This window comes from Heterodontus francisci, chromosome 28 (genome assembly GCF_036365525.1).
Source record: "Heterodontus francisci isolate sHetFra1 chromosome 28, sHetFra1.hap1, whole genome shotgun sequence".
In the NCBI taxonomy this organism is placed as follows: domain Eukaryota; kingdom Metazoa; phylum Chordata; class Chondrichthyes; order Heterodontiformes; family Heterodontidae; genus Heterodontus; species Heterodontus francisci.
The window spans coordinates 51,493,678-51,762,774 of record NC_090398.1 but is presented as its reverse complement, the minus strand read 5'-3'; positions in this window follow the sequence as shown (position 1 = coordinate 51,762,774).

Genomic DNA, 269,097 nt, shown 5'->3' with positions numbered 1-269,097 from the left:
GTGTGTCAGGGAGTGTCACAGAGTGTCAGAGACTGTCAGAGAGTGTCAGAGAGTGACAGAGAGTTTCAGTGAGTGTCAGAGATTTTCAGAGAGTTTCGGAGATTGTCAGAGATTGTCTGAGAATGTCAGAGAGTGTCAAAGATTTTCAGAGAATGTCAGAGAGTGTCACAGAGTTTCAGAGAGTTTCAGAGAATGTCAGAGAGTGTCAGAGAGTGTCTGAGAGTGTCAGAGAGTGTCGGAGAGATACTCAGAATATCTGTGAGTGTAAGAGAGTGTCAGAGGGTTATGCGAGTTTCTGAGTGTGTCAGAGAGTGTCACAGAGTGTCAGAGACTGTCAGAGAGTGTCAGAGAGTTTCAATTAGTTTCAGAGAGTGTCAGAGAGTGTCTGAGATTGTCATGGAGTGTCAGAGAGTGTCAGAGAATGTCGGAGAGTTTCTGAGAGTGCCCGTGAGTGTCAGAGAGTTTCACAGTGTGTCACAGAGTTTCAGAGAGTGTCAGAGAGTTTCAGAGATTGTCAGATAGTGTCGGAGAGTGTTTGAGTGTTTCAGAGAGTGTCAGAGAGTTTCAGAGAGTGTCAGAGATTGTCAGAGATTGTCAGAAAGTTTCAGAGAGTGTCAGATAGTGTCAGAGAGTTTCTGAGAGTTTCTGAGAGTTTCTGAGAGTGTCAGAGAGTTTCAGACAGTTTCAGAGAGTGTCAGAAAGATTCAGAGAGTGTCAGATAGTGTCAGAGAGTTTCAGAGAGTGTCACAGAGTGTCAGAGAGTTACAGAGAGCTTCTGAGAGTGTCAGAGAGTGTCAGAGAGTGCCAGAGAGTTTCAGAGAGTGTCAGAGAGTGTCAAAGAGTTTCAGAGAGTTTCAGAGTGTGTCAAAGAGTTCCAGAGAGTGTCAGAGATTGTCAGAGAGTGGCGGAGAGTTTCAGAGAGTTTCAGAGATTGTCAGAGAGTTTCAGAGAGTGTCAGAGAGTTTCAGAGAGTGTCTGAGCGTGTCAAAGATTGCCAGAGAGTTTCTGAGAGTTTCTGACTCTGTCAGAGAGTGTCAGAGACTGTCAGAGAGTTTCAGAGAGTGTCACAGACTGTCAGAGTGTGTCAGAGAGCTTCAGAGAGTTTCAGAGTGTTTCAGAGAGCTTCAGAGAGTGTCAGAGAGTGCCAGAGAGTTTCTGAGAGTTTCTGAGTGCTTCAGATAGTGTCAGAGATTGTCAGAGAGTGTCAGAGATTGTCCGAGTGTTCTGAGAGATTCTGAGTATGTCAGAGAGTGTCAGCGATTTTCCGAGAGTTTCAGAGAGTGTCACAGCGTGTCAGAGAGTGTCAGAGAGTTTCACAGAGTGTCACAGAGTGTCAGAAAGTGTCAGAGATTTTCAGAGATTGTCAGATAGTGTCTGAGAGTGTCAGAGAGTTTCAGAGTGTCAGAGAGTGTCAGAGAGTGTCAGAGACTGTCAGAGAGTTTCAGAGAGTTTCAGAGTTTTTCTGAGATTGTCAGAGAGTGCCAGAGAGTGTCAGAAAGTTTCAGAGAGTGTCAGATAGTGTCAGAGAGTTTCAGAGAGTGCCACAGAGCGTCAGAGAGTTTCAGAGAGCTTCAGAGAGTGTCAGAGACTGTCAGAGAGTTTCAGAGAGCGTCACAGACTGTCAGAGAGTGTCAGAGAGCTTCAGAGAGCGTCAGAGAGTTTCAGAGAGCTTCAGAGAGTGTCAGAGAGTGTCAGAGAGTGACAGAGAGTTTCAGTGAGTGTTGGAGAGTTTCAGAGAGTTTCAGAGAGTGTCAGAGATTGTCTGAGAGTGTCAGAGAGTGTCAAAGAGATTCAGAGAGTGTCAGAGATTGTCAGAGAGTGTCAGAGAGTTTCAGAGAGTGTCACAGACTGTCAGAGAGCGTCAGAGAGATTGCAGAGTGTTTCAGTGAGTGTCAGAGAGTTTCAGACAGTTTCAGAGAGTGTCAGAGAGTTTCAGAGAGTTTCAGAGATTGTCAGATAGTGTCGGAGAGCGTTTGAGTGTTTCAGAGAGTGTCAGAGAGTTTAAGAGAGTGTCCGAGATTGTCAGAAAGTTTCAGAGAGTGTCAGAGAGTTTCAGAGAGTGTCACAAAGTTTCAGAGAGTGTCAGGGAGTGTCAGAGAGTTTCAGAGAGTTTCAGAGAGGGTCAGAGAGTGTCAGAAATATTCAGAGAGTTTCAAATAGTGTCAGAGTGTTTCAGAGAGTGTCAGAGAGTATCAGAGAGTGTCAGAGAGCTTCAGAGAGTGTCGGAGAGTTTCAGAGTGTGTCAGAGATTGTCAGAGAGTTTCAGAGAGTTTCAGAGAGTGTCTGAGCGTGTCAAAGATTGCCAGAGAGTTTCTGAGAGTTTCTGACTGTGTCAGAGAGTGTCAGAGACTGTCAGAGAGTTTCAGAGAGTGTCACAGACTGTCAGAGAGTGTCAGAGAGTGTTTCAGAGAGCTTCAGAGAGTGTCAGAGAGTTTCACAGAGCTTCTGAGATTGTCTGAGAGTGTCAGAGATTGTCAAAGAGTATCAGATAGTGTCAGAGAGTGTCAGAGAGTTTCAGAGAGTTTCAGAGAATATCAGAGAGTGTCAGAGAGTGCCAGAGAGTGTCAGAAAGTTTCAGAGAGTGTCAGATAGTGTCAGAGAGTTTCAGAGAGTGCCACAGAGCGTCAGAGAGTTTCAGAGAGCTTCAGAGAGTGTCAGAGACTGTCAGAGAGTTTCAGAGAGCGTCACAGACTGTCAGAGAGTGTCAGAGAGCTTCAGAGAGCGTCAGAGAGTTTCAGAGAGCTTCAGAGAGTGTCAGAGAGTGTCAGAGAGTGACAGAGAGTTTCAGTGAGTGTCGGAGAGTTTCAGAGAGTTTCAGAGAGTGTCAGAGATTGTCTGAGAGTGTCAGAGAGTGTCAAAGAGATTCAGAGATTGTCAGAGAGTGTCAGAGAGTGTCACAGACTGTCAGAGAGCGTCAGAGAGATTGCAGAGTGTTTCAGTGAGTGTCAAAGAGTTTCAGACAGTTTCAGAGAGTTTCAGAGAGTTTCAGAGAGAGTCAGAGAGTTTCAGAGAGTGTCTGAGCGTGTCAAAGATTGCCAGGGAGTTTCTGAGAGTTTCTGACTGTGTCAGAGAGTGTCAGAGACTGTCAGAGAGTTTCAGAGAGTGTCACAGACTGTCAGAGAGTGTCAGAGAGTGTTTCAGAGAGCTTCAGAGAGTGTCAGAGAGTTTCACAGAGCTTCTGAGATTGTCTGAGAGTGTCAGAGATTGTCAAAGAGTATCAGATAGTGTCAGAGAGTGTCAGAGAGTTTCAGAGAATATCAGAGAGTGTCAGAGAGTGCCAGAGAGTGTCAGAAAGTTTCAGAGAGTGTCAGATAGTGTCAGAGAGTTTCAGAGAGTGCCACAGAGCGTCAGAGAGTTTCAGAGAGCTTCAGAGAGTGTCAGAGACTGTCAGAGAGTTTCAGAGAGCGTCACAGACTGTCAGAGAGTGTCAGAGAGCTTCAGAGAGCGTCAGTGAGTTTCAGAGAGCTTCAGAGAGTGTCAGAGAGTGTCAGAGAGTGACAGAGAGTTTCAGTGAGTGTCGGAGAGTTTCAGAGAGTTTCAGAGAGTGTCAGAGATTGTCTGAGAGTGTCAGAGAGTGTCAAAGAGATTCAGAGATTGTCAGAGAGTGTCAGAGAGTGTCAGAGAGTTTCAGAGAGTGTCACAGACTGTCAGAGAGCGTCAGAGAGATTGCAGAGTGTTTCAGTGAGTGTCAGAGAGTTTCAGACAGTTTCAGAGAGTGTCAGAGAGTTTAAGAGAGTGTCAGAGATTGTCAGAAAGTTTCAGAGAGTGTCAGATAGTGTCAGAGAGTTTCAGAGTGTGTCACAAAGTTTCAGAGAGTGTCAGGGAGTGTCAGAGAGTTTCAGAGAGTTTCAAAGAGGGTCAGAGAGTTGCAGAAAGTTTCAGAGAGTTTCAAATAGTGGCAGAGAGTTTCAGAGAGTGTCAGAGAGTTTCAGAGAGTGTCAGAGAGTGTCAGAGAGTGTCGGAGAGTTTCAGAGAGTGTCAGAGATTGTCAGAGAGTTTCAGAGAGAGTCGGAGAGTTTCAGAGAGTGTCTGAGCGTGTCAAAGATTGCCAGAGAGTTTCTGAGAGTTTCTGACTATGTCAGAGAGTGTCAGAGACTGTCAGAGAGTTTCAGAGAGTGTCACAGACTGTCAGAGATTTTCAGAGAGCTTCAGAGAGTGTCAGAGAGTTTCAGAGTGTTTCAGAGAGCTTCAGAGAGTGTCAGAGAGTTTCACAGAGCTTCTGAGATTGTCTGAGAGTGTCAGAGATTGTCAAAGAGTATCAGATAGTGTCAGAGAGTGTCAGAGAGTTTCAGAGAGTTTCAGAGAGTGTCACAGAGTGTCAGAGAGTGCAGGGAGTTTCAGAGAGTTTCAGAGAGTTTCTGAGAGTTTCTGAGAGTGTCATAGAGTTTCAGAGAGTTTCAGAGAGTGTCAGAAAGATTCAGAGAGTGTCAGATAGTGTCAGAAAGTTTCAGAGAGTGTCACAGAGTGTCAGAGAGTTACAGAGAGCTTCAGAGAGTGTCAGAGAGTGTCAGAGAGTGTCAGAGAGTTTCAGAGAGTGTCAGAGAGTGTCAAAGAGTTTCAGAGAGTTTCAGAGTGTGTCAAAGAGTTCCAGAGAGTGTCAGAGAGTGTCAGAGAGTGGCGGAGAGTTTCAGAGAGTTTCAGAGATTGTCAGAGAGTTTCAGAGAGTGTCAGAGAGTTTCAGAGAGTGTCTGAGCGTGTCAAAGATTGCCAGAGAGTTTCTGAGAGTTTCTGACTCTGTCAGAGAGTGTCAGAGACTGTCAGAGAGTTTCAGAGAGTGTCACAGACTGTCAGAGTGTGTCAGAGAGCTTCAGAGAGTTTCAGAGAGTTTCAGAGAGCTTCAGAGAGTGTCAGAGAGTGCCAGAGAGTTTCTGAGAGTTTCTGAGTGCTTCAGATGGTGTCAGTGATTGTCAGAGAGTGTCAGAGATTGTCCGAGTGTTCTGAGAGATTCTGAGTATGTCAGAGAGTGTCAGCGATTTTCCGAGAGTTTCAGAGAGTGTCACAGCGTGTCAGAGAGTGTCAGAGAGTTTCACAGAGTGTCACAGAGTGTCAGAGAGTGTCAGAGAGTTTCAGAGAGTTTCAGAGAGTGTCACAGAGAGTCAGAGTGTCAGAGAGTGTCAGAGAATTTCAGAGAGTTTCAGAGTTTTTCTGAGATTGTCAGAGAGTGCCAGAGAGTGTCAGAAAGTTTCAGAGAGTGTCAGATAGTGTCAGAGAGTTTCAGAGAGTGCCACAGAGCGTCAGAGAGTTTCAGAGAGCTTCAGAGAGTGTCAGAGACTGTCAGAGAGTTTCAGAGAGCGTCACAGACTGTCAGAGAGTGTCAGAGAGCTTCAGAGAGCGTCAGAGAGTTTCAGAGAGCTTCAGAGAGTGTCAGAGAGTGTCAGAGAGTGACAGAGAGTTTCAGTGAGTGACGGAGAGTTTCAGAGAGTTTCAGAGAGTGTCAGAGATTGTCTGAGAGTGTCAGAGAGTGTCAAAGAGATTCAGAGAGTGTCAGAGAGTGTCAGAGAGTGTCAGAGAGTTTCAGAGAGTGTCACAGACTGTCAGAGAGCGTCAGAGAGATTGCAGAGTGTTTCAGTGAGTGTCAGAGAGTTTCAGACAGTTTCAGAGAGTGTCAGAGAGTTTCAGAGAGTTTCAGAGATTGTCAGATTGTGTCGGAGAGCGTTTGAGTGTTTCAGAGAGTGTCAGAGAGTTTAAGAGAGTGTCAGAGATGGTCAGAAAGTTTCAGAGAGTGTCAGATAGTGTCAGAGAGTTTCAGAGAGTGTCACAAATTTTCAGAGAGTGTCAGGGAGTGTCAGAGAGATTCAGAGAGCGTCACAGACTGTCAGAGAGTGTCAGAGAGCTTCAGAGAGCGTCAGTGAGTTTCAGAGAGCTTCAGAGAGTGTCAGAGAGTGTCAGAGAGTGACAGAGAGTTTCAGTGAGTGTCGGAGAGTTTCAGAGAGTTTCAGAGAGTGTCAGAGATTGTCTGAGAGTGTCAGAGAGTGTCAAAGAGATTCAGAGATTGTCAGAGAGTGTCAGAGAGTTTCAGAGAGTGTCCCAGACTGTCAGAGAGCGTCAGAGAGATTGCAGAGTGTTTCAGTGAGTGTCAGAGAGTTTCAGACAGTTTCAGAGAGTGTCAGAGAGTTTAAGAGAGTGTCAGAGATTGTCAGAAAGTTTCAGAGAGTGTCAGATAGTGTCAGAGAGTTTCAGAGTGTGTCACAAAGTTTCAGAGAGTGTCAGGGAGTGTCAGAGAGTTTCAGAGAGTTTCAAAGAGGGTCAGAGAGTTGCAGAAAGTTTCAGAGAGTTTCAAATAGTGGCAGAGAGTTTCAGAGAGTGTCAGAGAGTTTCAGAGAGTGTCAGAGAGTGTCAGAGAGTGTCGGAGAGTTTCAGAGAGTGTCAGAGATTGTCAGAGAGTTTCAGAGAGAGTCGGAGAGTTTCAGAGAGTGTCTGAGCGTGTCAAAGATTGCCAGAGAGTTTCTGAGAGTTTCTGACTATGTCAGAGAGTGTCAGAGACTGTCAGAGAGTTTCAGAGAGTGTCACAGACTGTCAGAGATTGTCAGAGAGCTTCAGAGAGTGTCAGAGAGTTTCAGAGTGTTTCAGAGAGCTTCAGAGAGTGTCAGAGAGTTTCACAGAGCTTCTGAGATTGTCTGAGAGTGTCAGAGATTGTCAAAGAGTATCAGATAGTGTCAGAGAGTGTCAGAGAGTTTCAGAGAGTTTCAGAGAGTGTCACAGAGTGTCAGAGAGTGCAGGGAGTGTCAGAGAGTTTCAGAGAGTTTCTGAGAGTTTCTGAGAGTGTCATAGAGTTTCAGAGAGTTTCAGAGAGTGTCAGAAAGATTCAGAGAGTGTCAGATAGTGTCAGAAAGTTTCAGAGACTGTCACAGAGTGTCAGAGAGTTACAGAGAGCTTCAGAGAGTGTCAGAGAGTGTCAGAGAGTGTCAGAGAGTTTCAGAGAGTGTCAGAGAGTGTCAAAGAGTTTCAGAGAGTTTCAGAGTGTGTCAAAGAGTTCCAGAGAGTGTCAGAGAGTGGCGGAGAGTTTCAGAGAGTTTCAGAGATTGTCAGAGAGTTTCAGAGAGTGTCAGAGAGTTTCAGAGAGTGTCTGAGCGTGTCAAAGATTGCCAGAGAGTTTCTGAGAGTTTCTGACTCTGTCAGAGAGTGTCAGAGACTGTCAGAGAGTTTCAGAGAGTGTCACAGACTGTCAGAGTGTGTCAGAGAGCTTCAGAGAGTTTCAGAGAGTTTCAGAGAGCTTCAGAGAGTGTCAGAGAGTGCCAGAGAGTTTCTGAGAGTTTCTGAGTGCTTCAGATAGTGTCAGTGATTGTCAGAGAGTGTCAGAGATTGTCCGAGTGTTCTGAGAGATTCTGAGTATGTCAGAGAGTGTCAGCGATTTTCCGAGAGTTTCAGAGAGTGTCACAGCGTGTCAGAGAGTGTCAGAGAGTTTCACAGAGTGTCACAGAGTGTCAGAGAGTGTCAGAGAGTTTCAGAGAGTGTCAGATAGTGTCTGAGATTGTCAGAGAGTTTCAGAGAGTGTCACAGAGAGTCAGAGTGTCAGAGAGTGTCAGAGAGTTTCAGAGAGTTTCAGAGTTTTTCTGAGATTGTCAGAGAGTGCCAGAGAGTGTCAGAAAGTTTCAGAGACTGTCAGATAGTGTCAGAGAGTTTCAGAGAGTGCCACAGAGCGTCAGAGAGTTTCAGAGAGCTTCAGAGAGTGTCAGAGACTGTCAGAGAGTTTCAGAGAGCGTCACAGACTGTCAGAGAGTGTCAGAGAGCTTCAGAGAGCGTCAGAGAGTTTCAGAGAGCTTCAGAGAGTGTCAGAGAGTGTCAGAGAGTGACAGAGAGTTTCAGTGAGTGTCGGAGAGTTTCAGAGAGTTTCAGAGAGTGTCAGAGATTGTCTGAGAGTGTCAGAGAGTGTCAAAGAGATTCAGAGAGTGTCAGAGAGTGTCAGAGAGTGTCAGAGAGTTTCAGAGAGTGTCACAGACTGTCAGAGAGCGTCAGAGAGATTGCAGAGTGTTTCAGTGAGTGTCAGAGAGTTTCAGACAGTTTCAGAGAGTGTCAGAGAGTTTCAGAGAGTTTCAGAGATTGTCAGATTGTGTCGGAGAGCGTTTGAGTGTTTCAGAGAGTGTCAGAGAGTTTAAGAGAGTGTCAGAGATGGTCAGAAAGTTTCAGAGAGTGTCAGATAGTGTCAGAGAGTTTCAGAGAGTGTCACAAATTTTCAGAGAGTGTCAGGGAGTGTCAGAGAGATTCAGAGAGATTCAGAGAGGGTCAGAGAGTGTCAGAAAGATTCAGAGAGTTTCAAATAGTGTCAGAGAGTTTCAGAGAGTGTCAGAGAGTTTCAGAGAGTGTCAGAGAGTGTCAGAGAGTGTCGGAGAGTTTCAGAGTGTGTCAGAGATTGTCAGAGAGTTTCAGAGAGGGTCAGAGAGTTTCAGAGAGTGTCTGAGCGTGTCAAAGATTGCCAGAGAGTTTCTGAGATTTTCTGACTGTGTCAGAGAGTGTCAGAGACTGTCAGAGAGTTTCAGAGAGTGTCACAGACTGTCAGAGATTGTCAGAGAGCTTCAACGAGTGTCAGAGAGTTTCAGAGTGTTTCAGAGAGCTTCAGAGAGTGTCAGAGAGTTTCACAGAGCTTCTGAGATTGTCTGAGAGTGTCAGAGATTGTCAAAGAGTATCAGATAGTGTCAGAGAGTGTCAGAGAGTTTCAGAGAGTTTCAGAGAATATCAGAGAGTGTCAGAGAGTGCCAGAGAGTGTCAGAAAGTTTCAGAGAGTGTCAGATAGTGTCAGAGAGTTTCAGAGAGTGCCACAGAGCGTCAGAGAGTTTCAGAGAGCTTCAGAGAGTGTCAGAGACTGTCAGAGAGTTTCAGAGAGCGTCACAGACTGTCAGAGAGTGTCAGAGAGCTTCAGAGAGCGTCAGAGAGTTTCAGAGAGTTTCAGAGAGCTTCAGAGAGTGTCAGAGAGTGACAGAGAGTTTCAGTGAGTGTCGGAGAGTTTCAGAGAGTGTCAGAGATTGTCTGAGAGTGTCAGAGAGTGTCAAAGAGATTCAGAGATTGTCAGAGAGTGTCAGAGAGTGTCAGAGAGTTTCAGAGAGTGTCACAGACTGTCAGAGAGCGTCAGAGAGATTGCAGAGTGTTTCAGTGAGTGTCAGAGAGTTTCAGACAGTTTCAGAGAGTGTCAGAGAGTTTCAGAGAGTTTCAGAGATTGTCAGATAGTGTCGGAGAGCGTTTGAGTGTTTCAGAGAGTGTCAGAGAGTTTAAGAGAGTGTCCGAGATTGTCAGAAAGTTTAAGAGAGTGTCAGATAGTGTCAGAGAGTTTCAGAGAGTGTCACAAAGTTTCAGAGAGTGTCAGGGAGTGTCAGAGAGTGTCAGAGAGTTTCAGAGAGGGTCAGAGAGTGTCGGAGAGTTTCAGAGAGTGTCAGAGATTGTCAGAGAGTTTCAGAGAGAGTCAGAGAGTTTCAGAGAGTGTCTGAGCGTGTCAAAGATTGCCAGAGAGTTTCTGAGAGTTTCTGACTGTGTCAGAGAGTGTCAGAGACTGTCAGAGAGTTTCAGAGAGTGTCACAGACTGTCAGAGAGTGTCAGAGAGCTTCAGAGAGTGTCAGAGAGTTTCAGAGTGTTTCACAGAGCTTCAGAGAGTGTCAGAGAGTTTCACAGAGCTTCTGAGATTGTCTGAGAGTGTCAGAGATTGTCAAAGAGTATCAGATAGTGTCAGAGAGTGTCAGAGAGTTTCAGAGAGTTTCAGAGAATATCAGAGAGTGTCAGAGAGTGTCTGAGAGTGTCAGAGAATGTCGGAGAGTTTCTGAGAGTATCTGTGAGTGTAACAGAGTGCCAGAGGGTTCTGAGATTTTCGGAGAGTGTCAGGGAGTGTCACAGAGTGTCAGAGACTGTCAGAGAGTGTCAGAGAGTTTCAGAGAGTTTCACAGAGTGTCGGAAAGTGTCAGAGAGTGTCAGAGAATGTCGGAGAGTTTCTGAGAGGATCTGTGCGTGTCAGAGAGAGTCAGAGAATTTCACAGTGTGTCACAGAGTGTCAGAGAGTTTCACAGAGTGTCTGAGATTGTCAGAGACTGTCAGAGAATGTCGGAGTGTTTCTGAGAGTATCTGTGAGTTTCAGAGAGAGTCAGAGAGTTTCACAGTGTGTCACAGAGTTTCAGAGAGTGTCAGAGAGTTTCAGAGAGTGTCTGAGAGTGTCATTGAGTGTCAGAGAGTGTCAGAGAATGTCGGAGAGTTTCTGAGAGTATCTGTGAGGGTCAGAGAGTGTCAGAGATTGTCCGAGACTGTCAAAGGGTTCATGAGTTTCTGAGTGTGTCAGAGAGTGTCACAGAGTGTCAGAGAGTGTAAGAGAGTTTCAGAGAGAGTCAGATCGTGTCGGAGAGTGTCAGAGAGTTTCAGAGAGTTTCAGAGAATATCAGAGAGTGTCAGAGAGTGTCTGAGAGTGTCAGAGAGTGTCAGAGAGTTTCAGAGAGAGTCCGATCCTGTCAGAGAGTGTCAGAGAGTTTCAGAGAATATCAGAGAGTGTCAGAGAGTTTCTGAGAGTATCTGTGAGTGTAAGAGAGTGTCACAGAGTGTCAGAGACTGTCAGTGAGTGACAGAGAGTTTCAGAGAGTGTCACAGCGTGCCAGAGAGTTTCAGAGAGCTTCAGAAAGTGTCAGAGAGTGTCTGAGAGTTTCAGAGAGTTTCAGAGTGTGTCAAAGAGTTTCAGAGAGTGTCAGAGAGTGTCAGAGAGTGTCGGAGAGTTTCAGAGAGTGTCAGAGAGTTTCAGAGAGTGTCAGAGAGTTTCAGAGAGTGGCTGAGCGTGTCAAAGATTGCCAGAGAGTTTCTGAGAGTTTCTGACTGTGTCAGAGCGTGTCAGAGACTGTCTGAGAGTTTCAGAGAGTGTCACAGACTGTCAGAGAGTGTCAGAGAGCTTCAGAGAGTGTCAGAGAGTTTCAGAGTGTTTCAGAGAACTTCAGAGAGTGTCAGAGAGTTTCAGAGAGTGACAGAGAGTTTCAGTGAGTTTCAGAGAGTTTCAGAGAGTGTCAGAGATTGTCTGAGAGTGTCAGAGAGTGTCAAAGAGTTTCAGAGAGTGTCAGAGAGTGTCAGAGAGTTTCAGAGAGTTTCAGAGATTGTCAGAGAGTGTCAGAGTGTGTCTGAGAGTGTCAGAGAGTGTCGGAGAGATACTCAGAGTATCTGTGAGTGTAAGAGAGTGTCAGAGGTTTCTGCGAGTTTCTGAGTGTGTGAGAGAGTGTCACAGAGTGTCAGAGACTGTTAGAGAGTGTCAGAGTGTTTGAAAGAGTTTGACAGAGTGTCAGAGAGTGTCAGAGAGTGTCTGAGATTGTCATGGAGTGTCAGAGAGTGTCAGAGAATGTCGGAGAGTTTCTGAGAGTATCCGTGAGTGTCAGAGAGTTTCACAGTGTGTCACAGAGTGTCAGAGAGTGTCAGAGAGTTTCAGAGACTGTCAGATTGTGTCGGAGAGTTTTGAGTGTTTCAGAGAGTTTCAGAGAGTGTCACAGAGTGTCAGAGAGTGTCAGAGAGTTTCAGAGAGTGTCAGAGAGTGTCAGAAAGGTTCAGAGAGTGTCACAGATTGTCAGAGAGTTACAGAGAGCTTCAGAGAGTGTCAGAGAGTGTCAGAGACTGTCAGAGGGTTCAGAGAGTTTCTGAGTGTGTCAGAGAGTGTCACAGAGTGTCAGAGAATGTCGGAGAGTTTCTGAGAGTATCTGTGAGTGTAAGAGAGTGTCAGAGAGTGTCAGAGACTGTCAGTGAGTGACAGAGTGTTTCAGAGAGTGTAACAGCGTGTCAGAGAGTTTCAGAGAGCTTCAGAGACTGTGAGACAGTGTCTGAGAGTTTCAGAGAGTTTCAGAGAGTGTCAAAGAGTTTCAGAGAGTGTCAGAGAGTATCAGAGAGTGTCGGAGAGTTTCAGAGAGTTTCAGAGAGTGTCAGAGATTGTCTGAGAGTGTCAGAGAGTGTCAAAGAGATTCAGAGAGTGTCAGAGAGTGTCAGAGAGTGTCAGAGAGTTTCAGAGAGTGTCACAGACTGTCAGAGAGCGTCAGATGAGATTGCAGAGTGTTTCAGTGAGTGTCAGAGAGCGTCAGAGAGTTTCAGAGATTGTCAGAGAGTTTCAGAGAGATTCAGAGATTGTCAGATAGTGTCGGAGAGTGTTTGAGTGTTTCAGAGAGTGTCAGAGAGTTTCAGAGAGTGTCAGAGATTGTCAGAAAGTTTCAGAGAGTGTCAGAGAGTTTCAGAGAGTTTCAGAGCGTGTCACAGAGTGTCAGAGAGTGTCAGGGAGTGTCAGAGAGTTTCAGAGAGTTTCAGAGAGGGTCAGAGAGTGTCAGAAAGTTTCAGATAGTGTCAGAGAGTTTCAGAGAGTGTCACAGAGTGTCAGAGAGTTACAGGAGCTTCAGATAGTGTCAGAGAGTTTCAGAGAGTGTCAGAGAGTTACATAGAGTGTCAGAGAGTGTCAAAGAGTTTCAGAGAGTTTCAGAGTGTGTCAAAGAGTTTCAGAGAGTGTCAGAGATTGTCAGCGAGTTTCAGAGAGAGTCAGAGAGTTTCAGAGTGTCTGAGCGTGTCAAAGATTGCCAGAGCGTTTCTGAGAGTTTCTGACTGTATCAGAGAGTGTCAGAGACTGTCAGAAAGTTTCAGAGAGTGTCACAGACTGTCAGAGAGTGTCAGAGAGTTTCAGAGAGTGTCAGAGAGTTTCAAAGTGTTTCAGAGAGCTTCACAGAGTGTCAGAGAGTTTCACAGAGCTTCTGAGATTGTCTGAGAGTGTCAGAGATTGTCAAAGAGTATCAGATAGTGTCAGAGAGTGTCAGAGAGTTTCAGAGAGTTTCAGAGAATATCACAGAGTGTCAGAGAGTGTCTGAGAGTGTCAGAGAATGTCAGCGAGTTTCAGAGAGAGTCAGAGAGTTTCAGAGTGTCTGAGCGTGTCAAAGATTGCCAGAGAGTTTCTGAGAGTTTCTGACTGTATCAGAGAGTGTCAGAGACTGTCAGAAAGTTTCAGAGAGTGTCACAGACTGTCAGAGAGTGTCAGAGAGTTTCAGAGAGTGTCAGAGAGTTTCAAAGTGTTTCAGAGAGCTTCACAGAGTGTCAGAGAGTTTCACAGAGCTTCTGAGATTGTCTGAGAGTGTCAGAGATTGTCAAAGAGTATCAGATAGTGTCAGAGAGTGTCAGAGAGTTTCAGAGAGTTTCAGAGAATATCAGAGAGTGTCAGAGAGTGTCTGAGAGTGTCAGAGAATGTCGGAGAGTTTCTGAGAGTATCTGTGAGTGTAAGAGAGTGTCAGAGGGTTCTGAGATTTTCGGAGTGTGTCAGGGAGTGTCACAGAGAGTCAGAGACTGTCAGAGAGTGTCAGAGAGTTTCAGAGAGTGTCAGAAAGTGTCAGAGAGTGTCAGAGAATGTCGGAGAGTTTCTGAGAGTATCTGTGCGTGTCAGAGAGAGTCAGAGAGTTTCACAGTGTGTCACAGAGTGTCAGAGAGTTTCAGAGAGTTTCACAGAGTGTCTGAGATTGTCAGAGACTGTCAGAGAATGTCGGAGTGTTTCTGAGAGTATCTGTGAGTTTCAGAGAGTGTCAGAGAGTTTCACAGTGTGTCACAGAGTGTCAGAGAGTGTCAGAGAGTTTCAGAGAGTGTCTGAGAGTGTCATTGAGTGTCAGAGAGTGTCAGAGAATGTCGGAGAGTTTCTGAGAGTATCTGTGAGGGTCAGAGAGTGTCAGAGATTGTCAGAGTCTGTCAGAAGGTTCAGAGAGTTTCTGAGTGTGTCAGAGAGTGTCACAGAGTGTCAGAGAGTTTCAGAGAGAGTCAGATCGTGTCAGAGAGTGTCAGAGAGTTTCAGAGAGTTTCAGAGAATATCAGAGAGTGTCAGAGAGTGTCTGAGAGTGTCAGAGAGTGTCAGAGAGTGTCAGAGAGTTTCAGAGAGAGTCCGATCCTGTCAGAGAGTGTCAGAGAGTTTCAGAGAATATCAGAGAGTGTCAGAGAGTTTCTGAGAGTATCTGTGAGTGTAAGAGAGTGTCACAGAGTTTCAGAGACTGTCAGTGAGTGACAGAGAGTTTCAGAGAGTGTCACAGCGTGCCAGAGAGTTTCAGAGAGCTTCAGAGAGTGTCAGAGAGTGTCTGAGAGTTTCAGAGAGTGTCAGAGAGTTTCAGAGAGTGTCAGAGAGTTTCAGAGAGTGTCTGAGTGTTTCAAAGATTGCCAGAGAGTTTCTGAGAGTTTCTGACTGTGTCAGAGCGTTTCAGAGACTGTCAGAGAGTTTCAGAGAGTGTCACAGACTGTCAGAGAGTGTCAGAGAGCTTCAGAGAGTGTCAGAGAGTTTCAGAGTGTTTCAGAGAGTGACAGAGAGTTTCAGTGAGTTTCAGAGAGTTTCAGAGAGTGTCAGAGATTGTCTGAGAGTGTCAGAGAGTGTCAAAGAGTTTCAGAGAGTGTCAGAGAGTGTCAGAGAGTTTCAGGGAATGTCAGAGAGTGTCAGAGAGTGTCTGAGAGTGTCAGAGAGTGTCGGAGAGATACTCAGAGTATCTGTGAGTTTAAGAGAGTGTCAGAGGTTTCTGCGAGTTTCTGAGTGTGTGAGAGAGTGTCACAGAGTGTCAGAGACTGTTAGAGAGTGTCAGAGTGTTTGAAAGAGTTTGACAGAGTGTCAGAGAGTGTCAGAGAGTGTCTGAGATTGTCATGGAGTGTCAGAGAGTGTCAGAGAATGTCGGAGATTTTCTGAGAGTATCCGTGAGTGTCAGAGAGTTTCACAGTGTGTCACAGAGTGTCAGAGTGTGTCAGAGAGTTTCAGAGACTGTCAGATTGTGTCGGAGAGTTTTGAGTGTTTCAGAGAGTGTCAGAGAGTTTCAGAGAGTGTCACAGAGTGTCAGAGAGTGTCAGAGAGTTTCAGAGAGTGTCAGAGAGTTTCAGAAAGTTTCAGAGAGTGTCACAGATTGTCAGAGAGTTACAGAGAGCTTCAGAGAGTGTCAGAGAGTGTCAGAGACTGTCAGAGGGTTCAGAGAGTTTCTGAGTGTGTCAGAGAGTGTCACAGAGTGTCAGAGAATGTCGGAGAGTTTCTGAGAGTATCTGTGAGTGTAAGAGAGTGTCACAGAGTGTCAGAGACTGTCAGTGAGTGACAGAGTGTTTCAGAGAGTGTAACAGCGTGTCAGAGAGTTTCAGAGAGCTTCAGAGACTGTGAGAGAGTGTCTGAGAGTTTCAGAGAGTTTCAGAGAGTGTCAAAGAGTTTCAGAGAGTGTCAGAGAGTATCAGAGAGTGTCGGAGAGTTTCAGAGAGTGTCAGAGATTGTCAGAGAGTTTCAGAGAGTGTCAGAGAGTTTCAGAGAGTGTCAGAGAGTATCAGAGAGTGTCGGAGAGTTTCAGAGAGTGTCAGAGATTGTCAGAGAGTTTCAGAGAGTGTCTGAGCGTATCAAAGATTGCCAGAGAGTTTCTGAGAGTTTCTGACTGTGTCGGAGAGTGTCAGAGACTGTCAGAGAGTTTCAGAGAGTGTCACAGATTGTCAGAGAGTTACAGAGAGCTTCAGAGAGTGTCAGAGAGTGTCAGAGACTGTCAGAGGGTTCAGAGAGTTTCTGAGTGTGTCAGAGAGTGTCACAGAGTGTCAGAGAATGTCGGAGAGTTTCTGAGAGTATCTGTGAGTGTAAGAGAGTGTCACAGAGTGTCAGAGACTGTCAGTGAGTGACAGAGTGTTTCAGAGAGTGTAACAGCGTGTCAGAGAGTTTCAGAGAGCTTCAGAGACTGTGAGAGAGTGTCTGAGAGTTTCAGAGAGTTTCAGAGAGTGTCAAAGAGTTTCTGAGAGTGTCAGAGAGTATCAGAGAGTGTCGGAGAGTTTCAGAGAGTGTCAGAGATTGTCAGAGAGTTTCAGAGAGTGTCAGAGAGTTTCAGAGAGTGTCTGAGCGTATCAAAGATTGCCAGAGAGTTTCTGAGAGTTTCTGACTGTGTCGGAGAGTGTCAGAGACTGTCAGAGAGTTTCAGTGAGTGTCAGAGAGTTTCAGAGTGTTTCAGAGAGCTTCAGAGAGTGTCAGAGAGTTTCAGAGAGTGACAGAGAGTTTCAAAGAGTTTGACAGAGTGTCAGAGAGTGTCTGTGCGTGTCAGAGAGTTTCAGAGAGTTTCTGAGAGATTCTGAGAGTGTCAGAGAGTTTCAGAGATTGTCACAGAGTGTCAGAGAGTGTCAGGGAGTGTCAGAGAGTTTCAGAGAGTTTCTGAGAGATTCTGAGAGTGTCAGAGAGTTTCAGAGAGTTTCAGAGAGTGTCAGAGAGTGTCAGAAAGTTTCAGATAGTGTCACAGATTGTCAGAGAGTTACAGAAAGCTTCAGAGTGTGTCAGAGAGTGTCAGAGACTGTCAGAGGGTTAAGAGAGTTTATGAGTGTGTCAGAGAGTGTCACAGAGTGTCAGAGACTGTCACAGAGTTTCAGAGAGAGTCAGATCGTGTCAGAGAGTGTCAGAGAGTGTCAGAGAGAGTCAGAGAGTTTCAGAGAGTGTCAGAGAATGTCGGAGAGTTTCTGAGAGTTTCTGTGAGTGTGAGAGAGTGTCACAGAGTGTCAGAGACTGTCAGTGAGTGACAGAGTGTTTCAGAGAGTGTAACAGCGTGTCAGAGAGTTTCACAGAGCTTCAGAGACTGTGAGAGAGTGTCTGAGAGTTTCAGAGAGTTTCAGAGTGTGTCAAAGAGTTTCAGAGAGTGTCAGAGAGTATCAGAGAGTGTCGGAGAGTTTCAGGGAGTGTCAGAGATTGTCAGAGAGTTTCAGAGAGTGTCAGAGAGTTTCAGAGAGTGTCTGAGCGTGTCAAAGATTGCCAGAGAGTTTCTGAGAGTTTCTGACTATGTCAGAGAGTGTCAGAGACTGTCAGAGAGTTTCAGAGAGTGTCACAGACTGTCAGAGAGTGTCAGAGAGCTTCAGAGAGTGTCAGAGAGTTTCAGAGTGTTTCAGAGAGCTTCAGAGAGTGTCAGTGCGTGTCAGAGAGTGACAGAGAGTTTCAGTGAGTTTCAGAGAGTTTCAGAGAGTTTCAGAGAGTGCCAGAGAGTTTCTGAGAGTTTCTGAGTGCTTTAGATGGTGACAGAGAGTGTCAGAGAGTGTCAGAGATTGTCCGAGGGTTTCAGAGAGTGTCACAGCGTGTCAGAGAGTGTCAGAGAGTTTCACAGAGTGTCACAGAGTGTCAGAGAGTGTCTGAGCGTGTCAGAGAGTTTCAGAGAGTTTCTGAGAGATTCTGAGAGTGTCAGAGAGTTTCAGAGAGCTTCAGAGACTGTGAGAGAGTGTCTGAGAGTTTCAGAGAGTTTCAGAGAGTGTCAAAGAGTTTCAGAGAGTGTCAGAGAGTATCAGAGAGTGTCGGAGAGTTTCAGAGAGTGTCAGAGATTGTCAGAGAGTTTCAGAGAGTTTCAGAGAGTTTCAGAGAGTGTCTGAGCGTATCAAAGATTGCCAGAGAGTTTCTGAGAGTTTCTGACTGTGTCAGAGAGTGTCAGAGACTGTCAGAGAGTTTCAGTGAGTGTCAGAGAGTTTCAGAGTGTTTCAGAGAGCTTCAGAGAGTGTCAGAGAGTTTCAGAGAGTGACAGAGAGTTTCAAAGAGTTTGACAGAGTGTCAGAGAGTGTCTGAGCGTGTCAGAGAGTTTCAGAGAGTTTCTGAGAGATTCTGAGAGTGTCAGAGAGTTTCAGAGATTGTCACAGAGTGTCAGAGAGTGTCAGGGAGTGTCAGAGAGTTTCAGAGAGTTTCTGAGAGATTCTGAGAGTGTCAGAGAGTTTCAGAGAGTTTCAGAGAGTGTCAGAGAGTGTCAGAAAGTTTCAGATAGTGTCACAGATTGTCAGAGAGTTACAGAAAGCTTCAGAGTGTGTCAGAGAGTGTCAGAGACTGTCAGAGGGTTAAGAGAGTTTATGATTGTTTCAGAGAGTGTCACAGAGTGTCAGAGACTGTCACAGAGTTTCAGAGAGAGTCAGATCGTGTCAGAGAGTGTCAGAGAGTGTCACAGAGTGTCAGAGAGTTTCAGAGAGTGTCAGAGAATGTCGGAGAGTTTCTGAGTGTTTCTGTGAGTGTGAGAGAGTGTCACAGAGTGTCAGAGACTTTCAGTGAGTGACAGAGTGTTTCAGAGAGTGTAACAGCGTGTCAGAGAGTTTCACAGAGCTTCAGAGACTGTGAGAGAGTGTCTGAGAGTTTCAGAGAGTTTCAGAGTGTGTCAAAGAGTTTCAGAGAGTGTCAGAGTGTATCAGAGAGTGTCGGAGAGTTTCAGGGAGTGTCAGAGATTGTCAGAGAGTTTCAGAGAGTGTCAGAGAGTTTCAGAGAGTGTCTGAGCGTGTCAAAGATTGCCAGAGAGTTTCTGAGAGTTTCTGACTATGTCAGAGAGTGTCAGAGACTGTCAGAGAGTTTCAGAGAGTGTCACAGACTGTCAGAGAGTGTCAGAGAGCTTCAGTGCGTGTCAGAGAGTTTCAGAATGTTTCAGAGAGCTTCACAGAGTGTCAGTGCGTGTCAGAGAGTGACAGAGAGTTTCAGTGAGTTTCAGAGAGTTTCAGAGAGTTTCACAGAGTGCCAGAGAGTTTCTGAGAGTTTCTGAGTGCTTTAGATGGTGACAGAGAGTGTCAGAGAGTGTCAGAGATTGTCCGAGGGTTCTGAGAGATTCTGAGTATGTCAGAGAGTGTCAGCGAGTTTCCGAGAGTTTCAGAGAGTGTCACAGCGTGTCAGAGAGTGTCAGAGAGTTTCACAGAGTGTCACAGAGTGTCAGAGAGTGTCTGAGCGTGTCAGAGAATTTCAGAGAGTTTCTGAGAGATTCTGAGAGTGTCAGAGAGTTTCAGAGATTGTCACAGAGTGTCAGAGAGTGTCAGGGAGTGTCAGAGAGTTTCAGAGAGTTTCTGAGAGATTCTGAGAGTGTCAGAGAGTTTCAGAGAGTTTCAGAGAGTGTCAGAGAGTGTCAGAAAGTTTCAGATAGTGTCACAGATTGTCAGAGAGTTACAGAGAGCTTCAGAGTGTGTCAGAGAGTGTCAGAGACTGTCAGAGGGTTAAGAGAGTTTATGAGTGTGTCAGAGAGTGTCACAGAGTGTCAGAGACTGACAGAGAGTTTCAGAGAGAGTCAGATCGTGTCAGAGAGTGTCAGAGAGTGTCAGAGAGTGTCAGAGAGTTTCAGAGAGTGTCAGAGAATGTCGGAGAGTTTCTGAGAGTTTCTGTGAGTGTGAGAGAGTGTCACAGAGTGTCAGAGACTGTCAGTGAGTGACAGAGTGTTTCAGAGAGTGTAACAGCGTGTCAGAGAGTTTCACAGAGCTTCAGAGACTGTGAGAGAGTGTCTGAGAGTTTCAGAGAGTTTCAGAGTGTGTCAAAGAGTTTCAGAGAGTGTCAGAGAGTATCAGAGAGTGTCGGAGAGTTTCAGGGAGTGTCAGAGATTGTCAGAGAGTTTCAGAGAGTGTCAGAGAGTTTCAGGGAGTGTCTGAGCGTGTCAAAGATTGCCAGAGAGTTTCTGAGAGTTTCTGACTATGTCAGAGAGTGTCAGAGACTGTCAGAGAGTTTCAGAGAGTGTCACAGACTGTCAGAGAGTGTCAGAGAGCTTCAGAGAGTGTCAGAGAGTTTCAGAGTGTTTCAGAGAGCTTCAGAGAGTGTCAGTGCGTGTCAGAGAGTGACAGAGAGTTTCAGTGAGTTTCAGAGAGTTTCAGAGAGTTTCAGAGAGTGCCAGAGAGTTTCTGAGAGTTTCTGAGTGCTTTAGATGGTGACAGAGAGTGTCAGAGAGTGTCAGAGATTGTTCGAGGGTTCTGAGAGATTCTGAGTATGTCAGAGAGTGTCAGCGAGTTTCCGAGAGTTTCAGAGAGTGTCACAGCGTGTCAGAGAGTGTCAGAGAGTTTCACAGAGTGTCACAGAGTGTCAGAGAGTGTCAGAGAGTTTCAGAGAGTATCAGATAGTGTCTGAGAGTGTCAGAGAGTTTCAGAGAGTGTCTGAGAGAGTGAGAGAGTGTCAGAGAGTTTCTGAGTGTTTCAGAGAGTGTCAGAGAGTTTCAGAGAGTTTCAGAGAGTGTCAGAGAGTTTCAGAGAGTTTCAGAGTCTTTCTGAGATTGTCAGAGAGTGCCAGAGAGTGTCAGAAAGTTTCAGAGAGTGTCAGATAGTGTCAGAGAGTTTCAGAGAGTGCCACAGAGCGTCAGAGAGTTTCAGAGAGCTTCAGAGAGAGTCAGAGAATGTCAGAGACTGTCAGAGAGTTTCAGAGAGCGTCACAGACTGTCCGAGAGTGTTTGAGTGTTTCAGAGATTGTCAGAAAGTTTCAGAGAGTGTCAGATAGTGTCAGAGAGTTTCAGAGAGTGTCACAGAGTGTCAGAGAGTTTCAGAGAGTGTCAGAGATTGTCTGAGAGTGTCAGAGAGTGTCAAAGAGATTCAGAGAGTGTCAGAGAGTGTCAGAGAGTTTCAGAGAGTGTCACAGACTGTCAGAGAGCGTCAGAGAGATTGCAGAGTGTTTCAGTGAGTGTCAGAGAGTTTCAGAGAGTTTCAGAGAGTGTCAGAGAGTTTCAGAGAGCTTCTGAGATTGTCTGAGAGAGTCAGAGAGTGTAAAAGAGTATCAGGTAGTGTCAGAGAGTGTCTGAGAGTGTCAGAGTATGTCGGAGAGTTTCTGAGAGTATCTGTGAGTGTAAGAGAGTGTCAGAGGGTTCTGAGAATTTCGGAGTGTGTCAGGGAGTGTCACAGAGTGTCAGAGACTGTCAGAGATTGTCAGAGAGTTTCAAAGAGTTCGACAGAGTGTCACAGAGTGTCAGAGAGTGTCTGAGATTGTCATCGAGTGTCAGAGAGTGTCAGAGAATGTCAGAGAGTTTCTGAGAGTATCCGTGAGTGTCAGAGAGTTTCACAGTGTGTCACAGAGTGTCAGAGAGTGTCAGAGAGTTTCAGAGAGTGTCAGATTGTGTCGGAGAGTTTTGAGTGTTTCAGAGAGTGTCAGAGAGCTTCAGAGAGTGTCACAGAGTGTCAGAGAGTGTCAGAGAGTGTCAGAGAGTGTCAGAGAGTTTCAGAGAGTTTCTGAGAGATTCTGAGAGTGTCAGAGAGTTTCAGAGAGTTTCAGAGAGTGTCAGAGAGTGTCAGAAAGTTTCAGAGAGTGTCACAGATTGTCAGAGAGTTACAGAGAGCTTCAGAGAGTGTCACAGGGTGTCAGAGAGTGTCAGAGAGTTTCAGAGAGTGTCAGAAAGTGTCTGAGAGTGTCAGAGAGTTTCAGAGAGTGTCAGAGAGAGTCAGAGAGTGTCAGAGAGTGTCAGAGAGTTTCTGAGTGTTTCAGAGAGTGGCAGAGAGTTTCAGAGAGTTTCAGAGAGTTTCAGAGAGTTTCAGAGTCTTTCTGAGATGGTCAGAGAGTGCCAGAGAGTGTCAGAAAGTTTCAGAGAGTGTCAGATAGTGTCAGAGAGTTTCAGAGAGTGCCACAGAGCGTCGGAGAGTTTCAGAGAGCTTCAGAGAGTGTCAGAGAGTGTCAGAGACTGTCAGAGAGTTTCAGAGAGTGTCAGCGAGTGTCAGAGAGTGTCAGAGAGCTTCAGAGAGCGTCAGAGAGTTTCAGAGAGTTTCAGAGAGCTTCACAGAGTGTCAGAGAGTGTCAGAGAGTGACAGAGAGTTTCAGTGAGTGTCGGAGAGTTTCAGAGAGTGTCAGAGAGTGTCGGAGAGATACTCAGAATATCTGTGAGTGTAAGAGAGTGTCAGAGGGTTCTGTGAGTTTCTCTGTGTGTCAGAGAGTGTCACAGAGTGTCAGAGACTGTCAGAGAGTGTCAGAGAGTTTCAAATAGTTTCAGAGAGTGTCAGAGAATGTCTGAGATTGTCATAGAGTGTCAGAGAGTGTCAGAGAATGTCGGAGAGTTTCTGAGAGTTTCCTTGAGTGTCAGAGAGTTTCACAGTGTGACACAAAGTGTCAGAGAGTTTCAGAGATTGTCAGATAGTGTCGGAGAGTGTTTGAGAGTTTCAGAGAGTGTCAGAGCGTTTCAGAGAGTGTCAGAGAGTGTCAGAGACTGTCAGAGGGTTCAGAGAGTTTCTGAGTGAGTCAGAGAGTGTCAGAGAGTGTCAGAGAGTGTCAGAGAGTGTCAGAGAATGTCGGAGAGTTTCTGAGAGATTCTGTGAGTGTAAGAGAGTGTCACAGAGTGTCAGAGACTGTCAGTGAGTGACAGAGTGTTTCAGAGAGTGTAACAGCGTGTCAGAAAGTTTCAGAGAGCTTCAGAGACTGTGAGAGAGTGTCTGAGAGTTTCAGAGAGTTTCAGAGTGCGTCAAAGAGTTTCAGAGAGTGTCAGAGAGTATCAGAGAGTGTCGGAGAGTTTCAGAGAGTGTCAGAGATTGTCAGAGAGTTTCAGAGAGTGTCAGAGAGTTTCAGAGAGTGTCTGAGCGTGTCAAAGATTGCCAGAGAGTTTCTGAGAGTTTCTGACTGTGTCAGAGATTGTCAGAGACTGTCAGAGAGTTTCAGAGAGTGTCATAGACTGTCAGAGAGTGCCAGAGAGCTTCAGAGAGTGTCAGAGAGTGTCAGAGAGTTTCAGAGTGTTTCAGAGAGCTTCAGAGCGTGTCAGAGAGTGTCAGAGAGTGACAGAGAGTTTCAGTGAGTTTCAGAGAGTTTCAGAGAGTGCCAGAGAGTTTCTGAGAGTTTCTGAGTGCTTTAGATAGTGTCAGAGAGTGTCAGAGAGTGTCAGAGATTGTCCGAGGGTTCTTAGAGATTCTGAGTATGTCAGAGAGTGTCAGCGAGTTTCAGAGAGTGTCTGAGCGTGTCAAAGATTGCCAGAGAGTTTCAGAGAGTGTCACAGACTGTCAGAGAGTGTCAGAGAGCTTCCGAGAGTGTCAGAGAGTGTCAGAGAGTGACAGAGAGTTTCAGTGAGTTTCAGAGAGTTTCAGAGAGTTTCAAAGAGTGCCAAAGACTTTCTGAGAGTGTCAGAGATTGTCCGAGGGTTCTGAGAGATTCTGAGTATGTCAGAGAGTGTCAGCGAGTTTCCGAGAGTTTCAGAGAGTGTCAGAGAGTTTCACAGACTGTCACAGAGTGTCAGAGAGTGTCAGAGAGTTTCAGAGAGCGTCAGATAGTGTCTGAGAGTGTCAGAGAGTTTCAGAGTGTGTCAAATAGAGTCAGAGAGTGTCAGAGAATGTCAGAGAGTTTCTGAGTGTTTCAGAGAGTGTCAGAGAGTTGCAGTGAGTTTCAGAGAGTGTCAGAGAGTTTCAGAGAGTTTCAGAGTCTTTCTGAGATTGTCAGAGAGTGCCAGAGAGTGTCAGAAAGTTTCAGAGAGTGTCAGATAGTGTCAGAGAGTTTCAGAGAGTGCCACAGAGCGTCAGAGAGTTTCAGAGAGCTTCAGAGAGTGTCAGAGAGTGTCAGAGACTGTCAGAGAGTTTCAGAGAGCGTCACAGACTGTCAGAGAGTGTCAGAGAGCTTCAGAGAGCGTCAGAGAGTTTCAGAGAGTTTCAGAGAGCTTCAGAGAGTGTCAGAGAGTGACAGAGAGTTTCAGTGAGTGTCGGAGACTTTCAGAGAGTTTCGGAGAGTGTCAGAGATTGTCTGAGAGTGTCAGAGATTGTCAAAGAGATTCAGAGAGTGTCAGAGAGTGTAAGAGACTGTCAGAGAGCTTCAGAGAGTGTCACAGACTGTCAGAGAGCGTCAGAGAGATTGCAGAGTGTTTCAGTGAGTGTCAGAGAGTGTCAGAGAGTGTCAGAGAGTGTCGGAGAGATACTCAGAATATCTGTGAGTGTAAGAGAGTGTCAGAGGGTTCTGTGAGTTTCTCTGTGTGTCAGAGAGTGTCACAGAGTGTCAGAGACTGTCAGAGAGTGTCAGAGAGTTTCAAATAGTTTCAGAGAGTGTCAGAGAATGTCTGAGATTGTCATAGAGTGTCAGAGAGTGTCAGAGAATGTCGGAGAGTTTCTGAGAGTTTCCTTGAGTGTCAGAGAGTTTCACAGTGTGACACAAAGTGTCAGAGAGTTTCAGAGATTGTCAGATAGTGTCGGAGAGTGTTTGAGAGTTTCAGAGAGTGTCAGAGCGTTTCAGAGAGTGTCAGAGAGTGTCAGAGACTGTCAGAGGGTTCAGAGAGTTTCTGAGTGAGTCAGAGAGTGTCAGAGAGTGTCAGAGAGTGTCAGAGAGTGTCAGAGAATGTCGGAGAGTTTCTGAGAGATTCTGTGAGTGTAAGAGAGTGTCACAGAGTGTCAGAGACTGTCAGTGAGTGACAGAGTGTTTCAGAGAGTGTAACAGCGTGTCAGAAAGTTTCAGAGAGCTTCAGAGACTGTGAGAGAGTGTCTGAGAGTTTCAGAGAGTTTCAGAGTGCGTCAAAGAGTTTCAGAGAGTGTCAGAGAGTATCAGAGAGTGTCGGAGAGTTTCAGAGAGTGTCAGAGATTGTCAGAGAGTTTCAGAGAGTGTCAGAGAGTTTCAGAGAGTGTCTGAGCGTGTCAAAGATTGCCAGAGAGTTTCTGAGAGTTTCTGACTGTGTCAGAGATTGTCAGAGACTGTCAGAGAGTTTCAGAGAGTGTCATAGACTGTCAGAGAGTGTCAGAGAGCTTCAGAGAGTGTCAGAGAGTGTCAGAGAGTTTCAGAGTGTTTCAGAGAGCTTCAGAGCGTGTCAGAGAGTGTCAGAGAGTGACAGAGAGTTTCAGTGAGTTTCAGAGAGTTTCAGAGAGTGCCAGAGAGTTTCTGAGAGTTTCTGAGTGCTTTAGATAGTGTCAGAGAGTGTCAGAGAGTGTCAGAGATTGTCCGAGGGTTCTTAGAGATTCTGAGTATGTCAGAGAGTGTCAGCGAGTTTCAGAGAGTGTCTGAGCGTGTCAAAGATTGCCAGAGAGTTTCAGAGAGTGTCACAGACTGTCAGAGAGTGTCAGAGAGCTTCCGAGAGTGTCAGAGAGTGTCAGAGAGTGACAGAGAGTTTCAGTGAGTTTCAGAGAGTTTCAGAGAGTTTCAAAGAGTGCCAAAGACTTTCTGAGAGTGTCAGAGATTGTCCGAGGGTTCTGAGAGATTCTGAGTATGTCAGAGAGTGTCAGCGAGTTTCCGAGAGTTTCAGAGAGTGTCAGAGAGTTTCACAGACTGTCACAGAGTGTCAGAGAGTGTCAGAGAGTTTCAGAGAGCGTCAGATAGTGTCTGAGAGTGTCAGAGAGTTTCAGAGTGTGTCAAATAGAGTCAGAGAGTGTCAGAGAATGTCAGAGAGTTTCTGAGTGTTTCAGAGAGTGTCAGAGAGTTGCAGTGAGTTTCAGAGAGTGTCAGAGAGTTTCAGAGAGTTTCAGAGTCTTTCTGAGATTGTCAGAGAGTGCCAGAGAGTGTCAGAAAGTTTCAGAGAGTGTCAGATAGTGTCAGAGAGTTTCAGAGAGTGCCACAGAGCGTCAGAGAGTTTCAGAGAGCTTCAGAGAGTGTCAGAGAGTGTCAGAGACTGTCAGAGAGTTTCAGAGAGCGTCACAGACTGTCAGAGAGTGTCAGAGAGCTTCAGAGAGCGTCAGAGAGTTTCAGAGAGTTTCAGAGAGCTTCAGAGAGTGTCAGAGAGTGACAGAGAGTTTCAGTGAGTGTCGGAGACTTTCAGAGAGTTTCGGAGAGTGTCAGAGATTGTCTGAGAGTGTCAGAGATTGTCAAAGAGATTCAGAGAGTGTCAGAGAGTGTAAGAGACTGTCAGAGAGCTTCAGAGAGTGTCACAGACTGTCAGAGAGCGTCAGAGAGATTGCAGAGTGTTTCAGTGAGTGTCAGAGAGTGTCAGAGAGTGTCAGAGAGTGTCAGAGAGTTTCAGAGAGTGTCAGAGAGTGTCAAAGAGTTTCAGAGAGTTTCAGAGTGTGTCAAAGAGTTTCAGAGAGTGTCAGAGAGCATCGGAGAGTTTCAGCGAGTGTCAGAGATTGTCAGAGAGTTTCAGAGAGTGTCAGAGAGTTTCAGAGAGTGTCTGAGCGTGTCAAAGATTGCCAGAGAGTTTCAGAGAGTGTCACAGACTGTCAGAGAGTGTCAGAGAGCTTCCGAGAGTGTCAGAGAGTGTCAGAGAGTGACAGAGAGTTTCAGTGAGTTTCAGAGAGTTTCAGAGAGTTTCAAAGAGTGCCAAAGAGTTTCTGAGAGTGTCAGAGATTGTCCGAGGGTTCTGAGAGATTCTGAGTATGTCAGAGAGTGTCAGCGAGTTTCCGAGAGTTTCAGAGAGTGTCAGAGAGTTTCACAGACTGTCACAGAGTGTCAGAGAGTGTCAGAGAGTTTCAGAGAGCGTCAGATAGTGTCTGAGAGTGTCAGAGAGTTTCAGAGTGTGTCAGATAGAGTCAGAGAGTGTCAGAGAATGTCAGAGAGTTTCTGAGTGTTTCAGAGAGTGTCAGAGAGTTCCAGTGAGTTTCAGAGAGTGTCAGAGAGTTTCAGAGAGTTTCAGAGTCTTTCTGAGATTGTCAGAGAGTGCCAGAGAGTGTCAGAAAGTTTCAGAGAGTGTCAGATAGTGTCAGAGAGTTTCAGAGAGTGCCACAGAGCGTCAGAGAGTTTCAGAGAGCTTCAGAGAGTGTCAGAGAGTGTCAGAGACTGTCAGAGAGTTTCAGAGAGCGTCACAGACTGTCAGAGAGTGTCAGTGAGCTTCAGAGAGCGTCAGAGAGTTTCAGAGAGTTTCAGAGAGCTTCAGAGAGCTTCAGAGAGTGTCAGAGAGTGACAGAGAGTTTCAGTGAGTGTCGGAGACTTTCAGAGAGTTTCGGAGAGTGTCAGAGATTGTCTGAGAGTGTCAGAGATTGTCAAAGAGATTCAGAGAGTGTCAGAGAGTGTAAGAGACTGTCAGAGAGTTTCAGAGAGTGTCACAGACTGTCAGAGAGCGTCAGAGAGATTGCAGAGTGTTTCAGTGAGTGTCAGAGAGTTTCAGACAGTTTCAGAGAGTGTCAGAGTGTTTCAGAGAGTTTCAGAGATTGTCAGATAGTGTCGGAGACTGTTTGAGTGTTTCAGAGAGTGTCAGAGAGTTTCAGAGAGTGTCAGACATTGTCAGAAAGTTTCAGAGAGTGTCAGATAGTGTCAGAGAGTGTCAGAGACTGTCAGAGAGTTTCAGAGAGCGTCACAGACTGTCAGAGAGTGTCAGTGAGCTTCAGAGAGCGTCAGAGAGTTTCAGAGAGTTTCAGAGAGCTTCAGAGAGTGTCAGAGAGTGACAGAGAGTTTCAGTGAGTGTCGGAGACTTTCAGAGAGTTTCGGAGAGTGTCAGAGATTGTCTGAGAGTGTCAGAGATTGTCAAAGAGATTCAGAGAGTGTCAGAGAGTGTAAGAGACTGTCAGAGAGTTTCAGAGAGTGTCACAGACTGTCAGAGAGCGTCAGAGAGATTGCAGAGTGTTTCAGTGAGTGTCAGAGAGTTTCAGACAGTTTCAGAGAGTGTCAGAGTGTTTCAGAGAGTTTCAGAGATTGTCAGATAGTGTCGGAGACTGTTTGAGTGTTTCAGAGAGTGTCAGAGAGTTTCAGAGAGTGTCAGACATTGTCAGAAAGTTTCAGAGAGTGTCAGATAGTGTCAGAGAGTTTCAGAGAGTGTCACAGAGTGTCAGAGAGTGTCAGGGAGTGTCAGAGAGTTTCAGAGAGTTTCTGAGAGTTTCTGAAAGTGTCAGAGAGTTGCAGAGAGTTTCAGAGAGGGTCAGAGAGTGTCAGAAAGATTCAGAGAGTGTCAGATAGTGTCAGGGAGTTTCAGAGAGTGTCACAGAGTGTCAGAGAGTTACAGAGAGCTTCAGAGAGTATCAGAGAGTTCAGAGAGTGTCAGAGAGTTTCAGAGAGTGTCAGAGAGTGTCAAAGAGTTTCATAGAGTTTCAGAGTGTGTCAAAGAGTTTCAGAGAGTGTCAGAGAGTGTCAGAGAGTGTCGGAGAGTTTCAGAGAGTGTCAGAGATTGTCAGAGAGTTTCAGAGAGTGTCTGAGATTGTCAGATACTGTCGGAGACTGTTTGAGTGTTTCAGAGAGTGTCAGAGAGTTTCAGAGAGTGTCTGAGCGTGTCAACGATTGCCAGAGAGTTTCAGAGAGTTCCTGACTGTGTCAGAGAGTGTCAGAGACTGTCCGGGAGTTTCAGAGAGTGTCACAGACTGTCAGAGAGTGTCAGAGAGCTTCAGAGAGTGTCAGAGAGTTTCAGAGTGTTTCAGAGAGCTTCAGAGAGTGTCAGAGAGTGTCAGAGAGTGACAGAGAGTTTCAGTGAGTTTCAGAGAGTTTCAGAGAGTGCCAGAGAGTTTCTGAGAGTTTCTGAGTGCTTCAGATAGTGTCAGAGAGTGTCAGAGATTGTCCGAGGGTTCTGAGAGATTCTGAGTATGTCAGAGAGTGTCAGCGAGTTTCCGAGAATTTCAGAGAGTGTCACAGCGTGTCAGAGAGTGTCAGAGAGTTTCACAGAGTGTCACAGAGTGTCAGAGAGTGTCAGAGAGTTTCAGAGAGTGTCATATAGTGTCTGAGAGTGTCAGAGAGTTTCAGAGAGTGTCAGAGAGAGTCAGAGAGTGTCAGAGAGTTTCAGAGTCTTTCTGAGATTGTCAGAGAGTGACAGAGAGTGTCAGAAAGTTTCAGAGAGTGTCAGATAGTGTCAGAGAGTTTCAGAGAGTGCCACAGAGCGTCAGAGAGTTTCAGAGAGCTTCAGAGAGTGGTAGAGAGTGATAGAGAGTGACAGAGAATGTCAGAGAGTGGCAGAGAGTGTCTGAGAGTTTCTGAGAGAGTCAGAGAGTGTCAGAGAGTGATAGAGAGTGTCAGAGAGTGATAGAGAGTGTCAGAGAGTGTCAGACTGTGACAGAGAGTGTCTGAGAGCGTCTGAGAGTGTCAGAGAGTGTCAGAGAGATTTAGAGTGTGTCAGAGAGTGTCAGAGAGTGATAGAGAGTGTCTGAGAGTGTCAGATAAAGTCAGCGAGTGTCTGAGAGTGATAGAGATTGTCAGAGAATGTCAGAGAGAGGTAGAGAGTGATAGAGAGTGCCTGAGAGTGTCAGAGAGTGATTGAGAGTGATTGAGAATGTCTGAGAGTGTCAGAGATTGTCAGCGAGTATCAGAGAGTGATAGAGATTGTCAGATAATATCAGAGAGAAGTAGAGAGAGATAGAGTGTGTCAGAGAGTGACCGAGAGTGATAGAGAGTGTCAGAGAGCGTCAGAGCTTCTCAGAGACTGTTAGAGAAAGTCAAGAGTGTCGGATAGTGATAGGGAGTGTTTGAGAGTGTCAGAGAGTGATTGAGAGTGTCAGAGAACGTCAGAGAGTGATAGAGAGTGTCTGAGAGTGTCAGAGAGTGATTGAGAGTGTCAGAGAATGTCAGAGAATATCAGAGAGTGATAGCGAGTGTCTGAGAGTGTCAGAGAGTGATAGAGAATGTCTGACAGCGTCTGAGAGTCTCAGGGAGTGTCTGAGAGTGTCTGAAACTGTCTGAGAATGATAGAGAGTGTCTGAGAGTGTCAGATACTGTCGGAGACTGTTTGAGTGTTTCAGAGAGTGTCAGAGAGTTTCAGAGAGTGTCTGAGCGTGTCAACGATTGGCAGAGAGTTTCAGAGAGTTTCTGACTGTGTCAGAGAGTGTCAGAGACTGTCCGAGAGTTTCAGAGAGTGTCACAGACTGTCAGAGTGTGTCAGAGAGCTTCAGAGAGTGTCAGAGAGTTTCAGAGTTTTTCAGAGAGCTTCAGAGAGTGTCAGAGAGTGTCAGAGAGTGACAGAGAGTTTCAGTGAGTTTCAGAGAGTTTCAGAGAGTTTCAGAGAGTTTCAGAGAGTGCCAGAGAGTTTCTGAGAGTTTCTGAGTGCTTCAGATAGTGTCAGAGAGTGTCAGAGATTGTCCGAGGGTTCTGAGAGATTCTGAGTATGTCAGAGAGTGTCAGCGAGTTTCCGAGAATTTCAGAGAGTGTCACAGCGTGTCAGAGAGTGTCAGAGAGTTTCACAGAGTGTCACAGAGTGTCAGAGAGTGTCAGAGAGTTTCAGAGAGTGTCATATAGTGTCTGAGAGTGTCAGAGAGTTTCAGAGAGTGTCAGAGAGAGTCAGAGAGTGTCAGAGAGTTTCAGAGTCTTTCTGAGATTGTCAGAGAGTGACAGAGAGTGTCAGAAAGTTTCAGAGAGTGTCAGATAGTGTCAGAGAGTTTCAGAGAGTGCCACAGAGCGTCAGAGAGTTTCAGAGAGCTTCAGAGAGTGGTAGAGAGTGATAGAGAGTGACAGAGAATGTCAGAGAGTGGCAGAGAGTGTCTGAGAGTGTCTGAGAGAGTCAGAGAGTGTCAGAGAGTGATAGAGAGTGTCAGAGAGTGATAGAGAGTGTCAGAGAGTGTCAGACTGTGACAGAGAGTGTCTGAGAGCGTCTGAGAGTGTCAGAGAGTGTCAGAGAGTGTCAGAGAGATTGAGAGTGTGTCAGAGAGTGTCAGAGAGTGATAGAGAGTGTCTGAGAGTGTCAGATAAAGTCAGCGAGTGTCTGAGAGTGATAGAGATTGTCAGAGAATGTCAGAGAGAGGTAGAGAGTGATAGAGAGTGTCTGAGAGTGTCAGAGAGTGATTGAGAGTGATTGAGAATGTCTGAGAGTGTCAGAGATTGTCAGCGAGTATCAGAGAGTGATAGAGATTGTCAGATAATATCAGAGAGAAGTAGAGAGAGATAGAGTTTGTCAGAGAGTGACCGAGAGTGATAGAGAGTGTCAGAGAGCGTCAGAGCTTGTCAGAGACTGTTAGAGAAAGTCAAGAGTGTCGGATAGTGATAGGGAGTGTCTGAGAGAGTCAGAGAGTGATTGAGAGTGTCAGAGAACGTCAGAGAGTGATAGAGAGTGTCTGAGAGTGTCAGAGAGTGTCAGAGAGTGATTGAGAGTGATAGAGAGTGTCAGAGAGCGTCAGAGCTTGTCAGAGACTGTTAGAGAAAGTCAAGAGTGTCGGATAGTGATAGGGAGTGTCTGAGAGTGTCAGAGAGTGATTGAGAGTGTCAGAGAACGTCAGAGAGTGATAGAGAGTGTCTGAGAGTGTCAGAGAGTGTCAGAGAGTGATTGAGAGTGTCAGAGAATGTCAGAGAATGTCAGAGAGTGATAGCGAGTGTCTGAGAGTGTCAGAGAGTGATAGAGAATGTCTGACAGTGTCTGAGAGTCTCAGGGAGTGTCTGAGAGTGTCTGAGACTGTCTGAGAATGATAGAGAGTGTCTGAGAGTGTCAGAGAGTGTCAGCGGGTGTCTCAGAGTGATAGAAAGTGTCTGAGAGTATCAGAGAGGGTCTGAGAGAGTCAGAGAATGTCAGCGAGTGTCTGAGAGTGACCGAGAGTGATAGAGACGGTCAGAGAGTGTCAGCGAGAGCCTGAGAGTTATAGAGATTGTCAGAGAATGTCAGAGAGTGGTAGAGAGTGATAGAGAGTCTCTGAGAGCGTCAGAGTGTGTCAGAGAGAGTCAGAGAGTGATAGAGAGTGTCTGAGAGCATCTGAGATGTGTCAGAGAGTGTCAGATAGGGTCTGAGAGTGATAGAGAGTGTCAGAGAGAGTCAGGGAGTGTTAGAGAGTGTCTGAGAGCGTCTGAGAGTGTCAGAGAGTTTCAGAGAGTGTCAGAGAGTTTAGACAGTGTCAGAGAGTGATACAGAGTGTCAGAGGGTGATAAAGTGTGTCAGAGAGTGATAGAGTGTGTCAGAGAGTGACCGAGACTGATAGAGAGTGTCAGAGACTGTCAGAGAGCGTCCGAGCTTTTCAGAGAGTGATAGTGAGAGTCATGAGTGTCAGAGAGTGATAGGGAGTGTCAGAGAGTGTCAGAGAGTGATAGAGAGTGTCTGAGAGCGCCTGAGAGTGTCTGAGAGTGCCAGAGAGTGATAAAGAGTGTCAGAGAGTGTCAGAGAGTGATCGAGAGTGTCTGAGAGCCTCTGATAGTGTCAGAGAGTGTCAGAGAGTGTCAGAGAGTGTCAAAGAGTGATAGAGAGTGTCAGAGAGTGTCAGAGAATGATAGAGAGTGTCTGAGAATGTCAGAGAGTGATTGAGAATGCCTGAGAGTGTCTGGGAGTGTCAGAAGGTGATTGAGAGTATCTGAGAGCGTCAGAGAGTGATAGAAAGTGATATAGAGTGTCTGAGAGTGATTGAGAGTGTTTAAGAGTGTCAGAGAGTGTCAGAAAGTGATAGAGAGAGTCTGAGAGTGTCAGAGAGTGATAAAGTGTGTCAGAGAATGTCAGAGAGTGACAGAGAGTGTCAGAGAGTGATTGAGAGTGTCTGAGATTGTCAGAGAGTGATAGAAAGTGATATAGAGTGTCTGAGAGTGATTGTGAGTGTTTAGGAGTGTCAGAGAGTGTCAGAGAGGGATAGAGAGTGTCTGAGAATGTCACAGAGTGTCAGAGCTTTTCAGAGTGTGATTGAGACAGTCTGAGATAGTCAGAGAGTGATTGAGAGTGATTGAGAATGTCTGGTAGTGTCTGAGAGTGTCAGAGAGTGTCAGCGAGTGTCAGAGAGTGATAGAGATTGTCAGAGAATGTCAGAGAGTGTCAGAGAGTGATAGAGTGTGTCAGAGAGTGACCGAGACTGATAGAGAGTGTCAGAGACTTTCAGAGAGCGTCCGAGCATGTCAGAGAGTGATAGTGAGAGTCATGAGTATCAGAGAGTGATAGGGAGTGTCAGAGAGTGTCAGAGTGATAGAGAGTGTCTGAGAGCGCCTGAGAGTGTCTGAGAGTGCCAGAGAGTGATAAAGAGTGTCAGAGAGTGATCGAGAATGTCTGAGAGCCTCTGATAGTGTCAGAGAGTGTCAGAGAGTGATAGAGAGTGTCAGAGAGTGTCAAAGAGATTCAGAGAGTGTCAGAGAGTGTCAGAGAGTGTCAGAGAGTTTCAGAGAGTGTCACAGACTGTCAGAGAGCGTCAGAGAGATTGCAGAGTGTTTCAGTGAGTGTCAGAGAGTTTCAGAGAGTTTCAGAGAGTGTCAGAGAGTTTCAGAGAGCTTCTGAGATTGTCTGAGAGAGTCAGAGAGTGTCAAAGAGTATCAGGTAGTGTCAGAGAGTGTCTGAGAGTGTCAGAGTATGTCGGAGAGTTTCTGAGAGTATCTGTGAGTGTAAGAGAGTGTCAGAGGGTTCTGAGAATTTCGGAGTGTGTCAGGGAGTGTCACAGAGTGTCAGAGACTGTCAGAGATTGTCAGAGAGTTTCAAAGAGTTCGACAGAGTGTCACAGAGTGTCAGAGAGTGTCTGAGATTGTCATAGTGTGTCAGAGAGTGTCAGAGAATGTCGGAGAGTTTCTGAGAGTATCCGTGAGTGTCAGAGAGTTTCACAGTGTGTCACAGAGTGTCAGAGAGTGTCAGGGAGTGTCAGAGAGTTTCAGAGAGTTTCTGAGAGATTCTGAGAGTGTCAGAGAGTTTCAGAGAGTGTCAGATTGTGTCGGAGAGTTTTGAGTGTTTCAGAGAGTGTCAGAGAGCTTCAGAGAGTGTCACAGAGTGTCAGAGAGTGTCAGGGAGTGTCAGAGAGTTTCAGAGAGTTTCTGAGAGATTCTGAGAGTGTCAGAGAGTTTCAGAGAGTGTCAGAGAGTGTCAGAAAGTTTCAGAGAGTGTCACAGATTGTCAGAGAGTTACAGAGAGCTTCAGAGAGTGTCACAGGGTGTCAGAGAGTGTCAGCGAGTTTCAGAGAGTGTCAGAAAGTGTCTGAGAGTGTCAGAGAGTTTCAGAGAGTGTCAGAGAGAGTCAGAGAGTGTCAGAGAGTGTCAGAGAGTTTCTGAGTGTTTCAGAGAGTGGCAGAGAGTTTCAGAGAGTTTCAGAGAGTTTCAGAGAGTTTCAGAGTCTTTCTGAGATTGTCAGAGAGTGCCAGAGAGTGTCAGAAAGTTTCAGAGAGTGTCAGATAGTGTCAGAGAGTTTCAGAGAGTGCCACAGAGCGTCAGAGAGTTTCAGAGAGCTTCAGAGAGTGTCAGAGAGTGTCAGAGACTGTCAGAGAGTTTCAGAGAGTGTCAGCGAGTGTCAGAGAGTGTCAGAGAGCTTCAGAGAGCGTCAGAGAGTTTCAGAGAGTTTCAGAGAGCTTCACAGAGTGTCAGAGAGTGTCAGAGAGTGACAGAGAGTTTCAGTGAGTGTCGGAGAGTTTCAGAGAGTGTCAGAGAGTGTCGGAGAGATACTCAGAATATCTGTGAGTGTAAGAGAGTGTCAGAGGGTTCTGCGAGTTTCTCTGTGTGTCAGAGAGTGTCACAGAGTGTCAGAGACTGTCAGAGAGTGTCAGAGAGTTTCAAATAGTTTCAGAGAGTGTCAGAGAATGTCTGAGATTGTCATAGAGTGTCAGAGAGTGTCAGAGAATGTCGGAGAGTTTCTGAGAGTTTCCTTGAGTGTCAGAGAGTTTCACAGTGTGACACAAAGTGTCAGAGAGTTTCAGAGATTGTCAGATAGTGTCGGAGAGTGTTTGAGAGTTTCAGAGAGTGTCAGAGAGTTTCAGAGAGTGTCAGAGAGTGTCAGAGACTGTCAGAGGGTTCAGAGAGTTTCTGAGTGAGTCAGAGAGTGTCAGAGAGTGTCAGAGAGTGTCAGAGAGTGTCAGAGAATGTCGGAGAGTTTCTGAGAGTTTCTGTGAGTGTAAGAGAGTGTCACAGAGTGTCAGAGACTGTCAGTGAGTGACAGAGTGTTTCAGAGAGTGTAACAGCGTGTCAGAAAGTTTCAGAGAGCTTCAGAGACTGTGAGAGAGTGTCTGAGAGTTTCAGAGAGTTTCAGAGTGCGTCAAAGAGTTTCAGAGAGTGTCAGAGAGTATCAGAGAGTGTCGGAGAGTTTCAGAGAGTGTCAGAGATTGTCAGAGAGTTTCAGAGAGTGTCAGAGAGTTTCAGAGAGTGTCTGAGCGTGTCAAAGATTGCCAGAGAGTTTCTGAGAGTTTCTGACTGTGTCAGAGAGTGTCAGAGACTGTCAGAGAGTTTCAGAGAGTGTCATAGACTGTCAGAGAGTGTCAGAGAGCTTCAGAGAGTGTCAGAGAGTGTCAGAGAGTTTCAGAGTGTTTCAGAGAGCTTCAGAGCGTGTCAGAGAGTGTCAGATAGTGACAGAGAGTTTCAGTGAGTTTCAGAGAGTTTCAGAGAGTGCCAGAGAGTTTCTGAGAGTTTCTGAGTGCTTTAGATAGTGTCAGAGAGTGTCAGAGAGTGTCAGAGATTGTCCGAGGGTTCTTAGAGATTCTGAGTATGTCAGAGAGTGTCAGCGAGTTTCCGAGAGTTTCAGAGAGTGTCACAGCGTGTCAGAGAGTGTCAGAGAGTTTCACAGAGTGTCACAGAGTGTCAGAGAGTGTCAGAGAGTTTCAGAGTGTGTCAGAAAGTGTCTGAGAGTGTCAGAGAGTTTCAGAGAGTGTCAGAGAGAGTCAGAGAGTGTCAGAGAGTGTCAGAGAGTCTGAGTGTTTCAGAGAGTGTCAGAGAGTTTCAGAGAGTTTCAGAGAGTGTCAGAGAGTTTCAGAGAGTTTCAGAGTCTTTCTGAGATTGTCAGAGAGTGCCAGAGAGTGTCAGAAAGTTTCAGAGAGTGTCAGATAGTGTCAGAGAGTTTCAGAGAGTGCCACAGAGCGTCAGAGAGTTTCAGAGAGCTTCAGAGAGTGTCAGAGAGTGTCAGAGACTGTCAGAGAGTTTCAGAGTGCGTCACAGACTGTCAGAGAGTGTCAGAGAGCTTCAGAGAGCGTCAGAGAGTTTCAGAGAGTTTCAGAGAGCTTCAGAGAGTCTCAGAGGGTGTCAGAGAGTGACAGAGAGTTTCAGTGAGTGTCGGAGAGTTTCAGAGAGTTTCAGAGAGTGTCAGAGATTGTCTGAGAGTGTCAGAGAGTGTCAAAGAGATTCAGAGAGTGTCAGAGAGTTTCAGAGAGTGTCACAGACTGTCAGAGAGCGTCAGAGAGATTGCAGAGTGTTTCAGTGAGTGTCAGAGAGTTTCAGAGAGTTTCAGAGAGTGTCAGAGAGTTTCAGAGAGTTTCAGAGAGTTTCAGAGAGTGTCAGAGAGTTTCAGAAAGCTTCGGAGATTGTCTGAGAGAGTCAGAGAGTGTCAAAGAATATCAGATAGTGTCAGAGAGTGTCAGAGAGTTTCAGAGAATATCAGAGAGTGCCAGAGAGTGTCTGAGAGTGTCAGAGAATGTCGGAGAGTTTCTGAGAGTGTAAGAAAGTGTCAGAGGGTTCTGAGAATTTCGGAGTGTGTCAGAGAGTGTCACAGAGTGTCAGAGACTGTCAGAGAGTGTCAGAGAGTTTCAGAGAATGTCAGAGAGTGTTAGAGATTGTCTGAAAGTATCAGAGAGTGTCAGAGAGTTTCAAATAGTTTCAGAGAGTGTCAGAGAATGTCTGAGATTGTCATAGAGTGTCAGAGAGTGTCAGAGATTGTCGGAGAGTTTCTGAGAGTTTCCGTGAGTGTCAGAGAGTTTCACAGTGTGACACAGAGTGTCAGAGAGTGTCAGAGAGTTTCAGAGATTGTCAGGTAGTGTCGGAGAGTGTTTGAGTGTTTCAGAGAGTGTCAGAGATTGTCAGAAAGTTTCAGAGAGTGTCAGAGATTGTCAGAAAGTTTCAGAGAGTGTCAGATAGTGTCAGAGAGTTTCAGAGAGTGTCAGAGAGTGTCAGAGAGTGTCAGGGAGTGTCAGAGAGTTTCAGAGAGGTTCTGAGCGTTTCTGAGAGTGTCAGAGAGTTTCAGAGAGTTTCAGAGAGGGTCAGAGAGTGTCAGAAAGATTCAGAGAGTGTCAGATAGTGTAAGAGAGTTACAGAGAGCTTCAGAGAGTGTCAGAGAGTGTCAGAGAGTATCAGAGAGTGTCAGAGAGTTTCAGAGAGTGTCAGAGAGAGTCAAAGAGTTTCAGAGAGTTTCAGAGTGTGTCAAAGAGTTTCAGAGAGTGTCAGAGAGCATCGGAGAGTTTCAGCGAGTGTCAGAGATTGTCAGAGAGTTTCAGAGAGTGTCAGAGAGTTTCAGAGAGTGTCTGAGCGTGTCAAAGATTGCCAGAGAGTTTCAGAGAGTGTCACAGACTGTCAGAGAGTGTCAGAGAGCTTCCGAGAGTGTCAGAGAGTGTCAGAGAGTGACAGAGAGTTTCAGTGAGTTTCAGAGAGTTTCAGAGAGTTTCAAAGAGTGCCAAAGAGTTTCTGAGAGTGTCAGAGATTGTCCGAGGGTTCTGAGAGATTCTGAGTATGTCAGAGAGTGTCAGCGAGTTTCCGAGAGTTTCAGAGAGTGTCAGAGAGTTTCACAGACTGTCACAGAGTGTCAGAGAGTGTCAGAGAGTTTCAGAGAGCGTCAGATAGTGTCTGAGAGTGTCAGAGAGTTTCAGAGTGTGTCAGATAGAGTCAGAGAGTGTCAGAGAATGTCAGAGAGTTTCTGAGTGTTTCAGAGAGTGTCAGAGAGTTCCAGTGACTTTCAGAGAGTGTCAGAGAGTTTCAGAGAGTGTCAGATAGTGTCAGAGAGTTTCAGAGAGCTTCAGAGAGTGTCAGAGAGTGTCAGAGACTGTCAGAGAGTTTCAGAGAGCGTCACAGACTGTCAGAGAGTGTCAGAGAGCTTCAGAGAGCGTCAGAGAGTTTCAGAGAGTTTCAGAGAGCTTCAGAGAGTGTCAGAGAGTGACAGAGAGTTTCAGTGAGTGTCGGAGACTTTCAGAGAGTTTTGGAGAGTGTCAGAGATTGTCTGAGAGTGTCAGAGATTGTCAAAGAGATTCAGAGAGTGTCAGAGAGTGTAAGAGACTGTCAGAGAGTTTCAGAGAGTGTCACAGACTGTCAGAGAGCGTCAGAGAGATTGCAGAGTGTTTCAGTGAGTGTCAGAGAGTTTCAGACAGTTTCAGAGAGTGTCAGAGTGTTTCAGAGAGTTTCAGAGATTGTCAGATAGTGTCGGAGACTGTTTGAGTGTTTCAGAGAGTGTCAGAGAGTTTCAGAGAGTGTCAGACATTGTCAGAAAGTTTCAGAGAGTGTCAGATAGTGTCAGAGTTTCAGAGAGTGTCACAGAGTGTCAGAGAGTGTCAGGGATTGTCAGAGAGTTTCAGAGAGTTTCTGAGAGTTTCTGAAAGTGTCAGAGAGTTGCAGAGAGTTTCAGAGAGGGTCAGAGAGTGTCAGAAAGATTCAGAGAGTGTCAGATAGTGTCAGGGAGTTTCAGAGAGTGTCACAGAGTGTCAGAGAGTTACAGAGAGCTTCAGAGAGTATCAGAGAGTTCAGAGAGTGTCAGAGAGTTTCAGAGAGTGTCAGAGAGTGTCAAAGAGTTTCATAGAGTTTCAGAGTGTGTCAAAGAGTTTCAGAGAGTGTCAGAGAGTGTCAGAGAGTGTCGGAGAGTTTCAGAGAGTGTCAGAGATTGTCAGAGAGTTTCAGAGAGTGTCTGAGATTGTCAGATACTGTCGGAGACTGTTTGAGTGTTTCAGAGAGTGTCAGAGAGTTTCAGAGAGTGTCTGAGCGTGTCAACGATTGCCAGAGAGTTTCAGAGAGTTCCTGACTGTGTCAGAGAGTGTCAGAGACTGTCCGAGAGTTTCAGAGAGTGTCACAGACTGTCAGAGAGTGTCAGAGAGCTTCAGAGAGTGTCAGAGAGTTTCAGAGTGTTTCAGAGAGCTTCAGAGAGTGTCAGAGAGTGTCAGAGAGTGACAGAGAGTTTCAGTGAGTTTCAGAGAGTTTCAGAGAGTTTCAGAGAGTGCCAGAGAGTTTCTGAGAGTTTCTGAGTGCTTCAGATAGTGTCAGAGAGTGTCAGAGATTGTCCGAGGGTTCTGAGAGATTCTGAGTATGTCAGAGAGTGTCAGCGAGTTTCCGAGAATTTCAGAGAGTGTCACAGCGTGTCAGAGAGTGTCAGAGAGTTTCACAGAGTGTCACAGAGTGTCAGAGAGTGTCAGAGAGTTTCAGAGAGTGTCATATAGTGTCTGAGAGTGTCAGAGAGTTTCAGAGAGTGTCAGAGAGAGTCAGAGAGTGTCAGAGAGTTTCAGAGTCTTTCTGAGATTGTCAGAGAGTGACAGAGAGTGTCAGAAAGTTTCAGAGAGTGTCAGATAGTGTCAGAGAGTTTCAGAGAGTGCCACAGAGCGTCAGAGAGTTTCAGAGAGCTTCAGAGAGTGGTAGAGAGTGATAGAGAGTGACAGAGAATGTCAGAGAGTGGCAGAGAGTGTCTGAGAGTTTCTGAGAGAGTCAGAGAGTGTCAGAGAGTGATAGAGAGTGTCAGAGAGTGATAGAGAGTGTCAGAGAGTGTCAGACTGTGACAGAGAGTGTCTGAGAGCGTCTGAGAGTGTCAGAGAGTGTCAGAGAGATTTAGAGTGTGTCAGAGAGTGTCAGAGAGTGATAGAGAGTGTCTGAGAGTGTCAGATAAAGTCAGCGAGTGTCTGAGAGTGATAGAGATTGTCAGAGAATGTCAGAGAGAGGTAGAGAGTGATAGAGAGTGTCTGAGAGTGTCAGAGAGTGATTGAGAGTGATTGAGAATGTCTGAGAGTGTCAGAGATTGTCAGCGAGTATCAGAGAGTGATAGAGATTGTCAGATAATATCAGAGAGAAGTAGAGAGAGATAGAGTGTGTCAGAGAGTGACCGAGAGTGATAGAGAGTGTCAGAGAGCGTCAGAGCTTGTCAGAGACTGTTAGAGAAAGTCAAGAGTGTCGGATAGTGATAGGGAGTGTCTGAGAGTGTCAGAGAGTGATTGAGAGTGTCAGAGAACGTCAGAGAGTGAGAGAGAGTGTCTGAGAGTGTCAGAGAGTGATTGAGAGTGTCAGAGAATGTCAGAGAATATCAGAGAGTGATAGCGAGTGTCTGAGAGTGTCAGAGAGTGATAGAGAATGTCTGACAGTGTCTGAGAGTCTCAGGGAGTGTCTGAGAGTGTCTGAAACTGTCTGAGAATGATAGAGAGTGTCTGAGAGTGTCAGATACTGTCGGAGACTGTTTGAGTGTTTCAGAGAGTGTCAGAGAGTTTCAGAGAGTGTCTGAGCGTGTCAACGATTGCCAGAGAGTTTCAGAGAGTTTCTGACTGTGTCAGAGAGTGTCAGAGACTGTCCGAGAGTTTCAGAGAGTGTCACAGACTGTCAGAGAGTGTCAGAGAGCTTCAGAGAGTGTCAGAGAGTTTCAGAGTTTTTCAGAGAGCTTCAGAGAGTGTCAGAGAGTGTCAGAGAGTGACAGAGAGTTTCAGAGAGTTTCAGAGAGTGCCAGAGAGTTTCTGAGAGTTTCTGAGTGCTTCAGATAGTGTCAGAGAGTGTCAGATATTGTCCGAGGGTTCTGAGAGATTCTGAGTATGTCAGAGAGTGTCAGCGAGTTTCTGAGAATTTCAGAGAGTGTCACAGCGTGTCAGAGAGTGTCAGAGAGTTTCACAGAGTGTCACAGAGTGTCAGAGAGTGTCAGAGAGTTTCAGAGAGTGTCATATAGTGTCTGAGAGTGTCAGAGAGTTTCAGAGAGTGTCAGAGAGAGTCAGAGAGTGTCAGAGAGTTTCAGAGTCTTTCTGAGATTGTCAGAGAGTGACAGAGAGTGTCAGAAAGTTTCAGAGAGTGTCAGATAGTGTCAGAGAGTTTCAGAGAGTGCCACAGAGCGTCAGAGAGTTTCAGAGAGCTTCAGAGAGTGGTAGAGAGTGATAGAGAGTGACAGAGAATGTCAGAGAGTGGCAGAGAGTGTCTGAGAGTGTCTGAGAGAGTCAGAGAGTGTCAGAGAGTGATAGAGAGTGTCAGAGAGTGATAGAGAGTGTCAGAGAGTGTCAGACTGTGACAGAGAGTGTCTGAGAGCGTCTGAGAGTGTCAGAGAGTGTCAGAGAGTGTCAGAGAGATTGAGAGTGTGTCAGAGAGTGTCAGAGAGTGATAGAGAGTGTCTGAGAGTGTCAGATAAAGTCAGCGAGTGTCTGAGAGTGATAGAGATTGTCAGAGAATGTCAGAGAGAGGTAGAGAGTGATAGAGAGTGTCTGAGAGTGTCAGAGAGTGATTGAGAGTGATTGAGAATGTCTGAGAGTGTCAGAGATTGTCAGCGAGTATCAGAGAGTGATAGAGATTGTCAGATAATATCAGAGAGAAGTAGAGAGAGATAGAGTGTGTCAGAGAGTGACCGAGAGTGATAGAGAGTGTCAGAGAGCGTCAGAGCTTCTCAGAGACTGTTAGAGAAAGTCAAGAGTGTCGGATAGTGATAGGGAGTGTCTGAGAGTGTCAGAGAGTGATTGAGAGTGTCAGAGAACGTCAGAGAGTGATAGAGAGTGTCTGAGAGTGTCAGAGAGTGTCAGAGAGTGATTGAGAGTGTCAGAGAATGTCAGAGAATGTCAGAGAGTGATAGCGAGTGTCTGAGAGTGTCAGAGAGTGATAGAGAATGTCTGACAGTGTCTGAGAGTCTCAGGGAGTGTCTGAGAGTGTCTGAGACTGTCTGAGAATGATAGAGAGTGTCTGAGAGTGTCAGAGAGTGTCAGCGGGTGTCTGAGAGTGACCGAGAGTGATAGAGACGGTCAGAGAGTGTCAGCGAGAGCCTGAGAGTTATAGAGATTGTCAGAGAATGTCAGAGAGTGGTAGAGAGTGATAGAGAGTCTCTGAGAGCGTCAGAGTGTGTCAGAGAGAGTTAGAGAGTGATAGAGAGTGTCTGAGAGCATCTGAGATGTGTCAGAGAGTGTCAGATAGGGTCTGAGAGTGATAGAGAGTGTCAGAGAGAGTCAGGGAGTGTTAGAGAGTGTCTGAGAGCGTCTGAGAGTGTCAGAGAGTTTCAGAGAGTGTCAGAGAGTTTAGACAGTGTCAGAGAGTGATACAGAGTGTCAGAGGGTGATAAAGTGTGTCAGAGAGTGTCAGAGAGTGATAGAGTGTGTCAGAGAGTGACCGAGACTGATAGAGAGTGTCAGAGACTGTCAGAGAGCGTCCGAGCTTTTCAGAGAGTGATAGTGAGAGTCATGAGTGTCAGAGAGTGATAGGGAGTGTCAGAGAGTGTCAGAGAGTGATAGAGAGTGTCTGAGAGCGCCTGAGAGTGTCTGAGAGTGCCAGAGAGTGATAAAGAGTGTCAGAGAGTGTCAGAGAGTGATCGAGAGTGTCTGAGAGCCTCTGATAGTGTCAGAGAGTGTCAGAGAGTGTCAGAGAGTGTCAAAGAGTGATAGAGAGTGTCAGAGAGTGTCAGAGAATGATAGAGAGTGTCTGAGAATGTCAGAGAGTGATTGAGAATGCCTGAGAGTATCTGGGAGTGTCAGAAGGTGATTGAGAGTGTCTGAGAGCGTCAGAGAGTGATAGAAAGTGATATAGAGTGTCTGAGAGTGATTGAGAGTGTTTAAGAGTGTCAGAGAGTGTCAGAAAGTGATAGAGAGAGTCTGAGAGTGTCAGAGAGTGATAAAGTGTGTCAGAGAATGTCAGAGAATGTCAGAGAGTGACAGAGAGTGTCAGAGAGTGATTGAGAGTGTCTGAGATTGTCAGAGAGTGATAGAAAGTGATATAGAGTGTCTGAGAGTGATTGTGAGTGTTTAGGAGTGTCAGAGAGTGTCAGAGAGGGATAGAGAGTGTCTGAGAATGTCACAGATTGTCAGAGCTTTTCAGAGTGTGATTGAGACAGTCTGAGAGTGTCAGAGAGTGATTGAGAGTGATTGAGAATGTCTGGTAGTGTCTGAGAGTGTCAGAGAGTGTCAGCGAGTGTCAGAGAGTGATAGAGATTGTCAGAGAATGTCAGAGAGTGTCAGAGAGTGATAGAGTGTGTCAGAGAGTGACCGAGACTGATAGAGAGTGTCAGAGACTGTCAGAGAGCGTCCGAGCTTGTCAGAGAGTGATAGTGAGAGTCATGAGTGTCAGAGAGTGATAGGGAGTGTCAGAGAGTGTCAGAGTGATAGAGAGTGTCTGAGAGCGCCTGAGAGTGTCTGAGAGTGCCAGAGAGTGATAAAGAGTGTCAGAGAGTGTCAGAGAGTGATCGAGAATGTCTGAGAGCCTCTGATAGTGTCAGAGAGTGTCAGAGAGTGATAGAGAGTGTCAGAGAGTGTCAGAGAGAGATAGAGAGTGATAGAGATTGTCTGAGAGTTTCAGAGAGTGTCAGAGAGAGATCGAGAGTGTCTGAGAGTGTCAGAGAGTGTTCCAGCGTTTCAGAGAGTGATAAAGTGTGTCAGAGAATGTCAGAGAGTGTCAGAGAGTGTCAAAGAGTGATAGAGAGTGTCAGAGAGTGTCAGAGAGTGATCGAGAGTGTCTGAGAGCCTCTGATAGTGTCAGAGAGTGTCAGACAGTGTCAGAGAGTGTCAAAGAGTGATAGAGAGTGTCAGAGAGTGTCAGAGAATGAAAGAGAGTGTCTGAGAATGTCAGAGAGTGATTGAGAATGCCTGAGAGTGTCTGGGAGTGTCAGAAGGTGATTGAGAGTGTCTGAGAGCGTCAGAGAGTGATAGAAAGTGATATAGAGTGTCTGAGAGTGATTGAGAGTGTTTAAGAGTGTCAGAGAGTGTCAGAAAGTGATAGAGAGAGTCTGAGAGTGTCAGAGAGTGATAAAGTGTGTCAGAGAATGTCAGAGAATGTCAGAGAGTGACAGAGAGTGTCAGAGAGTGATTGAGAGTGTCTGAGATTGTCAGAGAGTGATAGAAAGTGATATAGAGTGTCTGAGAGTGATAGCGAGTGTTTAGGAGTGTCTGAGAGTGTCAGAGAGTGATAAAGTGTGTCAGAGAATGTCAGAGAATGTCAGAGAGTGACAGAGAGTGTCAGAGAGTGACAGAGAGTGTCAGAGAGTGATTGAGAGTGTCTGAGATTGTCAGAGTGTGATAGGCAGTGTCTTAGAGTGTCAGAGAGAGATTGAGAGTGTCTGAGAGTGTCAGAGAGTGATTGAGAGTGATTGAGAATGTCTGAGAGTGTCTGAGAGTGTCAGAGAGTGTCAGATAGGGTCTGAGAGTGATAGAGAGTGTCAGAGTGAGTCAGGGAGTGTTAGAGAGTGTCTGAGAGCGTCTGAGAGTGTCAGAGAGTGTCAGAGATTGTCAGAGAGTTTAGACAGTGTCAGAGAGTGATACAGAGTGTCAGAGGGTGATAAAGTGTGTCAGAGAGTGTCAGAGAGTGATAGAGAGTGTCTGAGAGCGCCTGAGAGTGTCTGAGAGTGCCAGAGAGTGATAAAGAGTGTCAGAGAGTGTCAGAGAGTGATCGAGAGTGTCTGAGAGCCTCTGATAGTGTCAGAGAGTGTCAGAGAGTGTCAGAGAGTGATAGAGAGTGTCAGAGAGTGTCAGAGAGAGATAGAGAGTGACTTAGAGTGTCAGAGAGAGATTGAGAGTGTCTGAGAGTGTCAGAGAGTGATTGAGAGTGATTGAGAATGTCTGAGAGTGTCTGAGAGTGTCAGAGAGTGTCAGATAGGGTCTGAGAGTGATAGAGAGTGTCAGAGAGAGTCAGGGAGTGTTAGAGAGTGTCTGAGAGCGTCTGAGAGTGTCAGAGAGTGTCAGAGAGTGTCAGAGAGTTTAGACAGTGTCAGAGAGTGATACAGAGTGTCAGAGGGTGATAAAGTGTGTCAGAGAGTGTCAGAGAGTGATAGAGAGTGTCTGAGAGTGTCAGAGAGTGATAAAGAGTGTCAGAGAGTGTCAGAGAGTGATCGAGAGTGTCTGAGAGCCTCTGATAGTGTCAGAGAGTGTCAGAGAGTGATAGAGAGTGTCAGAGAGTGTCAGAGAGAGATAGAGAGTGATAGAGATTGTCTGAGAGTTTCAGAGAGTGTCAGAGAGAGATAGAGAGTGTCTGAGAGTGTCAGAGAGTGTTACAGAGTTTCAGAGAGTGATAAAGTGTGTCAGAGAATGTCAGAGAGTGTCAGAGAGTGTCAAAGAGTGATAGAGAGTGTCAGAGAGTGTCAGAGAGTGTCAGAGAATGATAGAGAGTGTCTGAGAATGTCAGAGAGTGATTGAGATTGCCTGAGAGTGTCTGGGAGTGTCAGAAGGTGATTGAGAGTGTCTGAGAGCGTCAGAGAGTGATAGAAAGTGATATAGAGTGTCTGAGAGTGATTGAGAGTGTTTAAGAGTGTCAGAGAGTGTCAGAAAGTGATTGAGAGAGTCTGAGAGTGTCAGAGAGAGTCAGAGAGTGAAAGAGAGTGTCTGAGAGCGTCTGAGAGTGTCAGAGAGTGTCAGAGAGGCTCTAACAGTGATAAAGAGTGTCAGAGGGTTTCAGAGAGTGATCGAGATTGTCTGAGAGCGTCTGAGATTGTCAGAGAGAGTCAGAGAGTGATAGAGAGTGTCAGAGAGTGTCAGAGAGAGAAAGAGAGTGATAGAGATTCTCTGAGAGTGTCAGAGAGTGTCAGAGAGAGAAAGGGAGAGACTGAGAGTGTCAGAGAGTGATATCGAGTGCCAGAGAGTGTCAGAGAGTGATAGAGAGTCTCTGAGAGCGCCTGAGAGTGTCAGAGAGTGTCACAGAGTGATAAACAGAGTCAGAGAGTGATCGAGAGTGTCTGAGAGCGTCTGAGAGTGTCAGAGAGAGTCAGAGAGTGATAGAGAGTGTTAGAGAGTGTCAGAGAGAGATAGAGAGTGACAGAGGCTGTCTCAGAGTGTCAGAGAGTGTCAGAGAGAGGTAGAGAGTGTCTGAGAGCGTCAGAGAGTGATAGAAAGTGATATAGAGTGTCTGAGAGTGATTGCGAGTGTTTAGGAGTGTCAGAGAGTGTCAGAGAGTGATAGAGAGTGTCTGAGAATGTCACAGAATGTCAGAGCTAGTCAGAGTGTGATAGAGACAGTCAGAGATGTCAGAGTGTGATAGGGAGTATCTTAGAGTGTCAGAGAGAGATTGAGAGTGTCTGAGAGTGTCAGAGAGTGATTGAGAGTGATTGAGAATGTCTGAGAGTGTCTGAGAGTGTCAGAGAGTGTCAGCGAGTGTCAGAGAGTGATAGAGATTGTCAGAGAATGTCAGAGAGCGTCAGAGAGTGATAGAGTGTGTCAGAGAGTGACCGAGACTGATAGACAGTGTCAGAGACTGTCAGAGAGCGTCCGAGCTTGTCAGAGAGTGATAGTGAGAGTCATGAGTGTCAGAGAGTGATAGGGAGTGTCTGAGAGTGTCAGAGAGTGATTGAGTGTGTTAGAGAGCGTCAGAGAGTGGTAGAGAGTGATAGAGAGTGTCAGAGAATGTCAGAGAGTGACAGAGAGTGTCTGAGAGTGTCTGAGAGAGTCAGAGAGTGTCAGAGAGTGATAGATAGTGTCAGAGAGTGATAGAGAGTGTCAGAGAGTGTCAGACTGTGACAGAGAGTGTCAGACTGTGACAGAGAGTGTCTGAGAGCGTCTGAGAGTGTCAGAGAGTGTCAGAGAGTATTAGAGAGTGTCAGAGAGTTTCTGAGAGTGATAGAGATTGTCAGAGAATGTCAGAGAGAGGTAGAGAGTGATAGAGAGTGTCTGAGAGTGTCAGAGTGTTTCAGAGAGTTTCAGAGAGTGTCAGAGAGTTTCAGAGAGCTTCTGAGATTGTCTGAGAGAGTCAGAGAGTGTCAAAGAATATCAGATAGTGTCAGAGAGTGTCAGAGAGTTTCAGAGAATATCAGAGAGTGCCAGAGAGTATCTGAGAGTGTCAGAGAATGTCGGAGAGTTTCTGAGAGTATCTGTGAGTGTAAGCAAGTGTCAGAGGGTTCTGAGAATTTCGGAGTGTGTCAGGGAGTGTCACAGAGTGTCAGAGACTGTCAGAGACTGTCAGAGAGTGACAGAGAGTTTCAGTGAGTGTCAGAGAGTTTCAGAGAGTTTCAGAGAGTGTCAGAGATTGACTGAGGGTGTCAGAGAGTGTCAAAGATTTTCAGAGAGTTTCAGAGAGTGTCAGAGAGTTTCAGAGAATGTCAGAGAGTGTCAGAGATTGTCTGAGAGTGTCAGAGAGTGTCGGAGAGATACTCAGAATATCTGTGAGTGTAAGAGAGTGTCAGAGGGTTCTGCGAGTTTCTGTGTGTGTCAGAGAGTGTCACAGAGTGTCAGAGACTGTCAGAGAGTGTCAGAGAGTTTCAAATAGTTTCAGAGAGTGTCAGAGAATGTCTGAGATTGTCATAGAGTGTCAGAGAGTGTCAGAGAATGTCGGAGAGTTTCTGAGAGTTTCCGTGAGTGTCAGAGAGTTTCACAGTGTGACACAGAGTGTCACAGAGTGTCAGACTGTGACAGAGAGTGTCTGAGAGCGTCTGAGAGTGTCAGAGAGTGTCAGAGAGATTTAGAGAGTGTCAGAGAGTGTCTGAGAGTGATAGAGATTGTCAGAGAATGTCAGAGAGAGGTCGAGAGTGATAGAGAGTGTCTGAGAGTGTCAGAGAGTTTCAGAGAGTTTCAGAGAGTGTCAGAGAGTTTCAGAGAGCTTCTGAGATTGTCTGAGAGAGTCAGCGAGTGTCAAAGAATATCAGATAGTGTCAGAGAGTGTCAGAGAGTTTCAGAGAATATCAGAGAGTGCCAGAGAGTGTCTGAGAGTGTCAGAGAATGTCGGAGAGTTTCTGAGAGTATCTGTGAGTGTAAGAAAGTGTCAGAGGGTTCTGAGAATTTCGGAGTGTGTCAGGGAGTGTCACAGAGTGTCAGAGACTGTCAGAGACTGTCAGAGAGTGACAGAGAGTTTCAGTGAGTGTCAGAGAGTTTCAGAGAGTTTCAGAGAGTGTCAGAGATTGTCTGAGGGTGTCAGGGAGAGTCAAAGATTTTCAGAGAGTTTCAGATATTGTCAGAGAGTTTCAGAGAATGTCAGAGAGTGTCAGAGATTGTCTGAGAGTGTCAGAGAGTGTCGGAGAGATACTCAGAATATCTGTGAGTGTAAGAGAGTGTCAGAGGGTTCTGCGAGTTTCTGTGTGTGTCAGAGAGTGTCACAGAGTGTCAGAGACTGTCAGAGAGTGTCAGAGAGTTTCAAATAGTTTCAGAGAGTGTCAGAGAATGTCTGGGATTGTCATAGAGTGTCAGAGAGTGTCAGAGAATGTCGGAGAGTTTCTGAGAGTTTCCGTGAGTGTCAGAGAGTTTCACAGTGTGACACAGAGTGTCAGAGAGTGTCAGAGAGTTTCAGAGATTGTCAGATAGTATCGGAGAGTGTTTGGGAGTTTCAGAGAGTGTCTGAGAGTTTCAGAGAGTGTCAGAGAGTGTCAGAGACTGTCAGAGGGTTCAGCGAGTTTCTGAGTGTGTCAGAGAGTGTCAGAGAGTGTCAGAGAGTGTCAGAGAATGTCGGAGAGTTTCTGAGAGTTTCTGTGAGTGCAGGAGAGTGTCACAGAGTGTCAGAGACTGTCAGTGAGTGAAAGAGTGTTTCAGAGAGTGTAATAGCGTGTCAGATAGTTTCAGAGAGCTTCAGAGACTGTGAGAGAGTGTCTGAGAGTTTCAGAGAGTTTCAGAGTGTGTCAAAGAGTTTCAGAGAGTGTCAGAGAGTATCAGAGAGTGTCGGAGAGTTTCAGAGAGTGTCAGAGATTGTCAGAGAGTTTCAGAGAGTGTCAGAGAGTTTCAGAGAGTGTCTGAGCGTGTCAAAGATTGCCAGAGAGTTTCTGAGAGTTTCTGACTATGTCAGAGAGTGTCAGAGACTGTCAGAGAGTTTCAGAGAGTGTCACAGACTGTCAGAGAGCTTCAGAGAGTGTCAGAGAGTTTCAGAGTTTTTCAGAGAGCTTCAGAGAGTGTCAGAGAGTGTCAGAGAGTGACAGAGAGTTTCAGTGAGTTTCAGAGAGTTTCAGAGAGTGCCAGAGAGTTTCTGAGAGTTTCTGAGTGCTTTAGATAGTGTCAGAGAGTGTCAGAGAGTGTCAGAGATTGTCCGAGTGTTCTTAGAGATTCTGAGTATGTCAGAGAGTGTCAGCGAGTTTCCGAGAGTTTCAGAGAGTGTCACAGCGTGTCTGAGAGTGTCAGAGAGTTTCACAGAGTGTCACAGAGTGTCAGAGAGTGTCAGAGAGTGACCGAGACTGATAGAGAGTGTCAGAGACTGTCAGAGAGCGTCCGAGCTTTTCAGAGAGTGATAGTGAGAGTCATGAGTGTCAGAGAGTGATAGGGAGTGTCAGAGAGTGTCAGAGAGTGATAGAGAGTGTCTGAGAGCGCCTGAGAGTGTCTGACAGTGCCAGAGAGTGATAAAGAGTGTCAGAGAGTGTCAGAGAGTGATCGAGAGTGTCTGAGAGCCTCTGATAGTGTCAGAGAGTGTCAGAGAGTGTCAGAGAGTGTCAAAGAGTGATAGAGAGTGTCAGAGAGTGTCAGAGAATGATAGAGAGTGTCTGAGAATGTCAGAGAGTGATTGAGAATGCCTGAGAGTATCTGGGAGTGTCAGAAGGTGATTGAGAGTGTCTGAGAGCGTCAGAGAGTGATAGAAAGTGATATAGAGTGTCTGAGAGTGATTGAGAGTGTTTAAGAGTGTCAGAGAGTGTCAGAAAGTGATAGAGAGAGTCTGAGAGTGTCAGAGAGTGATAAAGTGTGTCAGAGAATGTCAGAGAATGTCAGAGAGTGACAGAGAGTGTCAGAGAGTGATTGAGAGTGTCTGAGATTGTCAGAGAGTGATAGAAAGTGATATAGAGTGTCTGAGAGTGATTGTGAGTGTTTAGGAGTGTCAGAGAGTGTCAGAGAGGGATAGAGAGTGTCTGAGAATGTCACAGATTGTCAGAGCTTTTCAGAGTGTGATTGAGACAGTCTGAGAGTGTCAGAGAGTGATTGAGAGTGATTGAGAATGTCTGGTAGTGTCTGAGAGTGTCAGAGAGTGTCAGCGAGTGTCAGAGAGTGATAGAGATTGTCAGAGAATGTCAGAGAGTGTCAGAGAGTGATAGAGTGTGTCAGAGAGTGACCGAGACTGATAGAGAGTGTCAGAGACTGTCAGAGAGCGTCCGAGCTTGTCAGAGAGTGATAGTGAGAGTCATGAGTGTCAGAGAGTGATAGGGAGTGTCAGAGAGTGTCAGAGTGATAGAGAGTGTCTGAGAGCGCCTGAGAGTGTCTGAGAGTGCCAGAGAGTGATAAAGAGTGTCAGAGAGTGTCAGAGAGTGATCGAGAATGTCTGAGAGCCTCTGATAGTGTCAGAGAGTGTCAGAGAGTGATAGAGAGTGTCAGAGAGTGTCAGAGAGAGATAGAGAGTGATAGAGATTGTCTGAGAGTTTCAGAGAGTGTCAGAGAGAGATCGAGAGTGTCTGAGAGTGTCAGAGAGTGTTCCAGCGTTTCAGAGAGTGATAAAGTGTGTCAGAGAATGTCAGAGAGTGTCAGAGAGTGTCAAAGAGTGATAGAGAGTGTCAGAGAGTGTCAGAGAGTGATCGAGAGTGTCTGAGAGCCTCTGATAGTGTCAGAGAGTGTCAGACAGTGTCAGAGAGTGTCAAAGAGTGATAGAGAGTGTCAGAGAGTGTCAGAGAATGAAAGAGAGTGTCTGAGAATGTCAGAGAGTGATTGAGAATGCCTGAGAGTGTCTGGGAGTGTCAGAAGGTGATTGAGAGTGTCTGAGAGCGTCAGAGAGTGATAGAAAGTGATATAGAGTGTCTGAGAGTGATTGAGAGTGTTTAAGAGTGTCAGAGAGTGTCAGAAAGTGATAGAGAGAGTCTGAGAGTGTCAGAGAGTGATAAAGTGTGTCAGAGAATGTCAGAGAATGTCAGAGAGTGACAGAGAGTGTCAGAGAGTGATTGAGAGTGTCTGAGATTGTCAGAGAGTGATAGAAAGTGATATAGAGTGTCTGAGAGTGATAGCGAGTGTTTAGGAGTGTCTGAGAGTGTCAGAGAGTGATAAAGTGTGTCAGAGAATGTCAGAGAATGTCAGAGAGTGACAGAGAGTGTCAGAGAGTGACAGAGAGTGTCAGAGAGTGATTGAGAGTGTCTGAGATTGTCAGAGTGTGATAGGCAGTGTCTTAGAGTGTCAGAGAGAGATTGAGAGTGTCTGAGAGTGTCAGAGAGTGATTGAGAGTGATTGAGAATGTCTGAGAGTGTCTGAGAGTGTCAGAGAGTGTCAGATAGGGTCTGAGAGTGATAGAGAGTGTCAGAGTGAGTCAGGGAGTGTTAGAGAGTGTCTGAGAGCGTCTGAGAGTGTCAGAGAGTGTCAGAGATTGTCAGAGAGTTTAGACAGTGTCAGAGAGTGATACAGAGTGTCAGAGGGTGATAAAGTGTGTCAGAGAGTGTCAGAGAGTGATAGAGAGTGTCTGAGAGCGCCTGAGAGTGTCTGAGAGTGCCAGAGAGTGATAAAGAGTGTCAGAGAGTGTCAGAGAGTGATCGAGAGTGTCTGAGAGCCTCTGATAGTGTCAGAGAGTGTCAGAGAGTGTCAGAGAGTGATAGCGAGTGTCAGAGAGTGTCAGAGAGAGATAGAGAGTGACTTAGAGTGTCAGAGAGAGATTGAGAGTGTCTGAGAGTGTCAGAGAGTGATTGAGAGTGATTGAGAATGTCTGAGAGTGTCTGAGAGTGTCAGAGAGTGTCAGATAGGGTCTGAGAGTGATAGAGAGTGTCAGAGAGAGTCAGGGAGTGTTAGAGAGTGTCTGAGAGCGTCTGAGAGTGTCAGAGAGTGTCAGAGAGTGTCAGAGAGTTTAGACAGTGTCAGAGAGTGATACAGAGTGTCAGAGGGTGATAAAGTGTGTCAGAGAGTGTCAGAGAGTGATAGAGAGTGTCTGAGAGTGTCAGAGAGTGATAAAGAGTGTCAGAGAGTGTCAGAGAGTGATCGAGAGTGTCTGAGAGCCTCTGATAGTGTCAGAGAGTGTCAGAGAGTGATAGAGAGTGTCAGAGAGTGTCAGAGAGAGATAGAGAGTGATAGAGATTGTCTGAGAGTTTCAGAGAGTGTCAGAGAGAGATAGAGAGTGTCTGAGAGTGTCAGAGAGTGTTACAGAGTTTCAGAGAGTGATAAAGTGTGTCAGAGAATGTCAGAGAGTGTCAGAGAGTGTCAAAGAGTGATAGAGAGTGTCAGAGAGTGTCAGAGAGTGTCAGAGAATGATAGAGAGTGTCTGAGAATGTCAGAGAGTGATTGAGATTGCCTGAGAGTGTCTGGGAGTGTCAGAAGGTGATTGAGAGTGTCTGAGAGCGTCAGAGAGTGATAGAAAGTGATATAGAGTGTCTGAGAGTGATTGAGAGTGTTTAAGAGTGTCAGAGAGTGTCAGAAAGTGATTGAGAGAGTCTGAGAGTGTCAGAGAGAGTCAGAGAGTGAAAGAGAGTGTCTGAGAGCGTCTGAGAGTGTCAGAGAGTGTCAGAGAGGCTCTAACAGTGATAAAGAGTGTCAGAGGGTTTCAGAGAGTGATCGAGATTGTCTGAGAGCGTCTGAGATTGTCAGAGAGAGTCAGAGAGTGATAGAGAGTGTCAGAGAGTGTCAGAGAGAGAAAGAGAGTGATAGAGATTCTCTGAGAGTGTCAGAGAGTGTCAGAGAGAGAAAGGGAGAGACTGAGAGTGTCAGAGAGTGATATCGAGTGCCAGAGAGTGTCAGAGAGTGATAGAGAGTCTCTGAGAGCGCCTGAGAGTGTCAGAGAGTGTCACAGAGTGATAAACAGAGTCAGAGAGTGATCGAGAGTGTCTGAGAGCGTCTGAGAGTGTCAGAGAGAGTCAGAGAGTGATAGAGAGTGTTAGAGAGTGTCAGAGAGAGATAGAGAGTGACAGAGGCTGTCTCAGAGTGTCAGAGAGTGTCAGAGAGAGGTAGAGAGTGTCTGAGAGCGTCAGAGAGTGATAGAAAGTGATATAGAGTGTCTGAGAGTGATTGCGAGTGTTTAGGAGTGTCAGAGAGTGTCAGAGAGTGATAGAGAGTGTCTGAGAATGTCACAGAATGTCAGAGCTAGTCAGAGTGTGATAGAGACAGTCAGAGATGTCAGAGTGTGATAGGGAGTATCTTAGAGTGTCAGAGAGAGAGATTGAGAGTGTCTGAGAGTGTCAGAGAGTGATTGAGAGTGATTGAGAATGTCTGAGAGTGTCTGAGAGTGTCAGAGAGTGTCAGCGAGTGTCAGAGAGTGATAGAGATTGTCAGAGAATGTCAGAGAGCGTCAGAGAGTGATAGAGTGTGTCAGAGAGTGACCGAGACTGATAGACAGTGTCAGAGACTGTCAGAGAGCGTCCGAGCTTGTCAGAGAGTGATAGTGAGAGTCATGAGTGTCAGAGAGTGATAGGGAGTGTCTGAGAGTGTCAGAGAGTGATTGAGTGTGTTAGAGAGCGTCAGAGAGTGGTAGAGAGTGATAGAGAGTGTCAGAGAATGTCAGAGAGTGACAGAGAGTGTCTGAGAGTGTCTGAGAGAGTCAGAGAGTGTCAGAGAGTGATAGATAGTGTCAGAGAGTGATAGAGAGTGTCAGAGAGTGTCAGACTGTGACAGAGAGTGTCAGACTGTGACAGAGAGTGTCTGAGAGCGTCTGAGAGTGTCAGAGAGTGTCAGAGAGTATTAGAGAGTGTCAGAGAGTTTCTGAGAGTGATAGAGATTGTCAGAGAATGTCAGAGAGAGGTAGAGAGTGATAGAGAGTGTCTGAGAGTGTCAGAGTGTTTCAGAGAGTTTCAGAGAGTGTCAGAGAGTTTCAGAGAGCTTCTGAGATTGTCTGAGAGAGTCAGAGAGTGTCAAAGAATATCAGATAGTGTCAGAGAGTGTCAGAGAGTTTCAGAGAATATCAGAGAGTGCCAGAGAGTATCTGAGAGTGTCAGAGAATGTCGGAGAGTTTCTGAGAGTATCTGTGAGTGTAAGCAAGTGTCAGAGGGTTCTGAGAATTTCGGAGTGTGTCAGGGAGTGTCACAGAGTGTCAGAGACTGTCAGAGACTGTCAGAGAGTGACAGAGAGTTTCAGTGAGTGTCAGAGAGTTTCAGAGAGTTTCAGAGAGTGTCAGAGATTGACTGAGGGTGTCAGAGAGTGTCAAAGATTTTCAGAGAGTTTCAGAGAGTGTCAGAGAGTTTCAGAGAATGTCAGAGAGTGTCAGAGATTGTCTGAGAGTGTCAGAGAGTGTCGGAGAGATACTCAGAATATCTGTGAGTGTAAGAGAGTGTCAGAGGGTTCTGCGAGTTTCTGTGTGTGTCAGAGAGTGTCACAGAGTGTCAGAGACTGTCAGAGAGTGTCAGAGAGTTTCAAATAGTTTCAGAGAGTGTCAGAGAATGTCTGAGATTGTCATAGAGTGTCAGAGAGTGTCAGAGAATGTCGGAGAGTTTCTGAGAGTTTCCGTGAGTGTCAGAGAGTTTCACAGTGTGACACAGAGTGTCACAGAGTGTCAGACTGTGACAGAGAGTGTCTGAGAGCGTCTGAGAGTGTCAGAGAGTGTCAGAGAGATTTAGAGAGTGTCAGAGAGTGTCTGAGAGTGATAGAGATTGTCAGAGAATGTCAGAGAGAGGTCGAGAGTGATAGAGAGTGTCTGAGAGTGTCAGAGAGTTTCAGAGAGTTTCAGAGAGTGTCAGAGAGTTTCAGAGAGCTTCTGAGATTGTCTGAGAGAGTCAGCGAGTGTCAAAGAATATCAGATAGTGTCAGAGAGTGTCAGAGAGTTTCAGAGAATATCAGAGAGTGCCAGAGAGTGTCTGAGAGTGTCAGAGAATGTCGGAGAGTTTCTGAGAGTATCTGTGAGTGTAAGAAAGTGTCAGAGGGTTCTGAGAATTTCGGAGTGTGTCAGGGAGTGTCACAGAGTGTCAGAGACTGTCAGAGACTGTCAGAGAGTGACAGAGAGTTTCAGTGAGTGTCAGAGAGTTTCAGAGAGTTTCAGAGAGTGTCAGAGATTGTCTGAGGGTGTCAGGGAGAGTCAAAGATTTTCAGAGAGTTTCAGATATTGTCAGAGAGTTTCAGAGAATGTCAGAGAGTGTCAGAGATTGTCTGAGAGTGTCAGAGAGTGTCGGAGAGATACTCAGAATATCTGTGAGTGTAAGAGAGTGTCAGAGGGTTCTGCGAGTTTCTGTGTGTGTCAGAGAGTGTCACAGAGTGTCAGAGACTGTCAGAGAGTGTCAGAGAGTTTCAAATAGTTTCAGAGAGTGTCAGAGAATGTCTGGGATTGTCATAGAGTGTCAGAGAGTGTCAGAGAATGTCGGAGAGTTTCTGAGAGTTTCCGTGAGTGTCAGAGAGTTTCACAGTGTGACACAGAGTGTCAGAGAGTGTCAGAGAGTTTCAGAGATTGTCAGATAGTATCGGAGAGTGTTTGGGAGTTTCAGAGAGTGTCTGAGAGTTTCAGAGAGTGTCAGAGAGTGTCAGAGACTGTCAGAGGGTTCAGCGAGTTTCTGAGTGTGTCAGAGAGTGTCAGAGAGTGTCAGAGAGTGTCAGAGAATGTCGGAGAGTTTCTGAGAGTTTCTGTGAGTGCAGGAGAGTGTCACAGAGTGTCAGAGACTGTCAGTGAGTGAAAGAGTGTTTCAGAGAGTGTAATAGCGTGTCAGATAGTTTCAGAGAGCTTCAGAGACTGTGAGAGAGTGTCTGAGAGTTTCAGAGAGTTTCAGAGTGTGTCAAAGAGTTTCAGAGAGTGTCAGAGAGTATCAGAGAGTGTCGGAGAGTTTCAGAGAGTGTCAGAGATTGTCAGAGAGTTTCAGAGAGTGTCAGAGAGTTTCAGAGAGTGTCTGAGCGTGTCAAAGATTGCCAGAGAGTTTCTGAGAGTTTCTGACTATGTCAGAGAGTGTCAGAGACTGTCAGAGAGTTTCAGAGAGTGTCACAGACTGTCAGAGAGCTTCAGAGAGTGTCAGAGAGTTTCAGAGTTTTTCAGAGAGCTTCAGAGAGTGTCAGAGAGTGTCAGAGAGTGACAGAGAGTTTCAGTGAGTTTCAGAGAGTTTCAGAGAGTGCCAGAGAGTTTCTGAGAGTTTCTGAGTGCTTTAGATAGTGTCAGAGAGTGTCAGAGAGTGTCAGAGATTGTCCGAGTGTTCTTAGAGATTCTGAGTATGTCAGAGAGTGTCAGCGAGTTTCCGAGAGTTTCAGAGAGTGTCACAGCGTGTCTGAGAGTGTCAGAGAGTTTCACAGAGTGTCACAGAGTGTCAGAGAGTGTCAGAGAGTTTCAGAGAGTGCAAGAGAGTGTCTGAGAGTGTCAGAGAGTTTCAGAGAGTGTCAGAGAGAGTCAGAGAGTGTCAGAGAGTGTCAGATAGTGTCAGAGAGTTTCAGAGATTGTCAGAGATTGTCAGAAAGTTTCAGAGAGTGTCAGATAGTGTCAGAGAGTTTCAGAGAGTGTCAGAGAGTGTCAGAGAGTTTCAGAGAGTGTCAGAGAGTTTCAGAGAGTTTCAGAGAGTTTCAGAGAGTTTCAGAGTCTTTCTGAGATTGTCAGAGAGTGCCAGAGAGTGTCAGAAAGTTTCAGAGAGTGTCAGATAGTGTCAGAGAGTTTCAGAGAGTGCCACAGAGCTTCAGACAGTTTCAGAGAGCTTCAGAGAGTGTCAGAGAGTGTCAGAGACTGTCAGAGATTTTCAGAGAGCGTCACAGACTGTCAGAGAGTGTCAGAGAGCTTCAGAGAGCGTCAGAGAGTTTCAGAGAGTTTCAGAGAGCTTCAGAGAGTGTCAGAGAGTGTCAGAGAGTGACAGAGAGTTTCAGTGAGTGTCGGAGAGTTTCAGAGAGTTTCAGAGAGTGTCAGAGATTGTCTGAGAGTATCAGAGAGTGTCAAAGAGATTCAGAGAGTGTCAGAGAGTTTCAGAGAGTGTCACAGACTGTCAGAGAGCGTCAGAGAGATTGCAGAGTGTTTCAGTGAGTGTCAGAGAGTTTCAGAGAGTGTCAGAGAGTTTCAGAGAGTTTCAGAGAGTGTCAGAGAGTGTCAGAGAGTTTCAGAGAGCTTCTGAGATTGTCTGAGAGAGTCAGAGAGTGTCAAAGAATATCAGATATTGTCAGAGAGTGTCAGAGAGTTTCAGAGAATATCAGAGAGTGCCAGAGAGTGTCTGAGAGTGTCAGAGAATGTCGGAGAGTGTCAAAGATTTTCAGAGAGTTTCAGAGAGTGTCACAGAGTTTCAGAGAGTTTCAGAGAATGTCAGAGAGTGTCAGAGATTGTCTGAGAGTGTCAGAGAGTGTCGGGGACATACTCAGAATATCTGTGAGTGTAAGAGAGTGTCAGAGGGTTCTGCGAGTTTCTGTGTGTGTCAGAGAGTGTCACAGAGTGTCAGAGACTGTCAGAGAGTGTCAGAGAGTTTCACATAGTTTCAGAGAGTGTCAGAGAATGTCTGAGAATGTCATAGAGTGTCAAAGATTTTCAGAGAGTTTCAGAGAGTGTCACAGAGTTTCAGAGAGTTTCAGAGAATGTCAGAGAGTGTCAGAGATTGTCTGAGAGTGTCAGAGAGTGTCGGAGAGATACTCAGAATATCTGTGAGTGTAAGAGAGTGTCAGAGGGTTCTGCGAGTTTCTGTGTGTGTCAGAGAGTGTCACAGAGTGTCAGAGACTGTCAGAGAGTGTCAGAGAGTTTCAAATAGTTTCAGAGAGTGTCAGAGAATGTCTGAGAATGTCATAGATTGTCAGAGAGTGTCAGAGATTGTCGGAGAGTTTCTGAGAGTTTCCGTGAGTGTCAGAGAGTTTCACAGTGTGACATAGAGTGTCAGAGAGTGTCAGAGAGTTTCAGAGATTGTCAGATAGTGTCGGAGAGTGTTTGAGTATTTCAGAGAGTGTCAGAGAGTTTCAGAGAGTGTCAGAGATTGTCAGAAAGTTTCAGAGAGTGTCAGATAGTGTCAGAGAGTTTCAGAGAGTGTCAGAGAGTGTCAGAGAGTGTCAGAGAGTGTCAGGGAGTGTCAGAGAGTTTCAGAGAGTTTCTGAGCGTTTCTGAGAGTGTCAGAGAGTTTCAGAGAGTTTCAGAGAGGGTCAGAGAGTGTCAGAAAGATTCAGAGAGTGTCAGATAGTGTCAGAGAGTTACAGAGAGCTTCAGAGAGTGTCAGAGAGTGTCAGAGAGTGTCAGAGAGTTTCAGAGAGTGTCAGAGAGTGTCAAAGAGTTTCAGAGAGTTTCAGAGTGTGTCAAAGAGTTTCAGAGAGTGTCAGAGAGTGTCGGAGAGTTTCAGAGAGTGTCAGAGATTGTCAGAGAGTTTCAGAGAGTGTCAGAGAGTTTCAGAGAGTGTCTGAGCGTGTCAAAGATTGCCAGAGAGTTTCTGAGAGTTTCTGACTGTGTCAGAGAGAGTCAGAGACTGTCAGAGAGTTTCAGAGAGTGTCACAGACTGTCAGAGAGTGTCAGGGAGCTTCCGAGAGTGTCAGAGAGTTTCAGAGTGTTTCAGAGAGCTTCGGAGAGTGTCAGAGAGTGTCAGAGAGTGACAGAGAGTTTCAGTGAGCTTCAGAGAGTTTCAGAGAGTTTCAAAGAGTGCCAGAGAGTTTCTGAGAGTGTCAGAGATTGTCCGAGGGTTCTGAGAGATTCTGAGTATGTCAGAGAGTGTCAGCGAGTTTCCGAGAGTTTCAGAGAGTGTCAGAGAGTTTCAGAGAGTGTCACAGAGTGTCAGAGAGTGTCAGAGAGTTTCAGAGAGCGTCAGATAGTGTCTGAGAGTGTCAGAGAGTTTCAGAGTGTGTCAGATAGAGTCAGAGAGTGTCAGAGAGTGTCAGAGAGTTTCTGAGTGTTTCAGAGAGTGTCAGAGAGTTTCAGTGAGTTTCAGAGAGTGTCAGAGAGTTTCAGAGAGTTTCAGAGTCTTTCTGAGATTGTCAGAGAGTGCCAGAGAGTGTCAGAAAGTTTCAGAGAGTGTCAGAAAGTGTCAGAGAGTTTGAGGGAGTGCCACAGAGCGTTAGAGAGTTTCAGAGAGCTTCAGAGGGTGTCAGAGAGTGTCAGAGACTGTCAGAGAGTTTCAGAGAGCGTCACAGACTTTCAGAGAGTGTCAGAGAGCTTCAGAGAGCGTCAGAGCGTTTCAGAGAGTTTCAGAGAGCTTCAGAGAGTGTCAGAGTGTGTCAGAGAGTGACAGAGAGTTTCAGTGAGTGTCGGAGAGTTTCAGAGAGTTTCAGAGAGTGTCAGAGATTGTCTGAGAGTGTCAGAGAGTGTCAAAGAGATTCAGAGAGTGTCAGAGTGTGTCAGAGAGTGACAGAGAGTTTCAGTGAGTGTCGGAGAGTTTCAGAGAGTTTCAGAGAGTGTCAGAGATTGTCAGAGAGTGTCAGAGAGTGTCAGAGAGTGTCAGAGAGTGTCAGAGAATGTCGGAGAGTTTCTGAGAGTTTCTGTGAGTGTAGGAGAGTGTCACAGAGTGTCAGAGACTGTCAGTGAGTGACAGATTGTTTCAGAGAGTGTAACAGCGTGTCAGATAGTTTCAGAGAGCTTCAGAGACTGTGAGAGTGTGTCTGAGAGTTTCAGAGAGTTTCAGATTGTGTCAAAGAGTTTCAGAGAGTGTCAGAGAGTATCAGAGAGTGTCGGAGAGTTTCAGAGAGTGTCAGAGATTGTCAGAGAGTTTCAGAGAGTGTCAGAGAGTTTCAGAGAGTGTCTGAGCGTGTCAAAGATTGCCAGAGAGTTTCTGAGAGTTTCTGACTGTGTCAGAGAGTGTCAGAGACTGTCAGAGAGTTTCAGAGAGTGTCAGAGAGTTTCAGAGTGTTTCAGAGAGCTTCAGAGAGTGTCAGAGAGTGTCAGAGAGTGACAGAGAGTTTCAGTGAGTTTCAGAGATTTTCAGAGAGTGCCAGAGAGTTTCTGAGAGTTTCTGAGTGCTTTAGATAGTGTCAGAGAGTGTCAGAGAGTGTCAGAGATTGTCCAAGTGTTCTTAGAGATTCTGAGTATGTCAGAGAGTGTCAGCGAGTTTCCGAGAGTTTCAGAGAGTGTCACAGCGTGTCAGAGAGTGTCAGAGAGTTTCACAGAGTGTCACAGAGTGTCAGAGAGTGTCAGAGAGTTTCAGAGAGTGTCAGATAGTGTCTGAGAGTGTCAGAGAGTTTCAGAGAGTGTCAGAGAGATTCAGAGAGTGTCAGAGAGAGTGTCAGAGAGTTTCTGAGTGTTTCAGAGAGTGTCAGAGAGTTTCAGAGAGTTTCAGAGAGTGTCAGAGAGTTTCAGAGAGTTTCAGAGTCTTTCTGAGATTGTCAGAGAGTGCCAGAGAGTGTCAGAAAGTTTCAGAGAGTGTCAGATAGTGTCGGAGAGTTTCAGAGAGTGCCACAGAGCGTCAGAGAGTTTCAGAGAGCTTCAGAGAGTGTCAGAGAGTGTCAGAGACTGTCAGAGAGTTTCAGAGAGCGTCACAGACTGTCAGAGAGTGTCAGAGAGCTTCAGAGAGCGTCAGAGAGTGTCAGAGAGTGACAGAGAGTTTCAGTGAGTGTCGGAGAGTTTCAGAGAGTTTCAGAGAGTGTCAGAGATTGTCTGAGAGTATCAGAGAGTGTCAAAGAGATTCAGAGAGTATCAGAGAGTTTCAGAGAGTGTCACAGACTGTCAGAGAGCGTCAGAGAGATTGCAGAGTGTTTCAGTGAGTGTCAGAGAGTTTCAGTGAGTGTCAGAGAGTTTCAGAGAGTTTCAGAGAGTGTCAGAGAGTGTCAGAGAGTTTCAGAGAGCTTCTGAGATTGTCTGAGAGAGTCAGAGAGTGTCAAAGAATATCAGATATTGTCAGAGAGTGTCAGAGAGTTTCAGAGAATATCAGAGAGTGCCAGAGAGTGTCTGAGAGTGTCAGAGAATGTCGGAGAGTTTCTGAGAGTATCTGTGAGTGTAAGAAAGTGTCAGAGGGTTCTGAGAATTTCGGAGTGTGTCAGGGAGCGTCACAGAGTGTCAGAGACTGTCAGAGAGTGTCAGAGAGTGACAGAGAGTTTCAGTGAGTGTCAGAGATTGTCTGAGAGTGTCAGAGAGTGTCAAAGATTTTCAGAGAGTTTCAGAGAGTGTCACAGAGTTTCAGAGAGTTTCAGAGAATGTCAGAGAGTGTCAGAGATTGTCTGAGAGTGTCAGAGAGTGTCGGAGAGATACTCAGAATATCTGTGAGTGTAAGAGAGTGTCAGAGGGTTCTGCGAGTTTCTGTGTGTGTCAGAGAGTGTCACAGAGTGTCAGAGACTGTCAGAGAGTGTCAGAGAGTTTCAAATAGTTTCAGAGAGTGTCAGAGAATGTCTGAGAATGTCATAGAGTGTCAGAGAGTGTCAGAGAATGTCGGAGAGTTTCTGAGAGTTTCCGTGAGTGTCAGAGAGTTTCACAGTGTGACATAGAGTGTCAGAGAGTGTCAGAGAGTTTCAGAGATTGTCAGATAGTGTCGGAGAGTGTTTGAGTATTTCAGAGAGTGTCAGAGAGTTTCAGAGAGTGTTAGAGATTGTCAGAGAGTGTCAGAGAGTGTCAGGGAGTGTCAGAGAGTTTCAGAGAGTTTCTGAGCGTTTCTGAGAGTGTCAGAGAGTTTCAGAGAGTTTCAGAGAGGGTCAGAGAGTGTCAGAAAGATTCAGAGAGTGTCAGATAGTGTCAGAGAGTTACAGAGAGCTTCAGAGAGTGTCAGAGAGTGTCAGAGAGTGTCAGAGAGTTTCAGAGAGTGTCAGAGAGTGTCAAAGAGTTTCAGAGAGTTTCAGAGTGTGTCAAAGAGTTTCAGAGAGTGTCAGAGAGTGTCGGAGAGTTTCAGAGAGTGTCAGAGAGTTTCAGAGAGTGTCAGAGAGTGTCAAAGAGTTTCAGAGAGTTTCAGAGTGTGTCAAACAGTTTCAGAGAGTGTCAGAGAGTGTCAGAGAGTGTCGGAGAGTTTCAGAGAGTGTCAGAGATTGTCAGAGAGTTTCAGAGAGTGTCTGGGCGTGTCAACGATTGCCAGAGTGTTTCAGAGAGTTTCTGACTGTGTCAGAGAGTGTCAGAGACTGTCCGAGAGTTTCAGAGAGTGTCACAGACTGTCAGAGAGTGTCAGAGAGCTTCAGAGAGTGTCAGAGAGTTTCAGAGTGTTTCAGAGAGCTTCAGAGAGTGTCAGAGAGTTTCAGAGAGTGACAGAGAGTTTCAGTGAGTTTCAGAGAGTTTCAGAGAGTTTCAGAGAGTGCCAGAGAGTTTCTGAGAGTTTCTGAGTGCTTCAGATAGTGTCAGAGAGTTTCAGAGATTGTCCGAGGGATCTGAGAGATTCTGAGTATGTCAGAGAGTGTCAGCGAGTTTCCGAGAGTTTCAGAGAGTGTCACAGCGTGTCAGAGAGTGTCAGAGAGTTTCACAGAGTGTCACAGAGTGTCAGAGAGTGTCAGAGAGTTTCAGTGAGTGTCAGATAGTGTCTGAGAGTGTCAGAGAGTTTCAGAGAGTGTCAGAGAGAGTCAGAGAGTGTCAGAGAGTGTCAGAGAGTTTCTGAGTGTTTCAGAGTGTCAGAGAGTTTCAGAGAGTTTCAGAGAGTGTCAGAGAGTTTCAGAGAGTTTCAGAGTCTTTCTGAGATTGTCAGAGAGTGACAGAGAGTGTCAGAAAGTTTCAGAGACTGTCAGATAGTATCAGAGAGTTTCAGAGAGTGCCACAGAGCGTCAGAGAGTTTCAGAGAGCTTCAGAGAGTGACAGAGAGTGTCAGAGACTGTCAGAGAGTTTCAGAGAGCGTCACAGACTGTCAGAGAGTGTCAGAGAGCTTCAGAGAGCGTCAGAGAGTTTCAGAGAGTTTCAGAGAGCTTCAGAGAGTGTCAGAGAGTGTCAGAGAATGACCGACAGTTTCAGTGAGTGTCGGAGAGTTTCAGAGAGTTTCAGAGAGTGTCAGAGATTGTCTGAGAGTGTCAGAGAGTGTCAAAGAGTATCAGATAGTGTCAGAGAGTGTCAGAGAGTTTCAGAGAGTTTCAGAGACTGTCAGAGGGTGTCTGAGAGTGTCAGAGAGTATCGGAGAGATACGCAGAGTATCTGTGAGTGTAAGAGAGTTTCAGAGGGTTATGCGAGTTTCTGAGTGTGTCAGAGAGTGTCAGAGAGTGTCAGAGAATGTCAGAGTGTGTCAGAGAGTTTCAAATAGTTTCAGAGAGTGTCAGAGAGTGTCTGAGATTGTCATAGAGTGTCAGAGAGTGTCAGAGAATGTCGGAGAGTTTCTGAGAGTGTCCGTGAGTGTCAGAGAGTTTCACAGTGTGTCACAGAGTGTCAGAGAGTGTCAGAGAGTTTCAGAGATTGCCAGATAGTGTCGGAGAGTGTTTGCGTGTTTCAGAGAGTGTCAGAGAGTTTCAGAGAGTGTCAGAGAGTGTCATAAAGTTTCAGAGAGTGTCAGATAGTGTCAGAGAAATTCAGAGAGTGTCACAGAGTGTCAGAGAGTTTCAGGGAGTGTCAGAGAGTTTCAGAGAGTTTCTGAGAGTTTCTGAGAGTGTCAGAGAGTTTCAGAGAGTTTCAGAGAGGGTCAGAGAGTGTCAGAAAGATTCAGAGAGTTTCAGATAGTGTCAGAGAGTTTCAGAGAGTGTCACAGATTGTCGGAGAGTTACAGAGAGCTTCAGAGAGTGTCAGAGAGTGTCAGAGAGTGTCAGAGAGTTTCAGAGAGTGTCAGAGAGTGTCAAAGAGTTTCAGAGAGTGTCAGAGAGTTTCAGACAGTTTCTGAGAGTGTCAGAGAGTGCCAGAGAGCTTCTGAGATTGTCTGAGAGTGTCAGAGAGTGTCAAAGAGTATGAGATAGTGTCAGAGAGTGTCAGAGAGGTTTAGAGAGTTTCAGAGAATATCAGAGATTGTCAGAGAGAGTCTGAGAGTGTCAGAGACTGTCGGAGAGTTTCTGAGAGTATCTGTGAGTGTAAGAGAGTGTCAGAGGGTTCTGAGAGTTTCGGAGTGTGTCAGGGAGTGTCACAGAGTGTCAGAGACTGTCAGAGAGTGTCAAAGAGTTTCAGAGAGTTTCACAGAGTGTCAGAGAGTGTCAGAGAGTGTCAGAGAATGTCAGAGAGTTTCAGAGAGAGTCAGATCGTGTCACAGAGTGTCAGAGAGGTTCAGAGAGTTTCAGAAAATATCAGAGAGTGTCAGAGAGTGTCTGAGAGAGTCAGAGAGTGTCGGAGAGATACTCAGAGTATCTGTGAGTGTAAGAGAGTGTCAGAGGGCTCTGCGAGTTTCTGAGTGTGTCAGAGAGTATCACAGTGTCAGAGACTGTCAGAGAGTGTCACAGAGTTTCAAAGAGTTTCACAGAGTATCAGAGAGTGTCAGAGAGTGTCTGAGATTGTCATAGAGTGTCAGAGACTGTCAGATAGTGTCAGAGAGTTTTTGAGTGTTTCAGAGAGTGTCCGAGAGTTTCAGAGAGTGTCAGAGAGTGTCAGAGAGTGTCAGAAAGTTTCAGAGAGTGTCAGATAGTGTCAGCGAGTTTCAGAGAGTGTCACAGAGTGTCAGAGAGTTTCAGGGAGTCTCAGAGAGTTTCAGAGAGTTTCTGAGAGTTTCAGAGAGTGTCAGAGAGTTTCAGAGAATTTCAGAGAGAATCAGAGAGTGTCAGAAAGTTTCAGAGAGTGTCAGATAGTGTCAGAGTGTTTCAGAGAGTGTCAGAGAGTGTCAGAGAGTGTCAGAGAGTGTCAGAGAGTTTCAGAGAGTGTCAGAGATTGTCAGAGAGTTTCAGAGAGTGTCTGGGCGTGTCAACGATTGCCAGAGTGTTTCAGAGAGTTTCTGACTGTGTCAGAGAGTGTCAGAGACTGTCCGAGAGTTTCAGAGAGTGTCACAGACTGTCAGAGAGTGTCAGAGAGCTTCAGAGAGTGTCAGAGAGTTTCAGAGTGTTTCAGAGAGCTTCAGAGAGTGTCAGAGAGTTTCAGAGAGTGACAGAGAGTTTCAGTGAGTTTCAGAGAGTTTCAGAGAGTTTCAGAGAGTGCCAGAGAGTTTCTGAGAGTTTCTGAGTGCTTCAGATAGTGTCAGAGAGTTTCAGAGATTGTCCGAGGGATCTGAGAGATTCTGAGTATGTCAGAGAGTGTCAGCGAGTTTCCGAGAGTTTCAGAGAGTGTCACAGCGTGTCAGAGAGTGTCAGAGAGTTTCACAGAGTGTCACAGAGTGTCAGAGAGTGTCAGAGAGTTTCAGTGAGTGTCAGATAGTGTCTGAGAGTGTCAGAGAGTTTCAGAGAGTGTCAGAGAGAGTCAGAGAGTGTCAGAGAGTGTCAGAGAGTTTCTGAGTGTTTCAGAGTGTCAGAGAGTTTCAGAGAGTTTCAGAGAGTGTCAGAGAGTTTCAGAGAGTTTCAGAGTCTTTCTGAGATTGTCAGAGAGTGACAGAGAGTGTCAGAAAGTTTCAGAGACTGTCAGATAGTATCAGAGAGTTTCAGAGAGTGCCACAGAGCGTCAGAGAGTTTCAGAGAGCTTCAGAGAGTGACAGAGAGTGTCAGAGACTGTCAGAGAGTTTCAGAGAGCGTCACAGACTGTCAGAGAGTGTCAGAGAGCTTCAGAGAGCGTCAGAGAGTTTCAGAGAGTTTCAGAGAGCTTCAGAGAGTGTCAGAGAGTGTCAGAGAATGACCGACAGTTTCAGTGAGTGTCGGAGAGTTTCAGAGAGTTTCAGAGAGTGTCAGAGATTGTCTGAGAGTGTCAGAGAGTGTCAAAGAGTATCAGATAGTGTCAGAGAGTGTCAGAGAGTTTCAGAGAGTTTCAGAGACTGTCAGAGGGTGTCTGAGAGTGTCAGAGAGTATCGGAGAGATACGCAGAGTATCTGTGAGTGTAAGAGAGTTTCAGAGGGTTATGCGAGTTTCTGAGTGTGTCAGAGAGTGTCAGAGAGTGTCAGAGAATGTCAGAGTGTGTCAGAGAGTTTCAAATAGTTTCAGAGAGTGTCAGAGAGTGTCTGAGATTGTCATAGAGTGTCAGAGAGTGTCAGAGAATGTCGGAGAGTTTCTGAGAGTGTCCGTGAGTGTCAGAGAGTTTCACAGTGTGTCACAGAGTGTCAGAGAGTGTCAGAGAGTTTCAGAGATTGCCAGATAGTGTCGGAGAGTGTTTGCGTGTTTCAGAGAGTGTCAGAGAGTTTCAGAGAGTGTCAGAGAGTGTCATAAAGTTTCAGAGAGTGTCAGATAGTGTCAGAGAAATTCAGAGAGTGTCACAGAGTGTCAGAGAGTTTCAGGGAGTGTCAGAGAGTTTCAGAGAGTTTCTGAGAGTTTCTGAGAGTGTCAGAGAGTTTCAGAGAGTTTCAGAGAGGGTCAGAGAGTGTCAGAAAGATTCAGAGAGTTTCAGATAGTGTCAGAGAGTTTCAGAGAGTGTCACAGATTGTCGGAGAGTTACAGAGAGCTTCAGAGAGTGTCAGAGAGTGTCAGAGAGTGTCAGAGAGTTTCAGAGAGTGTCAGAGAGTGTCAAAGAGTTTCAGAGAGTGTCAGAGAGTTTCAGACAGTTTCTGAGAGTGTCAGAGAGTGCCAGAGAGCTTCTGAGATTGTCTGAGAGTGTCAGAGAGTGTCAAAGAGTATGAGATAGTGTCAGAGAGTGTCAGAGAGGTTTAGAGAGTTTCAGAGAATATCAGAGATTGTCAGAGAGAGTCTGAGAGTGTCAGAGACTGTCGGAGAGTTTCTGAGAGTATCTGTGAGTGTAAGAGAGTGTCAGAGGGTTCTGAGAGTTTCGGAGTGTGTCAGGGAGTGTCACAGAGTGTCAGAGACTGTCAGAGAGTGTCAAAGAGTTTCAGAGAGTTTCACAGAGTGTCAGAGAGTGTCAGAGAGTGTCAGAGAATGTCAGAGAGTTTCAGAGAGAGTCAGATCGTGTCACAGAGTGTCAGAGAGGTTCAGAGAGTTTCAGAAAATATCAGAGAGTGTCAGAGAGTGTCTGAGAGAGTCAGAGAGTGTCGGAGAGATACTCAGAGTATCTGTGAGTGTAAGAGAGTGTCAGAGGGCTCTGCGAGTTTCTGAGTGTGTCAGAGAGTATCACAGTGTCAGAGACTGTCAGAGAGTGTCACAGAGTTTCAAAGAGTTTCACAGAGTATCAGAGAGTGTCAGAGAGTGTCTGAGATTGTCATAGAGTGTCAGAGACTGTCAGATAGTGTCAGAGAGTTTTTGAGTGTTTCAGAGAGTGTCCGAGAGTTTCAGAGAGTGTCAGAGAGTGTCAGAGAGTGTCAGAAAGTTTCAGAGAGTGTCAGATAGTGTCAGCGAGTTTCAGAGAGTGTCACAGAGTGTCAGAGAGTTTCAGGGAGTCTCAGAGAGTTTCAGAGAGTTTCTGAGAGTTTCAGAGAGTGTCAGAGAGTTTCAGAGAATTTCAGAGAGAATCAGAGAGTGTCAGAAAGTTTCAGAGAGTGTCAGATAGTGTCAGAGTGTTTCAGAGAGTGTCAGAGAGTGTCAGAGAGTGTCAGAGAGTGTCAGAGAGTTTCAGAGAGTGTCAGAGAATGTCAAAGGGTTTCAGTCAGTGTCAGAGAGTTTCAGAGAGTTTCTGAGAGTGTCAGAGAGTGCCAGAGAGTTTCTGAGAGTTTCAGAGAGTGTCAGAGAGTTTCAGAGAATTTCAGAGAGAATCAGAGAGTGTCAGAAAGTTTCAGAGAGTGTCAGATAGTGTCAGAGTGTTTCAGAGAGTGTCAGAGAGTGTCAGAGAGTGTCAGAGAGTGTCAGAGAGTTTCAGAGAGTGTCAGAGAATGTCAAAGGGTTTCAGAGAGTTTCACAGAGTGTCAGAGAGTGTCAGAGAGTGTCAGAGAATGTCAGAGAGTTTCAGAGAGAGTCAGATCGTGTCACAGAGTGTCAGAGAGGTTCAGAGAGTTTCAGAAAATATCAGAGAGTGTCAGAGAGTGTCTGAGAGAGTCAGAGAGTGTCGGAGAGATACTCAGAGTATCTGTGAGTGTAAGAGAGTGTCAGAGGGCTCTGCGAGTTTCTGAGTGTGTCAGAGAGTATCACAGTGTCAGAGACTGTCGGAGAGTTTCTGAGAGTATCTGTGAGTGTAAGAGAGTGTCAGAGGGTTCTGAGAGTTTCGGAGTGTGTCAGGGAGTGTCAGAGAGTGTCAGAGACTGTCAGAGAGTGTCAAAGAGTTTCAGAGAGTTTCACAGAGTGTCAGAGAGTGTCAGAGAGTGTCAGAGAATGTCAGAGAGTTTCAGAGAGAGTCAGATCGTGTCACAGAGTGTCAGAGAGGTTCAGAGAGTTTCAGAAAATATCAGAGAGTGTCAGAGAGTGTCTGAGAGAGTCAGAGAGTGTCGGAGAGATACTCAGAGTATCTGTGAGTGTAAGAGAGTGTCAGAGGGCTCTGCGAGTTTCTGAGTGTGTCAGAGAGTATCACAGTGTCAGAGACTGTCAGAGAGTGTCACAGAGTTTCAAAGAGTTTCACAGAGTATCAGAGAGTGTCAGAGAGTGTCTGAGATTGTCATAGAGTGTCAGAGACTGTCAGATAGTGTCAGAGAGTTTTTGAGTGTTTCAGAGAGTGTCCGAGAGTTTCAGAGAGTGTCAGAGAGTGTCAGAGAGTGTCAGAAAGTTTCAGAGAGTGTCAGATAGTGTCAGCGAGTTTCAGAGAGTGTCACAGAGTGTCAGAGAGTTTCAGGGAGTCTCAGAGAGTTTCAGAGAGTTTCTGAGAGTTTCAGAGAGTGTCAGAGAGTTTCAGAGAATTTCAGAGAGAATCAGAGAGTGTCAGAAAGTTTCAGAGAGTGTCAGATAGTGTCAGAGTGTTTCAGAGAGTGTCAGAGAGTGTCAGAGAGTGTCAGAGAGTGTCAGAGAGTTTCAGAGAGTGTCAGAGAATGTCAAAGGGTTTCAGTCAGTGTCAGAGAGTTTCAGAGAGTTTCTGAGAGTGTCAGAGAGTGCCAGAGAGTTTCTGAGAGTTTCTGAGCGCTTCAGATAGGTCAGAGAGTGTCAGAGATTGTCCGAGGGTTCTGAGAGATTCTGAGTGTGTCAGAGAGTGTCAGCGAGTTTCCGAGAGTTTCAGAGAGTGTCACAGCGTGTCAGAGAGTGTCAGAGAGTTTCACAGTGTGTCACAGAGTGTCAGAGAGTGTCAGAGAGTTTCAGAGATTGCCAGATAGTGTCGGAGAGTGTTTGCGTGTCTCAGAGAGTGTCAGAGAGTTTCAGAGAGTGTCAGAAAGTTTCAGAGAGTGTCAGATAGTGTCAGAGAGCTTCAGAGAGTGTCACAGAGTGTCAGAGTGTGTCAGGGAGTGTCAGAGAGTTTCAGAGAGTTTCTGAGAGTTTCTGAGAGTGTCAGAGAGTTTCAGAGAGGTTCAGAGAGTTTCTGAAAATATCAGAGAGTGTCAGAGAGTGTCTGAGAGTGTCAGAGAGTGTCAGAGAATGTCGGAGAGTTTCTGAGAGTATCTGTGAGTGTAAGAGAGTGTCACAGAGTGTCAGAGACTGTCAGTGAGTGACAGAGAGTTTCAGAGCGTGTCACAGCATGTCAGAGAGTTTCAGAGAGCTTCAGAGATTGTCAGAGGGTGTCTGAGAGTTTCAGAGAGTTTCAGAGAGTGTTAAAGAGTTTCAGAGAGTGTCAGAGAGTGTCAGAGAGTGTCGGAGATTTTCAGAGAGTATTAGAGAATGTCAGACAGTGTCAGAGATTTTCAGAGAATATCAGAGAGTGTCAGAGAGTGTCTGAGAGAGTCAGAGAGTGTCGGAGAGATACTCAGAGTATCTGTGAGTGTAAGAGAGTGTCAGAGGGCTCTGCGAGTTTCTGAGTGTGTCAGAGAGTATCACAGTGTCAGAGACTGTCAGAGAGTGTCACAGAGTTTCAAAGAGTTTCACAGAGTATCAGAGAGTGTCAGAGAGTGTCTGAGATTGTCATAGAGTGTCAGAGAGTGTCAGATAGTGTCTGTGAGTTTTTGAGTGTTTCAGAGAGTGTCCGAGAGTTTCAGTGAGTGTCAGAGAGTGTCAGAGAGTGTCAGAAAGTTTAAGAGAGTGTCAGATAGTGTCAGAGAGTTTCAGAGAGTGTCACAGAGTGTCAGAGAGTTTCAGGGAGTGTCAGAGAGTTTCAGAGAGTTTCTGAGAGTGTCAGAGAGTTTCAGAGAGCTTCTGAGATTGTCTGAGAGTGTCAGAGAGTGTCAAAGAGTATGAGATAGTGTCAGAGAGTGTCAGAGAGTTTCAGAGAGTTTCAGAGAATATCACAGAGTGTCAGAGAGAGTCTGAGAGTGTCAGAGACTGTCGGAGAGTTTCTGAGAGTATCTGTGAGTGTCAGAGAGAGTCAGAGAGTTTCACAGTGTGTCACAGAGTGTCAGAGAGTGTCACAGAGTGTCAGAGAGTGTCAGAGAGTTTCAGAGAGAGTCAGATCGTGTCAGAGAGTGTCAGAGAGGTTCAGAGAGTTTCAGAAAATATCAGAGAGTGTCAGAGAGTGTCTGAGAGAGTCAGAGAGTGTCGGAGAGATACTCAGAGTATCTGTGAGTGTAAGAGAGTGTCAGAGGGCTCTGCGATTTTCTGAGTGTGTCAGAGAGTATCACAGTGTCAGTGACTGTCAGAGAGTGTCACAGAGTTTCAAAGAGTTTCACAGGGTATCAGAGAGTGTCAGAGAGTGTCTGAGATTGTCATAGAGTGTCAGAGAGTGTCAGATAGTGTCGGAGAATTTTTGAGTGTTTCAGAGAGTGTCCGAGAGTTTCAGAGAGTGTCAGAGTGTGTCAGAGAGTGTCAGAAAGTTTCAGAGAGTGTCAGATAGTGTCAGCGAGTTTCAGAGAGTGTCACAGAGTGTCAGAGAGTTTCAGGGAGTCTCTGAGAGTTTCAGAGAGTTTCTGAGAGTTTCTGAGAGTGTCAGAGAGTTTCAGAGAATTTCAGAGAGAGTCAGTCAGTGTCAGAGAGTTTCAGAGAGTTTCTGAGAGTGTCAGAGAGTGCCAGAGAGTTTCTGAGAGTTTCTGAGAGCTTCAGATAGTGTCAGAGAGTGTCAGAGATTGTCCGAGGGTTCTGAGAGATTCTGAGTGTGTCAGAGAGTGTCAGCGAGTTTCCGAGAGTTTCAGAGAGTGTCACAGCGTGTCAGAGAGTGTCAGAGAGTTTCACAGTGTGTCACAGAGTGTCAGAGAGTGTCAGAGAGTTTCAGAGATTGCCAGATAGTGTCGGAGAGTGTTTGCGTGTTTCAGAGAGTGTCAGAGAGTTTCAGAGAGTGTCAGAGAGTGTCAGAAAGTTTCAGAGAGTGTCAGATAGTGTCAGAGAGCTTCAGAGAGTGTCACAGAGTGTCAGAGTGTGTCAGGGAGTGTCAGAGAGTTTCAGAGAGTTTCTGAGAGTTTCTGAGAGTTTCTGAGAGTGTCAGAGAGTTTCAGAGAGTTTCAGAGAGGGTCAGAGAGTGTCAGAAAGATTCAGAGAGTTTCAGATAGTGTCAGAGAGTTTCAGAGAGTGTCACAGAGTGTCAGAGAGTTACAGAGAGCTTCAGAGAGTGTCAGAGAGTGTCAGAGAGTGTCAGAGAGTTTCAGAGAGTGTCAGAGAGTGTCAAAGAGTTTCAGAGAGTGTCAGAGAGTTTCAGACAGTTTCTGAGAGTGTCAGAGAGTGCCAGAGAGTTTCAGAGATTGTCAAAGAGTTTCAGAGAGTGTCAGAGAGTTTCAGAGATCGTTTGAGCGTGTCAGAGATTGCCAGAGAGTTTTTGAAAGTGTCAGAGAGTGTCAGAGAGTTTCAGAGAGTGTCAGAGAGTGTCAAAGAGTTTCAGAGAGTGTCAGAGAGTTTCAGACAGTTTCTGAGAGTGTCAGAGAGTGCCAGAGTGTTTCAGCGATTGTCACAGAGTTTCAGAGAGTGTCAGAGAGTGTCAGAGAGTTTCGGAGAGTTTCAGAGAGTGTCAGAGAGTGTCAGAGAGTTTCAGAGAGTGTTAGAGAGTTTCAGAGGGCGTCTGAGCGTGTCAGAGATTGCCAGAGAGTTTTTGAAAGTGTCAGAGAGTGTCAGAGAGTGTCAGAGAGTTTCAGAGAGTTTCACAGAGTGTCAGAGAGATTGCAGAGAGTTTCAGAGAGTGTCACAGACTGTCAGAGAGTTTCAGAGAGCTTCTGAGAATGTCAGTGAGAGTCAGATAGTGACAGAGTGTTTCAGTGAGTGTCAGAGAGTTTCAGAGAGTTTCAGAGAGTGTCAGAGAGTTTCAGAGAGTTTCAGAGAGTGTCAGAGAGTTTCAGAGAGCTTCTGAGATTGTCTGAGAGTGTCAGAGAGTGTCAAAGAGTATGAGATAGTGTCAGAGAGTGTCAGAGAGTTTCAGAGAGTTTCAGAGAATATCACAGAGTGTCAGAGAGAGTCTGAGAGTGTCAGAGACTGTCGGAGAGTTTCTGAGAGTATCTGTGAGTGTAAGAGAGTGTCAGAGGGTTCTGAGAGTTTCGGAGTGTGTCAGGGAGTGTCACAGAGTGTCAGAGACTGTCAGAGAGTGTCAAAGAGTTTCAGAGAGTTTCACAGAGTGTCAGAGAGTGTCAGAGTGTCAGAGAATGTCGCAGAATTTCTGAGAGTATCTGTGCGTGTCAGAGAGAGTCAGAGAGTTTCACAGTGTGTCACAGAGTGTCAGAGAGTGTCACAGAGTGTCAGAGAGTGTCAGAGAGTTTCAGAGAGAGTCAGATCGTGTCAGAGAGTGTCAGAGAGGTTCAGAGAGTTTCAGAAAATATCAGAGAGTGTCAGAGAGTGTCTGAGAGAGTCAGAGAGTGTCGGAGAGATACTCAGAGTATCTGTGAGTGTAAGAGAGTGTCAGAGGGCTCTGCGAGTTTCTGAGTGTGTCAGAGAGTATCACAGTGTCAGAGACTGTCAGAGAGTGTCACAGAGTTTCAAAGAGTTTCACAGAGTATCAGAGAGTGTCAGAGAGTGTCTGAGATTGTCATAGAGTGTCAGAGAGTGTCAGATAGTGTCAGAGAGTTTTTGAGTGTTTCAGAGAGTGTCCGAGAGTTTCAGAGAGTGTCAGAGAGTGTCAGAGAGTGTCAGAGAGTGTCAGAAAGTTTCAGAGAGTGTCAGATAGTGTCAGCGAGTTTCAGAGAGTGTCACAGAGTGTCAGAGAGTTTCAGGGAGTCACAGAGAGTTTCAGAGAGTTTCTGAGAGTTTCTGAGAGTGTCAGAGAGTTTCAGAGAATTTCAGAGAGAGTCAGAGAGTGTCAGAAAGTTTCAGAGAGTGTCAGATAGTGTCAGAGTGTTTCAGAGAGTGTCAGAGAGTGTCAGAGAGTGTCAGAGAGTTTCAGAGAGTGTCAGAGAATGTCAAAGGGTTTCAGTCAGTGTCAGAGAGTTTCAGAGAGTTTCTGAGAGTGTCAGAGAGTGCCAGAGAGTTTCTGAGAGTTTCTGAGAGCTTCAGATAGGTCAGAGAGTGTCAGAGATTGTCCGAGGGTTCTGAGAGATTCTGAGTGTGTCAGAGAGTGTCAGCGAGTTTCCGAGAGTTTCAGAGAGTGTCCGAGCGTGTCAGAGAGTGTCAGAGAGTTTCACAGTGTGTCACAGAGTGTCAGAGAGTGTCAGAGAGTTTCAGAGATTGCCAGATAGTGTCGGAGAGTGTTTGCGTGTTTCAGAGAGTGTCAGAGAGTTTCAGAGAGTGTCAGAAAGTTTCAGAGAGTGTCAGATAGTGTCAGAGAGCTTCAGAGAGTGTCACAGAGTGTCAGAGTGTGTCAGGGAGTGTCAGAGAGTTTCAGAGAGTTTCTGAGAGTTTCTGAGAGTGTCAGAGAGTTTCAGAGAGTTTCAGAGAGGGTCAGAGAGTGTCAGAAAGATTCAGAGAGTTTCAGATAGTGTCAGAGAGTTTCAGAGAGTGTCACAGAGTGTCAGAGAGTTACAGAGAGCTTCAGAGAGTGTCAGAGAGTGTCAGAGAGTTTGAGAGAGTGTCAGAGAGTGTCAAAGAGTTTCAGAGAGTGTCAGAGAGTTTCAGACAGTTTCTGAGAGTGTCAGAGAGTGCCAGAGAGTTTCAGAGATTGTCAAAGAGTTTCAGAGAGTGTCAGAGAGTGTCAGAGAGTTTCGGAGAGTTTCAGAGGGTGTCAGAGAGTGTCAGAGAGTTTCAGAGAGTGTCAGAGAGTTTCAGAGATCGTTTGAGCGTGTCAGAGATTGCCAGAGAGTTTTTGAAAGTGTCAGAGAGTGTCAGAGAGTGTCAGAGGGTTTCAGAGAGTTCCACAGAGTGTCAGAGAGATTGCAAAGAGTTTCAGAGAGTTTCAGAGAGTTTCAGAGAGGGTCACAGACTGTCAGAGAGTTTCAGAGAGCTTCTGAGAGTGTCAGTGAGAGTCAGATAGTGACAGAGTGTTTCAGTGAGTGTCAGAGAGTTTCAGAGAGTGTCAGAGAGTTTCAGAGAGTTTCAGAGAGTGTCAGAGAGTTTCAGAGAGCTTCTGAGATTGTCTGAGAGTGTCAGAGAGTGTCAAAGAGTATGAGATAGTGTGTGAGAGTATCAGAGAGTTTCAGAGAGTTTCAGAGAATATCACAGAGTGTCAGAGAGAGTCTGAGAGTTTCAGAGACTGTCGGAGAGTTTCTGAGAGTATCTGTGAGTGTAAGAGAGTGTCAGAGGGTTCTGAGAGTTTCGGAGTGTGTCAGGGAGTGTCACAGAGTGTCAGAGACTGTCAGAGAGTGTCAAAGAGTTTCAGAGAGTTTCACAGAGTGTCAGAGAGTGTCAGAGAGTGTCAGAGAATGTCGCAGAATTTCTGAGAGTATCTGTGCGTGTCAGAGAGAGTCAGAGAGTTTCACAGTGTGTCACAGAGTGTCAGAGAGTGTCACAGAGTGTCAGAGAGTGTCAGAGAGATTCAGAGAGAGTCAGATCGTGTCAGAGAGTGTCACAGAGTGTCAGAGAGTGTCAGAGAGTAACCGAGAGTGATACAGAGTGTCAGAGAGCGTCAGAGCTTGTCAGAGCCTGATAGAGACAGTCAAGAGTGTCAGATAGTGATCGGGAGTGTCTGAGAGTGTCAGAGAGTGATTGAGAGTGTCAGAGAGTGTCTGAGAGTGTCAGAGAGTGTCAGAGAATGTCGGAGAGTTTCTGAGAGTATCTGTGAGTGTAAGAGAGTGTCACAGAGTGGCAGAGACTGTCAGTGAGTGACAGAGAGTTTCAGAGCGTGTCACAGCATGTCAGAGAGTTTCAGAGAGCTTCAGAGAGTGTCAGAGGGTGTCTGAGAGTTTCAGACAGTTTCAGAAGGTGTCAAAGAGTTTTAGAGAGTGTCAGACAGTGTCAGAGATTGTCGGAGAGTTTCAGAGAGTATTAGAGAGTGTCAGACAGTTTCAGAGATTTTCAGAGAATGTCAGAGACTGTCAGAGAGTGTCACAGAGTTTCAAAGAGTTTCACAGAGTGTCAGAGAGTGTCAGAGAGTGTCTGAGATTGTCATAGAGTGTCAGAGAGTGTCAGAGAATGTCGGAGAGTTTCAGAGAGTGTCAGATCGTGTCGGAGAGTTTTTGAGTGTTTCAGAGAGTGTCAGAGAGTGTCAGAGAGTTTCAGAGAGTGTCAGAAAGTTTCAGAGACTGTCAGATAGTGTCAGAGAGTTTCAGAGAGTGTCACAGAGTGTCAGAGAGTTTCAGGGAGTGTCAGAGAGTTTCAGAGAGTTTCTGAGATTGTCAGAGAGTTTCAGAGAATTTCAGAGAGAGTCAGAGAGTGTCAGAAAGCTTCAGAGAGTGTCAGATAGTGTCAGAGTGTTTCAGAGAGTGTCAGAGAGTGTCAGAGAGTGTCAGAGAGTGTCAGATAGTGTCAGAGAGTGTCAAAGGGTTTCAGTCAGTGTCAGAGAGTTTCAGAGAGTTTCTGAGAGTGTCAGAGAGTGCCAGAGAGTTTCTGAGAGTTTCTGAGGGCTTCAGATAGTGTCAGAGAGTGTCAGAGAGTGTCAGAGATTGTCCGAGGGTTCTGAGAGATTCTGAGTGTGTCAGAGAGTGTCAGCGAGTTTCCGAGAGTTTCAGAGAGTGTCACAGCGTGTCAGAGAGTGTCAGAGAGTTTCACAGTGTGTCACAGAGTGTCAGAGAGTGTCAGAGAGTTTCAGAGAGTGTCTGACAGTGTCTGAGAGTGTCAGATAAAGTCAGCGAGTGTCTGAGAGTGATAGAGAGTGTCAGAGAGTGATGGAGAGTATCTGAGAGTGTCTGAGAGTGTCAGAGAGAGTCAGCGTGTGCCTGAGAGTTATAGAGATTGTCAGAGAATGTCAGAGATTGGTAGAGAGTGATAGAGAGTGTCTGAGAGTGTCAGAGAGTGTCAGAGAGTGTAAGAGAGTGTCTGAGAGCGTCGGAGAGTGTCAGAGAGTGTCAGAGAGGGTCTGACAGAGATAGAGAGTGTCAGAGAGTCTCAGAGAGTGATCGAGAGTGTCTGAGAGCGTCTGACAGTGTCAGAGAGTGTCAGAGAGTGATAGCGAGTGTCTGAGAGTGATAGAGAGTGTCTGAGAGTGTCTGAGACTGCCTGAGTGTGATTGAGAGTGTCTGAGAATGTCAGAGAGTGTCAGCGAGTGTCTGAGAGTGATAGAGAGTGTCTGAAAGTATCAGAGAGTGTCTGAGAGTGTCAGATGAAGTCAGCGAGTTTCTGAGAGTGTTAGAGATTGTCAGAGAATGTCAGAGAGTGGTAGAGAGTGATAGACAGTGTCTGAGAGTGTCTGAGAGTGATAGAGAGTGTCAGAGAGTGTCAGAGAGTGATGGAGAGTATCTGAGAGTGTCAGAGAGTGTCTGAGAGTGTCAGAGAGAGTCAGCGAGTGACTGAGAGTGATAGAGATTGTCAGAGAATGTCAGAGAGTGGTAGAGAGTGATAGAGAGTGTCTGAGAGTGTCAGCGAGTGTCAGAGAGTGAAAGAGAGTGTCAGAGAGGCTCTAACAGTGATAGAGAGTGTCAGAGGGTTTCAGAGAGTGATCGAGATTGTCTGAGAGCGTCTGAGAGTGTCAGAGAGAGTCAGAGAGTGATAGAGAGTGTCAGAGAGTGTCAGAGAGAGAAAGAGAGTGATAGAGATTCTCTGAGAGCGCCTGAGAGTGTCAGAGTGTGTCTGAGAGAGAAAGGGAGAGTCTGAGAGTGTCAGAGAGTGATAGCGAGTGCCAGAGAGTGTCAGAGAGTGATAGAGAGTCTCTGAGAGCGCCTGAGAGTGTCAGAGTGTGTCACAGAGTGATAAACAGAGTCAGAGAGTGAACGAGAGTGTCTGAGAGCGTCTGAGAGTGTCAGAGAGTGTCAGAGAGTGATAGAGAGTGTTAGAGAGTGTCAGAGAGAGGTAGAGAGTGATAGAGGCTGTCTCAGAGTGTCAGAGAGTGTCAGAGTGAGATAGAGAGTGTCTGAGAGTGTCAGAGAGTGATAAAGTGTGTCAGAGAATGTCAGAGAATGTCAGAGAGTGACAGAGAGTGTCAGAGAGTGATTGAGAGTGTCTGAGAGTGTCAGAGAGTGTCAGCGAGTATCAGAGAGTGATAGAGATTGTCAGATAATCTCAGAGAGAAGTAGAGAGAGATAGAGTGTGTCAGAGAGTGACCGAGAGTGATAGAGAGTGTCAGAGAGCGTCAGAGCTTGTCAGAGACTGTTAGAGAAAGTCAAGAGTGTTGGATAGTGATAGGGAGTGTCTGAGAGTGTCAGAGAGTGATTGAGAGTGTCAGAGAACGTCAGAGAGTGATAGAGAGTGTCAGAGAATGACAGAGAGTGATAGCGAGTGTCTGAGAGTGTCAGAGAGTGATAGAGAATGTCTGACAGTGTCTGAGAGTCTCAGGGAGTGTCTGAGAGTGTCTGAGACTGTCTGAGAATGATAGAGAGTGTCTGAGAGTGTCAGAGAGTGTCAGCGGGTGTCTCAGAGTGATAGAAAGTGTCTGAGAGTATCAGAGAGGGTCTGAGAGAGTCAGAGAATGTCAGCGAGTGTCTGAGAGTGACCAAGAGTGATAGAGACGGTCAGAGAGTGTCAGCGAGAGCCTGAGAGTTATAGAGATTGTCAGAGAATGTCAGAGAGTGGTAGAGAGTGATAGAGAGTCTCTGAGAGCGTCAGAGAGTGTCAGAGAGTGATAGAGAGTGTCTGAGAGCATCTGAGATGTGTCAGAGAGTGTCAGATAGGGTCTGAGAGTGATAGAGAGTGTCAGAGAGAGTCAGGGAGTGATAGAGAGTGTCTGAGAGCGCCTGAGAGTGTCTGAGAGTGTCAGAGAGTGATAAAGAGCGTCAGAGAGTGTCAGAGAGTGATCGAGAGTATCTGAGAGCCTCTGATAGTGTCAGAGAGTGTCAGAGAGTGTCAGAGAGTGATAGAGAGTGTCAGAGAGTGTCAGAGAGAGATAGAGAGTGATAGAGATTGTCTGAGAGTTTCAGAGAGTGTCAGAGAGAGATAGAGAGTGTCTGAGAGTGTCAGAGAGTGTTACAGAGTTTCAGAGAGTGATAAAGTGTGTCAGAGAATGTCAGAGAGTGTCAGAGAGTGTCAAAGAGTGATAGAGAGTGTCAGAGAGTGTCAGAGAGTGTCAGAGAATGATAGAGAGTGTCTGAGAATGTCAGAGAGTGATTGAGAATGCCTGAGAGTGTTTGAGAGTGTCAGAAGGTGATTGAGAGTGTCTGAGAGCGTCAGAGAGTAATAGAAAGTGATATAGAGTGTCTGAGAGTGATAGAGGGTGTCTGAAAGTATCAGAGAGGGTCTGAGAGAGTCAGAGAATGTCAGCGAGTGTCTGAGAGTGACCGAGAGTGATAGAGACGGTCAGAGAGTGTCAGCGAGAGCCTGAGAGTTATCGAGATTGTCAGAGAATGTCAGAGAGTGGTAGAGAGTGATAGAGAGTGATAGAGAGTCTCTGAGAGCGTCAGAGAGTGTCAGAGAGAGTCAGAGAGTGATAGAGAGTGTCTGAGAGCATCTGAGATGTGTCAGAGAGTGTCAGATAGGGTCTGAGAGTGATAGTGAGTGTCAGAGAGAGTCAGGGAGTGTTAGAGAGTGTCTGAGAGCGTCAGAGAGTGTCAGAGAGTTTAGACAGTGTCAGAGAGTGATACAGAGTGTCAGAGGGTGATAAAGTGTGTCAGAGAGTGATAGAGTGTGTCAGAGAGTGACCGAGACTGATAGAGAGTGGCAGAGACTGTCAGAGAGCATCCGAGCTTGTCAGAGAGTGATAGTGAGAGTCATGAGTGTCAGAGAGTGATAGGGAGTGTCTGAGAGTGTCAGAGAGTGATTGAGTGTGTCAGAGAGCGTCAGAGAGTGGTAGAGAGTGATAGAGAGTGACAGAGAATGTCAGAGAGTGACAGAGAGTGTCTGAGAGTGTCTGAGAGAGTCAGAGAGTGTCAGAGAGTGATAGAGAGTGTCAGAGAGTGTCAGACTGTGACAGAGAGTGTCTGAGGACGTCTGAGAGTGTCAGAGAGTGTCAGAGAGATTTAGAGAGTGTCAGAGAGTGTCAGAGAGTGATAGAGAGTGTCTGAGAGTGTCAGATAAAGTCAGAGAGTGTCTGAGAGTGATAGAGATTGTCAGAGAATGTCAGAGAGAGATAGAGAGTGATAGAGAGTGTCTGAGAGTGTCAGAGAGTTTCAGAGAGTTTCAGAGAGTTTCAGAGAGCGTCAGAGAGTGTCAGAGAGTTTCAGAGAGCTTCTGAGATTGTCTGAGAGAGTCAGAGAGTGTCAAAGAATATCAGATAGTGTCAGAGAGTGTCAGAGAGTTTCAGAGAATATCAGAGAGTGCCAGAGAGTGTCTGAGAGTGTCAGAGAATGTCGGAGAGTTTCTGAGAGTATCTGTGAGTGTAAGAAAGTGTCAGAGGGTTCTGAGAATTTCGGAGTGTGTCAGGGAGTGTCACAGAGTGTCAGAGACTGTCAGAGACTGTCAGAGAGTGACAGAGAGTTTCAGTGAGTGTCAGAGAGTTTCAGAGAGTTTCAGAGAGTGTCAGAGATTGTCTGGGAGTGTCAGAGAGTATCAAAGATTTTCAGAGAGTTTCAGAGAGTGTCAGAGAGTGTCAGAGAGTGTCGGAGAGATACTCAGAATATCTGTGAGTGTAAGAGAGTGTCAGAGGGTTCTGCGAGTTTCTGTGTGTGTCAGAGAGTGTCACAGAGTGTCTGAGACTGTCAGAGAGTGTCAGAGAGTTTCAAATAGTTTCAGAGAGTGTCAGAGAATGTCTGAGATTGTCACAGAGTGTCAGAGAGTGTCAGAGAATGTCGGAGAGTTTCTGTGAGTGTCAGAGAGTTTCACAGTGTGACACAGAGTGTCAGAGAGTGTCAGAGAGTTTCAGAGATTGTCAGATAGTGTCGGAGAGTGTTTGAGAGTTTCAGAGAGTTTCAGAGAGTGTCAGAGATTGTCTGAGAGTATCAGATAGTGTCAGAGAGTTTCAGAGAGTGTCACAGACTGTCAGAGAGCGTCAGAGACTGTCAGAGAGCATCAGAGAGATTGCAGAGTGTTTCAGTGAGTGTCAGAGAGTTTCAGACAGTTACAGAGAGGGTCAGAGAGTTTCAGAGACTTTCAGAGATTGTCAGATAGTGTCGGAGACTGTTTGAGTGTTTCAGAGAGTGTCAGAGAGTTTCAGAGAGTGTCAGAGATTGTCAGAAAGTTTCAGAGAGTGTCAGATAGTGTCAGAGAGTTTCAGAGAGTGTCACAGAGTGTCAGAGAGTGTCAGGGAGTGTCAGAGAGTTTCAGAGAGTTTCTGAGAGTTTCTGAGAGTGTCAGAGAGTTGAAGAGAGTTTCAGAGAGGGTCAGAGAGTGTCAGAAAAATTCAGAGAGTGTCAGATAGTGTCAGAGAGTTTCAGAGAGTGTCACAGAGTGTCAGAGAGTTACAGAGAGCTTCAGAGAGTATCAGAGAGTTTCAGAGAGTGTCAGAGAGTTTCAGAGAGTGTCAGAGAGTGTCAAAGAGTTTCAGAGAGCTTCAGAGTGTGTCAGAGATTGTCTGAGAGTGTCAGAGAGTGTCAAAGAGTATCAGATAGTGTCAGAGAGTGTCAGAGAGTTTCAGAGAATATCAGAGAGTGTCAGAGAGTGTCTGAGAGTGTCAGAGAATGTCGGAGAGTTTCTGAGAGTATCTGTGAGTGTAAGAGAGTGTCAGAGGGTTCTGAGAATTTCGGAGTGTGTCAGGGAGTGTCACAGAGTGTCAGAGACTGTCAGAGAGTGTCAGAGATTGACAGAGAGTTTCAGTGAGTGTCAGAGAGTTTCAGAGAGTGTCAGAGAGTGTCAGAGAGTTTCAGAGAGTTTCAGAGGCTGTCAGAGAGTGTCAGAGAGTGTCTGAGAGTGTCAGAGAGTGTCAAAGAGTTTCAGAGAGTTTCAGAGAGTGTCAGAGAGTTTCAGAGAGTTTCAGAGGCTGTCAGAGAGTGTCAGAGAGTGTCTGAGAGTGTCAGAGAGTATCGGAGAGATACTCAGAGTATCTGTGAGTGTAAGAGAGTGTCAGAGGTTTCTGCGAGTTTCTGAGTGTGTCAGAGAGTGTCACAGAGTGTCAGAGACTGTCAGAGTGTGTCAGAGAGTTTCAAATAGTTTCAGAGAGTGTCAGAGAGTGTCTGAGATTGTCATAGAGTGTCAGAGAGTGTCAGAGAATGTCGGAGAGTTTCTGAGAGTGTCCGTGAGTGTCAGAGAGTTTCACAGTGTGTCACAAAGTGTCAGAGAGTGTCAGAGATTTTCAGAGATTGCCTGATAGTGTCGGAGAGTGTTTGCGTGTTTCAGAGCGTGTCAGAGAGTTTCAGAGAGTGTCAGAGAGTGTCAGAACGTTTCAGAGAGTGTCAGATAGTGTCAGAGAGCTTCAGAGAGCGTCACAGAGTGTCAGAGAGTGTCAGGGAGTGTCAGAGAGTTTCAGAGAGTTTCTGAGAGTTTCAGAGAGGGTCAGAGAGTGTCAGAAAGATTCAGAGAGTTTCAGATAGTGTCAGAGAGTTTCAGAGAGTGTCACAGAGTGTCAGAGAGTTACAGAGAGCTTCAGAGAGTGTCAGAGAGTGTCAGAGAGTGTCAGAGAGTTTCAGAGAGCGTCAGAGAGTGTCAAAGAGTTTCAGAGAGTGTCAGAGAGTTTCAGACAGTTTCTGAGAGTGCCAGAGAGTGCCAGAGAGTTTCAGAGATTGTCAAAGAGTTTCAGAGAGTGTCAGAGAGTGTCAGAGAGTTTCGGAGAGTTTCAGAGAGTGTCAGAGAGTGTCAGAGAGTGTCAGAGAGTTTCAGAGAGTGTCAGAGAGTTTCAGAGAGCGTCTGATCGTGTCAGAGATTGCCAGAGAGTTTTTGAAAGTGTCAGAGAGTGTCAGAGAGTGTCAGAGAGTTTCAGAGAGTTTCACAGAGTGTCAGAGAGATTGCAGAGAGTTTCAGAGAGTTTCAGAGAGTTTCAGAGAGTGTCACAGATTGTCAGAGAGTTTCAGAGAGCTTCTGAGAGTGTCAGTGAGAGTCAGATAGTGACAGAGTGTTTAAGTGAGTGTCAGAGAGTTTCAGAGAGTTTCAGAGAGTGTCAGAGAGTTTCAGAGAGTTTCAGAGAGTGTCAGAGAGTTTCAGAGAGCTTCTGAGATTGTCTGAGAGTGTCAGAGAGTGTCAAAGAGTATCAGATAGTGTCAGAGAGTGTCAGAGAGTTTCAGAGAGTTTCAGAGAATATCAGAGAGTGTCAGAGAGAGTCTGAGAGTGTAAGAGACTGTCGGAGAGTTTCTGAGAGTATCTGTGAGTGTAAGAGAGTGTCAGAGGGTTCTGAGAGTTTTGGAGTGTGTCAGGGAGTGTCAGAGAGTGTCAGAGAGTGTCAGAGAATGTCGCAGAACTTCTGAGAGTATCTGTGCGTGTCAGAGAGAGTCAGAGAGTTTCACAGTGTGTCACAGAGTGTCAGAGAGTGTCATAGAGTGTCAGACAGTGTCACAGAGTGACGGAGAGTTTCTGAGAGTATCTGTGAGTGTCAGAGAGTGTCAGAGTCTGTCAGAGGGTTCAGAGAGGTTCTGAATGTGTCAGAGAGTGTCAGAGAGGTTCAGAGAGTTTCAGAGAATATCAGAGAGTGTCAGAGAGTGTCTGAGAGTGTCAGAGAGTGTCAGAGAGTGTCAGAGAATGTCGGAGAGTTTCTGAGAGTATCTGTGAGTGTAAGAGAGTGTCACAGAGTGTCAGAGACTGTCAGTGAGTTACAGAGAGTTTCAGAGCGTGAGTAGCATGTCAGAGAGTTTCAGAGAGCTTCAGAGAGTGTCAGAGGGTGTCTGAGAGTTTCAGAGAGTTTCAGAGAGTGTCAAAGAGTTTTAGAGAGTGTCAGAGAGTGTCGGAGAGTTTCAGAGAGTGTCAGAGAGTGTCAGATAGTGTCGGAGAGTTTTTGAGTGTTTCAGAGAGTGTCAGAGAGTGTCAGAGAGTTTCAGAGAGTGTCACAGAGTGTCAGAGAGTTTCAGGGAGTGTCAGAGAGCTTCAGAGAGTTTCTGAGAGTTTCTGAGAGTGTCAGAGAGTTTCAGAGAATTTCAGAGAGAGTCAGAGGGTGTCAGAAAGCTTCAGAGAGTGTCAGATAGTGTCAGAGTGTTTCAGAGAGTGTCAGAGAGTGTCAGAGAGTGTCAGAGAGTTTCAGAGAGGTTCAGAGAGTGGCAAAGGGTTTCAGTCAGTGTCAGAGAGTTTCAGAGAGTTTCTGAGAGTGTCAGAGAGTGCCAGAGAGTTTCTGAGAGTTTCTGAGAGCTTCAGAGAGTGTCAGAGAGTGTCAGAGAGTGTCAGAGATTGTCCGAGGGTTCTGAGAGATTCTGAGTGTGTCAGAGAGTGTCAGCGAGTTTCCGAGAGTTTCAGAGAGTGTCACAGCGTGTCAGAGAGTGTCAGAGAGTTTCACAGTGTGTCACAGAGTGTCAGAGAGTGTCAGAGAGTTTCAGAGAGTGTCTGACAGTGTCAGAGAGTGTCTGAGAGTGTCAGATAAAGTCAGCGAGTGTCTGAGAGTGATAGAGAGTGTCAGAGAGTGTCACAGAGTGATGGAGAGTATCTGAGAGTGTCAGAGAGTGTCAGAGAGTGTCAGAGAGTGTAAGAGAGTGTCCGAGAGCGTCGGAGAGTGTCAGAGAGTGTCAGAGAGTGTCAGAGAGGGTCTGACAGAGATAGAGATTGTCAGAGAGTCTCAGAGAGTGATCGAGAGTGTCTGAGACCGTCTGACAGTGTCAGAGTGTGTCAGAGAGTGATAGCGAGTGTCTGAGAGTGTCAGAGAGTGATAGAGAGTGTCTGACAGTGTCTGAGAGTGCCAGGGAGTGTCTGAGAGTGTCTGAGACTGCCTGAGTGTGATTGAGAGTGTCTGAGAATGTCAGAGAGTGTCAGCGAGTGTCTGAGAGTGATAGAGAGTGTCTGAAAGTATCAGAGTGTGTCAGAGATTTTCAGAGGTTGCCAGAAAATGTCGAAGAGTGTTTGCGGGTTTCAGAGCGTGTCAGAGAGTTTCAGAGAGTGTCAGACAGTGTCAGAAAGTTTCAGAGAGTGTCAGATAGTGTCAGAGAGCTTCAGAGAGTGTCACAGAGTGTCAGAGAGTGTCAGGGAGTGTCAGAGAGTTTCAGAGAGTTTCTGAGAGTTTCTGAGAGTGTCAGAGAGTTTCAAAGAGTTTCAGAGAGGGTCAGAGAGTGTCAGAAAGATTCAGAGAGTTTCAGATAGTGTCAGAGAGTTTCAGAGAGTGTCACAGAGTGTCAGAGAGTTACAGAGAGCTTCAGAGAGTGTCAGAGAGTGTCAGAGAGATTCAGAGAGTGTCAAAGAGTTTCAGAGAGTGTCAGAGAGTTTCAGACAGTTTCTGAGAGTGCCAGAGAGTGCCAGAGAGTTTCAGAGATTGTCAAAGAGTTTCAGAGAGTGTCAGTGAGTGTCAGAGAGTTTCGGAGAGTTTCAGAGAGTTTCAGAGAGTGTCAGAGAGTTTCAGAGACTGTCAGAGAGTTTCAGAGAGCGTCTGAGCGTGTCAGAGATTGCCAGAGAGTTTTTGAAAGTGTCAGAGAGTGTCAGAGAGTGTCAGAGAGTTTCAGAGAGTTTCACAGAGTGTCAGAGAGATTGCAGAGAGTTTCAGAGAGTGTCACAGATTGTCAGAGAGTTTTAGAGAGCTTCTGAGAGTGTCAGTGAGAGTCAGATAGTGACAGAGTGTTTCAGTGAGTGTCAGAGAGTTTCAGAGAGTTTCAGAGAGTGTCAGAGAGTTTCAGAGAGTTTCAGAGAGTGTCAGAGAGTTTCAGAGAGATTCTGAGATTGTCTGAGAGTGTCAGAGAGTGTCAAAGAGTATCAGATAGTGTCAGAGAGTGTCAGAGAGTTTCAGAGAGTTTCAGAGAATATCAGAGAGTGTCAGAGAGAGTCTGAGAGTGTCAGAGACTGTCGGAGAGTTTCTGAGAGTATCTGTGAGTGTAAGAGAGTGTCAGAGGGTTCTGCGAGTTTTGGAGTGTGTCAGGGAGTGTCACAGAGTGCCAGAGACTGTCAGAGATTGTCAAAGAGTTTCAGACAGTTTCACAGAGTGTCAGAGAGTGTCGGAGAGTGTCAGAGAATGTCGCAGAACTTCTGAGAGTATCTGTGCGTGTCAGAGAGAGTCAGAGAGTTTCACAGTGTGTCACAGAGTGTCAGAGAGTGTCACAGAGTGTCAGAGAGTGTCAGAGAGTGTCGGAGAGTGTCACAGAGTGTCAGAGAGTGTCTGAGAGTTTCAGAGACTGTCAGAGAATGTCGGCGTGTTTCTGAGAGTATATGTGAGTTTCAGAGAGTGTCAGAGGGTGTCACAGTGTGTCACAGAGTGTCAGAGAGTGTCAGAGAGTTTCAGAGAGTGACTGAGAGTGTCATAGAGTGTCAGAGAGTGTCAGAGAATGTCGGAGAGTATCTGTGAGTGTCAGAGAGTGTCAGAGAGTGTCAGAGTCTGTCAGAGGGTTCAGAGAGATTCTGAGTGTGTCAGAGAGTGTCACAGAGTGTCAGAGAGTGTCAGAGTGTTTCAGAGAGTTTCAGAGAATATCAGAGAGTGTCAGAGAGTGTCTGAGAGTGTCAGAGAGTGTCAGAGAGTGTCACAGAGTGTCAGAGAGTGTCAGAGTGTTTCAGAGAGTTTCAGAGAATATCAGAGAGTGTCAGAGAGTTTCTGAGAGTATCTGTGAGTGTAAGAGAGTGTCACAGAGTGTCAGAGACTGTCAGTGAGTTACAGAGAGTTTCAGAGCGTGTACAGCATGTCAGAGAGTTTCAGAGAGCTTCAGAGAGTGTCAGAGGGTGTCTGAGAGTTTCAGAGAGTTTCAGAGAGTGTCAAAGAGTTTTAGAGAGTGTCAAAGAGTGTCGGAGATTTTCAGAGAGTATTAGAGAGTGTCAGACAGTTTCAGAGATTTTCAGAGAATGTCAGAGAGTGTCAGAGAGTGTCTGAGAGAGTCAGGGAGTGTCAGAGAGATACTCAGAGTATCTGTGAGTGTAAGAGAGTGTCAGAGGGCTCTGCGAGTTTCTGAGTGTGTCAGAGAGTATCACAGAGTGTCAGAGACTGTCAGAGAGTGTCACAGAGTTTCAAAGAGTTTCAGAGAGTGTCAGAGAGTGTCTGAGATTGTCATAGAGTGTCAGAGAGTGTCAGAGAATGTCGGAGAGTTTCAGAGTGTGTCAGATAGCGTCGGAGTGTTTTTGAGTGTTTCAGAGAGTGTCAGAAAGTTTCAGAGAGTGTCAGATAGTGTCAGAGAGTTTCTGAGAGTTTCTGAGAGTGTCAGAGAGTTTCAGAGAATTTCAGAGAGAGTCAGAGAGTGTCAGAAAGCTTCAGAGAGTGTCAGATAGTGTCAGAGTGTTGCAGAGAGTGTCAGAGAGTGTCAGAAAGTGTCAGAGAGTTTCAGAGAGTGTCAGAGAGTGGCAAAGGGTTTCAGTCAGTGTCAGAGAGTTTCAGAGAGTTTCTGAGAGTGTCAGAGAGTGCCAGAGAGTTTCTGAGAGTTTCTGAGAGCTGCAGATGGTGTCAGAGAGTGTCAGAGAGTGTCAGAGAGTGTCAGAGATTGTCCGAGGGATCTGAGAGATCCTGAGTGTGTCAGAGATTGTCAGCGAGTTTCCGAGAGTTTCAGAGAGTGTCACAGCGTGTCAGAGAGTGTCAGAGAGTTTCACAGTGTGTCACAGAGTGTCAGAGAGTGTCAGAGAGTTTCAGAGAGTGTCTGACAGTGTCAGAGAGTGTCTGAGAGTGTCAGATAAAGTCAGCGAGTGTCTGAGAGTGATAGAGAGTGTCAGAGAGTGTCACAGAGTGATGGAGAGTATCTGAGAGTGTCAGAGAGTGTCAGAGAGTGTCAGAGAGTGTAAGAGAGTGTCCGAGAGCGTCGGAGAGTGTCAGAGAGTGTCAGAGAGTGTCAGAGAGGGTCTGACTGAGATAGATATTGTCAGAGAGTCTCAGAGAGTGATCGAGAGTGCCTGAGGCCGTCTGACAGAGTCAGAGAGTGTCAGAGAGTGATAGCGAGTGTCTGAGAGTGTCAGAGAGTGATAGAGAGTGTCTGACAGTGTCTGAGAGCGCCAGGGAGTGTCTGAGAGTGTCTGAGACTGCCTGAGTGTGATTGAGAGTGTCTGAGAATGTCAGAGAGTGTCAGCGAGTGTCTGAGAGTGATAGAGAGTGTCTGAAAATTTCAGAGAGTGTCTGAGAGTGTCAGATAAAGTCAGATAGTTTCTGAGAGTGTTAGAGATTGTCAGAGAATGTCAGAGAGTGGTAGAGAGTGATAGACAGTGTCTGAGAGTGTCTGAGAGTGATAGAGAGTGTCAGAGAGTGTCAGAGAGTGATGGAGAGTATCTGAGAGTGTCAGGGAGTGTCTGAGAGTGTCAGAGAGAGTCAGCAAGTGACTGAGAGTGACAGAGATTGTCAGAGAATGTCAGAGAGTGGTAGAGAGTGATAGAGAGTGTCTGAGAGTGTCAGAGAGAGTCAGAGAGTGAAAGAGAGTGTCTGAGAGCGTCTGAGATTGTCAGAGAGTGTCAGAGAGGCTCTAACAGTGATAGAGAGTGTCAGAGGGTTTCAGAGAGTGATCGAGATTGTCTGAGAGCGTCTGAGAGTGTCAGAGAGAGTCAGAGAGTGATAGAGAGTGTCAGAGAGTGTCAGAGAGAGAAAGAGAGTGATAGAGATTCTCTGAGAGTGTCAGAGAGTGTCAGAGAGAGAAAGGGAGAGTCTGAGAGTGTCAGAGAGTGATAGCGAGTGCCAGAGAGTGTCAGAGAGTTTCAGAGAATATCAGAGAGTGCCAGAGAGTGTCTGAGAGTGTCAGAGAATGTCGGAGAGTTTCTGAGAGTATCTGTGAGTGTAAGAAAGTGTCAGAGGGTTCTGAGAATTTCGGAGTGTGTCAGGGAGTGTCACAGAGTGTCAGAGACTGTCAGAGACTGTCAGAGAGTGACAGAGAGTTTCAGTGAGTGTCAGAGAGTTTCAGAGAGTTTCAGAGAGTGTCAGAGATTGTCTGGGAGTGTCAGAGAGTATCAAAGATTTTCAGAGAGTTTCAGAGAGTGTCAGAGAGTGTCAGAGAGTGTCGGAGAGATACTCAGAATATCTGTGAGTGTAAGAGAGTGTCAGAGGGTTCTGCGAGTTTCTGTGTGTGTCAGAGAGTGTCACAGAGTGTCTGAGACTGTCAGAGAGTGTCAGAGAGTTTCAAACAGTTTCAGAGAGTGTCAGAGAATGTCTGAGATTGTCACAGAGTGTCAGAGAGTGTCAGAGAATGTCGGAGAGTTTCTGTGAGTGTCAGAGAGTTTCACAGTGTGACACAGAGTGTCAGAGAGTGTCAGAGAGTTTCAGAGATTGTCAGATAGTGTCGGAGAGTGTTTGAGAGTTTCAGAGAGTTTCAGAGAGTGTCAGAGATTGTCTGAGAGTATCAGATAGTGTCAGAGAGTTTCAGAGAGTGTCACAGACTGTCAGAGAGCGTCAGAGACTGTCAGAGAGCATCAGAGAGATTGCAGAGTGTTTCAGTGAGTGTCAGAGAGTTTCAGACAGTTACAGAGAGGGTCAGAGAGTTTCAGAGACTTTCAGAGATTGTCAGATAGTGTCGGAGACTGTTTGAGTGTTTCAGAGAGTGTCAGAGAGTTTCAGAGAGTGTCAGAGATTGTCAGAAAGTTTCAGAGAGTGTCAGATAGTGTCAGAGAGTTTCAGAGAGTGTCACAGTGTGTCAGAGAGTGTCAGGGAGTGTCAGAGAGTTTCAGAGAGTTTCTGAGAGTTTCTGAGAGTGTCAGAGAGTTGAAGAGAGTTTCAGAGAGGGTCAGAGAGTGTCAGAAAAATTCAGAGAGTGTCAGATAGTGTCAGAGAGTTTCAGAGAGTGTCACAGAGTGTCAGAGAGTTACAGAGAGCTTCAGAGAGTATCAGAGAGTTTCAGAGAGTGTCAGAGAGTTTCAGAGAGTGTCAGAGAGTGTCAAAGAGTTTCAGAGAGTTTCAGAGTGTGTCAGAGATTGTCTGAGAGTGTCAGAGAGTGTCAAAGAGTATCAGATAGTGTCAGAGAGTGTCAGAGAGTTTCAGAGAATATCAGAGAGTGTCCGAGAGTGTCTGAGAGTGTCAGAGAATGTCGGAGAGTTTCTGAGAGTATCTGTGAGTGTAAGAGAGTGTCAGAGGGTTCTGAGAATTTCGGAGTGTGTCAGGGAGTGTCACAGAGTGTCAGAGACTGTCAGAGAGTGTCAGAGATTGACAGAGAGTTTCAGTGAGTGTCAGAGAGTTTCAGAGAGTGTCAGAGAGTGTCAGAGAGTTTCAGAGAGTTTCAGAGGCTGTCAGAGAGTGTCAGAGAGTGTCTGAGAGTGTCAGAGAGTGTCAAAGAGTTTCAGAGAGTGTCAGAGAGTGTCAGAGAGTTTCAGAGAGTTTCAGAGGCTGTCAGAGAGTGTCAGAGAGTGTCTGGGAGTGTCAGAGAGTATCGGAGAGATACTCAGAGTATCTGTGAGTGTAAGAGAGTGTCAGAGGTTTCTGCGAGTTTCTGAGTGTGTCAGAGAGTGTCACAGAGTGTCAGAGACTGTCAGAGTGTGTCAGAGAGTTTCAAATAGTTTCAGAGAGTGTCAGAGAGTGTCTGAGATTGTCATAGAGTGTCAGAGAGTGTCAGAGAATGTCGGAGAGTTTCTGAGAGTGTCCGTGAGTGTCAGAGAGTTTCACAGTGTGTCACAAAGTGTCAGAGAGTGTCAGAGATTTTCAGAGATTGCCTGATAGTGTCGGAGAGTGTTTGCGTGTTTCAGAGCGTGTCAGAGAGTTTCAGAGAGTGTCAGAGAGTGTCAGAACGTTTCAGAGAGTGTCAGATAGTGTCAGAGAGCTTCAGAGAGTGTCACAGAGTGTCAGAGAGTGTCAGGGAGTGTCAGAGAGTTTCAGAGAGTTTCTGAGAGTTTCAGAGAGGGTCAGAGAGTGTCAGAAAGATTCAGAGAGTTTCAGATAGTGTCAGAGAGTTTCAGAGAGTGTCACAGAGTGTCAGAGAGTTACAGAGAGCTTCAGAGAGTGTCAGAGAGTGTCAGAGAGTGTCAGAGAGTTTCAGAGAGCGTCAGAGAGTGTCAAAGAGTTTCAGAGAGTGTCAGAGAGTTTCAGACAGTTTCTGAGAGTGCCAGAGAGTGCCAGAGAGTTTCAGAGATTGTCAAAGAGTTTCAGAGAGTGTCAGAGAGTGTCAGAGAGTTTCGGAGAGTTTCAGAGAGTGTCAGAGAGTGTCAGAGAGTGTCAGAGAGTTTCAGAGAGTGTCAGAGAGTTTCAGAGAGCGTCTGATCGTGTCAGAGATTGCCAGAGAGTTTTTGAAAGTGTCAGAGAGTGTCAGAGAGTGTCAGAGAGTTTCAGAGAGTTTCACAGAGTGTCAGAGAGATTGCAGAGAGTTTCAGAGAGTTTCAGAGAGTTTCAGAGAGTGTCACAGATTGTCAGAGAGTTTCAGAGAGCTTCTGAGAGTGTCAGTGAGAGTCAGATAGTGACAGAGTGTTTCAGTGAGTGTCAGAGAGTTTCAGAGAGTTTCAGAGAGTGTCAGAGAGTTTCAGAGAGTTTCAGAGAGTGTCAGAGAGTTTCAGAGAGCTTCTGAGATTGTCTGAGAGTGTCAGAGAGTGTCAAAGAGTATCAGATAGTGTCAGAGAGTGTCAGAGAGTTTCAGAGAATGTCGGAGAGTTTCTGTGAGTGTCAGAGAGTTTCACAGTGTGACACAGAGTGTCAGAGAGTGTCAGAGAGTTTCAGAGATTGTCAGATAGTGTCGGAGAGTGTTTGAGAGTTTCAGAGAGTTTCAGAGAGTGTCAGAGATTGTCTGAGAGTATCAGATAGTGTCAGAGAGTTTCAGAGAGTGTCACAGACTGTCAGAGAGCGTCAGAGACTGTCAGAGAGCATCAGAGAGATTGCAGAGTGTTTCAGTGAGTGTCAGAGAGTTTCAGACAGTTACAGAGAGGGTCAGAGAGTTTCAGAGACTTTCAGAGATTGTCAGATAGTGTCGGAGACTGTTTGAGTGTTTCAGAGAGTGTCAGAGAGTTTCAGAGAGTGTCAGAGATTGTCAGAAAGTTTCAGAGAGTGTCAGATAGTGTCAGAGAGTTTCAGAGAGTGTCACAGTGTGTCAGAGAGTGTCAGGGAGTGTCAGAGAGTTTCAGAGAGTTTCTGAGAGTTTCTGAGAGTGTCAGAGAGTTGAAGAGAGTTTCAGAGAGGGTCAGAGAGTGTCAGAAAAATTCAGAGAGTGTCAGATAGTGTCAGAGAGTTTCAGAGAGTGTCACAGAGTGTCAGAGAGTTACAGAGAGCTTCAGAGAGTATCAGAGAGTTTCAGAGAGTGTCAGAGAGTTTCAGAGAGTGTCAGAGAGTGTCAAAGAGTTTCAGAGAGTTTCAGAGTGTGTCAGAGATTGTCTGAGAGTGTCAGAGAGTGTCAAAGAGTATCAGATAGTGTCAGAGAGTGTCAGAGAGTTTCAGAGAATATCAGAGAGTGTCCGAGAGTGTCTGAGAGTGTCAGAGAATGTCGGAGAGTTTCTGAGAGTATCTGTGAGTGTAAGAGAGTGTCAGAGGGTTCTGAGAATTTCGGAGTGTGTCAGGGAGTGTCACAGAGTGTCAGAGACTGTCAGAGAGTGTCAGAGATTGACAGAGAGTTTCAGTGAGTGTCAGAGAGTTTCAGAGAGTGTCAGAGAGTGTCAGAGAGTTTCAGAGAGTTTCAGAGGCTGTCAGAGAGTGTCAGAGAGTGTCTGAGAGTGTCAGAGAGTGTCAAAGAGTTTCAGAGAGTGTCAGAGAGTGTCAGAGAGTTTCAGAGAGTTTCAGAGGCTGTCAGAGAGTGTCAGAGAGTGTCTGGGAGTGTCAGAGAGTATCGGAGAGATACTCAGAGTATCTGTGAGTGTAAGAGAGTGTCAGAGGTTTCTGCGAGTTTCTGAGTGTGTCAGAGAGTGTCACAGAGTGTCAGAGACTGTCAGAGTGTGTCAGAGAGTTTCAAATAGTTTCAGAGAGTGTCAGAGAGTGTCTGAGATTGTCATAGAGTGTCAGAGAGTGTCAGAGAATGTCGGAGAGTTTCTGAGAGTGTCCGTGAGTGTCAGAGAGTTTCACAGTGTGTCACAAAGTGTCAGAGAGTGTCAGAGATTTTCAGAGATTGCCTGATAGTGTCGGAGAGTGTTTGCGTGTTTCAGAGCGTGTCAGAGAGTTTCAGAGAGTGTCAGAGAGTGTCAGAACGTTTCAGAGAGTGTCAGATAGTGTCAGAGAGCTTCAGAGAGTGTCACAGAGTGTCAGAGAGTGTCAGGGAGTGTCAGAGAGTTTCAGAGAGTTTCTGAGAGTTTCAGAGAGGGTCAGAGAGTGTCAGAAAGATTCAGAGAGTTTCAGATAGTGTCAGAGAGTTTCAGAGAGTGTCACAGAGTGTCAGAGAGTTACAGAGAGCTTCAGAGAGTGTCAGAGAGTGTCAGAGAGTGTCAGAGAGTTTCAGAGAGCGTCAGAGAGTGTCAAAGAGTTTCAGAGAGTGTCAGAGAGTTTCAGACAGTTTCTGAGAGTGCCAGAGAGTGCCAGAGAGTTTCAGAGATTGTCAAAGAGTTTCAGAGAGTGTCAGAGAGTGTCAGAGAGTTTCGGAGAGTTTCAGAGAGTGTCAGAGAGTGTCAGAGAGTGTCAGAGAGTTTCAGAGAGTGTCAGAGAGTTTCAGAGAGCGTCTGATCGTGTCAGAGATTGCCAGAGAGTTTTTGAAAGTGTCAGTGAGTGTCGGAGAGTGTCCGAGAGTTTCAGAGAGTTTCACAGAGTGTCAGAGAGATTGCAGAGAGTTTCAGAGAGTTTCAGAGAGTTTCAGAGAGTGTCACAGATTGTCAGAGAGTTTCAGAGAGCTTCTGAGAGTGTCAGTGAGAGTCAGATAGTGACAGAGTGTTTCAGTGAGTGTCAGAGAGTTTCAGAGAGTTTCAGAGAGTGTCAGAGAGTTTCAGAGAGTTTCAGAGAGTGTCAGAGAGTTTCAGAGAGCTTCTGAGATTGTCTGAGAGTGTCAGAGAGTGTCAAAGAGTATCAGATAGTGTCAGAGAGTGTCAGAGAGTTTCAGAGAGTTTCAGAGAATATCAGAGAGTGTCAGAGAGAGTCTGAGAGTGTAAGAGACTGTCGGAGAGTTTCTGAGAGTATCTGTGAGTGTAAGAGAGTGTCAGAGGGTTCTGAGAGTTTTGGAGTGTGTCAGGGAGTGTCAGAGAGTGTCAGAGAGTGTCAGAGAATGTCGCAGAACTTCTGAGAGTATCTGTGCGTGTCAGAGAGAGTCAGAGAGTTTCACAGTGTGTCACAGAGTGTCAGAGAGTGTCATAGAGTGTCAGACAGTGTCACAGAGTGTCGGAGAGTTTCTGAGAGTATCTGTGAGTGTCAGAGAGTGTCAGAGTCTGTCAGAGGGTTCAGAGAGGTTCTGAATGTGTCAGAGAGTGTCAGAGAGGTTCAGAGAGTTTCAGAGAATATCAGAGAGTGTCAGAGAGTGTCTGAGAGTGTCAGAGAGTGTCAGAGAGTGTCAGAGAATGTCGGAGAGTTTCTGAGAGTATCTGTGAGTGTCAGAGAGTGTCAGAGTCTGTCAGAGGGTTCAGAGAGGTTCTGAATGTGTCAGAGAGTGTCAGAGAGGTTCAGAGAGTTTCAGAGAATATCAGAGAGTGTCAGAGAGTGTCAGAGAGTGTCAGAGAGTGTCAGAGAGTGTCGGAGAGTTTCAGAGAGTGTCAGAGAGTGTCAGATAGTGTCGGAGAGTTTTTGAGTGTTTCAGAGAGTGTCAGAGAGTGTCAGAGAGTTTCAGAGAGTGTCACAGAGTGTCAGAGAGTTTCAGGGAGTGTCAGAGAGCTTCAGAGAGTTTCTGAGAGTTTCTGAGAGTGTCAGAGAGTTTCAGAGAATTTCAGAGAGAGTCAGAGGGTGTCAGAAAGCGTCAGAGCGTGTCAGATAGTGTCAGAGTGTTTCAGAGAGTGTCAGAGAGTGTCAGAGTGTCAGAGAGTTTCAGAGAGGTTCAGAGAGTGGCAAAGGGTTTCAGTCAGTGTCAGAGAGTTTCAGAGAGTTTCTGAGAGTGTCAGAGAGTGCCAGAGAGTTTCTGAGAGTTTCTGAGAGCTTCAGAGAGTGTCAGAGAGTGTCAGAGAGTGTCAGAGATTGTCCGAGGGTTCTGAGAGATTCTGAGTGTGTCAGAGAGTGTCAGCGAGTTTCCGAGAGTTTCAGAGAGTGTCACAGCGTGTCAGAGAGTGTCAGAGAGTTTCACAGTGTGTCACAGAGTGTCAGAGAGTGTCAGAGAGTTTCAGAGAGTGTCTGACAGTGTCAGAGAGTGTCTGAGAGTGTCAGATAAAGTCAGCGAGTGTCTGAGAGTGATAGAGAGTGTCAGAGAGTGTCACAGAGTGATGGAGAGTATCTGAGAGTGTCAGAGAGTGTCAGAGAGTGTCAGAGAGTGTAAGAGAGTGTCCGAGCGCGTCGGAGAGTGTCAGAGAGTGTCAGAGAGTGTCAGAGAGGGTCTGACAGAGATAGAGATTGTCAGAGAGTCTCAGAGAGTGATCGAGAGTGTCTGAGACCGTCTGACAGTGTCAGAGTGTGTCAGAGAGTGATAGCGAGTGTCTGAGAGTGTCAGAGAGTGATAGAGAGTGTCTGACAGTGTCTGAGAGTGCCAGGGAGTGTCTGAGAGTGTCTGAGACTGCCTGAGTGTGATTGAGAGTGTCTGAGAATGTCAGAGAGTGTCAGCGAGTGTCTGAGAGTGATAGAGAGTGTCTGAAAGTATCAGAGTGTGTCAGAGATTTTCAGAGGTTGCCAGAAAATGTCGGAGAGTGTTTGCGGGTTTCAGAGCGTGTCAGAGAGTTTCAGAGAGTGTCAGAGAGTGTCAGAAAGTTTCAGAGAGTGTCAGATAGTGTCAGAGAGCTTCAGAGAGTGTCACAGAGTGTCAGAGAGTGTCAGGGAGTGTCAGGGAGTGTCAGAGAGTTTCAGAGAGTTTCTGAGAGTTTCTGAGAGTGTCAGAGAGTTTCAAAGAGTTTCAGAGAGGGTCAGAGAGTGTCAGAAAGATTCAGAGAGTTTCAGATAGTGTCAGAGAGTTTCAGAGAGTGTCACAGAGTGTCAGAGAGTTACAGAGAGCTTCAGAGAGTGTCAGAGAGTGTCAGAGAGATTCAGAGAGTGTCAAAGAGTTTCAGAGAGTGTCAGAGAGTTTCAGACAGTTTCTGAGAGTGCCAGAGAGTTTCAGAGATTGTCAAAGAGTTTCAGAGAGTGTCAGTGAGTGTCAGAGAGTTTCGGAGAGTTTCAGAGAGTTTCAGAGAGTGTCAGAGAGTTTCAGAGACTGTCAGAGAGTTTCAGAGAGCGTCTGAGCGTGTCAGAGATTGCCAGAGAGTTTTTGAAAGTGTCAGAGAGTGTCAGAGAGTGTCAGAGAGTTTCAGAGAGTTTCACAGAGTGTCAGAGAGATTGCAGAGAGTTTCAGAGAGTGTCACAGATTGTCAGAGAGTTTTAGAGAGCTTCTGAGAGTGTCAGTGAGAGTCAGATAGTGACAGAGTGTTTCAGTGAGTGTCAGAGAGTTTCAGAGAGTTTCAGAGAGTGTCAGAGAGTTTCAGAGAGTTTCAGAGAGTGTCAGAGAGTTTCAGAGAGATTCTGAGATTGTCTGAGAGTGTTAGAGAGTGTCAAAGAGTATCAGATAGTGTCAGAGAGTGTCAGAGAGTTTCAGAGAGTTTCAGAGAATATCAGAGAGTGTCAGAGAGAGTCTGAGAGTGTCAGAGACTGTCGGAGAGTTTCTGAGAGTATCTGTGAGTGTAAGAGAGTGTCAGAGGGTTCTGCAAGTTTTGGAGTGTGTCAGGGAGTGTCACAGAGTGCCAGAGACTGTCAGAGATTGTCAAAGAGTTTCAGACAGTTTCACAGAGTGTCAGAGAGTGTCGGAGAGTGTCAGAGAATGTCGCAGAACTTCTGAGAGTATCTGTGCGTGTCAGAGAGAGTCAGAGAGTTTCACAGTGTGTCACAGAGTGTCAGAGAGTGTCACAGAGTGTCAGAGAGTGTCAGAGAGTGTCGGAGAGTGTCACAGAGTGTCAGAGAGTGTCTGAGAGTTTCAGAGACTGTCAGAGAATGTCGGCGTGTTTCTGAGAGTATATGTGAGTTTCAGAGAGTGTCAGAGGGTGTCACAGTGTGTCACAGAGTGTCAGAGAGTGTCAGAGAGTTTCAGAGAGTGACTGAGAGTGTCATAGAGTGTCAGAGAGTGTCAGAGAACGTCAGAGAGTGATAGAGAGTGTCTGAGAGCGTCAGAGAGTGTCAGAGAGTGATTGAGAGTGTCAGAGAATGTCAGAGAGTGATAGCGAGTGTCTGAGAGTGTCAGAGAGTGTCAGCGGGTGTCTCAGAGTGATAGAGAGTGTCTGAGAGTATCAGAGAGGGTCTGAGAGAGTCAGAGAATGTCAGCGAGTGTCTGTGAGTGACCGAGAGCGATAGAGACGGTCAGAGAGTGTCAGCGAGAGCCTGAGAGTTATGGAGATTGTCAGAGAATGTCAGAGAGTGGTAGAGAGTGACAGAGAGTCTCTGAGAGCGTCAGAGAGTGTCAGAGAGTGTCAGAGAGTGATAGAGAGTGTCTGAGAGCATCTGAGATGTGTCAGATAGGGTCTGAGAGTGATAGAGAGTTTCAGAGAGAGTCAGGGAGTGTTCGAGAGTGTCTGAGAGCGTCTGAGAGTGTCAGAGAGTGTCAGAGAGTTTAGACAGTGTCAGAGAGTGATACCGAGTGTCAGAGGGTGATAACGTGTGTCAGAGAGTGTCAGAGAGTGCCAGAGAGTGTCTGAGAGCGCCTGAGAGTGTCTGGAAGTGTCAGAGAGTGATAAAGAGTGTCAGAGAGTGTCAGAGAGTGATCGAGAGTGTCTGAGAGCCTCTGATAGTGTCAGAGAGTGTCAGAGAGTGTCAGAGAGTGTCAGAGAGTGATAGAGAGTGTCAGAGAGTGTCAGAGAGAGATAGAGAGTGATATAGATTGTCTGAGAGTTTCAGAGAGTGTCAGAGAGAGATAGAGAGTGTCTGAGAGTGTCAGAGAGTGTTACAGAGTTTCAGAGAGTGATAAAGTGTGTCAGAGAATGTCAGAGAGTGTCAGAGAGTGTCAAAGAGTGATAGAGAGTGTCAGAGAGTGTCAGAGAGTGTCAGAGAGTGTCAGAGAATGATAGAGAGTGTCTGAAAATGTCAGAGAGTGATTGAGAGTGCCTGAGAGTGTCTGAGAGTGCCAGAAGGTGATTGAGAGTGTCTGAGAGCGTCAGAGAGTGATAGAAAGTGATATAGTGTGATTGAGAGTGTTTAAGAGTGTCAGAGAGTGTCAGAAAGTGATAGAGAGAGTCTGAGAATGTCAGTGAGTGTCAGAGCTTGTCAGAGTGTGATAGAGACAGTCAGAGAGTGTCAGAGAGTGATAGGGAGTGTCTGAGAGTGTCAGAGAGCGAATATGAGTGTCTGAGCGTGTCAGAGTGTGATTGAGAGCGTCTGAGAGTGTCAGAGAGTGTCAGAGAGTGATTGAGAGTGTCAGAGAGTGATTGAGAATGTCTGAGAGTGTCTGAGAGTTTCAGAGAGTGTCAGCGAGTATAAGAGAGTGATAGAGATTGTCTGAGAATCTCAGAGAGTAGTCGAGAGAGATAGAGAGTGTCAGAGAGTAACCGAGAGTGATACAGAGTGTCAGAGAGCGTCAGAGCTTGTCAGAGCCTGATAGAGACAGTCAAGAGTGTCAGATAGTGATCGGGAGTGTCTGAGAGTGTCAGAGAGTGATTGAGAGTGTCAGAGAGCGTCAGAGAGTGATAGAGAGTGTCTAAGAGTGTCAGAGATTTTCAGAGAGTGATTGAGAGTGTCAGAGAGTGTCAGAGAATGTCAGAGATTGATAGCGAGTGTCTGAGAGTGTCAGAGAGTGATAGAGAATGTCTGAGAGTGTCTGAGAGTGTCAGGGAGTGTCTGAGAGTGTCTGAGACTGTCTGAGAGTGTCAGACAGTGTCAGCGAGTGATTTAAAATGTCAGAGAGTGTCAGAGAATGTCAGAGAGTGATAGAGAGTGTCTGAGAATGTCAGAGAGTGGTAGATAGGGATAGATAGTGTCTGAGAGTGTCAGAGAGTGTCAGAGAGTGAGAGAGAGTGTCTGAGAGCGTCTGAGAGTGTCAGAGAGTGTCAGAGAGGGTCTGACAGTGATAGAGAGTGTCAGAGAGTGATTGAGAATGTCAGAGAGTGTCAGAGATTGATCGAGAGTGTCTGAGAGTGTCTGAGAGTGTCTGAGACAGTCTGAGTGTGATAGAGAGTGTCTGAGAATGTCAGAGAGTGGTAGATAGGGATAGATAGTGTCTGAGAGTGTCAGAGAGTGTCAGAGAGTGAGAGAGAGTGTCTGAGAGCGTCTGAGAGTGTCAGAGAGTGTCAGAGAGGGTCTGACAGTGATAGAGAGTGTCAGAGAGTGTCAGAGAGTGATAGAGAGTGTCTGACAGTATCAGAGAGTGTCTGAGAGTGTCAGATAAAGTCAGCGAGTGTCATAGAGTGATAGAGATTGTCAGAGAATGTCAGAGAGTGGTAGAGAGTGATAGAGATTGTCTGAGAGTGTCTGAGAGTGTCAGAGAGTGTTAGAGAGTGTCAGAGAGTGTCAGAGAGTGATGGAGAGTATCTGAGAGTGTCAGAGAGTGTCTGAGAGAGTCAGAGAGAGTCAGCGAGTGCCTGAGAGTGATTGAGAGTGTCAGAGAGTGATTGAGAATGTCTGAGAGTGTCTGAGAGTTTCAGAGAGTGTCAGCGAGTATAAGAGAGTGATAGAGATTGTCAGAGAATCTCAGAAAGTAGTAGAGAGAGATAGAGAGTGTCAGAGAGTAACCGAGAGTGATACAGAGTGTCAGAGAGCGTCAGAGCTTGTCAGAGCCTGATAGAGACAGTCAAGAGTGTCAGATAGTGATAGGGAGTGTCTGAGAGTGTCAGAGAGTGATTGAGAGTGTCAGAGAGCGTCAGAGAGTGATAGAGAGTGTCTAAGAGTGTCAGAGATTTTCAGAGAGTGATTGAGAGTGTCAGAGAGTGTCAGAGAATGTCAGAGAGTGATAGCGAGTGTCTGAGAGTGTCAGAGAGTGATAGAGAATGTCTGAGAGTGTCTGAGAGTGTCAGGGAGTGTCTGAGAGTGTCTGAGACTGTCTGAGAGTGTCAGACAGTGTCAGCGAGTGATTTAAAATGTCAGAGAGTGTCAGAGAATGTCAGAGAGTGATAGCGAGTGTCTGAGAGTGTCTGAGAGTGTCTGAGACAGTCTGAGTGTGATAGAGAGTGTCTGAGAATGTCAGAGAGTGGTAGATAGGGATAGATAGTGTCTGAGAGTGTCAGAGAGTGTCAGAGAGTGAGAGAGAGTGTCTGAGAGCGTCTGAGAGTGTCAGAGAGTGTCAGAGAGGGTCTGACAGTGATAGAGAGTGTCAGAGAGTGATTGAGAATGTCAGAGAGTGTCAGAGATTGATAGAGAGTGTCTGAGAGTGTCTGAGAGTGTCTGAGACAGTCTGAGTGTGATAGAGAGTGTCTGAGAATGTCAGAGAGTGGTAGATAGGGATAGATAGTGTCTGAGAGTGTCAGAGAGTGTCAGAGAGTGAGAGAAAGTGTCTGAGAGCGTCTGAGAGTGTCAGAGAGTGTCAGAGAGGGTCTGACAGTGATTGAGAGTGTCAGAGAGTGATTGAGAATGTCTGAGAGTGTCTGAGAGTTTCAGAGAGTGTCAGCGAGTATAAGAGAGTGATAGAGATTGTCTGAGAATCTCAGAGAGTAGTAGAGAGAGATAGAGAGTGTCAGAGAGTAACCGAGAGTGATACAGAGTGTCAGAGAGCGTCAGTGCTTGTCAGAGCCTGATAGAGACAGTCAAGAGTGTCAGATAGTGATAGGGAGTGTCTGAGAGTGTCAGAGAGTGATTGAGAGCGTCAGAGAGTGATAGAGAGTGTCTAAGAGTGTCAGAGATTTTCAGAGAGTGATTGAGAGTGTCAGAGAGTGTCAGAGAATGTCAGAGAGTGATAGCGAGTGTCTGAGAGTGTCAGAGAGTGATAGAGAATGTCTGAGAGTGTCTGAGAGTGTCAGACAGTGTCAGCGAGTGATTTAAAATGTCAGAGAGTGTCAGAGAATGTCAGAGAGTGATAGCGAGTGTCTGAGAGTGTCTGAGAGTGTCTGAGACAGTCTGAGTGTGATAGAGAGTGTCTGAGAATGTCAGAGAGTGGTAGATAGGGATAGATAGTGTCTGAGAGTGTCAGAGAGTGTCAGAGAGTGAGAGAGAGTGTCTGAGAGCGTCTGAGAGTGTCAGAGAGTGTCAGAGAGGGTCTGACAGTGATAGAAAGTGTCAGAGAGTGATTGAGAATGTCAGAGAGTGTCTGAGATTGATAGAGATTGTCTGAGAGTGTCTGAGAGTGTCTGAGACAGTCTGAGTGTGATAGAGAGTGTCTGAGAATGTCAGAGAGTGGTAGATAGGGATAGATAGTGTCTGAGAGTGTCAGAGAGTGTCAGAGAGTGTCAGAGAGTGAGAGAGAGTGTCTGAGAGCGTCTGAGAGTGTCAGAGAGGGTCTGACAGTGATAGAGAGTGTCAGAGAGTGTCAGAGAGTGATAGAGAGTGTCTGACAGTTTCAGAGAGTGTCTGAGAGTGTCAGATAAAGTCAGCGAGTGTCAGAGAGTGATAGATATTGTCAGAGAATGTCAGAGAGTGGTAGAGAGTGATAGAGATTGTCTGAGAGTATCTGAGAGTGTCAGAGAGTGATAGAGAGTGTCAGAGAGTGTCAGAGAGTGATGGAGAGTATCTGAGAGTGTCAGAGAGTGTCTGAGAGAGTCAGAGAGAGTCAGCGAGTGCCTGAGAGTGATTGAGAGTGTCAGAGAGTGATTGAGAATGTCTGAGAGTGTCTGAGAGTTTCAGAGAGTGTCAGCGAGTATAAGAGAGTGATAGAGATTGTCTGAGAATCTCAGAGAGTAGTAGAGAGAGATAGAGAGTGTCAGAGAGTAACCGAGAGTGATACAGAGTGTCAGAGAGCGTCAGAGCTTGTCAGAGCCTGATAGAGACAGTCAAGAGTGTCAGATAGTGATAGGGAGTGTCTGAGAGTGTCAGAGAGTGATTGAGAGCGTCAGAGAGTGATAGAGAGTGTCTAAGAGTGTCAGAGATTTTCAGAGAGTGATTGAGAGTGTCAGAGAGTGTCAGAGAATGTCAGAGAGTGATAGCGAGTGTCTGAGGGTGTCAGAGAGTGATAGAGAATGTCTGAGAGTGTCTGATAGTGTCAGGGAGTGTCTGAGAGTGTCTGAGACTGTCTGAGAATGTCAGACAGTGTCAGCGAGTGATTTAAAATGTCAGAGAGTGTCAGAGAATGTCAGAGAGTGATAGCGAGTGTCTGAGAGTGTCTGAGAGTGTCTGAGACAGTCTGAGTGTGATAGAGAGTGTCTGAGAATGTCAGAGAGTGGTAGATAGGGATAGATAGTGTCTGAGAGTGTCAGAGAGTGTCAGAGAGTGAGAGAGAGTGTCTGAGAGCGTCTGAGAGTGTCAGAGAGTGTCAGAGAGGGTCTGACAGTGATAGAGAGTGTCAGAGAGTGATTGAGAATGTCAGAGAGTGTCAGAGATTGATAAAGTGTCTGAGAGTGTCTGAGAGTGTCTGAGACAGTCTGAGTGTGACAGAGAGTGTCAGAGAATGTCAGAGAGTGGTAGATAGGGATAGATAGTGTCTGAGAGTGTCAGAGAGTGTCAGAGAGTGAGAGAGAGTGTCTGAGAGCGTCTGAGAGTGTCAGAGAGGGTCTGACAGTGATAGAGAGTGTCAGCGAGTGTCAGAGAGTGATAGAGATTGTCAGAGAATGTCAGAGAGTGGTAGAGAGTGATAGAGATTGTCTGAGAGTGTCAGAGAGTGTCAGAGAGTGATGGAGAGTATCTGAGAGTGTCAGAGAGTGTCTGAGAGAGTCAGAGAGAGTCAGCGAGTGCCTGAGAGTGATTGAGAGTGTCAGCGAGTGATTGAGAATGTCTGAGAGTGTCTGAGAGTTTCAGAGAGTGTCAGCGAGTATAAGAGAGTGATAGAGATTGTCAGAGAATCTCAGAGAGTAGTAGAGAGAGATAGAGAGTGTCAGAGAGTAACCGAGAGTGATGCAGAGTGTCAGAGAGCGTCAGAGCTTGTCAGAGCCTGATAGAGACAGTCAAGAGTGTCAGATAGTGATAGGGAGTGTCTGAGAGTGTCAGAGAGTGATTGAGAGTGTCAGAGAGCGTCAGAGAGTGATAGAGAGTGTCTAAGAGTGTCAGAGATTTTCAGAGAGTGATTGAGAGTGTCAGAGAGAGTCAGAGAATGTCAGAGAGTGATAGCGAGTGTCTGAGAGTGTCAGAGAGTGATAGAGAATGTCTGAGAGTGTCTGAGAGTGTCAGGGAGTGTCTGAGAGTGTCTGAGAGTGTCTGAGACTGTCTGAGAGTGTCAGACAGTGTCGGCGAGTGATTTAAAATGTCAGAGAGTGTCAGAGAATGTCAGAGAGTGATAGCGAGTGTCTGAGAGTGTCTGAGAGTGTCTGAGACAGTCTGAGTGTGATAGAGAGTGTCTGAGAATGTCAGAGAGTGGTAGATAGGGATAGATAGTGTCTGAGAGTGTCAGAGAGTGAGAGAGAGTGTCTGAGAGCGTCAGAGAGTGTCAGAGAGTGTCAGAGAGGGTCTGACAGTGATAGAGAGTGTCAGAGAGTGATTGAGAATGTCAGAGAGTGTCAGAGATTGATAGAGAGTGTCTGAGAGTGTCTGAGAGTGTCTGAGACAGTCTGAGTGTGATAGAGAGTGTCTGAGAATGTCAGAGAGTGGTAGATAGGGATAGATAGTGTCTGAGAGTGTCAGAGAGTGTCAGAGAGTGAGAGAGAGTGTCTGAGAGCGTCTGAGAGTGTCAGAGAGGGTCTGACAGTGATAGAGAGTGTCAGAGAGTGTCAGAGAGTGATAGAGAGTGTCTGACAGTATCAGAGAGTGTCTGAGAGTGTCAGATAAAGTCAGCGAGTGTCAGAGAGTGATAGAGATTGTCAGAGAATGTCAGAGAGTGGTAGAGAGTGATAGAGAGTTTCTGAGAGTGTCTGAGAGTGTCAGAGAGTGATAGAGAGTGTCAGAGAGTGTCAGAGAGTGATGGAGAGTATCTGAGAGTGTCAGAGAGTGTCTGAGAGAGTCAGAGAGAGTCAGCGAGTGCCTGAGTGTGATAGAGATTGTCAGAGAATGTCAGAGAGTGGTAGATAGGGATAGAGAGTGTCTGAGAGTGTCAGAGACTGTCAGAGAGTGAGAGAGAGTGTCTGAGAGCGTCTGAGTGTGACAGAGAATGTCAGAGAGTGACAGAGAGTGTCAGAGAGTGTCAGAGAGTGATAGAGAGTGTCAGAGACTGTCAGACAGTGACAGAGAGTGTCTGAGAGCGTCTCAGTGTCAGAGAGTGTCAGAGAGATTTAGAGAGTGTCAGAGAATGTCAGAGAGTGATAGAGAGTGTCTGGGAGTGTCAGAGAGTGATAAAGTGTGTCAGAGAATGTCAGAGAGTGTCAGAGAGTGTCAGAGAGTGTCAGAGAGTGTTAGAGAGTGTCAGAGAGTGTCAGAGAGTGATATAGAGTGTCTGAGAATGTCAAAGAGTGTCAGAGAGTGATTGAGAGTGTCAGAGAGTGTCAGAGAGTGATTGAGAATGTCTGAGAGTGTCTGAGAGTGTCAGAGAGTGATTGAGAGTGTCTGAGATTGTCAGAGTGTGATAGAAAGTGGTATAGAGTGTCTCAGAGTGATTGAGAGTGTTTAAGAGTGTCAGAGAGTGTCAGAGAGTGATAGAGAGTGTCTGAGAATGTCAGAGAGTGTCAGAGCTTGTCAGAGTGTGATGGAGAAAGTCAGAGAGTGTCAGAGTGTGATAGGGAGTGTCTTAGCGTGTCAGAGAGTGATTGAGAGTGTCTGAGAGTGCCAGAGAGTGATTGAAAGTGTCAGAGAGTGTCAGAGAATGTCAGAGAGTGATAGCGAGTGTCGGAGAGTGTCAGAGAGTGATAGAGAGTGTCTGAGAGTGTCAGAGAGTGTCAGAGAGCGTCCGAGCTGTCAGAGAGTGATAGAGAGACTCAAGAGTGTCAGAGAGTGATAGGGATTGTCTTAGCGTGTCAGAGAGTGATTGAGAGTGTCTGAGAGTGCCAGAGAGTGATTGAGAGTGTCAGAGAGAGATTGAGAGTGATTGAGAATGTCTGAGAGTGTCAGCGAGTGTCAGAGAGTGATAGAGATTGTCGGAGAATGTCAGAGAGTGGTAGAGAGTGATAGAGTGTGTCAGAGAGTGACTGAGAGTGATAAAGAGTGTCTGAGAGTGTCAGAGAGTGTCAGAGAGTGATTGAAAGTGTCAGAGAGTGTCAGAGAATGTCAGAGAGTGATAGCGAGTGTCTGAGAGTGTCAGAGAGTGATAGAGAGTGTCTGAGAGTGTCAGAGAGTGTCAGAGAGCGTCCGAGCTGTCAGAGAGTGATAGAGAGAGTCAAGAGTGTCAGAGAGTGATACGGATTGTCTGAGAGTGTCAGAGAGTGATTGAGAGTGTCAGAGAGCGTCAGAGAGTGATAGAGAGTGTCTGAGAGTGTAAGAGAGTGTCAGAGAGTGATTGAAAGTGTCAGAGAGTGTCAGAGAATGTCAGAGAGTGATAGCGAGTGTCTGAGAGTGTTAGAGAGTGATAGAGAGTGTCTGAGAGTGTCAGGGACTGTCTGAGAGTGTATGTGACTGTCTGAGTGTGATAGAGAGTATCTGAGAATGTCAGAGAGTGTCAGCGAATGTCTGAGAGTGATAGAGATTGTCAGAGAATGTCAGAGAGTATCAGAGAGTGATGGAGAGTATCTGAGAGTGATCGAGAGTGTCTGAGAGTGTCAGAGACTGATAGAGAGTGTCAGAGAGTATCAGAGAGTATCAGAGAGTGATGGAGAGTATCTGAGAGTATCAGAGAGTGTCTGAGAGTGTCGGAGAGAGTCAGCGAGAGCCTGAGAGTGATAGAGATTGTCAGAGAATGTCAGAGAGTGATAGAGAGTCTCTGAGAGTGTCAGAGAGTGTCAGAGAGTGATAGAGAATGCCTGAGAGTGTTTGAGAGTGTCAGAGAGTGATTGAGAGTGTCTGAGAGTGTCATAGAGTGTCAGAGAGTGATAGAGAGGGTCTGAGAATTTCAGAGAGTGTCAGAGCTTGTCAGAGTGTGATAGAGACAGTCAGAGAGTGTCAGAGAGTGATAGGGATTGTCTGAGAGTGTCAGAGAGTGATTATGAGTGTCTGAAAGTGTCAGAGTGTGATAGAGAGCGTCTGAGAGTGTCAGAGAGTGATTGAGAGTGTCAGAGAGTGATTGAGAGTGATTGAGAATGTCTGAGAGTGTCTGAGAGTGTCAGAGAGTGTCAGCGATTATCAGAGAGTGACAGAGATTGTCTGTGAATCTCACAGAGTCGTAGACAGAGATAGAGTGTGTGAGAGAGTGACAGAGAGTGATAGAGAGTGTCAGAGAGCGTCAGAGCTTGTCACAGACTGATAGAGAGAGTCAAGAGTGTCAGATCGTGATAGGGCGTGTCTGAGAGTGTCAGAGAGTGATTGAGAGTGTCTGAGAGTGTCAGAGAGTTCAGAGAGTTATTGAGAGTGTCAGAGAGTGTCAGAGAATGTCAGAGAGTGATAGCGAGTGTCTGAGAGAGTCAGAGAGTGATAGAGAATGTCTGAGAGTTTCTGAGAGTGTCAGGGAGTGTCTGAGAGTGTCTGAGACTGTCTGAGAGTGATCGAGAGTGTCTGAGAGTGTCAGAGAGTGTCAGCGAGTGTCTGAGAGTGATAGAGTGTCTGAGAGTATCAGAGAGTGTATGAGAGTGTCAGAGAATGTCAGCGAGTGTCTGAGAGTGACGGAGAATGATAGAGAGTGTCAGAGAGTGTCAGAGAGCGTCCGAGCTTGTCAGAGAGTGATAGAGAGAGTCATGAGTGTCAGAGAGTGATAGGGAGTGTCTGAGAGTGTCAGAGAGTGATTGAGTGTGTCAGAGAGCTTCAGAGAGTGTTAGAGAGTGATAGAGTGTGACAGAGAATGTCAGAGAGTGACAGAGAGTGTCAGTGAGTGTCAGGGAGTGATAGAGAGTGTCAGAGACTGTCAGACAGTGACAGAGAGTGTCTGAGAGCGTCTGAGAGTGTCAGAGAGTGTCAGAGAGTGTCAGAGAGTGTCAGAGAGATTTAGAGAGTGTCAGAGAATGTCAGAGAGTGATAGAGAGTGTCTGAGAGTGTCAGAGAGTGATAGAGAGTGTCTGAGAATGTCAAAGAGTGTCAGAGAGTGATAAAGTGTGTCAGAGAATGTCAGAGAGTGTCAGAGAGTGTTAGAGAGTGTCAGAGAGTGATAGAGAGTGTCTGAGAATGTCAAAGAATGTCAGAGAGTGATTGAGAGTGTCAGAGAGTGTCAGAGAGTGATTGAGAATGTCTGAGAGTGTCTGAGAGTGTCAGAGAGTGATTGAGAGTGTCTGAGATTGTCAGAGTGTGATAGAAAGTGATATAGCTTGTCTGAGAGTGATTGAGAGTGTTTAAGAGTGTCAGAGAGTGTCAGAGAATAATAGAGAGTGTCTGAGAATGTCAGAGAGAGTCAGAGCTTGTCAGAGTGTGATGGAGAAAGTCAGAGAGTGTCAGAGTGTGATAGGGAGTGTCTTAGCGTGTCAGAGAGTGATTGAGAGTGTCTGAGAGTGTCAGAGAGTGATTGAGAGTGTCAGAGAGAGATTGAGAGTGATTGAGAATGTCTGAGAGTGTCAGCGAGTGTCAGAGAGTGATAGAGATTGTCGGAGAATGTCAGAGAGTGGTAGAGAGTGATAGAGTGTGTCAGAGAGTGACTGAGAGTGATAAAGAGTGTCAGAGAGTGTCAGAGAGCGTCAGAGAGTGATAGAGAGTGTCTGAGAGTGTCAGAGAGTGTCAGAGAGTGATTGAAAGTGTCAGAGTGTCAGAGAATGTCAGAGAGTGATAGCGAGTGTCTGAGAGTGTCAGAGACTGATAGAGAGTGTCTGAGAGTGTCAGAGAGTGTCAGAGAGCGTCCGAGCTTGTCAGAGAGTGGTAGAGAGAGTCAAGAGTGTCAGAGAGTGATAGGGATTGTCTGAGAGTGTCAGAGAGTGATTGAGAGTGTCAGAGAGCGTCAGAGAGTGATAGAGAGTGTCTGAGAGTGTAAGAGAGTGTCAGAGAGTGATTGAAAGTGTCAGAGAGTGTCAGAGAATGTCAGAGAGTGATAGCGAGTGTCTGAGAGTGTCAGAGAGTGATAGAGAGTGTCTGAGAGTGTCTGAGAGTGTCAGTTAGTGTCTGAGAGTGTCTGTGACTGTCTGAGTGTGATAGAGAGTATCTGAGAATGTCAGAGAGTGTCAGCGAGTGTCTGAGAGTGATATAGAGTGTCTGACAGTATCAGAGACGGTCTGAGAGTGTCAGATAAAGTCAGCGAGTGTCTGAGAGTGATAGAGATTGTCAGAGAATGTCAGAGAGTGGTAGAGAGTGATCGAGAGTGTCTAAGAGTGTCAGAGACTGATAGAGAGTGTCAGAGAGTGTCAGAGAGTGTCAGAGAGTGATGGAGAGTATCTGAGAGTGTCAGAGAGTGTCTGAGAGTGTCGGAGAGAGTCAGCGAGAGCCTGAGAGTGATAGAGATTGTCAGAGAATGTCAGAGAGTGGTAGAGAGTGTCTGAGAGCATCTGAGATGTGTCAGAGAGTGTCAGATAGGGTCTGAGAGTGATAGAGAGAGTCAGAGAGTGTCAGGGAGTGTTAGAGAGTGTCTGAGAGCGTCTGTGAGTGTCAGAGAGTTTAGACCGTGTCAGAGAGTGATACCGAGTGTCAGAGGGTGATAAAGTGTGTCAGAGAGTGTCAGAGAGTGACAGAGAGTGTTTGAGAGCGCCTGAGAGTGTCAGAGAGTGTCAGCGAGTGATAAAGAGTGTCAGAGAGTGTCAGAGAGTGATCGAGAGTGTCTGAGAGCGTCTGATAGTGTCAGAGAGTGTCAGAGAGTGGCAGAGAGTGATAGAGAGTGTCAGAGAGTGTCAGAGAGAGATAGAGAGTGATAGAGATTGTCTGAGAGTGTCAGAGAGTGTCAGAGAGAGATAGAGAGTGTCTGAGAGTGTCAGAGAGTGATACAGAGTTTCAGAGAGTGATAAAGTGTGTCAGAGAATGTCAGAGAGTGTCAGAGAGTGATAGAGAGTCTCAGAGAATGTCAGAGAGTGTCAAAGTGTGCTAGAGAGTGACAGAGAGTGTCAGAGAGTGTCAGAGAGTGTCAGAGAGTGTCAGAGAGTGTCAGAGAGAGTCAGAGAGAGTCAGAGAGAGTCAACGAGTGCCTGAGAGTGATAGAGATTGTCAGAGAATGTCAGAGAGTGGTACATAGGGATAGAGAGTGTCTGAGAGTGTCAGAGACTGTCAGAGAGTGAGAGAGAGTGTCTGAGAGCGTCTGAGAGTGTCAGAGAGTGTCAGAGAGGGTCTGACAGTGATAGAGAGTGTCAGAGAGTGTCAGAGAGTGATAGAGTGTGTCTGAGAGCGTCTGAGAGTGTCAGAATGTGTCAGAGAGTGTCAGAGAGTTTTAGAGAGTGTCAGAGAGTGATACAGAGTGTCAGAGGGTGATAAAGTGTGTCAGAGACTGTCAGAGAGTGGTAGAGAAAGTCTGAGAGCGCCTGAGAGTGGCAGAGTGTGTCAGAGAGTGTCACAGAGTGATAAAGAGTGTCAGATAGTATCAGAGAGTGATAGAGAGTGTCAGAGAGCGTCTGAGAGTGTCAGAATGTGTCAGAGAGTGTCAGAGAGTTTTAGAGAGTGTCAGAGCGTGATACAGAGTGTCAGAGGGTGATAAAGTGTGTCAGAGACTGTCAGAGAGTGGTAGAGAAAGTCTGAGAGCGCCTGAGAGTGTCAGAGTGTGTCAGAGAGTGTCAGAGAATGTCAGAGAGTGTCAGAGAGTGTCACAGAGTGATAGAGAGTGTCAGAGAGTGTCAGAGAGTGATAGAGAGTGTCTGAGAATGTCAAAGAGTGTCAGAGAGTGATTGAGAGTGTCAGAGAGTGTCAGAGAGTGATTGAGAATGTCTGAGAGTGTCTGAGAGTGTCAGAGAGTGATTGAGAGTGTCTGAGATTGTCAGAGTGTGATAGAAAGTGATATAGAGTGTCTGAGAGTGATTGAGAGTGTTTAAGAGTGTCAGAGAGTGTCAGAGAGTGATAGAGAGTGTCTGAGAATGTCAGAGAGTGTCAGAGCTTGTCAGAGTGTGATGGAGAAAGTCAGAGAGTGTCAGAGTGTGATAGGGAGTGTCTTAGCGTGTCAGAGAGTGATTGAGAGTGTCTGAGAGTCAGAGAGTGATTGAGAGTGTCAGAGAGAGATTGAGAGTGATTGAGAATGTCTGAGAGTGTCAGCGAGTGTCAGAGAGTGATAGAGATTGTCGGAGAATGTCAGAGAGTGGTAGAAAGTGATAGAGTGTGTCAGAGAGTGACTGAGAGTGATAAAGAGTGTCAGACAGTGTCAGAGAGCGTCAGAGAGTGATAGAGCGTGTCTGAGAGTGTCAGAGAGTGTCAGAGAGTGATTGAAAGTGTCAGAGTGTCAGAGAATGTCAGAGAGTGATAGCGAGTGTCTGAGAGTGTCAGAGACTGATAGAGAGTGTCTGAGAGTGTCAGAGAGTGTCAGAGAGCGTCCGAGCTTGTCAGAGTGTGATAGAGAGAGTCAAGAGTGTCAGAGAGTGATAGGGATTGTCTGAGAGTGTCAGAGAGTGATTGAGAGTGTCAGAGAGCGTCAGAGAGTGATAGAGAGTGTCTGAGAGGGTAAGAGAGTGTCAGAGAGTGATTGAAAGCGTCAGAGAGTGTCAGAGAATGTCAGAGAGTGATAGCGAGTGTCTGAGAGTGTCAGAGAGTGATAGAGAGTGTCTGAGAGTGTCTGAGAGTGTCAGGGAGTGTCTGAGAGTGTCTGTGACTGTCTGAGTGTGATAGAGAGTATCTGAGAATGTCAGAGAGTGTCAGCGAGTGTCTGAGAGTGATAGAGAGTGTCTGACAGTATCAGAGAGGGTCTGAGAGTGTCAGATAAAGTCAGCGAGTGTCTGAGAGTGATAGAGATTGTCAGAGAATGTCAGAGAGTGGTAGAGAGTGATCGAGAGTGTCTAAGAGTGTCAGAGACTGATAGAGGGTGTCAGAGAGTGTCAGAGAGTGTCAGAGAGTGATGGAGAGTATCTGAGAGTGTCAGAGAGTGTCTGAGAGTGTCGGAGAGAGTCAGCGAGAGCCTGAGAGTGATAGAGATTGTCAGAGAATGTCAGAGAGTGGTAGAGAGTGTCTGAGAGCATCTGAGATGTGTCAGAGAGTGTCAGATAGGGTCTGAGAGTGATAGAGAGTGTCAGAGAGTGTCAGGGAGTGTTAGAGAGTGTCTGAGAGCGTCTGTGAGTGTCAGAGAGTTTAGACCGTGTCAGAGAGTGATACCGAGTGTCAGAGGGTGATAAAGTGTGTCAGAGAGTGTCAGAGAGTGACAGAGAGTGTCTGAGAGCGCCTGAGAGTGTCAGAGAGTGTCAGCGAGTGATAAAGAGTGTCAGAGAGTGTCAGAGAGTGATCGAGAGTGTCTGAGAGCGTCTGATAGTGTCAGAGAGTGGCAGAGAGTGATAGAGAGTGTCAGAGAGTGTCAGAGAGAGATAGAGAGTGATAGAGATTGTCTGAGAGTGTCAGAGAGTGTCAGAGAGAGATAGAGAGTGTCTGAGAGTGTCAGAGAGTGATACAGAGTTTCAGAGAGTGATAAAGTGTGTCAGAGAATGTCAGAGAGTGTCAGAGAGTGATAGAGAGTCTCAGAGAATGTCAGAGAGTGTCAAAGAGTGCTAGAGAGTGACAGAGTCTGTCAGAGAGTGTCAGAGAGTGTCAGAGAGAGTCAGAGAGAGTCAACGAGTGCCTGAGAGTGATAGAGATTGTCAGAGAATGTCAGAGAGTGGTAGATAGGGATAGAGAGTGTCTGAGAGTGTCAGAGACTGTCAGAGAGTGAGAGAGAGTGTCTGAGAGCGTCTGAGATTGTCAGAGAGTGTCAGAGAGGGTCTGACAGTGATAGAGAGTGTCAGAGAGTGTCAGAGAGTGATACAGAGTGTCAGAGAGTGATACAGAGTGTCAGAGGGTGATAAAGTGTGTCAGAGAATGTCAGAGAGTGTTAGAGAGTGTCAGAGAGTGTCAGAGAGTGATAGAGAGTGTCTGAGAATGTCAAAGAGTGTCAGAGAGTGTCAGAGAGTGATTGAGAGTCTCTGAGATTGTCAGAGTGTGATAGAAAGTGGTATAGAGTGTCTGAGAGTGATTGAGAGTGCTTAAGAGTGTCAGAGCGTGTCAGAGAGTGATAGAGAGTGTCTGAGAATGTCAGAGAGTGTCAGAGCTTGTCAGAGTGTGATGGAGAAAGTCAGAGAGCGTCAGAGTGTGATAGGGAGTGTCTTAGCGTGTCAGAGAGTGATTGAGAGTGTCTGAGAGTGTCAGAGAGTGATTGAGAGTGTCAGGGAGAGATTGAGAGTGATTGAGAATGTCTGAGAGTGTCAGCGAGTGTCAGAGAGTGATAGAGATTGTCAGAGAATGTCAGAGAGTGGTAGAGAGTGATAGAGTGTGTCAGAGAGTGACTGAGAGCGTCAGAGAGTGATAGAGAGTGTCTGAGAGTGTCAGAGAGTGTCAGAGAGTGATTGAAAGTGTCAGAGAGTGTCAGAGAATGTCAGACAGTGATAGCGAGTGTCTGAGAGTGTCAGAGAGTGATAGAGAATGTCAGAGAGTTTCTGAGAGTGTCAGGGAGTGTCTGAGAGTGTCTCAGACTCTCTGAGAGTGATAGAGAGGGTCTGAGAGTGTCAGAGAGTGTCAGCGAGTGTCTGAGAGTGATAGAGTGTCTGAGAGTATCAGAGAGTGTCTGAGAGTGTCAGAGAATGTCAGCGAGTGTCTGAGAGTGACAGAGAATGATAGAGAGTGTCAGAGAGTGTCAGAGAGCGTCCGAGCTTGTCAGAGAGTGATAGAGAGAGTCATGAGTGTCAGAGAGTGATAGGGAGTGTCTGAGAGCGTCAGAGAATGATTGAGTGTGTCAGAGAGCGTCAGAGAGTGTTAGAGAGTGATAGAGTGTGACAGAGAATGTCAGAGAGTGACAGAGAGTGTCAGAGAGTGTCAGAGAGTGATAGAGAGTGTCAGAGACTGTCAGACAGTGACAGAGAGTGTCTGAGAGCGTCTGAGAGTGTCAGAGAGTGTCAGAGAGATTTAGAGAGTGTCAGAGAATGTCAGAGAGTGACAGAGAGTGTATGAGAGTGTCAGAGAGTGATAGAGAGTGTCAGAGACTGTCAGACAGTGACAGAGAGTGTCTGAGAGTGTCTGAGAGTGTCAGAGAGTGATAAAGTGTGTCAGAGAATGTCAGAGAGTGTCAGAGAGTGTCAGAGAGTGTTAGAGAGTGTCAGAGAGTGTCAGAGAGTGATAGAGAGTGTCTGAGAATGTCAAAGAGTGTCAGAGAGTGATTGAGAGTGTCAGAGAGTGTCAGAGAGTGATTGAGAATGTCTGAGAGTGTCTGAGAGTGTCAGAGAGTGATTGAGAGTCTCTGAGATTGTCAGAGTGTGATAGAAAGTGGTATAGAGTGTCTGAGAGTGATTGAGAGTGCTTAAGAGTGTCAGAGAGTGTCAGAGAGTGATAGAGAGTGTCTGAGAATGTCAGAGAGTGTCAGAGCTTGTTAGAGTGTGATGGAGAAAGTCAGAGAGTGTCAGAGTGTGATAGGGAGTGTCTTAGCGTGTCAGAGAGTGATTGAGAGTGTCTGAGAGTGTCAGAGAGTGAATGAGAGTGTCAGGGAGAGATTGAGAGTGATTGAGAATGTCTGAGAGTGTCAGCGAGTGTCAGAGAGTGATAGAGATTGTCAGAGAATGTCAGAGAGTGGTAGAGAGTGATAGAGTGTGTCAGAGAGTGACTGAGAGTGATAAAGAGTGTCAGAGAGTGTCAGAGAGCGTCAGAGAGTGATAGAGAGTGTCTGAGAGTGTCAGAGAGTGTCAGAGAGTGATTGAAAGTGTCAGAGAGTGTCAGTGAATGTCAGAGAGTGATAGCGAGTGTCTGAGAGTGTCAGAGAGTGATAGAGAGTGTCTGAGAGAGTCAGAGAGTGTCAGAGAGCGTCCGAGCTTGTCAGAGAGTGATAGAGAGAGTCAAGAGTGTCAGAGAGTGATAGGGATTGTCTGAGAGTGTCAGAGAGTGATTGAGAGTGTCAGAGAGTGATAGAGAGTGTCTGAGAGTGTAAGAGAGTGTCAGAGAGTGATTGAAAGTGTCAGAGAGTGTCAGAGAATGTCAGAGAGTGATAGCGATTGTCTGAGAGTGTCAGAGAGTGATAGAGAGTGTCTGAGAGTGTCTGAGAGTGTCAGGGACTGTCTGAGAGTGTCTGTGACTGTCTGAGAGTGATAGAGAGTATCTGAGAATGTCAGAGAGTGTCAGCGAGTGTCTGAGTGTGATAGAGAGTGTCTGACAGTATCAGAGAGGTTCTGAGAGTGTCAGATAAAGTCAGCGAGTGTCTGAGAGTGATAGAGATTGTCAGAGAATGTCAGAGAGTGGTAGAGAGTGATCGAGAGTGTCTGAGAGTGTCAGAGACTGATAGAGAGTGTCAGAGAGTGTCAGAGAGAGATGGAGAGTATCTGAGAGTGTCAGAGAGTGTCTGAGAGTGTCGGAGAGAGTCAGCGAGAGCCAGAGAGTGATACAGATTGTCAGAGAGTATCAGAGAGTGATAGAGAGTGATAGAGCGTGTCAGAGAGCGTCAGAGAGCGTCAGAGAGTGTCAGAGCGTGTCAGAGAGTGTCAGAGAGTGACAGTGAGTGTCTGATGTGTCTGACAGTGACAGAGAGTGTCTGTGATTGTCAGTGAGTGTCAGAGAGTGATATAGAGTGTCTGAGAGTGTCTGAGAGTGTCAGAGATTGTCAGAGTGTGTCAGAGAGGTATAGAGTGTGTCTGAGACTGTCAGAGTGTGTCAGAGAGTGTCAGAGAGTGTCAGAGCGTGTTAGAGAGTGTCAGAGGGGTTTGAGAGTGACAGAGAGTGTCTGCGAGTGTCAGCGAGTGTCAGAGAGTGATATAAAGTGTCTGAGAGTGTCAGAGATTGTCAGAGTGTGTCAGAGAGTGATACAGAGTGTCTGAGACTGTCAGAGTGTGTCAGAGTGTGTCAGAGAGCGATAGAGATTGATAGAGAGTGTATGAGAGTGTCAGAGAGTGTCTGAGAGTGTCAGAGAGTATCAGAGAGTGATAGAGTGTCTGAGAGTGTCAGAGAGTGTCTGAGAGTCTCAGAGAGTGTCTGAGAGTCATGGAGAGTGTCTGAGAGTTTCAGAGAGTGTCTGAGAGTGTCACAGAGAGTCAGAGAGTGATTGAGAGTGTCTGAGAGTGTCAGAGAGTGTCTGAGACTGTCAGAGAGTGTCAGAGTGTGTCATAGAATAATAGAGAGTGATAGAGAGTGTCAGAGAGTGTCATAGAGTGATAGAGAGTGTCAAAGAGTGTCAGAGAGTGATAGAAAGTGATTGAATGTGTCTGAGAGTGACAGAGACTGTCAGAGTGTGCCAGAGAGTGATAAAGAGTGTTAGAGTGTGTCTGAGAATGTCAGAGAGTGTCAGAGAGTGTCAGAGAGTGATAGAGAGCGTCAGAGAGTGATAGAGAGTGATAGAGAGAGTCTGAGAGTGTCAGAGAGTGATAGAGAGTGATAGAGAGTGTCTGAGACTGTCAGAGTGCGTCAGAGAGCGATAGAGATTGATAGAGAGTGTATGAGAGTGTCAGAGAGTGTCTGAGAGTGTCAGAGAGTGATAGAGTGTCTCAGAGTGTCAGAGAGTGTCTGAGAGTGATGGAGAGTGTCTGAGAGTTTCAGAGAGTGTCTGAGAGTGTCACAGAGAGTCAGAGAGTGTCAGAGAGTGTCATTGAGTGTCAGAGAGTGTCAGAGAGTTTCAGAGACTGATTGAGAGTGTCAGAGAGAGTCAGAAAGTGATAGAGAGTGATAGAGAGTGTCAGAGAGTGTCAGAGAGTGATAGAGAGTGTCAGAGAGTGATAGAGAGTGTCAGAGAGTGTCTGAGAGTGTCAGAGAGTGTCAGAGAGTGTCAGAGAGTGATAGAGAGTGATAGGGAGTGTCAGAGATTGTCATTGAGTGTCAGAGAGCGTCAGAGAGATTCAGAAAGTGTCAGAGAGTGTCAGAGAGTGATAGAGAGTGATAGAGAGTGATAGAGAGTGTCAGAGAGTGATAGACAGTGATAGAGAGTGATAGAGCGTGTCAGAGAGTGATATAGAGAGATAGTGAGTGTCAGAGAGTGGTTAAGAGTGATAGGGAGTGTCAGAGAGTGATAGAGAGCGTCAGAGAGTGATATAGAGTGATAGTGTGTGTCAGACAGTGGTTAAGAGTGATAGGGAGTGTCAGAGAGTGTCAGTGAGTGTCAGAGTGTGTCAGAGAATAATAGAGAGTGATAGAGAGTGTCAGAGAGTGTCTAAGAGTGTCAGAGATTGTCAGAGAGTGATAGAGAGTGTCAGAGAGTGTCAAAGAGTGATAGAGAGTGTCACAGTGTGTCAGAGAGTGATAGAATGTGATTGAATGTGTCTGAGAGTGTCAGAGACTGTCAGAGAGTGCCAGAGAGTGATAAAGAGTGTAAGAGACTGTCAGAGAGTGTCAGAGAGTGTCAGAGAGTGATAGAGAGTGATAGAGAGTTTCAGAGAGTGACAGAGAGTGATAGAGAGAGTCTCAGAGTGTCAGAGAGTGTCAGAGAGTGATAGAGAGTGATAGGGAGTGTCAGAGAGTGTCAGAGAGTGTCAGAGAGTGTCAGAGAGTGATTGAGAGTGTCAGAGAGTGATTGAGAGTGTCAGAGAGTGATTGACAGTGTCAGAGAGTGTCAGAAAGAGATAGAGAGTGCCAGAGAGTGATAGAGAGTGCCAGAGAGTGATGGAGAGTGTCTGAGAGTGTCAGAGAGTGATAGAGAGTGATAGAGAGTGATAGAGAGTGATAGAGAGTGTCAGAGAGTGTCAGAGAGCGTCCGAGCTTGTCAGAGAGTGATAGAGAGAGTCAAGAGTGTCAGAGAGTGATAGGGATTGTCTGAGAGTGTCAGAGAGTGATTGAGAGTGTCAGAGTGTGATAGAGAGTGTCTGAGAGTGTAAGAGAGTGTCAGAGAGTGATTGAAAGTGTCAGAGAGTGTCAGAGAATGTCAGAGAGTGATAGCGAGTGTCTGAGAGTGTCAGAGAGTGATAGAGAGTGTCTGAGAGTGTCTGAGAGTGTCAGGGACTGTCTGAGAGTGTCTGTGACTGTCTGAGTGTGATAGAGAGTATCTGAGAATGTCAGAGAGTGTCAGCGAGTGTCTGAGTGTGATAGAGAGTGTCTGACAGTATCAGAGAGGTTCTGAGAGTGTCAGATAAAGTCAGCGAGTGTCTGAGAGTGATAGAGATTGTCAGAGAATGTCAGAGAGTGGTCGAGAGTGATCGAGAGTGTCTGAGAGTGTCAGAGACTGATAGAGAGTGTCAGAGAGTGACTGAGAGTGTCAGAGAGTGTCAGAGAGTGATAGAGTGTCTGAGAGTGTCAGAGAGTGTCTGAGAGTGTCTGAGAGTGATGGAGAGTGTCTGAGAGTTTCAGAGAGTGTCTGAGAGTGTCACAGAGAGTCAGAGAGTGTCAGAGAGTGTCATTGAGTGTCAGAGAGTGTCAGAGAGTTTCAGAGACTGATTGAGAGTGTCAGAGAGAGTCAGAAAGTGATAGAGAGTGATAGAGAGTGGTAGAGAGTGTCAGAGAGTGATAGATAGTGTCTGAGAGTGTCAGAGAGTGTCAGAGAGTGATAGAGAGTGTCAGAGAGTGATAGAGAGTGTCAGAGAGTGTCTGAGAGTGTCAGAGAGTGTCAGAGATTGTCAGAGAGTGAGAGAGAGTGATAGGGAGTGTCAGAGATTGACATTGACTGTCAGAGAGCGTCAGAGAGATTCAGAAAGTGTCAGAGAGTGTCAGAGAGTGATAGAGAGTGATAGAGAGTGATAGAGAGTGTCAGAGTGTGATAGACAGTGATAGAGAGTGATAGAGCGTGTCAGAGAGTGATATAGAGTGATAGTGAGTGTCAGAGAGTGGTTAAGAGTGATAGGGAGCGTCAGAGAGTGATAGAGAGCTTCAGAGAGTGATATAGAGTGATAGTGTGTGTCAGACAGTGGTTAAGAGTGATAGGGAGTGTCAGAGAGTGTCAGTGAGTGTCAGAGTGTGTCAGAGAATAATAGAGAGTGATAGAGAGTGTCAGAGAGTGTCTAAGAGTGTCAGAGATTGTCAAAGAGTGTCAGAGAGTGTCAGAGTGTGTCAGAGAATAATAGAGAGTGATAGAGAGTGTCAGAGAGTGTCAAAGAGTGATAGAGAGTGTCACAGAGTGTCAGAGAGTGATAGAATGTGATTGAATGTGTCTGAGAGTGTCAGAGACTGTCAGAGAGTGCCAGAGAGTGATAAAGAGTGTAAGAGAGTGTCTGAGGGTGTCAGAGAGTGTCAGAGAGTGATAGAGAGTGATAGAGAGTTTCAGAGAGTGACAGAGAGTGATAGAGAGAGTCTCAGAGTGTCAGAGAGTGTCAGAGAGCGATAGAGAGTTATAGGGAGTGTCAGAGAGTGTCATTGAGTGTCAGAGAGTGTCAGAGAGTGATTGAGAGTGTCAGAGAGTGATTGAGAGTGTCAGAGAGTGATTGAGAGTGTCAGAGAGTGTCAGAAAGTGATAGAGGGTGCCAGAGAGTGATAGAGAGTGCCAGAGAGTGATAGAGAGTGTCTGAGAGTGTCAGAGAGTGTCAGAGAGTGATAGAGAGTGTCAGAGAGTGATAGAGAGTGTCAGAGAGTGTCAGAGAGTGATAGAGAGTGATAGGGAGTGTCAGAGATTGTCATTGAGTGTCAGAGAGTGTCAGAGAGTGTCAGAGAGTTTCAGAGAGTGATAGAGAGTGATAGAGAGTGTCAGAGAGTGATAGAGAGTGATAGAGAGTGATAGAACGTGTCAGAGAGTGATATAGAGAGATAGTGAGTGTCAGAGAGTGATTAAGAGTGATAGGGAGTGTCAGAGAGTGTCATTGAGTGTCAGAGAGTTTCAGAGAGTTTCAGAGAGTGATAGAGCGTGTCAGAGAGTGATATAGAGGGATAGTGAGTGTCAGAGAGTGGTTAAGAGTGACAGGGCTTGTCAGAGAGTGTCAGTGAGTGTCAGAGAGAGTCAGAGAGTTTCAGAGAGTGATAGAGAGTGTCAGAGATCGATAGAGAGTGATAGAGAGCGTCAGAGAGTGATAGAGAGTGATAGTGAGTGTCTGAGCGTGTCAGAGAGTGATAGAGAGTGATAGGGAGTGTCAGAGTGTGTCATTGAGTGACAGAGAGTGTCAGAGAGTGTCAGAGAGTTTCATAGAGTTTCAGAGAGTGATTGAGAGTGTCAGAGAGTGTCAGAAAGTGATAGAGAGTGATAGAGAGTGATAGAGAGTGTCAGAGAGTGATAGAGAGTGATAGAGAGTGTCTGAGAGTGTCAGAGTGTATCAGAGAGTGTCAGAGAGTGATAGAGAGTGATAGACAGTGTTAGAGCGTGATAGAGATTGATAGAGAGTGTCTGAGAGTGTCAGAGAATGTCAGAGAGTGTCAGAGAGTGATAGAGAGTGATAGGAAGTGTCAGAGATTGTCATTGATTGTCAGAGAGTGTCAGAGAGTTTCAGAGAGTGATAGAGAGTGTCACAGAGTGATATAGAGTGATAGTGAGTGTCAGAGAGTGGTTATGAGTGATAGGGAGTGTCAGAGAGTGTCATTGAGTGTCAGAGAGTGTCAGATAGTTTCAGAGAGTGATAGAGAGTGTCAGAGAGTGATAGAGAGTGATAGAGAGTGTCAGAGAGTGTCAGATAGTGGTAGAGAGTGATAGAGATTGATAGAGAGTGATATAGAGTGATAGTGAGTGTCAGAGAGTGGTTAAGAGTGATAGGGAGTGTCAGAGAGTGGTTAAGAGTGATAGGGAGTGTCAGAGAGTGTCATTGAGTGTCAGAGAGTGTCAGAGAGTGATAGAGATTGATAGAGAGTGCATGAGAGTGTCAGAGAGTGTCTGAGAGTGTCAGAGAGTGTCAGAGAGTGATAGAGAGTGTCTGAGAGTGTAAGAGAGTGTCTGAGACTGTCAGAGTGTGTCAGAGTGTGTCAGAGAGTGATAGAGATTGATAGAGAGTGTATGAGAGTGTCAGCGAGTGTCTGAGAGTGTCTGAGACTGTCAGAGTGTGTCAGAGTGTGTCAGAGAGTGATAGAGATTGATAGAGAGTGTATGAGAGTGTCAGAGAGTGTCTGAGAGTGTCTGAGACTGTCAGAGTGTGTCAGAGAGTGATAGAGTTTGATAGAGAGTGTATGAGAGTGTCAGAGAGTGTCTGAGAGTGTCAGAGAGTGTCAGAGAGTGTCAGAGAGTGACAGAGAGTGTCTGAGAGTGTCAGAGAGTGTCTGAGAGTGTCAGAGAGTGTCTGAGAGTGATGGAGAGTGTCTGAGAGTGTCAGAGAGTGTCTGATAGTGTCAGAGATTGTCAGAGAGTGATAGAGAGCGTCTGAGAGTGTCAGAGAGTGTCAGAGTGTGTCAGAGAATAATAGAGAGTGATAGAGAGTGTCTGAGAGTGTCTGAGAGTGTCAGAGAGTGTCTGATAGTGTCAGAGATTGTCAGAGAGTGATAGAGAGCGTCTGAGAGTGTCAGAGAGTGTCAGAGAGTGTCAGAGAGATTCAGAGAGTGATAGAGAGTGATAGAGAGTGTCAGAGAGTGATAGAGAGTGATAGAGAGTGATAGAACGTGTCAGAGAGTGATATAGAGAGATAGTGAGTGTCAGAGAGTGGTTAAGAGTGATAGGGAGTGTCAGAGAGTGTCATTGAGTGTCAGAGAGTTTCAGAGAGTTTCAGAGAGTTTCAGAGAGTGATAGAGCGTGTCAGAGAGTGATATAGAGGGATAGTGAGTGTCAGAGAGTGGTTAAGAGTGACAGGGCTTGTCAGAGAGTGTCAGTGAGTGTCAGAGAGAGTCAGAGAGTTTCAGAGAGTGATAGAGAGTGTCAGAGATTGATAGAGAGTGATAGAGAGTGTCAGAGAGTGATAGAGAGTGATAGTGAGTGTCTGAGCGTGTCAGAGAGTGATAGAGAGTGATAGGGAGTGTCAGAGAGTGTCATTGAGTGACAGAGAGTGTCAGAGATTGTCCGAGAGTTTCAGAGAGTTTCAGAGAGTGATTGAGAATGTCAGAGAGTGTCAGAAAGTGATAGAGAGTGATAGAGAGTGATAGACAGTGTTAGAGCGTGATAGAGAGTGATAGAGAGTGTCTGAGAGTGTCAGAGAGTGTCAGAGAGTGATAGAGAGTGAGAGGAAGTGTCAGAGATTGTCATTGATTGACAGAGAGTGTCAGAGAGTTTCAGAGAGTGATAGAGAGTGATAGAGAGTGTCAGAGAGTGATAGAGAGTGATAGAGAGTGTCAGAGAGTGATAGAGAGTGATAGACAGTGTTAGAGCGTGATAGAGATTGATAGAGAGTGTCTGAGAGTGTCAGAGAGTGTCAGAGAGTGTCAGAGAGTGATAGAGAGTGATAGGAAGTGTCAGAGATTGTCATTGATTGTCAGAGAGTGTCAGAGAGTTTCAGAGAGTGATAGAGTGTGTCACAGAGTGATATAGAGTGATAGTGAGTGTCAGAGAGTGGTTAAGAGTGATAGGGAGTGTCAGAGAGTGGTTAAGAGTGATAGGGAGTGTCAGAGAGTGTCATTGAGTGTCAGAGAGTGTCAGAGAGTGATAGAGATTGATAGAGAGTGCATGAGAGTGTCAGAGAGTGTCTGAGAGTGTCAGAGAGTGTCAGAGAGTGTCAGAGAGTGATAGAGAGTGTCTGAGAGTGTCAGAGAGTGTCTGAGACTGTCAGAGTGTGTCAGAGTGTGTCAGAGAGTGAGAGAGATTGATAGAGAGTGTATGAGAGTGTCAGAGAGTGTCTGAGAGTGTCTGAGACTGTCAGAGTGTGTCAGAGTGTGTCAGAGAGTGATAGAGTTTGATAGAGAGTGTATGAGAGTGTCAGAGAGTGTCTGAGAGTGTCAGAGAGTGTCAGAGAGTGTCAGAGAGTGACAGAGAGTGTCTGAGAGTGTCAGAGAGTGTCTGAGAGTGTCTGAGAGTGTCTGAGAGTGATGGAGAGTGTCTGAGAGTGTCAGAGAGTGTCTGAGAGTGTCAGAGATTGTCAGAGAGTGATAGAGAGCGTCTGAGAGTGTCAGAGAGTGTCAGAGAGTGTCAGAGTGTGTCAGAGAATAATAGAGAGTGATAGAGAGTGTCTGAGAGTGTCAGAGAGTGTCAGAGAGTGTCTGATAGTGTCAGAGATTGTCAGAGAGTGATAGAGAGCGTCTGAGAGTGTCAGAGAGTGTCAGAGAGTGTCAGAGAGATTCAGAGAGTGATAGAGAGTGATAGAGAGTGTCAGAGAGTGATAGAGAGTGATAGAGAGTGATAGAACGTGTCAGAGAGTGATATAGAGAGATAGTGAGTGTCAGAGAGTGGTTAAGAGTGATAGGGAGTGTCAGAGAGTGTCATTGAGTGTCAGAGAGTTTCAGAGAGTTTCAGAGAGTGATAGAGCGTGTCAGAGAGTGATATAGAGGGATAGTGAGTGTCAGAGAGTGGTTAAGAGTGACAGGGCTTGGCAGAGAGTGTCAGTGAGTGTCAGAGAGAGTCAGAGAGTTTCAGAGAGTGATAGAGAGTGTCAGAGATTGATAGAGAGTGATAGAGAGTGTCAGAGAGTGATAGAGAGTGATAGTGAGTGTCTGAGCGTGTCAGAGAGTGATCGAGAGTGATAGGGAGTGTCAGAGTGTGTCATTGAGTGACAGAGAGTGTCAGAGATTGTCAGAGAGTTTCAGAGAGTTTCAGAGAGTGATTGAGAATGTCAGAGAGTGTCAGAAAGTGATAGAGAGTGATAGAGAGTGATAGACAGTGTTAGAGCGTGATAGAGAGTGATAGAGAGTGTCTGAGAGTGTCAGAGAGTGTCAGAGAGTGTCAGAGAGTGATAGAGAGTGATAGGAAGTGTCAGAGATTGTCATTGATTGACAGAGAGTGTCAGAGAGTTTCAGAGAGTGATAGAGAGTGTCACAGAGTGATATAGAGTGATAGTGAGTGTCAGAGAGTGGTTATGAGTGATAGGGAGTGTCAGAGAGTGTCATTGAGTGTCTGAGAGTGTCTGATAGTTTCAGAGAGTGATAGAGAGTGTCAGAGAGTGATAGAGAGTGATAGAGAGTGTCAGAGAGTGTCAGATAGTGGTAGAGAGTGATAGAGAGTGATAGAGAGTGATAGAGATTGATAGAGAGTGATATAGAGTGATAGTGAGTGTCAGAGAGTGGTTAAGAGTGATAGGGAGTGTCAGAGAGTGTCATTGAGTGTCAGAGAGTGTCAGAGAGTGATAGAGAGTGTCTGAGACTGTCAGAGTGTGTCAGACTGTTTCAGAGAGTGATAGAGATTGATAGAGAGTGTATGAGAGTGTCAGAGAGTGTCTGAGAGTGTCTGAGACTGTGAGAGTGTGTCAGAGTGTGTCAGAGAGTGATAGAGTTTGATAGAGAGTGTATGAGAGTGTCAGAGAGTGTCTGAGAGTGTCTGAGACTGTGAGAGTGTGTCAGAGTGTGTCAGAGAGTGATAGAGTTTGATAGAGAGTGTATGAGAGTGTCAGAGAGTGTCTGAGAGTGTCAGAGAGTGTCAGAGAGTGATAGAGAGTGTCTGAGAGTGTCAGAGAGTGTCTGAGAGTCTCAGAGAGTGTCTGAGAGTGATGGAGAGTGTCTGAGAGTGTCAGAGATTGTCTGATAGTGTCAGAGATTGTCAGAGAGTGACAGAGAGCGTCTGAGAGTGTCAGAGAGTGTCAGAGAGTGTCAGAGTGTGTCAGAGAATAATAGAGAGTGATAGAGAGTGTCAGAGAGTGTCATAGAGTGATAGAGAGTGTCAAAGAGTTTCAGAGAGTGATAGAAAGTGAAAGAGAGTGTCAGAGAGTGATAGAGAGTGATAGAGAGAGTCTGAGAGTATCAGAGAGTGATAGAGAGTGACAGGAAGTGTCAGAGAGTGTCATTGAGTGTCAGAGAGTGTCAGAGAGTTTCAGAGACTGATTGAGAGTGTCAGAGAGTGTCAGAAAGTGATAGAGAGTGATAGAGAGTTGTAGAGAATGTCAGAGAGTGATAGAGAGTGTCTGAGAGTGTCAGAGAGTGATAGAAAGTGTCAGAGAGTGATAGAGAGTGATAGAGAGTGTCTGAGAGTGTCAGAGAGTGTCAGAGAGTGATAGAGAGTGCCAGAGAGTGATAGAGAGTGATAGAGAGTGTCTGAGAGTGTCAGAGAGTGTCTGAGACTGTCAGAGTGTGTCAGAGTGTGTCAGAGAGTGATAGAGATTGATAGAGAGTGTATGAGAGTGTCAGCGAGTGTCTGAGAGTGTCTGAGACTGTCAGAGTGTGTCAGTTTGTGTCAGAGAGTGATAGAGATTGATAGAGAGTGTATGAGAGTGTCAGAGAGTGTCTGAGAGTGTCTGAGACTGTCAGAGTGTGTCAGAGAGTGATAGAGTTTGATAGAGAGTGTATGAGAGTGTCAGAGAGTGTCTGAGAGTGTCAGAGAGTGTCAGCGAGTGTCAGAGAGTGACAGAGAGTGTCTGAGAGTGTCAGAGAGTGTCTGAGAGTGTCAGAGAGTGTCTGAGAGTGATGGAGAGTGTCTGAGAGTGTCAGAGAGTGTCTGATAGTGTCAGAGATTGTCAGAGAGTGATAGAGAGCGTCTGAGAGTGTCAGAGAGTGTCAGAGTGTGTCAGAGAATAATAGAGAGTGATAGAGAGTGTCTGAGAGTGTCTGAGAGTGTCAGAGAGTGTCTGATAGTGTCAGAGATTGTCAGAGAGTGATAGAGAGCGTCTGAGAGTGTCAGAGAGTGTCAGAGAGTGTCAGAGAGATTCAGAGAGTGATAGAGAGTGATAGAGAGTGTCAGAGAGTGATAGAGAGTGATAGAGAGTGATAGAACGTGTCAGAGAGTGATATAGAGAGATAGTGAGTGTCAGAGAGTGGTTAAGAGTGATAGGGAGTGTCAGAGAGTGTCATTGAGTGTCAGAGAGTTTCAGAGAGTTTCAGAGAGTGATAGAGCGTGTCAGAGAGTGATATAGAGTGATAGAGAGTGTCAGAGAGTGATAGAGAGTGATAGTGAGTGTCTGAGCGTGTCAGAGAGTGATAGAGAGTGATAGGGAGTGTCAGAGTGTGTCATTGAGTGACAGAGAGTGTCAGAGATTGTCAGAGAGTTTCAGAGAGTTTCAGAGAGTGATTGAGAATGTCAGAGAGTGTCAGAAAGTGATTGAGAGTGATAGAGAGTGATAGACAGTGTTAGAGCGTGATAGAGAGTGATAGAGAGTGTCTGAGAGTGTCAGAGAGTGTCAGAGAGTGTCAGAGAGTGATAGAGAGTGAGAGGAAGTGTCAGAGATTGTCATTGATTGACAGAGAGTGTCAGAGAGTTTCAGAGAGTGATAGAGAGTGATAGAGAGTGTCAGAGAGTGATAGAGAGTGATAGAGAGTGTCTGAGAGTGTCAGAGTGTATCAGAGAGTGTCAGAGAGTGATAGAGAGTGATAGACAGTGTTAGAGCGTGATAGAGATTGATAGAGAGTGTCTGAGAGTGTCAGAGAGTGTCAGAGAGTGTCAGAGAGTGATAGAGAGTGATAGGAAGTGTCAGAGATTGTCATTGATTGTCAGAGAGTGTCAGAGAGTTTCAGAGAGTGATAGAGAGTGTCACAGAGTGATATAGAGTGATAGTGAGTGTCAGAGAGTGGTTATGAGTGATAGGGAGTGTCAGAGAGTGTCATTGAGTGTCAGAGAGTTTCAGAGAGTTTCAGAGAGTGATAGAGCGTGTCAGAGAGTGATATAGAGTGATAGAGAGTGTCAGAGAGTGATAGAGAGTGATAGTGAGTGTCTGAGCGTGTCAGAGAGTGATAGAGAGTGATAGGGAGTGTCAGAGTGTGTCATTGAGTGACAGAGAGTGTCAGAGATTGTCAGAGAGTTTCAGAGAGTTTCAGAGAGTGATTGAGAATGTCAGAGAGTGTCAGAAAGTGATTGAGAGTGATAGAGAGTGATAGACAGTGTTAGAGCGTGATAGAGAGTGATAGAGAGTGTCTGAGAGTGTCAGAGAGTGTCAGAGAGTGTCAGAGAGTGATAGAGAGTGAGAGGAAGTGTCAGAGATTGTCATTGATTGACAGAGAGTGTCAGAGAGTTTCAGAGAGTGATAGAGAGTGATAGAGAGTGTCAGAGAGTGATAGAGAGTGATAGAGAGTGTCTGAGAGTGTCAGAGTGTATCAGAGAGTGTCAGAGAGTGATAGAGAGTGATAGACAGTGTTAGAGCGTGATAGAGATTGATAGAGAGTGTCTGAGAGTGTCAGAGAGTGTCAGAGAGTGTCAGAGAGTGATAGAGAGTGATAGGAAGTGTCAGAGATTGTCATTGATTGTCAGAGAGTGTCAGAGAGTTTCAGAGAGTGATAGAGAGTGTCACAGAGTGATATAGAGTGATAGTGAGTGTCAGAGAGTGGTTATGAGTGATAGGGAGTGTCAGAGAGTGTCATTGAGTGTCAGAGAGTGTCAGATAGTTTCAGAGAGTGATAGAGAGTGTCAGAGAGTGATAGAGAGTGATAGAGAGTGTCAGTGAGTGTCAGATAGTGGTAGAGAGTGATAGAGAGTGATAGAGATTGATAGAGAGTGATATAGAGTGATAGTGAGTGTCAGAGAGTGGTTAAGAGTGATAGGGAGTGTCAGAGAGTGGTTAAGAGTGATAGGGAGTGTCAGAGAGTGTCATTGAGTGTCAGAGAGTGTCAGAGAGTGATAGAGATTGATAGAGAGTGCATGAGAGTGTCAGAGAGTTTCTGAGAGTGTCAGAGAGTGTCAGAGAGTGATAGAGAGTGTCTGAGAGTGTCAGAGAGTGTCTGAGACTGTCAGAGTGTGTCAGAGTGTGTCAGAGAGTGATAGAGATTGATAGAGAGTGTATGAGAGTGTCAGAGAGTGTCTGAGAGTGTCTGAGACTGTCAGAGTGTGTCAGAGTGTGTCAGAGAGTGATAGAGTTTGATAGAGAGTGTATGAGAGTGTCAGAAAGTGTCTGAGAGTGTCAGAGAGTGTCAGAGAGTGTCAGAGAGTGACAGAGAGTGTCTGAGAGTGTCAGAGAGTGATAGAGAGTGATAGACAGTGTTAGAGCGTGATAGAGATTGATAGAGAGTGTCTGAGAGTGTCAGAGAGTGTCAGAGAGTGTCAGAGAGTGATAGAGAGTGATAGGAAGTGTCAGAGATTGTCATTGATTGTCAGAGACTGTCAGAGAGTTTCAGAGAGTGATAGAGAGTGTCACAGAGTGATATAGAGTGATAGTGAGTGTCAGAGAGTGGTTATGAGTGATAGGGAGTGTCAGAGAGTGTCATTGAGTGTCAGAGAGTGTCAGATAGTTTCAGAGAGTGATAGAGAGTGTCAGAGAGTGATAGAGAGTGATAGAGAGTGTCAGAGAGTGTCAGATAGTGGTAGAGAGTGATAGAGAGTGATAGAGATTGATAGAGAGTGATATAGAGTGATAGTGAGTGTCAGATAGTGGTTAAGAGTGATAGGGAGTGTCAGAGAGTGGTTAAGAGTGATAGGGAGTGTCAGAGAGTGTCATTGAGTGTCAGAGAGTGTCAGAGAGTGATAGAGATTGATAGAGAGTGTATGAGAGTGTCAGAGAGTGTCTGAGAGTGTCTGAGACTGTGAGAGTGTGTCAGAGTGTGTCAGAGAGTGATAGAGTTTGATAGAGAGTGTATGAGAGTGTCAGAGAGTGTCTGAGAGTGTCAGAGAGTGTCAGAGAGTGATAGAGAGTGTCTGAGAGTGTCAGAGAGTGTCTGAGAGTCTCAGAGAGTGTCTGAGAGTGATGGAGAGTGTCTGAGAGTGTCAGAGATTGTCTGATAGTGTCAGAGATTGTCAGAGAGTGACAGAGAGCGTCTGAGAGTGTCAGAGAGTGTCAGAGAGTGTCAGAGTGTGTCAGAGAATAATAGAGAGTGATAGAGAGTGTCAGAGAGTGTCATAGAGTGATAGAGAGTGTCAAAGAGTTTCAGAGAGTGATAGAAAGTGAAAGAGAGTGTCAGAGAGTGATAGAGAGTGACAGGAAGTGTCAGAGAGTGTCATTGAGTGTCAGAGAGTGTCAGAGAGTTTCAGAGACTGATTGAGAGTGTCAGAGAGTGTCAGAAAGTGATAGAGAGTGATAGAGAGTTGTAGAGAATGTCAGAGAGTGATAGAGAGTGTCTGAGAGTGTCAGAGAGTGATAGAAAGTGTCAGAGAGTGATAGAGAGTGATAGAGAGTTTCTGAGAGTGTCAGAGAGTGTCTGAGAGTGTCATAGAGTGTCAGAGAGTGATAGAGAGTGATAGAGACAGTCTGAGAGTATCAGAGAGTGATAGAGAGTGACAGGGAGTGTCAGAGAGTGTCATTGAGTGTCAGAGAGTGTCAGAGAGTTTCAGAGACTGATTGAGAGTGTCAGAGAGTGTCAGAAAGTGATAGAGAGTTGCAGAGAGTGTCAGAGAGTGATAGAGAGTGATAGAGAGTGTCTGAGAGTGTCAGAGAGTGTCAGAGAGTGATAGAGAGTGCCAGAGAGTGATAGAGAGTGATAGAGAGTGTCTGAGACTGTCAGAGTGTGTCAGAGTGTGTCAGAGAGTGATAGAGATTGATAGAGAGTGTATGAGAGTGTCAGCGAGTGTCTGAGAGTGTCTGAGACTGTCAGAGTGTGTCAGAGTGTGTCAGAGAGTGATAGAGATTGATAGAGAGTGTATGAGAGTGTCAGAGAGTGTCTGAGAGTGTCTGAGACTGTCAGAGTGTGTCAGAGAGTGATAGAGTTTGATAGAGAGTGTATGAGAGTGTCAGAGAGTGTCTGAGAGTGTCAGAGAGTGTCAGCGAGTGTCAGAGAGTGACAGAGAGTGTCTGAGAGTGTCAGAGAGTGTCTGAGAGTGTCAGAGAGTTTCTGAGAGTGATGGAGAGTGTCTGAGAGTGTCAGAGAGTGTCTGATAGTGTCAGAGATTGTCAGAGAGTGATAGAGAGCGTCTGAGAGTGTCAGAGAGTGTCAGAGAGTGTCAGAGTGTGTCAGAGAATAATAGAGAGTGATAGAGAGTGTCTGAGAGTGTCTGAGAGTGTCAGAGAGTGTCTGATAGTGTCAGAGATTGTCAGAGAGTGATAGAGAGCGTCTGAGAGTGTCAGAGAGTGTCAGAGAGTGTCAGAGAGATTCAGAGAGTGATAGAGAGTGATAGAGAGTGTCAGAGAGTGATAGAGAGTGATAGAGAGTGATAGAACGTGTCAGAGAGTGATATAGAGAGATAGTGAGTGTCAGAGAGTGGTTAAGAGTGATAGGGAGTGTCAGAGAGTGTCATTGAGTGTCAGAGAGTTTCAGAGAGTTTCAGAGAGTGATAGAGCGTGTCAGAGAGTGATATAGAGTGATAGAGAGTGTCAGAGAGTGATAGAGAGTGATAGTGAGTGTCTGAGCGTGTCAGAGAGTGATAGAGAGTGATAGGGAGTGTCAGAGTGTGTCATTGAGTGACAGAGAGTGTCAGAGATTGTCAGAGAGTTTCAGAGAGTGATTGAGAATGTCAGAGAGTGTCAGAAAGTGATTGAGAGTGATAGAGAGTGATAGACAGTGTTAGAGCGTGATAGAGAGTGATAGAGAGTGTCTGAGAGTGTCAGAGAGTGTCAGAGAGTGTCAGAGAGTGATAGAGAGTGAGAGGAAGTGTCAGAGATTGTCATTGATTGACAGAGAGTGTCAGAGAGTTTCAGAGAGTGATAGAGAGTGATAGAGAGTGTCAGAGAGTGATAGAGAGTGATAGAGAGTGTCTGAGCGTGTCAGAGTGTATCAGAGAGTGTCAGAGAGTGATAGAGAGTGATAGACAGTGTTAGAGCGTGATAGAGATTGATAGAGAGTGTCTGAGAGTGTCAGAGAGTGTCAGAGAGTGTCAGAGAGTGATAGAGAGTGATAGGAAGTGTCAGAGATTGTCATTGATTGTCAGAGAGTGTCAGAGAGTTTCAGAGAGTGATAGAGAGTGTCACAGAGTGATATAGAGTGATAGTGAGTGTCAGAGAGTGGTTATGAGTGATAGGGAGTGTCAGAGAGTGTCATTGAGTGTCAGAGAGTGTCAGATAGTTTCAGAGAGTGATAGAGAGTGTCAGAGAGTGATAGAGAGTGATAGAGAGTGTCAGTGAGTGTCAGATAGTGGTAGAGAGTGATAGAGAGTGATAGAGATTGATAGAGAGTGATATAGAGTGATAGTGAGTGTCAGAGAGTGGTTAAGAGTGATAGGGAGTGTCAGAGAGTGGTTAAGAGTGATAGGGAGTGTCAGAGAGTGTCATTGAGTGTCAGAGAGTGTCAGAGAGTGATAGAGATTGATAGAGAGTGCATGAGAGTGTCAGAGAGTGTCTGAGAGTGTCAGAGAGTGTCAGAGAGTGATAGAGAGTGTCTGACAGTGTCAGAGAGTGTCTGAGACTGTCAGAGTGTGTCAGAGAGTGATAGAGATTGATAGAGAGTGTATGAGAGTGTCAGAGAGTGTCTGAGAGTGTCTGAGACTGTCAGAGTGTGTCAGAGTGTGTCAGAGAGTGATAGAGTTTGATAGAGAGTGTATGAGAGTGTCAGAGAGTGTCTGAGAGTGTCAGAGAGTGTCAGAGAGTGACAGAGAGTGTCTGAGAGTGTCAGAGAGTGATAGAGAGTGATAGACAGTGTTAGAGCGTGATAGAGATTGATAGAGAGTGTCTGAGAGTGTCAGAGAGTGTCAGAGAGTGTCAGAGAGTGATAGAGAGTGATAGGAAGTGTCAGAGATTGTCATTGATTGTCAGAGAGTGTCAGAGAGTTTCAGAGAGTGATAGAGAGTGTCACAGAGTGATATAGAGTGATAGTGAGTGTCAGAGAGTGGTTATGAGTGATAGGGAGTGTCAGAGAGTGTCATTGAGTGTCAGAGAGTGTCAGATAGTTTCAGAGAGTGATAGAGAGTGTCAGAGAGTGATAGAGAGTGTCAGAGAGTGTCAGATAGTGGTAGAGAGTGATAGAGAGTGATAGAGATTGATAGAGAGTGATATAGAGTGATAGTGAGTGTCAGAGAGTGGTTAAGAGTCATAGGGAGTGTCAGAGAGTGGTTAAGAGTGATAGGGAGTGTCAGAGAGTGTCATTGAGTGTCAGAGAGTGTCAGAGAGTGATAGAGATTGATAGAGAGTGCATGAGAGTGTCAGAGAGTGTCTGAGAGTGTCAGAGAGTGTCAGAGAGTGATAGAGAGTGTCAGAGAGTGTCAGAGAGTGTCTGAGACTGTCAGAGTGTGTCAGAGTGTGTCAGAGAGTGATAGAGATTGATAGAGAGTGTATGAGAGTGTCAGAGAGTGTCTGAGAGTGTCTGAGACTGTCAGAGTGTGTCAGAGTGTGTCAGAGATTGATAGAGTTTGATAGAGAGTGTATGAGAGTGTCAGAGAGTGTCTGAGAGTGTCAGAGAGTGTCAGAGAGTGTCAGAGAGTGACAGAGAGTGTCTGAGAGTGTCAGAGAGTGTCTGAGAGTGTCAGAGAGTGTCTGAGAGTGATGGAGAGTGTCTGAGAGTGTCAGAGAGTGTCTGATAGTGTCAGAGATTGTCAGAGAGTGATAGAGAGCGTCTGAGAGTGTCAGAGAGTGTCAGAGAGTGTCAGAGTGTGTCAGAGAATAATAGAGAGTGATAGAGAGTGTCTGAGAGTGTCTGAGAGTGTCAGAGAGTGTCTGATAGTGTCAGAGATTGTCAGAGAGTGATAGAGAGCGTCTGAGAGTGTCAGAGAGTGTCAGAGAGTGTCAGAGAGATTCAGAGAGTGATAGAGAGTGATAGAGAGTGTCAGAGAGTGATAGAGAGTGATAGAGAGTGATAGAACGTGTCAGAGAGTGATATAGAGAGATAGTGAGTGTCAGAGAGTGGTTAAGAGTGATAGGGAGTGTCAGAGAGTGTCATTGAGTGTCAGAGAGTTTCAGAGAGTATCAGAGAGTGATAGAGCGTGTCAGAGAGTGATATAGAGGGATAGTGAGTGTCAGAGAGTGGTTAAGAGTGACAGGGCTTGGCAGAGAGTGTCAGTGAGTGTCAGAGAGAGTCAGAGAGTTTCAGAGAGTGATAGAGAGTGTCAGAGATTGATAGAGAGTGATAGAGAGTGTCAGAGAGTGATAGAGAGTGATAGTGAGTGTCTGAGCGTGTCAGAGAGTGATCGAGAGTGATAGGGAGTGTCAGAGTGTGTCATTGAGTGACAGAGAGTGTCAGAGATTGTCAGAGAGTTTCAGAGAGTTTCAGAGAGTGATTGAGAATGTCAGAGAGTGTCAGAAAGTGATAGAGAGTGATAGAGAGTGATAGACAGTGTTAGAGCGTGATAGAGAGTGATAGAGAGTGTCTGAGAGTGTCAGAGAGTGTCAGAGAGTGTCAGAGAGTGATAGAGAGTGATAGGAAGTGTCAGAGATTGTCATTGATTGACAGAGAGTGTCAGAGAGTTTCAGAGAGTGATAGAGAGTGTCACAGAGTGATATAGAGTGATAGTGAGTGTCAGAGAGTGGTTATGAGTGATAGGGAGTGTCAGAGAGTGTCATTGAGTGTCAGAGAGTGTCTGATAGTTTCAGAGAGTGATAGAGAGTGTCAGAGAGTGATAGAGACTGATAGAGAGTGTCAGAGAGTGTCAGATAGTGGTAGAGAGTGATAGAGAGTGATAGAGAGTGATAGAGATTGATAGAGAGTGATATAGAGTGATAGTGAGTGTCAGAGAGTGGTTAAGAGTGATAGGGAGTGTCAGAGAGTGTCATTGAGTGTCAGAGAGTGTCAGAGAGTGATAGAGAGTGTCTGAGACTGTCAGAGTGTGTCAGAGTGTGTCAGAGAGTGATAGAGATTGATAGAGAGTGTATGAGAGTGTCAGAGAGTGTCTGAGAGTGTCTGAGACTGTGAGAGTGTGTCAGAGTGTGTCAGAGAGTGATAGAGTTTGATAGAGAGTGTATGAGAGTGTCAGAGAGTGTCTGAGAGTGTCAGAGAGTGTCAGAGAGTGATAGAGAGTGTCTGAGAGTGTCAGAGAGTGTCTGAGAGTGTCAGAGAGTGTCTGACAGTGATGGAGAGTGTCTGAGAGTGTCAGAGATTGTCTGATAGTGTCAGAGATTGTCAGAGAGTGACAGAGAGCGTCTGAGAGTGTCAGAGAGTGTCAGAGAGTGTCAGAGTGTGTCAGAGAATAATAGAGAGTGATAGAGAGTGTCAGAGAGTGTCATAGAGTGACAGAGAGTGTCAAAGAGTTTCAGAGAGTGATAGAAAGTGAAAGAGAGTGTCAGAGAGTGATAGAGAGTGATAGAGAGAGTCTGAGAGTATCAGAGAGTGATAGAGAGTGACAGGAAGTGTCAGAGAGTGTCATTGAGTGTCAGAGAGTGTCAGAGAGTTTCAGAGACTGATTGAGAGTGTCAGAGAGTGTCAGAAAGTGATAGAGAGTGATAGAGAGTTGTAGAGAATGTCAGAGAGTGATAGAGAGTGTCTGAGAGTGTCAGAGAGTGATAGAAAGTGTCAGAGAGTGATAGAGAGTGATAGAGAGTTTCTGAGAGTGTCAGAGAGTGTCTGAGAGTGTCATAGAGTGTCAGAGAGTGATAGAGAGTGATAGAGACAGTCTGAGAGTATCAGAGAGTGATAGAGAGTGACAGGGAGTGTCAGAGAGTGTCATTGAGTGTCAGAGAGTGTCAGAGAGTTTCAGAGACTGATTGAGAGTGTCAGAGAGTGTCAGAAAGTGATAGAGAGTGATAGAGAGTTGCAGAGAGTGTCAGAGAGTGATAGAGAGTGATAGAGAGTGTCTGAGAGTGTCAGAGAGTGATAGAGAGTGTCAGAGAGTGATAGAGAGTGATAGAGAGTATCTGAGAGTGTCAGAGAGTGTCTGAGATTGTCACAGAGTGTCAGAGAGTGATAGAGAGTGTCAGAGAGTGATAGAGAGTGTCTAAGAGTGTCAGAGAGTGATAGAGAATGTCAGAGAGTGATAGAGAGTGATAGAGAGAGTCTGAGAGTATCAGAGAGTGATAGAGAGTGACAGGGAGTGTCATAGAGTGATAGAGAGTGTCAAAGAGTTTCAGAGAGTGATAGAAAGTGTCAGAGAGTGATAGAGAGTGATAGAGAGAGTCTGAGAGTATCAGAGAGTGATAGAGAGTGACAGGAAGTGTCAGAGAGTGTCATTGAGTGTCAGAGAGTGTCAGAGAGTTTCAGAGACTGATTGAGAGTGTCAGAGAGTGTCAGAAAGTGATAGAGAGTGATAGAGAGTTGTAGAGAATGTCAGAGAGTGATAGAGAGTGTCTGAGAGTGTCAGAGAGTGTCTGAGAGTGTCAGAGAGTGTCAGAGAGTGATAGAGAGAGTCTGAGAGTGTCAGAGAGTGTCTGAGAGTGTCAGAGAGTGTCTGAGAGTGATGGAGAGTGTCTGAGACTGTCAGAGTGTGTCAGAGTGTGTCAGAGAGTGATAGAGATTGATAGAGAGTGTATGAGAGTGTCAGAGAGTGTCTGAGAGTGTCTGAGACTGTGAGAGTGTGTCAGAGTGTGTCAGAGAGTGATAGAGTTTGATAGAGAGTGTATGAGAGTGTCAGAGAGTGTCTGAGAGTGTCAGAGAGTGTCAGAGAGTGATAGAGAGTGTCTGAGAGTGTCAGAGAGTGTCTGAGAGTGTCAGAGAGTGTCTGAGAGTGATGGAGAGTGTCTGAGAGTGTCAGAGATTGTCTGATAGTGTCAGAGATTGTCAGAGAGTGATAGAGAGCGTCTGAGAGGGTCAGAGAGTGTCAGAGAGTGTCAGAGTGTGTCAGAGAGTGATACAGAGTGATAGAGAGTGTCTGAGAGTGTCAGAGAGTGTCTGAGAGTGTCAGAGAGTGTCTGAGAGTGATGGAGAGTGTCTGAGAGTGTCAGAGATTGTCTGATAGTGTCAGAGATTGTCAGAGAGTGACAGAGAGCGTCTGAGAGTGTCAGAGAGTGTCAGAGAGTGTCAGAGTGTGTCAGAGAATAATAGAGAGTGATAGAGAGTGTCAGTGAGTGTCATGTAGTGATAGAGAGTGTCAAAGAGTTTCAGAGAGTGATAGAAAGTGAAAGAGAGTGTCAGAGAGTGATAGAGAGTGATAGAGAGAGTCTGAGAGTATCAGAGAGTGATAGAGAGTGACAGGAAGTGTCAGAGAGTGTCATTGAGTGTCAGAGAGTGTCAGAGATTGTCTGATAGTGTCAGAGATTGTCAGAGAGTGACAGAGAGCGTCTGAGAGTGTCAGAGAGTGTCAGAGAGTGTCAGAGTGTGTCAGAGAATAATAGAGAGTGATAGAGAGTGTCAGAGAGTGTCATGTAGTGATAGAGAGTGTCAAAGAGTTTCAGAGAGTGATAGAAAGTGAAAGAGAGTGTCAGAGAGTGATAGAGAGTGATAGAGAGAGTCTGAGAGTATCAGAGAGTGATAGAGAGTGACAGGAAGTGTCAGAGAGTGTCATTGAGTGTCAGAGAGTGTCAGAGAGTTTCAGAGACTGATTGAGAGTGTCAGAGAGTGTCAGAAAGTGATAGAGAGTGATAGAGAGTTGTAGAGAGTGTCAGAGAGTGATAGAGAGTGTCAGAGAGTGATAGAAAGTGTCAGAGAGTGATAGAGAGTGATAGAGAGTTTCTGAGAGTGTCAGAGAGTGTCTGAGAGTGTCATAGAGTGTCAGAGAGTGATAGAGAGTGATAGAGAGAGTCTGAGAGTATCAGAGAGTGATAGAGAGTGACAGGGAGTGTCAGAGAGTGTCATTGAGTGTCAGAGAGTGTCAGAGAGTTTCAGAGACTGATTGAGAGTGTCAGAGAGTGTCAGAAAGTGATAGAGAGTGATAGAGAGTTGTAGAGAGTGTCAGAGAGTGATAGATAGTGATAGAGAGTGTCTGAGAGTGTCAGAGAGTGTCAGAGAGTGTCAGAGAGTGATAGAGAGTGTCAGAGAGTGATTGAGAGTGATAGAGAGTATCTGAGAGTGTCAGAGAGTGTCTGAGAGTGTCATAGAGTGTCAGAGAGTGATAGAGAGTGTCAGAGAGTGATAGAGAGTGATAGAGAGTGATAGAGAGTGTCAGAGAGTGATAGAGAGTGATAGAGAGAGTCTGAGAGTATCAGAGAGTGATAGAGAGTGACAGGGAGTGTCAGAGAGTGTCATTGAGTGTCAGAGAGTGTCAGAGAGTTTCAGAGACTGATTGAGAGTGTCAGTGAGTGTCAGAAAGTGATAGAGAGTGATAGAGAGTTGTAGAGAGTGTCAGAGAGTGATAGAGAGTGATAGTGTCTGAGAGTGTCAGAGAGTGTCAGAGAGTGATAGAGAGTGTCAGAGAGTGATAGAGAGTGTCTGAGAGAGTCTGAGAGTGTCTGAGAGTGTCAGAGAGTGATAGAGAGTGTCAGAGAGTGATAGAGAGTGTCAGAGAGTGTCAGAGAGCGTCAGAGAGTGTCAGAGAGTGATAGAGAGTGTCAGAGAGTGATAGAGAGTGTCTGAGAGTGTCAGAGATTGTCATTGAGTGTCAGAGAGCGTCAGAGAGATTCAGAGAGTGATAGTGTGTGTCAGAGAGTGGTTAAGAGTGATAGGGAGTGTCAGAGAGTGTCAGTGAGTGTCAGAGTGTTTCAGAGAATAATAGAGAGTGATAAAGAGTGTCAGAGAGTGTCTGAGAGTGTCAGAGATTGTCACAGAGTGTCAGAGAGTGTCAGAGTGTGTCAGAGAATAATAGAGAGTGATAGAGAGTGTCAAAGAGTGTCAGAGAGTGATAGAACGTGATTGAATGTGTCTGAGAGTGTCAGAGAGTGTCAGAGAGTGATAGAGAGTGATAGAGAGTGTCAGAGAGTCATAGAGAGTGATAGAGAGAGTCTCAGAGTGTCAGAGAGTGTCAGAGAGTGATAGAGAGTTATAGGAAGTGTCAGAGATTGTCATTGATTGTCAGAGAGTGTCAGAGAGTTTCAGAGAGTGATAGTGTCACAGAGTGATATAGAGTGATAGTGAGTGTCAGAGAGTGGTTAAGAGTGATAGGGAGTGTCAGAGAGTGATAGAGAGTGTCAGAGAGTGTCAGAGATTTTCAGAGAGTGATAGAGAGCGTCAGAGAGTGATATAGAGTGATAGTGTGTGTCAGAGAGTGGTTAAGAGTGATAGGGAGTGTCAGAGATTGTCAGTGAGTGTCAGAGTGTTTCAGAGAATAATAGAGAGTGATAGAGAGTGTCAGAGAGTGTCTGAGAGTGTCAGAGATTGTCAGAGAGTGTCAGAGAGTGTCAGAGTGTGTCAGAGAATAATAGAGAGTGATAGAGAGTGTCAAAGAGTGTCAGAGAGTGATAGAATGTGATTGAATGTGTCTGAGAGCGTCAGAGACTGCCAGAGAGTGATAAAGAGTGTTAGAGAGTGTCAGAGAGTGTCAGAGAGTGATAGAGAGTGATAGAGAGAGTCTCAGAGTGTCAGAGAGTGTCAGAGAGTGTCAGAGAGTGATAGGGAGTGTCAGAGAGTGATTGAGAGTGTCAGAGAGTGTCATAGAGTGATAGAGAGTGTCAAAGAGTGTCAGAGAGTGATAGAATGTGATTGAATGTGTCTGAGAGTGTCAGAGACTGTCAGAGAGTGCCAGAGAGTGATGGAGAATGTCAGAGAGTGATAGAGAGTGATAGAGTGTGACAGAGAGTGTCAGAGAATAATAGAGAGTGATAGAGAATGTCAGAGAGTGTCTGAGAGTGTCAGAGATTGTCAGAGAGTGTCAGAGTGTGTCAGAGAATAATAGAGAGTGATAGATAGTGTCAAAGAGGGTCACAGAGTGATAGAGAGTGTCAAAGAGTGTCAGAGAGTGATAGAATGTGATTGAATGTGTCTGAGAGTGTCAGAGACTGTCAGAGAGTGCCAGAGAGTGATAAAGAGTGTTAGAGAGTGTCTGAGAGTGTCAGAGAGTGTCAGAGAGTGATAGAGAGTGATAGAGAGTGTCAGAGAGTGATAGAGAGTGATAGAGAGAGTCTCAGAGTGTCAGAGAGTGTCAGAGAGTGATAGAGAGTGATAGGGAGTGTCAGAGAGTGTCAGAGAGTGATAGAGAGTGATAGGGAGTGTCAGAGAGTGTCATTGAGTGTCAGAGAGTGTCAGAGAGTGGTAGAGAGTGAAAGAGAGTGTCAGAGAGTGTCATGTAGTGATAGAGAGTGTCAAAGAGTTTCAGAGAGTGATAGAAAGTGAAAGAGAGTGTCAGAGAGTGATAGAGAGTGATAGAGAGAGTCTGAGAGTATCAGAGAGTGATAGAGAGTGACAGGAAGTGTCAGAGAGTGTCATTGAGTGTCAGAGAGTGTCAGAGAGTTTCAGAGACTGATTGAGAGTGTCAGAGAGTGTCAGAAAGTGATAGAGAGTGATAGAGAGTTGTAGAGAGTGTCAGAGAGTGATAGAGAGTGTCAGAGAGTGATAGAAAGTGTCAGAGAGTGATAGAGAGTGATAGAGAGTTTCTGAGAGTGTCAGAGAGTGTCTGAGAGTGTCATAGAGTGTCAGAGAGTGATAGAGAGTGATAGAGAGAGTCTGAGAGTATCAGAGAGTGATAGAGAGTGACAGGGAGTGTCAGAGAGTGTCATTGAGTGTCAGAGAGTGTCAGAGAGTTTCAGAGACTGATTGAGAGTGTCAGAGAGTGTCAGAAAGTGATAGAGAGTGATAGAGAGTTGTAGAGAGTGTCAGAGAGTGATAGATAGTGATAGAGAGTGTCTGAGAGTGTCAGAGAGTGTCAGAGAGTGTCAGAGAGTGATAGAGAGTGTCAGAGAGTGATTGAGAGTGATAGAGAGTATCTGAGAGTGTCAGAGAGTGTCTGAGAGTGTCATAGAGTGTCAGAGAGTGATAGAGAGTGTCAGAGAGTGATAGAGAGTGATAGAGAGTGATAGAGAGTGTCAGAGAGTGATAGAGAGTGATAGAGAGAGTCTGAGAGTATCAGAGAGTGATAGAGAGTGACAGGGAGTGTCAGAGAGTGTCATTGAGTGTCAGAGAGTGTCAGAGAGTTTCAGAGACTGATTGAGAGTGTCAGTGAGTGTCAGAAAGTGATAGAGAGTGATAGAGAGTTGTAGAGAGTGTCAGAGAGTGATAGAGAGTGATAGTGTCTGAGAGTGTCAGAGAGTGTCAGAGAGTGATAGAGAGTGTCAGAGAGTGATAGAGAGTGTCTGAGAGAGTCTGAGAGTGTCTGAGAGTGTCAGAGAGTGATAGAGAGTGTCAGAGAGTGATAGAGAGTGTCAGAGAGTGTCAGAGAGCGTCAGAGAGTGTCAGAGAGTGATAGAGAGTGTCAGAGAGTGATAGAGAGTGTCTGAGAGTGTCAGAGATTGTCATTGAGTGTCAGAGAGCGTCAGAGAGATTCAGAGAGTGATAGTGTGTGTCAGAGAGTGGTTAAGAGTGATAGGGAGTGTCAGAGAGTGTCAGTGAGTGTCAGAGTGTTTCAGAGAATAATAGAGAGTGATAAAGAGTGTCAGAGAGTGTCTGAGAGTGTCAGAGATTGTCACAGAGTGTCAGAGAGTGTCAGAGTGTGTCAGAGAATAATAGAGAGTGATAGAGAGTGTCAAAGAGTGTCAGAGAGTGATAGAACGTGATTGAATGTGTCTGAGAGTGTCAGAGAGTGTCAGAGAGTGATAGAGAGTGATAGAGAGTGTCAGAGAGTGATAGAGAGTGATAGAGAGAGTCTCAGAGTGTCAGAGAGTGTCAGAGAGTGATAGAGAGTTATAGGAAGTGTCAGAGATTGTCATTGATTGTCAGAGAGTGTCAGAGAGTTTCAGAGAGTGATAGTGTCACAGAGTGATATAGAGTGATAGTGAGTGTCAGAGAGTGGTTAAGAGTGATAGGGAGTGTCAGAGAGTGATAGAGAGTGTCAGAGAGTGTCAGAGATTTTCAGAGAGTGATAGAGAGCGTCAGAGAGTGATATAGAGTGATAGTGTGTGTCAGAGAGTGGTTAAGAGTGATAGGGAGTGTCAGAGATTGTCAGTGAGTGTCAGAGTGTTTCAGAGAATAATAGAGAGTGATAGAGAGTGTCAGAGAGTGTCTGAGAGTGTCAGAGATTGTCAGAGAGTGTCAGAGAGTGTCAGAGTGTGTCAGAGAATAATAGAGAGTGATAGAGAGTGTCAAAGAGTGTCAGAGAGTGATAGAATGTGATTGAATGTGTCTGAGAGCGTCAGAGACTGCCAGAGAGTGATAAAGAGTGTTAGAGAGTGTCAGAGAGTGTCAGAGAGTGATAGAGAGTGATAGAGAGAGTCTCAGAGTGTCAGAGAGTGTCAGAGAGTGTCAGAGAGTGATAGGGAGTGTCAGAGAGTGATTGAGAGTGTCAGAGAGTGTCATAGAGTGATAGAGAGTGTCAAAGAGTGTCAGAGAGTGATAGAATGTGATTGAATGTGTCTGAGAGTGTCAGAGACTGTCAGAGAGTGCCAGAGCGTGATGGAGAATGTCAGAGAGTGATAGAGAGTGATAGAGTGTGACAGAGAGTGTCAGAGAATAATAGAGAGTGATAGAGAATGTCAGAGAGTGTCTGAGAGTGTCAGAGATTGTCAGAGAGTGTCAGAGTGTGTCAGAGAATAATAGAGAGTGATAGATAGTGTCAAAGAGGGTCACAGAGTGATAGAGAGTGTCAAAGAGTGTCAGAGAGTGATAGAATGTGATTGAATGTGTCTGAGAGTGTCAGAGACTGTCAGAGAGTGCCAGAGAGTGATAAAGAGTGTTAGAGAGTGTCTGAGAGTGTCAGAGAGTGTCAGAGAGTGATAGAGAGTGATAGAGAGTGTCAGAGAGTGATAGAGAGTGATAGAGAGAGTCTCAGAGTGTCAGAGAGTGTCAGAGAGTGATAGAGAGTGATAGGGAGTGTCAGAGAGTGTCAGAGAGTGATAGAGAGTGATAGGGAGTGTCAGAGAGTGTCATTGAGTGTCAGAGAGTGTCAGAGAGTGGTAGAGAGTGATAGAGAGTGTCCAAGAGTGTCAGAGAGAGTCAGAGAGTGTCAGAGAGTGATAGAGAGTGACAGGGAGTGTCAGGCATTGTCATTGAGTGTCAGAGAGTGTCAGAGAGTTTCAGAGAGTGATGGAGAGTGTCAGAGAGTGATAGAGAGAGAAAGAGAGTGATAGAGAGTGTCAGAGAGTGATAGAGAGTGATAGTGAGTGTCAGAGAGTGATTAAGAGTGATGGGGAGTGTCAGAGAGAGATAGAGAGAGAAAGAGAGTGATAGAGAGTGTCAGAGAGTGATAGAGAGTGATAGAGAATGTCAGAGAGTGATAGAGAGTAATAGAGAGTGTCAGAGAGTGTCATTGAGTGTCAGAGAATTTCAGAGAGTTTCAGAGAGTGATAGAGAGTGTCAGAGAGTGATAGAGAGTGATAGAGAGTGTCAGAGAGTGATAGAGAGTGATAGTGAGTGTCTGAGAGTGTCAGAGAGTGTCAGAGGGTGTCAGAGAGTGATAGAGAGTGTCTGAGAGTGTCAGAGAGTGTCAGAGAGTGTCTGAGAGTGAATGAGTGTGTCTGTGAGTGTCACAGAGATTCAGAGAGTGATTGAGAGTGTCTGAGAGTGTCGGAGAGTGTCAGAGAGTGATATAGAGTGTCAGAGAGTGATATAGAGTGTCAGAGAGTGATACAGAGTGATAGAGAGTGTCTGAGAGTGTCAGAGCGTGTCAGAGTGTGTCAGAGAATAATAGAAAGTGATAGAGAGTGTCAGAGAGTGTCATCGAGTGATAGAGAGTTTCAAAGAGTGTCAGAGAGTGATAGAAAGTGATTGAATGTGTCTGAGAGTGTCAGAGACTGTCAGAGAGTGCCAGAGAGTGATAAAGAGTGTCAGAGAGTGTCTGAGAGTGTCAGAGAGAGTGTCAGAGAGTGTCAGAGAGTGATAGAGAGTGATAGGGAGTGTCAGAGAGTGTCATTGAGTGTCAGAGAGTGTCAGAGAGTGATAGAGAGTGATAGAGAGTGTCCAAGAGTGTCAGAGAGAGTCAGAGAGTGTCAGAGAGTGATAGAGAGTGACAGGGAGTGTCAGGCATTGTCATTGAGTGTCAGAGAGTGTCAGAGAGTTTCAGAGAGTGATGGAGAGTGTCAGAGAGTGATAGAGAGAGAAAGAGAGTGATAGAGAGTGTCAGAGAGTGATAGAGAGTGATAGTGAGTGTCAGAGAGTGATTAAGAGTGATGGGGAGTGTCCGAGAGTGTCATTGAGTGTCAGAGAATTTCATAGAGTTTCAGAGAGTGATAGAGAGTGTCAGAGAGTGATAGAGAGTGATAGAGAGTGTCAGAGAGTGATAGAGAGTGATAGTGAGTGTCTGAGAGTGTCAGAGAGTGTCAGAGAGTGATAGAGAGTGATAGGGAGTGTCTGAGAGTGTCAGAGAGTGTCAGTGCGTGATAGAGAGTGATAGTGAGTGTCAGAGAGTGACAGAGAGTGTCAGAGAGTGTCTGAGAGAGTCTGAGAGTGTCAGAGACTGTCAGAGTGTGTCAGAGAGTGATAGAGAGTGATAGAGCGTGTCTGAGTGTGTCAGAGAGTGTCAGAGAGTGATAGAGAGTGATAGAGAGTGTCAGAGTGTGTCAGAGAGCGTCAGAGAGTGTCAGAGAGTGTCAGAGAGTGTCAGAGAGTGATAGAGAGTGTCAGAGAGTGTCAGAGAGTGTCAGAGAGCGTCAGAGAGTGTCAGAGAGTGATAGAGAGTGTCTGAGGTGTCTGAGAGTGACAGAGAGTGTCTGCGATTGTCAGTGAGTGTCAGAGAGTGATATAGAGTGTCTGAGAGTGTCTGAGATTGTCAGAGATTGTCAGAGTGTGTCAGAGAAGGATAGAGTGTGTCTGAGACTGTCAGAGAGTGTCAGAGTTTGTCAGAGAGTGTCAGAGCGTGATAGAGAGTGTCTGAGGTGTCTGAGAGTGACAGAGAGTGTCTGCGAGTGTCAGTGACTGTCAGAGGGTGATATAAAGTGTCTGAGAGTGTCTGAGAGTGTTTGAGAGTGTCAGAGATTGTCAGAGTGTGTCAGAGAGTGATAGAGAGTGTCTGAGACTGTCAGAGTGTGTCAGAGAGTGATAGAGATTGATAGAGAGTGTATGAGAGTGTCAGAGAGTGTCTGAGAGTGTCAGAGAGTGATAGAGAGTGTCTGAGAGTGTCAGAGAGTGTCTGAGAGTGAATGAGAGTGTCTGAGAGTGTCACAGAGATTCAGAGAGTGATTGAGAGTGTCTGAGAGTGTCAGAGAGTGTCTGAGAGTGTCGGAGAGTGTCAGAGAGTGATAGAGAGTGTCAGAGAGTGATACAGAGTGATAGAGAGTGTCTGAGAGTGTCAGAGCGTGTCAGAGTGTGTCAGAGAATAATAGAGAGTGATAGAGAGTGTCAGAGAGTGTCATCGAGTGATAGAGAGTTTCAAAGAGTGTCAGAGAGTGCAAGAGAGTGATAAAGAGTGTCAGAGAGTGTCAGAGAGTGTCAGAGATTGTCAGAGAGTGTCAGAGTGTGTCAGAGAATAATAGAGAGTGATAGATAGTGTCAGAGAGGGTCACAGAGTGATAGAGAGTGTCAAAGAGTGTCAGAGAGTGATAGAATGTGATTGAATGTGTCTGAGAGTGTCAGAGACTGTCAGAGAGTGCCAGAGAGTGATAAAGAGTGTTAGAGAGTGTCTGAGAGTGTCAGAGAGTGTCAGAGAGTGTCAGAGAGTGATAGAGAGTGATAGAGAGTGTCAGAGAGTGATAGAGAGTGATAGAGAGAGTCTCAGAGTGTCAGAGAGTGTCAGAGAGTGTCAGAGAGTGATAGAGAGTGATAGGGAGTGTCAGAGAGTGTCAGAGAGTGATAGAGAGTGATAGGGAGTGTCAGAGAGTGTCATTGAGTGTCAGAGAGTGTCAGAGAGTGATAGAGAGTGATAGAGAGAGTCCAAGAGTGTCAGAGAGAGTCAGAGAGTGTCAGAGAGTGATAGAGAGTGACAGGGAGTGTCAGGCATTGTCATTGAGTGTCAGAGAGTGATGGAGAGTTTCAGAGAGTGATGGAGAGTGTCAGAGAGTGATAGAGAGAGAAAGAGAGTGATAGAGAGTGTCAGAGAGTGATAGAGAGTGATAGTGAGTGTCAGAGAGTGATTAAGAGTGATGGGGAGTGTCAGAGAGTGATAGAGAGAGAAAGAGAGTGATAGAGAGTGTCAGAGAGTGATAGAGAGTGATAGAGAGTGTCAGAGAGTGATAGAGAGTGATAGTGAGTGTCTGAGAGTGTCAGAGAGTGTCAGAGAGTGTCAGAGAGTGTCAGAGAGTGATAGAGAGTGTCTGAGAGTGTCAGAGAGTGTCTGAGAGTGAATGAGTGTGTCTGTGAGTGTCACAGAGATTCAGAGAGTGATTGAGAGTGTCTGAGAGTGTCGGAGAGTGTCAGAGAGTGATATAGAGTGTTAGAGAGTGATATAGAGTGTCAGAGAGTGATACAGAGTGATAGAGAGTGTCTGAGAGTGTCAGAGCGTGTCAGAGTGTGTCAGAGAATAATAGAGAGTGATAGAGAGTGTCAGAGAGTGTCATCGAGTGATAGAGAGTTTCAAAGAGTGTCAGAGAGTGATACAGAGTGATAGAGAGTGTCTGAGAGTGTCAGAGCGTGTCAGAGTGTGTCAGAGAATAATAGAGAGTGATAGAGAGTGTCAGAGAGTGTCATCGAGTGATAGAGAGTTTCAAAGAGTGTCAGAGAGTGATAGAAAGTGATTGAATGTGTCTGAGAGTGTCAGAGACTGTCAGAGAGTGCCAGAGAGTGATAAAGAGTGTCAGAGAGTGTCTGAGAGTGTCAGAGAGAAAGTGTCAGAGAGTGTCAGAGAGTGATAGAGAGTGATAGGGAGTGTCAGAGAGTGTCATTGAGTGTCAGAGAGTGTCAGAGAGTGATAGAGAGTGATAGAGAGTGTCCAAGAGTGTCAGAGAGAGTCAGAGAGTGTCAGAGAGTGATAGAGAGTGACAGGGAGTGTCAGGCATTGTCATTGAGTGTCAGAGAGTGTCAGAGAGTTTCAGAGAGTGATGGAGAGTGTCAGAGAGTGATAGAGAGAGAAAGAGAGTGATAGAGAGTGTCAGAGAGTGATAGAGAGTGATAGTGAGTGTCAGAGAGTGATTAAGAGTGATGGGGAGTGTCCGAGAGTGTCATTGAGTGTCAGAGAATTTCATAGAGTTTCAGAGAGTGATAGAGAGTGTCAGAGAGTGATAGAGAGTGATAGAGAGTGTCAGAGAGTGATAGAGAGTGATAGGGAGTGTCTGAGAGTGTCAGAGAGTGTCAGTGCGTGATAGAGAGTGATAGTGAGTGTCAGAGAGTGACAGAGAGTGTCAGAGAGTGTCTGAGAGAGTCTGAGAGTGTCAGAGACTGTCAGAGTGTGTCAGAGAGTGATAGAGAGTGATAGAGCGTGTCTGAGTGTGTCAGAGAGTGTCAGAGAGTGATAGAGAGTGATAGAGAGTGTCAGAGTGTGTCAGAGAGCGTCAGAGAGTGTCAGAGAGTGTCAGAGAGTGTCAGAGAGTGATAGAGAGTGTCAGAGAGTGTCAGAGAGTGTCAGAGTGCGTCAGAGAGTGTCAGAGAGTGATAGAGAGTGTCTGAGAGTGTCAGAGAGTGTCTGAGAGTGAATGAGAGTGTCTGAGAGTGTCACAGAGATTCAGAGAGTGATTGAGAGTGTCTGAGAGTGTCAGAGAGTGTCTGAGAGTGTCGGAGAGTGTCAGAGAGTGATAGAGAGTGTCTGCGATTGTCAGTGAGTGTCAGAGAGTGATATAGAGTGTCTGAGAGTGTCTGAGATTGTCAGAGATTGTCAGATTGTGTCAGATAAGGAAAGAGTGTGTCTGAGACTGTCAGAGAGTGTCAGAGTTTGTCAGAGAGTGTCAGAGCGTGATAGAGAGTTTCTGAGGTGTCTGAGAGTGACAGAGAGTGTCTGCGAGTGTCAGTGACTGTCAGAGGGTGATATAAAGTGTCTGAGAGTGTCTGAGAGTGTTTGAGAGTGTCAGAGATTGTCAGAGTGTGTCAGAGAGTGATATAGAGTGTCTGAGACTGTCAGAGTGTGTCAGAGAGTGATAGAGATTGATAGAGAGTGTATGAGAGTGTCAGAGAGTGTCTGAGAGTGTCAGAGAGTGATAGAGAGTGTCTGAGAGTGTCAGAGAGTGTCTGAGAGTGAATGAGAGTGTCTGAGAGTGTCACAGAGATTCAGAGAGTGATTGAGAGTGTCTGAGAGTGTCAGAGAGTGTCTGAGAGTGTCGGAGAGTGTCAGAGAGTGATAGAGAGTGTCAGAGAGTGATACAGAGTGATAGAGAGTGTCTGAGAGTGTCAGAGCGTGTCAGAGTGTGTCAGAGAATAATAGAGAGTGATAGAGAGTGTCAGAGAGTGTCATCGAGTGATAGAGAGTTTCAAAGAGTGTCAGAGAGTGCAAGAGAGTGATAAAGAGTGTCAGAGAGTGTCTGAGAGTGTCAGAGATTGTCAGAGAGTGTCAGAAAGTGATAGAGAGTGATATAGAGTGTCAGAGAGTGATAGAGAGTGATAGGGAGTGTCAGAGAGTGTCATTGAGTGTCATTGAGTGTCAGAGAGTTTCAGAGAGTGACTGAGAGTGTCAGAAAGTGATAGAGAGAGTCAGAGAGTGATAGAGAGTGATAGAGACTGTCTGAGAGTGTCAGAGAGGGTCAGAGAGTGATAGAGAGTGATAGAGAGTGATAGAGTGTGTCAGAGAGTGATAGAGAGTGTCTGAGTGTGTCAGAGAGTTTCAGAGAGTGACTGAGAGTGATAGAGAGTGATAGGGAGTGTCAGAGATTGTCATTGAGTGTCAGAGAGTGTCAGAGAGTTTCAGAGAGTGATTGAGAGTGTCAGAGTGTGTCAGAAAGTGATAGAGAGTGTCAGAGAGTGATAGAGAGTGATAGAGACTGTCTGCGAGTTTCAGATAGTGATAGAGAGTGTCAGAGAGAGATAGAGAGTGATAGAGAATGATAGAAAGTGTCAGAGAGTGATAGAGAGTGATAGAGCGTGTCAGAGAGTGATAGAGAGTGATAGAGAGTGTCAAAGAGTGATATAGAGTGATAGTGAGTGTCAGAGAGTGGTTATGAGTGATAGGGAGTGTCAGAGAGTGTCATTGAGTGTCAGAGAGTGTCAGAGAGTTTCAGAGAGTGACAGAGAGTGTCAGAGAGTGATAGAGAGTGATAGAGAGTGTCAGAGAGTGATATAGAGTGTCAGAGAGTGATAGAGAGTGATAGTGAGTGTCAGAGAGTGTCAGAGAGTTTCAGAGAGTGACAGAGAGTGTCAGAGAGTGATAGAGAGTGATAGAGAGTGTCAGAGAGTGATAGAGAGTGTCAGAGAGTGATAGAGAGTGATAGTGAGTGTCTGAGAGTGTCAGAGAGAGTCAGAGAGTGATAGTGAGTGATAGGGAGTGTCTGAGAGTGTCAGAGAGAGTCAGAGAGTGTCAGAGCGTGATAGAAAGTGTCAGAGATTGTCATTGAGTGTCATTGAGTGTCAGAGAATTTCAGAGAGTTTCAGAGAGTGATAGAGAGTGTCAGAGAGTGTCAGAGAGTGATAGAGAGTGATAGAGAGTGTCAGAGAGTGATAGAGAGTGATAGTGAGTGTCTGAGAGTGTCAGAGAGTGTCAGAGAGTGATAGAGAGTGATAGGGAGTGTCTGAGAGTGTCAGAGAGTGTCAGTGCGTGATAGAGAGTGATAGTGAGTGTCAGAGAGTGACAGAGAGTGTCAGAGAGTGTCTGAGAGAGTCTGAGAGTGTCAGAGTCTGTCAGAGTGTGTCAGAGAGTGATAGAGAGTGATAGAGCGTGTCTGAGTGTGTCAGAGAGTGTCAGAGAGTGATAGAGAGTGATAGAGAGTGTCAGAGAGAGTCAGAGAGCGTCAGAGAGTTTCAGAGAGTGTCAGAGAGTGTCAGAGAGTGTCAGACAGTGATAGAGAGTGTCAGAGAGTGTCAGAGATTGTCAGAGAGCGTCAGAGAGTGATAGAGAGTGTCTGAGGTGTCTGAGAGTGACAGAGAGTGTCTGCGATTGTCAGTGAGTGTCAGAGAGTGATATAGAGTGTCTGAGAGTGTCTGAGATTGTCAGAGATTGTCAGAGTGTGTCAGAGAAGGATAGAGTGTGTCTGAGACTGTCAGAGAGTGTCAGAGTGTGTCAGAGAGTGTCAGAGAGTGTCAGAGCGTGACAGAGAGTGTCTGAGGTGTCTGAGGTGTCTGAGAGTGACAGAGAGTGTCTGCGAGTGTCAGTGACTGTCAGAGAGTGATATAAAGTGTCTGAGAGTATCTGAGAGTGTCTGAGAGTGTCAGAGATTGTCAGAGTGTGTCAGAGTGTGATAGAGAGTGTCTGAGACTGTCAGAGTGTGTCAGAGTGTGTCAGAGAGTGATAGAGATTGATAGAGAGTGTATGAGAGTGTCAGAGAGTGATAGAGAGTGTCTGAGAGTGTCAGAGAGTGTCAGAGAGTGTCTGAGAGTGAATGAGTGTGTCTGTGAGTGTCACAGAGATTCAGAGAGTGATTGAGAGTGTCTGAGAGTGTCAGAGAGTGTCAGAGAGTGATATAGAGTGTCAGAGAGTGATATAGAGTGTCAGAGAGTGATACAGAGTGATAGAGAGTGTCTGAGAGTGTCAGAGCGTGTCAGAGTGTGTCAGAGAATAATAGAGAGTGATAGAGAGTGTCAGAGAGTGTCATCGAGTGATAGAGAGTTTCAAAGAGTGTCAGAGAGTGATAGAAAGTGATTGAATGTGTCTGAGAGTGTCAGAGACTGTCAGAGAGTGCCAGAGAGTGATAAAGAGTGTCAGAGAGTGTCTGAGAGTGTCAGAGAGTGTCAGAGAGTGTCAGAGAGTGATAGAGAGTGATAGGGAGTGTCAGAGAGTGTCATTGAGTGTCAGAGAGTGTCAGAGAGTGATAGAGAGTGATAGAGAGTGTCCAAGAGTGTCAGAGAGAGTCAGAGAGTGTCAGAGAGTGATAGGGAGTGACTGGGAGTGTCAGGCATTGTCATTGAGTGTCAGAGAGTGTCAGAGAGTTTCAGAGAGTGATGGAGAGTGTCAGAGAGTGATAGAGAGAGAAAGAGAGTGATAGAGAGTGTCAGAGAGTGATAGAGAGTGATAGTGAGTGTCAGAGAGTGATTAAGAGTGATGGGGAGTGTCCGAGAGTGTCATTGAGTGTCAGAGAATTTCATAGAGTTTCAGAGAGTGATAGAGAGTGTCAGAGAGTGATAGAGAGTGATAGAGAGTGTCAGAGAGTGATAGAGAGTGATAGTGAGTGTCTGAGAGTGTCAGAGAGTGTCAGAGAGTGATAGAGAGTGATAGGGAGTGTCTGAGAGTGTCAGAGAGTGTCAGTGCGTGATAGAGAGTGATAGTGAGTGTCAGAGAGTGACAGAGAGTGTCAGAGAGTGTCTGAGAGAGTCTGAGAGTGTCAGAGACTGTCAGAGTGTGTCAGAGAGTGATAGAGAGTGATAGAGCGTGTCTGAGTGTGTCAGAGAGTGTCAGAGAGTGATAGAGAGTGTCAGAGTGTGTCAGAGAGCGTCAGAGAGTGTCAGAGAGTGTCAGAGAGTGTCAGAGAGTGTCAGAGAGTGATAGAGAGTGTCAGAGAGTGTCAGAGAGTGTCAGAGAGCGTCAGAGAGTGTCAGAGATTGATAGAGAGTGTCTGAGGTGTCTGAGAGTGACAGAGAGTTTCTGCAATTGTCAGTGAGTGTCAGAGTGTGATATAGAGTGTCTGAGAGTGTCTGAGATTGTCAGAGATTGTCAGAGCGTGTCAGAGAAGGATAGAGTGTGTCTGAGACTGTCAGAGAGTGTCAGAGAGTGTCAGAGAGTGTCAGAGCGTGATAGAGAGTGTCTGAGGTGTCTGAGAGTGACAGAGAGTTTCTGCGAGTGTCAGTGACTGTCAGAGGGTGATATAAAGTGTCTGAGACTGTCAGAGAGTGTCAGAGTTTGTCAGAGAGTGTCAGAGAGTGTCAGAGCGTGATAGAGAGTGTCTGAGGTGTCTGAGAGTGACAGAGAGTGTCTGCGAGTGTCAGTGACTGTCAGAGGGTGATATAAAGTGTCTGAGAGTGTCTGAGAGTGTTTGAGAGTGTCAGAGATTGTCAGAGTGTGTCAGAAAGTGATAGAGAGTGTCTGAGACTGTCAGAGTGTGTCAGAGAGTGATAGAGATTGATAGAGAGTGTATGAGAGTGTCAGAGAGTGTCTGAGAGTGTCAGAGAGTGATAGAGAGTGTCTGAGAGTGTCAGAGAGTGTCTGAGAGTGAATGAGAGTGTCTGAGAGTGTCACAGAGATTCAGAGAGTGATTGAGAGTGTCTGAGAGTGTCAGAGAGTGTCTGAGAGTGTCGGAGAGTGTCAGAGAGTGATAGAGAGTGTCAGAGAGTGATACAGAGTGATAGAGAGTGTCTGAGAGTGTCAGAGCGTGTCAGAGTGTGTCAGAGAATAATAGAGAGTGATAGAGAGTGTCAGAGAGTGTCATCGAGTGATAGAGAGTTTCAAAGAGTGTCAGAGAGTGCAAGAGAGTGATAAAGAGTGTCAGAGAGTGTCTGAGAGTGTCAGAGATTGTCAGAGAGTGTCAGAAAGTGATAGAGAGTGATATAGAGTGTCAGAGAGAGATAGAGAGTGATAGAGAGAGTCGGAGAGTGTCAGAGAGTGTCAGAGAGTGATAGAGAGTGATAGGGAGTGTCAGAGAGTGTCATTGAGTGTCATTGAGTGTCAGAGAGTTTCAGAGAGTGACTGAGAGTGTCAGAAAGTGATAGAGAGAGTCAGAGAGTGATAGAGAGTGATAGAGACTGTCTGAGAGTGTCAGAGAGTGTCAGAGAGTGATAGAGAGTGATAGAGAGTGATAGAGTGTGTCAGAGAGTGATAGAGAGTGTCTGAGTGTGTCAGAGAGTGTCAGAGAGTGTCAGAGAGTGATAGAGAGTGATAGGGAGTGTCAGAGATTGTCATTGAGTGTCAGAGAGTGTCAGAGAGTTTCAGAGAGTGATTGAGAGTGTCAGAGTGTGTCAGAAAGTGATAGAGAGTGTCAGAGAGTGATAGAGAGTGATAGAGACTGTCTGCGAGTTTCAGAGAGTGATAGAGAGTGTCAGAGAGAGATAGAGAGTGATAGAGAATGATAGAAAGTGTCAGAGAGTGATAGAGAGTGATAGAGCGTGTCAGAGAGTGATCGAGAGTGATAGAGAGTGTCAAAGAGTGATATAGAGTGATAGTGAGTGTCAGAGAGTGGTTATGAGTGATAGGGAGTGTCAGAGAGTGTCATTGAGTGTCAGAGAGTGTCAGAGAGTGTCAGAGAGTGTCAGAGAGTGTCAGAGAGTGATAGAGAGTGTCAGAGAGTGTCAGAGAGTGTCAGAGAGCGTCAGAGAGTGTCAGAGATTGATAGAGAGTGTCTGAGGTGTCTGAGAGTGACAGAGAGTTTCTGCAATTGTCAGTGAGTGTCAGAGTGTGATATAGAGTGTCTGAGAGTGTCTGAGATTGTCAGAGATTGTCAGAGCGTGTCAGAGAAGGATAGAGTGTGTCTGAGACTGTCAGAGAGTGTCAGAGAGTGTCAGAGAGTGTCAGAGCGTGATAGAGAGTGTCTGAGGTGTCTGAGAGTGACAGAGAGTTTCTGCGAGTGTCAGTGACTGTCAGAGGGTGATATAAAGTGTCTGAGACTGTCAGAGAGTGTCAGAGTTTGTCAGAGAGTGTCAGAGAGTGTCAGAGCGTGATAGAGAGTGTCTGAGGTGTCTGAGAGTGACAGAGAGTGTCTGCGAGTGTCAGTGACTGTCAGAGGGTGATATAAAGTGTCTGAGAGTGTCTGAGAGTGTTTGAGAGTGTCAGAGATTGTCAGAGTGTGTCAGAAAGTGATAGAGAGTGTCTGAGACTGTCAGAGTGTGTCAGGGAGTGATAGAGATTGATAGAGAGTGTATGAGAGTGTCAGAGAGTGTCTGAGAGTGTCAGAGAGTGATAGAGAGTGTCTGAGAGTGTCAGAGAGTGTCTGAGAGTGAATGAGAGTGTCTGAGAGTGTCACAGAGATTCAGAGAGTGATTGAGAGTGTCTGAGAGTGTCAGAGAGTGTCTGAGAGTGTCGGAGAGTGTCAGAGAGTGATAGAGAGTGTCAGAGAGTGATACAGAGTGATAGAGAGTGTCTGAGAGTGTCAGAGCGTGTCAGAGTGTGTCAGAGAATAACAGAGAGTGATAGAGAGTGTCAGAGAGTGTCATCGAGTGATAGAGAGTTTCAAAGAGTGTCAGAGAGTGCAAGAGAGTGATAAAGAGTGTCAGAGAGTGTCTGAGAGTGTCAGAGATTGTCAGAGAGTGTCAGAAAGTGATAGAGAGTGATATAGAGTGTCAGAGAGAGATAGAGAGTGATAGAGAGAGTCGGAGAGTGTCAGAGAGTGTCAGAGAGTGATAGAGAGTGATAGGGAGTGTCAGAGAGTGTCATTGAGTGTCATTGAGTGTCAGAGAGTTTCAGAGAGTGACTGAGAGTGTCAGAAAGTGATAGAGAGAGTCAGAGAGTGATAGAGAGTGATAGAGACTGTCTGAGAGTGTCAGAGAGTGTCAGAGAGTGATAGAGAGTGATAGAGAGTGATAGAGTGTGTCAGAGAGTGATAGAGAGTGTCTGAGTGTGTCAGAGAGTGTCAGAGAGTGTCAGAGAGTGATAGAGAGTGATAGGGAGTGTCAGAGATTGTCATTGAGTGTCAGAGAGTGTCAGAGAGTTTCAGAGAGTGATTGAGAGTGTCAGAGTGTGTCAGAAAGTGATAGAGAGTGTCAGAGAGTGATAGAGAGTGATAGAGACTGTCTGCGAGTTTCAGAGAGTGATAGAGAGTGTCAGAGAGAGATAGAGAGTGATAGAGAATGATAGAAAGTGTCAGAGAGTGATAGAGAGTGATAGAGCGTGTCAGAGAGTGATCGAGAGTGATAGAGAGTGTCAAAGAGTGATATAGAGTGATAGTGAGTGTCAGAGAGTGGTTATGAGTGATAGGGAGTGTCAGAGAGTGTCATTGAGTGTCAGAGAGTGTCAGAGAGTTTCAGAGAGTGACAGAGAGTGTCAGAGAGTGATAGAGAGTGATAGAGAGTGTCAGAGAGTGATATAGAGTGTCAGAGAGTGATAGAGAGTGATAGTGAGTGTCAGAGAGTGTCAGAGAGTTTCAGAGAGTGACAGAGAGTGTCAGAGAGTGATAGAGAGTGATAGAGAGTGATAGAGTGTGTCAGAGAGTGATAGAGAGTGTCTGAGTGTGTCAGAGAGTGTCAGAGAGTGTCAGAGAGTGATAGAGAGTGATAGGGAGTGTCAGAGATTGTCATTGAGTGTCAGAGAGTGTCAGAGAGTTTCAGAGAGTGATTGAGAGTGTCAGAGTGTGTCAGAAAGTGATAGAGAGTGTCAGAGAGTGATAGAGAGTGATAGAGACTGTCTGCGAGTTTCAGAGAGTGATAGAGAGTGTCAGAGAGAGATAGAGAGTGATAGAGAATGATAGAAAGTGTCAGAGAGTGATAGAGAGTGATAGAGCGTGTCAGAGAGTGATCGAGAGTGATAGAGAGTGTCAAAGAGTGATATAGAGTGATAGTGAGTGTCAGAGAGTGGTTATGAGTGATAGGGAGTGTCAGAGAGTGTCATTGAGTGTCAGAGAGTGTCAGAGAGTTTCAGAGAGTGACAGAGAGTGTCAGAGAGTGATAGAGAGTGATAGAGAGTGTCAGAGAGTGATATAGAGTGTCAGAGAGTGATAGAGAGTGATAGTGAGTGTCAGAGAGTGTCAGAGAGTTTCAGAGAGTGACAGAGAGTGTCAGAGAGTGATAGAGAGTGATAGAGAGTGTCAGAGAGTGATAGAGAGTGTCAGAGAGTGATAGAGAGTGATAGTGAGTGTCTGAGAGTGTCACAGAGAGTCAGAGAGTGATAGAGAGTGATAGGGAGTGTCTGAGAGTGTCAGAGAGAGTCAGAGAGTGTCAGAGCGTGATAGAAAGTGTCAGAGAGTGTCATTGAGTGTCATTGAGTGTCAGAGAATTTCAGAGAGTTTCAGAGAGTGATAGAGAGTGTCAGAGAGTGATAGAGAGTGATAGAGAGTGTCAGAGAGTGTCAGAGAGTGATAGAGAGTGATAGTGAGTGTCTGAGAGTGTCAGAGAGTGTCAGTGCGTGATAGAGACTGATAGTGAGTGTCAGAGAGTGACAGAGAGTGTCAGAGAGTGTCTGAGAGAGTCTGAGAGTGTCAGAGACTGTCAGAGTGTGTCAGAGAGTGATAGAGAGTGATAGAGCGTGTCTGAGTGTGTCAGAGAGTGTCAGAGAGTGATAGAGAGTGATAGAGAGTGTCAGAGAGAGTCAGAGAGCGTCAGAGAGTGTCAGAGAGTGTCAGAGAGTGTCAGAGAGTGTCAGACAGTGATAGAGAGTGTCAGAGAGTGTCAGAGATTGTCAGAGAGCGTCAGAGAGTGATAGAGAGTGTCTGAGGTGTCTGAGAGTGACAGAGAGTGTCTGCGATTGTCAGTGAGTGTCAGAGAGTGATATAGAGTGTCTGAGAGTGTCTGAGATTGTCAGAGATTGTCAGAGTGTGTCAGAGAAGGATAGAGTGTGTCTGAGACTGTCAGAGAGTGTCAGAGTGTGTCAGAGAGTGTCAGAGAGTGTCAGAGCGTGACAGAGAGTGTCTGAGGTGTCTGCGAGTGTCAGTGACTGTCAGAGAGTGATATAAAGTGTCTGAGAGTATCTGAGAGTGTCTGAGAGTGTCAGAGATTGTCAGAGTGTGTCAGAGTGTGATAGAGAGTGTCTGAGACTGTCAGAGTGTGTCAGAGTGTGTCAGAGAGTGATAGAGATTGATAGAGAGTGTATGAGAGTGTCAGAGAGTGATAGAGAGTGTCTGAGAGTGTCAGAGAGTGTCAGAGAGTGTCTGAGAGTGAATGAGTGTGTCTGTGAGTGTCACAGAGATTCAGAGAGTGATTGAGAGTGTCTGAGAGTGTCAGAGAGTGTCAGAGAGTGATATAGAGTGTCAGAGAGTGATATAGAGTGTCAGAGAGTGATACAGAGTGATAGAGAGTGTCTGAGAGTGTCAGAGCGTGTCAGAGTGTGTCAGAGAATAATAGAGAGTGATAGAGAGTGTCAGAGAGTGTCATCGAGTGATAGAGAGTTTCAAAGAGTGTCAGAGAGTGATAGAAAGTGATTGAATGTGTCTGAGAGTGTCAGAGACTGTCAGAGAGTGCCAGAGAGTGATAAAGAGTGTCAGAGAGTGTCTGAGAGTGTCAGAGAGTGTCAGAGAGTGATAGAGAGTGATAGGGAGTGTCAGAGAGTGTCATTGAGTGTCAGAGAGTGTCAGAGAGTGATAGAGAGTGATAGAGAGTGTCCAAGAGTGTCAGAGAGAGTCAGAGAGTGTCAGAGAGTGATAGGGAGTGACTGGGAGTGTCAGGCATTGTCATTGAGTGTCAGAGAGTGTCAGAGAGTTTCAGAGAGTGATGGAGAGTGTCAGAGAGTGATAGAGAGAGAAAGAGAGTGATAGAGAGTGTCAGAGAGTGATAGAGAGTGATAGTGAGTGTCAGAGAGTGATTAAGAGTGATGGGGAGTGTCCGAGAGTGTCATTGAGTGTCAGAGAATTTCATAGAGTTTCAGAGAGTGATAGAGAGTGTCAGAGAGTGATAGAGAGTGATAGAGAGTGTCAGAGAGTGATAGAGAGTGATAGTGAGTGTCTGAGAGTGTCAGAGAGTGTCAGAGAGTGATAGAGAGTGATAGGGAGTGTCTGAGAGTGTCAGAGAGTGTCAGTGCGTGATAGAGAGTGATAGTGAGTGTCAGAGAGTGACAGAGAGTGTCAGAGAGTGTCTGAGAGAGTCTGAGAGTGTCAGAGACTGTCAGAGTGTGTCAGAGAGTGATAGAGAGTGATAGAGCGTGTCTGAGTGTGTCAGAGAGTGTCAGAGAGTGATAGAGAGTGTCAGAGTGTGTCAGAGAGCGTCAGAGAGTGTCAGAGAGTGTCAGAGAGTGTCAGAGAGTGTCAGAGAGTGATAGAGAGTGTCAGAGAGTGTCAGAGAGTGTCAGAGAGTGTCAGAGAGCGTCAGAGAGTGTCAGAGATTGATAGAGAGTGTCTGAGGTGTCTGAGAGTGACAGAGAGTGTCTGCAATTGTCAGTGAGTGTCAGAGAGTGATATAGAGTGTCTGAGAGTGTCTGAGATTGTCAGAGATTGTCAGAGCGTGTCAGAGAAGGATAGAGTGTGTCTGAGACTGTCAGAGAGTGTCAGAGAGTGTCAGAGAGTGTCAGAGCGTGATAGAGAGTGTCTGAGGTGTCTGAGAGTGACAGAGAGTGTCTGCGAGTGTCAGTGACTGTCAGAGGGTGATATAAAGTGTCTGAGAGTGTCTGAGAGTGTTTGAGAGTGTCAGAGATTGTCAGAGTGTGTCAGAGTGTGATAGAGAGTGTCTGAGACTGTCAGAGTGTGTCAGAGTGTGTCAGAGAGTGATAGAGATTGATAGAGAGTGTATGAGAGTGTCAGAGAGTGTCTGAGAGTGTCAGAGAGTGATAGAGAGTGTCTGAGAGTGTCAGAGAGTGTCTGAGAGTGAATGAGAGTGTCTGAGAGTGTCACAGAGATTCAGAGAGTGATTGAGAGTGTCTGAGAGTGTCAGAGAGTGTCTGAGAGTGTCGGAGAGTGTCAGAGAGTGATAGAGAGTGTCAGAGAGTGATACAGAGTGATAGAGAGTGTCTGAGAGTGTCAGAGCGTGTCAGAGTGTGTCAGAGAATAATAGAGAGTGATAGAGAGTGTCAGAGAGTGTCATCGAGTGACAGAGAGTTTCAAAGAGTGTCAGAGAGTGCAAGAGAGTGATAAAGAGTGTCAGAGAGTGTCTGAGAGTGTCAGAGAGTGTCAGAGAGTGTCAGAGAGTGATAGAGAGTGATATAGAGTGTCAGAGAGAGATAGAGAGTGATAGAGAGAGTCTGAGAGTGTCAGAGAGTGTCAGAGAGTGATAGAGAGTGATAGGGAGTGTCAGAGAGTGTCATTGAGTGTCATTGAGTGTCAGAGAGTTTCAGAGAGTGATTGAGAGTGTCAGAAAGTGATAGAGAGAGTCAGAGAGTGATAGAGAGTGATAGAGACTGTCTGAGAGTGTCAGAGAGTGTCAGAGAGTGATAGAGAGTGATAGAGAGTGATAGAGTGTGTCAGAGAGTGATAGAGAGTGTCTGAGTGTGTCAGAGAGTGTCAGAGAGTGATAGAGAGTGATAGGGAGTGTCAGAGATTGTCATTGAGTGTCAGAGAGTGTCAGAGAGTTTCAGAGAGTGATTGAGAGTGTCAGAGTGTGTCAGAAAGTGATAGAGAGTGTCAGAGAGTGATAGAGAGTGATAGAGACTGTCTGCGAGTTTCAGAGAGTGATAGAGAGTGTCAGAGAGAGATAGAGAGTGATAGAGAGTGATAGAAAGTGTCAGAGAGTGATAGAGAGTGATAGAGCGTGTCAGAGAGTGATAGAGAGTGATAGAGAGTGTCAAAGAGTGATATAGAGTGATAGTGAGTGTCAGAGAGTGGTTATGAGTGATAGGGAGTGTCAGAGAGTGTCATTGAGTGTCAGAGAGTGTCAGAGAGTTTCAGAGAGTGACAGAGAGTGTCAGAGAGTGATAGAGAGTGATAGAGAGTGTCAGAGAGTGATAGAGAGTGTCAGAGAGTGATAGAGAGTGATAGTGAGTGTCAGAGAGTGTCAGAGAGTTTCAGAGAGTGACAGAGAGTGTCAGAGAGTGATAGAGAGTGACAGAGAGTGTCAGAGAGTGATAGAGAGTGTCAGAGAGTGATAGAGAGTGATAGTGAGTGTCTGAGAGTGTCAGAGAGAGTCAGAGAGTGACAGAGAGTGATAGGGAGTGTCTGAGAGTGTCAGAGAGAGTCAGAGAGTGTCAGAGCGTGATAGAGAGTGATAGAGAGTGGCAGAGAGTGTCTGAGAGAATCTGAGAGTGTCAGAGTCTGTCAGAGTGTGTCAGAAAGTGATAGAGAGTGATAGAGCGTGTCTGAGTGTGTCAGAGAGTGTCAGAGAGTGATAGAGAGTGATAGAGAGTGTCAGAGAGTGTCATAGAGTGATAGAGAGTGTCAGAGAGTGTCAAAGTGTGTCAGAGTGTGTCAGAGAATAATAGAGAGTGATAGAGAGTGTCAGAGAGTGATATAGAGTGATAGTGAGTGTCAGAGAGTTGTTAAGAGTGATAGGGAGTTTCAGAGAGTGTCATTGAGTGTCAGAGTGTCAGAGAGTTTCAGAGAATGATAGAGAGTGTCAAAGAGTGATATAGAGTGATAGTGAGTGTCAGAGAGTGGTTAAGAGTGATAGGGAGTGTCAGAGAGTGTCAGTGAGTGTCAGAGAGTGTCAGAGAGTTTCAGAGAGTTTCAGAGAGTGATCGAGAGTGTCAGAGAGTGATAGAGATTGTCAGAAAGTGATAGAGGGTGTCAGAGTGTGATAGAGAGCGTCTGAGAGTTTCAGAGAGTGTCATAGAGTGATAGAGAGTGATAGAGAGTGTCAGAGAGTGTCAGTGATTGTCAGAGAGAGTCAGAGAGTTTCAGAGAGTGACAGAGAGTGTCAGAGATTGAAAGAGTGTGATAGAGAGTGTCAGAGAATGATAGAGAGTGTCAGAGAGTGATAGAGAGTGATAGGGAGTGTCTGAGAGTGTCAGAGAGAGTCAGAGAGTGTCAGAGCGTGATAGAGAGTGATAGAGAGTGTCAGAGAGTGTCTGAGAGAGTCTGAGAGTGTCAGAGTCTGTCAGAGTGTGTCAGAGAGTGATAGAGAGTGTCAGAGAGTGTCATGGAGTGATAGAGAGTGTCAGAGATTGTCAGAGTGTGTCAGAGTGTGTCAGAGAATAATAGAGAGTGATAGAGATTGTCAGAGAGTGTCATAGAGTGATAGAGAGTGTCAAAGAGTGTCAGAGAGTGATAGAAAGTGATTGAATGTGTCTGAGAGTGTCAGAGACTGTCAAAGAGTGCCAGAGAGTGATAAAGAGTATTAGAGAGTGTCTGAGAGTGTCTGAGAGTTTCAGAGAGTGTCAGAGAGTGTCAGAGAGTGATAGAGAGTGATAGAGAGTGTCAGAGAGTGATAGAGAGCGTCTGAGAGTGTCAGAGAGTGTCAGAGAGAGTCAGAGAGTGTCAGAGAGTGATAGGGAGTGTCAGAGAGTGTCATTGAGTGTCAGAGAGTTTCAGAGAGTGATTGAGAGTGTCAGAGAGTGTCAGAAAGTGATAGAGAGTGATAGAGTGTGATAGTGAGTGTCAGAGAGTGATAGAGAGTGATAGAGAGTGTCTGTGAGTGTCAGAGAGTGTCAGAGAGTGATAGAGAGTGTCAGAGAGTGTCAGAGAGTGATAGAGAGTGTCTGAGAGTGTCAGAGAGTGTCAGTGAGTGATAGAGAGTGATAGGGAGTGTCAGAGAGTGTCAGAGAGTTTCAGAGAGTGATATAGATTGTCAGAGAGTGATAGAGAGTGATAGAGAATGTCAGAGAGTGATAGAGAGTGATAGAGCGTGTCAGAGAGTGATATAGAGTGATAGTGAGTGTCAGAGAGTGTTTAAGAGTGATCGGGAGTGTCAGAGTGCGTCATTGATTGTCAGAGAGTGTCAGAGAGTTTCAGAGAGTGACAGAGAGTGTCAGAGAGTGATATAGAGTGATACTGAGTGTCAGAGAGTGGTTAAGAGTGATAGGGAGTGTCATAGTGTGTCAGAGATTGATAGAGAGTGATAGGGAGAGTCAGAGAGTGTCATTGAGTGTCAGAGAGTGTCAGAGAGATTCAGAGAGTGATTGAGAGTGTCAGAGAGTGTCAGATAGTGATAGAGTGTGATAGAGAGTGTCAGAGAGTGATAGAGAGTGTCTGAGAGTGTCTGAGAGTGTCAGAGAGTGTCAGAGAGTGTCAGAGAGTGATAGAGAGTGTCAGGAGTGATAGAGAGTGATAGGGAGTGTCACAGAGTGTCATTGAGTGATGGAGAGTGTCAGAGAGTGTCACAGAGTGTCAGGAGTGATAGAGAGTGATAGGGAGTGTCACAGAGTGTCATTGAGTGATGGAGAGTGTCACATAGTGTCAGAGAGTGATAGAGAGTGATAGAGAGTGTCAGTGAGTGTCAGAGTGTGTCAGAGGTTGTCAGAGTGTTTCAGAGAGTGACAGAGAGTGTCAGAGAGTGTCATAGAGTGATGGAGAGTGTCAGATAGTGATAGAGTGTGGCAGAGAGTGTCAGAGCGTAATAGAGAGTGATAGAGAGCGTCAGAGAGTGTAATAGAGTGTCAGAGAGTGTCAGAGTGTGTCAGAGTGTGTCAGAGTGTGTCAGAGAGTGTCAGAGAGTGTCAGAGAGTGATAGAGAGTGTCAGAGAGTGTCAGAGAGTGTCAGAGTGTGTCAGAGGTTGTCAGAGTGTGTCAGAGAGTGACAGAGAGCGATAGAGAGTGTCAGAGAGTGTCATTGAGTGATGGAGAGTGTCAGAGAGTGTCAGAGAGTGATAGAGAGTGATAGAGAGTGTCAGAGAGAGTCAGAGAGTGATAGAGAGTGTCAGAGAGTGATAGAGAGTGTCATTGGGTGTCATTGAGTGATAGAGAGTGATAGAGAGTGTCAGAGAGTGATAGAGAGTGTCAGAGAGTGTCATTGAGTGATAGAGAGTGTCACAGAGTGTCAGAGAGTGATGGAGAGAGATAGGGAGTGTCACAGAGTGTCATTAAGTGATGGAGAGTGTCAGAGAGTGATAGAGAGTGATAGAGAGTGTCAGAGAGTGACCGAGAGTGTCAGAGCGAGTCACAGAGTGTCTGAGTGTGTCACAGAGTGTCAGAGAGTGATAGAGAGTGATAGAGACTGTCAGAGAGTGTCAGAGTGTGATAGAGAGTATCAGAGAGTGTCAGAGAGTGATAGAGAGTGATAGAGAGTGTCAGAGAGTGTCAGAGAGTGATAGAGAGTGATAGAGAGTGACAGAGAGTGATAGAGAGTGTCTGTGATTATCAGAGATTGTCTGAGAGTGTCCGAGAGTGTCAGAGAGTGTTAGAGAGTAATAAAGAGTGATAGAGAGTGTCTGTGATTATCAGAGATTGTCTGAGAGTGTCCGAGAGTGTCAGAGAGTGTTAGAGAGTAATAAGGAGTGATAGAGAGTGTCAGAGAGTGTCATTGAGTGATAGAGAGTGTCAGAGAGTGTCAGAGAATGATAGAGAGTGTCTGAAAGTGATAGAGAGTGATAGAGAGTGTCAGAGAGTGGCAGAGTGTGATTGAGAGAGACTGAGAGTGTCTGAAAGTGTCAGAGAGTGTCAGAGAGTGAAGAGAGTGATAGGGAGTGTCAGAGAGTGTCATTGAGTGTCTGATTGTGTCAGAGAGTGTCAGAGAGTGTCAGAGAGTGATAGAGACTGTCACAGAGTGTCATTGAGTGATAGAGTGTGTCAGAGAGAGTCAGAGAGTGATAGAGAGTGATAGAGAGTGTCAGAGAGAGACAGAGTGTGATAGAGAGTGTCAGAGAGTGTCAGAGAGTGATATAGAGTGTCAGAGAGTGATAGAGAGTGTCATTGGGTGTCAGAGAGTGATACGGAGTGTGATAGAGAGTGTCTGAGAGTGTCAGAGAGTGATGGAGAGTGTCAGAGAGTGTCACAGAGTGTCAGGAGTGATAGAGAGTGATAGGGAGTGTCACAGAGTGTCATTGAGTGATGGAGAGTGTCAGATAGTGTCAGAGAGTGATAGAGAGTGATAGAGAGTGTCAGTGAGTGTCAGAGTGTGTCAGAGGTTGTCAGAGTGTTTCAGAGAGTGACAGAGAGTGATAGAGAGTGTCAGAGAGTGTCATAGAGTGATGGAGAGTGTCAGATAGTGATAGAGTCTGGCAGAGAGTGTCAGAGCGTAATAGAGAGTGATAGAGAGCGTCAGAGAGTGTAATGGAGTGATAGAGAGTTTCAGAGTGTGTCACAGAGTGTCTGATTGTGTCAGAGAGTGTCAGAGAGTGTTAGAGAGTGTCACAGATTGTCATTGCGTGATAGAGAGTGCCAGAGAGTGTCAGAGAGTGATAGAGAGTGTCAGAGAGTGTCAGAGTGTGTCAGAGTGTGTCAGAGAGTGTCAGAGAGTGTCAGAGAGTGTCAGAGAGTGTCAGAGTGTGTCAGAGTGTGTCAGAGAGTGACAGAGAGCGATAGAGAGTGTCAGAGAGTGTCATTGAGTGATGGAGAGTGTCAGAGAGTGTCAGAGAGTGATAGAGAGTGATAGAGAGTGTCAGAGAGAGTCAGAGAGTGATAGAGAGTGTCAGAGAGTGATAGAGAGTGTCATTGGGTGTCATTGAGTGATAGAGAGTGATAGAGAGTGTCAGAGAGTGATAGAGAGTGTCAGAGAGAGTCAGAGAGTGATAGAGAGTGTCAGAGAGTGTCAGAGAGTGATAGAGAGTGATATAGAGTGTCAGAGAGTGATAGAGAGTGTCATTGGGTGTCAGAGAGTGATACGGAGTGTGATCGAGGGTGTCTGAGAGTGTCAGAGAGTGATGGAGAGTGATAGAGAGTGTCACAGAGTGTCAGAGAGTGATGGAGTGTGATATAGAGTGTCACAGAGTGTCATTGAGTGATGGAGAGTGTCAGAGAGTGTCAGAGAGTGATAGAGAGTGATAGAGAGTGATAGTGAGTGTCAGAGAGTCTCAGAGAGTAATAGAGAGTGATAGAGAGTGTCAGAGAGTGTCAGAGAGTGATAGAGAGTGATCGAGAGTGTCAGAGAGTGATAGAGAGTGTCAGAGAACGTCATTGAGTGATAGAGTGTGTCAGAGAGTGTCAGAGAGTGATCGAGACTGTCAGAGAGCGATAGAGAGTGTCAGAGAGTGATAGAGAGAGATAGAGAGTGATAGAGAGTGTCTGTGATTGTCAGAGAGTGCCTGAGAGTGTCAGAGAGTGTCAGTGAGTGTCAGAGAGTGATAAAGAGTGTCAGAGAGTGTCATTGAGTGATAGAGAGTGTCAGAGAGTGATAGAGAGTGTCAGAAAGTGATAGAGAGTGATAGAGAGTGTCAGAGAGTGATGGAGAGTGATTGAGAGTGTCTGAGAGTGTCAGAGAGTGAAGAGAGTGATGGAGAGTGATTGAGAGTGTCTGAGAGTGTCAGAGAGTGAAGAGAGTGATAGGGAGTGTCAGAGAGTGTCATTGAGTGTCTGATTGTGTCAGAGAGTGTCAGAGAGTGATAGAGACTGTCACAGAGTGTCATTGAGTGATAGAGAGTGTCAGAGAGTGATAGAGAGTGATAGAGAGTGTCAGAGAGAGACAGAGAGTGATAGAGAGTGTCAGAGAGTGTCAGAGAGTGATAGAGAGTGATATAGAGTGTCAGAGAGTGATAGAGAGTGTCATTGGTTGTCAGAGAGTGATACGGAGTGTGATAGAGAGTGTCTGAGAGTGTCAGAGAGTGATGGAGAGTGATAGAGAGTGTCACAGAGTGTCAGAGAGTGATGGAGAGTGATAGGGAGTGTCACAGAGTGTCATTAAGTGATGGGGAGTGTCAGAGAGTGTCAGAGAGTGATACAGAGTGATAGAGAGTGTCAGAGAGTGACTGAGAGTGTCAGAGTGAGTCACAGAGTGTCTGAGTGTGTCAGAGAGTGTCAGAGAGTGATAGAGAGTGATAGAGACTGTCAGAGAGTGTCAGAGAGTGATAGAGAGTATCAGAGAGTGTCAGAGAGTGATAGAGAGTGATAGAGAGTGTCAGAGAGTGTCAGAGAGTGTCAAAGAGTGATAGAGAGTGTCAGAGAGTGATAGAGAGTGTCAGAGAGTGTCATTGAGTGATAGAGTGTGTCAGAGAGTGTCAGAGAGTGATCGAGAGTGATAGAGAGCGATACAGAGTGTCAGAGAGTGATAGAGAGTGATAGAGAGTGATAGAGAGTGTCTGAGAGTGTCTGTGATTGTCAGAGAGTGTCTGAGAGTGTCAGAGAGTGTCCGACGGTGATAAAGAGTGATAGAGAGTGTCTGAGAGTGTCAGAGAGTGTCAGAGAGTGTCAGAGAGTGTCAGAGAGTGATGGAGAGTGTCAGAGAGTGTCATTGAGTGATAGAGATTGTCAGAGAGTGATAGAGAGTGATGGATAGTGTCTGAGAGTGTCAGAGAGTGATAGAGAGTGATATAGATTGTCAGAGAGTGATAGAGAGTGTCATTGGGTGTCAGAGAGTGATACGGAGTGTGATCGAGGGTGTCTGAGAGTGTCAGAGAGTGATGGAGAGTGATAGAGAGTGTCACAGAGTGTCAGAGAGTGATGGAGTGTGATATAGAGTGTCACAGAGTGTCATTGAGTGATGGAGAGTGTCAGAGAGTGTCAGAGAGTGATAGAGAGTGATCGAGAGTGTCAGAGAGTGATAGAGAGTGTCAGAGAACGTCATTGAGTGATAGAGTGTGTCAGAGAGTGTCAGAGAGTGATCGAGACTGTCAGAGAGCGATAGAGAGTGTCAGAGAGTGATAGAGAGAGATAGAGAGTGTCAGAGAGTCTCAGAGAGTAATAGAGAGTGATAGAGAGTGTCAGTGAGTGTTAGAGAGTGATAAAGAGTGATAGAGAGTGATAGAGTGTGTCAGAGAGTGTCAGAGAGTGATCGAGACTGTCAGAGAGCGATAGAGAGTGTTAGAGAGTGATAGAGAGTGATAGAGAGTGTCTGTGATTGTCAGAGAGTGCCTGAGAGTGTCAGAGAGTGTCAGAGAGTGTTAGAGAGTGATAAAAATTGATAGAGAGTGTCTGAGAGTGTCAGAGAGTTTCAGAGAGTGTCAGAGAGTGATAGAGAGTGTCAGAAGGTGTCATTGAGTGACAGAGAGTGTCAGAGAGTGATAGAGAGTGTCAGAAAGTGATAGAGAGTGATAGAGAGTGTCAGAGAGTGATAGAGAGTTATTGAGAGTGTCTGAGAGTGTCAGAGAGTGAAGAGAGTGATAGGGAGTGTCAGAGAGTGTCATTGAGTGTCTGATTGTGTCAGAGAGTGTCAGAGAGTGATAGAGACTGTCACAGAGTGTCTTTGAGTGATAGAGAGTGTCAGAGAGTGTCAGAGAGTGATAGAGAGTGTCAGAGAGAGTCAGAGAATGATAGAGACTGTCAGAGAGAGACAGAGAGTGATAGAGAGTGTCAGAGAGTGTCAAAAAGTGATAGAGAGTGATATAGAGTGTCAGAGAGTGATAGAGAGTGTCATTGGGTGTCAGAGAGTGATACGGAGTGTGATAGAGAGTGTCTGAGAGTGTCAGAGAGTGATGGAGAGTGATAGAGAGTGTCACAGAGTGTCAGAGAGTGATGGAGAGAGATAGGGAGTGTCACAGAGTGTCATTAAGTGATGGAGAGTGTCAGAGAGTGATAGAGAGTGATAGAGAGTGTCAGAGAGAGTCAGAGAATGATAGAGACTGTCAGAGAGAGACAGAGAGTGATAGAGAGTGTCAGAGAGTGTCAAAGAGTGATAGAGAGTGATATAGAGTGTCAGAGAGTGATAGAGAGTGTCATTGGGTGTCAGAGAGTGATACGGAGTGTGATAGAGAGTGTCTGAGAGTGTCAGAGAGTGATGGAGAGTGATAGAGAGTGTCACAGAGTGTCAGAGAGTGATGGAGAGAGATAGGGAGTGTCACAGAGTGTCATTGAGTGATGGAGAGTGTCAGAGAGTGTCAGAGAGTGATAGAGAGTGATAGAGAGTGATAGTGAGTGTCAGAGAGTCTCAGAGAGTAATAGAGAGTGATAGAGAGTGTCAGAGAGTGTCAGAGAGTGATAGAGAGTGATCGAGAGTGTCAGAGAGTGATAGAGAGTGTCAGAGAACGTCATTGAGTGATAGAGTGTGTCAGAGAGTGTCAGAGAGTGATCGAGACTGTCAGAGAGCGATAGAGAGTGTCAGAGAGTGATAGAGAGAGATAGAGAGTGATAGAGAGTGTCTGTGATTGTCAGAGAGTGCCTGAGAGTGTCAGAGAGTGTCAGTGAGTGTTAGAGAGTGATAAAGAGTGATAGAGAGTGTCTGAGAGTGTCAGAGAGTTTCAGAGAGTGTCAGAGAGTGATAAAGAGTGTCAGAGAGTGTCATTGAGTGATAGAGAGTGTCAGAGAGTGATAGAGAGTGTCAGAAAGTGATAGAGAGTGATAGAGAGTGTCAGAGAGTGATGGAGAGTGATTGAGAGTGTCTGAGAGTGTCAGAGAGTGAAGAGAGTGATAGGGAGTGTCAGAGAGTGTCATTGAGTGTCTGATTGTGTCAGAGAGTGTCAGAGAGTGATAGAGACTGTCACAGAGTGTCATTGAGTGATAGAGAGTGTCAGAGAGTGATAGAGAGTGATAGAGAGTGTCAGAGAGAGTCAGAGAGTGATAGAGAGTGATAGAGAGTGTCAGAGAGAGACAGAGAGTGATAGAGAGTGTCAGAGAGTGTCAGAGAGTGATAGAGAGTGATATAGAGTGTCAGAGAGTGATAGAGAGTGTCATTGGTTGTCAGAGAGTGATACGGAGTGTGATAGAGAGTGTCTGAGAGTGTCAGAGAGTGATGGAGAGTGATAGAGAGTGTCACAGAGTGTCAGAGAGTGATGGAGAGTGATAGGGAGTGTCACAGAGTGTCATTAAGTGATGGGGAGTGTCAGAGAGTGTCAGAGAGTGATAGAGAGTGATAGAGAGTGTCAGAGAGTGACCGAGAGTGTCAGAGTGAGTCACAGAGTGTCTGAGTGTGTCAGAGAGTGTCAGAGAGTGATAGAGAGTGATGGAGACTGTCAGAGAGTGTCAGAGAGTGATAGAGAGTATCAGAGAGTGTCAGAGAGTGATAGAGAGTGATAGAGAGTGTCAGAGAGTGTCAGAGAGTGTCAAAGAGTGATAGAGAGTGATAGAGAGTGTCAGAGAGTGATAGAGAGTGTCAGAGAGTGTCATTGAGTGATAGAGTGTGTCAGAGAGTGTCAGAGAGTGATCGAGAGTGATAGAGAGCGATACAGAGTGTCAGAGAGTGTCCGACGGTGATAAAGAGTGATAGAGAGTGTCTGAGAGTGTCAGAGAGTGTCAGAGAGTGTCAGAGAGTGTCAGAGAGTGATGGAGAGTGTCAGAGAGTGTCATTGAGTGATAGAGATTGTCAGAGAGTGATAGAGAGTGATGGATAGTGTTTGAGAGTGTCAGAGAGTGATAGAGAGTGATATAGAGTGTCAGAGAGTGATAGAGAGTGTCATTGGGTGTCAGAGAGTGATACGGAGTGTGATCGAGGGTGTCTGAGAGTGTCAGAGAGTGATGGAGAGTGATAGAGAGTGTCACAGAGTGTCATTGAGTGATGGAGATTGTCAGAGAGTGTCAGAGAGTGATAGAGAGTGATAGTGAGTGTCAGAGAGTCTCAGAGAGTAATAGAGAGTGATAGAGAGTGTCAGAGAGTGTCAGAGAGTGATAGAGAGTGATCGAGAGTGTCAGAGAGTGATAGAGAGTGTCAGAGAACGTCATTGAGTGATAGAGTGTGTCAGAGAGTGTCAGAGAGTGATCGAGACTGTCAGAGAGCGATAGAGAGTGTCAGAGAGTGATAGAGAGAGATAGAGAGTGTCAGAGAGTCTCAGAGAGTAATAGAGAGTGATAGAGAGTGTCAGTGAGTGTTAGAGAGTGATAAAGAGTGATAGAGAGTGATAGAGTGTGTCAGAGTGTGTCAGAGAGTGATCGAGACTGTCAGAGAGCGATAGAGAGTGTTAGAGAGTGATAGAGAGTGATAGAGAGTGTCTGTGATTGTCAGAGAGTGCCTGAGAGTGTCAGAGAGTGTCAGAGAGTGTTAGAGAGTGATAAAGATTGATAGAGAGTGTCTGAGAGTGTCAGAGAGTTTCAGAGAGTGTCAGAGAGTGATAGAGAGTGTCAGAAGGTGTCATTGAGTGACAGAGAGTGTCAGAGAGTGATAGAGAGTGTCAGAAAGTGATAGAGAGTGATAGAGAGTGTCAGAGAGTGATAGAGAGTTATTGAGAGTGTCTGAGAGTGTCAGAGAGTGAAGAGAGTGATAGGGAGTGTCAGAGAGTGTCATTGAGTGTCTGATTGTGTCAGAGAGTGTCAGAGAGTGATAGAGACTGTCACAGAGTGTCTTTGAGTGATAGAGAGTGTCAGAGAGTGTCAGAGAGTGATAGAGAGTGTCAGAGAGAGTCAGAGAATGATAGAGACTGTCAGAGAGAGACAGCGAGTGATAGAGAGTGTCAGAGAGTGTCAAAGAGTGATAGAGAGTGATATAGAGTGTCAGAGAGTGATAGAGAGTGTCATTGGGTGTCAGAGAGTGATACGGAGTGTGATAGAGAGTGTCTGAGAGTGTCAGAGAGTGATGGAGAGTGATAGAGAGTGTCACAGAGTGTCAGAGAGTGATGGAGAGAGATAGGGAGTGTCACAGAGTGTCATTAAGTGATGGAGAGTGTCAGAGAGTGATAGAGAGTGATAGAGAGTGTCAGAGAGTGACCGAGAGTGTCAGAGCGAGTCACAGAGTGTCTGAGTGTGTCACAGAGTGTCAGAGAGTGATAGAGAGTGATAGAGACTGTCAGAGAGTGTCAGAGTGTGATAGAGAGTATCAGAGAGTGTCAGAGAGTGATAGAGAGTGATAGAGAGTGTCAGAGAGTGTCAGAGAGTGATAGAGAGTGATAGAGAGTGACAGAGAGTGATAGAGAGTGTCTGTGATTATCAGAGATTGTCTGAGAGTGTCCGAGAGTGTCAGAGAGTGTTAGAGAGTAATAAAGAGTGATAGAGAGTGTCTGTGATTATCAGAGATTGTCTGAGAGTGTCCGAGAGTGTCAGAGAGTGTTAGAGAGTAATAAAGAGTGATAGAGAGTGTCAGAGAGTGTCATTGAGTGATAGAGAGTGTCAGAGAGTGTCAGAGAATGATAGAGAGTGTCTGAAAGTGATAGAGAGTGATAGAGAATGTCAGAGAGTGACAGAGTGTGATTGAGAGTGACTGAGAGTGTCTGAGATTGTCAGAGAGTGTCAGAGAGTGAAGAGAGTGATAGGGAGTGTCAGAGAGTGTCATTGAGTGTCTGATTGTGTCAGAGAGTGTCAGAGAGTGTCAGAGAGTGATAGAGACTGTCACAGAGTGTCAATGAGTGATAGAGTGTGTCAGATAGAGTCAGAGAGTGATAGAGAGTGATAGAGAGTGTCAGAGAGAGACAGAGTGTGATAGAGAGTGTCAGAGAGTGTCAGAGAGTGATATAGAGTGTCAGAGAGTGATAGAGAGTGTCATTGGGTGTCAGAGAGTGATACGGAGTGTGATAGAGAGTGTCTGAGAGTGTCAGAGAGTGATGGAGAGTGTCAGAGAGTGTCACAGAGTGTCAGGAGTGATAGAGAGTGATAGGGAGTGTCACAGAGTGTCATTGAGTGATGGAGAGTGTCAGATAGTGTCAGAGAGTGATAGAGAGTGATAGAGAGTGTCAGAGCGTGTCAGAGTGTGTCAGAGGTTGTCAGAGTGTTTCAGAGAGTGACAGAGAGTGATAGAGAGTGTCAGAGAGTGTCATAGAGTGATGGAGAGTGTCAGATAGTGATAGAGTGTGGCAGAGAGTGTCAGAGCGTAATAGAGAGTGACAGAGAGCGTCAGAGAGTGTAATGGAGTGATAGAGAGTTTCAGAGTGTGTCACAGAGTGTCTGATTGTGTCAGAGAGTGTCAGAGAGTGTTAGAGAGTGTCACAGATTGTCATTGTGTGATAGAGAGTGCCAGAGAGTGTCAGAGAGTGATAGAGAGTGTCAGAGAGTGTCAGAGAGTGTCAGAGTGTGTCAGAGTGTGTCAGAGGGTGTCAGAGAGTATCAGAGAGTGTCAGAGAGTGTCAGAGAGTGTCAGAGAGTGTCAGAGTGTGTCAGAGGTTGTCAGAGTGTTTCAGAGAGTGACAGAGAGTGATAGAGAGTGTCAGAGAGTGTCATAGAGTGATGGAGAGTGTCAGATAGTGATAGAGTGTGGCAGAGAGTGTCAGAGCGTAATAGAGAGTGACAGAGAGCGTCAGAGAGTGTAATGGAGTGATAGAGAGTTTCAGAGTGTGTCACAGAGTGTCTGATTGTGTCAGAGAGTGTCAGAGAGTGTTAGAGAGTGTCACAGATTGTCATTGTGTGATAGAGAGTGCCAGAGAGTGTCAGAGAGTGATAGAGAGTGTCAGAGAGTGTCAGAGAGTGTCAGAGTGTGTCAGAGTGTGTCAGAGGGTGTCAGAGAGTATCAGAGAGTGTCAGAGAGTGTCAGAGAGTGTCAGAGAGTGTCAGAGTGTGTCAGAGGTTGTCAGAGTGTGTCAGAGAGTGACAGAGAGCGATAGAGAGTGTCAGAGAGTGTCATAGAGTGATGGAGAGTGTCAGAGAGTGTCAGAGAGTGATAGAGAGTGATAGAGAGTGTCAGAGAGAGTCAGAGAGTGATAGAGAGTGTCAGAGAGTGTTAGAGCGTGTCATTGGGTGTCATTGAGTGATAGAGAGTGTCAGAGAGTGTCAGAGAGTGATAGAGAGTGTCAGAGAGAGTCAGAGAGTGATAGAGAGTGTCAGAGAGTGTCAGAGAGTGATAGAGAGTGATATAGAGTGTCAGAGAGTGATAGAGAGTGTCATTGGGTGTCAGAGAGTGATACGGAGTGTGATCGAGGGTGTCTGAGAGTGTCAGAGAGTGATGGAGAGTGATAGAGAGTGTCACAGAGTGTCAGAGAGTGATGGAGTGTGATATAGAGTGTCACAGAGTGTCATTGAGTGATGGAGAGTGTCAGACAGTGTCAGAGAGTGATAGAGAGTGATAGAGAGTGATAGTGAGTGCTAGAGAGTCTCAGAGAGTAATAGAGAGTGATAGAGAGTGTCAGAGAGTGTCAGAGAGTGATAGAGAGTGATCGAGAGTGTCAGAGAGTGATAGAGAGTGTCAGAGAACGTCATTGAGTGATAGAGTGTGTCAGAGAGTGTCAGAGAGTGATCGAGACTGTCAGAGAGCGATAGAGAGTGTCAGAGAGTGATAGAGAGAGATAGAGAGTGATAGAGAGTGTCTGTGATTGTCAGAGAGTGCCTGAGAGTGTCAGAGAGTGTCAGTGAGTGTTAGAGAGTGATAAAGAGTGATAGAGAGTGTCTGAGAGTGTCAGAGAGTTTCAGAGAGTGTCAGAGAGTGATAAAGAGTGTCAGAGAGTGTCATTGAGTGATAGAGAGTGTCAGAGAGTGATAGAGAGTGTCAGAAAGTGATAGAGAGTGATAGAGAGTGTCAGAGAGTGATGGAGAGTGATTGAGAGTGTCTGAGAGTGTCAGAGAGTGAAGAGAGTGATAGGGAGTGTCAGAGAGTGTAATTGAGTGTCTGATTGTGTCAGAGAGTGTCAGAGAGTGATAGAGACTGTCACAGAGTGTCATTGAGTGATAGAGAGTGTCAGAGAGTGATAGAGAGTGATAGAGAGTGTCAGAGAGAGTCAGAGAGTGATAGAGAGTGATAGAGAGTGTCAGAGAGAGACAGAGAGTGATAGAGAGTGTCAGAGAGTGTCAGAGAGTGATAGAGAGTGATATAGAGTGTCAGAGAGTGATAGAGAGTGTCATTGGTTGTCAGAGAGTGATACGGAGTGTGATAGAGAGTGTCTGAGAGTGTCAGAGAGTGATGGAGAGTGATAGAGAGTGTCACAGAGTGTCAGAGAGTGATGGAGAGTGATAGGGAGTGTCACAGAGTGTCATTAAGTGATGGGGAGTGTCAGAGAGTGTCAGAGAGTGATAGAGAGTGATAGAGAGTGTCAGAGAGTGACCGAGAGTGTCAGAGTGAGTCACAGAGTGTCTGAGTGTGTCAGAGAGTGTCAGAGAGTGATAGAGAGTGATAGAGACTGTCAGAGAGTGTCAGAGAGTGATAGAGAGTATCAGAGAGTGTCAGAGAGTGATAGAGAGTGATAGAGAGTGTCAGAGAATGTCAGAGAGTGTCAAAGAGTGATAGAGAGTGATAGAGAGTGTCAGAGAGTGATAGAGAGTGTCAGAGAGTGTCATTGAGTGATAGAGTGTGTCAGAGAGTGTCAGAGAGTGATCGAGAGTGATAGAGAGCGATACAGAGTGTCAGAGAGTGATAGAGAGTGATAGAGAGTGATAGAGAGTGTCTGAGAGTGTCTGTGATTGTCAGAGAGTGTCTGAGAGTGTCAGAGAGTGTCCGACGGTGATAAAGAGTGATAGAGAGTGTCAGAGAGTGTCAGAGAGTGTCAGAGAGTGATGGAGAGTGTCAGAGAGTGTCATTGAGTGATAGAGATTGTCAGAGAGTGATAGAGAGTGATGGATAGTGTCTGAGAGTGTCTGAGAGTGACAGAGAGTGATGGAGAGTGATAGAGAGTGTCACAGAGTGTCAGAGAGTGATGGAGAGTGATAGAGAGTGTCACAGAGTGTCAGAGAGTGATGGAGAGTGATAGGGAGTGTCACAGAGTGTCATTAAGTGATGGGGAGTGTCAGAGAGTGTCAGAGAGTGATAGAGAGTGATAGAGAGTGTCAGAGAGTGACCGAGAGTGTCAGAGTGAGTCACAGAGTGTCTGAGTGTGTCAGAGAGTGTCAGAGAGTGATAGAGAGTGATAGAGACTGTCAGAGAGTGTCAGAGAGTGATAGAGAGTATCAGAGAGTGTCAGAGAGTGATAGAGAGTGATAGAGAGTGTCAGAGAGTGTCAGAGAGTGTCAAAGAGTGATAGAGAGTGATAGAGAGTGTCAGAGAGTGATAGAGAGTGTCAGAGAGTGTCATTGAGTGATAGAGTGTGTCAGAGAGTGTCAGAGAGTGATCGAGAGTGATAGCGAGCGATACAGAGTGTCAGAGAGTGATAGAGAGTGATAGAGAGTGATAGAGAGTGTCTGAGAGTGTCTGTGATTGTCAGAGAGTGTCTGAGAGTGTCAGAGAGTGTCCGACGGTGATAAAGAGTGATAGAGAGTGTCAGAGAGTGTCAGAGAGTGTCAGAGAGTGTCAGAGAGTGATGGAGAGTGTCAGAGAGTGTCATTGAGTGATAGAGATTGTCAGAGAGTGATAGAGAGTGATGGATAGTGTCTGAGAGTGTCTGAGAGTGACAGAGAGTGACAGAGAGTGTCACAGAGTGTTATTGAGTGATATAGAGTGTCGGAGAGTGCCAGAGAGTGATAGAGAGTGATAGAGAGTGTTAGGGAGAGTGAGAGATTGACAGAGAGTGATAGAGAGTGTCAGAGAGTGTCAGAGAGTGATAGAGAGTGATACAGAGTGTCAGAGAGTGACAGAGTGTGTCAGAGTGAGTCACAGAGTGTCAGAGTGTGTCAGAGAGTGTCAGAGAGTGATAGAGAGTGATAGAGACTGTCAGAGAGTGTCAGAGAGTGATAGAGAGTATCAGAGAGTGTCAGAGAGTGATCGAGAGTGATAGAGAGTGTCAGGGAGTGTCAGAGAGTGATAGAGAGTGATAGAGAGTGACAGAGAGTGATAGAGAGTGTCTGTGATTGTCAGAGATTGTCTGAGAGTGTCAGAGAGTGTCAGAGAGTGTTAGAGAGTGATAAAGAGTGATAGGGAGTGTCTGAGAGTGTCAGAGATTGTCAGAAAGTGTCAGAGAGTGATAGAGAGCGTCAGAGAGTGTCATTGAGTGATAGAGAGTGTCAGAGAGTGTCAGAGAATGTTAGAGAGTGTCAGAAAGTGATAGAGAGTGATAGAGAGTGTCAGAGAGTGATAGAGAGTGATTGAGAGTGTCTGAGAGTGTCTGAGTGTGTCAGAGAGTGTCAGAGAGTGTCAGAGAGGGAAGAGAGTGACAGGGAGTGTCAGAGAGTGTCATTGAGTGTCTGATTGTGTCAGAGAGTGTCAGAGAGTGTCAGAGAGTGATGGAGACAGTCACAGAGTGTCATTGAGTGATCGAGTGTGTCAGAGAGTGTCAGAGAGTGATAGAGAGTGATATAGAGTGTCAGAGAGAGTCAGAGAGTGATAGAGAGCGATAGAGAGTGTCAGAGAGAGACAGAGAGTGATAGAGAGTGATAGAGAGTGTCAGAGAGAGTCAGAGAGTGATAGAGAGTGTCAGAGAGTGTTAGAGAGTGTCATTGGGTGTCATTGAGTGATAGAGAGTGTCAGAGAGTGTCAGAGAGTGATAGAGAGTGTCAGAGAGAGTCAGAGAGTGATAGAGAGTGTCAGAGAGTGTCAGAGAGTGATAGAGAGTGATATAGAGTGTCAGAGAGTGATAGAGAGTGTCATTGGGTGTCAGAGAGTGATACGGAGTGTGATCGAGGGTGTCTGAGAGTGTCAGAGAGTGATGGAGAGTGATAGAGAGTGTCACAGAGTGTCAGAGAGTGATGGAGTGTGATATAGAGTGTCACAGAGTGTCATTGAGTGATGGAGAGTGTCAGACAGTGTCAGAGAGTGATAGAGAGTGATAGAGAGTGATAGTGAGTGCTAGAGAGTCTCAGAGAGTAATAGAGAGTGATAGAGAGTGTCAGAGAGTGTCAGAGAGTGATAGAGAGTGATCGAGAGTGTCAGAGAGTGATAGAGAGTGTCAGAGAACGTCATTGAGTGATAGAGTGTGTCAGAGAGTGTCAGAGAGTGATCGAGACTGTCAGAGAGCGATAGAGAGTGTCAGAGAGTGATAGAGAGAGATAGAGAGTGATAGAGAGTGTCTGTGATTGTCAGAGAGTGCCTGAGAGTGTCAGAGAGTGTCAGTGAGTGTTAGAGAGTGATAAAGAGTGATAGAGAGTGTCTGAGAGTGTCAGAGAGTTTCAGAGAGTGTCAGAGAGTGATAAAGAGTGTCAGAGAGTGTCATTGAGTGATAGAGAGTGTCAGAGAGTGATAGAGAGTGTCAGAAAGTGATAGAGAGTGTCAGAGAGTGATGGAGAGTGATTGAGAGTGTCTGAGAGTGTCAGAGAGTGAAGAGAGTGATAGGGAGTGTCAGAGAGTGTCATTGAGTGTCTGATTGTGTCAGAGAGTGATAGAGACTGTCACAGAGTGTCATTGAGTGATAGAGAGTGTCAGAGAGTGATAGAGAGTGATAGAGAGTGTCAGAGAGAGTCAGAGAGTGATAGAGAGTGATAGAGAGTGTCAGAGAGAGACAGAGAGTGATAGAGAGTGTCAGAGAGTGTCAGAGAGTGATAGAGAGTGATATAGAGTGTCAGAGAGTGATAGAGAGTGTCATTGGTTGTCAGAGAGTGATACGGAGTGTGATAGAGAGTGTCTGAGAGTGTCAGAGAGTGATGGAGAGTGATAGAGAGTGTCACAGAGTGTCAGAGAGTGATGGAGAGTGATAGGGAGTGTCACAGAGTGTCATTAAGTGATGGGGAGTGTCAGAGAGTGTCAGAGAGTGATAGAGAGTGATAGAGAGTGTCAGAGAGTGACCGAGAGTGTCAGAGTGAGTCACAGAGTGTCTGAGTGTGTCAGAGAGTGTCAGAGAGTGATAGAGAGTGATAGAGACTGTCAGAGAGTGTCAGAGAGTGATAGAGAGTATCAGAGAGTGTCAGAGAGTGATAGAGAGTGATAGAGAGTGTCAGAGAGTGTCAGAGAGTGTCAAAGAGTGATAGAGAGTGATAGAGAGTGTCAGAGAGTGATAGAGAGTGTCAGAGAGTGTCATTGAGTGATAGAGTGTGTCAGAGAGTGTCAGAGAGTGATCGAGAGTGATAGAGAGCGATACAGAGTGTCAGAGAGTGATAGAGAGTGATAGAGAGTGATAGAGAGTGTCTGAGAGTGTCTGTGATTGTCAGAGAGTGTCTGAGAGTGTCAGAGAGTGTCCGACGGTGATAAAGAGTGATAGAGAGTGTCTGAGAGTGTCAGAGAGTGTCAGAGAGTGTCAGAGAGTGTCAGAGAGTGATGGAGAGTGTCAGAGAGTGTCATTGAGTGATAGAGATTGTCAGAGAGTGATAGAGAGTGATGGATAGTGTCTGAGAGTGTCTGAGAGTGACAGAGAGTGACAGAGAGTGTCACAGAGTGTCATTGAGTGATATAGAGTGTCAGAGAGTGCCAGAGAGTGATAGAGAGTGATAGAGAGTGTTAGGGAGAGTGAGAGATTGACAGAGAGTGATAGAGAGTGTCAGAGAGTGTCAGAGAGTGATAGAGAGTGATACAGAGTGTCAGAGAGTGACAGAGTGTGTCAGAGTGAGTCACAGAGTGTCAGAGTGTGTCAGAGAGTGTCAGAGAGTGATAGAGAGTGATAGAGACTGTCAGAGAGTGTCAGAGAGTGATAGAGAGTGTCCGACGGTGATAAAGAGTGATAGAGAGTGTCTGAGAGTGTCAGAGAGTGTCAGAGAGTGTCAGAGAGTGTCAGAGAGTGATGGAGAGTGTCAGAGAGTGTCATTGAGTGATAGAGATTGTCAGAGAGTGATAGAGAGTGATGGATAGTGTCTGAGAGTGTCTGAGAGTGACAGAGAGTGACAGAGAGTGTCACAGAGTGTCATTGAGTGATATAGAGTGTCAGAGAGTGCCAGAGAGTGATAGAGAGTGATAGAGAGTGTTAGGGAGAGTGAGAGATTGACAGAGAGTGATAGAGAGTGTCAGAGAGTGTCAGAGAGTGATAGAGAGTGATACAGAGTGTCAGAGAGTGACAGAGTGTGTCAGAGTGAGTCACAGAGTGTCAGAGTGTGTCAGAGAGTGTCAGAGAGTGACAGAGAGTGATAGAGAGTGTCTGTGATTGTCAGAGATTGTCTGAGAGTGTCAGAGAGTGTCAGAGAGTGTTAGAGAGTGATAAAGAGTGATAGGGAGTGTCTGAGAGTGTCAGAGATTGTCAGAAAGTGTCAGAGAGTGATAGAGAGCGTCAGAGAGTGTCATTGAGTGATAGAGAGTGTCAGAGAGTGTCAGAGAATGTTAGAGAGTGTCAGAAAGTGATAGAGAGTGATAGAGAGTGTCAGAGAGTGATAGAGAGTGATTGAGAGTGTCTGAGAGTGTCTGAGTGTGTCAGAGAGTGTCAGAGAGTGTCAGAGAGGGAAGAGAGTGACAGGGAGTGTCAGAGAGTGTCATTGAGTGTCTGATTGTGTCAGAGAGTGTCAGAGAGTGTCAGAGAGTGATGGAGACAGTCACAGAGTGTCATTGAGTGATCGAGTGTGTCAGAGAGTGTCAGAGAGTGATAGAGAGTGATATAGAGTGTCAGAGAGAGTCAGAGAGTGATAGAGAGCGATAGAGAGTGTCAGAGAGAGACAGAGAGTGATAGAGAGTGATAGAGAGTGTCAGAGAGAGTCAGAGAGTGATAGAGAGTGTCAGAGAGTGTTAGAGAGTGTCATTGGGTGTCATTGAGTGATAGAGAGTGTCAGAGAGTGTCAGAGAGTGATAGAGAGTGTCAGAGAGAGTCAGAGAGTGATAGAGAGTGTCAGAGAGTGTCAGAGAGTGATAGAGAGTGATATAGAGTGTCAGAGAGTGATAGAGAGTGTCATTGGGTGTCAGAGAGTGATACGGAGTGTGATCGAGGGTGTCTGAGAGTGTCAGAGAGTGATGGAGAGTGATAGAGAGTGTCACAGAGTGTCAGAGAGTGATGGAGTGTGATATAGAGTGTCACAGAGTGTCATTGAGTGATGGAGAGTGTCAGACAGTGTCAGAGAGTGATAGAGAGTGATAGAGAGTGATAGTGAGTGCTAGAGAGTCTCAGAGAGTAATAGAGAGTGATAGAGAGTGTCAGAGAGTGTCAGAGAGTGATAGAGAGTGATCGAGAGTGTCAGAGAGTGATAGAGAGTGTCAGAGAACGTCATTGAGTGATAGAGAGTGATCGAGTGTGTCAGAGAGTGTCAGAGAGTGATCGAGACTGTCAGAGAGCGATAGAGAGTGTCAGAGAGTGATAGAGAGAGATAGAGAGTGATAGAGAGTGTCTGTGATTGTCAGAGAGTGCCTGAGAGTGTCAGAGAGTGTCAGTGAGTGTTAGAGAGTGATAAAGAGTGATAGAGAGTGTCTGAGAGTGTCAGAGAGTTTCAGAGAGTGTCAGAGAGTGATAAAGAGTGTCAGAGAGTGTCATTGAGTGATAGAGAGTGTCAGAGAGTGATAGAGAGTGTCAGAAAGTGATAGCGAGTGTCAGAGAGTGATGGAGAGTGATTGAGAGTGTCTGAGAGTGTCAGAGAGTGAAGAGAGTGATAGGGAGTGTCAGAGAGTGTCATTGAGTGTCTGATTGTGTCAGAGAGTGTCAGAGAGTGATAGAGACTGTCACAGAGTGTCATTGAGTGATAGAGAGTGTCAGAGAGTGATAGAGAGTGATAGAGAGTGTCAGAGAGAGTCAGAGAGTGATAGAGAGTGATAGAGAGTGTCAGAGAGAGACAGAGAGTGATAGAGAGTGTCAGAGAGTGTCAGAGAGTGATAGAGAGTGATATAGAGTGTCAGAGAGTGATAGAGAGTGTCATTGGTTGTCAGAGAGTGATACGGAGTGTGATAGAGAGTGTCTGAGAGTGTCAGAGAGTGATGGAGAGTGATAGAGAGTGTCACAGAGTGTCAGAGAGTGATGGAGAGTGATAGGGAGTGTCACAGAGTGTCATTAAGTGATGGGGAGTGTCAGAGAGTGTCAGAGAGTGATAGAGAGTGATAGAGAGTGTCAGAGAGTGACCGAGAGTGTCAGAGTGAGTCACAGAGTGTCTGAGTGTGTCAGAGAGTGTCAGAGAGTGATAGAGAGTGATAGAGACTGTCAGAGAGTGTCAGAGAGTGATAGAGAGTATCAGAGAGTGTCAGAGAGTGATAGAGAGTGATAGAGAGTGTCAGAGAGTGTCAGAGAGTGTCAAAGAGTGATAGAGAGTGATAGAGAGTGTCAGAGAGTGATAGAGAGTGTCAGAGAGTGTCATTGAGTGATAGAGTGTGTCAGAGAGTGTCAGAGAGTGATCGAGAGTGATAGAGAGCGATACAGAGTGTCAGAGAGTGATAGAGAGTGATAGAGAGTGATAGAGAGTGTCTGAGAGTGTCTGTGATTGTCAGAGAGTGTCTGAGAGTGTCAGAGAGTGTCCGACGGTGATAAAGAGTGATAGAGAGTGTCTGAGAGTGTCAGAGAGTGTCAGAGAGTGTCAGAGAGTGTCAGAGAGTGATGGAGAGTGTCAGAGAGTGTCATTGAGTGATAGAGATTGTCAGAGAGTGATAGAGAGTGATGGATAGTGTCTGAGAGTGTCTGAGAGTGACAGAGAGTGACAGAGAGTGTCACAGAGTGTCATTGAGTGATATAGAGTGTCAGAGAGTGCCAGAGAGTGATAGAGAGTGATAGAGAGTGTTAGGGAGAGTGAGAGATTGACAGAGAGTGATAGAGAGTGTCAGAGAGTGTCAGAGAGTGATAGAGAGTGATACAGAGTGTCAGAGAGTGACAGAGTGTGTCAGAGTGAGTCACAGAGTGTCAGAGTGTGTCAGAGAGTGTCAGAGAGTGATAGAGAGTGATAGAGACTGTCAGAGAGTGTCAGAGAGTGATAGAGAGTATCAGAGAGTGTCAGAGAGTGATCGAGAGTGATAGAGAGTGTCAGGGAGTGTCAGAGAGTGATAGAGAGTGATAGAGAGTGACAGAGAGTGATAGAGAGTGTCTGTGATTGTCAGAGATTGTCTGAGAGTGTCAGAGAGTGTCAGAGAGTGTTAGAGAGTGATAAAGAGTGATAGGGAGTGTCTGAGAGTGTCAGAGATTGTCAGAAAGTGTCAGAGAGTGATAGAGAGCGTCAGAGAGTGTCATTGAGTGATAGAGAGTGTCAGAGAGTGTCAGAGAATGTTAGAGAGTGTCAGAAAGTGATAGAGAGTGATAGAGAGTGTCAGAGAGTGATAGAGAGTGATTGAGAGTGTCTGAGAGTGTCTGAGTGTGTCAGAGAGTGTCAGAGAGTGTCAGAGAGGGAAGAGAGTGACAGGGAGTGTCAGAGAGTGTCATTGAGTGTCTGATTGTGTCAGAGAGTGTCAGAGAGTGTCAGAGAGTGATGGAGACAGTCACAGAGTGTCATTGAGTGATCGAGTGTGTCAGAGAGTGTCAGAGAGTGATAGAGAGTGATATAGAGTGTCAGAGAGAGTCAGAGAGTGATAGAGAGCGATAGAGAGTGTCAGAGAGAGACAGAGAGTGATAGAGAGTGTCAGAGAGTGATAGAGAGTGATAGAGAGTGATATAGAGTGTCAGAGAGTGATAGAGAGAGTCATTGGGTGTCAGAGAGTGATACGGAGTGTGATAGAGAGTGTCTGAGAGTGTCAGAGAGTGACGGAGAGTGACAGAGAGTGTCACAGAGTTTCAGGAGTGATAGAGAGTGATAGGGAGTGTCACAGAGTGTCATTGAGTGATGGAGAGTGTCAGAGAGTGTCAGAGAGTGATAGAGAGTGATAGAGAGTGTCAGAGAGTGTCAGAGAGTGTCAGAGTGTGTCAGAGGTTGTCAGTGTGTTTCAGAGAGTGACAGAGAGTGATAGAGAGTGTCAGAGAGTGTCATAGAGTGATGGAGAGTGTCAGAGAGTGTCAGAGAGTGTCAGAGAGTTTCAGAGAGTGATAGAGAGTGATAGAGAGTGTCTGAGAGTGTCAGAGAGTGTGAGAGAGTGTCAGAGAGTGATAGGGAGTGATAGAGAGTTTCTGAGCGTGTCAGAGTGTGTCAGAGAGTGTCAGAGAGTTTCAGAGAGTGATAGAGAGTGATAGAGAGTGTCTGAGAGTGTCAGAGAGTGTCAGAGAGTGATAGGGAGTGACAGAGAGTGTCTGAGAGTGTCAGAGTTTGTCAGAGGGTGTCAGAGAGTGATAGAGAGTGATAGAGAGTGTCAGAGAGTGTCAGAGAGTGTCAGATAGTGCCAGAGAGTGATAGAGATTGTGTGAGTGTGTCAGAGCGTGTCAGAGATTGATAGAGACTGATAGAGAGTGTCAGAGTGTGATAGAGAGTGATAGAGAGTGTCTGAGAATGTCAGAGAGTGTCTGAGTGTGTCAGAGAGTGTCAGAGAGTGACCGAGAGTGTCAGAGTGAGTCACAGAGTGTCTGAGTGTGTCAGAGAGTGTCAGAGAGTGATAGAGAGTGATAGAGACTGTCAGAGAGTGTCAGAGAGTGATAGAGAGTATCAGAGAGTGTCAGAGAGTGATAGAGAGTGATAGAGAGTGTCAGAGAGTGTCAGAGAGTGTCAAAGAGTGATAGAGAGCGATAGAGAGTGTCAGAGAGTGATAGAGAGTGTCAGAGAGTGTCATTGAGTGATAGAGTGTGTCAGAGAGTGTCAGAGAGTGATCGAGAGTGATAGAGAGCGATACAGAGTGTCAGAGAGTGATAGAGAGTGATAGAGAGTGATAGAGAGTGTCTGAGAGTGTCTGTGATTGTCAGAGAGTGTCTGAGAGTGTCAGAGAGTGTCCGACGGTGATAAAGAGTGATAGAGAGTGTCTGAGAGGGTCAGAGAGTGTCAGAGAGTGATGGAGAGTGTCAGAGAGTGTCATTGAGTGATAGAGAGTGTCAGAGAGTGATAGAGAGTGATGGATAGTGTCTGAGAGTGTCTGAGAGTGACAGAGAGTGACAGAGAGTGTCACAGAGTGTCATTGAGTGATATAGAGTGTCAGAGAGTGCCAGAGAGTGATAGAGAGTGTCAGAGAGTGTCAGAGAATGTTAGAGAGTGTCAGAAAGTGATAGAGAGTGATAGAGAGTGTCAGAGAGTGATAGAGAGTGATTGAGAGTGTCTGAGAGTGTCTGAGAGTGTCAGAGAGTGTCAGAGAGGGAAGAGAGTGACAGGGAGTGTCAGAGAGTGTCATTGAGTGTCTGATTGTGTCAGAGAGTGTCAGAGAGTGTCAGAGAGTGATGGAGACAGTCACAGAGTGTCATTGAGTGATCGAGTGTGTCAGAGAGTGTCAGAGAGTGATAGAGAGTGATATAGAGTGTCAGAGAGAGTCAGAGAGTGATAGAGAGCGATAGAGAGTGTCAGAGAGAGACAGAGAGTGATAGAGAGTGTCAGAGAGTGTCAGAGAGTGATAGAGAGTGATATAGAGTGTCAGAGAGTGATAGAGAGAGTCATTGGGTGTCAGAGAGTGATACGGAGTGTGATAGAGAGTGTCTGAGAGTGTCAGAGAGTGACGGAGAGTGACAGAGAGTGTCACAGAGTTTCAGGAGTGATAGAGAGTGATAGGGAGTGTCACAGAGTGTCATTGAGTGATGGAGAGTGTCAGAGAGTGTCAGAGAGTGATAGAGAGTGATAGAGAGTGTCAGAGAGTGTCAGAGAGTGTCAGAGTGTGTCAGAGGTTGTCAGTGTGTTTCAGAGAGTGACAGAGAGTGATAGAGAGTGTCAGAGAGTGTCATAGAGTGATGGAGAGTGTCAGAGAGTGTCAGAGAGTGTCAGAGAGTTTCAGAGAGTGATAGAGAGTGATAGAGAGTGTCTGAGAGTGTCAGAGAGTGTGAGAGAGTGTCAGAGAGTGATAGGGAGTGATAGAGAGTTTCTGAGCGTGTCAGAGTGTGTCAGAGAGTGTCAGAGAGTTTCAGAGAGTGATAGTGAGTGATAGAGAGTGTCTGAGAGTGTCAGAGAGTGTCAGAGAGTGATAGGGAGTGACAGAGAGTGTCTGAGAGTGTCAGAGTTTGTCAGAGGGTGTCAGAGAGTGATAGAGAGTGATAGAGAGTGTCAGAGAGTGTCAGAGAGAGTCAGATAGTGCCAGAGAGTGATAGAGATTGTGTGAGTGTGTCAGAGCGTGTCAGAGATTGATAGAGAGTGATAGAGAGTGTCAGAGTGTGATAGAGAGTGATAGAGAGTGTCTGAGAATGTCAGAGAGTGTCTGAGTGTGTCAGAGAGTGTCAGAGAGTGACCGAGAGTGTCAGAGTGAGTCACAGAGTGTCTGAGAGTGTCAGAGAGTGTCAGAGAGTGATAGAGAGTGATAGAGACTGTCAGAGAGTGTCAGAGAGTGATAGAGTGTATCAGAGAGTGTCAGAGAGTGATAGAGAGTGATAGAGAGTGTCAGAGAGTGTCAGAGAGTGTCAAAGAGTGATAGAGAGTGATAGAGAGTGTCCGAGAGTGATAGAGAGTGTCAGAGAGTGTCATTGAGTGATAGAGTGTGTCAGAGAGTGTCAGAGAGTGATCGAGAGTGATAGAGAGCGATACAGAGTGTCAGAGAGTGATAGAGAGTGATAGAGAGTGATAGAGAGTGTCTGAGAGTGTCTGTGATTGTCAGAGAGTGTCTGAGAGTGTCAGAGAGTGTCCGACGGTGATAAAGAGTGATAGAGAGTGTCTGAGAGTGTCAGAGAGTGTCAGAGAGTGTCAGAGAGTGTCAGAGAGTGATGGAGAGTGCCAGAGAGTGTCATTGAGTGATAGAGAGTGTCAGAGAGTGATAGAGAGTGATGGATAGTGTCTGAGAGTGTCTGAGAGTGACAGAGAGTGACAGAGAGTGTCACAGAGTGTCATTGAGTGATATAGAGTGTCAGAGAGTGCCAGAGAGTGATAGAGAGTGATAGAGAGTGTTAGGGAGAGTGAGAGATTGACAGAGAGTGATAGAGAGTGTCAGAGAGTGTCAGAGAGTGATAGAGAGTGATACAGAGTGTCAGAGAGTGACAGAGTGTGTCAGAGTGAGTCACAGAGTGTCAGAGTGTGTCAGAGAGTGTCAGAGAGTGATAGAGAGTGATCGAGACTGTCAGAGAGTGTCAGAGAGTGATAGAGAGTATCAGAGAGTGTCAGAGAGTGATCGAGAGTGATAGAGAGTGTCAGGGAGTGTCAGAGAGTGATAGAGAGTGACAGAGAATGATAGAGAGTGTCTGTGATTGTCAGAGATTGTCTGAGTGTGTCAGAGATTGTCAGAGAGTGTTAGAGAGTGATAAAGAGTGATAGGGAGTGTCTGAGAGTGTCAGAGATTGTCAGAAAGTGTCAGAGAGTGATAGAGAGCGTCAGAGAATGTCATTGAGTGATAGAGAGTGTCAGAGAGTGTCAGAGAATGTTAGAGAGTGTCAGAAAGTGATAGAGAGTGATATTGAGTGTCAGAGAGTGATAGAGAGTGATTGAGAGTGTCTGAGAGTGTCTGAGAGTGTCAGAGAGTGTCAGAGAGGGAAGAGAGTGACAGGGAGTGTCAGAGAGTGTCATTGAGTGTCTAATTGTGTCAGAGAGTGTCAGAGAGTGTCAGAGAGTGATGGAGACAGTCACAGAGTGTCATTGAGTGATCGAGTGTGTCAGAGAGTGTCAGAGAGTGATAGAGAGTGATATAGAGTGTCAGAGAGAGTCAGAGAGTGATAGAGAGCGATAGAGAGTGTCAGAGAGAGACAGAGAGTGATAGAGAGTGTCAGAGAGTGTCAGAGAGTGATAGAGAGTGATATAGAGTGTCAGAGAGTGATAGAGAGAGTCATTGGGTGTCAGAGAGTGATACGGAGTGTGATAGAGAGTGTCTGAGAGTGTCAGAGAGTGACGGAGAGTGACAGAGAGTGTCACAGAGTTTCAGGAGTGATAGAGAGTGATAGGGAGTGTCACAGAGTGTCATTGAGTGATGGAGAGTGTCAGAGAGTGTCAGAGAGTGATAGAGAGTGATAGAGAGTGTCAGAGAGTGTCAGAGAGTGTCAGAGTGTGTCAGAGGTTGTCAGTGTGTTTCAGAGAGTGACAGAGAGTGATAGAGAGTGTCAGAGAGTGTCATAGAGTGATGGAGAGTGTCAGAGAGTGTCAGAGAGTGTCAGAGAGTTTCAGAGAGTGATAGAGAGTGATAGAGAGTGTCTGAGAGTGTCAGAGAGTGTGAGAGAGTGTCAGAGAGTGATAGGGAGTGATAGAGAGTTTCTGAGCGTGTCAGAGTGTGTCAGAGAGTGTCAGAGAGTTTCCGAGAGTGATAGAGAGTGATAGAGAGTGTCTGAGAGTGTCAGAGAGTGTCAGAGAGTGATAGGGAGTGACAGAGAGTATCTGAGAGTGTCAGAGTTTGTCAGAGGGTGTCAGAGAGTGATAGAGAGTGATAGAGAGTGTCAGAGAGTGTCAGAGAGTGTCAGATAGTGCCAGAGAGTGATAGAGATTGTGTGAGTGTGTCAGAGCGTGTCAGAGATTGATAGAGAGTGATAGAGAGTGTCAGAGTGTGATAGAGAGTGATAGAGAGTGTCTGAGAATGTCAGAGAGTGTCTGAGTGTGTCAGAGAGTGTCAGAGAGTGATTGAGAGTGATAGAGAGTGTCAGAGAGCGTCATAGAGTGATAGAGAGAGTCAAAGAGCGTCATGGAGTGATAGAGAGTGTCAGTGGGCGATAGAGAGTGTCAGAGAGTGATAGAGAGTGTCAGAGAGTGATAGAGATTGATAGAGATTGTCTGAGAGTGTCAGAGAGTGTCAGAGAGTGTCAGAGAGTTTCAGAGAGTGATAGAGAGTGATAGAGAGTGTGAGAGAGTGTCAGAGAGTGTGAGAGAGTGTCAGAGAGTGATAGGGAGTGATAGAGAGTGTCTGAGCGTGTCAGAGTGTGTCAGAGAGTGTCAGAGAGTTTCAGAGAGTGATAGAGAGTGATAGAGAGTGTCTGAGAGTGTCAGAGAGTGTCAGAGTGTGTCAGAGAGTTTCAGAGAGTGTCAGAGACTGATAGAGAGTGATAGAGAGTTTCAGAGAGTGTCAGAGAGTATCTGAGACTGTCAGAGAGTGTCAGAGAGTGTCAGAGTGTGATAGAGAGTGTCAAAGTGTGTCAGAGAGTGTCAGAGTGTCAGAGAGTGATAGGGAGTGACAGAGAGTGTCTGAGAGTGTCAGAGTGTGTCAGAGAGTGCCAGAGAATGATAGAGAGAGCTAGAGAGTGTCAGCGAGCGTCATAGAGTGATAGAGAGTGTCATAGAGTTGTAGAGAGTATCAGAGAGCGATAGAGAATGTCAGAGAGTGATAGAGATTGATAGAGAGTGTCTGAGAGTGTCAGAGAGTGTCAGAGGGTGATAGAGAGTGATAGAGACTGTCTGAGAGCGTCAGAGAGTGTCAGAGTGTGTCAGAGTGTGTCAGAGGGTGTCAGAGAGTATCAGAGAGTGTCAGAGAGTGTCAGAGAGTGTCAGAGAGTGTCAGAGTGTGTCAGAGGTTGTCAGAGTGTGTCAGAGAGTGACAGAGAGCGATAGAGAGTGTCAGAGAGTGTCATAGAGTGATGGAGAGTGTCAGAGTGTGTCAGAGAGTGATAGAGAGTGATAGAGAGTGTCAGAGAGAGTCAGAGAGTGATAGAGAGTGTCAGAGAGTGATAGAGAGTGTCATTGGGTGTCATTGAGTGATAGAGAGTGTCAGAGAGTGTCAGAGAGTGATAGAGAGTGATAGAGAGTGTCAGAGAGAGTCAGAGAGTGATAGAGAGTGTCAGAGAGTGTCAGAGAGTGATAGAGAGTGATATAGAGTGTCAGAGAGTGATAGAGTGTGTCATTGGGTGTCAGAGAGTGATACGGAGTGTGATCGAGGGTGTCTGAGAGTGTCAGAGAGTGATGGAGAGTGATAGAGAGTGTCACAGAGTGTCAGAGAGTGATGGAGTGTGATATAGAGTGTCACAGAGTGTCATTGAGTGATGGAGAGTGTCAGAGAGTGTCAGAGAGTGATAGAGAGTGATAGAGAGGGATAGTGAGTGTCAGAGAGTCTCAGAGAGTAATAGAGAGTGATAGAGAGTGTCAGAGAGTGTCAGAGAGTGATAGAGAGTGATAGAGAGTGTCAGAGAGTGATAGAGAGTATCAGAGAGTGTCATTGAGTGATAGAGTGTGTCAGAGAGTGCCAGAGAGTGATCGAGACTGTCAGAGAGCGATAGAGAGTGTCAGAGAGTGATAGAGAGAGATAGAGAGTGATAGAGAGTGTCTGTGATTGTCAGAGAGTGCCTGAGAGTGTCAGAGAGTGTCAGTGAGTGTTAGAGAGTGATAAAGAGTGATAGAGAGTGTCTGAGAGTGTCAGAGAGTTTCAGAGAGTGTCAGAGAGTGATAAAGAGTGTCAGAGAGTGTCATTGAGTGATAGAGAGTGTCAGAGAGTGATAGAGAGTGTCAGAAAGTGATAGAGAGTGATAGAGAGTGTCAGAGAGTGATGGAGAGTGATTGAGAGTGTCTGAGAGTGTCAGAGAGTGAAGAGAGTGATAGGGAGTGTCAGAGAGTGTCATTGAGTGTCTGATTGTGTCAGAGAGTGTCAGAGAGTGATAGAGACTGTCACAGAGTGTCATTGAGTGATAGAGAGTGTCAGAGAGTGATAGAGAGTGATAGAGAGTGTCAGAGCGAGTCAGAGAGTGATAGAGAGTGATAGAGAGTGTCAGAGAGAGACAGAGAGTGATAGAGAGTGTCAGAGAGTGTCAGAGAGTGATAGAGAGTGATATAGAGTGTCAGAGAGTGATAGAGAGTGTCATTGGTTGTCAGAGAGTGATACGGAGTGTGATAGAGAGTGTCTGAGAGTGTCAGAGAGTGATGGAGAGTGATAGAGAGTGTCACAGAGTGTCAGAGAGTGATGGAGAGTGATAGGGAGTGTCACAGAGTGTCATTAAGTGATGGGGAGTGTCAGAGAGTGTCAGAGAGTGATAGAGAGTGATAGAGAGTGTCAGAGAGTGACCGAGAGTGTCAGAGTGAGTCACAGAGTGTATGAGTGTGTCAGAGAGTGTCAGAGAGTGATAGAGAGTGATAGAGACTGTCAGAGAGTGTCAGAGAGTGATAGAGAGTATCAGAGAGTGTCAGAGAGTGATAGAGAGTGATGGAGAGTGTCAGAGAGTGTCAGAGAGTGTCAAAGAGTGATAGAGAGTGATAGAGAGTGTCAGAGAGTGATAGAGAGTGTCAGAGAGTGTCATTGAGTGATAGAGTGTGTCAGAGAGTGTCAGAGAGTGATCGAGAGTGATAGAGAGCGATACAGAGTGTCAGAGAGTGATAGAGAGTGATAGAGAGTGATAGAGAGTGTCTGAGAGTGTCTGTGATTGTCAGAGAGTGTCTGAGAGTGTCAGAGAGTGTCCGACGGTGATAAAGAGTGATAGAGAGTGTCTGAGAGTGTCAGAGAGTGTCAGAGAGTGTCAGAGAGTGTCAGAGAGTGATGGAGAGTGTCAGAGAGTGTCATTGAGTGATAGAGAGTGTCAGAGAGTGATAGAGAGTGATGGATAGTGTCTGAGAGTGTCTGAGAGTGACAGAGAGTGACAGAGAGTGTCACAGAGTGTCATTGAGTGATATAGAGTGTCAGAGAGTGCCAGAGAGTGATAGAGAGTGATAGAGAGTGTTAGGGAGAGTGAGAGAGTGACAGAGAGTGATAGAGAGTGTCAGAGAGTGTCAGAGAGTGATAGAGAGTGATACAGAGTGTCAGAGAGTGACAGAGTGTGTCAGAGTGAGTCACAGAGTGTCTGAGTGTGTCAGAGAGTGTCAGAGAGTGATAGAGAGTGATAGAGACTGTCAGAGAGTGTCAGAGAGTGATAGAGAGTATCAGAGAGTGTCAGAGAGTGATAGAGAGTGATAGAGAGTGACAGAGAGTGATAGAGAGTGTCTCTGATTGTCAGAGATTGTCTGAGAGTGTCAGAGAGTGTCAGAGAGTGTTAGAGAGTGATAAAGAGTGATAGGGAGTGTCTGAGAGTGTCAGAGATTGTCAGAAAGTGTCAGAGAGTGATAGAGAGCGTCAGAGAGTGTCATTGAGTGATAGAGAGTGTCAGAGAATGTTAGAGAGTGTCAGAAAGTGATAGAGAGTGATAGAGAGTGTCAGAGAGTGATAGAGAGTCATTGAGAGTGTCTGAGAGTGTCTGAGAGTGTCAGAGAGTGTCAGAGAGGGAAGAGAGTGATAGGGAGTGTCAGGGAGTGTCATTGAGTGTCTGATTGTGTCAGAGAGTGTCAGAGAGTGTCAGAGAGTGATGGAGACTGTCACAGAGTGTCATTGAGTGATCGAGTGTGTCAGAGAGTGTCAGAGAGTGATAGAGAGTGATATAGAGTGTCAGAGAGAGTCAGAGAGTGATAGAGAGCGATAGAGAGTGTCAGAGAGAGACAGAGAGTGATAGAGAGTGTCAGAGAGTGTCAGAGAGTGATAGAGAGTGATATAGAGTGTCAGAGAGTGATAGAGAGAGTCATTGGGTGTCAGAGAGTGATACGGAGTGTGATAGAGAGTGTCTGAGAGTGTCAGAGAGTGACGGAGAGTGACAGAGAGTGTCACAGAGTTTCAGGAGTGATAGAGAGTGATAGGGAGTGTCACAGAGTGTCATTGAGTGATGGAGAGTGTCAGAGAGTGTCAGAGAGTGATAGAGAGTGATAGAGAGTGACAGAGAGTGATAGAGAGTGTCAGAGAGTGTCATAGAGTGATGGAGAGTGTCAGAGAGTGTCAGAGAGTGTCAGAGAGTTTCAGAGAGTGATAGAGAGTGATAGAGAGTGTCTGAGAGTGTCAGAGAGTGTGAGAGAGTGTCAGAGAGTGATAGGGAGTGATAGAGAGTGTCTGAGCGTGTCAGAGTGTGTCAGAGAGTGTCAGAGAGTTTCAGAGAGTGATAGAGAGTGATAGAGAGTGTCTGAGAGTGTCAGAGAGTGTCAGAGAGTGATAGGGAGTGACAGAGAGTGTCTGAGAGTGTCAGAGAGTGTCAGAGAGTGATAGGGAGTGACAGAGAGTGTCTGAGAGTGTCAGAGTTTGTCAGAGGGTGTCAGAGAGTGATAGAGAGTGATAGAGAGTGTCAGAGAGTGTCAGAGAGTGTCAGATAGTGCCAGAGAGTGATAGAGATTGTGTGAGTGTGTCAGAGCGTGTCAGAGATTGATAGAGAGTGATAGAGAGTGTCAGAGTGTGATAGAGAGTGATAGAGAGTGTCTGAGAATGTCAGAGAGTGTCTGAGTGTGTCAGAGAGTGTCAGAGAGTGATTGAGAGTGATAGAGAGTGTCAGAGAGCGTCATAGAGTGATAGAGAGAGTCAAAGAGCGTCATGGAGTGATAGAGAGTGTCAGTGGGCGATAGAGAGTGTCAGAGAGTGATAGAGAGTGTCAGAGAGTGATAGAGATTGATAGAGATTGTCTGAGAGTGTCTGAGAGTGTCAGAGAGTGTCAGAGAGTGTCAGAGAGTTTCAGAGAGTGATAGAGAGTGATAGAGAGTGTGAGAGAGTGTCAGAGAGTGTGAGAGAGTGTCAGAGAGTGATAGGGAGTGATAGAGAGTGTCTGAGCGTGTCAGAGTGTGTCAGAGAGTGTCAGAGAGGTTCAGAGAGTGATAGAGAGTGATAGAGAGTGTCTGAGAGTGTCAGAGAGTGTCAGAGTGTGTCAGAGAGTGTCAGAGAGTGTCAGAGACTGATAGAGAGTGATAGAGAGTTTCAGAGAGTGTCAGAGAGTATCTGAGAGTGTCAGAGAGTGTCAGAGTGTGATAGAGAGTGTCAGAGTGTGTCAGAGAGTGTCAGAGTGTCAGAGAGTGATAGGGAGTGACAGAGAGTGTCTGAGAGTGTCAGAGTGTGTCAGAGAGTGCCAGAGAATGATAGAGAGAGCTAGAGAGTGTCAGCGAGCGTCATAGAGTGATAGAGAGTGTCATAGAGTGATAGAGAGTATCAGAGAGCGATAGAGACTGTCAGAGAGTGATAGAGATTGATAGAGAGTGTCTGAGAGTGTCAGAGAGTGTCAGAGGGTGATAGAGAGTGATAGAGACTGTCTGAGAGCGTCAGAGAGTGTCAGAGTGTGTCAGAGGGTGTCAGAGAGTGACAGAGAGTGATAGAGAGTGTCAGAGTGTGTCAGTGTGCGTCAGAGAGTGCCACAGAGTGATAGAGAGTGTCAGAGAGTGATTGAGAGAGTCTGCGAGTATCAGAGAGTGATACAGAGTGTCAGAGAGTGTCAGAGAGTGTCAGAGAGTAATAGAGAGTGATAGAGAGTGGCTGAGAGTGTCAGAGAGTAATAGAGAGTGTCAGAGAGTGTCAGAGAGTGATAGAGAGTGTCTGAGAGTGTCAGAGAGTGATAGAGAGTGTCTGAGAGTGTCAGAGGGTGATAGAGAGTGTCTCAGAGTGTCTCAGAGAGTCAGAGAGTGTCAGAGAGTGTCAGAGAGTGATAGAGAGTGATAGAGAGTGATAGAGAGTGTCTGAGAGTGACAGAGAGTGTCTGAGAGTTTCTGAGAGCGTCAGTGACTTTCAGAGTGTAACAGTGAGTGATAGAGAGTGGTAGAGAGTGTCTGAGAGTGTCAGAGAGAGTCAGAGAGTCTAATAGAGTGATAGAGAGTGTCAGAGAGTGTCTGAGAGTGTCAGAGAGTGTCAGAGCATGTGAGAGAGTGTCAGAGAGTGATAGAGAATGTCTGATAGTGTCTGAGAGTGACAGAGTGTGTCTGAGAGTGTCAGTGAGTGTCAGAGATTGTCAAAGTGTGTCAGAGAGTGATAGAGTGTGATAAAGAGTGATAGAGAGTGTCAGAGAGTGTCAGAGAGTGTCAGAGAGTGAGAGAGTGTGTCTGAGTGTGTCAGAGAGTTATAGAGAGTGATAGAGAGTGTCTGAGAGTGTCAGTGAGTGTCAGAGAGTGATAGAGAGTGTCTGAGAGTGTCAGAGATTGTCAGAGGGTTTCAGAGAGTGATAGAGAGTGATAGAGAGTGTCAGAGAGTTTCAGAGAGTGTCAGATAGTGCCAGAGAGTGATAGAGATTGTGTGAGTGTGTCAGAGATTGATAGAGAGTGATAGAGAGTGTCAGAGTGTGATAGAGAGTGATAGAGAGTGTCTGAGAATGTCAGAGAGTGTCTGAGTGTGTCAGAGAGTGTCAGAGAGTGATTGAGAGTGATAGAGAGTGTCAGAGAGCGTCATAGAGTGATAGAGAGAGTCAAAGAGCATCATGGAGTGATAGAGAGTGTCAGTGGGCGATAGAGAGTGTCAGAGAGTGATAGAGAGTTTCAGAGAGTGATAGAGATTGATAGAGATTGTCTGAGAGTGTCTGAGAGTGTCAGAGAGTGTCAGAGAGTGTCAGAGAGTTTCAGAGAGTGATAGAGAGTGATGGAGAGTGTCTGAGAGTGTCAGAGAGTGTGAGAGAGTGTCAGAGAGTGATAGGGAGTGATAGAGAGTGTCTGAGCGTGTCAGAGTGTGTCAGAGTGTGTCAGAGAGTGTCAGAGAGTTTCAGAGAGTGATAGAGAGTGATAGACAGTGTCTGAGAGTGTCAGAGAGTGTCAGAGAGTGTCAGAGAGTGATAGAGAGTGATAGGGAGTGTCAGAGAGTGATAGGGAGTGACAGAGAGTGTCTGAGAGTGTCAGAGATTGTCAGAGACTGATAGAGAGTGATAGAGAGTTTCAGAGAGTGTCAGAGAGTATCTGAGAGTGTCAGAGAGTGTCAGAGAGTGTCAGAGTGTGATAAAGAGTGTCTGAGAGTGTCAGAGTGTGTCAGAGAGTGTAAGAGAATGATAGAGAGAGCTAGAGAGTGTCAGCGAGCGTCATAGAGTGATAGAGAGTGTCATGGAGTGATAGAGAGTATCAGAGAGCGATAGAGAGTGTCAGAGAGTGATAGAGATTGATAGAGAGTGTCTGAGAGTGTTTGAGAGTGTCAGAGAGTGTCAGAGAGTGATAGAGAGTGATAGAGACTGTCTGAGAGTGTCAGAGAGTGTCAGAGTGCGTCAGTGAGTGTCAGAGAGTGACAGAGAGTGATATAGAGTGTCAGAGTGTGTCAGTGTGCGTCAGAGAGTGTCAGAGAGTGATAGAGAGTGTCAGAGAGTGATAGAGAGAGTCTGCGAGTATCAGAGAGTGATACAGAGTGTCAGAGAGTGTCAGAGAGTGTCAGAGAGTAATAGAGAGTGATAGAGAGTGGCTGAGAGTGTCAGAGAGTAATAGAGAGTGTCAGAGAGTGTCAGAGAGTGATAGAGAGTGTCTGAGAGTGTCAGAGAGTGATAGAGAGTGTCTGAGAGTGTCAGAGGGTGATAGAGTGTGTCTGAGAGTGTCTCAGAGAGTCAGAGAGTGTCAGAGAGTGTCAGAGAGTGATAGAGAGTGATAGAGAGTGATAGAGAGTGTCTGAGAGTGACAGAGAGTGTCTGAGAGTTTCTGAGAGCGTCAGTGACTTTCAGAGTGTATCAGTGAGTGATAGAGAGTGGTAGAGAGTGTCTGAGAGTGTCAGAGAGTGTCAGAGAGTGTAATAGAGTGATAGAGAGTGTCAGAGAGTGTCAGAGAGTGTCTGAGAGTGTCAGATAGTGTCAGAGTATGTGAGAGAGTGTCAGAGAGTGTGAGAGAGTGTCAGAGAGTGATAGGGAGTGATAGAGAGTGTCTGAGCGTGTCAGAGTGTGTCAGAGAGTGTCAGAGAGTTTCAGAGAGTGATAGAGAGTGATAGAGTGTGTCTGAGAGTGTCAGAGAGTGTCAGAGAGTGTCAGAGAGTGTCAGAGAGTGATAGGGAGTGACAGAGAGTGTCTGAGAGTGTCAGAGTGTGTCAGAGAGTGTCAGAGATTGTCAGAGACTGATAGAGAGTGATAGAGAGTTTCAGAGAGTGTCAGAGAGTATCTGAGAGTGTCAGAGAGTGTCAGAGTGTGATAAAGAGTGTCTGAGAGTGTCAGAGTGTGTCAGAGAGTGTAAGAGAATGATAGAGAGAGCTAGAGAGTGTCAGCGAGCGTCATAGAGTGATAGAGAGTGTCATGGAGTGATAGAGAGTATCAGAGACCGATAGAGAGTGTCAGAGAGTGATAGAGATTGATAGAGAGTGTCTGAGAGTGTCTGAGAGTGTCAGAGAGTGTCAGAGAGTGATAGAGAGTGATAGAGACTGTCTGAGAGTGTCAGAGAGTGTCAGAGTGCGTCAGAGAGTGTCAGAGAGTGACAGAGAGTGATATAGAGTGTCAGAGTGTGTCAGTGTGCGTCAGAGAGTGTCAGAGAGTGATAGCGAGTGTCAGAGAGTGATAGAGAGAGTCTGCGAGTATCAGAGAGTGATACAGAGTGTCAGAGAGTGTCAGAGAGTAATAGAGAGTGATAGAGAGTGGCTGAGAGTGTCAGAGAGTAATAGAGAGTGTCAGAGAGTGATAGAGAGTGTCTGAGAGTGTCAGAGAGTGATAGAGAGTGTCTGAGAGTGTCAGAGGGTGATAGAGTGTGTCTGAGAGTGTCTCAGAGAGTCAGAGAGTGGCTGAGAGTGTCAGAGAGTAATAGAGAGTGTCAGAGAGTGATAGAGAGTGTCTGAGAGTGTCAGAGAGTGATAGAGAGTGTCTGAGAGTGTCAGAGGGTGATAGAGTGTGTCTGAGAGTGTCTCAGAGAGTCAGAGAGTGTCTGAGAGTGACAGAGAGTGTCTGAGAGTTTCTGAGAGCGTCAGTGACTTTCAGAGTGTATCAGTGAGTGATAGAGAGTGGTAGAGAGTGTCTGAGAGTGTCAGAGAGTGTCAGAGAGTGTAATAGAGTGATAGAGAGTGTCAGAGAGTGTCAGAGAGTGTCTGAGAGTGTCAGATAGTGTCAGAGACTGTGAGAGAGTGTCAGAGAGTGATAGAGAATGTCTGATAGTGTCTGAGAGTGACAGTGTGTGTCTGAGAGTGTCAGTGAGTGTCAGAGATTGTCAGAGTGTGTCAGAGAGTGATAGAGAGTGATAAAGAGTGATAGAGAGTGTCAGAGAGTGTCAGAGAGTGTCAGAGAGTGAGAGAGTGTGTCTGAGTGTGTCAGAGAGTTATAGAGAGTGATAGAGAGTGTCTGAGAGTGTCAGTGAGTGTCAGAGAGTGATAGAGAGTGTCTGAGAGTGTCAGAGATTGTCAGAGGGTTTCAGAGAGTGATAGAGAGTGATAGAGAGTGTCAGATAGTTTCAGAAAGTGTCAGATAGTGCCAGAGAGTGATAGAGATTGTGTGAGTGTGTCAGAGCTTGTCAGAGATTGATAGAGAGTGATAGAGAGTGTCAGAGTGTGATATAGAGTGATAGAGAGTGTCTGAGAGTGTCAGAGAGTGTCTGAGTGTGTCAGAGAGTGTCAGAGAGTGTCAGAGAGTGATAGAGAGTGTCAGAGAGTGATTGAGAGTGATATAGAGTGATAGAGAGTGTCTGAGAGTGTCAGAGGGTGTCTGAGTGTGTCAGAGAATGATTGAAAGTGTCTGAAAGTGTCAGAGAGTGTCAGAGAGTGTCTGAGAGTGTCAGAGAGTGTCAGAGATTGACAGAGAGTGATAGAGAGTGTCTGAGAGTGTCAGAGAGTGTCTGAGTGTGTCTGAGTGTGTCAGAGAGTGTCTGAGAGTGTCAGAGAGTGATAGAGAGTGTCAGAGAGTGATTGAGAGTGTCAGAGAGTGTCAGAGAGTGTCTGAGAGTGTCTGAGAGTGTCAGAGAGTGATAGAGAGTGTCAGAGAGTGATTGAGAGTGTCAGAGAGTGTCAGAGAGTGTCTGAGAGTGTCAGAGATTGACAGAGAGTGATAGAGAGTGATAGAGAGTGTCTGAGAGTGTCAGAGAGTGTCAGAGAGTGTCTGAGTGTGTCAGAGAGTGTCAGAGAGTGTCAGAGAGTGATAGAGAGTGTCAGAGAGTGATTGAGAGTGTCAGAGAGTGTCAGAGAGTGTCTGAGAGTGTCAGAGAGTGTCTGAGTTTGTCAGAGAGTGTCTGAGAGTGTCAGAGAGTGATTGAGAGTGTCTGAAAGTGTCAGAGAGTGTCAGAGAGTGTCAGAGAGTGTCTGAGAGTGTCAGAGAGTGTCAGAGAGTGATTGAGAGTGTCAGAGAGTGTCAGAGAGTGATATAGAGTGTCTGAAAGTGTCAGAGAGTGTCAGAGAGTGTCTGAGAGTGTCAGAGAGTGATTGAGAGTGTCAGAGAGTGTCAGAGAGTGATATAGAGTGATAGAGAGTGTCTGAGAGTGTCAGAGGGTGTCTGAGTGTGTCAGAGAATGATTGAAAGTGTCTGAAAGTGTCAGAGAGTGTCAGAGAGTGATTGAGAGTGTCTGAAAGTGTCAGAGAGTGTCAGAGAGTGTCTGAGAGTGTCAGAGAGTGTCAGAGATTGACAGAGAGTGATAGAGAGTGTCTGAGAGTGTCAGAGAGTGTCTGAGTGTGTCTGAGTGTGTCAGAGAGTGTCTGAGAGTGTCTGAGAGTGTCAGAGAGTGATTGAGAGTGTCAGCGAGTGTCAGAGAGTGATATAGAGTGATTGAGAGTGTCTGAAAGTGTCAGAGAGTGTCAGAGAGTGATGGAGAGTGTCAGAGAGTGTCAGAGAGTAATAGAGAGTGATAGAGAGTGTCTGAGAGTGTCAGAGAGTGTCTGAGTGTGTCTGAGTGTGTCAGAGAGTGTCTGAGAGTGATTGAGAGTGTCAGAGAGTGATTGAGAGTGTCAGAGAGTGTCAGAGAGTGATATAGAGTGATTGAGAGTGTCTGAAAGTGTCAGAGAGTGTCAGAGAGTGATGGAGAGTGTCAGAGAGTGTCAGAGAGTGTCAGAGAGTAATAGAGAGTGATAGAGAGTGTCAGAGAGTGTCAGAGAGTGATAGAGAGTGTCAGAAAGTGTCAGAGAGTGTCAGAGAGTGTCTGAGAGTGTCAGAGAGTGTCAGAGATTGACAGAGAGTGTCAGAGAGTGTCTGAGTGTGTCTGAGAGTGTCAGAGGGTGTCTGAGTGCGTCAGAGAGTGATTGAGAGTGTCTGAAAGTGTCAGAGAGTGTCAGAGAGTGATTGAGAGTGTCTGAAAGTTTCAGAGAGTGTCAGAGAGTGATGGAGAGTGTCAGAGATTGTCAGAGTGTGTCAGAGAGTGATAGAGAGTGATAAAGAGTGATAGAGAATGTCAGAGAGTGATAGAGAGTGTCAGAGAGTGTCTGAGTGTGTCAGAGAGCGTCTGAGAGTGTCAGAGAGTGATTGAGAGTGTCTGAAATTGTCAGAGAGTGTCAGAGAGTGATTGAGAGTGTCTGAAAGTGTCTGAGAGTGTCAGAGAGTGTCAGAGAGTGATTGAGAGTGTCTGAAAGTGTCTGAGAGTGTCAGAGGGTGTCTGAGTGTGTCAGAGAGTGATTGAGAGTGTCTGAAAGTGTCAGAGAGTGTCAGAGAGTGATTGAGAGTGTCTGAAAGTGTCAGAGAGTGTCAGAGAGTGTCTGAGAGTGTCAGAGAGTGTCAGAGATTGATAGAGAGTGATAGAGAGTGTCTGAGAGTGTCAGAGAGTGTCTGAGTGTGTCAGAGTGTGTCTGAGAGTGTCGGAGAGTGATTGAGAGTGTCAGAGAGTGTCAGAGAGTGATATAGAGTGATAGAGAGTGTCTGAGAGTGTCAGAGGGTGTCTGAGAGTGTCAGAGAGTGTCTGAAAGTGTCAGAGAGTGTCAGAGAGTGTCAGAGAGTGTCAGAGAGTGAGAGAGTGTGTCTGAGTGTGTCAGAGAGTTATAGAGAGTGATAGAGAGTGTCTGAGAGTGTCAGTGAGTGTCAGAGAGTGATAGAGAGTGTCTGAGAGTGTCAGAGATTGTCAGAGGGATTCAGAGAGTGATAGAGAGTGATAGAGAGTGTCAGATTGTTTCAGAGAGTGTCAGATAGTGCCAGAGAGTGATAGAGATTGTGTGAGTGTGTCAGAGCGTGTCAGAGATTGATAGAGAGTGATAGAGAGTGTCAGAGTGTGATAGAGAGTGATAGAGAGTGTCTGAGAGTGTCAGAGAGTGTCAGAGAGTGTCAGAGAGTGATAGAGTGTGTCAGAGAGTGATTGAGAGTGTCAGAGAGTGTCAGAGAGTGTCTGAGAGTGTCAGAGAGTGTCTGAGTGTGTCAGAGAGTGTCTGAGAGTGATTGAGAGTGTCTGAAAGTGTCAGAGAGTGTCAGAGAGTGTCTGAGAGTGTCAGAGAGTGTCTGAGTGTGTCAGAGAGTGTCTGAGAGTGTCAGAGAGTGATTGAGAGTGTCTGAAAGTGTCAGAGAGTGTCTGAGAGTGTCAGAGAGTGTCTGAGTGTGTCAGAGAGTGTCTGAGAGTGTCAGAGAGTGATTGAGAGTGTCTGAAAGTGTCAGAGAGTGTCAGAGAGTGTCTGAGTGTGTCAGAGAGTGTCTGAGAGTGTCAGAGAGTGTCAGAGAGTGTCTGAGAGTGTCAGAGAGTGTCTGAGTGTGTCAGAGAGTGTCTGAGAGTGTCAGAGAGTGATTGAGAGTGTCAGAGAGTGTCAGAGAGTGATAGAGAGAGTCTGAGAGTGTCAGAGAGTGTCTGAGTGTGTCAGAGAGTGATTGAGAGTGCAGTGAGTGTCAGAGAGTGATTGAGAGTGTCTGAAAGTGTCAGAGAGTGTCAGAGAGTGTCAGAGAGTGGTAGAGAGTGTCAGAGAGTGTCTGAGTGTGTCAGAGAGTGTCTGAGAGTGTCAGAGAGTGATTGAGATTGTCTGAAATTGTCAGAGAGTGTCTGAGAGTGTCAGAGAGTGTCAGAGAGTGATATAGAGTGATAGAGAGTGTCTGAGAGTGTCAGAGGGTGTCTGAGTGTGTCAGAGAGTGATTGAGAGTGTCAGAGAGTGATTGAGAGTGTCAGAGAGTGATTGAGAGTGTCTGAAAGTGTCAGAGAGTGTCAGAGAGTGTCTGAGAGTGTCAGAGAGTGTCAGAGAGTGATATAGAGTGATAGAGAGTGTCTGAGAGTGTCAGAGGGTGTCTGAGTGTGTCAGAGAGTGATTGAGAGTGTCTGAAAGTGTCAGAGAGTGTCAGAGAGTGATTGAGAGTGTCTGAAAGTGTCAGAGAGTGTCAGAGAGTGATGGAGAGTGTCAGAGAGTGTCTGAGAGTGTCAGAGAGTGATTGAGAGTTTCTGAAAGTGTCAGAGAGTGTCAGAGAGTGATTGAGAGTGTCTGAAAGTGTCAGAGAGTGTCAGAGAGTGATAGAGAGTGTCTGAGAGTGTCAGAGAGTGTCAGAGAGTGTCAGAGAGTGATTGAGAGTGTCAGAGAGTGATAGAGTGAGTCAGAGAGTGTCAGAAAGTGTCAGAGAGTGATAGAGAGTGTCTGAGAGCGTCTGACAGTGTCAGACAGTGTCAGAGACTGATAGATAGTGCCAGAGAGTGATTGAGAGTGTCTGAGAGTGTCTGAGTGAGTCAGAGAGTGATAGAGAGTGTCAGAGAGTGTCTGAGTGTGTCAGAGAGTGTCTGAGAGTGTCAGAGAGTGATTGAGAGTGTCAAAGAGTGATTGAGAGTGTCAGAGAGTGATAGAGAGTTTCAGAGAGTGTCAGAAAGTGTCAGAGAGTGATAGAGTGTGTCTGAGAGCGTCTGAGAGTGTCAGACAGTGTCAGAGAGTGTCAGAGACTGATAGATAGTGCCAGAGAGTGATTGAGAGTGTCTGAGAGTGTCTGAGAGAGTCAGAGAGTGATATAAAGTGTCAGAGAGAGATAGAGAGTGTCTGAGAGTGTCAGAGAGTGATACAGTGTGTCAGAGACTGATAGAGAGTGTCAGAGAATGTCAGAGAGTGTCAGAGAGTGTCAGAGAGTGTCAGAGAGGGGTAGAGAGTGATAGAGAGTGTCAGAGATTGTCAGAGGGTGTCAGAGTGTGATAGAGAGTGATAGAGTGTGTCTGAGAGCGTCTGAGAGTGTCAGACAGTGTCAGAGAGTGTCAGAGACTGATAGATAGTGCCAGAGAGTGATTGAGAGTGTCTGAGAGTGTCTGAGAGAGTCAGAGAGTGATATAAAGTGTCAGAGAGAGATAGAAAGTGCCTGAGAGTGTCAGAGAGTGATACAGTGTGTCAGAGACTGATAGAGAGTGTCAGAGAATGTCAGAGAGTGTCAGAGAGTGTCAGAGAGTGTCAGAGAGGGGTAGAGAGTGATAGAGAGTGTCAGAGATTGTCAGAGGGTGTCAGAGTGTGATAGAGAGTGATAGAGTGTGTCTGAGAGTGTCAGAGAGTGTCTGAGTGTGTCAGAGAGTGTCTGAGAGTGTCAGAGAGTGATTGAGAGTGTCAGAAAGTGTCAGAGAGTGATAGAGAGTGATAGAGAGTGTCTGAGAGTGTCAGAGAGTGTCTGTGTGTGTCAGTGAGTGTCTGAGAGTGTCAGAGAGTGTCAGCGAGTGATAGAGAGTGATAGAGAGTGTCTGAGAGTTTCAGAGAGTGTCTGAGTGTGTCAGAGAGTGTCTGAGAGTGTCAGAGAGTGATTGAGAGTGTCAGAGAGTGTCAGAGAGTGATCGAGAGTGATAGAGAGTGTCTGAAAGTGTCAGAGAGTGTCAGAGAGTGATTGAGAGTGTCTGAAAGTGTCAGAGAGTGTCAGAGAGTGATAGTGAGTGTCAGAGAGTGTCTGAGTGTGTCTGAGAGTGTCTGAGAGTGTCAGAGAGTGATTGAGAGTGTCTGAAAGTGTCAGAGAGTGTCAGAGAGTGATTGAGAGTGTCTGAAAGTGTCAGAGAGTGTCAGAGAGTGATTGAGAGTGTCTGAAAGTGTCAGAGAGTGTCAGAGAGTGATAGAGAGTGTCTGAGAGTGTCAGAGAGAGTCAGAGAGTGATAGAGAGTGTCTGAGAGTGTCAGAGAGTGTCTGAGTGTGTCAGAGAGTGATAGAGAGTGATAGAGAGTGTCAGAGAGTGTCAGAGAGTGTCAGAGAGAGATAGAGAGTGTCAGAGAGTGTCAGAGAGTGTCTGAGTGTGTCAGAGAGTGTCAGAGAGTGTCAAAGAGTGATAGAGAGTGATAGAGAGTGTCTGAGAGTGTCAGAGAGTGTCTGAGAGTGTCTGAGAGTGTCTGAGAGTGTCAGAGAGTGATTGAGAGTGTCAGAGAGTGTCAGAGAGTGATAGTGAGTGATAGAGAGTGTCTGAGAGTGTCAGAGAGTGTCTGAGTGTGTCAGAGAGTGATTGAGAGTGTCTGAAAGTGTCAGAGAGTGTCAGAGAGTGATTCAGTGATTGAGAGTGTCTGAAAGTGTCAGAGAGTGTCAGAGAGTGTCAGAGAGTGATTGAGAGTGTCTGAAAGTGTCAGAGAGTGTCAGAGAGTGATAGAGAGTGTCTGAGAGTGTCAGAGAGTGTCAGAGAGTGTCAAAGAGTGATTGAGAGTGTCAGAGAGTGATTGAGAGTGTCAGAGAGTGTCAGAGAGTGATAGTGAGTGATAGAGAGTGTCTGAGAGTGTCAGAGAGTGTCTGAGTGTGTCAGAGAGTGATTGAGAGTGTCTGAAAGTGTCAGAGAGTGTCAGAGAGTGATAGAGAGTGTCTGAGAGTGTCAGAGAGTGTCAGAGAGTGTCAAAGAGTGATTGAGAGTGTCAGAGAGTTATCGAGAGTTTCAGAGAGTGTCAGAAAGTGTCAGAGTGTGATAGAGAGTGATAGAGAGTGTCTGAGAGTGTCAGAGAGTGTCTGAGTGTGTCAGAGAGTGTCTGAGTGTGTCAGAGAGTGTCTGAGAGTGTCAGAGAGTGATTGCGAGTGTCAGAAAGTGTCAGAGAGTGATAGAGAGTGATAGAGAGTGTCTGAGAGTGTCAGAGAGTGTCTGAGTGTGTCAGAGAGTGTCTGAGAGTGTCAGAGAGTGATTGAGAGTGCTTGAAAGTATCAGAGAGTGTCAGAGAGTGTCAGAGAGTGTCTGAGAGTGTCAGAGAGTGTCAGCGAGTTTTAGAGAGTGATAGAGAGTGTCTGAGACTGTCAGAGAGTGTCAGAGAGTGTCAGAGAGTGATTGAGAGTGTCTGAAAGTGTCAGAGAGTGTCAGAGAGTGTCTGAGAGTGTCAGAGAGTGTCAGAGAGTGATAGAGAGTGTCTGAGAGTGTCAGAGAGAGTCTGAGTGTGTCAGAGAGAGTCTGAGAGTGTCAGAGAGTGATTGAGAGTGTCTGAAAGTGTCAGAGAGTGTCAGAGAGTGTCAGAGAGTGTCTGAGAGTGTCAGAGAGTGTCAGAGAGTGATAGAGAGTGTCTGAGAGTGTCAGAGAGAGTCTGAGTGTGTCAGAGAGCGTCTGAGAGTGTCAGAGAGTGATTGAGAGTGTCAGAGAGTGATTGAGACTGTCTGAAAGTATCAGAGAGTGTCAGATAGTTATTGAGAGAGTCTGAAAGTGTCAGAGAGTGTCAGAGAGTGTCAGAGAGTGTCTTAGAGTGTCAGAGAGTATCAGAGAGTGATAGAGAGTGTCTGAGAGTGTCAGAGAGTGTCTGAGTGTGTCAGAGAGTGTCTGAGAGTGTCAGAGAGTGATTGAGAGTGTCAGAGAGTGTCAGAGAGTGATAGAGAGAGTCTGAGAGTGTCAGAGAGTGTCTGAGTGTGACAGAGAGTGATTGAGAGTGTCTGAAAGTGTCAGAGAGTGTCAGAGAGTGATTGAGAGTGTCTGAAAGTGTCAGAGAGTTTCAGAGAGTGATAGAGAGTGTCAGAGAGTGTCTGAGTGTGTCAGAGAGTGTCTGAGAGTGTCCGAGAGTGATTGAGAGTGTCTGAAATTGTCAGAGAGTGTCAGAGAGTGATTGAGAGTGTCTGACAGCGTCTGAGAGTGTCAGAGAGTGATTGAGAGTGTCTGAAAGTGTCAGAGAGTGTCAGAGAGTGTCTGAGAGTGTCAGAGAGTGTCAGAGATTGATAGAGAGTGATAGAGAGTGTCTGAGAGTGTCAGAGAGTGTCTGAGTGTGTCAGAGAGTGTCTGAGAGTGTCAGAGAGTGATTGAGAGTGTCAGAGAGTGATTTAGAGTGATAGAGAGTGTCTGAGAGTGTCAGAGGGTGTCTGAGTGTGTCAGAGAGTGATTGAGAGTGTCTGAAAGTGTCAGAGAGTGTCAGAGAGTGATTGAGAGTGTCAGAGAGTGTCAGAGAGTGTCAGAGAGTGATGGAGAGTGTCAGAGAGTGATTGACGGTGTCTGAAAGTGTCAGAGAGTGTCAGAGAGTGTCAGAGAGTGATTGAGAGTGTCTGAAAGTGTCAGAGAGTGTCAGAGAGTGATAGAGAGTGTCTGAGAGTGTTAGAGAATGTCAGAGAGTGTCAAAGAGTGATTGAGAGTGTCAGAGAGTGATAGAGAGAGTCAGAGAGTGTCAGAAAGTGTCAGTGAGTGATAGAGAGTGTCTGAGAGCGTCTGAGAGTGTCAGACAGTGTCAGAGAGTGTCAGAGACTGATAGATAGTGCCAGAGAGTGATTGAGAGTGTCTGAGAGTGTCTGAGAGAGTCAGAGAGTGATAGAGAGTGTCAGAGAGAGATAGAGAGTGTCTGAGAGTGTCAGAGAGTGATACAGTGTGTCAGAGACTGATAGAGAGTGTCAGAGAATGTCAGAGATTGTCAGAGAGTGTTAGAGAGGGATAGAGAGTGATAGAGAGTGTCAGAGATTGTCAGAGGGTGTCAGAGTGTGATAGAGAGTGATATAGAGTGTCAGAGAGTGTCAGAGAGTGATAGAGAGTGTCTGAGAGTGTCAGAGAGTGATAGAGAGTGTCTGAGAGTGTCAGAGAGTAATAGAGAGTGATAGAGAGTGTCTGAGAGTGTCTGAGAGTGTCAGAGATTGTCAGAGTGTGATAGAGAGTGATAGAGAGTGTCAGAGAGTGTCAGAGAGTGTCAGAGACTGTCAGAGAGAGATAGAGAGTGTCAGAGAGTGTCAGAGAGTGTCTGAGTGTGTCAGAGAGTGTCAGAGAGTATCAGAGAGTATCAGAGAGTGATAGAGAGTGATAGAGAGTGTCTGAGAGTGTCAGAGAGTGTCTGAGTGTGTCAGAGAGTGTCTGAGAGTGATTGAGAGTGTCTGACAGCGTCTGAGAGTGTCATAGAGTGATTGAGAGTGTCTGAAAGTGTCAGAGAGTGTCAGAGAGTGTCTGAGAGTGTCAGAGAGTGTCAGAGATTGATAGAGAGTGATAGAGAGTGTCTGAGAGTGTCAGAGAGTGTCTGAGTGTGTCAGAGAGTGTCTGAGAGTGTCAGAGAGTGATTGAGAGTGTCAGAGAGTGATTTAGAGTGATAGAGAGTGTCTGAGAGTGTCAGAGGGTGTCTGAGTGTGTCAGAGAGTGATTGAGAGTGTCTGAAAGTGTCAGAGAGTGTCAGAGAGTGATTGAGAGTGTCAGAGAGTGTCAGAGAGTGTCAGAGAGTGATGGAGAGTGTCAGAGAGCGTCTGAGTGTGTCAGAGAGTGTCTGAGAGTGTCAGAGAGTGATTGACGGTGTCTGAAAGTGTCAGAGAGTGTCAGAGAGTGTCAGAGAGTGATTGAGAGTGTCTGAAAGTGTCAGAGAGTGTCAGAGAGTGATAGAGAGTGTCTGAGAGTGTTAGAGAGTGTCAGAGAGTGTCAAAGAGTGATTGAGAGTGTCAGAGAGTGATAGAGAGAGTCAGAGAGTGTCAGAAAGTGTCAGTGAGTGATAGAGAGTGTCTGAGAGCGTCTGAGAGTGTCAGACAGTGTCAGAGAGTGTCAGAGACTGATAGATAGTGCCAGAGAGTGATTGAGAGTGTCTGAGAGTGTCTGAGAGAGTCAGAGAGTGATAGAGAGTGTCAGAGAGAGATAGAGAGTGTCTGAGAGTGTCAGAGAGTGATACAGTGTGTCAGAGACTGATAGAGAGTGTCAGAGAATGTCAGAGATTGTCAGAGAGTGTTAGAGAGGGATAGAGAGTGATAGAGAGTGTCAGAGATTGTCAGAGGGTGTCAGAGTGTGATAGAGAGTGATATAGAGTGTCAGAGAGTGTCAGAGAGTGATAGAGAGTGTCTGAGAGTGTCAGAGAGTGATAGAGAGTGTCTGAGAGTGTCAGAGAGTAATAGAGAGTGATAGAGAGTGTCTGAGAGTGTCTGAGAGTGTCAGAGATTGTCAGAGTGTGTCAGAGAGTGATAGAGAGTGATAGAGAGTGTCTGAGAGTGTCTGAGAGTGTCAGAGATTGTCAGAGTGTGTCAGAGTGTGTCAGAGAGTGATAGAGAGTGATAGAGAGTGTCAGAGAGTGTCAGAGACTGTCAGAGAGAGATAGAGAGTGTCAGAGAGTGTCAGAGAGTGTCTGAGTGTGTCAGAGAGTGTCAGAGAGTATCAGAGAGTATCAGAGAGTGATAGAGAGTGATAGAAAGTGTCTGAGAGTGTCAGAGAGTGTCTGAGTGTGTCAGAGAGTGTCTGAGAGTGTCAGAGAGTGATTGAGAGTGTCAGAGAGTGTCAAAGAGTGATTGAGAGTGTCAGAGAGTGTCAGAGAGTGATAGTGAGTGATAGAGAGTGTCTGAGAGTGTCAGAGAGTGATTGAGAGTGTCAGAGAGTGTCAGAGAGTGATAGTGAGTGATAGAGTGTGTCTGAGAGTGTCAGAGAGTGTCTGAGTGTGTCAGAGAGTGATTGAGAGTGTCTGAAAGTGTCAGAGAGTGTCAGAGAGTGATTGAGTGTCTGAAAGTGTCAGAGAGTGTCAGTGAGTGATAGAGAGTGTCAGAGAGTTTCTGAGTGTGTCAGAGAGTGTCTGAGAGTGTCAGAGAGTGATTGAGAGTGTCTGAAAGTGTCTGAGAGTGTCAGAGAGTGTCTGAGTGTGTCAGAGAGTGATTGAGAGTGTCTGAAAGTGTCAGAGAGTGTCAGAGAGTGATTGAGTGTCTGAAAGTGTCAGAGAGTGTCAGTGAGTGATAGAGAGTGTCAGAGAGTGTCTGAGTGTGTCAGAGAGTGTCTGAGAGTGTCAGAGAGTGATTGAGAGTGTCTGAAAGTGTCAGAGAGTGTCAGAGAGTGTCAGAGAGTGATTGAGAGTGTCTGAAAGTGTCAGAGAGTGTCAGAGAGTGATAGAGAGTGTCTGAGAGTGTCAGAGAGTGTCAGAGAGTGTCAAAGAGTGATTGAGAGTGTCAGAGAGTGATAGATAGTTTCAGAGAGTGTCAGAAAGTGTCAGAGAGTGATAGAGTGTGTCTGAGAGCGTCTGAGAGTGTCCGACAGTGTCAGAGAGTGTCAGAGAATGATAGATAGTGCCAGAGAGTGGTTGAGAGTGTCTGAGAGTGTCTGAGAGAGTCCGAGAGTGATAAAAAGTGTCAGAGAGAGATAGAGAGTGTCTGAGAGTGTCAGAGAGTGATACAGTGTGTCAGAGACTGATAGAGAGTGTCAGAGAATGTCAGAGAGTGTCAGAGAGTGTCAGAGAGGGATAGAGAGTGATAGAGAGTGTCAGAGATTGTCAGAGGGTGTCAGAGTGTGATAGAGAGTGATAGAGAGTGTCTGAGTGTGTCAGAGAGTGTCTGAGTGTGTCAGAGAGTGTCTGAGAATGTCAGAGAGTGATTGAGAGTGTCAGAAAGTGTCAGAGAGTGATAGAGAGTGATAGAGAGTGTCTGAGAGTGTCAGAGAGTGTCTGAGTGTGTCAGTGAGTGTCTGAGAGTGTCAGAGAGTGATTGAGAGTGTCAGAGAGTGTCAGAGAGTGATCGAGAGTGATAGAGAGTGTCTGAGAGTGTCAGAGAGCGTCTGAGTGTGTCAGAGAGTGTCTGAAAGTGTCAGAGAGTGTCAGAGAGTGTCAGAGAGTGATTGAGAGTGTCTGAAAGTGTCAGAGAGTGTCAGAGAGTGATAGAGAGTGTCTGAGAGTGTCAGCGAGTGTCAGAGAGTGTCAAAGAGTGATTGAGAGTGTCAGAGAGTGATAGAGAGTTTCAGAGAGTGTCAGAAAGTGTCAGAGAGTGATTGAGAGTGTCTGAAAGTGTCAGAGAGTGTCAGAGAGTGATAGAGAGTGTCTGAGAGTGTCAGCGAGTGTCAGAGAGTGTCAAAGAGTGATTGAGAGTGTCAGAGAGTGATAGAGAGTTTCAGAGAGTGTCAGAAAGTGTCAGAGAGTGTCAGAGAGTGACAGAGAGTGTCTGAGAGTGTCAGAGAGAGTCAGAGAGTGATAGAGAGTGTCTGAGAGTGTCTGAGAGTGTCAGAGATTGTCAGAGTGTGCCAGAGAGTGATAGAGAGTGATAGAGAGTGTCAGAGAGTGTCAGAGAGAGACAGAGAGTGTCAGAGAGTGTCAGAGAGTGTCTGAGTGTGTCAGAGAGTGTCAGAGAGTGTCAGAGAGTGATAGAGTGATAGAGAGTGTCTGAGAGTGTCTGAGAGTGTCTGAGTGTGTCAGAGAGTGATTGAGAGTGTCTGAAAGTGTCAGAGAGTGTCAGAGAGTGATTGAGTGTCTGAAAGTGTCAGAGAGTTTCAGAGAGTGATAGAGAGTGTCAGAGAGTGTCTGAGTGTGTCAGAGAGTGTCTGAGAGTGTCAGAGAGCGATTGAGAGTGTCAGAGAGTGTCAGAGAGTGATAGATAGTGAGTAATGGAGAGGGTCTGAGAGTGTCAGAGAGTGTCTGAGTGTGTCAGAGAGTGATTGAGAGTGTCTGAAAGTGTCAGAGAGTGTCTGAAAGTGTCAGAGAGTGTCAGAGAGTGTCAGAGAGTGATTGAGAGTGTCTGAAAGTGTCAGAGAGTGTCAGAGAGTGACAGAGAGTGTCTGAGAGTGTCAGAGAGAGTCAGAGAGTGATAGAGAGTGTCTGAGAGTGTCTGAGAGTGTCAGAGATTGTCAGAGTGTGCCAGAGAGTGATAGAGAGTGATAGAGAGTGTCAGAGAGTGTCAGAGAGAGACAGAGAGTGTCAGAGAGTGTCAGAGAGTGTCTGAGTGTGTCAGAGAGTGTCAGAGAGTGTCAGAGAGTGATAGAGTGATAGAGAGTGTCTGAGAGTGTCTGAGAGTGTCTGAGTGTGTCAGAGAGTGATTGAGAGTGTCTGAAAGTGTCAGAGAGTGTCAGACAGTGATTGAGTGTCTGAAAGTGTCAGAGAGTTTCAGAGAGTGATAGAGAGTGTCAGAGAGTGTCTGAGTGTGTCAGAGAGTGTCTGAGAGTTTCAGAGAGTGATTGAGAGTGTCTGAAAGTGTCAGTGAGTGTCTGAGTGTGTCAGAGAGTGTCTGAGAGTGTCAGAGAGTGATTGAGAGTGTCAGAGAGTGATAGTGAGTGATAGAGAGTGTCTGAGAGTGTCAGAGAGTGTCTGAGTGTGTCAGAGAGTGATTGAGAGTGTCTGAAAGTGTCAGAGAGTATCAGAGAGTGATTGAGTGTCTGAAAGTGTCAGAGAGTGTCAGAGAGTGTCTGAGAGTGTCAGAGAGTGATTGAGAGTGTCTGAAAGTGTCAGAGATTGTCAGAGAGTGTCAGAGAGTGATTGAGAGTGTCTGAAAGTGTCAGAGAGTGTCAAAGAGTGATTGAGAGTGTCAGAGAGTGATAGAGAGTTTCAGAGAGTGTCAGAAAGTGTCAGAGAGTGATAGAGTGTGTCTGAGAGCGTCTGAGAGTGTCAGACAGTGTCCGAGAGTGTCAGAGACTGATAGATAGTGCCAGAGAGTGATTGAGAGTGTCTGAGAGTGTCTGAGAGAGTCAGAGAGTGATAGAAAGTGTCAGAGAGAGATAGAGAGTGTCTGAGAGTGTCAGAGAGTGATACAGTGTGTCAGAGACTGATAGAGAGTGTCAGAGAATGTCAGAGAGTGTCAGAGAGTGATTGAGAGTGTCAGAAAGTGTCAGAGAGTGTCTGAGAGTGTCTGAGAGTGTCTGAGAGTGTCAGAGAGTGGCAGAGAGTGTCTGAGTGTGTCAGAGAGTGTCTGAGAGTGTCAGAGAGTGATTGAGAGTGTCTGAAAGTGTCAGAGAGTGTCAGAGAGTGTCTGAGAGTGTCTGAGAGAGTCAGAGAGTGTCAGCGAGTGATAGAGAGTGTCAGAGAGTGTCAGAGAGTGTCAGAGAGTGTCTGAGAGTGTCAGAGAGTGATTGAGAGTGTCTGAGAGTGTCAGAGAGTGATACAGTGTGTCAGAGACTGATAGAGAGCGTCAGAGAATGTCAGAGAGTGTCAGAGAGTGTCAGAGAGGGATAGAGAGTGATAGAGAGTGTCAGAGATTGTCAGAGGGTGTCAGAGTGTGATAGAGAGTGATTGAGAGTGTCTGAGAGTGATACAGTGTGTCAGAGACTGATAGAGAGTGTCAGAGAATGTCAGAGAGTGTCAGAGAGTGTCAGAGAGGGATAGAGAGTGATAGAGAGTGTCAGAGAGTGATTGAGAGTGTCAGAGAGTGTCAGAGAGTGATAGTGAGTGATAGAGTGTGTCTGAGAGTGTCAGAGAGTGTCTGAGTGTGTCAGAGAGTGATTGAGAGTGTCTGAAAGTGTCAGAGAGTGTCAGAGAGTGATTGAGTGTCTGAAAGTGTCAGAGAGTGTCAGTGAGTGATAGAGAGTGTCAGAGAGTGTCTGAGTGTGTCAGAGAGTGTCTGAGAGTGTCAGAGAGTGATTGAGAGTGTCTGAAAGTGTCTGAGAGTGTCAGAGAGTGTCTGAGTGTGTCAGAGAGTGATTGAGAGTGTCTGAAAGTGTCAGAGAGTGTCAGAGAGTGATTGAGTGTCTGAAAGTGTCAGAGAGTGTCAGTGAGTGATAGAGAGTGTCAGAGAGTGTCTGAGTGTGTCAGAGAGTGTCTGAGAGTGTCAGAGAGTGATTGAGAGTGTCTGAAAGTGTCAGAGAGTGTCAGAGAGTGTCAGAGAGTGATTGAGAGTGTCTGAAAGTGTCAGAGAGTGTCAGAGAGTGATAGAGAGTGTCTGAGAGTGTCAGAGAGTGTCAGAGAGTGTCAAAGAGTGATTGAGAGTGTCAGAGAGTGATAGATAGTTTCAGAGAGTGTCAGAAAGTGTCAGAGAGTGATAGAGTGTGTCTGAGAGCGTCTGAGAGTGTCCGACAGTGTCAGAGAGTGTCAGAGAATGATAGATAGTGCCAGAGAGTGGTTGAGAGTGTCTGAGAGTGTCTGAGAGAGTCCGAGAGTGATAAAAAGTGTCAGAGAGAGATAGAGAGTGTCTGAGAGTGTCAGAGAGTGATACAGTGTGTCAGAGACTGATAGAGAGTGTCAGAGAATGTCAGAGAGTGTCAGAGAGTGTCAGAGAGGGATAGAGAGTGATAGAGAGTGTCAGAGATTGTCAGAGGGTGTCAGAGTGTGATAGAGAGTGATAGAGAGTGTCTGAGTGTGTCAGAGAGTGTCTGAGTGTGTCAGAGAGTGTCTGAGAATGTCAGAGAGTGATTGAGAGTGTCAGAAAGTGTCAGAGAGTGATAGAGAGTGATAGAGAGTGTCTGAGAGTGTCAGAGAGTGTCTGAGTGTGTCAGTGAGTGTCTGAGAGTGTCAGAGAGTGATTGAGAGTGTCAGAGAGTGTCAGAGAGTGATCGAGAGTGATAGAGAGTGTCTGAGAGTGTCAGAGAGCGTCTGAGTGTGTCAGAGAGTGTCTGAAAGTGTCAGAGAGTGTCAGAGAGTGTCAGAGAGTGATTGAGAGTGTCTGAAAGTGTCAGAGAGTGTCAGAGAGTGATAGAGAGTGTCTGAGAGTGTCAGCGAGTGTCAGAGAGTGTCAAAGAGTGATTGAGAGTGTCAGAGAGTGATAGAGAGTTTCAGAGAGTGTCAGAAAGTGTCAGAGAGTGATTGAGAGTGTCTGAAAGTGTCAGAGAGTGTCAGAGAGTGACAGAGAGTGTCTGAGAGTGTCAGAGAGAGTCAGAGAGTGATAGAGAGTGTCTGAGAGTGTCTGAGAGTGTCAGAGATTGTCAGAGTGTGCCAGAGAGTGATAGAGAGTGATAGAGAGTGTCAGAGAGTGTCAGAGAGAGACAGAGAGTGTCAGAGAGTGTCAGAGAGTGTCTGAGTGTGTCAGAGAGTGTCAGAGAGTGTCAGAGAGTGATAGAGTGATAGAGAGTGTCTGAGAGTGTCTGAGAGTGTCTGAGTGTGTCAGAGAGTGATTGAGAGTGTCTGAAAGTGTCAGAGAGTGTCAGAGAGTGATTGAGTGTCTGAAAGTGTCAGAGAGTTTCAGAGAGTGATAGAGAGTGTCAGAGAGTGTCTGAGTGTGTCAGAGAGTGTCTGAGAGTGTCAGAGAGCGATTGAGAGTGTCAGAGAGTGTCAGAGAGTGATAGATAGTGAGTAATGGAGAGGGTCTGAGAGTGTCAGAGAGTGTCTGAGTGTGTCAGAGAGTGATTGAGAGTGTCTGAAAGTGTCAGAGAGTGTCTGAAAGTGTCAGAGAGTGTCAGAGAGTGTCAGAGAGTGATTGAGAGTGTCTGAAAGTGTCAGAGAGTGTCAGAGAGTGACAGAGAGTGTCTGAGAGTGTCAGAGAGAGTCAGAGAGTGATAGAGAGTGTCTGAGAGTGTCTGAGAGTGTCAGAGATTGTCAGAGTGTGCCAGAGAGTGATAGAGAGTGATAGAGAGTGTCAGAGAGTGTCAGAGAGAGACAGAGAGTGTCAGAGAGTGTCAGAGAGTGTCTGAGTGTGTCAGAGAGTGTCAGAGAGTGTCAGAGTGTGATAGAGTGATAGAGAGTGTCTGAGAGTGTCTGAGAGTGTCTGAGTGTGTCAGAGAGTGATTGAGAGTGTCTGAAAGTGTCAGAGAGTGTCAGACAGTGATTGAGTGTCTGAAAGTGTCAGAGAGTTTCAGAGAGTGATAGAGAGTGTCAGAGAGTGTCTGAGTGTGTCAGAGAGTGTCTGAGAGTTTCAGAGAGTGATTGAGAGTGTCTGAAAGTGTCAGTGAGTGTCTGAGTGTGTCAGAGAGTGTCTGAGAGTGTCAGAGAGTGATTGAGAGTGTCAGAGAGTGATAGTGAGTGATAGAGAGTGTCTGAGAGTGTCAGAGAGTGTCTGAGTGTGTCAGAGAGTGATTGAGAGTGTCTGAAAGTGTCAGAGAGTATCAGAGAGTGATTGAGTGTCTGAAAGTGTCAGAGAGTGTCAGAGAGTGTCTGAGAGTGTCAGAGAGTGATTGAGAGTGTCTGAAAGTGTCAGAGATTGTCAGAGAGTGTCAGAGAGTGTCAGAGAGTGTCTGAGAGTGTCAGAGAGTGATTGAGAGTGTCTGAGAGTGTCAGAGAGTGATACAGTGTCTCAGAGACTGATAGAGAGCGTCAGAGAATGTCAGAGAGTGTCAGAGAGTGTCAGAGAGGGATAGAGAGTGATAGAGAGTGTCAGAGATTGTCAGAGGGTGTCAGAGTGTGATAGAGAGTGATTGAGAGTGTCTGAGAGTGATACAGTGTGTCAGAGACTGATAGAGAGTGTCAGAGAATGTCAGAGAGTGTCAGAGAGTGTCAGAGAGGGATAGAGAGTGATAGAGAGTGTCAGAGATTGTCAGAGGGTGTCAGAGTGTGATAGAGAGTGATAGCGAGTGTCTGAGAGTGTCAGAGAGTGTCTGAGTGTGTCAGAGAGTGTCTGAGTGTGTCAGAGAGTCTCTGAGAGTGTCAGAGAGTGATTGAGAGTGTCAGAGAGGGATAGAGAGTGATAGAGAGTGTCAGAGATTGTCAGAGGGTGTCAGAGTGTGATAGAGAGTGATAGCGAGTGTCTGAGAGTGTCAGAGAGTGTCTGAGTGTGTCAGAGAGTGTCTGAGTGTGTCAGAGAGTCTCTGAGAGTGTCAGAGAGTGATTGAGAGTGTCAGAAAGTGTCAGAGAGTGATAGATAGTGATAGAGAGTGTCTGAGAGTGTCAGAGAGTGTCTGAGTGTGTCAGTGAGTGTCTGAGAGTGTCAGAGAGTGATTGAGAGTGTCAGAGAGTGTCAGAGAGTGATCGAGAGTGATAGAGAGTGTCTGAGAGTGTCAGAGAGTGTCTGAGTGTGTCAGAGAGTGTCTGAAAGTGTCAGAGAGTGTCAGAGAGTGTCAGAGAGTGATTGAGAGTGTCTGAAAGTGTCAGAGAGTGTCAGAGAGTGATAGAGAGTGTCTGAGAGTGTCAGAGAGAGTCAGAGAGTGATAGAGAGTGTCTGAGAGTGTCTGAGAGTGTCAGAGATTGTCAGAGTGTGCCAGAGAGTGATAGAGAGTGACAGAGAGTGTCAGAGAGTGTCAGAGAGAGACAGAGAGTGTCAGAGAGTGTCAGAGAGTGTCTGAGTGTGTCAGAGAGTGTCAGAGAGTGTCAGAGAGTGATAGAGTGATAGAGAGTGTCTGAGAGTGTCAGAGAGTGTCTGAGTGTGTCAGAGAGTGATTGAGAGTGTCTGAAAGTGTCAGAGAGTGTCAGAGAGTGATTGAGTGTCTGAAAGTGTCAGAGAGTTTCAGAGAGTGATAGAGAGTGTCAGAGAGTGTCTGAGTGTGTCAGAGAGTGTCTGAGAGTGTCAGAGAGTGATTGAGAGTGTCTGAAAGTGTCAGAGAGTGTCTGAGTGTGTCAGAGAGTGTCTGAGAGTGTCAGAGAGTGATTGAGAGTGTCAGAGAGTGTCAGAGAGTGATAGTGAGTGATAGAGAGTGTCTGAGAGTGTCAGAGAGTGTCTGAGTGTGTCAGAGAGTGATTGAGAGTGTCTGAAAGTGTCAGAGAGTGTCTGAGTGTGTCAGAGAGTGTCTGAGAGTGTCAGAGAGTGTCAGAGAGTGTCAGAGAGTGTCAGAGAGTGATTGAGAGTGTCAGAGAGTGTCAGAGAGTGATAGTGAGTGATAGAGAGTGTCTGAGAGTGTCAGAGAGTGTCTGAGTGTGTCAGAGAGTGATTGAGAGTGTCTGAAAGTGTCAGAGAGTGTCTGAGTGTGTCAGAGAGTGTCTGAAAGTGTCAGAGAGTGTCAGAGAGTGTCAGAGAGTGTCAGAGAGTGATTGAGAGTGTCTGAAAGTGTCAGAGATTGTCAGAGAGTGTCAGAGAGTGATTGAGAGTGTCTGAAAGTGTCAGAGAGTGTCAAAGAGTGATTGAGAGTGTCAGAGAGTGATAGAGAGTATCAGAGAGTGTCAGAAAGTGTCAGAGAGTGATAGAGTGTGTCTGAGAGCGTCTGAGAGTGTCAGACAGTGTCCGAGAGCGTCAGAGACTGATAGATAGTGCCAGAGAGTGATTGAGAGTGTCTGAGAGTGTCTGAGAGAGTCAGAGAGTGATAGAAAGTGTCAGAGAGAGATAGAGAGTGTCTGAGAGTGTCAGAGAGTGATACAGTGTGTCAGAGACTGATAGAGAGTGTCAGAGAATGTCAGAGAGTGTCAGAGAGTGATTGAGAGTGTCAGAAAGTGTCAGAGAGTGTCTGAGAGTGTCTGAGAGTGTCAGAGAGTGTCAGAGAGTGTCTGAGTGTGTCAGAGAGTGTCTGAGAGTGTCAGAGAGTGATTGAGAGTGTCTGAAAGTGTCAGAGAGTGTCAGAGAGTGTCTGAGAGTGTCTGAGAGAGTCAGAGAGTGTCAGCGAGTGATAGAGAGTGTCAGAGAGTGTCAGAGAGTGTCAGAGAGTGTCAGAGAGTGTCTGAGAGTGCCAGAGAGTGATTGAGAGTGTCAGAGAGTGTCAGAGAGTGATCGAGAGTGATAGAGAGCGTCTGAGAGTGTAAGAGAGTGTCTGAGTGTGTCAGAGAGTGATTGAGAGTGTCTGAAAGTGTCAGAGAGTGTCTGAGTGTGTCAGAGATTGATTGAGAGTGTCTGATAGTGTCAGAGAGTGTCAGAGAGTGATTGAGAGTGTCTGAAAGTGTCCGAGAGTGTCAGAGAGTGTCAGAGAGTGTCAGAGAGTGATAGTGAGTGTCAGAGAGTGTCTGAGTGTGTCTGAAAGTGTCAGAGAGTGTCAGAGAGTGATCGAGAGTGATAGAGAGTGTCTGAGTGTGTCAGAGAGTGATTGAGAGTGTCTGAAAGTGTCAGAGAGTGTCTCAGTGTGTCAGAGAGTGATTGAGAGTGTCTGAAAGTGTCAGAGAGTGTCAGAGAGTGATTGAGAGTGTCTGAAAGTGTCAGAGAGTGTCAGAGAGTGTCAGAGAGTGATAGTGAGTGTCAGAGAGTGTCTGAGTGTGTCAGAGAGTGTCTGAGAGTGTCAGAGAGTGATTGAGAGTGTCTGAAAGTGTCAGAGAGTGTCAGAGAGTGTCAGAGAGTGATTGAGAGTGTCTGAAAGTGTCAGAGAGTGTCAGAGAGTGATAGAGAGTGTCTGAGAGTGTCAGAGAGAGTCAGAGAGTGTCAAAGAGTGATTGAGAGTGTCAGAGAGTGATAGAGAGAGTCAGAGAGTGTCAGAAAGTGTCAGAGAGTGATAGAGAGTGTCTGAGAGCGTCTGAGAGTGTCAGACAGTGTCAGAGAGTGTCAGAGACTGATAGATAGTGCCAGAGAGTGATTGAGAGTGTCTGAGAGTGTCTGAGAGAGTCAGAGAGTGATAGAGAGTGTCAGAGAGAGATAGAGAGTGTCTGAGAATGTCAGAGAGTGATACAGTGTGTCAGAGGCTGATAGAGAGTGTCAGAGAATTTCAGAGAGTGTCAGAGAGTGTCAGAGAGGGATAGAGAGTGATAGAGAGTGTCAGACATTGTCAGAGGGTGTCAGAGTGTGATAGAGAGTGATAGAGAGTGTCAGAGAATGTCAGAGAGTGTCAGAGAGTGTCAGAGAGTGATAGAGAGTGTCTGAGAGTGTCAGAGAGTGTCAGAGTGTCAGAGAGTGTCAGAGTGTCTGAGAGTGTCAGAGAGTGTCAGCGAGTGATAGAGAGTGTCTGAGAGTGTCAGAGAGTGTCAGAGAGTGTCAGAGTGTCTGAGAGTGTCAGAGAGTGTCAGCGAGTGTCAGAGAGTGTCAGAGAGTGTCTGAGAGTGTCAGATAGTGATTGAGAGTGTCAGAGAGTGTCAGAGAGTGATCGAGAGTGATAGAGAGTGTCTGAGAGTGTCAGAGAGTGTCTGAGTGTGTCAGAGAGTGATTGAGAGTGTCTGAAAGTGTCAGAGAGTGTCTGAGTGTGTCAGAGAGTGATTGAGAGTGTCTGAAAGTGTCAGAGAGTGTCAGAGAGTGATTGAGAGTGTCTGAAAGTGTCAGAGAGTGTCAGAGAGTGTCAGAGAGTGATAGTGAGTGTCAGAGAGTGATAGTGAGTGTCAGAGAGTGTCTGAGTGTGTCAGAGAGTGATTGAGAGTGTCAGAAAGTGTCAGAGAGTGTCAGAGAGTGTCAGAGAGTGTCAGAGAGTGATCGAGAGTGATAGAGAGTGTCTGAGAGTGTCAGAGAGTGTCTGAGTGTGTCAGAGAGTGATTGAGAGTGTCTGAAAGTGTCAGAGAGTGTCTGAGTGTGTCAGAGAGTGATTGAGAGTGTCTGAAAGTGTCAGAGAGTGTCAGAGAGTGATTGAGAGTGTCTGAAAGTGTCAGAGAGTGTCAGAGAGTGTCAGAGAGTGTCAGAGAGTGTCAGAGTGATTGAGAGTGTCAGAGAGTGATAGAGAGAGATAGAGAGAGTCAGAGAGTGTCAGAAAGTGTCAGAGAGTGATAGAGAGTGTCTGAGAGCGTCTGAGAGTGTCAGACAGTGTCAGAGAGTGTCAGAGACTGATAGATAGTGCCAGAGAGTGATTGAGAGTGTCTGAGAGTGTCTGAGAGAGTCAGAGAGTGATATAGAGTGTCAGAGAGAGATAGAGAGTGTCTGAGAGTGTCAGAGAGTGATACAGTGTGTCAGAGACTGATAGAGAGTGTCAGAGAATTTCAGAGAGTGTCAGAGAGTGTCAGAGAGGGATAGAGAGTGATAGAGAGTGTCAGACATTGTCAGAGGGTGTCAGAGTGTGATAGAGAGTGATAGAGAGTGTCAGAGAGTGTCAGAGAGTGTCACAGAGTGTCAGAGAGTGATAGAGAGTGTCTGAGAGTGTCAGAGAGTGTCAGAGAGTGATAGAGAGTGTCTGAGAGTGTCAGAGAGTAATAGAGAGTGATAGAGAATGTCTGAGAGTGTCTGAGAGTGTCAGAGATTGTCAGAGTGTGTCAGAGAGTGATAGAGAGTTGTAGAGAGTGTCAGAGAGTTTCAGAGAGTGTCAGAGAGTGATAGAGAGTGTCTGAGAGTGTCAGAGAGTGTCAGAGAGTGTCAGAGAGTGTCAGAGAGTGATAGAGAGTGTCAGAGAGTGTCAGAGAGTGATAGAGAGTGTCTGAGAGTGTCAGAGAGTGTCAGAGAGTGATTGAGAATGTCAGAGAGTGATAGAGCGTGTCAGAAAGTGTCAGAGAGTGATAGAGAGTGTCTGACAGCGTCTGAGAGTGTCAGACAGTGTCAGAGAGTGTCAGAGACTGATAGATAGTGTCAGAGAGTGATTGAGAGTGTCTGAGAGTGTCTGAGAGAGTCAGAGAGTGATAGAGAGTGTCAGACAGAGATAGAGAGTGTCTGAGAGTGTCAGAGAGTGATACAGTGAGTCAGAGACTGATAGAGAGTGTCATATAATGTCAGAGTGTGTCAGAGAGTGTCAGAGAGGGATAGAGAGTGATAGAGAGTGTCAGAGATTGTCAGAGGGTGTCAGAGAGTGTCAGAGAGTGATGGAGAGTGTCTGAGTGTGTCAGAGAGTGTCAGAGAGTGATAGAGAGTGTCTGAGAGTGTCAGAGAGTAATAGAGAGTGATAGAGAGTGTCTGAGAGTGTCTGAGAGTGTCAGAGATTGTCAGAGTGTGTCAGAGAGTGATAGAGAGTGATAGAGAGTGATAGAGAGTGTCAGAGAGTGTCAAAGAGTGATAGAGAGTGTCTGAGAGTGTCAGAGAGTGTCAAAGAGTGATAGAGAGTGTCTGAGAGTGTCAGAGAGTGTCAGAGAGTGATAGAGAGTGTCTGAGAGTGTCAGAGTGTGTCAAAGAGTGATAGAGAGTGATCGAGAGTGTCTGAGAGTGTCAGAGAGTGTCTGAGTGTGTCAGAGAGTGATACAGTGTGTCAGAGACTGATAGAGAGTGTCAGAGAATGTCAGAGACTGTCACAGAGTGTCACAGAGTGTCAGAGAGGGATAGAGAGAGATAGAGAGTGTCAGAGATTGTCAGACGGTGTCAGAGAGTGTCAGAGAGTGATAGAGAGTGTCTGAGAGTGTCAGAGATGTCAGAGTGTGATTGAGAGTCATTGAGAATGTCTGAGAGCGTCTGAGAGAGTCAGAGAGTGATTCAGAGTGTCAGAGCTTGTCAGAGAGTGTGATATAGAGTGTCTGAGAGTGATTGAGGGTGTCTAACAGTGTCAAAGAGTGATAGAGAGTGTCTGAGAATGTCAGAGAGTGATAGACAGTGTCAGAGAGTGTCAGAGAGTGACCGAGTGTGATAGAGAGTGTCAGAGAGTGTCAGAGAGTGTCAGAGCATGTCAGAGAGTGATGGACAGAGTCAGAGAGTGTCAGAGAGTGATTGGGAGTGTCTGCGAGTGTCAGAGAGTGATTGAGAGTGTCTGAGAGTGTTACAGAGTTTCAGAGAGTGAAAGAGAGTGTCAGGGAGTGTCAGAGCTTGTCAGAGAGTGACAGAGTCAGAGTGTGATAGGGATTGTCTGAGAGTGTTTGAGAGTGTCTGAAACTGATAGATAGTGTCAGAGCGTGATTGAGAGTGTCTGAGAGTGTCTGAGAGAGTCAGAGAGTGATAGAGAGTGTCAGAGAGAGATAGAGAGTGTCTGAGAGTGTCAGAGAGTGATACAGTGTGTCAGAGACTGATAGAGAGTGTCAGAGAATGTCAGAGAGTGTCACAGAGTGTCAGAGAGTGTCAGAGAATGATAGAGAGTGTCAGAGATTGTCAGAGGGTGTCAGAGAGTGTCAGAGAGTGATAGCGAGTGTCTGAGAGTGTCAGAGAGTGTCTGAGTGTGTCAGAGAGTGTCTGAGTGTGTCAGAGAGTCTCTGAGAGTGTCAGAGAGTGATTGAGAGTGTCAGAAAGTGTCAGAGAGTGATAGATAGTGATAGAGAGTGTCTGAGAGTGTCAGAGAGTGTCTGAGTGTGTCAGTGAGTGTCTGAGAGTGTCAGAGAGTGATTGAGAGTGTCAGAGAGTGTCAGAGAGTGATCGAGAGTGTCAGAGAGTGTCTGAGAGTGTCAGAGAGTGTCTGAGTGTGTCAGAGAGTGTCTGAAAGTGTCAGAGAGTGTCAGAGAGTGTCAGAGAGTGATTGAGAGTGTCTGAAAGTGTCAGAGAGTGTCAGAGAGTGATAGAGAGTGTCAGAGAGAGTCAGAGAGTGATAGAGAGTGTCTGAGAGTGTCTGAGAGTGTCAGAGATTGTCAGAGTGTGCCAGAGAGTGATAGAGAGTGATAGAGAGTGTCAGAGAGTGTCAGAGAGAGACAGAGAGTGTCAGAGAGTGTCAGAGAGTGTCTGAGTGTGTCAGAGAGTGTCAGAGAGTGTCAGAGAGTGATAGAGTGATAGAGAGTGTCTGAGAGTGTCAGAGAGTGTCTGAGTGTGTCAGAGAGTGATTGAGAGTGTCTGAAAGTGTCAGAGAGTGTCAGAGAGTGATTGAGTGTCTGAAAGTGTCAGAGAGTTTCAGAGAGTGATAGAGAGTGTCAGAGAGTGTCTGAGTGTGTCAGAGAGTGTCTGAGAGTGTCAGAGAGTGATTGAGAGTGTCTGAAAGTGTCAGAGAGTGTCTGAGTGTGTCAGAGAGTGTCTGAGAGTGTCAGAGAGTGATTGAGAGTGTCAGAGAGTGTCAGAGAGTGATAGTGAGTGATAGAGAGTGTCTGAGAGTGTCAGAGAGTGTCTGAGTGTGTCAGAGAGTGATTGAGAGTGTCTGAAAGTGTCAGAGAGTGTCTGAGTGTGTCAGAGAGTGTCTGAAAGTGTCAGAGAGTGTCAGAGAGTGTCAGAGAGTGTCAGAGAGTGATTGAGAGTGTCTGAAAGTGTCAGAGATTGTCAGAGAGTGTCAGAGAGTGATTGAGAGTGTCTGAGAGTGTCAGAGAGTGTCAAAGAGTGATTGAGAGTGTCAGAGAGTGATAGAGAGTATCAGAGAGTGTCAGAAAGTGTCAGAGAGTGATAGAGTGTGTCTGAGAGCGTCTGAGAGTGTCAGACAGTGTCCGAGAGCGTCAGAGACTGATAGATAGTGCCAGAGAGTGATTGAGAGTGTCTGAGAGTGTCTGAGAGAGTCAGAGAGTGATAGAAAGTGTCAGAGAGAGATAGAGAGTGTCTGAGAGTGTCAGAGAGTGATACAGTGTGTCAGAGACTGATAGAGAGTGTCAGAGAATGTCAGAGAGTGTCAGAGAGTGATTGAGAGAGTCAGAAAGTGTCAGAGAGTGTCTGAGAGTGTCTGAGAGTGTCAGAGAGTGTCAGAGAGTGTCTGAGTGTGTCAGAGAGTGTCTGAGAGTGTCAGAGAGTGATTGAGAGTGTCTGAAAGTGTCAGAGAGTGTCAGAGAGTGTCTGAGAGTGTCTGAGAGAGTCAGCGAGTGATAGAGAGTGTCAGAGAGTGTCAGAGAGTGTCAGAGAGTGTCTGAGAGTGTCAGAGAGTGATTGAGAGTGTCAGAGAGTGTCAGAGAGTGTCAGAGAGTGTCTGAGAGTGCCAAAGAGTGATTGAGAGTGTCAGAGAGTGTCAGAGAGTGATCGAGAGTGATAGAGAGCGTCTGAGAGTGTAAGAGAGTGTCTGAGTGTGTCAGAGAGTGATTGAGAGTGTCTGAAAGTGTCAGAGAGTGTCTGAGTGTGTCACAGATTGATTGAGAGTGTCTGATAGTGTCAGAGAGTGTCAGAGAGTGATTGAGAGTGTCTGAAAGTGTCAGAGAGTGTCAGAGAGTGTCAGAGAGTGTCAGAGAGTGATAGAGAGAGATAGAGAGTGTCAGAGATTGTCAGACGGTGTCAGAGAGTGTCAGAGAGTGATAGAGAGTGTCTGAGAGTGTCAGAGAGTGTCAGAGTGTGATTGAGAGTCATTGAGAATGTCTGAGAGCGTCTGAGAGAGTCAGAGAGTGATTCAGAGTGTCAGAGCTTGTCAGAGAGTGTGATATAGAGTGTCTGAGAGTGATTGAGGGTGTCTAACAGTGTCAAAGAGTGATAGAGAGTGTCTGAGAATGTCAGAGAGTGATAGACAGTGTCAGAGAGTGTCAGAGAGTGACCGAGTGTGATAGAGAGTGTCAGAGAGTGTCAGAGAGTGTCAGAGCATGTCAGAGAGTGATGGACAGAGTCAGAGAGTGTCAGAGAGTGATTGGGAGTGTCTGCGAGTGTCAGAGAGTGATTGAGAGTGTCTGAGAGTGTTACAGAGTTTCAGAGAGTGAAAGAGAGTGTCAGGGAGTGTCAGAGCTTGTCAGAGAGTGACAGAGTCAGAGTGTGATAGGGATTGTCTGAGAGTGTTTGAGAGTGTCTGAAACTGATAGATAGTGTCAGAGCGTGATTGAGAGTGTCTGAGAGTGTCTGAGAGAGTCAGAGAGTGATAGAGAGTGTCAGAGAGAGATAGAGAGTGTCTGAGAGTGTCAGAGAGTGATACAGTGTGTCAGAGACTGATAGAGAGTGTCAGAGAATGTCAGAGAGTGTCACAGAGTGTCAGAGAGTGTCAGAGAATGATAGAGAGTGTCAGAGATTGTCAGAGGGTGTCAGAGAGTGTCAGAGAGTGATAGCGAGTGTCTGAGAGTGTCAGAGAGTGTCTGAGTGTGTCAGAGAGTGTCTGAGTGTGTCAGAGAGTCTCTGAGAGTGTCAGAGAGTGATTGAGAGTCTCAGAAAGTGTCAGAGAGTGATAGATAGTGATAGAGAGTGTCTGAGAGTGTCAGAGAGTGTCTGAGTGTGTCAGTGAGTGTCTGAGAGTGTCAGAGAGTGATTGAGAGTGTCAGAGAGTGTCAGAGAGTGATCGAGAGTGTCAGAGAGTGTCTGAGAGTGTCAGAGAGTGTCTGAGTGTGTCAGAGAGTGTCTGAAAGTGTCAGAGAGTGTCAGAGAGTGTCAGAGAGTGATTGAGAGTGTCTGAAAGTGTCAGAGAGTGTCAGAGAGTGATAGAGAGTGTCTGAGAGTGTCAGAGAGAGTCAGAGAGTGATAGAGAGTGTCTGAGAGTGTCTGAGAGTGTCAGAGATTGTCAGAGTGTGCCAGAGAGTGATAGAGAGTGATAGAGAGTGTCAGAGAGTGTCAGAGAGAGACAGAGAGTGTCAGAGAGTGTCAGAGAGTGTCAGAGAGTGTCAGAGAGTGTCAGAGAGTGATAGAGTGATAGAGAGTGTCTGAGAGTGTCAGAGAGTGTCTGAGTGTGTCAGAGAGTGATTGAGAGTGTCTGAAAGTGTCAGAGAGTGTCAGAGAGTGATTGAGTGTCTGAAAGTGTCAGAGAGTTTCAGAGAGTGATAGAGAGTGTCAGAGAGTGTCTGAGTGTGTCAGAGAGTGTCTGAGAGTGTCAGAGAGTGATTGAGAGTGTCTGAAAGTGTCAGAGAGTGTCTGAGTGTGTCAGAGAGTGTCTGAGAGTGTCAGAGAGTGATTGAGAGTGTCAGAGAGTGTCAGAGAGTGATAGTGAGTGATAGAGAGTGTCTGAGAGTGTCAGAGAGTGTCTGAGTGTGTCAGAGAGTGATTGAGAGTGTCTGAAAGTGTCAGAGAGTGTCTGAGTGTGTCAGAGAGTGTCTGAAAGTGTCAGAGAGTGTCAGAGAGTGTCAGAGAGTGTCAGAGAGTGATTGAGAGTGTCTGAAAGTGTCAGAGATTGTCAGAGAGTGTCAGAGAGTGATTGAGAGTGTCTGAGAGTGTCAGAGAGTGTCAAAGAGTGATTGAGAGTGTCAGAGAGTGATAGAGAGTATCAGAGAGTGTCAGAAAGTGTCAGAGAGTGATAGAGTGTGTCTGAGAGCGTCTGAGAGTGTCAGACAGTGTCCGAGAGCGTCAGAGACTGATAGATAGTGCCAGAGAGTGATTGAGAGTGTCTGAGAGTGTCTGAGAGAGTCAGAGAGTGATAGAAAGTGTCAGAGAGAGATAGAGAGTGTCTGAGAGTGTCAGAGAGTGATACAGTGTGTCAGAGACTGATAGAGAGTGTCAGAGAATGTCAGAGAGTGTCAGAGAGTGATTGAGAGTGTCAGAAAGTGTCAGAGAGTGTCTGAGAGTGTCTGAGAGTGTCAGAGAGTGTCAGAGAGTGTCTGAGTGTGTCAGAGAGTGTCTGAGAGTGTCAGAGAGTGATTGAGAGTGTCTGAAAGTGTCAGAGAGTGTCAGAGAGTGTCTGAGAGTGTCTGAGAGAGTCAGCGAGTGATAGAGAGTGTCAGAGAGTGTCAGAGAGTGTCAGAGAGTGTCTGAGAGTGTCAGAGAGTGATTGAGAGTGTCAGAGAGTGTCAGAGAGTGTCAGAGAGTGTCTGAGAGTGCCAGAGAGTGATTGAGAGTGTCAGAGAGTGTCAGAGAGTGATCGAGAGTGATAGAGAGCGTCTGAGAGTGTAAGAGAGTGTCTGAGTGTGTCAGAGAGTGATTGAGAGTGTCTGAAAGTGTCAGAGAGTGTCTGAGTGTGTCAGAGATTGATTGAGAGTGTCTGATAGTGTCAGAGAGTGTCAGAGAGTGATTGAGAGTGTCTGAAAGTGTCAGAGAGTGTCAGAGAGTGTCAGAGAGTGTCAGAGAGTGATAGTGAGTGTCAGAGAGTGTCTGAGTGTGTCTGAAAGTGTCAGAGAGTGTCAGAGAGTGATCGAGAGTGATAGAGAGTGTCTGAGAGTGTCAGAGAGTGTCTGAGTGTGTCAGAGAGTGATTGAGAGTGTCTGAAAGTGTCAGAGAGTGTCTGAGTGTGTCAGAGAGTGATTGAGAGTGTCTGAAAGTGTCAGAGAGTGTCAGAGAGTGATTGAGAGTGTCTGAAAGTGTCAGAGAGTGTCAGAGAGTGTCAGAGAGTGTCAGAGAGTGATAGTGAGTGTCAGAGAGTGTCTGAGTGTGTCAGAGAGTGTCTGAGAGTGTCAGAGAGTGATTGAGAGTGTCTGAAAGTGTCAGAGATTGTCAGAGAGTGTCAGAGAGTGATTGAGAGTGTCTGAAAGTGTCAGAGAGTGTCAGAGAGTGATAGAGAGTGTCTGAGAGTGTCAGAGAGAGTCAGAGAGTGTCAAAGAGTGATTGAGAGTGTCAGAGAGTGATAGAGAGAGTCAGAGAGTGTCAGAAAGTGTCAGAGAGTGATAGAGAGTGTCTGAGAGCGTCTGAGAGTGTCAGACAGTGTCAGAGAGTGTCAGAGACTGATAGATAGTGCCAGAGAGTGATTGAGAGTGTCTGAGAGTGTCTGAGAGAGTCAGAGAGTGATAGAGAGTGTCAGAGAGAGTCAGAGAGTGTCAGCGAGTGATAGAGAGTGTCAGAGAGTGTCAGAGAGTGTCTGAGAGTGTCAGAGAGTGATTGAGAGTGTCAGAGAGTGTCAGAGAGTGTCAGAGAGTGTCTGAGAGTGCCAGAGAGTGATTGAGAGTGTCAGAGAGTGTCAGAGAGTGATCGAGAGTGATAGAGAGCGTCTGAGAGTGTAAGAGAGTGTCTGAGTGTGTCAGAGAGTGATTGAGAGTGTCTGAAAGTGTCAGAGAGTGTTTGAGTGTGTCAGAGATTGATTGAGAGTGTCTGATAGTGTCAGAGAGTGTCAGAGAGTGATTGAGAGTGTCTGAAAGTGTCAGAGAGTGTCAGAGAGTGTCAGAGAGTGTCAGAGAGTGATAGTGAGTGTCAGAGAGTGTCTGAGTGTGTCTGAAAGTGTCAGAGAGTGTCAGAGAGTGATCGAGAGTGATAGAGAGTGTCTGAGAGTGTCAGAGAGTGTCTGAGTGTGTCAGAGAGTGATTGAGAGTGTCTGAAAGTGTCAGAGAGTGTCTGAGTGTGTCAGAGAGTGATTGAGAGTGTCTGAAAGTGTCAGAGAGTGTCAGAGAGTGATTGAGAGTGTCTGAAAGTGTCAGAGAGTGTCAGAGAGTGTCAGAGAGTGTCAGAGAGTGATAGTGAGTGTCAGAGAGTGTCTGAGTGTGTCAGAGAGTGTCTGAGAGTGTCAGAGAGTGATTGAGAGTGTCTGAAAGTGTCAGAGAGTGTCAGAGAGTGTCAGAGAGTGATTGAGAGTGTCTGAAGGTGTCAGAGAGTGTCAGAGAGTGATAGAGAGTGTCTGAGAGTGTCAGAGAGAGTCAGAGAGTGTCAAAGAGTGATTGAGAGTGTCAGAGAGTGATAGAGAGAGTCAGAGAGTGTCAGAAAGTGTCAGAGAGTGATAGAGAGTGTCTGAGAGCGTCTGAGAGTGTCAGACAGTGTCAGAGAGTGTCAGAGACTGATAGATAGTGCCAGAGAGTGATTGAGAGTGTCTGAGAGTGTCTGAGAGAGTCAGAGAGTGATAGAGAGTGATAGAGAGTGTCTGAGAGTGTCAGAGAGTGTCTGAGTGTGTCAGAGAGTGATTGAGAGTGTCTGAAAGTGTCAGAGAGTGTCTGAGTGTGTCAGAGAGTGATTGAGAGTGTCTGAAAGTGTCAGAGAGTGTCAGAGAGTGATTGAGAGTGTCTGAAAGTGTCAGAGAGTGTCAGAGAGTGTCAGAGAGTGTCAGAGAGTGATAGTGAGTGTCAGAGAGTGTCTGAGTGTGTCAGAGAGTGTCTGAGAGTGTCAGAGAGTGATTGAGAGTGTCTGAAAGTGTCAGAGATTGTCAGAGAGTGTCAGAGAGTGATTGAGAGTGTCTGAAAGTGTCAGAGAGTGTCAGAGAGTGATAGAGAGTGTCTGAGAGTGTCAGAGAGAGTCAGAGAGTGTCAAAGAGTGATTGAGAGTGTCAGAGAGTGATAGAGAGAGTCAGAGAGTGTCAGAAAGTGTCAGAGAGTGATAGAGAGTGTCTGAGAGCGTCTGAGAGTGTCAGACAGTGTCAGAGAGTGTCAGAGACTGATAGATAGTGCCAGAGAGTGATTGAGAGTGTCTGAGAGTGTCTGAGAGAGTCAGAGAGTGATAGAGAGTGTCAGAGAGAGTCAGAGAGTGTCAGCGAGTGATAGAGAGTGTCAGAGAGTGTCAGAGAGTGTCTGAGAGTGTCAGAGAGTGATTGAGAGTGTCAGAGAGTGTCAGAGAGTGTCAGAGAGTGTCTGAGAGTGCCAGAGAGTGATTGAGAGTGTCAGAGAGTGTCAGAGAGTGATCGAGAGTGATAGAGAGCGTCTGAGAGTGTAAGAGAGTGTCTGAGTGTGTCAGAGAGTGATTGAGAGTGTCTGAAAGTGTCAGAGAGTGTCTGAGTGTGTCAGAGATTGATTGAGAGTGTCTGATAGTGTCAGAGAGTGTCAGAGAGTGATTGAGAGTGTCTGAAAGTGTCAGAGAGTGTCAGAGAGTGTCAGAGAGTGTCAGAGAGTGATAGTGAGTGTCAGAGAGTGTCTGAGTGTGTCTGAAAGTGTCAGAGAGTGTCAGAGAGTGATCGAGAGTGATAGAGAGTGTCTGAGAGTGTCAGAGAGTGTCTGAGTGTGTCAGAGAGTGATTGAGAGTGTCTGAAAGTGTCAGAGAGTGTCTGAGTGTGTCAGAGAGTGATTGAGAGTGTCTGAAAGTGTCAGAGAGTGTCAGAGAGTGATTGAGAGTGTCTGAAAGTGTCAGAGAGTGTCAGAGAGTGTCAGAGAGTGTCAGAGAGTGATAGTGAGTGTCAGAGAGTGTCTGAGTGTGTCAGAGAGTGTCTGAGAGTGTCAGAGAGTGATTGAGAGTGTCTGAAAGTGTCAGAGAGTGTCAGAGAGTGTCAGAGAGTGATTGAGAGTGTCTGAAGGTGTCAGAGAGTGTCAGAGAGTGATAGAGAGTGTCTGAGAGTGTCAGAGAGAGTCAGAGAGTGTCAAAGAGTGATTGAGAGTGTCAGAGAGTGATAGAGAGAGTCAGAGAGTGTCAGAAAGTGTCAGAGAGTGATAGAGAGTGTCTGAGAGCGTCTGAGAGTGTCAGACAGTGTCAGAGAGTGTCAGAGACTGATAGATAGTGCCAGAGAGTGATTGAGAGTGTCTGAGAGTGTCTGAGAGAGTCAGAGAGTGATAGAGAGTGTCAGAGAGAGATAGAGAGTGTCTGAGAATGTCAGAGAGTGATACAGTGTGTCAGAGGCTGATAGAGAGTGTCAGAGAATTTCAGAGAGTGTCAGAGAGTGTCAGAGAGGGATAGAGAGTGATAGAGAGTGTCAGACATTGTCAGAGGGTGTCAGAGTGTGATAGAGAGTGATAGAGAGTGTCAGAGAATGTCAGAGAGTGTCAGAGAGTGTCAGAGAGTGATAGAGAGTGTCTGAGAGTGTCAGAGAGTGTCAGAGTGTCAGAGAGTGTCAGAGTGTCTGAGAGTGTCAGAGAGTGTCAGCGAGTGATAGAGAGTGTCTGAGATTGTCAGAGAGTGTCAGAGAGTGTCAGAGTGTCTGAGAGTGTCAGAGAGTGTCAGCGAGTGTCAGAGAGTGTCAGAGAGTGTCAGAGAGTGTCTGAGAGTGTCAGATAGTGATTGAGAGTGTCAGAGAGTGTCAGAGAGTGATCGAGAGTGATAGAGAGTGTCTGAGAGTGTCAGAGAGTGTCTGAGTGTGTCAGAGAGTGATTGAGAGTGTCTGAAAGTGTCAGAGAGTGTCTGAGTGTGTCAGAGAGTGATTGAGAGTGTCTGAAATTGTCAGAGAGTGTCAGAGAGTGATTGAGAGTGTCTGAAAGTGTCAGAGAGTGTCAGAGAGTGTCAGAGAGTGATAGTGAGTGTCAGAGAGTGTCTGAGTGTGTCAGAGAGTGATTGAGAGTGTCAGAAAGTGTCAGAGAGTGTCAGAGAGTGTCAGAGAGTGTCAGAGAGTGATCGAGAGTGATAGAGAGTGTCTGAGAGTGTCAGAGAGTGTCTGAGTGTGTCAGAGAGTGATTGAGAGTGTCTGAAAGTGTCAGAGAGTGTCTGAGTGTGTCAGAGAGTGATTGAGAGTGTCTGAAAGTGTCAGAGAGTGTCAGAGAGTGATTGAGAGTGTCTGAAAGTGTCAGAGAGTGTCAGAGAGTGTCAGAGAGTGTCAGAGAGTGATAGTGAGTGTCAGAGAGTGTCTGAGTGTGTCAGAGAGTGTCTGAGAGTGTCAGAGAGTGATTGAGAGTGTCTGAAAGTGTCAGAGAGTGTCAGAGAGTGTCAGAGAGTGTCAGAGAGTGATTGAGAGTGTCTGAAAGTGTCAGAGAGTGTCAGAGAGTGATAGAGAGTGTCTGAGAGTGTCAGAGAGAGTCAGAGAGTGTCAAAGAGTGATTGAGAGTGTCAGAGAGTGATAGAGAGAGTCAGAGAGTGTCAGAAAGTGTCAGAGAGTGATAGAGAGTGTCTGAGAGCTTCTGAGATATTCAGACAGTGTCAGAGAGTGTCAGAGACTGATACATAGTGCCAGAGAGTGATTGAGAGTGTCTGAGAGTGTCTGAGAGAGTCAGAGAGTGATATAGAGTGTCAGAGAGAGATAGAGAGTGTCTGAGAGTGTCAGAGAGTGATACAGTGTGTCAGAGACTGATAGAGAGTGTCAGAGAATTTCAGAGAGTGTCAGAGAGTGTCAGAGAGGGATAGAGAGTGATAGAGAGTGTCAGACATTGTCAGAGGGTGTCAGAGTGTGATAGAGAGTGATAGAGAGTGTCAGAGAGTGTCAGAGAGTGTCACAGAGTGTCAGAGAGTGATAGAGAGTGTCTGAGAGTGTCAGAGAGTGTCAGAGAGTGATAGAGAGTGTCTGAGAGTGTCAGAGAGTAATAGAGAGTGATAGAGAGTGTCTGAGAGTGTCTGAGAGTGTCAGAGATTGTCAGAGTGTGTCAGAGAGTGATAGAGAGTTGTAGAGAGTGTCAGAGAGTTTCAGAGAGTGTCAGAGAGTGATAGAGAGTGTCTGAGAGTGTCAGAGAGTGTCAGAGAGTGTCAGAGAGTGTCAGAGAGTGATAGAGAGTGTCAGAGAGTGTCAGAGAGTGATAGAGAGTGTCTGAGAGTGTCAGAGAGTGTCAGAGAGTGATTGAGAATGTCAGAGAGTGATAGAGAGTGTCAGAAAGTGTCAGAGAGTGATAGAGAGTGTCTGACAGCGTCTGAGAGTGTCAGACAGTGTCAGAGAGTGTCAGAGACTGATAGATAGTGTCAGAGAGTGATTGAGAGTGTCTGAGAGTGTCTGAGAGAGTCAGAGAGTGATAGAGAGTGTCAGACAGAGATAGAGAGTGTCTGAGAGTGTCAGAGAGTGATACAGTGAGTCAGAGACTGATAGAGAGTGTCATATAATGTCAGAGTGTGTCAGAGAGTGTCAGAGAGGGATAGAGAGTGATAGAGAGTGTCAGAGATTGTCAGAGGGTGTCAGAGAGTGTCAGAGAGTGATGGAGAGTGTCTGAGTGTGTCAGAGAGTGTCACAGAGTGATAGAGAGTGTCTGAGAGTGTCAGAGAGTAATAGAGAGTGATAGAGAGTGTCTGAGAGTGTCTGAGAGTGTCAGAGATTGTCAGAGTGTGTCAGAGAGTGATAGAGAGTGATAGAGAGTGATAGAGAGTGTCAGAGAGTGTCAGAGAGTGTCAGAGAGTGATAGAGAGTGTCTGAGAGTGTCAGAGTGTGTCAAAGAGTGATAGAGAGTGTCTGAGAGTGTCAGAGAGTGTCAAAGAGTGATAGAGAGTGTCTGAGAGTGTCAGAGAGTGTCAGAGAGTGATAGAGAGTGTCTGAGAGTGTCAGAGTGTGTCAAAGAGTGATAGAGAGTGATAGAGAGTGTCTGAGAGTGTCAGAGAGTGTCTGAGTGTGTCAGAGAGTGTCTGAGAGTGTCAGAGAGTGTCTGAGAGTGTATGAGTGTGTCAGAGAGTGTCTGAGTGTGTCAGAGAGTGTCTGAGAATGTCAGAGAGTGATTAAGATTGTCTGAAAGTGTCTGAGAGTGTCAGAGAGTGATGGAGAGTGTCAGAGAGTGATTGAGAATGTCAGAGAGTGATAGAGAGAGTCAGAGAGTGTCAGAACGTGTCAGAGAGTGATAGCGAGTGTCTGAGAGCGTCTGAGAGTGTCAGACAGTGTCAGAGAGTGTCAGAGACTGATAGATAGTGTCAGAGAGTGATTGAGAGTGTCAGAGAGTGATACAGTGTGTCAGAGACTGATAGAGAGTGTCAGAGAATGTCAGAGACTGTCACAGAGTGTCACAGAGTGTCAGAGAGGGATAGAGAGAGATAGAGAGTGTCAGAGATTGTCAGACGGTGTCAGAGAGTGTCAGAGAGTGATAGAGAGTGTCTGAGAGTGTCAGAGAGTGTCAGAGTGTGATTGAGAGTCATTGAGAATGTCTGAGAGCGTCTGAGAGAGTCAGAGAGTGATTCAGAGTGTCAGAGCTTGTCAGAGAGTGTGATATAGAGTGTCTGAGAGTGATTGAGGGTGTCTAACAGTGTCAAAGAGTGATAGAGAGTGTCTGAGAATGTCAGAGAGTGATAGACAGTGTCAGAGAGTGTCAGAGAGTGACCGAGTGTGATAGAGAGTGTCAGAGAGTGTCAGAGAGTGTCAGAGCATGTCAGAGAGTGATGGACAGAGTCAGAGAGTGTCAGAGAGTGATTGGGAGTGTCTGCGAGTGTCAGAGAGTGATTGAGAGTGTCTGAGAGTGTTACAGAGTTTCAGAGAGTGAAAGAGAGTGTCAGGGAGTGTCAGAGCTTGTCAGAGAGTGACAGAGTCAGAGTGTGATAGGGATTGTCTGAGAGTGTTTGAGAGTGTCTGAAACTGATAGATAGTGTCAGAGCGTGATTGAGAGTGTCTGAGAGTGTCTGAGAGAGTCAGAGAGTGATAGAGAGTGTCAGAGAGAGATAGAGAGTGTCTGAGAGTGTCAGAGAGTGATACAGTGTGTCAGAGACTGATAGAGAGTGTCAGAGAATGTCAGAGAGTGTCACAGAGTGTCAGAGAGTGTCAGAGAATGATAGAGAGTGTCAGAGATTGTCAGAGGGTGTCAGAGAGTGTCAGAGAGTGATAGAGAGTCATTGAGAATGTCTGAGAGAGTCTGAGAGAGTCAGAGAGTGTGATATAGATTGTCTGAGAGTGATTGAGGGTGTCTAAGATTGTCAGAGAGTGATAGAGAGTGTCTGAGAACGTCAGAGAGAGATAGAGAGTGTCAGAGAGTGACCGAGTGTGATAGAGAGTGTCAGAGAGTGTCAGAGAGCATGTCAGAGAGTGTCAGAGCATGTCAGAGAGTGATAGACGGAGTCTGAGAGTGTCAGAGAGTGATTGAGAGTGTCTGAGAGTGTTAGAGAGTTTCAGAGAGTGTCAGAGAGTATCAGAGCTTGTCAGAGAGTGATAGAGAGAGTCAGAGAGTAACAGGGAGTGGCTGAGAGTGTCAGAGAGTGATTGAGAGTGTCTGAGAGTGTCAGAGAGTGTCAGAGAGTGATAGAGAGTATCTGAGAGCGTCTGAGAGTGTCAGAGATTGATAGAGAGCGTCAGAGAGAGATAGAGAGTGTCTGAGAGTGTCAGAGAGTGGTACAGTGTGTCAGAGAGTGATAGAGAGTGTCAGAGAATGTCAGAGACTGATAAAGAGTGTCAGAGAATGTCAGAGATTGTCACAGAGTGACAGAGAGTGTCAGAGAGGGATAGAGAGTGATAGAGAGTGTCAGAGATTGTCAGAGGCTGTCAGAGAGTGTCAGAGAGTGATAGAGAGTGTCTGAGAGAGTCAGAGAGTGTCAGAGAGTGTCAGAGAGTGATTGAGAGTCATTGAGAATGTCTGAGAGAGTCTGAGAGAGTCAGAGAGTGATTGAGAGTGTCAGAGCGTGTCAGAGAGTGTGATATAGATTGTCTGAGAGTGATTGAGGGTATCTAAGATTGTCAGAGAGTGATAGAGAGTGTCTGAGAACGTCAGAGAGAGATAGAGAGTGTCAGAGAGTGACCGAGTGTGATAGAGAGTGTCAGAGAGTGTCAGAGAGCATGTCAGAGAGTGTCAGAGCATGTCAGAGAGTGATAGACGGAGTCTGAGAGTGTCAGAGAGTGATTGAGAGTGTCTGAGAGTGTTAGAGAGTTTCAGAGAGTGTCAGAGAGTATCGGAGCTTGTCAGAGAGTGATAGAGAGAGTCAGAGAGTAACAGGGAGTTGCTGAGAGTGTCAGAGAGTGATTGAGAGTGTCTGAGAGTGTCAGAGAGTGTCAGAGAGTGATAGAGAGTATCTGAGAGCGTCTGAGAGTGTCAGAGATTGATAGAGAGTGTCAGAGAGAGATAGAGAGTGTCTGAGAGTGTCAGAGAGTGGTACAGTGTGTCAGAGAGTGATAGAGAGTGTCAGAGAATGTCAGAGAGTGTCACAGAGTGACAGAGAGTGTCAGAGAGGGATAGAGAGTGATAGAGAGTGTCAGAGATTGTCAGAGGGTGTCAGACAGTGATAGAGAGTGTCTGAGAGTGTTAGAGAGTGATAGAGAGTGATAGAGAGTGTCTGAGAGTGTCAGAGAGTGATAGAGAGTGTCTGAGAGTGTCAGAGAGTGATAGAGAGCGTCTGAGAGTGTCTCAGAGAGTCAGAGAGTGTCAGAGAGTGATAGAGAGTGTCTGAGAGTGTCAGAGAGTGCTAGAGAGTGATAGAGAGTGTCTGAGCGTGTCAGAGAGTGTCTGAGTGCCTCAGAGCGTGTCAGAGAGTGATAGAGAGTGATAGAGAGTGTCAGAGAGCGATAGAGAGTGTCTGAGAGTGTCAGAGAGTGATAGAGTGTGTCTGAGAGTGTCAGAGAGTGTCTGAGAGTGTCTCAGAGAGTCAGAGAGTGTCAGAGAGTGATAGAGAGTGATAGAGAGTGTCTGAGAGTGACAGAGAGTGTCTGAGAGTGTCAGTGAGTGTCAGAGGGTGATAGCGTTTGTCTCAGGTGTCTGAGAGTGTCAGAGAGTGATAGAGAGTGTCTGAGAGTGTCAGAGAGTGATGGAGAGTGTCTGAGAGTGTCTCAGAGAGTCACAGAGTGTCAGAGAGTGATAGAGAGAGATAGATAGTGTCTGAGAGTGTCAGAGAGTGATAGAGAGTGTCTGAGAGTGTCAGAGAGTGTCAGAGAGTGTCAGAGACTGTCTGAGAATGTCTCAGCGAGTCACAGAGTGTCAGAGAGTGTCAGAGAGTGATAGTGAGCGATGGAGAGTGATAGAGAGTGTCTGAGAGTGTCAGTGAGTGTCAGAGAGTGATAGAGTGTGTCTGAGACTGTCAGAGTGTGTCAGAGTGTGTCAGAATGTGTCAGAGATTGATAGAGAGCGTCAGAGAGTGTCATAGAGTGATCGAGAGTGTCAGAGAGTGTCTGAGAGTGTCAGAGAGTGTCATAGTGTGATAGAGAGTGTCTGAGAGTGTCAGAGAGTGTATGAGTATGTCAGAGAGTGTCACAGAGTGATAGAGAGTGATAGAGAGTTTCAGAGAGCGTCATAGAGTGATAGAGAGTGTCAGAGAGCGTCATAGAGTGATAGAGAGTGTCTGAGCGTGTCAGAGAGCGTCTGAGAGTGTCTGAGAGTGATAGAGAGTGGCAGAGAGAGTCAGAGAGTGTCAGAGAGTGACAGAGAGTGTCTGAGGGTGTCAGAGAGTGTCTGAGTGTGTCAGAGAGTGTCAGAGAGTGATGGAGAGTGATAGAGAGTGTCAGAGAGCGTCATAGAGTGATAGAGAGTGTCAGAGAGCGTCATAGAGTGATAGAGAGTGGTAGAGAGTGTCAGAGAAAGTCATAGAGTGACAGAGAGTGATAGAGTGTGCAGAGAGTGATAGAGATTGATAGAGAGTGTGTGAGAGTGTCAGAGATTGTCTGAGTGTGTCAGAGAGTGTCAGAGAGTGATAGAGAGTGATAGAGAGTGATAGAGAGCGTCATAGAGTGATAGAGAGTGTCAGAGAGTGTCTGAGAGTGACAGAGAGTGATAGAGAGTGATAGAGAGTGTCAGAGAGAGTCAGAGAGAGTCAGAGAGTGATAGAGAGTGTCTGAGAGTGTCAGAGAGTGATAGAGAGTGTCTGAGAGTGTCAGAGAGTGTCAGAGTGTGTCAGAGAGTGTTAGTGAGTGTCAGAGAGTTTCAAAGAGTGTCAGATAGTGTCAGACAGTGATAGAGAGTGTCTGAGAGTGTCAGAGAGTGATAGAGAGTGATAGAGAGTGTCTGAGCGTATCAGAGAGTGTCAGAGAGTGTCAGAGAGGGATAGGGAGTGTCTGAGAGTGTCAGAGAGTGATAGAGAGTGTCTGAGAGTGTCAGAGAGTGATAGAGAGTGTCTGAGAGTCTCTCAGAGAGTCAGAGATTGTCAGAGAGTGATAGAGAGTGTCTGAGAGTGTCAGAGAGTGATAGAGAGTGATAGAGAGTGTCTGAGCGTGTCAGAGAGTGTCTGAGTGCGTCAGAGAGTGATAGAGAGCGATAGACAGTGTCTGAGAGTGTCAGAGAGTGACAGAGAGTGTCTGAGAGTGTCAGAGAGTGATAGAGAGTGATGGAGAGTGATAGAGAGTGTCTGAGAGTGTCTCAGAGAGTCAGAGAGTGTCAGAGAGTGATGGAGAGTGATAGAGAGTGTCTGAGAGTGTCAGTGAGTGTCAGAGAGTGATAGAGTGTGTCTCAGTGTGTCTGAGAGTGTCAGAGGGTGTCAGAATGTGTCAGAGAGTGAGAGACAGTGTCAGAAAGTGTCATAGAGTGATAGACAGTGTCAGAGAGTGTCAGAGAGTGTCTGAGAGTGTCAGAGAGATTCAGAGTATGTCAGACAGTGTCAGAGAGTGATAGAGAGTGTCTGAGAGTGACAGAGAGTGTCTGAGAGTGTCAGTGAGTGTCAGAGAGTGATAGAGAGTGTCTGAGAGTGTCCGAGAGTGTCAGAGATTGATAGAGAGTGTCTGAGAGTGTCAGAGAGTGTCAGAGAGTGATAGAGAGTGTCTGAGAGTGTCAGAGAGTAATAGAGATTGATAGAGAGAGTTTGAGAATGTCAGTGAGTGTCAGAGAGTGATAGAGAGTGTCTGAGACCGTCAGAGAGTGTCTGAGTGTGTCAGAGCGTGTCAGAGAGTGATAGAGAGTGATAGAGAGTGTCAGAGAGTGATAGAGAGTGATAGAGATTGTCTGAGAGTGACAGAGAGTGTCTGAGAGTGTCAGTGAGTGTCAGAGAGTGATAGAGAGTGTCTGAGAGTGTCTGAGAGTGTCAGAGATTGTCAGAGTGTGTCAGAGAGTGATAGAGAGTGATAGAGAGTGTCTGAGAGTGTCAGTGAGTGTCAGAGAGTGATAGAGAGTGTCTGAGAGTGATAGAGTGTGTCTGAGAGTGTCTGAGAGTGTCAGAGATTGTCAGAGTGTGTCAGAGAGTGATAGAGAGTGATAGAGAGTGTCTGAGAGTGTCAGTGAGTGTCAGAGCGTGATAGAGAGTGTCTGAGAGTGTCAGAGAGTGACAGAGAGTGATAGAGAGTGTCTGAGAGTGTCTGAGAGTGATAGACATTGATAGAGAGTGTCTGAGAATGTCAGTGAGTGTCAGAGAGTGATAGAGAGTGTCTGAGAGCTTCAGAGAGTGTCTGAGTGTGTCAGAGAGTGACTGAGAGTGTCAAAGAGTGATTGAGAGTGTCTGAAAGTGTCAGAGAGTGTCAGAGAGTGTCCGAGAGTGATAGAGAGTGTCTGAGAGTTTCAGAGAGTGTCAGAAGTTATAGAGAGTGATAGAGAGTATCTGAGAGTGTCTGAGAGTGTCTGAGTGTGTCAGAGAATGCCAGAGAGTGTCAGAGAGTGATAGAGAGTGTCAGAGAGTGTCAGAGAGTGATAGAGAGTGATAGAGAGTGATAGAGAGTGTCAGAGAGTGTCTGAGTGTGTCAGAGAGTGTCTGAGAGAGTCAGAGAGTGATTGAGAGTGTCAGAGAGTGTCAGAGAGTGATAGAGAGTGATAGAGAGTATCTGAGAGTGTCTGAGAGTGTCAGAGAATGTCAGAGAGTGATAGAGAGTGTCTGAGAGTGTCAGAGAGTATCAGAGAGTTATAGAGAGTGATAGAGAGTATCTGAGAGTGTCAGAGATTGTCAGAGTGTGATAGAGAGTGATAGTGAGTGTCAGAGAGTGTCAGAGAGTGTCAGAGAGTGATAGAGAGTGTCACAGAGTGTCAGAGAGTGTCAGAGAGTAATAGAGAGTGTCTGAGAGTGTCTGAGAGTATCAGAGATTGTCAGAGTGTGTCAGAGAGTGATAGAGAGTGCTAGAGAGTGTCAGAGAGTGTCAGAGAGTGACATAGAGTGATAGAGAGTGTCTGAGAGTGTCAGAGAGTGTCTGAGTGTGTCAGAGATGGTCTGAGTGTGTCAGAGAGTGTCAGAGAGTGATTGAGAGTGTCAGAGAGTGTCAGAGAGTGATAGAGAGTGATAGAGAGTGTCTGAGAGTGTCAGAGAGTGTCTGAGTGAGTCAGAGAGTGTCTGAGAGTGATTGACAGTGTCTGAAAGTGTCAGAGAGTGTCAGAGAGTGTCAGAGAGTGTCTGAGAGTGTCAGAGAGTGACATTGAGTGATAGAGAGTGTCCGAGAGTGTCAGAGAGTGTCTGAGTGTGTCAGAGAGGGTCTGAGTGTGTCAGAGAGTGTCAGAGAGTGATTGAGAGTGTCAGAGAGTGTCAGAGAGTGATAGAGAGTGATAGAGAGTGTCTGAGAGTGTCAGAGAGTGTCAGAGAGTGTCAGAGAGTGATTGAGAGTGTCAGAGAGTGATTGAGAGTGTCTGAAAGTGTCAGAGTGTCAGAGAGTGTCAGAGAGTGTCTGAGAGTGTCAGAGAGTGTCTGAGAGTGTCAGAGAGTGTCAGAGAGTGATAGAGAGTGTCTGAGAGTGTCCGAGAGTGTCTGAGTGTGTCAGAGAGTGTCTGAGAGTGTCAGAGAGTGTCAGAGAGTGATTGAGAGTGTCAGAGAGTGTCAGAGAGTGATAGAGAGTGATAGAGAGTGTCTGAGAGTGTCAGAGAGTGTCTGAGTGTGTCAGAGAGTGATTGAGAGTGTCTGAAAGTGTCAGAGAGTGTCAGAGAGTGATTGAGAGTGTCTGAAAGTGTCAGAGAGTGTCAGAGAGTGATAGAGAGTGTCAGAGAGTGTCTGAGTGTGTCAGAGAGTGTCTGATGATTGAGAGTGTCTGAAAGTGTCAGAGAGTGTCAGAGAGTGATAGAGAGTGTCAGAGAGTGTCTGAGTGTGTCAGAGAGTGTCTGAGAGTGTCAGAGAGTGATTGAGAGTGTCTGAAAGTGTCAGAGAGTGTCAGAGAGTGATTGAGAGTGTCTGAAAGTGTCAGAGAGTGTCAGAGAGTGATAGAGAGAGTCTGAGAGTGTCAGAGAGTGTCAGAGAGTGTCAAAGAGTGATTGAGAGTGTCAGAGAGTGATAGAGAGTGTCAGAGAGTGTCAGAAAGTGTTAGAGAGTGATAGAGAGTGTCTGAGAGCGTCTGAGAGTGTCAGACATTGTCAGAAAGTGTCAGAGACTGATAGATAGTGCCAGAGAGTGAGTGAGAGTGTCTGAGAGTGTCTGAGCGAGTCACAGAGTGATAGAGAGTGTCAGAGAGAGATAGAGAGTGTCTGAGAGTGATACAGTGTGTCAGAGACTGATAGAGAGTGTCAGAGAATGTCAGAAAGTCTCAGAGAGTGTCAGAGAGGGATAGAGAGTGATAGAGAGTGTCTGAGAGTGTCCGAGAGTGTCTGAGTGTGTCAGAGAGTGTCTGAGAGTGTCAGAGAGTGATTGAGAGTGTCAGAGAGTGTCAGAGAGTGATAGAGAGTGATAGAGAGTGTCTGAGAGTGTCAGAGAGTGTCTGAGTGTGTCAGAGAGTGATTGAGAGTGTCAGAGAGTGTCAGAGAGTGATAGAGAGTGATAGAGAGTGTCTGAGAGTGTCAGAGAGTGTCTGAGTGTGTCAGAGAGTGATTGAGAGTGTCTGAAAGTGTCAGAGAGTGTCAGAGAGTGATTGAGAGTGTCTGAAAGTGTCAGAGAGTGTCAGAGAGTGATAGAGAGTGTCAGAGAGTGTCTGAGTGTGTCAGAGAGTGTCTGATGATTGAGAGTGTCTGAAAGTGTCAGAGAGTGTCAGAGAGTGATAGAGAGTGTCAGAGAGTGTCTGAGTGTGTCATAGAGTGTCTGAGAGTGTCAGAGAGTGATTGAGAGTGTCTGAAAGTGTCAGAGAGTGTCTGATGATTGAGAGTGTCTGAAAGTGTCAGAGAGTGTCAGAGAGTGATAGAGAGTGTCAGAGAGTGTCTGAGTGTGTCATAGAGTGTCTGAGAGTGTCAGAGAGTGATTGAGAGTGTCTGAAAGTGTCAGAGAGTGTCAGAGAGTGTCAGAGAGTGATTGAGAGTGTCTGAAAGTGTCAGAGAGTGTCAGAGAGTGATAGAGAGTGTCTGAGAGTGTCAGAGAGTGTCAGAGAGTGTCAAAGAGTGATTGAGAGTGTCAGAGAGTGATAGAGAGTGTCAGAGAGTGTCAGAAAGTGTTAGAGAGTGATAGAGAGTGTCTGAGAGCGTCTGAGAGTGTCAGACATTGTCAGAAAGTGTCAGAGACTGATAGATAGTGCCAGAGAGTGATTGAGAGTGTCTGAGAGTGTCTGAGCGAGTAAGAGTGTGATAGAGAGTGTCAGAGAGTGTCAGAGAGTGTCAGAGTGTCAGAGAGTGTCAGAGAGTGTCAGAGAGTGTCTGAGAGTGTCAGAGAGTGTCAGAGAGTGATAGGGAGTGACAGAGAGTGTCTGAGAGTGTCAGAGTGTGTCAGAGAGTGTCAGAGAGTGTCAGAGACTGATAGAGAGTGATAGAGAGTTTCAGAGAGTGTCAGAGAGTATCTGAGAGTGTCAGAGAGTGTCAGAGTGTGATAGACAGTGTCAGAGAGTGTCAGAGAGTGTCAGAGTGTCAGAGAGTGATATGGAGTGACAGAGAGTGTCTGAGAGTGTCAGAGTGTGTCAGAAAGTGCAAGAGAATGATAGAGAGAGCTAGAGAGTGTCAGCGAGCGTCATAGAGTGATAGAGAGGGTCAGTGGGCGATAGAGAGTGTCAGAGAGTGATAGAGAGTGTCAGAGAGTGTCAGAAAGTGTCAGAGAGTGATAGAGAGTGTCTGAGAGCGTCTGAGAGTGTCAGACATTGTCAGAAAGTGTCAGAGACTGATAGATAGTGCCAGAGAGTGATTGAGAGTGTCTGAGAGTGTCTGAGCGAGTCAGAGAGTGATAGTGAGTGTCAGAGAGAGATAGAGAGTGTCTGAGAGTGTCAGAGAGTGATACAGTGTGTCAGAGACTGATAGAGAGTGTCAGAGAATGTCAGAGAGTGTCAGAGCGTGACAGAGAGGGATAGAGAGTGATAGAGAGTGTCAGAGATTGTCTGAGAGTGTCAGAGAGTGTCTGAGTGTGTCAGAGAGTGTCTGAGTGTGTCAGAGAGTGTCTGAGAGTGTCAGAGAGTGATTGAGAGTGTCAGAGAGTGTCAGAGAGTGATAGAGAGTGTCTGAGAGTGTCAGAGAGTGTCTGATTTTGTCAGAGAGTGTCTGAAAGTGTCAGAAAGTGATTGAGAGTGTCTGAAAGTGTCAGAGAGTGTCAGAGAGTGTCAGAGAGTGTCTGAGAGTGTCAGAGAGTGTCAGAGAGTGATAGAGAGTGATAGAGAGTGTTTGAGAGTGTCAGAGAGTGATAGAGAGTGATAGAGAGTGTCTGAGAGTGTCAGAGAGTGTCTGAGTGTGTCAGAGAGTGATTGAGAGTGTCAGAGAGTGTCAGAGAGTGATAGAGAGTGATAGAGAGTGTCTGAGAGTGTCAGAGAGTGTCTGAGTGTGTCAGAGAGTGATTGAGAGTGTCTGAAAGTGTCAGAGAGTGTCAGAGAGTGATTGAGAGTGTCTGAAAGTGTCAGAGAGTGTCAGAGAGTGATAGAGAGTGTCAGAGAGTGCCTGAGTGTGTCAGAGAGTGTCTGATGATTGAGAGTGTCTGAAAGTGTCAGAGAGTGTCAGACAGTGATAGAGAGTGTCAGAGAGTGTCTGAGTGTGTCATAGAGTGTCTGAGAGTGTCAGAGAGTGATTGAGAGTGTCTGAAAGTGTCAGAGAGTGTCAGAGAGTGTCAGAGAGTGATTGAGAGTGTCTGAAAGTGTCAGAGAGTGTCAGAGAGTGATAGAGAGTGTCTGAGAGTGTCAGAGAGTGTCAGAGAGTGTCAAAGAGTGATTGAGAGTGTCAGAGAGTGATAGAGAGTGTCAGAGAGTGTCAGAAAGTGTTAGAGAGTGATAGAGAGTGTCTGAGAGCGTCTGAGAGTGTCAGACATTGTCAGAAAGTGTCAGAGACTGATAGATAGTGCCAGAGAGTGATTGAGAGTGTCTGAGAGTGTCTGAGCGAGTCAGAGAGTGATAGAGAGTGTCAGAGAGAGATAGAGAGTGTCTGAGAGTGATACAGTGTGTCAGAGACTGATAGAGAGTGTCAGAGAATGTCAGAGAGTCTCAGAGAGTGTCAGAGAGGGATAGAGAGTGATAGAGAGTGTCAGAGTTTGTCTGAGAGTGTCAGAGAGTGTCTGAGTGTGTCAGAGAGTGTCTGAGTGTGTCAGAGAGTGTCTGAAGAGTGTCAGAGAGTGATTGAGAGTGTCAGAGAGTGTCAGAGAGTGATAGAGAGTGATAGAGAGTGTCTGCGAGTGTCAGAGAGTGTCTGAGTGTGTCAGAGAGTGATTGAGAGTGTCAGAGAGTGATTGAGAGTGTCTGAAAGTGTCAGAGAGTGTCAGAGAGTGTCAGAGAGTGTCTGAGAGTGTCAGAGAGTGTCAGAGAGTGATAGAGAGTGATAGAGAGTGTCTGAGAGTGTCAGAGAGTGTCAGAGAGTGATAGGCAGTGACAGAGAGTGTCTGAGAGTGTCAGAGTGTGTCAGAGTGTGATAGAGAGTGTCAGAGAGTATCTGAGAGTGTCAGAGAGTGTCAGAGTGTGATAGAGAGTGTCAGAGAGTGTCAGAGAGTGTCAGAGTGTCAGAGAGTGTCAGAGAGTGTCTGAGAGTGTCAGAGAGTGTCAGAGAGTGTCAGAGAGTGATAGGGAGTGACAGAGAGTGTCTGAGAGTGTCAGAGTGTGTCAGAGAGTGTCAGAGAGTGTTAGAGACTGATAGAGAGTGATAGAGAGTTTCAGAGAGTGTCAGAGAGTATCTGAGAGTGTCAGAGAGTGTCAGAGTGTGATAGACAGTGTCAGAGAGTGTCAGAGAGTGTCAGAGTGTCAGAGAGTGATATGGAGTGACAGAGAGTGTCTGAGAGTGTCAGAGTGTGTCAGAAAGTGCAAGAGAATGATAGAGAGAGCTAGAGAGTGTCAGCGAGCGTCATAGAGTGATAGAGAGGGTCAGTGGGCGATAGAGAGTGTCAGAGAGTGATAGAGAGTGTCAGAGAGTGTCAGAAAGTGTCAGAGAGTGATAGAGAGTGTCTGAGAGCGTCTGAGAGTGTCAGACATTGTCAGAAAGTGTCAGAGACTGATAGATAGTGCCAGAGAGTGATTGAGAGTGTCTGAGAGTGTCTGAGCGAGTCAGAGAGTGATAGTGAGTGTCAGAGAGAGATAGAGAGTGTCTGAGAGTGTCAGAGAGTGATACAGTGTGTCAGAGACTGATAGAGAGTGTCAGAGAATGTCAGAGAGTGTCAGAGCGTGACAGAGAGGGATAGAGAGTGATAGAGAGTGTCAGAGATTGTCTGAGAGTGTCAGAGAGTGTCTGAGTGTGTCAGAGAGTGTCTGAGTGTGTCAGAGAGTGTCTGAGAGTGTCAGAGAGTGATTGAGAGTGTCAGAGAGTGTCAGAGAGTGATAGAGAGTGTCTGAGAGTGTCAGAGAGTGTCTGATTTTGTCAGAGAGTGTCTGAAAATGTCAGAGAGTGATTGAGAGTGTCTGAAAGTGTCAGAGAGTGTCAGAGAGTGTCTGAGAGTGTCAGAGAGTGTCAGAGAGTGATAGAGAGTGATAGAGAGTGTCTGAGAGTGTCAGAGAGTGTCAGAGAGTGTCAGAGAGTGATAGGGAGTGACAGAGCGTGTCTGAGAGTGTCAGAGTGTGATAGAGAGTGTCAGAGAGTGTCAGAGAGTGTCAGAGTGTCAGAGAGTGATATGGAGTGACAGAGAGTGTCTGAGAGTGTCAGAGTGTGTCAGAGAGTGCAAGAGAATGATAGAGAGAGCTAGAAAGTGTCAGCGAGCGTCATAGAGTGATAGAGAGGGTCAGTGGGCGATAGAGAGTGTCAGAGAGTGATAGAGAGTGTCAGAGAGTGATAGAGATTGATAGAGATTGTCTGAGAGTGCCTGAGAGTGTCAGAGAGAGTCAGAGAGTGTTCGAGAGTGATAGAGACTGTCTGAGAGCGTCAGAGACTGTCAGAGTGTGTCAGTGAGTGTCAGAGAGTGACAGAGAGTGATAGAGAGTGTCAGTGTGTGTCAGAGAGTGTCAGAGTGTGTCAGTGAGTGTCAGAGAGTGACAGAGAGTGATAGAGAGTGTCAGTGTGTGTCAGAGAGTGTCAGAGAGTGATACAGAGTGTCAGAGAGTGTCAGAGAGTTTTAGAGAGTGATAGAGAGTTTCAGAGAGTGTCAGTGAATATCTGAAAATTCAGAGAGTGTCAGAGTGTGATGGAGAGTGTCTGAGAGTGTCAGAGAGTGACAGAGAGTGATAGGGAGTGACAGAGAGTGTCTGAGAGTGTCAGAGTGTGTCAGAGAGTGCAAGAGAGTGATAGAGAGAGCGAGAGAGTGTCTGAGAGTGTCAGAGAGTGTCAGAGTATGTGAGAGAGTGTCAGAGAGTGATAGAGAATGTCTGATAGTGTCTGAGAGTGACAGAGTGTGTCTGAGAGTGTCAGTGAGTGTCAGAGATTGTCAGAGAGTGTCAGAGAGTGTCAGAGAGGGATAGAGAGTGATAGAGAGTGTCAGAGATTGTCTGAGAGTGTCAGAGATTGTCAGAGTGTGTCAGAGTGTGATATAGAGTGATAAAGAGTGATAGAGAGTGTCAGAGAGTGTCACAGAGTGTCACAGAGTGAGAGAGTGTGTCTGAGTGTGTCTCAGAGAGTCAGAGAGTGTCAGAGAGTGTCAGAGAGTGATAGAGAGTGATAGAGAGTGATACAGTGTCTGAGAGTGACAGAGAGTGTCTGAGAGTGTCAGAGGGTGATAGAGAGTGTCTGAGAGTGTCTCAGAGAGTCAGAGAGTGTCAGAGAGTGTCAGAGAGCGATAGAGAGTGATAGAGAGTGTCTGAGAGTGACAGAGAGTGTCTGAGAGTTTCTGAGAGCGTCAGTGACTTTCAGAGTGTATCAGTGAGTGATAGAGAGTGGTAGAGAGTGTCTGAGAGTGTCAGAGAGTGTCAGAGAGTGTCAGAGAGTGTAATAGAGTGATAGAGAGTGTCAGAGAGTGTCAGAGAGTGTCTGAGAGTGTCAGAGAGTGTCAGAGTATGTGAGAGAGTGACTGAGAGTGTCAGAGAGTGATTGAGAGTGTCTGAAAGTGTCAGAGAGTGTCAGAGAGTGTCAGAGAGTGATAGAGAGTTTCTGAGAGTGTCAGAGAGTGTCAGAAGTTATAGAGAGTGATAGAGAGTATCTGAGAGTGTCTGAGAGTGTCTGAGTGTGTCAGAGAGTGTCAGAGAGTGATAGAGAGTGTCTGAGAGTGTCAGAGAGTGTCTGAGAGTGTCAAAGAGTGATTGAGAGTGTCTGAAAGTTTCAGAGAGTGTCAGAGAGTGATAGAGAGTGTCTGAGATTTTCAGAGCGTGTCAGAAGTTATAGAGAGTGATAGTGAGTATCTGAGAGTGTCTGAGAGTGTCTGAGTGTGTCAGAGAGTGTCAGAGAGTGTCAGAGAGTGAGAGAGAGTGTCAGAGAGTGTCAGAGAGTGTCTGAGAGTGTCAGAGAGTGTCAGAGAGTGATAGAGAGTGATAGAGAGTGTCTGAGAGTGTCAGAGAGTGTCAGAGAGTGATAGGCAGTGACAGAGAGTGTCTGAGAGTGTCAGAGTGTGTCAGAGTGTGATAGAGAGTGTCAGAGAGTATCTGAGAGTGTCAGAGAGTGTCAGAGTGTGATAGAGAGTGTCAGAGAGTGTCAGAGAGTGTCAGAGTGTCAGAGAGTGTCAGAGAGTGTCAGAGAGTGTCTGAGAGTGTCAGAGAGTGTCAGAGAGTGTCAGAGAGTGATAGGGAGTGACAGAGAGTGTCTGAGAGTGTCAGAGTGTGTCAGAGAGTGTCAGAGAGTGTTAGAGACTGATAGAGAGTGATAGAGAGTTTCAGAGAGTGTCAGAGAGTATCTGAGAGTGTCAGAGAGTGTCAGAGTGTGATAGACAGTGTCAGAGAGTGTCAGAGAGTGTCAGAGTGTCAGAGAGTGATATGGAGTGACAGAGAGTGTCTGAGAGTGTCAGAGTGTGTCAGAAAGTGCAAGAGAATGATAGAGAGAGCTAGAGAGTGTCAGCGAGCGTCATAGAGTGATAGAGAGGGTCAGTGGGCGATAGAGAGTGTCAGAGAGTGATAGAGAGTGTCAGAGAGTGTCAGAAAGTGTCAGAGAGTGATAGAGAGTGTCTGAGAGCGTCTGAGAGTGTCAGACATTGTCAGAAAGTGTCAGAGACTGATAGATAGTGCCAGAGAGTGATTGAGAGTGTCTGAGAGTGTCTGAGCGAGTCAGTTAGTGATAGTGAGTGTCAGAGAGAGATAGAGAGTGTCTGAGAGTGTCAGAGAGTGATACAGTGTGTCAGAGACTGATAGAGAGTGTCAGAGAATGTCAGAGAGTGTCAGAGCGTGACAGAGAGGGATAGAGAGTGATAGAGAGTGTCAGAGATTGTCTGAGAGTGTCAGAGAGTGTCTGAGTGTGTCAGAGAGTGTCTGAGTGTGTCAGAGAGTGTCTGAGAGTGTCAGAGAGTGATTGAGAGTGTCAGAGAGTGTCAGAGAGTGATAGAGAGTGTCTGAGAGTGTCAGAGAGTGTCTGATTTTGTCAGAGAGTGTCTGAAAGTGTCAGAGAGTGATTGAGAGTGTCTGAAAGTGTCAGAGAGTGTCAGAGAGTGTCTGAGAGTGTCAGAGAGTGTCAGAGAGTGATAGAGAGTGATAGAGAGTGTCTGAGAGTGTCAGAGAGTGTCAGAGAGTGTCAGAGAGTGATAGGGAGTGACAGAGCGTGTCTGAGAGTGTCAGAGTGTGATAGAGAGTGTCAGAGAGTGTCAGAGAGTGTCAGAGTGTCAGAGAGTGATATGGAGTGACAGAGAGTGTCTGAGAGTGTCAGAGTGTGTCAGAGAGTGCAAGAGAATGATAGAGAGAGCTAGAAAGTGTCAGCGAGCGTCATAGAGTGATAGAGAGGGTCAGTGGGCGATAGAGAGTGTCAGAGAGTGATAGAGAGTGTCAGAGAGTGATAGAGATTGATAGAGATTGTCTGAGAGTGCCTGAGAGTGTCAGAGAGAGTCAGAGAGTGTTCGAGAGTGATAGAGACTGTCTGAGAGCGTCAGAGACTGTCAGAGTGTGCCAGTGAGTGTCAGAGAGTGACAGAGAGTGATAGAGAGTGTCAGTGTGTGTCAGAGAGTGTCAGAGTGTGTCAGTGAGTGTCAGAGAGTGACAGAGAGTGATAGAGAGTGTCAGTGTGTGTCAGAGAGTGTCAGAGAGTGATACAGAGTGTCAGAGAGTGTCAGAGAGTTTTAGAGAGTGATAGAGAGTTTCAGAGAGTGTCAGTGAATATCTGAAAATTCAGAGAGTGTCAGAGTGTGATGGAGAGTGTCTGAGAGTGTCAGAGAGTGACAGAGAGTGATAGGGAGTGACAGAGAGTGTCTGAGAGTGTCAGAGTGTGTCAGAGAGTGCAAGAGAGTGATAGAGAGAGCGAGAGAGTGTCTGAGAGTGTCAGAGAGTGTCAGAGTATGTGAGAGAGTGTCAGAGAGTGATAGAGAATGTCTGATAGTGTCTGAGAGTGACAGAGTGTGTCTGAGAGTGTCAGTGAGTGTCAGAGATTGTCAGAGAGTGTCAGAGAGTGTCAGAGAGGGATAGAGAGTGATAGAGAGTGTCAGAGATTGTCTGAGAGTGTCAGAGATTGTCAGAGTGTGTCAGAGTGTGATATAGAGTGATAAAGAGTGATAGAGAGTGTCAGAGAGTGTCACAGAGTGTCACAGAGTGAGAGAGTGTGTCTGAGTGTGTCTCAGAGAGTCAGAGAGTGTCAGAGAGTGTCAGAGAGTGATAGAGAGTGATAGAGAGTGATACAGTGTCTGAGAGTGACAGAGAGTGTCTGAGAGTGTCAGAGGGTGATAGAGAGTGTCTGAGAGTGTCTCAGAGAGTCAGAGAGTGTCAGAGAGTGTCAGAGAGCGATAGAGAGTGATAGAGAGTGTCTGAGAGTGACAGAGAGTGTCTGAGAGTTTCTGAGAGCGTCAGTGACTTTCAGAGTGTATCAGTGAGTGATAGAGAGTGGTAGAGAGTGTCTGAGAGTGTCAGAGAGTGTCAGAGAGTGTCAGAGAGTGTAATAGAGTGATAGAGAGTGTCAGAGAGTGTCAGAGAGTGTCTGAGAGTGTCAGAGAGTGTCAGAGTATGTGAGAGAGTGACTGAGAGTGTCAGAGAGTGATTGAGAGTGTCTGAAAGTGTCAGAGAGTGTCAGAGAGTGTCAGAGAGTGATAGAGAGTTTCTGAGAGTGTCAGAGAGTGTCAGAAGTTATAGAGAGTGATAGAGAGTATCTGAGAGTGTCTGAGAGTGTCTGAGTGTGTCAGAGAGTGTCAGAGAGTGATAGAGAGTGTCTGAGAGTGTCAGAGAGTGTCTGAGAGTGTCAAAGAGTGATTGAGAGTGTCTGAAAGTTTCAGAGAGTGTCAGAGAGTGATAGAGAGTGTCTGAGATTTTCAGAGCGTGTCAGAAGTTATAGAGAGTGATAGTGAGTATCTGAGAGTGTCTGAGAGTGTCTGAGTGTGTCAGAGAGTGTCAGAGAGTGTCAGAGAGTGAGAGAGAGTGTCAGAGAGTGTCAGAGAGTGATAGAGAGTGATAGAGAGTGTCTGAGAGTGTCAGAGAGTGTCTGAGTGTGTCAGAGAGTGTCTGAGAGAGTCAGAGAGTGATTGAGAGTGTCAGAGAGTGTCAGAGAGTGATAGAGAGTGATAGAGAGTATATGAGAGTGTCTGAGAGTGTCAGAGAATGTCGGAGAGTGATAGAGAGTGTCTGAGAGTGTCAGAGAGTGTCAGAGAGTTATAGAGAGTGATAGAGAGTATCTGAGAGTGTCTGAGAGTGTCAGAGATTGTCAGAGTGTGTCAGAGTGTGATAGAGAGTGATAGAGAGTGTCAGAGAGTGTCAGAGAGTGATAGAGAGTGTCAGAGAGTGTCAGAGAGTAATAGAGAGTGTCTGAGAGTGTCAGAGAGTAATAGAGATTGATAGAGATTGTCTGAGAGTGTCTGAGAGTGTCAGAGATTGTCAGAGTGTGTCAGAGAGTGATAGAGAGTGCTAGAGAGTGTCAGAGAGTGTCAGAGAGTGTCAGAGAGTGATAGAGAGTGTCAGAGAGTGTCAGAGAGTGTCAGAGAGTAATAGAGAGTGTCTGAGAGTGTCAGAGAGTAATAGAGATTGATAGAGATTGTCTGAGAGTGTCTGAGAGTGTCAGAGATTGTCAGAGTGTGTCAGAGAGTGATAGAGAGTGCTAGAGAGTGTCAGAGAGTGTCAGAGAGTGTCAGAGAGTGATAGAGAGTGTCAGAGAGTGTCAGAGAGTGTCAGAGAGTGATAGAGAGTGTCAGAGAGTGTCAGAGAGCGTCAGAGAGTAATAGAGAGTGTCTGAGAGTGTCAGAGATTGTCAGAGTGTGTCAGAGTGTGATAGAGAGTGATAGAGAGTGTCAGAGAGTGTCAGAGAGTGTCAGAGAGTGATAGAGAGTGTCAGAGAGAGTCAGAGAGTGTCAGAGAGTAATAGAGAGTGTCTGAGAGTGTCAGAGAGTAATAGAGATTGATAGAGATTGTCTGAGAGTGTCTGAGAGTGTCAGAGATTGTCAGAGAGTGTCAGAGAGTGATAGAGAGTGTCTGAGATTGTCAGAGAGTGTCAGAGAGTGACATAGAGTGATAGAGAGTGTCTGAGAGTGTCAGAGAGTGTCTGAGTGTGTCAGAGAGGGTCTGAGTGTGTCAGAGAGTGTCAGAGAGTGATTGAGAGTGTCAGAGAGTGTCAGAGAGTGATATAGAGTGATAGAGAGTGTCTGAGAGTGTCAGAGAGTGTCTGAGTGTGTCAGAGAGTGTCTGAGAGTGTCAGAGAGTGATTGAGAGTGTCTGAAAGTGTCAGAGAGTGTCAGAGAGTGTCAGAGAGTGTCTGAGAGTGTCAGAGAGTGTCTGAGAGTGATAGAGAGTGTCTGAGAGTGTCTGAGAGTGTCTGAGTGTGTCAGAGAGTGTCTGAGAGTGTCAGAGAGTGATTGAGAGTGTCAGAGAGTGTCAGAGATTGATAGAGAGTGATAGAGAGTGACTGAGAGTGTCAGAGAGTGATAGAGAGTGATAGAGAGTGTCTGAGAGTGTCAGAGAATGTCTGAGTGTGTCAGAGAGTGATTGAGAGTGTCTTAAAGTGTCAGAGAGTGTCAGAGAGTGATAGAGAGTGTCAGAGAGTGTCTGAGTGTGTCAGAGAGTGTCTGATGATTGAGAGTGTCTGAAAGTGTCAGAGAGTGTCAGAGAGTGATAGAGAGTGTCTGAAAGTGTCAGAGAGTGTCAGAGAGTGATTGAGAGTGTCTGAAAGTGTCAGAGAGTGTCAGAGAGTGATAGAGAGTGTCTGAGAGTGTCAGAGAGTGTCAGAGAGTGTCAAAGAGTGATTGAGAGTGTCAGAGAGTGATAGAGAGTGTCTGAGAGTGTCAGAGAGTGTCAGAGAGTGTCAAAGAGTGATTGAGAGTGTCAGAGAGTGATAGAGAGTGTCTGAGAGCGTCTGAGAGTGTCAGACATTGTCAGAACGTGTCAGAGACTGATAGATAGTGCCAGAGAGTGATTGAGAGTGTCTGAGAGTGTCTGAGCGAGTCAGAGAGTGATAGAGAGTGTCAGAGAGAGATAGAGAGTGTCTGAGAGTGTCAGAGAGCGATACAGTGTGTCAGAGACTGATAGAGAGTGATAGAGAGTGTCTGAGGGTGTCAGAGAGTGTCTGAGTGTGTCAGAGAGTGATTGAGAGTGTCTTAAAGTGTCAGAGAGTGTCAGAGAGTGATAGAGAGTGTCAGAGAGTGTCTGAGTGTGTCAGAGAGTGTCTGATGATTGAGAGTGTCTGAAAGTGTCAGAGAATGTCAGAGAGTGATAGAGAGTGTCTGAAAGTGTCAGAGAGTGTCAGAGAGTGTCAGAGAGTGATTGAGAGTGTCTGAAAGTGTCAGAGAGTGTCAGAGAGTGATAGAAAGTGTCTGAGAGTGTCAGAGAGTGTCAGAGAGTGTCAAAGAGTGATTGAGAGTGTCAGAGAGTGATAGAGAGTGTCTGAGAGCGTCTCTGAGAGTGTCAGACATTGTCAGAAAGTGTCAGAGACTGATAGATAGTGCCAGAGAGTGATTGAGAGTGTCTGAGAGTGTCTGAGCGAGTCCGAGAGTGATAGAGAGTGTCAGAGAGAGATACAGTGTGTCAGAGACTGATAGAGAGTGTCAGAGAATGTCAGAGAGTGTCAGAGAGTGTCAGAGAGGGGTAGAGAGTGATAGAGAGTGTCAGAGATTGTCTGAGAGTGTCAGAGATTGTCAGAGTGTGTCAGAGTGTGATATAGAGTGATAAAGAGTGATAGAGAGTGTCAGAGAGTGTCACAGAGTGTCACAGAGTGAGAGAGTGTGTCTGAGTGTGTCTCAGAGAGTCAGAGAGTGTCAGAGAGTGTCAGAGAGTGATAGAGAGTGTCTGAAAGTGACAGAGAGTGTCTGAGAGTGTCAGAGGGTGATAGAGAGTGTCTGAGAGTGTCTCAGAGAGTCAGAGAGTGTCAGAGAGTGTCAGAGAGCGATAGAGAGTGATAGAGAGTGATAGAGAGTGTCTGAGAGTGACAGAGAGTGTCTGAGAGTTTCTGAGAGCGTCAGTGCCTTTCAGAGCGTATCAGTGAGTGATAGAGAGTGGTAGAGAGTGTCTGAGAGTGTCAGAGAGTTTCAGAGAGTGTAATAGAGTGATAGAGAGTGTCAGAGAGTGTCAGAGAGTGTCTGAGAGTGTCAGAGAGTGTCAGAGTATGTGAGAGAGTGACTGAGAGTGTCAGAGAGTGATTGAGAGTGTCTGAAAGTGTCAGAGAGTGTCAGAGAGTGTCAGAGAGTGATAGAGAGTTTCTGAGAGTGTCAGAGAGTGTCAGAAGTTATAGAGAGTTATAGAGAGTATCTGAGAGTGTCTGAGAGTGTCTGAGTGTGTCAGAGAGTGTCAGAGAGTGTCAGAGAGTGATAGAGAGTGTCTGAGAGTGTCAGAGAGTGTCTGAGAGTGTCAAAGAGTGATTGAGAGTGTCTGAAAGTGTCAGAGAGTGTCAGAGAGTGTCAGAGAGTGATAGAGAGTGTCTGAGAGTTTCAGAGAGTGTCAGAAGTTATAGAGAGTGATAGAGAGTATCTGAGAGAGTCTGAGAGTGTCTGAGTGTGTCAGAGAGTGTCAGAGAGTGTCAGAGAGTGATAGAGAGTGTCAGAGAGTGTCAGAGAGTGATAGAGAGTGATAGAGAGTGTCTGAGAGTGTCAGAGAGTGTCTGAGTGTGTCAGAGAGTGTCTGAGAGAGTCAGAGAGTGATTGAGAGTGTCAGAGAGTGTCAGAGAGTGATAGAGAGTGATAGAGAGTATCTGAGAGTGTCAGAGAATGTCAGAGAGTGATAGAGAGTTTCTTGAGAGTGTCAGAGAGTGTCAGATAGTTATAGGGAGTGATAGAGAGTATCTGAGAGTGTCTGAGAGTGTCTGAGAGTGTCAGAGAGTGTCAGAGAGTGTCAGAGTGTGATAGAGAGGGATAGAGAGTGTCAGAGAGTGTCAGAGAGTGTCAGAGAGTGATAGAGAGTGTCAGAGAGTGTCAGAGAGTGTCAGAGAGTAATAGAGAGTGTCTGAGAGTGTCAGAGAGTAATAGAGATTGATAGAGATTGTCTGAGAGTGTCTGAGAGTGCCAGAGATTGTCAGAGTGTGTCAGAGAGTGATAGAGAGTGCGAGAGAGTGATTGAGAGTGTCAGAGAGTGATAGAGAGTGTCTGAGAGCGTCTGAGAGTGTCAGACATTGTCAGAAAGTGTCAGAGACTGATAGATAGTGCCAGAGAGTGATTGAGAGTGTCTGAGAGTGTCTGAGCGAGTCAGAGAGTGATAGAGAGTGTCAGAGAGAGATAGAGAGTGTCTGAGAGTGTCAGAGAGTGATACAGTGTGTCAGAGACTGATAGAGAGTGTCAGAGAATGTCAGAGAGTGTCAGAGAGTGTCAGAGAGGGATAGAGAGTGATAGAGAGTGTCAGAGATTGTCTGAGAGTGTCAGAGATTGTCAGAGTGTGTCAGAGTGTGATATAGAGTGATAAAGAGTGATAGAGAGTGTCAGAGAGTGTCACAGAGTGTCACAGAGTGAGAGAGTGTGTCTGAGTGTGTCTCAGAGAGTCAGAGAGTGTCAGAGAGTGTCAGAGAGTGATAGAGAGTGATAGAGAGTGATAGATAGTGTCTGAGAGTGACAGAGAGTGTCTGAGAGTGTCAGAGGGTGATAGAGAGTGTCTGAGAGTGTCTCAGAGAGTCAGAGAGTGTCAGAGAGTGTCAGAGAGCGATAGAGAGTGATAGAGAGTGATAGAGAGTGTCTGAGAGTGACAGAGAGTGTCTGAGAGTTTCTGAGAGCGTCAGTGACTTTCAGAGTGTATCAGTAAGTGATAGAGAGTGGTAGAGAGAGTCTGAGAGTGTCAGAGAGTTTCAGAGAGTGTAATAGAGTGATAGAGAGTGTCAGAGAGTGATTGAGAGTGTCTGAAAGTGTCTGAGAGTGTCTGAGTGTGTCAGAGAGTGTCAGAGAGTGTCAGAGAGTGATAGAGAGTGTCTGAGAGTGTCAGAGAGTGTCTGAGAGTGTCAAAGAGTGATTGAGTGTGTCTGAAAGTGTCAGAGAGTGTCAGAGAGTGTCAGAGAGTGATAGAGAGTGTCTGAGAGTTTCAGAGAGTGTCAGAAGTTATAGAGAGTGATAGAGAGTATCTGAGAGTGTCTGAGAGTGTCTGAGTGTGTCAGAGAGTGTCAGAGAGTGTCAGAGAGTGATAGAGAGTGTCAGAGAGTGTCAGAGAGTGATAGAGAGTGTCTGAGAGTGTCAGAGAGTGTCTGAGTGTGTCAGAGAGTGTCTGAGAGAGTCAGAGAGTGATTGAGAGTGTCAGAGAGTGTCAGAGAGTGATAGAGAGTGATAGAGAGTATCTGAGAGTGTCTGAGAGTGTCAGAGAATGTCAGAGAGTGATAGAGAGTGTCTGAGAGTGTCAGAGAGTGTCAGAGAGTTATAGAGAGTGATAGAGAGTATCTGAGAGTGTCTGAGAGTGTCTGAGAGTGTCAGAGAGTGTCAGAGTGTGATAGAGAGTGATAGAGAGTGTCAGAGAGTGTCAGAGAGTGTCAGAGAGTAATAGAGAGTGTCTGAGAGTGTCAGAGAGTAATAGAGATTGATAGAGATTGTCTGAGAGTGTCTGAGAGTGTCAGAGATTGTCAGAGTGTGTCAGAGAGTGATAGAGAGTGCTAGAGAGTGTCAGAGAGTGTCAGAGAGTGTCAGAGATTGATAGAGAGTGTCTGAGAGTGTCAGAGAGTGTCAGAGAGTGACATAGAGTGATATAGAGTGTCTGAGAGTGTCAGAGAGTGTCTGAGTGTGTCAGAGAGGGTCTGAGTGTGTCAGAGAGTGTCAGAGAGTGATTGAGAGTGTCAGAGAGTGTCAGAGAGTGATAGAGAGTGATAGAGAGTGTCTGAGAGTGTCAGAGAGTGTCTGAGTGTGTCAGAGAGTGTCTGAGAGAGTCAGAGAGTGATTGAGAGTGTCAGAGAGTGTCAGAGAGTGATAGAGAGTGTCTGAGAGTGTCTGAGAGTGTCTGAGTGTGTCAGAGAGTGTCTGAGAGTGTCAGAGAGTGATTGAGAGTGTCAGAGAGTGTCAGAGATTGATAGAGAGTGATAGAGAGTGACTGAGAGTGCCAGACAGTGATAGAGAGTGATAGAGAGTGACTGAGAGTGTCAGAGAGTGATAGAGAGTGATAGAGAGTGTCTGAGAGTGTCAGAGAGTGTCTGAGATTGATAGAGAGTGATAGAGAGTGACTGAGAGTGTCAGAGAGTGATAGAGAGTGATTGAGAGTGTCTGAGAGTGTCAGAGAGTGATTGAGAGTGTCAGAGAGTGTCAGAGATTGATAGAGAGTGATAGAGAGTGACTGAGAGTGTCAGAGAGTGTCAGAGTGTGATAGAGAGTGATAGAGAGTGTCAGAGAGTGTCAGAGAGTGTCAGAGAGTGATAGAGAGTGTCAGAGAGTGTCAGAGAGTGTCAGAGAGTAATAGAGAGTGTCTGAGAGTGTCAGAGAGTAATAGAGATTGATAGAGAATGTCTGAGAGTGTCTGAGAGTGTCAGAGATTGTCAGAGTGTGTCAGAGAGTGATAGAGAGTGCTAGGGAGTGTCAGAGAGTGTCAGAGAGTGTCAGAGAGTGATAGAGAGTGTCTGAGAGTGTCAGAGAGTGTCAGAGAGTGACATAGAGTGATAGAGAGTGTCCGAGAGTGTCAGAGAGTGTCTGAGTGTGTCAGAGAGGGTCTGAGTGTGTCAGAGAGTGTCAGAGAGTGATTGAGAGTGTCAGAGAGTGTCAGAGAGTGATAGAGAGTGATAGAGAGTGTCTGAGAGTGTCAGAGAGTGTCTGAGTGTTGTCAGAGTGTGTCTGAGTGTGTCAGAGAGTGTCTGAGAGAGTCAGAGAGTGATTGAGAGTGTCAGAGAGTGTCAGAGAGTGATAGAGAGTGATAGAGAGTGTCTGAGAGTGTCTGAGTGTGTCAGAGAGTGTCTGAGAGTGTCAGAGAGTGATTGAGTGTGTCAGAGAGTGTCAGAGATTGATAGAGAGTGATAGAGAGTGACTGAGAGTGTCAGAGAGTGATAGAGAGTGATAGAGAGTGTCTGAGAGTGTCAGAGAGTGTCTGAGAGTGTCAGAGAGTGATTGAGAGTGTCTGAGAGTGTCAGAGAGTGATTGAGAGTGTCAGAGAGTGTCAGAGATTGATAGAGAGTGATAGAGAGTGACTGAGAGTGTCAGAGAGTGATAGAGAGTGATAGAGAGTGTCTGAGAGTGTCGGAGAGTGTCTGAGTGTGTCGGAGAGTGATTGAGAGTGTCTGAAAGTGTCAGAGAGTGTCAGAGAGTGATTGAGAGTGTCTGAAAGTGTCAGAGAGTGTCAGAGAGTGATAGAGAGTGTCAGAGAGTGTCTGAGTGTGTCAGAGAGTGTCTGATGATTGAGAGTGTCTGAAAGTGTCAGAGAGTGTCAGAGAGTGATAGAGAGTGTCTGAAAGTGTCAGAGAGTGTCAGAGAGTGATTGAGAGTGTCTGAAAGTGTCAGAGAGTGTCAGAGAGTGATAGAGAGTGTCTGAGAGTGTCAGAGAGTGTCAAAGAGTGATTGAGAGTGTCAGAGAGTGATAGAGAGTGTCTGAGAGCGTCTGAGAGTGTCAGACATTGTCAGAAAGTGTCAGAGACTGATAGATAGTGCCAGAGAGTGATTGAGAGTGTCTGAGAGTGGCTGAGCGAGTCAGAGAGTGATAGAGAGTGTCAGAGAGAGATAGAGAGTGTCTGAGAGTGTCAGAGAGTGATGCAGTGTGTCAGAGACTGATAGAGAGTGTCAGAGAGTGATTGAGAGTGTCTGAAAGTGTCAGAGAGTGTCAGAGAGTGTCAGAGAGTGATTGAGAGTGTCTGAGAGTGTCAGAGAGTGTCAGAGATTTTCAGAGAGTTCCAGAGAGCTTCAGAGACTGTCAGAGAGTGTCAGAAATTTTCACAGTGTGTCACAGAGTGTCAGAGAGTTTTGGAGAGTGTCAGAGAGTGTCAGAGAGGTTCAGAGAGTTTCTGAGTGTGTCAGAGAGTGTCAGAGACTTTCAGAGAGTGTCACAGAGAGTCAGAGAGTCTCAGAGAGTGTAAGAGAGTTTCAGAGAGTTTCTGAGAGTTTCTGAGAGTGTCAGAGAGTTTCAGAGGGTTTCTGAGTGTGTCAGAGCGTGTCAGAGATTGCCAGAGAGTTTCTGAGATTTTCTGAGACTTTCAGAGAGTGTCAAGAGTTTCAGCCAGTGTCACAGACTGTCAGAGAGCGTCAGAGAGATTGCAGAGAGTGTCAGAGAGTGTGGGAGAGGTTCAGAGAATTGTCAAAGAGTTTCAGAGAGTGTCAGAGATTGTCTGAGAGTTTCAGAGAGTGTCAAAGCGTTTCAGAGAGTGTCAGAGAGTTTCAGAGAGTGTCAGAGATTGCCAGAGAGTTTCTGAGATTTTCTGAGACTTTCAGAGTGTGTCAAGAGTTTCAGAGAGTGTCACAGACTGTCAGAGAATTTCAGAGCGCTTCAGAGAGTGTCAGAGAGTGTCACAGAGTGTCAGAGAGTGACAGAGAGTTTCAGAGAATTGTCAGAGAGTTTCAGAGAGTGTCAGAGAGTGTCAGAGAGTTTCAGAGTGTTTCAGAGAGTGTCAGAGAGTGTCAGAGAGGGTCAGAGAGTTTCAGAGAGTGTCAGAGAGTTTTAGAGAGTTTCTGAGTGTTTCAGAGATTGTCAGAGAGTTTCAGAGAGTGTCACAGAGTGTCAGAGAGTGTCAGGGAGTTTCAGAGAGTTTCAGTGAGTTTCCGAGAGTTTCTGAGAGTGTCAGAGAGTTTCAGAGAGTGTCAGAGAGTGTCAGAAATTTTCAGACAGTTTCAGAGATTGTCAGAAAGTTTCAGAGAGTGTCAGATACTGTCAGAGAGTTTCAGAGAGTGTCACAGAGTGTCAGAGAGTTTGAGAGAGCTTCAGAGAGCGTCAGAGAGTGTCAGAGAGTGTCGGATGTTTTCAGAGAGTTTCAGAGAGTTTCAGAGAGTTTCAGAGAGTGTCAGAGAGTGTCAGAGAGTGTCAGAGAGTTTCAGAGAGTTTCAGTGAGTGTCAAACAGTTTCAGAGAGTGTCAGAGAGCTTCAGAGATTTTCTGAGAGTGTCAGAGAGTGCCAGAGAGTTTCAGAGAGCTTCAGAGAGCGTCAGAGAGTGTCAGAGAGTGTCGGAGGTTTTCAGAGAGTTTCAGATGGTGTCAGAGAGTTTCAGAGAGTTTCAGAGAGTGTCAGAGAGTGTCAGAGAGTTTCAGTGAGTGTCAAAGAGTTTCAGAGAGTGTCAGAGAGTTTCAGAGATTTTCTGAGTCGGTCGGAGAGTGTCCGAGAGAGTCAGAGAGTTTCAGGGAGAGTCAAAAAGTGTCAGAGAGTGTCAGAGAGGGTCAGAGAGTTTCAGAGAGTTTCTGAGAGTGTCACAGCGTGTCAGAGAGTTTCAGAGAGCTTCAGAGAGTGTTAGAGAGTGTAGATAATGTCAGAGAGTGTCTGAGAGTGTCAGAGAGTGATTGAGAGTGTCTGAAAGTGTCAGAGAGTGTCAGAGAGTGTCAGAGAGTGATTGAGAGTGTCTGAAAGTGTCAGAGAGTGTCAGAGAGTGATAGAGAGTGTCTGAGAGTGTCAGAGAGTGTCAGAGAGTGTCAAAGAGTGATTGAGAGTGTCAGAGAGTGATAGAGAGTGTCTGAGAGCTTCTGAGAGTGTCAGACATTGTCAGAAAGTGTCAGAGACTGATAGATAGTGCCAGAGAGTGATTGAGAGTGTCTGAGAGTGTCTGAGCGAGTCAGAGAGTGATAGAGAGTGTCAGAGAGAGATAGAGAGTGTCTGAGAGTGTCAGAGAGTGATACAGTGTGTCAGAGACTGATAGAGAGTGTCAGAGAATGTCAGAGAGTGTCAGAGAGTGTCAGAGAGGGATAGAGAGTGATAGAGAGTGTCAGAGATTGTCTGAGAGTGTCAGAGAGTGTCTGAGTGTGTCAGAGAGTGTCTGAGTGTGTCAGAGAGTGTCTGAAGAGTGTCAGAGAGTGATTGAGAGTGTCTGAGAGTGTCAGAGAGTGTCTGAGTGTGTCAGAGAGTGTCTGAGAGTGTCAGAGAGTGATTGAGAGTGTCTGAAAGTGTCAGAGAGTGTCAGAGAGTGTCAGAGAGTGTCAGAGAGTGTCTGAGAGTGTCAGAGAGTTTCAGAGAGTGATAGAGAGTGTCTGAGAGTGTCAGAGAGTGTCAGAGAGTGTCAGAGAGTGTCAGAGAGTGATAGGGAGTGACAGAGAGTGTCTGAGAGTGTCAGAGTGTGTCAGAGAGTGTCAGAGAGTGTCAGAGACTGATAGAGAGTGATAGAGAGTTTCAGAGAGTGTCAGAGTGTATCTGAGAGTGTCAGAGAGTGTCAGAGTGTGATAGAGAGTGTCAGAGAGTGTCAGAGAGTGTCAGAGTGTCAGAGAGTGTCAGAGAGTGTCTGAGAGTGTCAGAGAGTGTCAGAGAGTGATAGGGAGTGACAGAGAGTGTCTGAGAGTGTCAGAGTGTGTCAGAGAGTGTCAGAGAGCGTCAGAGACTGATAGAGAGTGATAGAGAGTTTCAGAGAGTGTCAGAGGGTATCTGAGAGTGTCAGAGAGTGTCAGAGTGTGATAGAGAGTGTCAGAGAGTGTCAGAGAGTGTCAGAGTGTCAGAGAGTGATATGGAGTGACAGAGAGTGTCTGAGAGTGTCAGAGTGTGTCCGAGAGTGCAAGAGAATGATAGAGAGAGCTAGAGAGTGTCAGCGAGCGTCTGAGAGTGTCAGACATTGTCAGAAAGTGTCAGAGACTGATAGATAGTGCCAGAGAGTGATTGAGAGTGTCTGGGAGTGTCTGAGCGAGTCAGAGAGTGATAGAGAGTGTCAGAGAGAGAGATAGAGAGTGTCTGAGAGTGTCAGAGAGTGATACAGTGTGTCAGAGACTGATAGAGAGTGTCAGAGAATGTCAGAGAGTGTCAGAGAGTGTCAAAGAGGGATAGAGAGTGATAGAGAGTGTCAGAGATTGTCTGAGAGTGTCAGAGAGTGTCTGAGTGTGTCAGAGAGTGTCTGAGTGTGTCAGAGAGTGATTGAGAGTGTCAGAGAGTGATTGAGAGTGTCAGAGAGTGTCAGAGAGTGATAGAGAGTGATAGAGAGTGTCTGAGAGTGTCAGAGAGTGTCTGAGTGTGTCAGTGAGTGTCTGGGAGTGTCAGAGAGTGATTGAGAGTGTCTGAAAGTGTCAGAGAGTGTCAGAGAGTGTCAGAGAGTGTCTGAGAGTGTCAGAGAGTGTCTGAGTGTGTCAGAGAGTGTCTGAGTGTGTCAGAGAGTGTCTGAAGAGTGTCAGAGAGTGATTGAGAGTGTCTGAGAGTGTCAGAGAGTGTCTGAGTGTGTCAGAGAGTGTCTGAGAGTGTCAGAGAGTGATTGAGAGTGTCTGAAATTGTCAGAGAGTGTCAGAGAGTGTCAGAGAGTGTCTGAGAGTGTCAGAGAGTTTCAGAGAGTGTCTGAGAGTGTCAGAGAGTGTCAGAGAGTGTCAGAGAGTGATAGGGAGTGACAGAGAGTGTCTGAGAGTGTCAGAGTGTGTCAGAGAGTGTCAGAGAGTGTCAGAGACTGATAGAGAGTGATAGAGAGTTTCAGAGAGTGTCAGAGTGTATCTGAGAGTGTCAGAGAGTGTCAGAGTGTGATAGAGAGTGTCAGAGAGTGTCAGAGAGTGTCAGAGAGTGTCAGAGAGTGTCTGAGAGTGTCAGAGAGTGTCAGAGAGTGATAGGGAGTGACAGAGAGTGTCTGAGAGTGTCAGAGTGTGTCAGAGAGTGTCAGAGAGCGTCAGAGACTGATAGAGAGTGATAGAGAGTTTCAGAGAGTGTCAGAGGGTATCTGAGAGTGTCAGAGAGTGTCAGAGTGTGATAGAGAGTGTCAGAGAGTGTCAGAGAGTGTCAGAGTGTCAGAGAGTGATATGGAGTGACAGAGAGTGTCTGAGAGTGTCAGAGTGTGTCCGAGAGTGCAAGAGAATGATAGAGAGAACTAGAGAGTGTCAGCGAGCGTCTGAGAGTGTCAGACATTGTCAGAAAGTGTCAGAGACTGATAGATAGTGCCAGAGAGTGATTGAGAGTGTCTGGGAGTGTCTGAGCGAGTCAGAGAGTGATAGAGAGTGTCAGAGAGAGATAGAGAGTGTCTGAGAGTGTCAGAGAGTGATACAGTGTGTCAGAGACTGATAGAGAGTGTCAGAGAATGTCAGAGAGTGTCAGAGAGTGTCAAAGAGGGATAGAGAGTGATAGAGAGTGTCAGAGATTGTCTGAGAGTGTCAGAGAGTGTCTGAGTGTGTCAGAGAGTGTCTGAGTGTGTCAGAGAGTGATTGAGAGTGTCAGAGAGTGATTGAGAGTGTCAGAGAGTGTCAGAGAGTGATAGAGAGTGATAGAGAGTGTCTGAGAGTGTCAGAGAGTGTCTGAGTGTGTCAGTGAGTGTCTGGGAGTGTCAGAGAGTGATTGAGAGTGTCTGAAAGTGTCAGAGAGTGTCAGAGAGTGTCAGAGAGTGTCTGAGAGTGTCAGAGAGTGTCAGAGAGTGATAGAGAGTGTCTGAGAGTGTCAGAGAGTGTCAGAGAGTGATACGGAGTGACATAGAGTGTCTGAGAGTGTCAGAGTGTGTCAGAGAGTGTCAGAGAGTGTCAGAGACTGATAGAGAGTGATAGAGAGTTTTAGAGAGTGTCAGAGAGTATCTGAGAGTGTCAGAGAGTGTCAGAGTGTTATAGAGAGTGTCAGAGAGTGTCAGAGAGTGTCAGAGTGTCAGAAAGTGATATGGAGTGACAGAGAGTGTCTGAGAGTGTCAGAGTGTGTCAGAGAGTGCAAGAGAATGATAGAGAGAGCCAGAAAGTGTCAGCGAGCGTCATAGAGTGATAGAGAGGGTCAGTGGGCGATAGAGAGTGTCAGAGAGTGGTAGAGAGTGTCAGAGAGTGATAGAGATTGATAGAGATTGTCTGAGAGTGCCTGAGAGTGTCAGAGAGAGTCAGAGAGTGTTAGAGAGTGATAGAGACTGTCTGAGAGCGTCAGAGAGTGTCAGAGTGTGTCAGTGAGTGTCAGAGAGTGACAGAGAGTGATAGAGAGTGTCAGTGTGTGTCAGAGAGTGTCAGAGAGTGATAGAGGGTGTCAGAGAGTGATAGAGAGAGTCAGCGAGTATCTGAGAGTGATACAGAGTGTCAGAGAGTGTCAGAGAGTTTTAGAGAGTGATAGAGAGTTTCAGAGAGTGTCAGTGAATATCTTAAAATTCAGAGAGTGTCAGAGTGTGATGGAGAGTGTCTGAGAGTGTCAGAGAGTGACAGAGAGTGTTAGGGAGTGACAGGGAGTGACAGAGAGTGTCTGAGAGTGTCAGAGTGTGTCAGAGAGTGCAAGAGAGTGATAGAGAGAGCTAGAGAGTGTCTGAGAGTGTCAGAGAGTGTCAGAGTATGTGGGAGAGTGTCAGAGAGTGATAGAGAATGTCTGATAGTGTCTGAGAGTGACAGAGTGTGTCTGAGAGTGTCAGTGAGTGTCAGAGATTGTCAGAGTGTGTCAGAGTGTGATATAGAGTGATAAAGAGTGATAGAGAGTGTCAGAGAGTGTCACAGAGTGTCACAGAGTGAGAGAGTGTGTCTGAGTGTGTCTCAGAGAGTCAGAGAGTGTCAGAGAGTGTCAGAGAGTGATAGAGAGTGATAGAGAGTGATAGAGAGTGTCTGAGAGTGACAGAGAGTGTCTGAGAGTGTCAGAGGGTGATAGAGAGTGTCTGAGAGTGTCTCAGAGAGTCAGAGAGTGTCAGAGAGTGTCAGAGAGCGATAGAGAGTGATAGAGAGTGTCTGAGAGTGACAGAGTGTGTCTGAGAGTTTCTGAGAGCGTCAGTGACTTTCAGAGTGTATCAGTGAGTGATAGAGAGTGGTAGAGAGTGTCTGAGAGTGTCAGAGAGTGTCAGAGAGTGTAATAGAGTGATAGAGAGTGTCAGAGAGTGTCAGAGAGTGTCTGAGAGTGTCAGAGAGTGTCAGAGTATGTGAGAGAGTGACTGAGAGTGTCAGAGAGTGATTGAGAGTGTCTGAAAGTGTCAGAGAGTGTCAGAGAGTGTCAGAGAGTGATAGAGAGCTTCTGAGAGTGTCAGAGAGTGTCAGAAGTTATAGAGAGTGATATAGAGTATCTGAGAGTGTCTGAGAGTGTCTGAGTGTGTCAGAGAGTGTCAGAGAGTGTCAGAGAGTGATAGAGAGTGTCTGAGAGTGTCAGAGAGTGTCTGAGAGTGTCAAAGAGTGATTGAGAGTGTCTGAAAGTGTCAGAGAGTGTCAGAGAGTGTCAGAGAGTGATAGAGAGTGTCTGAGAGTTTCAGAGAGTGTCAGAAGTTATAGAGAGTGATAGAGAGTATCTGAGAGTGTCTGAGAGTGTCTGAGTGTGTCAGAGAGTGTCAGAGAGTGTCAGAGAGTGTCAGAGAGTGAGAGAGAGTGTCAGAGAGTGTCAGAGAGTGATAGAGAGTGATAGAGAGTGTCTGAGAGTGACAGAGAGTGTCTGAGAGTGTCGGAGGGTGATAGAGAGTGTCTGAGAGTGTCTCAGAGAGTCAGAGAGTGTCAGAGAGTGTCAGAGAGTGTCTGAGTGTGTCAGAGAGTGTCTGAGAGAGTCAGAGAGTGATTGAGAGTGTCAGAGAGTGTCAGAGAGTGATAGAGAGTGATAGAGAGTGATAGAGAGTGTCAGAGAGTGTCAGAGAGTGTCAGAGAGTGATAGAGAGTGTCAGAGAGTGTCAGAGAGTGTCAGAGAGTAATAGAGAGTGTCTGAGAGTGTCAGAGAGTAATGGAGATTGATAGAGATTGTCTGAGAGTGTCTGAGAGTGTCAGAGATGGTCAGAGTGTGTCAGAGAGTGATAGAGAGTGCTAGAGAGTGTCAGAGAGTGTCAGAGAGTGATAGAGAGTGTCTGAGAGTGTCAGAGAGTGACATAGAGTGATAGAGAGTGTCTGAGAGTGTCAGAGAGTGTCTGAGTGTGTCAGAGAGGGTCTGAGTGTGTCAGAGAGTGTCAGAGAGTGATTGAGAGTGATAGAGAGTGTCAGAGAGTGATAGAGAGTGTCAGAGAGTGTCAGAGAGTGATAGAGAGTGTCAGAGAGTGTCAGAGAGTGTCAGAGAGTAATAGAGAGTGTCTGAGAGTGTCAGAGAGTAATGGAGATTGATAGAGATTGTCTGAGAGTGTCTGAGAGTGTCAGAGATGGTCAGAGTGTGTCAGAGAGTGATAGAGAGTGCTAGAGAGTGTCAGAGAGTGTCAGAGAGTGATAGAGAGTGTCTGAGAGTGTCAGAGAGTGACATAGAGTGATAGAGAGTGTCTGAGAGTGTCAGAGAGTGTCTGAGTGTGTCAGAGAGGGTCTGAGTGTGTCAGAGAGTGTCAGAGAGTGATTGAGAGTGTCAGAGAGTGTCAGAGAGTGATAGAGAGTGTCTGAGAGTGTCAGAGAGTGTCTGAGTGTGTCAGAGAGTGTCTGAGAGTGTCAGAGAGTGATTGAGAGTGTCTGAAAGTGTCAGAGAGTGTCAGAGAGTGTCAGAGAGTGTCTGAGAGTGTCAGAGAGTGTCTGAGAGTGATAGAGAGTGTCTGAGAGTGTCTGAGAGTGTCTGAGTGTGTCAGAGAGTGTCTGAGAGTGTCAGAGAGTGATTGAGAGTGTCAGAGAGTGTCAGAGATTGATAGAGAGTGATAGAGAGTGACTGAGAGTGTCAGAGAGTGATAGAGAGTGATAGAGAGTGTCTGAGAGTGTCAGAGAGTGTCTGAGTGTGTCAGAGAGTGATTGAGAGTGTCTGAAAGTGTCAGAGTGTGTCAGAGAGTGATTGAGAGTGTCTGAAAGTGTCAGAGAGTTTCAGAGAGTGATAGAGAGTGTCAGAGAGTGTCTGAGTGTGTCAGAGAGTGTCTGATGATTGAGAGTGTCTGAAAGTGTCAGAGAGTGTCAGAGAGTGATAGAGAGTGTCTGAAAGTGTCAGAGAGTGTCAGAGAGTGTCAGAGAGTGATTGAGAGTGTCTGAAAGTGTCAGAGAGTGTCAGAGAGTGATAGAGAGTGTCTGAGAGTGTCAGAGAGTGTCAGAGAGTGTCAAAGAGTGATTGAGAGTGTCAGAGAGTGATAGAGAGTGTCTGAGAGCGTCTGAGAGTGTCAGACATTGTCAGAAAGTGTCAGAGACCGATAGATAGTGCCAGAGAGTGATTGAGAGTGTCTGAGAGTGTCTGAGCGCGTCAGAGAGTGATAGAGAGTGTCAGAGAGAGATAGAGAGTGTCTGAGAGTGTCAGAGAGTGATACAGTGTGTCAGAGACTGATAGAGAGTGTCAGATAATGTCAGAGAGTGTCTGAGAGTGTCAGAGAGTGATTGAGAGTGTCTGAAAGTGTCAGAGAGTGTCAGAGAGTGTCAGAGAGTGATTGAGAGTGTCTGAAAGTGCCAGAGAGTGTCAGAGAGTGATAGAGAGTGTCTGAGAGTGTCAGAGAGTGTCAGAGAGTGTCAAAGAGTGATTGAGAGTGTCAGAGAGTGATAGAGAGTGTCTGAGAGCGTCTGAGAGTGTCAGACATTGTCAGAAAGTGTCAGAGACTGATAGATAGTGCCAGAGAGTGATTGAGAGTGTCTGAGAGTGTCTGAGCGAGTCAGAGAGTGATAGAGAGTGTCAGAGAGAGATAGAGAGTGTCTGAGAGTGTCAGAGAGTGATACAGTGTGTCAGAGACTGATAGAGAGTGTCAGAGAATGTCAGAGAGTGTCAGAGAGTGTCAGAGAGGGATAGAGAGTGATAGAGAGTGTCAGAGATTGTCTGAGAGTGTCAGAGATTGTCAGAGTGTGTCAGAGTGTGATATAGAGTGATAAAGAGTGATAGAGAGTGTCAGAGAGTGTCACAGAGTGTCACAGAGTGAGAGAGTGTGTCTGAGTGTGTCAGAGAGTAATAGAGATTGATGGAGATTGTCTGAGAGTGTCTGAGAGTGTCCGAGATTGTCAGAGTGTGTCAGAGAGTGATAGAGAGTGCGAGAGAGTGTCAGAGAGTGTCAGAGAGTGTCAGAGAGTGTCATAGAGTGATAGAGAGGGTCAGTGGGCGATAGAGAGTGTCAGAGAGTGGTAGAGAGTGTCAGAGAGTGATAGAGATTGATAGAGATTGTCTGAGAGTGCCTGAGAGTGTCAGAGAGAGTCAGAGAGTGTTAGAGAGTGATAGAGACTGTCTGAGAGCGTCAGAGAGTGTCAGAGTGTGTCAGTGAGTGTCAGAGTTTGACAGAGAGTGATAGAGAGTGTCAGTGTGTGTCAGAGAGTGTCAGAGAGTGATAGAGGGTGTCAGAGAGTGATAGAGAGAGTCAGCGAGTATCTGAGAGTGATACAGAGTGTCAGAGAGTGTCAGAGAGTTTTAGAGAGTGATAGAGAGTTTCAGAGAGTGTCAGTGAATATCTTAAAATTCGGAGAGTGTCAGAGTGTGATGGAGAGTGTCTGAGAGTGTCAGAGAGTGACAGAGAGTGTTAGGGAGTGACAGGGAGTGACAGAGAGTGTCTGAGAGTGTCAGAGTGTGTCAGAGAGTGCAAGAGAGTGATAGAGAGAGCTAGAGAGTGTCTGAGAGTGTCAGAGAGTGTCAGAGTATGTGGGAGAGTGTCAGAGAGTGATAGAGAATGTCTGATAGTGTCTGAGAGTGACAGAGTGTGTCTGAGAGTGTCAGTGAGTGTCAGAGATTGTCAGAGTGTGTCAGAGTGTGATATAGAGTGATAAAGAGTGATAGAGAGTGTCAGAGAGTGTCACAGAGTGTCACAGAGTGAGAGAGTGTGTCTGAGTGTGTCTCAGAGAGTCAGAGAGTGTCAGAGAGTGTCAGAGAGTGATAGAGCGTGATAGAGAGTGATAGAGAGTGTCTGAGAGTGACAGAGAGTGTCTGAGAGTGTCAGAGGGTGATAGAGAGTGTCTGAGAGTGTCTCAGAGAGTCAGAGAGTGTCAGAGAGTGTCAGAGAGCGATAGAGAGTGATAGAGAGTGTCTGAGAGTGACAGAGTGTGTCTGAGAGTTTCTGAGAGCGTCAGTGACTTTCAGAGTGTATCAGTGAGTGATAGAGAGTGGTAGAGAGTGTCTGAGAGTGTCAGAGAGTGTCAGAGAGTGTAATAGAGTGATAGAGAGTGTCAGAGAGTGTCAGAGAGTGTCTGAGAGTGTCAGAGAGTGTCAGAGTATGTGAGAGAGTGACTGAGAGTGTCAGAGAGTGATTGAGAGTGTCTGAAAGTGTCAGAGAGTGTCAGAGAGTGTCAGAGAGTGATAGAGAGTTTCTGAGAGTGTCAGAGAGTGTCAGAAGTTATAGAGAGTGATATAGAGTATCTGAGAGTGTCTGAGAGTGTCTGAGTGTGTCAGAGAGTGTCAGAGAGTGTCAGAGAGTGATAGAGAGTGTCTGAGAGTGTCAGAGAGTGTCTGAGAGTGTCAAAGAGTGATTGAGAGTGTCTGAAAGTGTCAGAGAGTGTCAGAGAGTGTCAGAGAGTGATAGAGAGTGTCTGAGAGTTTCAGAGAGTGTCAGAAGTTATAGAGAGTGATAGAGAGTATCTGAGAGTGTCTGAGAGTGTCTGAGTGTGTCAGAGAGTGTCAGAGAGTGTCAGAGAGTGAGAGAGAGTGTCAGAGAGTGTCAGAGAGTGTCAGAGAGTGATAGAGAGTGATAGAGAGTGTCTGAGAGTGACAGAGAGTGTCTGAGAGTGTCGGAGGGTGATAGAGAGTGTCTGAGAGTGTCTCAGAGAGTCAGACAGTGTCAGAGAGTGTCAGAGAGTGTCAGAGAGTGTCTGAGTGTGTCAGAGAGTGTCTGAGAGAGTCAGAGAGTGATTGAGAGTGTCAGAGAGTGTCAGAGAGTGATAGAGAGTGATAGAGAGTGATAGAGAGTGATAGAGAGTGTCAGAGAGTGTCAGAGAGTGTCAGAGAGTGATAGAGAGTGTCAGAGAGTGTCAGAGAGTGTCAGAGAGTAATAGAGAGTGTCTGAGAGTGTCAGAGAGTAATAGAGATTGATAGAGATTGTCTGAGAGTGTCTGAGAGTGTCAGAGATGGTCAGAGTGTGTCAGAGAGTGATAGAGAGTGCTAGAGAGTGTCAGAGAGTGTCAGAGAGTGATAGAGAGTGTCTGAGAGTGTCAGAGAGTGACATAGAGTGATAGAGAGTGTCTGAGAGTGTCAGAGAGTGTCTGAGTGTGTCAGAGAGGGTCTGAGTGTGTCAGAGAGTGTCAGAGAGTGATTGAGAGTGTCAGAGAGTGTCAGAGAGTGATAGAGAGTGTCTGAGAGTGTCAGAGAGTGTCTGAGTGTGTCAGAGAGTGATTGAGAGTGTCTGAAAGTGTCAGAGAGTGTCAGAGAGTGATTGAGAGTGTCTGAAAGTGTCAGAGAGTTTCAGAGAGTGATAGAGAGTGTCAGAGAGTGTCTGAGTGTGTCAGAGAGTGTCTGATGATTGAGAGTGTCTGAAAGTGTCAGAGAGTGTCAGAGAGTGATAGAGAGTGTCTGAAAGTGTCAGAGAGTGTCAGAGAGTGTCAGAGAGTGATTGAGAGTGTCTGAAAGTGTCAGAGAGTGTCAGAGAGTGATAGAGAGTGTCTGAGAGTGTCAGAGAGTGTCAGAGAGTGTCAAAGAGTGATTGAGAGTGTCAGAGAGTGATAGACAGTGTCTGAGAGCGTCTGAGAGTGTCAGACATTGTCAGAAAGTGTCAGAGACCGATAGATAGTGCCAGAGAGTGATTGAGAGTGTCTGAGAGTGTCTGAGCGCGTCAGAGAGTGATAGAGAGTGTCAGAGAGAGATAGAGAGTGTCTGAGAGTGTCAGAGAGTGATACAGTGTGTCAGAGACTGATAGAGAGTGTCAGATAATGTCAGAGAGTGTCTGAGAGTGTCAGAGAGTGATTGAGAGTGTCTGAAAGTGTCAGAGAGTGTCAGAGAGTGTCAGAGAGTGATTGAGAGTGTCTGAAAGTGCCAGAGAGTGTCAGAGAGTGATAGAGAGTGTCTGAGAGTGTCAGAGAGTGTCAGAGAGTGTCAAAGAGTGATTGAGAGTGTCAGAGAGTGATAGAGAGTGTCTGAGAGCGTCTGAGAGTGTCAGACATTGTCAGAAAGTGTCAGAGACTGATAGATAGTGCCAGAGAGTGATTGAGAGTGTCTGAGAGTGTCTGAGCGAGTCAGAGAGTGATAGAGAGTGTCAGAGAGAGATAGAGAGTGTCTGAGAGTGTCAGAGAGTGATACAGTGTGTCAGAGACTGATAGAGAGTGTCAGAGAATGTCAGAGAGTGTCAGAGAGTGTCAGAGAGGGATAGAGAGTGATAGAGAGTGTCAGAGATTGTCTGAGAGTGTCAGAGATTGTCAGAGTGTGTCAGAGTGTGATATAGAGTGATAAAGAGTGATAGAGAGTGTCAGAGAGTGTCACAGAGTGTCACAGAGTGAGAGAGTGTGTCTGAGTGTGTCAGAGAGTAATAGAGATTGATGGAGATTGTCTGAGAGTGTCTGAGAGTGTCCGAGATTGTCAGAGTGTGTCAGAGAGTGATAGAGAGTGCGAGAGAGTGTCAGAGAGTGTCAGAGAGTGTCAGAGAGTGATAGAGAGTGTCTGAGAGTGTCAGAGAGTGACATAGAGTGATAGAGAGTGTCTGAGAGTGTCAGAGAGTGTCTGAGTGTGTCAGAGAGGGTCTGAGTGTGTCAGAGAGTGTCAGAGAGTGATTGAGAGTGTCAGAGAGTGTCAGAGAGTGATAGAGAGTGATAGAGAGTGTCTGAGAGTGTCAGAGAGTGTCTGAGTGTGTCAGAGAGTGTCTGAGAGAGTCAGAGAGTGATTGAGAGTGTCAGAGAGTGTCAGAGAGTGATAGAGAGTGTCTGAGAGTGTCTGAGTGTGTCAGAGAGTGTCTGAGAGAGTCAGAGAGTGATTGAGAGTGTCAGAGAGTGTCAGAGAGTGATAGAGAGTGTCTGAGAGTGTCTGAGAGTGTCTGAGTGTGTCAGAGAGTGTCTGAGAGTGTCAGAGAGTGATTGAGAGTGTCAGAGAGTGTCAGAGATTGATAGAGAGTGATAGAGAGTGACTGAGAGTGTCAGAGAGTGATAGAGAGTGATAGAGAGTGTCTGAGAGTGTCAGAGAGTGTCTGAGAGTGTCAGAGAGTGATTGAGAGTGTCTGAGAGTGTCAGAGAGTGATTGAGAGTGTCAGAGAGTGTCAGAGATTGATAGAGAGTGATAGAGAGTGACTGAGAGTGTCAGATTGTGTCAGAGTGTGATAGAGAGTGATAGAGAGTGTCAGAGAGTGTCAGAGAGTGTCAGAGAGTGATAGAGAGTGTCAGAGAGTGTCAGAGAGTGTCAGAGAGTAATAGAGAGTGTCTGAGAGTGTCAGAGAGTAATAGAGATTGATAGAGATTGTCTGAGAGTGTCTGAGAGTGTCAGAGATTGTCAGAGTGTGTCAGAGAGTGATAGAGAGTGCTAGAGAGTGTCAGAGAGTGTCAGAGAGTGTCAGAGAGTGATTGAGAGTGTCTGAGAGTGTCAGAGAGTGATTGAGAGTGTCAGAGAGTGTCAGAGATTGATAGAGAGTGATAGAGAGTGACTGAGAGTGTCAGAGAGTGTCAGAGTGTGATAGAGAGTGATAGAGAATGTCAGAGAGTGTCAGAGAGTGTCAGAGAGTGATAGAGAGTGTCAGAGAGTGTCAGAGAGTGTCAGAGAGTAATAGAGAGTGTTTGAGAGTGTCAGAGAGTAATAGAGATTGATAGAGATTGTCTGAGAGTGTCTGAGAGTGTCAGAGATTGTCAGAGTGTGTCAGAGAGTGATAGAGAGTGCTAGAGATTGTCAGAGAGTGTCAGAGAGTGTCAGAGAGTGTCAGAGAGTGATAGAGAGTGTCTGAGAGTGTCAGAGAGTGTCAGAGAGTGACATAGAGTGATAGAGAGTGTCTGAGAGTGTCAGAGAGTGTCTGAGTGTGTCAGAGAGGGTCTGAGTGTGTCAGAGAGTGTCAGAGAGTGTCAGAGAGTGATTGAGAGTGTCAGAGAGTGTCAGAGATTGATAGAGAGTGATAGAGAGTGACTGAGAGTGTCAGAGAGTGATAGAGAGTGTCTGAGAGTGTCAGAGAGTGTCTGAGAGTGTCAGAGAGTGATTGAGAGTGTCTGAGAGTGTCAGAGAGTGATTGAGAGTGTCAGAGAGTGTCAGAGATTGATAGAGAGTGATAGAGAGTGACTGAGAGTGTCAGATTGTGTCAGAGTGTGATAGAGAGTGATAGAGAGTGTCAGAGAGTGTCAGAGAGTGTCAGAGAGTGATAGAGAGTGTCAGAGAGTGTCAGAGAGTGTCAGAGAGTAATAGAGAGTGTCTGAGAGTGTCAGAGAGTAATAGAGATTGATAGAGATTGTCTGAGAGTGTCTGAGAGTGTCAGAGATTGTCAGAGTGTGTCAGAGAGTGATAGAGAGTGCTAGAGAGTGTCAGAGAGTGTCAGAGAGTGTCAGAGAGTGATTGAGAGTGTCTGAGAGTGTCAGAGAGTGATTGAGAGTGTCAGAGAGTGTCAGAGATTGATAGAGAGTGATAGAGAGTGACTGAGAGTGTCAGAGAGTGTCAGAGTGTGATAGAGAGTGATAGAGAATGTCAGAGAGTGTCAGAGAGTGTCAGAGAGTGATAGAGAGTGTCAGAGAGTGTCAGAGAGTGTCAGAGAGTAATAGAGAGTGTTTGAGAGTGTCAGAGAGTAATAGAGATTGATAGAGATTGTCTGAGAGTGTCTGAGAGTGTCAGAGATTGTCAGAGTGTGTCAGAGAGTGATAGAGAGTGCTAGAGAGTGTCAGAGAGTGTCAGAGAGTGTCAGAGAGTGTCAGAGAGTGATAGAGAGTGTCTGAGAGTGTCAGAGAGTGTCAGAGAGTGACATAGAGTGATAGAGAGTGTCTGAGAGTGTCAGAGAGTGTCTGAGTGTGTCAGAGAGGGTCTGAGTGTGTCAGAGAGTGTCAGAGAGTGATTGAGAGTGTCAGAGAGTGTCAGAGAGTGATAGAGAGTGATATAGAGTGTCTGAGAGTGTCAGAGAGTGTCTGAGTGTGTCAGAGAGTGTCTGAGTGTGTCAGAGAGTGTCTGAGAGAGTCAGAGAGTGATTGAGAGTGTCAGAGAGTGTCAGAGAGTGATAGAGAGTGTCTGAGTGTGTCTGAGAGTGTCTGAGAGTGTCTGAGTGTGTCAGAGAGTGTCTGAGAGTGTCAGAGAGTGATTGAGAGTGTCAGAGAGTGTCAGAGATTGATAGAGAGTGATAGAGAGCGACTGAGAGTGTCAGAGAGTGATAGAGAGTGATAGAGAGTGTCTGAGAGTGTCAGAGAGTGTCTGAGAGTGTCAGAGAGTGATTGAGAGTGTCAGAGAGTGTCTGAGAGTGATTGAGAGTGTCAGAGAGTGTCAGAGATTGATAGAGAGTGATAGAGAGTGACTGAGAGTGTCAGAGAGTGATAGAGAGTGATAGAGAGTGTCTGAGAGTGTCAGAGAGTGTCTGAGTGTGTCAGAGAGTGATTGAGAGTGTCTGAAAGTGTCAGAGAGTGTCAGAGAGTGATTGAGAGTGTCTGAAAGTGTCAGAGAGTGTCAGAGAGTGATAGAGAGTGTCAGAGAGTGTCTGAGTGTGTCAGAGAGTGTCTGATGATTGAGAGTGTCTGAAAGTGTCAGAGAGTGTCAGAGAGTGATAGAGAGTGTCTGAAAGTGTCAGAGAGTGTCAGAGAGTGATTGAGAGTGTCTGAAAGTGTCAGAGAGTGTCAGAGAGTGATAGAGAGTGTCTGAGAGTGTCAGAGAGTGTCAGAGAGTGTCAAAGAGTGATTGAGAGTGTCAGAGAGTGATAGAGAGTGTCTGAGAGCGTCTGAGAGTGTCAGACATTGTCAGAAAGTGTCAGAGACTGATAGATAGTGCCAGAGAGTGATTGAGAGTGTCTGAGAGTGTCTGAGCGAGTCAGAGAGTGATAGAGAGTGTCAGAGAGAGATAGAGAGTGTCTGAGAGTGTCAGAGAGTGATGCAGTGTGTCAGAGACTGATAGAGAGTGTCAGAGAATGTCAGAGAGTGTCTGAGAGTGTCAGAGAGTGATTGAGAGTGTCTGAAAGTGTCAGAGAGTGTCAGAGAGTGTCAGAGAGTGATTGAGAGTGTCTGAGAGTGTCAGAGAGTGTCAGAGATTTTCAGAGAGTTCCAGAGAGCTTCAGAGACTGTCAGAGAGTGTCAGAAATTTTCACAGTGTGTCACAGAGTGTCAGAGAGTTTCGGAGAGTGTCAGAGAGTGTCAGAGAGGTTCAGAGAGTTTCTGAGTGTGTCAGAGAGTGTCAGAGACTTTCAGAGAGTGTCACAGAGAGTCAGAGAGTCTCAGAGAGTGTAAGAGAGTTTCAGAGAGTTTCTGAGAGTTTCTGAGAGTGTCAGAGAGTTTCAGAGGGTTTCTGAGTGTGTCAGAGCGTGTCAGAGATTGCCAGAGAGTTTCTGAGATTTTCTGAGACTTTCAGAGAGTGTCAAGAGTTTCAGCCAGTGTCACAGACTGTCAGAGAGCGTCAGAGAGATTGCAGAGAGTGTCAGAGAGTGTGGGAGAGGTTCAGAGAATTGTCAAAGAGTTTCAGAGAGTGTCAGAGATTGTCTGAGAGTTTCAGAGAGTGTCAAAGCGTTTCAGAGAGTGTCAGAGAGTTTCAGAGAGTGTCAGAGATTGCCAGAGAGTTTCTGAGATTTTCTGAGACTTTCAGAGTGTGTCAAGAGTTTCAGAGAGTGTCACAGACTGTCAGAGAATTTCAGAGCGCTTCAGAGAGTGTCAGAGAGTGTCACAGAGTGTCAGAGAGTGACAGAGAGTTTCAGAGAATTGTCAGAGAGTTTCAGAGAGTGTCAGAGAGTGTCAGAGAGTTTCAGAGTGTTTCAGAGAGTGTCAGAGAGTGTCAGAGAGGGTCAGAGAGTTTCAGAGAGTGTCAGAGAGTTTTAGAGAGTTTCTGAGTGTTTCAGAGATTGTCAGAGAGTTTCAGAGAGTGTCACAGAGTGTCAGAGAGTGTCAGGGAGTTTCAGAGAGTTTCAGTGAGTTTCCGAGAGTTTCTGAGAGTGTCAGAGAGTTTCAGAGAGTGTCAGAGAGTGTCAGAAATTTTCAGACAGTTTCAGAGATTGTCAGAAAGTTTCAGAGAGTGTCAGATACTGTCAGAGAGTTTCAGAGAGTGTCACAGAGTGTCAGAGAGTTTGAGAGAGCTTCAGAGAGCGTCAGAGAGTGTCAGAGAGTGTCGGATGTTTTCAGAGAGTTTCAGAGAGTTTCAGAGAGTTTCAGAGAGTGTCAGAGAGTGTCAGAGAGTGTCAGAGAGTGTCAGAGAGTTTCAGAGAGTTTCAGTGAGTGTCAAACAGTTTCAGAGAGTGTCAGAGAGCTTCAGAGATTTTCTGAGAGTGTCAGAGAGTGCCAGAGAGTTTCAGAGAGCTTCAGAGAGCGTCAGAGAGTGTCAGAGAGTGTCGGAGGTTTTCAGAGAGTTTCAGATGGTGTCAGAGAGTTTCAGAGAGTGTCAGAGAGTGTCAGAGAGTTTCAGTGAGTGTCAAAGAGTTTCAGAGAGTGTCAGAGAGTTTCAAAGATTTTCTGAGTCGGTCGGAGAGTGTCCGAGAGAGTCAGAGAGTTTCAGGGAGAGTCAAAAAGTGTCAGAGAGTGTCAGAGAGGGTCAGAGAGTTTCAGAGAGTTTCTGAGAGTGTCACAGCGTGTCAGAGAGTTTCAGAGAGCTTCAGAGAGTGTTAGAGAGTGTAGATAATGTCAGAGAGTGTCAGAGAGTGTCAGAGAGTGATTGAGAGTGTCTGAAAGTGTCAGAGAGTGTCAGAGAGTGTCAGAGAGTGATTGAGAGTGTCTGAAAGTGTCAGAGAGTGTCAGAGAGTGATAGAGAGTGTCTGAGAGTGTCAGAGAGTGTCAGAGAGTGTCAAAGAGTGATTGAGAGTGTCAGAGAGTGATAGAGAGTGTCTGAGAGCGTCTGAGAGTGTCAGACATTGTCAGAAAGTGTCAGAGACTGATAGATAGTGGCAGAGAGTGATTGAGAGTGTCTGAGAGTGTCTGAGCGAGTCAGAGAGTGATAGAGAGTGTCAGAGAGAGATAGAGAGTGTCTGAGAGTGTCAGAGAGTGATACAGTGTGTCAGAGACTGATAGAGAGTGTCAGAGAATGTCAGAGAGTGTCAGAGAGTGTCAGAGAGGGATAGAGAGTGATAAAGAGTGTCAGAGATTGTCTGAGAGTGTCAGAGAGTGTCTGAGTGTGTCAGAGAGTGTCTGAGTGTGTCAGAGAGTGTCTGAGAGTGTCAGAGAGTGATTGAGAGTGTCTGAAAGTGTCAGAGAGTGTCAGAGAGTGTCAGAGAGTGTCAGAGAGTGTCTGAGAGTGTCAGAGAGTTTCAGAGAGTGTCAGAGAGTGTCTGAGAGTGTCAGAGAGTTTCAGAGAGTGATAGAGAGTGATAGAGAGTGTCTGAGAGTGTCAGAGAGTGTCAGAGAGTGTCAGAGAGTGATAGGGAGTGACAGAGAGTGTCTGAGAGTGTCAGAGTGTGTCAGAGAGTGTCAGAGAGTGTCAGAGACTGATAGAGAGTGATAGAGAGTTTCAGAGAGTGTCAGAGTGTATCTGAGAGTGTCAGAGAGTGTCAGAGTGTGATAGAGAGTGTCAGAGAGTGTCAGAGAGTGTCAGAGTGTCAGAGAGTGTCAGAGAGTGTCAGAGAGTGTCTGAGAGTGTCAGAGAGTGTCAGAGAGTGTCAGAGAGTGATAGGGAGTGACAGAGAGTGTCTGAGAGTGTCAGAGTGTGTCAGAGAGTGTCAGAGAGCGTCAGAGACTGATAGAGAGTGATAGAGAGTTTCAGAGAGTGTCAGAGAGTATCTGAGAGTGTCAGAGAGTGTCAGAGTGTGATAGAGAGTGTCAGAGAGTGTCAGAGAGTGTCAGAGTGTCAGAGAGTGATATGGAGTGACAGAGAGTGTCTGAGAGTGTCAGAGTGTGTCCGAGAGTGCAAGAGAATTATAGAGAGAGCTAGAGAGTGTCAGCGAGCGTCTGAGAGTGTCAGACATTGTCAGAAAGTGTCAGAGACTGATAGATAGTGCCAGAGAGTGATTGAGAGTGTCTGGGAGTGTCTGAGCGAGTCAGAGAGTGATAGAGAGTGTCAGAGAGAGATAGAGAGTGTCTGAGAGTGTCAGGGAGTGATACAGTGTGTCAGAGACTGATAGAGAGTGTCAGAGAATGTCAGAGAGTGTCAGAGAGTGTCAGAGAGGGATAGAGAGTGATAGAGAGTGTCAGAGATTGTCTGAGAGTGTCAGAGAGTGTCTGAGTGTGTCAGAGAGTGTCTGAGTGTGTCGGAGAGTGTCTGAGAGTGTCAGAGAGTGATTGAGTGTGTCAGAGAGTGTCAGAGAGTGATAGAGAGTGATAGAGAGTGTCTGAGAGTGTCAGAGAGTGTCTGAGTGTGTCAGTGAGTGTCTGAGAGTGTCAGAGAGTGATTGAGAGTGTCTGAAAGTGTCAGAGAGTGTCAGAGAGTGTCA